General features: G+C 40.1%; 2 protein-coding genes, 2 long non-coding RNA genes and 1 pseudogene across 6 annotated transcripts in view; 2 read left to right on the top strand and 3 right to left on the bottom strand.

Annotated features, from left to right (window-relative positions):
* Positions 1 to 13,740: 13,740 nt before the first annotated feature.
* Positions 13,741 to 14,742, bottom strand: LOC143439922 (uncharacterized; annotated as a pseudogene).
* A 58,752-nt stretch (positions 14,743 to 73,494) lies between these two features.
* Positions 73,495 to 84,609, bottom strand: LOC143439992 (uncharacterized). The gene is made up of 3 exons (XR_013107931.1): positions 82,877 to 84,609; positions 81,612 to 81,725; positions 73,495 to 78,573 (listed from the first exon to the last, which is right to left on the bottom strand). It is a non-coding gene; the product is annotated as an uncharacterized LOC143439992 (long non-coding RNA).
* Positions 84,610 to 109,519: 24,910 nt separating this feature from the next.
* Positions 109,520 to 177,554, top strand: Chd1 (chromodomain helicase DNA binding protein 1). Of its 3 annotated transcripts, none has more exons than XM_076926541.1 (36): positions 109,520 to 109,654; positions 111,773 to 111,972; positions 129,178 to 129,379; positions 129,863 to 129,976; positions 131,818 to 131,882; positions 134,169 to 134,318; positions 134,453 to 134,721; positions 135,584 to 135,809; positions 136,285 to 136,385; positions 136,717 to 136,895; positions 137,984 to 138,111; positions 139,344 to 139,560; positions 140,567 to 140,656; positions 142,092 to 142,282; positions 143,171 to 143,359; positions 145,536 to 145,698; positions 146,464 to 146,616; positions 150,132 to 150,203; positions 150,757 to 150,906; positions 152,442 to 152,590; positions 152,903 to 152,999; positions 153,087 to 153,182; positions 154,340 to 154,516; positions 158,345 to 158,505; positions 160,240 to 160,281; positions 161,127 to 161,257; positions 161,817 to 161,955; positions 162,118 to 162,268; positions 163,706 to 163,828; positions 164,682 to 164,810; positions 165,584 to 165,724; positions 169,079 to 169,257; positions 172,028 to 172,124; positions 173,049 to 173,106; positions 174,398 to 174,608; positions 176,045 to 177,554. In XM_076926541.1, the coding sequence occupies exons 2-36, from the start codon at positions 111,920 to 111,922 to the stop codon at positions 176,388 to 176,390; spliced, it is 5,139 nt and encodes a 1,712-aa protein (XP_076782656.1). In that variant the 5' UTR covers positions 109,520 to 109,654; positions 111,773 to 111,919; the 3' UTR covers positions 176,391 to 177,554. The 3 variants fall into 3 exon arrangements, with proteins under 3 accessions (XP_076782656.1, XP_076782655.1, XP_076782657.1); XM_076926540.1 differs by lacking the exon at positions 109,520 to 109,654 and adding an exon at positions 109,783 to 110,132; XM_076926542.1 differs by lacking the exon at positions 109,520 to 109,654 and adding an exon at positions 110,770 to 110,787.
* A 2,964-nt stretch (positions 177,555 to 180,518) lies between these two features.
* Positions 180,519 to 191,530, top strand: LOC143439990 (uncharacterized). Its single transcript, XR_013107930.1, has 3 exons — positions 180,519 to 180,713; positions 181,411 to 181,466; positions 190,350 to 191,530. It is a non-coding gene; the product is annotated as an uncharacterized LOC143439990 (long non-coding RNA).
* Positions 191,531 to 201,240: 9,710 nt separating this feature from the next.
* Rgmb (repulsive guidance molecule BMP co-receptor b) overlaps positions 201,241 to 222,705 on the bottom strand; it is a 26,278-nt gene continuing 4,813 nt past the window's right edge. Inside the window, exons 3-5 of the mRNA XM_076926539.1 lie at positions 222,258 to 222,520; positions 216,920 to 217,428; positions 201,241 to 204,427 (exon numbers count right to left, since the gene is read on the bottom strand). Of these exons, the coding sequence (XP_076782654.1) occupies positions 203,771 to 204,427; positions 216,920 to 217,428; positions 222,258 to 222,520 (1,429 nt within the window). The 3' untranslated portion in view covers positions 201,241 to 203,770. The remainder of the gene's footprint in view (positions 204,428 to 216,919; positions 217,429 to 222,257; positions 222,521 to 222,705) is intronic.

The raw sequence follows: 222,705 nt of genomic DNA, 5'->3' as shown, positions 1-222,705 counted from the left end.
GTCTCATGTCAGGGTATATGGCTCAAGATGGCTGCAAAAAGCTGATAGCTGCTTTCTGCTAAAAGTCGGCCTCCAACACCAATGTCTCTCCTTCTTCTATGTAAGGTATACAAAGGCAAGTACAGCCCAAGATTGTAAATATTAATGGTGAATACACAGTGGTAATAAATTTCATATGCATGAAAAAGGATAGCAAGATTTTGAGCTATTAAAAAAAAAAAACCAATAGATTATTTTGAACTCGATTTTTCCAAGTCTTTAGAAAATTCCAGAAAAGCAGTCATCACATCCACTCTAGTCCGTTCCCTGGTAGACCTAATATCCCATAGCCCCATTTTATACCATTAGGTGAGATTTAGAGGAAGGTCATGAAATAGGAAAATCTTTGATAAATCTTCTCGGGCGACAAATTGTAATTAGTATCTCTGCAAGATGTATTACTAAGTACGAACTATCACTTCAAGTTCCACTGTTCTTGTTAAACAACCATGGGCTTTTAATTTAGGTTCCCTCTGACAAACCTTTCTCATGTGACTCAGGAGTGAGAAATGTTCTATCCATCCAGCATTGCCTCCTGCTAGACTTGACTGCCACTGTTGAAGTGACTGTCCAACGGGTGGTGGTGGCGCACGACTTTAATCCCAGCACTTGGGAGGCAGAGGCAGGCGGATTTCTGAGTTTGAGGCCAGCCTGGTCTACAGAGTGAGTTCCAGGACAGCCAGGGCTACACAGAGAAACCCTGTCCCGAAGGAAAAAAAAAAAAAAAAAGTGACTGTCTACATACCCCTTTCTCCTGTACTTTGTTTGCTCTCCCATTTATGTCCTATTGACTAACTCCAAACTACAACTAATAACCTCATCCAAACACCAGTTAACGTCCAGTCCTTTGAGAATAAGAGTATAGCCACCAAGACTGCATAAAAACATTCCAAATTTCTGCCGGTGGTTTTAAAACCATTCTCCTTTAAAACATTCTTTTGAAGTTGATAAAAGGCATTCATCTTAACTAGTAAAATTTGGCATTAGAACTAATTTTCCAACCTATGTATATTTAAAAGTGCAGTTAGTTGGGCTGCCAAGCTGGCTCAGTGCATAAGGGTGCTTGTGACTAAACCTGCCAACCTGAGTTCAACTCCCAGGACACACCACAGACTGAAAGACCAGAATGAACAGGTAGTCCACTGGTGGATATCCAAACATATACATGCACATACAAATTAACTAATTAATTGAAATATTTAAAAATTTAATAGTAGAAAATGTTTACCTATCTAGTACCCACTAGATGATGAAAATGAATGTCAATCAATGAATATTAATTTAAAAATTTAAACTTTAGCTTAAGTTTTGGTGGGCACTAGCTGTCACTAAGTTTAAGACCAGCATTCTCGTCTGTTCGGAAGATAATAAGTTAGTGCTTCAACACTGAATACTCAGGATGTAGGTTAAAGATAAGTTTGCAATACCTCTATTGGCTAAGGTATGTGCACAAATGGAGTTTCCTTTTTAAAAAGATTTTATTTATTTTAATTATGTGGAGGGTAGGTGCATGCACATGAGTGGATTTATTTTAAATTAACTTTAAACATATATTTTCTTTTCATTATGCAGAGGGTGGGTGCGTACACCTGAATGGAAATGTGTGGAGAGGCTTGGAAAGCAGCAAATACCCTGTTCCAGGAAGCCATGAGTCCAACTCTGTCCCTCTTCAAAACCAGCAAGCACTCTTAACTGCTGAGCCATTTCTTAAGCTCCTGAAAATGAAATTTCTTGAGTATCAATCCTGAGTTTTGACATTCTCACCAAAGCATCACCATTGCATGTGTCAGCACAGATACAATTAGCTTTCCAAACATACTGTCCTTGCTCCTTCTAGAAATGCAAGCACAGTGGTGCCTTTCATTATTAGATCTACCAGCCTCTATCCCCCCATCATTTCCACACAATGTCTGTCCTAGCTGCTGTCTTTTTATCGGGATCATCTTGCCTTTCTTCTTAAATGACTTTGTTTATAAACTTTAGAGTATGACTTGGAACCGGTCCCCAAAGGGGACTTTCAGTCAGAATGAGGAAGAAACTGTTAGCCCAGATAAGGAAACCCCAAGAAGGTTAGAAAATTCCCCAGCTGGTGCCAGCAGAGGTACATGATGACACCCAAAATTATTTAAGACCCCACTTGCTTTAATCGTAGCATTACATAAGGAAAATGGGACTTTTGTGTGTACGATCCTGAATTAACTCAGGCTATTTGCACTAACAGACACATTGAACATCACAATAGAAATTAATTCCAGGTAAATAAAATTAAAGTATTATTTTCTGTGTTTGTGAGCAATACTATCACCTCTATATTTTAGGAGAGGAACAAGACTGAGGGCAGAAGAGATGGCTCAGTGGGAAAAGACACCTGCCACCAAGCATCACAGCCTGAGCCTAAGGAACATTTGGGCAAAGAAGGAATGACCAAGACATCTTTTTCTCTCAATAAAAATATTCTGTGTAAAAAGTAAGAGTCTAAACATCAATCAAACGTGCTTGTCCTGTGATGATATCCCCTTCTGTGTCTTCCATCTCCCCCAGGAGATCTCCTGGAACTTGAATTATTAGAATAATTTATTTTTCTTAATATTCAGGCTCCCGTTTGTTGTGAGGGAATAATACAAATATATCAAAATAAAAAAGTGTCGTATTCAAAGATACATTGCTTGAGATTCAATATCCTATTACCAAAGCCAAGGAAAGCCTAGCTTTTCTCCTGTATATATATATAGTTAATTTCTCCTCCCCCACAGTAAAAATATATCTCAGTTCCTCAGTTCTGTGGCTGAGCAAGAAGTGAGTCACAGTGACACAGAAATTCAAATCATCCTGAATAAATACATGAGGAAAATGATTGTTTCAGATTTTCCTAAACCCTAAACAAGCAGCCATCAGCAAGCTCAAGCACCCACAGCATTTATCCATCAGAGGGCGCCAGAAGCTAAGGTTTTAAAACAACCATGTGTGGCGACTAAAAAGCAATAGGTGTAATCTTGACTGTCCTTAGTTATGGTTAATGTCTAGGTAGTCTTGAAGTCTCCATAATGGTTCAGGATGTTAACTCAGCTGCATCTGAGTAAGAGAGGCCATGGTCATTCTGTCTGAAATTGCCTTCATTGCTTTGGTGAATACTATGCTTGTGCTTGTGCTTGTGCTTGCGCTCTCTCTCTCTCATCACATCTCCCTTTCTCTCTCCCATCCTCCCCTCCTCTCCTCCTCTCCCCTCCTCTCCCCTTCTCTCCCTTCCCTTCCTCTCTCCCTCCTCCTCCTCCTCCTCCTTCTCTCTCTGTCTCTCTCTCTGCCTCTGTCTCTCTCTGTCTCTCTCTCTCTCTCTCTCTCTCTCTCTCTCTCTCTCTCTCTCTCTCGACAAGATTTCTCTTTGTATCCCTGACTAGAACTAGCTCTGTTCACCAGTCTGCCCTTGAACTCAGAGGTCTGCCTGCCTCTGCCTCCCAAGTGCTGGGATTAAAGTCCTGTGCCACCACTGTTCGGTGATGCTTTTTTTTTTCTTAATGAATTATTTTTAATAGATTCTTCTTCACTTAAAAAGAAAATCAGATTTCATTATTAGAATCATTGATATGTGTTGGTTTTGAAATTATCTATAAAACTACGGTGTGCTAATCAGCTAAGCAATAATTTTAAGGATTTGTGTTTGAAATGAACTGTACTGTGGAGTATAAAAGAGGTCTTAGAACACTGTTATGAAAATAACTTTTCCTCAATGTGCCGTGTGTGTGTGGGGTGGGGTGGGAAGGGAGAGAGAGAGAGGGAGAGAGAGAGAGGGAGAGAATGTGAGTTGAGAGTTTCAGGCACACTTATGTCACAGCACACATTGTGGAGGACAGATGACAACTCTCATGGTTAATTTTGTCTGCCATCTAGGGGGATGGGTTTTCAAACTCAGTTTGTTGTGATTGTGCACAAACACCTTGACCCACAGAGCCATCTCATTTTTTTTTGTTGTTGTTGTTTTGCTTTGTTTTGTTTTTCGAGTCAGGGTTTCTCTGCGTAGCCCCGACTGTCCTGGAACTCACTCTGTAGACCAGACTGGCCTCGAACTCAGAAATCCACCTGCCTCCACTGCCCGGTGAGCCATCTCATCTTTTAAAAATTGCTTTTAAGGGGAGGAGGAGGCAAAACATGATGACAAATTACAGTATAATTGGATTTAAATGAACTTCTTTAACAATAAAAGAAGATGCCAGTGGGATTGGGGAACTGTTTTCAGCAGGAAAATACAGAACTGATGGTTCTTACAGCAAATGGGTGGAGGATAATCTTATTCAGAGTTTTCAGTCTCTGGTAACTGTATCTAGTTATGTGTGTGTGAATGGTGTTGATGAGTTACAATAGACCATTGTATCTTGCATTCCTCCTTTCTACAAATAAAATTGTAACCAGAACACCACACCCCTTGTAACAGACAGGTGAGGTAATAAAGTCCAGAGTCCTAAAGCCTTACTGTGAAAAAGCCAAGCAGGTACATGAAACTGAAAATATTAAACAAATGTTCAGCTGCCGCAGAGTCCTCAGAGCTAGGAAATCTTGAAGAGTCTCTCTTTAATTTCTTTCTCCATGTATTAATTTTCCATTGCTATAATACATTACCTCAACACATGGTGACTTAAAACAACAAAGATGAATTATCTCATAGTTTGTTTGGGGGTCAGGTATTCAGGAAAGTCTCTGCAGTGTCTGGCTTAAGGTCTCTCATAAGACATTCAGTACCATTCAGGCATAGACATCTGAAAGCTTGGTTGAGGCTAGGTTGAACATGGATATTGGAAAGAGATCTAAGCTCCTTGCTTCTTGGCTTGTAGGGTAGTTTGAAGATCCCTACACCATAGCAACAGGCTGCCCCAGATATGAAGGACCAAAGGAGCCAAGGTAGAAGCTGATGTTGTATAACTCATCATTTTCACAATACCCATTTGGCTACCCATGGCAGCACTTTCTAGTGTCAGAGACTACATAAGAAGCATGAACCACTGAGGGACTCCTCCCCGCCCCCCCAAAAAAAACCCATGAGCCACATCAAACTTTTTCAATGTTCAAGATATTTATAGTATTTCCAAAGGGTCAACCTAAACACAGGCAGAAAACTGTCCATCAGAAGCTCCCATATCTCCTCCCTCCCACAGCCTCTACAGCCTTCTGTATGTTCTCATCTCCTTACCTTCCCACTCTCACTCTCTGGTTCCCCACATCCCAGTTCCACACTGCTCCAGAGATTTTCAGTTGCTATGAGCAGAAGAAAGAAGAGGATAAAGTCCTTCATTGACGTCAGTTTTAAATTCTCAGTAGGAAACTACTACTGTGTTGTAAAACCAAGATTAACATTTTTCACGTATCTCTGGCACATTATTCTTGTAAAGAATTCCGATCTTGGGGCAGGACCGTGACTCAGAGGGTTAAGGTGCTTGCTGCCAAGCCTGAAAATCTGAGTTCTATTCCTGGGACATACAATGGTGGAAGAACCAATTACCAAAAGTTGTCCTCTGATGCATACAAGTACACACACACACACACACACACACACACACACACACACCACCACCACCACCACCACCAACAACAACAACAACAACAACAAACCCTATGCTTGGGCTAGAAATGTAGTCCAATTGGTAGAGAACTTACCTAGTCTCCATGAATCTCTGAGTCCAGTTCCCAGGACAGAACAAACTGGGCATGGAGCACATACTCTGCCCATCCCAGTACTCTAGCATGAGTAGGGGTGGGGCTATTATTTAGTAGTTGAGCATTTGCCTAGCATGTGTAGAGCTAATTAAATTAACTCATTTAATACTAATAAGCATAAAGCTTTGTTAAGATAAAATTATAACTGAGTATTTATCAGTGAGGAAAATTCACTCTGCTAAAGAAAAGTCCTGAAACTTCTTGGTAGTGGAGAATTTAACCTTAGTACTATAGTTTGGTCTTGAGTCTTCCTCAAAGACCTGTGTATTCAAGGCATGGTCCTAGCCCATGGAATTAAACTATGAAGAAGTGAGGCTTTGTGGAAAGAAGTAAGATCTTTGGGACTATGTCCTTGAAGGGGATATTGGAACCCTACATCCTTTCTGTATCTTACTTTATTGATCATCACGAGATAAACCAGAACCACCACCACCACCACATTGTGGGATACTATGCTACCACAGGCTCAGAGACAACAAGACCAAGTAATCATGAATTGAACCTTGAGACTGAATATAAATAAAATTTTCTTCCTTTTAAGCCAGTTTCCTCAGGTACTCTTCAAAAACTGACACAGCAGCTACCTAAGTTATCTAATTCTAGAGCCCATGATACCACAGTGTCCTTTTCTGCTTCCCGTTTGAACACCGTACTTCTCAGATGTCCCCGCCCACCTAGTAAGTGAAGAACAAAACACCCCAGCAGCCAGGAAGTGGAGGAGGATTTGAAATAAGATTAAAGAAAGGTTAACAACCCCAACCAGCACACAGAATGATTCTCTACAATGGAACCAGAGCTTAAAGGAGCAGGGATATGTTGAAGGAGATAGGACTAGACTATTGGTTTACAATGAACCTTTTACCCTTTACTTGCTTCATAATTTAAAATGTTAACACACTGTTGTGACAGTAAAGTCTGAAGAGCGAGTGTAGGGCAAAGTAACAGAGAGGAGCAACTTTCTGATGTCCATTACTGATTCTGAGTTTTGTTATTCTATCTATGCTTAGTAATTTGAAATTGACAAAGTTGTGCTTATCTCTCAGCTGTACAGATCAATAAACTTACCAAAGTGTAGTCAAGGTTAATTTCAGTTGTAATTTTATCAAAATAAAAGTCTGAAGGGAACACGGAAGTTATTCTTCTGCTGGTAACTATGAAGCAATAATACAGAATGGGCACCCGCGCAATGTAACTAAAATATGAAGTAAAAGTGACTGCTTGGTACAGATGTTTTCAAAGACCAACTGAAGTTTAGTGATGTCTCCACACACAAGAATAAAGTAATCAAATCAGACATTTATTTGCTGACTATCGGTTATTGTTCGCTTGTTTATTTGCTTATTTTTCTTGAGACTGGCCTTGCTTTTAGGCACTTCATTTCACCAACTCCCAAATGCTACAATTACAGGTGTGTGTGTGCCATATTGTTTCTTTGTAATTTACGACTTTATAACTTTGAAACTTCACATTTTGTTTCTCATTATACCCAGACTCAAAAAGACAAACATCCTATGTTCTCACTGATGTGTGGATTTTGGTACTGAATTTCTGGATATACATGGTGAGTTTGGTATACCCATTGAAGCCAGGAAGCTGAAAAAGGACCACTGGTAGGGAGGGGAATAGTAGGAGAATCTGGGGAAGATGCAGAAGGAGACAGGAAGGGAGGAAGAGAGGGTAAGGGCAGGCAGGAGTGATTAACAATAACAGTGCTTTAAAAGACTATATGAAAACCTACTATTTTATAAATTTCTTAAGTATATATGTAATACATAACATGTATAATAAAGTATATATATATAGCATATTATAATTTTATGTATTATAACATATGCATAATAAAACATGTGCATATTTAAATATAACATATTCCTATTAAAGAGTTTAATTTGAACTACTCTATATAGGAGATAATGATACTCTCAGAAGCCATTAGTGGCTAAATAAAAAGCCCAATGGAGGGTCAAGGAGAATACTTACCCTGAAGTTGTTGGTTAAGGGTGAAACCAAAGTAATATAGGTTATTGCCAATGTTCTTGGTTATCCACCAGAACTTGCTGTGAAACTGTTGCTGAAGACACATGTTTCGACTACACAACATATAGAAAGCAAGTTGGAACTGACCTAGACGCTTTCTCACTGATGCCTAGCTTTCATATGCCAGAAGGTACTATGCAGGAGGCTGGAGGCCAGGGGTCATTAACAGTCTTATAGATATGAACACTGAGAGCTATAATATGAAACAACCTGGCAAAATATGCTAGTGAGTGCAAGAGTGATACATGTTACAGGATTAACCAACTGCTTTCTGCCTGGGTTTAAGGTCTCAGCTCCACAGGAGGAAACACATACCTGGTACTATAAATCTGGCCACGAACTCCATGGTTGGGGAGTTTATACACCCCACATGTGAATCTAACAGTATTATTCTGCTAAATGGATACAGTACCAAAATGCTCTGTAAATTTGGACCTCTAAATCCATACTCTTAAGCCTCATCAGAAAAGTTTCTTTGTGCAGTGGGCAGTGGTTACATACGACACTCACAACTGACCCATGTGCCGAGTATACATGTGGGACATGTGTATCATATCTCTTCCTTCGAAGGCTCAAGAAGGATTGGAGGTGGGGCGGGCAGTAAGGGCTAGAGATCAGGGAGGATGAGAGAAAAAGCAAATTCTCTGTACTCATGGGCTCACAGCATCTATGGCTGTCCATCCAGTCAACTCTCTTGCAAAGGGGATACTCACAAAACTCAACTCCTGGCTGAGGTGCTATTGACAGATAGTGCCTTCTGAGGGAAGGAAAATCAGTTTTCTTTAAAATTGTGAACCTCGGTTGGTCAACAATTCTCCTGTGGGTGGCTACACATTCAAATCTATATATATACAGGCAGTACAAGTTGGATTCCATGGCTAGAAGAAGAAAGAAAAAGGAGAAGCAGCAGCAGCAACAGGAGGAGGGGGAGGGGGAGGGGAGGGGGAGGAGGGAGGGGAAGGAGGGAGAGGAAGGGGAGGGTAGAGGGAGGAGGGAGGGGAAGGAGGGAGAGGAAGGGGAGGGGAGAGGGAGGAGAGAGAGGGAGGGGAAGGGGAGGGGGAGAGGGAGGAGAGAGGGGAAGGGGGAGGGGGAGGAGGAAGGAGGGGAAGGGGAGGGGGAGGAGGAGGAGGAGGAGAAGGAAGAGGTTAGAATCTTTTCCTCTGCACCTAATTTATTCTTAAAATGAAACAAAGTTTCCAAAGACAACTTCTGTGTAGCAGGTGGAACACTAAAATTCTCTCAACAGTCAGGGAGAGGGAAAGGAGTATCTCAAAAGCATTGATACTTTTTTGCAACACGTTTCTTTCATACTACTCATTATAGTGAACTGTGAGGAAAAACAAAAAAGAGAAAAACAGAAAGACTGTTCTTGGGACTTTTCTGATTGGGCAAATAACTTTTCTAAAAACATTTTGCATTTAAAAGTAGTCTTCAAGAGGGCTGGTGAAGTGACTTAGCAGGTAAGCAAACCTAGATACCTAAGTTCACCTAAAACCCATATAAAGATGGAAAGAGAGAACTGTCTTAGTCCTGTTCCATTGCTAAGAAGAGACCCCCATGACCAATGCAACTCCATAAAAGAAAAGATTAAACTGAGAGCTTTCTTACAGTTTTAGAGGGTCAATCCATTATCATCATGGAGGGACGCAGACAGGCATGGTGCTGGGTCAGTAGCTAAGAACTTTACAGCTTGACCCACAGGCATGGGGGGGGGAGACAGAGAGAGAGAGACAGAGAGAGAGAGACACAGAGAGAGGCAGAGAGAGAGAGAGAGAGAGAGAGAGAGAGAGAGAGAGAGAGAGAGAGAGAGAGAGAGAGAGAGACTGAGCCTGACATGGGTATTTGAAACCCACCCCTAGTAACACACCTCCTTCAACAAGGCCACAGCTCTTAATCCTTCCCAAATAATTCCATTAACTGGAAACATTCAAAGATGAGCCTATGGAGGCTATTCTCATTCAAACCACCATAGAAACAACTCTACAAAGTTGTCCTTTGACCTCCACATGTGCAACATAGTACTGTGCTTTCCACCTTTAATAATAATAATAATAATAATAATAATAATAATAATAATAATTTCAAGTGATTTCCCAGAAGAAATATTGTTACATCACTTAAATTAGCTATAAAATCTTTAACATTAAGATGAATACGAAAAGCATAGCATTGAACCCCTGGGAACTAGCCACATCTAAGCTGGTTATTGTGCTCACCTTATTGACACAAATACTACTGTTACCTCATTTCCCTTCCCTCCTGATGCCACTTCCAAAGTTTATGCACTTTTCCAAAATGATACTATTTCCAGCTCCTCTCTGCTTACATTTTGTTTGCTTTGTTTTCTGAGACAGTGTCTTGCTATGAAGACAAGGTTAAATTCAAGCTTGACTTTTTCCTGAATTGGCCATCTGACTTCACACTCAGCCCCCAGACCTCCCTTTTATTGACCTGTAATGATTTTATTTATGCTATCAATACCATCACTTACATATAATAGATCATAATCATAATCTGGTTTTGCTCCCTTTTTTTGTTTGTTTGTTTTTTTAAGACAGGGTTTCTCTGTGTAGCTCTGGCTGTCCTGGAACTCACTCTGTAGACCAGGCTAGCCTCAAACTCAGAAATCCGCCTGTCTCTGCCTCCCAAGTACTGGGATTAAAGGCGTGCACAACCAACGCCTGGCCCTTTTTGTTTTTCAATCTCAGCAAATATGAATATTATATTTAAATTTTTGAGACAGTGTTTTCATCTATACTGACAAAAGATAGAGTCATTTTTGAAGAGAAACTTCAATTGAGAAGATGACTCCAGGTTCTAATTTTTTAATGAAGACAAAACGTAAGGGGAGATAATGCTAGCTTTTTGATCTGATAGTAATAAATGCTAGGCTGTATCTCTTGAAATTCTGACTTGTTCATTTTGAATGGACCTAAATATTATTGTGTATATACAATATAAATAGAATTTGTGTGTGTGTATGTGTGTGTGTGTGTGTTTTAGGGGGGGTTTGAGAAAAATTCTTACTGTATAGCCAAGACTTGACCATAAACTTGTTCTGTAGCCTAGGCTGGCTTCAAACTTAAGACCCTCCAGTGTCAGACTCCCAAGTGCTACAATTGATGATACATGCTGCCATCCTTTGGCTACTGTTATCTAAACTGTCTCTCTACTTTATCATGGCCCGTCCCCCTTTAGATATATGCAAGTATGGCTCAATTCCTTTTCCAAAAGACTCTAATTACCAAACCAAAGTGACGAGGCAGATAGATGTATATCTCTCAAAAGGCTTCCTGTTAAAATTCGAGCTTGCATGATTCAACATTCTTGCAATTTTACAACTATACTGCTTCCTGGTGATTCACTATAATCTTCCCAGTACAGTAAATGACCGTGAATCAAAATGGTCCTAAAGGCTATTTTAAAATCATGAACAGTTTTTGTTAATACTAAGTACATAGTGAACATGTCCTAAAACTGAAAGTAAGGCATTATTTTTACTCTAAGTGATTACCATTAAAAATTTATCTACTGTTCATTGGTGTGGCACTTTTGTATTTAAAGGCATTTATATGTATAATGTATATTTAACTGTAGTTTGCCATTGCTTAAAAAGTCAGTTGTGGTTCTTCCACTGCCTTACTTGATACAGGCCTGGCTTTTTCAGAGAGCTCAGAACCCGACTTCATCAAGGGCTCTGGATCTGTACAGCAAAGCCCATTGTCACATTGTCACCTAAGCCATTCATAACTACTTCAACTGGATTCACACTCAGTAAGATCAGGAAACAATTTCTTCTCTAATTACTATGTGGCACATTCCACTGACTGATAAAAGCTGAGAAAGTCATGGACCTGGGCAGAAAAGATAAGTTCTCATTTTTTAAATATGCAGGGGCAGTTTGAATCAGCAAGTCCATTCAGCCTTTTATGCAACTGACTGTTAAAATGAACTATCCATACTAGTGCACTTTATTCCACAAAAATACTTATTAATCAGTGCTCATGTTATCATTCATGTTTTCTCCTTCTATGTATGTTTAAGAGGCAAAGAACCATGCTTCTTTTGTTTGTTTGTTTATTTGTTTTGCTTTTTTGAGACAGGGTTTCTCTGTGTAGACCTGGCTGTCCTGGAAGTCGCTCTGTAGACTAGGCTGGCCTCAAACTCAGAAATCAGCCTGCCTCTACCTGCCAAGTGCTGGGATCAAAGACATGCACCACCACTGCCTGCCCTTTGTTTGTTTGTTTGATTGGTTGGTTGGTTTTGTTTGCTCTGGTACTGAAATCATGCCCTGGACCTCAAAGACAAGTACTTTACCATTGAGTAACCCTTGTCCCCAGAACTTCTTTCTTTTATAGATTGGCAAGATGAGGATCATAAATATTTAAAGATTTTTTTTCCAGTGTCAAACAGTGAAATTATGGCAGAAGCAAGACTAGCTGCTTAACTTTTTTTTTTAAACTATTTATTTATTTATTTAATGTAAGTACACTGTCGCTGTCTTCAGACACCCCATAAGAGGGCATCAGATCTCATTACAGATGGTTGTGAGCCACCATGTGGTTGCTGGGATTTGAACTCATGACCTCCGGAAAAGCAGTCAGTGCTCTTAACCACTGAACCATCTCACCAGCCCCATCTAGCTGCTTAACTTACTACTTCTTACTTCACCTTTAATGTAGGCATCAGTATATCTATCAAGTGTGGGACTCTGACTCTTGGTAATTACCAAGTAATTCATAGTTATTGTTCTCCAGCCCTGTAACATCAGGTCCCACAGTGGTACAAACAGTGCCAAGCTTGACTTCTGGGAACGCAAAGCCCTGGTTGTGTGTTGCTAAATTCCCTAAATAAGTTCCAATTAAATGCTCATTTCTTGCCATTTTTTTAAGTTATGATTTTCAATAACACTATGGCAGATAGAATCTGCCACATTTTCAATCACAAATAGAAATTCGAACAATATCATGGAACTTGTGATCAATTTGCTTCAAAGGATGGAGTCAGAACAAAGAAAAAGAAAAGCAGGGATTGGGGGGGGGGGATAGAAACAGATTTTAGAAGTACAAGAAAGCCATGAGCTAAACTGAATATACTTGACGAACAGGAAGCACTGACTGAGAACTCGGTGCTGACAAGGGGACATTGGCCATCTCCTTGGGAAGTAAAAACGAAGTGTTAATGACGCTTTTGAAAGAGTCTTCACATCTTGAAGATAAAATCAGCATGAGCAGCCAGTTAGTATCTAATTTTTGTTGAACGTATCATATATTCCAAAGACTATGGTAACTATGTTACAAATATTTAAAACACATCACACTAAACATTGTGTTTTGGTTTTGGGGTTGAAAAAAACAGAAGGACAATAACCAAAGTCACGCAGCTAGCAAATGTCTCAATATTTGAATCCAGATCTGACTCATTACTTCATTACTAAGAACGTGCCTGAGGCACGCTGCCTGTGGATAATTGTGTTTCAGCTCTGGAAAAGCTGTAAACTAGATTTTAAAGGTCAAAGAGATAAGGCAGTCTGGGGCTGTCTTCTTGCCTCTTTTACCTCTGAGAGTATGAGGGATCTCTTAGCAGAAGCAAGTTTCTTTTCACTGGTGTAAGGAATTTTCGGAATTTCTTAGGGGAGGCAGAAATATTGTTCTCCTAAACTGATTGTATAAATTGTGCAAGCGAGAGAATGCTCCGGACAGCTGAAGAGTCATTTAAACCACCTCAAATACAAAATGCTTTGTGCTGTCTAAAGCCTTCCAGACACTAAAAACAACAACAACAACAACTATAGCTAGGTCCCCATCCATCCTGACTCTCTGTTTATTATTATTTCTGTTTATTATTATTTATGCTATAATATGAGCTCTTCAGTACAAAGACACCGTGTAAATGTGAAACAGTGTATTTGTAAATATATATAAGAAAAGTACTGACGGTACTTTATATGGATTCTTTTTTTTTTTTTTTTCTAGTTAGAAACATTTTATTTAAACGTGTCAAATAAAAACCCACATTTTCAGACCATAAGATGTTAATACATTCAACAAAAACGATATTTACTGCTGTGAATTTTACAGAGTAATAATCCAGATCCATTTTGATTAGATGGTTGATGATCCTTCCTAGGTTACACTTTACAGACATAACAAATCTCTTATAATAATGTAACAAAATAACTTTTCCCTAACGGGTGAACTTGAGAACTTCAGTCCATTCTTTCTGGACTTGCACTTCTGTGTGGACTTCCTGATGGGGAACGACTGCTTCTTGGTCGTGAAATAGACCTGGATCTTGATCTCGACCTTGAGCGGGATCTAGATCTTCTGAGTGAAGCTGATCTTGATCTACGAAGAGACACAGACCTTGATCATCGAGGAGATGCTGATCTTGACCTCCTTCCACGGCTCCTGCGGCGTGATCGAGAGTATCGCCTTCCTCTGGAGCGGGAATGGGATCTAGATCGTGACCTGCTTCTTCTTCGTCGGCTATAGCGATGACAGTCATAAGCCTAATGTCCCTTTTCACCACACTCATAGCATCTATCATTAGGATCAAAGGGACGACGGGCAGGTGGCCTATCAAAAAACGAGATCTCTGAGGCATGCCTGTTGATAGTTCAACCCTCACTCGAGAACCACAAATCACTTTCCCATCCAATCCTCGAACGGCATCCTCTGCATCTCTAGGGTCTTCAAATTCCACAAAGGCAAATCCTGGAGGATTTCTGGCAATCCATCCAGTTCTTAAGGGCCCATAGTAACTGAATGCCCTTTCTAACTCTCCTTTACCAGCACCAGTTCCCGGGTTACCAACATATACCTTGGTTTCTTCTCCATACCGCACGAAAACGTGACAGGATGGCCGGCCCGCGTACTCGGCTCTAGCTTGTAATGAATGCTTACAGCACGAGTAGCACGGAAGCGGCTGCAAAACCTCTTCTGCCAGCGATCCCGGCGGCATTCTTTATATGGATTCTGTGGACCCAGCTACTGGCAATTATCTGTATCTCCAACAAAAGATGAAATTTTCAGGTAAAAGGAGTTGCTTCGCCTCCTAGTGCCCTCTTCCAATAACAAAATCTTAGAATCAAGGCATGGTGGGGTACAACTGTAACCCCAGATATTCTAGAAGTTGAGGTGGAAGAAGCACAGTTTGCATTCGGTATGAAGATCATCGCAAGACTTCAATACTAGATCTATTGTCAAAGATTTACACAGTTTCAGAATTTGAAATGTTAGAAATGATCTAGTCAAATTATATAAATATACAAATATATACAAGAATCTTCTTTTGTATATAGAGAACCTCGTTGTGTGTACATGCATGATCAATTGACTGTGAATATATTTTACATTTCCATATTTTTGGCTGAAATTTTTGAGTAAATTGTTTGTCAAATAATTTGCCTGATGGCAATGGTAAGTAGATCTGGGACAGGAAAAGCTTGGACTAAAAATAAAACCTCTACACCACTCCTACCCATATTGTCAGGGCTGTTGTTACAAGTTACCACCTGGTTACACTGTTGCAAGTTACCACCTGTTACATTGGGAAATTCAGCTTAATTATCAGGGTAAACCACATGTCTTAGCTATGTCTTGCTTTATGGATTAAACAATACACTATCAGCTGAAAGACTCCAAAATTTAATTTATGAGATGTGAAAAACCCAGTTCGGGAAAATATATTTTTTTCTACATTTCAAAAAAAAAAATAATTGGTGACATTCAACAAATATTTTGAAAGGACTCTATAAAGAAGTGATGACTTCATTAAGATTGGTATAGAAGAGGAAGCATTTACATTATATGTACTTTATGTTATTCTTTCATCAGAAGAATGCTTAGAGGACGTTCTGTAACAGTGTTTCTGAACAAAACCAGATTGTTACATAAAAGTTCCCATGGCATTTTGATTTTTTTTTTAATCTCTAGCTGGATTCAGAATTTTGAAAGTATATTAAACTTCACCCAATTTAAAAGTCTGCAAAATATTGCCTCATAAGACAATGAGTGCTAAAAATGTGATATCATGCACATAAAAGTTACACCAAGAAATAAAACCAATCTAAAACCATTGCTGAAATCCTTGTATTAGTCTTTGAGCTTAGTAGAAAAAAATTTTTTAAAAAACCAATATGCCAGGATAGCACATGCTTTTAATCCCAGTTTGTTGGAAGAAAGGCAGGTGAATCTCTGAACTCAAAACCAGCTAGACTGCATAATTAGTTCCAGGCCAGTCAGGGATACAGAATGCACAATGCAATTGCATTAAAAAGAAAAGAAAAAGAAAGAAATTCAATAAAGAAATACCTAATTAAATATAAGAAAGTTATCCTAAAGATACTTTAGGATAGACCTATGATTTACTCTGTGTTAGTAAAATATTAAAATCTGTAAGAAATGAATACAGGAGAAAACAAAATGACAACAGATCTGAATGATAAGAATGAAGAGGATCCACTAAGCTGACCAGAGTGTTCTATTTGGGTGATAAGATTTCTATATTCTCAGTGATATAGCCATCTCTTTAGTTTTTAGTGAATATACATGATTAAATATGTCTAGGTGAATCTAAGTCAATCTTCTTATACTTGAATTAAAATGTAATGAATAACCACAATCAAAATAATCTTGTCAAAAGCAAAAGAGAAAGGGCTGATCTGAAGAGACTCCCTTTGATCAAAATCGGAATGTTTACATCAAAACCATAGCAATACTAATAATTTATATTGAATTGAACATTTTCATCATCCATGGTATTATTAATGAGAGAGAGAGAGAGAGAGAGAGAGAGAGAGAGAGAGAGGAAGAGGTATAATTACTCTGCCAACCTATTAATAATTTATAAATCTACTTTACTAAGGCTACCAGGAAAAAATGTTTTACTCCACAAGTCTTTCTATTTCTGGTTAAAGCAGTAAGAGTAATTGGTTATGAAATCTCTTAAATATTTAATTAATTTTTTATTTTTTTATGTATATGGGGTTTTGCCTGCATGAACATCTGTGTACCATATGAATGTAGTGCCCATAGAGGCCAAAAGAGGGCACTGGATCCCATGAGGTTGGGTTTGTGGACAGTTACGAGCTATCATGTGGGTGCTGGGAATCCAACTTTAATCCCTCTGGAAGAGCATCCAGGGGCACTTAACCTCTAAGATATATTTCTCTAGTCTTGTTTTTTGTGTTGTTGTTGTTGAAGGGGGGTGTTGGGTGGGCTGGAGGCTACTAGGAATTGAATCTAGGATATCACACATGTTAGGTAAATATTCAACCACTGAGTTATATCCCTAGAGCTTAACAAACTGAAATTCTAACTAAAAAAGTATTAGAAGCAATTATACTATATTCATAACTACTATCAGTTTGAAGCTTTTTTTTTTTTTTTTTTTTTTTTTTTGGTTTTTTGAGACAGGGTTTCTCTGTGTATCCCTGGCTGTCCTGGAACTCACTCTGTAGACCAGGATGGCCTCAAACTCAGAAATCCGCCTGCCTCTGCCTCCCAAGTGCTGGAATTAAAGGCGTGTGCCACCACCGCCCGGCAGTTTGAAGCTTTTTAAAATAAAAGCTATCCCTTATCAGTGTATAGTAGGAAAGTAAAAAGTAAGAGGTGTTATCTCTTAGTAAAGAAGTTAAACTCAACCAAAGTGGCCTAGGTAAGAGGAGTAAATGAAAAGGCATGGCTACAACCGGAGAGATAAGATCCAACCAAATACACTGATATGAACTATAAAAAAAACACCAAGAGACCTCATAAGGGTGGAGTTGTCTGATTGTTTTCTCTGAAACGGGAATATAGAAAGCCTTGTTTGAGTGACACAGTGTCTCTAGAAGTTTCTAGAGGGAAACTGATCTAGAGGGAAACTGATCTAAACAGAGAAAGGTTTATCAGTTGACAGCTGAATCCCCATTATGGAAATGAACAGACCAGGGACATACCTCAATGCACTTGACATATGAGTCTGTGGATGGCTATTGTCCTACAGACTCTTTGAAGGAAGGGAAGAATAGCTCTGTTGGCCAGTCAATATACTCTATGTGGGTCATACTTTTTCTCACCCTTGTGGTTTTTGTAGGTGTACATGGTTAAATAAGTATATGTAATCAGGCAAATGTGTTTCTGGGTTTTCAGAGTTGCAAACAGAACAAAAGCATGATGCACACCAGAACATTTCTCTCAGTTTGTGACTTTAATTACTGCCAAATGTTTCTCTAAACTTCTGGCTTAGAAGTTGACTAGTAACTGTAATATGAAACTGGTGTTAGAGTGTTAAAAGAAAAAAAAACTAGCATTTTATCTTAGTGTTATAATTAAGAGGCAAAAGGATCTCAACACACTTTCTTATAAAAGAAAAAGTAAACCCTGTTCAAGAGAGGATCTAAAAATAAGGACATTTTGCCAACACTCAGTTGTGTGTTGTTTGCAACAGCTTCTTAATTATCATAGAAATGAGTTCAAGTTAATTCATTCAACAAACATTTGACCACAGACTGTTACTTGACAAATCCAGGATCTGCTGAATGGAAGCCATTTTTACAACTTACTAACACTCTTTAGAGATAGTTTCCTTCCACATGTGCTAGACCTTCAGTGTGTATCATATAGAGAGTATCGATTACATTGATTATCTCCGAAACCATCTATCTACAAGTGTTGCATGACCTAGCTGGATACTCTAGGAGAGAGGTAGCAGTGTCAAAATGGGAAGGCTTCCTTAGAGGCCACTGCATTGGAATATGATGAATTTGTTACAATCATCTCAACAGTAAATGTGTGAATGAGATTTCCATGACAGAATAGAGAGTGTGGGACACTGTGAGAAGACCCTGACAGGACCAGATTTACAGTGAATGAACCAAGGACATCCATAGCAGAAAAATCAAGATTAATAGGGTAATGTGGGAGATATTTAAAAACAGCGGCACCCAATCTGGCTTGTTCTTAATCAGCCATCTTCCCGACTAGCCTAGGCCTGAGAATACACCTCCGCTGCTCAGGCCGCTGGCTCAGGCAGCCAGAGACACTGGCCTGCCACCCATGAGATGCCAGCGTGGGAGATGCCTCTGCCAGTTTCCCACGCTGTCTCCATAAAGCTGGGCTGAGCCCAGCCCATCCCGCCATCCACACGGTACCCGGTAGAAATGAGACTCTAGTGGTTAAAGATTATCCAATAGCTTTATATATTTGGTAATGCTCAAATATCAAGATGCCCACACGATTGGAAGTGTTAAACTGATTAACTAACCTAGATATAAGTTGTTACCCAGGACTGCTCTTGGTACATGCGTGGTCCTCCATGGCTCCTACCCTCTTCCTTCTCCTCTTCCTCTCCTTACTCCTCCCACCTTAGCTCCTCCCAACTAGTGATAGTGATCTGCCATACATGTGATTTTGATCTGGATGAATGAGAGGAGTAGACAAAAGCAGCAGATAAACAACAAAGCATGCTCAAACTGGTGTTCATAGCATCCAGCAGGAGTCGGGGGAGGAAGACACGTTACAGCTGTGACACTGGAGGAAATGTTTGGGAGAGTTTAAACCAAGTCTTCTCTGCCTTCTCCAAGTCACCGTTTCCACAGCGAGGAACTTTATGTCATGAGATAAATTCTAGCAACTGGAAAGACTTTAGTTTTCAGCTGTTCTCAGGGGGCACAGTGCATTCACACAAAAACTATAAAAAACTGACCCAAGAATGGGAGTTTGGGTTAGACATTTTTAGACTCTAATTGTAAATCACTTACACATTAAAAAAATGAGGCTTTTTTTTTCAGGTCCTATATGGGTCAAATGAATGGTAGCTAGTTACCATCTTTCTGATCAGGGCACCCCTTGGTTATCCCTTTGTCTTTCTTTCCACGAGGAAAGGAGCACTTTTTCTGACTCAGTAGATCTTCAAATCTATGTCCTTTCCCCTATTGTAACCACTAGGAAAGATGGGGCCTAGAATGCAGTCTTCCCAAGCACTCAGAATTGTGACATTGATGTCATTTTCACATTTTGCCTGGTTAAGCTTTCCTGCCTGTGCAGGAACAAAACAGGAAAAGCAATCTCTGAACTACAAATAGACCTTTATGTGTCAGGGAACTTAGCCAGTTTCTAACAGTTATATTAATCATGGCAGTCTAGATTTTTTGTAGATTGAAACTCTATTTTTCTTAGATATGTTTTTTGACTCCCATGACTTTTATCAAATTTATTATATATCAGTCTGTATTTCATTTCTCAATATGCCGCGACAATAGGGTATTTCCAGAAACTAAGGATTTTATGTAACAAGGAACAAATAAACAAATGTTCACAGATTGCTGAGTTGCCCAAGCACAAGGCAAGCCAGAAGGACAACACAATGAAAATACAGCATAAAACAGTCACATTACTGGGTCAGTCAGAGCCCTGAAGACATAAGCATACAAGAATATCTCCAAATTCTAGACCCAAAGGAAAGGATATTTATTATACTTTTTAAAAAACCATCAGTATCATTTAACAGGAAACAATGGGCCAATCCCAATGACCTGAGTTAAATCTCTGGGACACATATGGTGAAAAGAGAGACCTGACTCAAACACAAAATAAATGAGTAAAACATAGTATTTTGTTTATTTTTAAAGTTATTTTTGAGACTCATTTATTTTCCTTTATGTTTATGGGCATTTTACCTGCATGTGTGTCTGCATCTCATATGTGTGGTATGCAGGGAGGCCAAGAGAAACTCTCAGATTCCCTTGGAAGTAGAGTTAGCCACTTGTCAGCCACCATGAAGATGCTGGGAATTGAAGTTGGATCCTCTTGCTCTTCATCTCTGGAGCACACACTTTGTAAAGAAAACCATCTGCTTGTCAAGAACATGGCAGTTTATTGTGAAATAAGAGATCATCCCAACTATTTTGCCATCCTTGGTAAGATTACAGATTTAGCCAGTTGTTAGCAATTGATGTTTTAAAACCTTTCAGCAATTACAAGATTACAGAGATTGTTTACAATAAATGCACAAATGAAACCCTGCCACGAAAAGGAATCAAACCACATGAGACACTCAGCAGAGCACCTGGATGTCCACCTAGACAGTCACCAGGATGTCAGCCTAGACAATCACCAGGATGTCAGCCTACACAGTCACCTGGATGTCCACCTAGACAGTCAAATGGATATCAGCCTACACAGTCACCAGGATGTCAGCCTACACAGTCACCTGGATGTCCACCTAGACAGTCACCAGGATGTTAGCCTAGACAGTCACCAGGATGTCAGCCTACACAGTCACCAGGATGTCCACCTAGACAGTCACCAGGATGTCAGCCTAGACAGTCACCAGGATGTCAGCCTAGACAATCACCAGGATGTCAGCCTAGACAATCACCAGGGTGTCAGCCTAGACAGTCACCAGGATGTCCACCTAGACAGTCACCAGGGTGTCAGCCTACACAGTTATCTGGATGTCCACCTAGACAGTCACCAGGATGTTAGCCTACAGAGTCACCAGGATGTCAGCCTTGACAGTTACCTGGATGTCTACTAGACAGTCACCAGGATGTCAGCCTAGACAATTACCAGGATGTCAGCCTACACAGTCACCTGGATGTCCACCTAGACAGTTACCTGGATGTCCACCTAGACAGTCACCAGGATGTCAGCCTACACAGTCACCAGGATGTCAGCCTAGACAGTGCTCTTGAAGTACAGAAGAGACTCAAGGGATTTACCAGGAAGTTTTTAGACTGTATTTTAATATTTTAAATTCAATATGGACTTCTTTTATACAATATATTCTGATTACATTTTCCCCTTCTCCAGATTTTCTCCAAATCCCAGAAGTCTCAGAACATCCTCATAATCCACGTTCACACCCTTTGTTTCTCTTGTAAAAAATACAAACAGGCATCTTTAAAAAGTCGTAAAATAAAATAGAAACATAGAACAAAACAAAAAAGAGGAAGAGAGAGAGAGAGAGAGAGAGAGAGAGAGAGAGAGAGAGAGAGAGCCAGCCAAAGAATAAACACAAGAAACACACGTAGGTGCTTTTTATTTTAATCTTGTTAGGCCAAAAAAAAGATAATATGAGAAATTTAAATATGAGTTAGATCTTTTCTATTAATAAACAAATAATTTTGTTAGTTTTAACATTTAATTTTGGCCAGTGTCTTAGTTAGGATTTTACTGCTGTGAACAGACACCATGACTAAGGCAACTTATATAAGGACAACATTTAATTGGGGCTGGCTTACAGATTCAGAGGTTCAGTCCATTATCATCAAGGTGGGAGCATGGCAGCATCTAGGCAGGCATGGTGCAAGAAGAGCCGAGAGTTCTCCATCTTCATCTGAAGGCTACTAGCAGAATATTGACTTCCAGGCAGCTAGGATGAGGGTTTTGTAGCTCACACCCACAGTGCCACACCTACTCCAACAAGGCCACATCTGGGCTAAGCATATACAAATCTTAACAGGTGGGCATGGTAGCACATAACTTTAATCTTGGCCTTTAGAAGGCAGAGGCAGGCAAAATTTCAAATTTGAGATGATTCTGGTCAACATAGGAAGTTTCAGGCCATCCTGGAATAAATAGTAAGATACTGTCTTAAAAATAAATAAAAAGATAAAAAACATTTAATTACTTTGACTGAGTATGGTGCACTAAAGCAACTGTATTGATATGTTAGGGTGGTGTGCTGTTATACCACTTAGAGGCAACATGATGCAGATAAAAGAATTAGTGTTTACCTTCACTGTAGGCAGAGTTTAACCTTTGGAAGATTATTCAGGAGCCTTCTAACCACAGCTTCCTCCAGCTCCAATGACCTCCCTTTAAGTCACCAAAGCATTAACTCATCAATAGAATAGGTATTATGAAATATTTTGTGTGGACAAAATGACATGTTTAATGAAGGTTTAATTACTACAAACGCTTTTCAGTCTTGCTGCTGTTGAATTCTGTGGCTGTGGTACCAATCTAACTTGTGTGACCCTTCTACTCAAGTCAAATAACTTGGAAAGATAAACTTCCTAAAGAAAAGAGAGAAGACGTAATGACCACTGGTATCTTTGTGTTAATAAATGTCCCTTGCATTTCAGAATTCTGTCTGAGGCCTCCTTCATTTTCTTCTGTCATAACAGGTACTTAAATTATAAGGAAAGAGATGCAGTTCCCACCTGAGTCCAATTATGTGAAGTGGGAAGCCACCTTACTACCTCAGAAGACCCACTATGAAGAAGCTAATGTCAGTCTGCAAGAGGCTAATGGAGCCAGGCAGTGGTGGCGCACGCCTTTAATCCCAGAACTTGGGAGGCAGAGGCAGGCGGATTTCTGAGTTCAAGGCCAGCCTGGTCTACAGAGTGAGTTCCAGGACAGCCAGGTCTACACAGAGAAACCCTGTCTCAAAAAACAAAAAAACAAACAAAACAAAACAAAACAGGCTAATGGAATCCCAAAGGCAGCAATTTCAGGCCTCTATATGTATAAACACACTATTGAATACAAGATTTTGGCATTGGCCAGACAGAATTATTCTAAAGTTCGCATTACATAAAGACAAAAATCTAAGACCACATTTCTGTCTACCGCTAATTTAAAAGGTCTTTCAGAAAACAGTCACGCTGCCTTACTTTAAAAGTGTATCTGAATTTATATTTTAAACCTGACTCTATCTTTAATTATACTAGTCCCGTCTACTTTTCATTTTAAAAAATGACAAAACAAAACACTCTTCCTAAAAGAGATTCTTGGTATCTTTTTTAAAATTATTGTAGAAAGTGTATTTATACTTCTTTGACTCTAGTCACGAAGCATATTAAGCGTGTAATTCCCACCAAAGGGAAAAGAACAGGATATTTTTTTTAAGACTTTGGTTTCCTTACTAATGGGTTACAAATCACTGTTTGCTCTGTTTGCTAACTCTGAATAAGACCAAAAGTCTCAGGTCCATTGTTCAAACTATTCCCGGTACTGAAGCTTGAGTTACTGAAGCTTACAGAGTAAGTCCCAGCTGTGTGGGAGTGTGGAAGGACCAAGAAGCTGCATGCTATTAGATCCCAGGGCTGACATTCTCACAGAGCAAGTAACGTATTTTTAAAATCAAAGATCAAATGTCAAAGTTTTCTGACCAAGCAGTAATTTATTTTAAGATTCCTGGGCACTTCTTCTCACCACTCTGTGGCTTCCAGTGTTTTCTGCTCATACCTCATCTATGGAGTGATTCACATAGGTAAACATCTTACAGTATAGCTTATTTTAATTTAGAGACAATTGTGTACAATTTAAATACAAATATAAACCTATTTTATGTAATATGTCTACTACTAAAAAAAAAAAAAAAAAGCTCAACTATCAAATATTTTAACTCTACTGGGATGTTTTACTTAGTGTCATCCTGAGATGACAAGGAGTAAATTGTAGTATAAGAGGGAATGAGTCTTTTATACCAAATTATAGATGCCATAGGATATTAACTTTTAAACCCATGTCAAGTACATCTAGAATTTCTGAAGAAGGTACAAGCTGGGCATGGTGGCTCATACTTTTAGTCTCAGCATGCCAGGGAGTGAGGCAGGAGGATTGGTTTGAGCTCCTAGACAATCTTGGTTACAGAGTAACCCTTGTCTCTGAAAACAAAAACAAATAAACAAAGAAAAATCTTATTATTCTAGCATTTGTAGACTTTGCTAAAATTTATAAACTGCAGTTTTGTTTCCCCATGACCTTTACAAGATGTAGTTGATAAGACCAGCTAAAGGAAAGTTAACATACTTCCTTCAAGACACTATTGAACGCATGCCCCTTTCTTCTACAAATTAAGGGTGGTGTTTTAAGATATGATCATGTCAGATACTCAAGCCAGGCCCAGTGGCTTACTCTCTTTTCCTACCGCCTTCAGATCCAGATATAGAATTCTCTGCTACCTACCTCTCCAGCACCATATCTGCCTGTACGCCATCTTGTTTCCTGCCATGATGACAATGGACTAAACCTCTGAACTGTAAGCCAACCCCAATTAAATGTTAAACATTGATTTAATTACTTAAAAAAAGATATGACCATTTCATTAAGCTTTAAGGGAAAGCAAAGGTGGTTTTTAGACCACACACGTATTCCTATTGTATTAAAAGTTTCTTTGCCTACAAAGTAAATTCTAAATATTAACATTTCACCTCGGCATGATGGTACATGCTTATAACCCCAGCACTTGAGAGACTGAGGCAGGGTAGGAATTGAAGGCTAGCCTGGGATAAATTTCGAGTTCTAGGTAAGCCTGTGCTACAACATCTAAAAAAACAAACATTTTCAGGATTGAACCATGACATTATTTTGAAGTAATACAGAAGAGTGGATGTCTCATCTGTTTGTGCCACTATACAAAGTGTCATGAGCTAAAAGAGGCATAAACAACACACATTTGTTTATTGAGGTTCCAGAGTCTGATCAGGAGCAGGTTTTGGATCTTGTAAATGTCATCTTCATTCATGGAAACATCATCAACTAGCTGTGGTAGACTGGGCATGACATCTTCTCTGTGGTGTCTTTCATGAAGGCTCTTCCCTCGTGGACCAATAACTTCCTAAAACTCTCATTTCTCCATAGTGTCTCTGTGGGAGTTCAGGTTTCAATACAAATCTTGGGAGCGCACAGTCATTTGACTGTAACAGTAGATAAACTTTTCCAGTATAAGTGTGTTTAAGTTAGATAACAGTTTGAATTCTCAGGAATGCCAAGTCCTTGCCCAGTATTTCCATTAAGAAAACAACTCAAACCGGGTGTAGTGATGGCTTGAGCTACAAGAGTGAGTTCAAGGACAGCCAAGAATACAAAGAGAAATCCTATCTGGAAAAACCATAAAGAGAAAAACAAACAAACAAAAACCCCAAATCATTCTGGTGAGCATTTCTTTCTGGGATAGTCCTGAGCTCTACAAGTAACAAAGAATTGTGTACCTGGCTGAAAACTTTCCAGCCATGCTTGTTCCTTTCTTGTAACTAGTCGAGTATTATCTTTGGCAATGTTGGGGTCCAGGAGTCACTTCACAAACAATACAAACACCTCTCAGTCAGACAAGGATGGTTTATGAGCACACACTTCAGGACTGGTCGATCAGGGCCATGATTCAGGATCAGGACCTGAACATTGAGTTAAGAGCCTACAAGGTTTTTAAGCATAAAATCCACAAACATCTGTACCAAGTTACTCCACCAATCAGGATTTAGGGGATTTCCTTAAGAACATGTCTTTGTTGCACACTTTGTTGCACATCCCATTGGTTGGTATATTCAACTGTGGCAGGGGACTTGCCTTGTCTAGCATTCATGTCTTAATTTGCTAACCTGGATATCAATTATATACATATCTCTGCCAAGTAGGATGTCAGTTTCCAGGGAGGTCTTGGGAACTTAAACTTTACTCAACTCTTACTCAAAATGGAAGTCTTGTTCCAAATAGTTTCTTATATTGGTGTAGGTGTCTCTCTTATGTTGGGGTCCATCCCAGGGGCATCTTAGAAAAGCAAATGTCATAAAAACTTATACACAGGTTCAGGAAATGCTCCTAGGTGGTTGATTCAGGTCCAAGCTTATTGTGGGTAACTATACAAAGCAGTTCTACTGACTTCTATTGTGATTGGTTTCCCCTTGGAAACACAGAACCTAACAGACACGTAATCAATTCTTGGGTATGAGAAAGTTTCCTAGTAACAGCAGAAACAACATAGAAAGTTCCCTTATTAGTAACAGAACAAAATGGCAGGCTAGATAAATAACAGTTACCTGGGCCTTGACATTTTACCTAGACCTTATCAGGCAATAGTTACACACTGACTTTACTTCTGAGCCTTCCTGATCAGGTTATACTTGGTTTTCACACTTTGCTTCTGCCACTCTATAGAGAAGTTAGATTTTTTTTTTTTTTTTTTTTGGTTTTTCGAGACAGGGTTTCTCTGTGTAGCCCTGGCTGTCCTGGAACTCACTCTGTAGACCAGGCTGGCCTCGAACTCAGAAATCCGCCTGCCTCTGCCTCCCAAGTGCTGGGATTAAAGGAGTGCGCCACCACCTCCCGGCTGAGAAGTTAGATTTTAAAGGAGCAAAGTACATCTTTTACTTGTATGTACAAGCATGAATGCTAGTAATGTGTGCAAGCTACACTCTCATCCAAGACCAAGGAAGAGACAGTTAGTTATACACTTTATATCGTGTTTTTAATTTAATTTATATTTTTATTTCACATGCATTGGTGCTTTTGCCTGCATGCATATCTAAGTGACAGTGCTGCACCCGAGGCCTTTGGAAAAGTAACCGATGCTCTTAACGACTAAGCCATTTCCCCAGACCTTTGGATCATATTTTAAATTTACATGTATTTATTTATTTATTTATTTATTTACCTTGGATGTGTATATGAAAGAGAGAAGACATTCTCGCATGTGGTATGACCTCATGTGAATTCTGGAGGCCAATGTTAAGTAGTCAGGCTTGGTAGCAAGCACTTTACGTGCTGAGCCATCTTACCAGCCTCTATCACAGGATTTCTAATGATAAGATTCATATATCTGAAGAAAAGCAAAAAAAAAAAAAAAAAAAAAAAAAAAAAATCCCACTCATACTTCTCTGATCCAAAGAGTAATAAGATTGTTATATATCAACAAAATTTCTAATAGTAAAAAAAAAAAAGTCATAATCCAGGTGTCTTAGTTAGGGTTTTACTGCTGTGTACAGACACCATGCATGACCAAGGCAACTCTTGTAAGGAAAACAGTGAATTGGGCTGGTTTAACAGGTTCAGAGGTTCAGTCCATTATCATCAAGGTGGGAGCATGGCAACATCCAGGCAGGCATGGGGCAGGCGGAGCGGAGAGTTCTACATCTTCATCTGAAGGCTGCTAGCAGAATACTGGCTTCCAGGCAGCTAGGATGAAGGTCTTAAGCCCACACCCACAGTGACACACCTATTCCAACAAGGCCACACCTACTCCAACAGGGCCACTCCTCCTAATAGTTCCACTCTTGGGCAGAGCGAATACAAACCATAGCACCAGGTGTAATGATACATGGCTGCATTCCAGCACTCAGAAGGCAGAGGGAGAAGGATCAGGGCAGGAAAAGGAAAACCTGGCCATGTAGTAAAACCCTGTATCAACAACTCAAAACGCCCACAAACAAACAACTATATTAAAAAAAAGTCTAGCATTCTTTTCTCTCTGCTTCTTGAGTGTGAATGAACTATGACCAGCTGCCACCTCTTCCTGCCACGAAAGACAGTATCCTTAGAGCTAGAAGCCAAAATTAAACCTTGTTTCCTTTCAAAGAAAAAAAAAAAACAGCATATTATATATTTTTTTCTCAGTCCATTTGCCACCTACCAACATATTTTATTCCTTCTCTCCCACTCTCTTTCTGTTTTCCCCCCTCACCTTTCCCCTCCCTCCTCCCTCACCCCTGCATCTCTGTAATCCCAGCAGTCAGAAAATCAGGGGAAATGGAACATGCAAGATATGTAGAAATCAAGGTATTCTATGGAGTCATAGGCTACACAGAAAGTTCCAGCCACTCTAAAACAAACAAACAACAAATATTTTTCCATGACCTGACTTTAAAGGAATCTTAGTAATTAGGATTTTTTTTTTTTTTTTTAGTGGTTGTACAGTTTTCATCTTGTGTCTCTCTTTAGAGGAAAGGCAACAGAGAAAGGTTCTTGAACAATAAGGGAATTTCAAGTTTGTCATCTTTTTTTTTAATACAGTTTTTTTTTTTTTTTTTTTTTTTTTTTTTTTTTTTTTTTTTTTGTCAAATGCCTTTTTGCCTCTGATGTCACACCAAGGCAAAAATAGATAATGGAGTGTTTGGTGCCATTGTAAAAGGTAAATCAGTTAAAGGATGTTTTCTGTAAACTGGATTATGATCAACAGGCCTGGGTTCTTTACAAGCATGGGAGGGACTTCTAAGAATGACAGTCACCTATTGAGCAATACTGAAATTCTGGAGTGCAAGTGGGAAAGGCTAAGTATTCTGAATAAAGATTGCCTAGAGCTAGCCCAGATGTAACACAGATATCAGCCTGGTCATAAAACTCAGTAGAGATAAGACTTATCCCTGGAAATTACAGCTTCATAAATTAAGGGACAGGCCAAGTATCTGCCTGTTTGATAATCTCCTCCAAAATGTTCACATTTAGACAACCTTGCTTACTATGACTTCACCAATGAAGACATCTTTGCTTTACAGCACCAAAACTATCAGTAAGACTTTGTCAAAGATAGAAGGTCTACAGTAAGCCTTGAGGTTATCCTGAGATTGCAGACCTGCTTGCCTGTGAGAGGAGCCCTGTTGCTAAGAAATGTTATATCTCTGCTACAGAGACTAAAGCAGGAAAGTCACAGGGAAGACTAAGGCTCACAGGAAATTCTTTCTTGTGCAACCTGCTCTACATAGTGAAACTTCTCAAAACACCAAAGGAGGAAAGAAAAATCAGTCTTAACAACCAAGGCATGATATGGAAGGAAAGCTAGTTTTGAGGAGATTAGTTGAGTGTGTAGGTGAGCAATTAAGAAAGTTTAAAGGAGAGGAGAGTTTAAGGCAAGATCCTAAATTTGAGGCCAGACTGGGAAATTCAGTGAGGCCCTGTCTTAAGATTTAAAAGTCCTCAGGATTGGGCCAAGAAGATGGCTCAACCGATAAAAAAAAGCTTGCTGCCAAGCCTGACCACCCATGTTTGATTCCCAGAACTCATATGGTGAAAGGAGAAAATGTACCACTGTTGCCAAAACACCTGGGTACACTTACACACATACACACACACACACACACACACACACACACACACACACACACACATAAATAGTGCACAAGGCTCTGGTTCAAATCTAGTAAAGTGTGTGGCAGTTGGGGGTTACAAGCACCTCAGCTACATAGTGGGCTCTAGACTAGCCTGGCCACAAGAGAACAGCAGCAGCAACAACAACAAATCAGACAAAATAAAAGATAGGTGTGTGTGTGTGTGTGTGTGTGTGTGTGTGTGTGTGACTTAGAAAACTTATTACATAGACAGGAAATGAAAGTCTATCTTGCCGGGCAGTGGTGATGCACGCCTTTAATTCCAGCACTTGGGAGGCAGAGGCAGGCAGATTTCTGAGTTCGAGGCCAGCCTGGTCTACCGAGTGAGTTCCAGGACAGCCAGAACTACACAGAGAAACCCTGTCTCGAAAAACAAACAAACAAACAAAAAAAAAAAAAAAAAGAAAAAAAGAAAAGAAATTCCATCTTATCTATAGGCTGAGAAAGTAGCCTTGAGTTGGTGACCTCCTTCACCAGGAAACACAAGTGCCAGTGAATATTCTAACAAGAAAGAAATAGGGCTGCATGCTGTTTATCTCCCTGCCCTCGGCTTCTCAGTGAAATGGGCAGATCAATTACTGGTTGAGTGTAAGAAGAGTTCATAGTGGGCAGAAGCTTTGAAGAGAGGAAAAGGTTTGAAATATCTACTATCAGTTGATCAGTACTCACAGACAGTAACCAAGAACCTAGTCTGTACAGAAAGCAACTGTGTAGTTGGATCAGTTTCATAGGTATGCAATGTTTCTTCAGGAACTCGGGGCTGCTCAGCTTCGGGGGAACAGGACAGCTCCAGGAAGAGTTGAAAGTCCTGTTGAAAACGTAAGTAGAGGACACCAGCAGCTGGAGTTGCACAGGATAAAACGGTATACAGACAAGGACTGCTTAAGAGAGCATGGAGGATTCAGAACTGAGTCATAGGGTTGATGTACAAGCACAGTTCACGTAAGGACAAGAAGGTCACTGAAATTAAGGATAAAGAAGAACAGATGTGCCGCTCAGATTTCTGAATCTCTGGAGGAGGAGGTTGCTCATCCTCCTTTTCTGCCCGTCTGTCAACCTTTCTTGGGGCTTTAGAAGGACTTTCTGTGACTTTTCTTCCCAAGCTTCCACTTGGTGGAGCTCTTGCAGAAAAAAAAAAAAAAAAAAAAAAAAAAATGCAGCCCGTGGCTTAAGTAAAATAAGACCCCTGCAAAGCAGACACTGTAAATTCAAGTAGTTTATTTTAGCCTATTCTAACAGGTAGAGGACTTACTGAATGCTATGTCTTCCCGTTTTTATGAGCTACACATTCCTTGTTGCTTCCAATAGAACAACAGTTAAACGAATATTGGGGCTCTGAACAGCCAAGACTTTGGAAGTGTCTTCGCTCTTAATACAATGACTGTTACCTCTATCACCAAACCCTCCAAATTGTTTCTTGCTGATTCTCCGCTAGTCATAGAAATATTTTAAGAGAGGATTCCCTTCTGGTTAGTCAACAAAATGATGGACTGGGTATTAGGACTATCTTGTACCTCACTGGTACAATTAGGAATAATTATGCTCTAATTGCATTTTGAGAGAAAAAAATTTTATTTTAACAGGAAGGGTGAAGCTAGGTGATGAGAGAGAGAAAGAGAGAGAAGGGGGGCGCATGGAGGCAGATGTTCACGTGTCTCCACCAGTCAAAGATAGTTTATATATCTAGGTTGGGTATTGGATTACACTTCTGATTGAGCATTACCAAACTTATAAAGCTTTTGATTAACATTTTTTAAAATGTACAAAAGCAAAAAGGAAAAGGGGGCATGGGATAGGGGTTTTCTAGGGAGGGGAAATGGGGAAAGGGGGTGGCATCTAAAATGTAAATAAAATATAAAAATAAATAGAAAAAGGAAAAAAAAAAAGAGAGGATTCCCACAAGAGATCAAAATTAAATCGTTGCTCCTTGAAGTTTAGCCTGTGAATATTACCTTTATTCTATCTTTTCTCACAAGTTTAAAAAACAATAAGTCTACTGCCCAGGCCTATTCCTTTCCTATCCTGACTCTGAAGTGGTGCTTAAATCGCCAACTAGATTTTACTCTGTAGCAGGCCGTAATTAAAACTGTAAGGCCAGTAATTACCAGTGATAAAAGTGACATTATCTGCTGTAACTTCTGGCTCAGCTCAGGTGACTTCATTTATTAGGATAATGTTTAGTGTTCATGTGTTATGAGGCACTCATTCTCTTATCCCTGGCAGTGCCCTTCAAATAAGTCTTTATCTCTATAAGAAACAAGTGTGTCTAAATTGCTTTGTGTTCCTCTCTACAACTGACCATAGGAGTTGAGCCACAAGATCTCTTTGGAAATTTCACCATGGTTTCTGACCACATACTTTCAAATGTAGTGTGAGAAAACAAGAAAACCTAGTAAATTACTTTGTGGGAAAACATTATCGTGTTTCTTTTTAACTTTCCATGTCCTTTGTGTGTATATATAGCTTCCAATTTTGTGTTTTTAGGGGATTCTTGTGGGTACAAACATCCGTGTTTCTGCATCTACATGTCTATCTCATGTTCTTTCTTTGGCTCTTTTTCTTCTGATAGTTTGTTTATATCTTATCTTAAGGAAAATTATTCTGTAACTGTTTCTGTGCTGAGTCTTTATGTGGTTTGGACATCACGGTAACTGTGGCCTCATAAAATGAATTTGGTAATATTCCTTTTGTTCTATTTTGTGGGATAATTTGAGGAGTATTGGCATTAAGTCTTTGAAAATCTGGTAGCATTCTGAGCTAAAACTACCTGGCCCTGGCCTTTTTTTTTTTTTTTTTTTTGGAAGGCTTAATTACTGATGCTATTTGACTAGTCGTTATAGATCTGTTTAAATTTCTAATCTAATCTTGATTTAACTTTCTTAGGCAATATATATTCAGGAGATTACTCATTTCTTTTAGATTTTCGAATTTGGTGGAATAAATGCTTTAAAGTGTGTCCTCATGATTCTGTGGATTTCCTCAATGTTGTGTTATATTGCCCTTTTTATCTCTAATTTTGTTAGTTTGGATCTTTTCTCTCTGCCTTTCAGTTAAACTTGTCTATGGGTTTATAAATCTTATTGATTTTACCACAGAACCAACTCTTTGTTTTACTGGTTGTTTGTATTTTTGTTGTCTCTAGTTTATTGATATTGGCCCTGAGTTCGATTACTCCTTGCCGTCTAATCCTTTTTGTTCTAGAGCTTTCAAGTGTGATATTGTTACCACAATGAGATCGTTCTGATTTTTTAAATGTAGGCAATTAGTCCTATAAATTAGTATCTAAGAACTACCTTCACTCTGTTCCATAAGTTTGGATATGTTATATATTCATTCTCATTCAATTCTAGAAAGTTTTAAATTTCTTTTAAATTTTTGTCCTGACCCATTTTCATTCAGTAGAGAATTGTTCAGTTTCCCTGAGTTTGTAAACTTTCTGTTGTTTCTCCTGTTATTGATAACCAGATTTAACCCCTGGTGTTCTAATAGGTATAACAGGCTATTTTTTTTTTCTAGTTCCAAGTTTTCAAAATAATGACTCTGAAACTCAATTATATTTACAAATACTAAGGCCTTAATCTTTAGCTGCTTCCCAATAAGATCATAACTGAATATCTCATTTATTCTAATCTAAGTTCTGCCACATGGCTGGTTACTTCTGCTCAAATACCACACACTTGTCCTCCTCACATCTTCCGCAGAGACTCTTCCCACACTTGGCTCTATCCCAGAATCCTCTCTGCTTTCCAGATATCACTCCTAGTCTATTCTTTTTTATAGGCCATAGGGTTTATTGTTTGTTTGTTTGTTTGTTTGTTTGTGGACAGATAATGCATCCATACAATACACAAGATATTCTCTTTTCTGTCCAATAAAAAGCTCTTTTTCATATAACAATAAACTACATACAATAATAACAATTATGAAAACTATTAGGTAAGATTTACATTCACAATGTCTAATACATCTGTATTTGGCAACTTTGTATAAAGTTCTCTATCTATCTTATCTTGGTGAGTTTTGAGTTCTATACTTTCTTAGACTTAAAAACATCTTCTTAAATTCTAAGCAACTTAAGCTTAATTGTGAGACTATAACTATCTAGTCTTCAAGCCCATCAGAGACTTGAGAAGGAACAAATATTACCAGAGTATGCAGGACGTGCAGACAAGCAACTTCTAAAATGACCTGGACAGTCCCCCAAATTTGTCTCTATAATGGTGAAGCACCTATCTTTGGCCTTCTGGCTCATAATATCTGACAGACCTATTTGTATAACAGGGATTATAAGGAGCTAGTCTACTTTGTCCTTGCAAACTCGACTTAATTATGTTTAAGTTTGTCCAGTTTGAACACATTTTGTCTGCAGTTGAAGCAAGGGCAGTTTTTTGCTCAGTGCCAGGCTGCCACATTTGAAGCAAACTCCAGGTTCTCTGATGCTTATCATCTTTTTTGAAGAGGAATGGGGGTGGCTACTTCTAGGGGCAAACCTGTCTCATTGCCCCCAAAAGGCTTAAATTAATAAAATATCTTTAAATGCCGTATTTTGTAAGTCTCTGGGTTTTTTGAAGACCCCTATCTATCCACAGCATATCTGAATAGGCAAGTTTTCCTTTTTTTTTTTTTTTTGCTATTATTATCCGATTAACCTACTGGAGACTAAATAAAATTTATTTTGTAGATAAGCAAACTAGTTCCTATAAGACCATACCTCTAATTGACTATTAACTTATATTACTTAATTATCCTAAACATTTGTAATAGCAGCTTTTAAAATAACTATAACTTTACATTTACGTTATTAAAAATCATCTATGTTAATACTTCAATAGGAGTTGAAAACATGTATACATAGTATGTTATAACAAAAATAATCTTAATATTTGTATCAATACCCAAAGATCTATACCAATATAAGATTATTGGTTATAAAATGTTCTTTGGTTTTAGAGTAGATTCTACCCATTTCCCCTCTAGTATTCCAATAGCCCCCTTTCTTTTTTTTTCCACTCTTTCCCCCTACATAAGAGAGAAAAAAGGATAGAGAAAAGAGAGAAATCCCTGAGTCTAAATTCCTATATCTTGTTTTCTCCCTGATCAAGATCATTTAATAACTTGTAACCAACCCCTTTAATGACAACAAATACTCACAACCCATCAATGACAAACAAAAAACAAAAACAAACAAACAAAAATCCACCTTGCCTTTTTGGAATGGGACACTCTTCTCTTAAAACCATTTTCTGCTGATTTTGGACATAGGTTTTTTGTTGATTTTGGACATGGGTTTTTTGTTTGTTTGTTTTTTTTTTTTTTTTTTTTTTTTTTTTTTTTGTTTGGGTTGGGGACAAAAAAATTGGGAAAATGGTCAACTCTTAAAAAAAATCCAGCCTAAGCGTTTGTTGTCCAGTCTTCGTATGTTGAAAAAAATTTCAGAGTTTAATTATTCCTGACTGGAACAGTCTGTGACTCCAGAACAATTGAGCTGGCTGTTTTGAGGTTGTCCTAGAAGCAAGCCTTTTGAGAAAACCACATCCAGGCAGTCTGAGGTAGGCTCAGTCAGAAGGCTAGACCACAATCCCTCAATGGTTCAGCATCCCTGAGGGTGAATCTTGTCAGGGCTGTCTGGTTGTTATTCTCAGTGAATATATAAGCTCTCACAAGGAAGATACAGGTGTGCATTAACATATGTATGGAATATGTAAGGTGTGCAGATCAGTTAACAAAGATCCTTTGCTCTTTGAGCAGGTGAAAGATATCTTTTTTTCTTAAGCTAGTTTGCGTTGTAAGCAAATCACAATATACACGTTTATTTATGCCATTTAAAAAATGGCATGTTAGCTCCTGAGGACTTAGTAGCCAACAAGATTTATTGGTGACACATAGACATTTAAGTCTTAGCTGATCTCAGAGCTGTTACCAAGCAGAGAAATCAGCAAATCATGTTACCTGTCCTATTTGGTCTTCTTCATCTCTTTCCTTTTGTGTGTAACTGAGATCTTCAGGAGATCTCCCCATCACATACAATTTCATCACATACAAATATTCATTTGGATGGAATCCATAGTTTCTCTTTTCCCATGGAAACATATAGAAAACCTCTTCCCCATTGGATGCAGGGAATTCATTCAATTTTCTTATATCTGTTGAGAATTGCTTTGTGTCCAAGTATATGGTCACTTTTGGAAAAAGTTCCATGAAGATCTGTTATTTTGTGTTTGGGTGGAATGTTCTGAAATATCCTAAGTATCTGTTAGGTCCATTTTGTTTGTAACATCTATTAGCTCCAGTGTTTCTCTGTTTAGTTTTGTCTGGATGACCTGTTCCTTGGTGAGAGGGTGATATTGGAGTCTCCCACTATTAGTATGTGAGGGTCACTATGTGATTTAAGCTTTAGTAGTGTTTCTTGGACAGAAGTGGGTGCCCTTGTGTTTAGGGCAGAGATATACTGAGAATCAAAATGTCATCTTGGTGAATTTTTCCTTTGATGAGTGTGTAATGTTTTTCCTTGTCTCTTTTAATTAGTTTTGTTTTGAGCCATTTTGTCAGATACTAAAATGGCTACACTTTCTTTGGTCCATTTGCTTGGAATATCTTTTTCTATCCTTTTACCCTGAATGATGTCTGTTCCTGATGTTAAGGTATGGTTTTGGGGATGCAGCAGCAGAAGGTTGAACCCTGTTTTTAAATTCAGTCTGTTAGTCTGTGCCTTCCCTGCTAGGAATCAAGATCATTGATGTTACGACTTATCAGTGAGCAATATATCTTGATTCCTGTTATTTTGTTGTGGTGGTGTGGGTTTATTTCCTGACTTTTGGTTTTCTGGCCTGATACTATTTTCTATGCTTTCTTGGGCATAGTTAACTTTTCAGGTTGAAGTTTTCCTTCTAGCACCTTCTCTATAGCTCAGCTTATAGATAAATACTGCTTATATTTGGCTTTTATCACAGAGTGTCTTTCTTTCTCCATATACTACAGTAGTACCATAGTTTGCTGGCAATGGAGCTTGGACTGTATCTGTGGTCCCTTAGAATCTGTAGCACATCTGTCCAGGCCTTACCAGATCTGAAGTTTCCACTAAAAAACATCAAGTTTTACTCTAATAGGCCTTTTATATGTTACATGGTCTTATTTCCTTGTAGCCTTTAATAGTTTTTCTAACTTCTGTATATTTAGTGTTTTGATTATTATATGTCATAGGGAACTTCTTTTCTTACCCAATATATTTGGTGTCCTGTGTGCTTCTTGTCCCTGGATGGGCATTTCCTTCTGTAGGTTAAGAAAATTCTCGTCTATGATTTTGTTGAAAATATTTTCTGTGTCTTTGACCTAGGTTTCTTCTTCTTCCTCTATTCCAACTATTAATAGATTTAATCTTTTCACAGTGTTCAGACTTTCTGGATGTTTTGTGCCTGGGTTTTAAAATATATATATTTCATATTTTCATTGAGTGAGGTATCCAGTTCTTTTATCATATCTTCAATGCCTGAGAGTCTCTCTTTCATGTCTTGTACTGTATTGGTGAGGCTTGCCTCTGAAATTCCTGTTTAAGTTTCCACGTTTTTCAATTGCTATTTTTTTCCCTCAGTTTGGGTTTCTTTATTCCATTTCACTTTCATTTCTTGAACAGATTTCTTCATTTCGTTTCACTGTTTGTGTTTCATAGATTTCATTACTGAACTTATTCATATCATCTTTAAGTTTGTTGGACATATTTACAAAGGCTATTTTGAAGTCCTTGTCTGGTGCTTCAGCTATGTTGCTTTTCTCAGGGCCTGCTCTGGTAGGGTTTATGGAATTAAGTGGAGACAGAGCATCCTGGCTGTTTCCTCTCTAGAGTTTAAACATCTGAGTTTGAGATGAATGTAATTCTAGGTGCTGGTATCTGGTGTTGGCATTCCATTCCTTGGATTCATTTGCCCTCTCTGGTTCTTAGGAGAGTGTGATGGCTGTGGGTTGCCGTGTAAGGAACACTTCTGAGATTCTCCCAAGTGTTTCCGCTGGGGGTTCCTGGTAGAATATATTTCTAGGTATTTGGAGATGACTCCAAGGAATGGGGATGGGCTTGAAGGGGTGGGGTTCTGAGCAAGTCAACAGGAGGGAGGAAATCTGGAGGTGCCGCAGGCATCTGCATAGATGCTGGGAATGGATGCAGACAGGAAAGAGAAGGCCACAGAAGATGATCAGACAGGAAGGGGAGGCTGCAGAAGATGTTCTGCTACAAAGCCATGGATAAGACTGGAGTTGGAGGGGAGGAGGGAGAATGAAGGCTGCCTAACTGATTTCCTGGCCAGTGTAACCCTATTTGTTTTTTGAGACAAGGTCTCTCTATGCAGTCCTGACTGGTCCTGGAACTCACAGAAATCCTCTTGCATTGGCTTTCTAAGTACTGAGATTAAAGATGTGCAGTACCATGTTTGGCTTCAAAATGAGAAGATTTAGAAAGCAAGGTCTGGATCAAATGGAATTTCAAGAGGTCTTACATCACTGGTAATAGGTAAGCTTCTTTTTTCTGATCTAGGGTCTTACAGAAATGTTGAGAGAATGAGGTCTTATGTACAAAGTGGGGCTGAAGGTTTAAAATAACCTATGCTTCTGTATAGTGGCTAGAAATAACAGTCTGACATTGAAGATGGCTTAATAGATGGGTGTCAGATCATCCAAGCAGAGTCTGATGTATCCAGAGAGACAGGAATGTGTGGGATTAACTTCATAGCATTTTGGGTTGTTTTCAGCTCTCAACTTCTTATCCCAAGTAAGTTCAGCATTCTTGAGAACCTCAGTTCAGTATTGGGGTGGCTAATCAATAAGTAAAATCATTGTTGTACAAACATGAGGATTGGATCACTGGCACCCACGTAAAAATCTATACCAGCAAGCATCTGTAAGCCCAGTATTAGGATATGGAGATAGGAAAATCCACAAAACTCATTGTCCAGGCAGGTTAGCTGAATCTGTTAGCTCGGTGTTTAATGAGAAACATCTCAAAAAACTAAGGTAGATTGAGTGTGATGGTGATAACATTGATCCTAGTACTCTAGAGGTTCAGGGTGGCCAGGGTGATGTAGAGTCAGTCTCTCTCTCTCTCTCTCTCTCTCTCTCTCTCTCTCTCTCTCCCTTCCTCCCTTCCTCCCTTCCTCCCTTCCTCCCTTCCTTTCTTCCTCCCTCCCTTCCTCCTTTCCTCCCTTCCTCCCTTCCTTTCTCCCTCCTTCCCTCTCTCTCTCTAAAAAAAGTAAAGTGGAGGCTCAGCATGGTGGTGCCTACCTTCAATCCCCGTACTCCAGAAGCAGAGACAGGCAGACCTCTGAATTTGGGGCCAGCTTTATCTACATAGCAAATTCCAAGCCAGCCACACAGGTATGTAATGAGACCCTGTTTCAAGTAGCAAAACACAAACAAAAAAGGTAAAAAGAAAAAAACAGGCCAGATACAGTTCTTTTCACTAGTCCTTTATTGTTTCTTATTTCCTTTGATACTCTGTAGCTCCCTAACTGCTTCTGCTAGTTCATTTTAGTGCAGGGCTCCTGCTCCTGGCAGTGGGAATAGATACTGTCACCCTGAATCAATACTATACCCACCTGCCACCAATTAGTTCTACGTCTCCTGCCTTTGTTCCCCCATCTCCCTCCACCTTCCTCAGTTTTATTTTGTAGCCAAATCATCTGCTTACAGCCTTGTAACAGTTATTTTTCAAAAGTCTCTCTAGGAATGCAGGATGGCAGGATCCATCCCAGTAGATGAAGTTAAAACTCTCTTGCTAAATTACCAGAGGACCTTCTTTTCAATGAACCTGGAACTGCCCCTGTCCCAAAACAACCCTCCTCACCTTAAGTGTCTTTTGCCTGTAGTGAGGTAAGAGAGAGAGCAAGGGAAAGCTCTTGGAATATAGAGTACTCAGACATCATCCTCAGAGAGCTTCAGGAAGTCTCTGGAAGTAGCTTTGCTAACATGCCAGTTTTAGTTGCTATTGTTTTTCTCCCTTGGGAAGCAAAGCTTTAATGAATGGTATTTAACCTGAATAATCCCACAGTACCACAACCCTGGGGACTCAGCGAGCACTTCCTGTCCCAAGCTTTTGGCCAAAGCTTACTCAACTGGTTCAGCCTCTGCAATGGACAGATTCTCCTGTAGCCAACACTCATTTGAGCTTTTGTTCTTTGACCTCACCATTTTACGTTCTATTAAAATTAGACTGTATTTTAATTTTAATACTTTTAATTTTGGTATTATTGTTTATTGTATACTGTGATGTGTGCTAAACAATTTTGATAGTCATATGACAATGTAAGTAAGGCTTTGAGAATGGGCTGTCATTGATCTTTTTGAGAATAAATTAGATGAGTGCTCATTTGCTATGCTGCCAATTGTAGACCAGATAGTATTTTAAAGGCAGGTTTTTCAAAAACTATATTTAATTGCTTTTTTATCTTTTATATGTGCAAGTGCACAGTGTGTGTGCATATGCACGCGTGTGTGTGTGTGTGTAGATCAGAAGATAAGATGTGGGAGTCAGTTCTCTCCTGCTGTATGTGTCTGGAGGTGTGGGAAGCGGCTCCGCTCTCTCCATTACAAGGCGGCGCTTGGCATAGGCATTGCTTGAGAGAAAAGACAACTCTATATATGGAGTTGTATGCGCTGAGAGGTGTGGTTACCTGATCACCCCACCTTGCATCGTTGAGAATGGCCAATCACAAGTGACTTTGTGGCAGCTGCTGATAGGATCAAGGCAATGCTTATAAGGGGCTGCGGGAGCTGGGGAGGAAAGGAGAAAAGAGAGAAGAGAAAAGAAAGAGAAGAAGCGCGCTGCACAGGGATAGCTGAATAAACCGCTTGAAGAAGAATACGGTTGCCGTTGCCTTATTCCACTGGTCGGACGTGGGTAGGAGACAAGTGGTGCCGAAATCCGGGATCCACCGAAACATCTCTGGAGGTGTTCAGAACGTCTTGCGGCTTCAGGACAGTCGACTGGGTAAGTTCCCAGGTAAGTGGGACAAGTTAGGTTCTCAGGTAGGAGACAAGATAGGTTCCCGGTATTGGGATGAGTTGAAAGTGAGAGTTGAAAGTGAAAGTTGAAAGTGAGAGTTGAAAGCGAGAGTTGAAAGTGACAGTTGAAAGCAAGAGTTGAAAGTGACAGTTGAAAGTGACAGTTGAAAATGAAAGTAGGATCCTGGTTAGTGGAACAAGTCAGGCTCCTGGAAGAGACTATAAAGTTCCCAGGTAAGTGGGACAAGGATAAGTTCTCGGTTTAGAGACTATAAAGTTCCTGGTTTGGGGACAAGTTAAGCAGAAAAATCGAAAGGAAGAAGGCTACTTTGGAAAAGTTCTTATAGGCCATGGATGAGGTTTCAGTTTCAGGGAAGGATCTTAAGATGGCCAAGGAACGAAGGGTCCAAGAATGATAATGTTAATTGATTTAACTTTTAAAATGGGTGTGATTTTGAGTTGTATAGTTATATTTTTCCTCTGGACAAAAGGTCAATGTATAGGTTTTTCTGGTTACTGGCTTAAGGAAAGGCTAATTTGGGAAAAAAGTTTTTCTATGAGTTTTTTGATGAGGTCATTAAGGTAGTAGTTATATCTTCCAGAATTATATGGATCAGATATGACAGAGGTAGGCCTCCAGAAGACTAGATTCCAGAGAATCAAACAAAACAATTATCTTGATAAGAGACGGTGCCCCAATTCCCTGAACTTGGGGACTGAGGTGGTTAATATTAGACTGTCTTTCTAGGGAAAAGTAATGGTTTTATTGGAACAGGAAAGAAGAGGTAAAATTGATTACACAGCTATAATCTATTGGTAGAAATCTGTATAATTGTTACTAAGCTGATGCAAATTCAAAGATTTCATTGGTATAATTTCTTCTGTTGAAAATTTGTGGGTACAAGGCTTGCATAGGCCTGCTTAACACCTGGCCAATATTTAGATTGGAAAGCCTATTTCATAGAATATTCAGCTGAATATGTGGCTCAAAATCAGGCAGCCGGACAGCAACAATGGGATCAGGACATGCTTTTAGGACAAGGTAGATGGACCATCTTGAATATCAAAGAGAAAAAGGGTTTTGAAAAGCAGTTGTTTTCTCTCTGGGTTGTGTCAGCAAAAAAAAAAAAAAAAAAAAAAAAAAAAAAAAAAAAAGGCTGTTTTAGAGCTCTCCTAGGAACAAGAGAAAATTCAGGAGATGTCTTGAGTTTCTCTCTTCCACAGGAGAAATCCTTAGTTCTGCTTTCTTTGTTTATTGTCTTGTCCTTGGTGCACCAATGTCCACGTGTGTCAATTGTTGTTTGAATGACTGGTGGTCTATGTTTTATGGTGTTCTATGTTTTAGGTTCAAAAGAAAAGATCATTAAATCTGCTTGATCCAGGCTTTGATCTAGTTTACCTTGGTTTGAAAGGCAGTCTTAATATGCACAGCAGAGGTTGATAAGTTACCCTACACCTGTAGCTAAGAGTCGAGCTGAGCTGGAAAAACCTTTCCAGGAACTGATTGTTAGCATAAGCTGCTTTTAAAAGGCCCAGCAGCTTTTTGGCTTCTATGATAAAGAAGAGTTGTCTTTCTTAGAAAAATCTCAGTGACAAGGTGCTTTTCTCTTGAAATTACAGCTAGAAAGACAAGAAAATTATGTTTGGTCTAAATATGAAAATGTGTAGGGAAATAGGAGGACCTTTATCTAATGCAGGGCTAGCTGCTGCTGTGATGCAAATGACTCGAGGTACAGGTGCGGCAAATAATAATGCATGCTTTAAGTGTGGGCAACCAGAACACCTGAAGCGTCAATGCCCACAGCTGCAGGGTAATCAGGATCAAAGAAGCTGAACTCCAGGTTTATACCCGAAGTATAAAAAGGGAAATCATTTGGAGGCACCATCAGCTATGACCCTGTTTAGGACACGCAGGGATTTTGGTATCACTGCCGCCATTATGACACCTATTGCAGTGTCAGCTACTGCTGCTACTGCAGCAGGCCAATGCGGCTACAGCCCTGGATACACAGAGGCAGATTAATTCTCAATTGAGAGCCGGCATTATGCTGGTGAATCAAAGAGTGGATCTAGTCCAGGAGCAAGTAGACGTGCTCATGGAATTAGCTCAGTTGGGCTGTCAGTGGAAGTATACAGATCTTTGTGTGACATCTGTAAGATATGAAAATGCAAGTCAAGCAGCTCATTTGTCTAGAAATTTGTCTCAGTATTTTACAGGAAATTGGACGGAAGATTTCGATGGCTTGATGCAGAAGCTGCGGCTAGCCATAGTGCACGTGAATTCCACCCATGTTGACCTGACTATTGCTGAGAGCCTGGCCTCCTGGATCTGATCTGCAATGAACCACCTAAAAGAATGGGCGGGAATTGCAGCCCTTAGCTTTTGCTTTGTTCTTGTCAGTTGCCTAGCATTATGGTCCATTCTGAAGATGCGTATGCAACAGCACAATGCTAATGCCATGATTGTTCAAGCATTTGCTGCTCTTGAAGGAGGCCAGTCCCTGCAAATCTGGCTAAGCTATTTGAAGAGCTCTGAGTTGTAACATGCAGCAAGATGTAGGGCGTAGCACCGCAGAGGGCGCTGTACACCCTCGGACATATGTCTGACTGCATACAGGTTTTGCCATAGTTCCTGTCCCCTGGAAAACAGCATCGGGTTGGGTCGCCCATGGTAACCATACTGTAGATGGCAGGTGGTGAAAATGGGGTTAACAATCTCCCTTCAAATACAGGGGGGTCAGACCTCTATGTCCTTCTGCTTGCATAAAACCAAAAAGGGGGAGCTGTGGGAAGCAGCTCCGCTCTCGCCATTACAAGGTGGCGCTTGGCATAGGCATTGCTGGAGAGAAAAGACAACTCCATATATGGAGTTGTATGCGCTAAGAGGTGTGGTTACCTGCTCACCTTACCTTGCGTCATTGAGAGTGACCAATTAGTAGTGACATCGTGGCAATCGCTGATTGGAACAAGGAAAAGGTTTTAAGGGGATGCACGGGGAGGAGAAGAGGGAGAAAGGAAGTGTGCTGTACAGGGATAGCTGAATAAACAGCTTGAAGAAGAACACGGTTGCTGTTGCCTTATTCCGAGGGTCAGACATGGGTAGCGACATGGAGGGTGGAACTCAGTTGTCAGCATGATCTTACTGTCTTCACTTCCAACTACAGATATAGACCTCCACACACAGGTTTATTAGAGGTACTTCTGATGCCATGTTTGATAGAATACAAACTTAAATCTACGTAGGGAATTGGATTATTTATTTATTTATTTATTTGTAATTTTTGCTGCTATGCCCCTTTCAGGGGCCTGTGTCAATCTCTCTAGAATATACTGTCCACACTGGCTTGCTTCACTTTAGTAAGTGAAAATCTGTTTAGGCTGACTGTGTCTTTCAGATCAGTTTTTTCCTCCAAAAAGACAAGAAACAAGGAGAAACTTTCAACTAGTGATGTATATGAGGACCTTGATAAGTCTTGGTGAGCTCAACCCCTGAACTCTATCTCCAGCCCACTCCTGCTTTTTCATCTAAAAATTTTTTTGGGTTTTAAGTGTTTTCTTTTTCTCTTTTCCTATTTCTTTTCTTTCTTTTTTGTTTCTCTTTGTTTGAGGCATATCATGAGGATATCATGAAGCCTTAGCTGGCTTTAGATTGGCCAAGAATGATCTCACATGACGTCATCTAACTCCCAAGTTGCTGGAGTTACAGGCATGTACACTATACCCAGCATACCTTGCTATTTGTAATAAAACTTGTCATATTAATATACAATAGATCCCTTCATTCATTCTAATGGTACTTAGCATACCTCTGTATTAATATAAACTAAGACATTTAAGCAGGTCCCTTTTATTAGACTTTCCAACTGTTTACAGTGCTTTTATTTGAAAGGTGATATATTGTCCTTTTTTATGTATTATGGAAATGTGCAAGCATCTGTTAAGATAAATTTATAGAACTACTACAATTACAGAGTCAGAGAATGTGTACATACCTGATCCTGACAGGTATTCTCAACATGCTGTCCACACATAGTCTGGCCAGCAATATGACATCTACTTTACCACATAATTTGGCCTTAACCAGTATAGATGAAATACAGTGTTTCTATGGTTTGGGGTACTTTTGTTTACTTTGGTTTAGATATAGTGTGTGTGTGTGTGTGTGTGTGTTTTCCGAGACAGGGTTTCTCTGTGTAGTCCTGGCTGTCCTGGAACTCACTCTGTAGACCAGGCTGGCCTCAAACTCAGAAATCAGCCTGCCTCTGCCTCCCAAGTGCTGGGATTAAAGGCATGCGCTACCACCACCCGGCTATAGTGTGGTCTTTATTATTGTTGTTTGTTTGCTTATTTGTTTGGAGACAAGACTTCCCTTTGAGGTAGACCAGTTGGCCTCAAATTCAGGTTACTGTCATCTGATAGCCACACATGTGGAGGCTTTGACATGCACACCCTCGAACACACACACACTAAATAAATAAATAAATAAATAAATGTAATAATTTAAATCTTTAAAAAATAAGCTAAAACCATTCAAGGTCCATTACTTCAGAGAATAAATTTTAAAATTCTTCTAAAAATATTTATTTTTATGCGTATGAATATATGCCAAATGTGTGCATGTCTTTAAAGGCCAAAAGAAGATGTTGGATCTCCTGGAGCTAGAGTTACAAGCAGTTGGTTGTGAGTTACAGGAGGTCTGAGTTACAAGAGGTAAGTTGTAGACAGTTGTGACTCAGACTTATGTCCCCTGGAAGAGCAGTGAGCACTTTCAACTGTAGAGCCATCTTTTTGGTCCCAAGTTTTTGATGGAACTGAAATCAAACCCAGAACCTTGCATATTCTATGCTTTTGTTTTAAAACTAGGGAATCTTCTGGAAGATATTTTTCCCTTGAAAAATCTGAAATCTAGCAACTCTGGCCCTACTCTGACAAGTGATTAGCAGCTGGTTAGTGACCTTTCTGCACAGACCAGGTGTGTATCTCATAACAGGCAAATATAATTTCTTATAGATCCTTAGCATGAGTCTAATTTCTGTAGAGGGAATTTTTTGTACAATGTATGCTAGTTTCACCTGTCAATCAAAAAGCCTATGGCCAATGAGCTGAGGCAGGAAATAGGAGGTGGGACATCTGGCAGAGAGAGAGAGAGAGAGAGAGAGAGAGAGAGAGAGAGAGAGAGAGAGGGGGGAGAAAAAGAGAGAGAGATAGAGGGAGAGGGAAGGGTAGGGAGAGTGAGTGAGAGGGACAGGGAGAGGGACAGGGAGAGGAAGAGGAAGATGGAGAGGGAGAAGGGAGAGGGGGAGGGGGAGGGAGAGAGAGAGAGAGACACACACACACACACACACACACGCACACACACACGGGGGGCGGGGAGAGGGACACAGAGAGGGAGAGGGAGAGGGACACAAAGAGGGAGAGGGACAGGGAGAGGGACAGGGACAGGGACAGGGACAGGGACAGGGAGAGGGAGAGGGAGAGGAAGATGGAGAGGGAGAAGGGAGAGGGGGAGGGGGAGGGAGAGAGACTCACACACACACACACACACACGGGGGGGGGGCGGGGAGAGGGACACAGAGAGGGAGAGGGGAGAGGGAGAGGGACACAACAAGGGAGAGGGACAGGGACAGGGACAGGGACAGGGACAGGGACAGGGACAGGGAGAGAGGTGTGTCTGGGAGAGCTCTAGACAGTCTTGGGAAGAGTGATTTACCCCAGAACGCTGATGGAGACAGCAGCAATAACCATGCTCGTGGCAGAACTTAGAATAGAATAACGGGATGATTAAGTTGTGGGCTAGTCAGGGAACAATCCAAGGCTTTTGGCCTAGTCAATTATTTCTAATAATTCAGTCTCAAAGCTGTTATTTCTGGCAACTTGGGCATGGGTGGAAAGCCCAAGGTTATAAATCGCCAGTTGCCATCGATCATCTCCTGGCACCGTCCCATGCATTCATTAATCTATGTAACCTGGCAAGAGAGAAAGAGTCCAAATATCAAATGAGTAGACAAGTAAATTTGAAAATTTATTGATTACCCTCATATCCTAATTTTTGTGTCATTTTTCTATTTCCTTCCTCCATCCCTTCCTCCTTCTTTCCTTCCTTCATTTCTTTCTTCCTGCCTACCTCCTTCCTCCTTCCTTCTCTACCTCCTTCCTCCCATTTTCCTTCTCTCCTTCCCTACCTCCCCTCCCTTCCTCCCTTCATTTTTCCTTCTTTTTCCTTTTACTTTCTTAGTGCTAAGGGGTTATGTACAAGGCCTTATGCATACTAATCTCACGCTGATCCTGAACTGCAGACCCCATCCCCTTTGTGACATTTATAGTGAATACTACAAAACTTTTAAAACTAAAAGAGAAGTTCCTAATATCTAAAATATTTGCAATATCACATTTAAACCAGTCTGCGTTATAAAATTAGTTGATTTTTCAAAGTCCAATAATAAATAGTAGTTGCCTCCAAGGTAAGTATAAGGAACAGAAATCCTGACTGTCTACACTCCTTGGGAAAGAACAGTTAATCCTTTATAAAGCTCTACTCTGCTCCTTGACCAATCCAGCTTCAGTTGCATCTGCATCTCAAACTTCTGAAACACACCCAATTTCATCTGCACAGATTCTCTTTAAGAAGACACTCAGTGTAACCACAGGAGACATCTGCACTGATTTGACTCAAAATGACCACAAATCATTCTAGAGTGGAGTTTTCCAAAAACAAAACTGTTCTTACAGAGAATGATGTCATAATGAGGCCATAGGTCAATTACGATTGCGCAACATGTGACCTGTGAATATTAAGCTCCTTACAGGGTTTATATGACTCAATGTGGTTCCCGTTGCTGGACAGTGTCTTGAGTGCACATTTAAATTGACTTTGCAGTACATAGAACATTCTGGCACCTTTTGCTCGTGAACCGTGGCAGATTTCTCCACAGCTCACTCTGTCTGTTTTGCATCGAGGTATCCCAGAATTCCCCTGGGGATAGCAGAGCTTCCCTCCGTATGGCACAGGCCGTTTCCACTGTTCGTTTCTGCTGTCCTCTTGGTCCTCACATCTTACCTGTTAAAACTGCAGATGGCTGTGTTGTGAAAAAAAAATCACCCAACAAAAGCAAAACTGACGCTTTCTGGCTGCCTCACTGAAGTCTTAACAGGAGAGTGAGAGCCAGCCTATGTTCTGTTCTGTTTCTTGTTAGTCTTCAAGGTTCTTCTTCTCCTACTTAAAAATATTGATTTCCTTAGCCTCGAATTCAGAGTTCTTTATCCGCTGTCCTAGTCCCCTCAAGATTTGCTCTTGATTTTTCTAAATTACTGTTCCATAAAATTGATTTTTGTGAATTCAAAAGATTTGAAGACCCAATTCCCAGTACATAGGGATAGGTCCATATTTAGAAAAGTTTTTTTTTCTGAAATAATTAAGAATGAGGTCATTAGAGTGGGCCCTAATCCAATATAGACAGTGTCTTTTACTACACAAGAGAGAAACTTGGACACAAAGACAGCAAGAACAAAGAGAGGTTATATGAAGCTAGAGAAAGTAAATAAAGGTTTCCCCAGGGTCTTCATGTCTTCCATTGTTAGCAACAGTGCTTCTGTCAGTTGCTTTGGGTTACCCAGTTTAGAGCACATTTTAATGTTGTTACAATCACCCAAGGAACACAACCACCAAGTAAAATCAAGCTCCTGATAGTTTCTTCTACTTCTACTTATTCCCCTTCTTTTTCCCTCTTAAACCCTACACCATTTTTGCTGTTGTTGTTTGTTTGTGAGTAGTTTCTTGTAGCCTGTGTTGTCTTCAAACTCTTGATCCCTCTGCCTCCCCCACCAGGTGTTAGGATTACAGATATCAGCCACCAAACCAAGAAGGGATGATTGGTTTTGTAAGAAACAGTGGCAAGGAAAGTAAGATATGACAAAGTTTCTAAAATGTGGTGGTGGTGGGACACAGTCATGTTATAAACAGAAGCATCACAAATTCAAGATCCTTCTCAGCCACATAGATCAAGGTCAACCCACACCAGGCAGCGGTGGCGCACACCTTTAATCCCAGCACTTGGGAGGCAGAGGCAGGCAGATTTCTGAGTTTGAGGCCAGCCTGGTCTACAGAGTGAATTCCAGGACAGCCAGGGCTACACAGAGAAACCCTGTCTCGAAAAACAAACAAACAAACAAACAAACAAACACAAAACAAAAGGCTAGCCTGAGCTATGTGAGACCCTATCTAAACCCATTCTCCAGAACATTCCTCAAATGCTGAGATCCCATTGATATTTTGTGTTCTTGATACTTGAGAATAATTATGGTCTGTGGGCACTGAGATCGAGATTGTATGTACACTCTTGAAACTACACCCTAAACAGATGTCATGAGTGTTGATTCTCCGTAGGTGAACAATGAACTCTGCGTAGGAATTCAGTGAGAATTTTAAAAAGCATTAATAACTCACCCCATAGTATTTCTACATTTATTTATTTATTTAGCCTGTATGTTTGTCCGTGTAGCATGTGTTTGCCTGTGCCTGAGAGGCACATTTGTTACAAATTGTTATAATAGTCTATCAAAGTGTCTTCATTCTTTTAAAGATCTATTTATTTTGTTTCATGTGTATGTGTGCCTGTGTCTGTGAGCGCATTCCTGGGAACGTGCTATGAAATACCCAGCTTGTTATACCAGTACCAAACCCCCATAACTTGTGATAACACAACACACACTCCTAAATGCTGGGCCACCTATTCAGCTCTGATAGTCCACCAATTTTTTAAACATCTAAGGTGAAATGTATATATTAGTGATTTATATTTCATGAAAGGCTTGCTTAAGCTCTTTGGCCATTTTTCCATTATAATATCAGCTTTGTTTTTATGGAGAAGGATATTAGTATGTGGTCTTTTCTTCTGTTTGAGATTTAGGTCTAGGTTTTAATTGCAAGTTTCCTATGTGTTAGAGGCACAAAAATGTCACCAACAGCTGTGTCAATGATCTCTCATGGCCTCTCTTCAGGGATTCCAACCCTAACACATAGTTCCAAGTATCAGTTTCTCTCCATGACCTCTTCATGCTTTCAAACACAGGACCATATCAAAGACTCTTACATGTTTCCAAGTTTAGCTATCAGCTCAAGATGCCCATGTACCTCCTGGACCAAAACTTCTGTGTGCTGACCATGAGAAAACCCTTTCCCGAAGGTTTCACCTCAGTGATGCTGGTGTCTCCTAATCAGAGATGATCCTACCTCTAGGATTACACATGTGCACCACCATCTGCTTCCTCATCCCCTTTAAACCTGTTGATTGACATCTTTCTATGAGGAGAACCCACTTATCCATCATTTACTTACTCAAATGTGCCTGTCTGTGTTTATGTCCTCTGTCCAGCCAAATGAAAATTAAGGAAAGTTTTGAAATAAGAGCAAACACCATTAAAAGAGATAAATTATAAATAATTTAAAAAATGTACAACATTACATAAAAGCAAATAAATTAATCAAAAACAACAGCAGAAACATTAATGAGGGTCAGACACAGAGCTGGGTGTAGTAGTGTATGCCTGCTTGTAATGCCAGCACTTGGGAAGCTGAGGCAGGGAGAGCTTTAGCTTAAACAGCAATTCAAAACCAGCCTGGTTTACAAAGTACGATCTCTCAGAACAGACAGGGCAGGGTCTGAGCGGAGAGAATCCTTGGCCTGGGTGGGCTTGAAATTTTTTTTTAATCTTTAATTTTTTTTACAGTCCAATTGTTATCCCCTCTCGTTCTGTCCTCCGATAGTTCCCCATTCCATTCCTTTACCCCCTCCTCCAAGTGGATGTCCCCACTCCCCAGCCCACCCACACCCTGCCAGACCTCCTCATGCCCTGCGGCCTCAAGTGTCTCAAGGATTAGGTACAGCTTCTCTCACTGAGGTCAGACCAGGCAGTCCTTTGCTGGGGCTTGAACTTTTTACTTTAAAGTATTTCATTTTTCTTTCAGTTTTTTTTTTTTTTAGAATGTCATACATGGCTACTATATTTACATCATTTCCACCCCTTTCTCTGCTCTTCTAACCCCCTCCAAAGACCCCTCAAATATACTAACTTGTCTTCACACATATATATGTATGTATGTATATATATATATACATATATATGTGTGTATATGTATACATATATATATATGTGTGTGTATTTATATATATATATATGTATGTAATTTATATTTATGTAATGTAATATATGTATGTAATACACACACATATGTGTGTATAAATACAAACTGCCATGTTCATTTAGTGTTGCCTGCCTGTATGTGAGTTTAGGGCTGACTGCTTGGCAGTGGATAATCTGTCAAGGAGCTTAAGCCTGGAGAAAACCTAGTCTCCCTCCTCTCAGAAGCCACTAATTGCTCACAATGATTCATGCAGGATAGGAGAGGGCCTTGCAAGAGTCTCCCTAGCATCATAGGCATTTTAACGGGTGTTGTCATTGTGCAGGTATTGTTTAGGTGACCATAACTAATGGTTTATTTTGATTTGAGACATTTTCTCTACATCCAAAACATTTACTGTTTTTGGGGGTGGTGGTGGTTGTAGAATGATGCAGTAAATAAATTGCTGGGTTGAGAACTGATGCTGTCAAATGTTTCTCCCTTAACAAAGACCATCTCTGTCCTTCAACACAATATTTTGCAAAGTAAGATGCCTCAGCAATAAAGTTATATACAATGGGAATGAAAAAGAACTATTTATGTGTAGAAGATAAAAACTATTGACTCTGGAAATGAGCCAAGATTTCTGGGTGGCTTAAGAATAAATCACCAAACTTGCCTACACATGATCTTCTACCTCTGAAATGACAACAGTTTTTAACCCACCTCATTAAGAGATACCAGACATTAATTAATGTCCATCAATGGGCTTGAGATCTGTGATTAAATGGGTTTATCCTTGATTGAAAACAACTACTGAGGAATAGCAACCAAATGAAGGAGGATGTGTAACCCACGGAGAGAGATGCTGAATAGTTAACAGGCAGCAAACGCCGCACACACAGGTCTGGGCAGAATTCTGTGTCATGTGCCAGGTTGGGTCCAATTTTCTTCACAGAATTCAGTAATACATCTCAAGTATCAGCAAAGAGCTGTTCTTCCCTTCACTAAAGTCTTTTACTTTCTCTGGGCCACACACATTTGTAACATTGAAATGAGTCCTACATATTTCTTCTAGCACTGATTTCTTTTATTTGCTTACCTGTTAAAATTATTTACTAACTTAGTGATTTGGTAACTGTTCAATTGCTGTGATGAAACACTATAACCGAAGCAACTTATAAAAGGAAGCAGTTAATTGGGGGCTTGCTTATACGGTCAGAGGGTTAGTGTGTGATCATCCTGGTGGGGAGTGTGGCAGCTGGCATCGAGGCAGGGAAGTGTGGCTAAGAGCTTACATCCTGACCCATAAGGAGGAAGGAGAGAGAGAGAGAGGGAGGGAGAGGGAGAGGGAGAGGGGGAGGGGGAGGGGGAGGGGAGGGGGAGGGGGAAGAGGAGGAGAGGAGAGTTGAGCTTTTAAAACTTTAAAGCCCACCCCCAGTAACACACTTTCTACAACAAAACCACAACTCCTAATTCTTCCCAAACAGTTCCACTAACTGGGAACCAAATAGATTGTCCTATGGGGACATTCTCATTCAAACTATCACATTTACTTTTGGGGAGGCTTTTCAATTGTGTATCATATTGCCCCACACTCTCTATGTAGCTGAGGATGACTTTGAACTGCTGATCCTACACCTCCCTCCCTCCAGAGATCTGGAGTTACAAGCTCCCGTGTATCATTATACCTGGTTGGTAAAAATTGTCCTGAAAATATATAAAATAGTGAAAGAGAGAATTTTATCAAATATAGTTAACAAAACAGTTTTATATTGACTTATAGGGTAATATGTTATTAAATTAAATATAATCTAACATGTCTAATAACTGCTATAATTTCAATGGAGTGGTAGTTGTAAATATAATTCTATGATATTTTTCACAACTTCATGTAATTTGAACGTATGCTTTCTCTTGGAAATAAAAGAATTGTTCTTATTACAGTGGTTTGGTTTGTTATCAATTTTTATTTTCTACATTAAGTTTTAGTTAGAATTTACTTACAATAAAGGTATATTCCCTCTCAAGTTTCTGAACTTCTTTGTACTGAGATGAGGGGTTAAGGACCTTGTAATGGTTGGATATGGTGATGCATTTGGTCCCAGCACTCAGGAAGCAGAGACAGATGGACCTATGTGAATTCAAAGCCAGTCTTGTCTACAGAGCAATTTCCAGGACAGCCAGGGCTAAACAGAGAAACTCTGTCTCAAAAAGCCAAACCAAACCAACCAAGCAAACAAAATCAATAAAAAAAGAAACCCTCTATTGTTTGTGCTTGAGATCATTCAAGTAGAAGAAGGATAATCAGATAACATGGGTATTTATTAAAATGTGAATCTTGGGACAGGAAGACTGCTTGGAGGATAAATGTGCCTTCCACCAAGGTTGATGAGCTGAGTTCAGTCTCCTGAGCCCACATTGTAGAGCAGGAGAATTCTCTCCAACAAGTTAGCCACAGACATCCATGTTCACACAGTGGCACTGTAAACAAATAAGCAAACACATTTAACAACAATGTTTATTAAGTAAATCTTGGAGGTGAGGTTGTATCGTGGTGGCAGAACACAAGTATAGCCTATGCTAATGTTGACATTTGTCCTTAGACTTAAAGAAAAACCAAATCCCAGCTGGTAAGGGTGGGTTTTGCTTGTGATCCCAGTACTTCAACGACTGAGGCAGGAGGATTACCATGAGTTCAAGGCCAGCCAAGCTACACTGCAAGTTCTAGGCCAGCTTTGGTTACATAATGAAATAGAGTTTGTTTAAAATACTAGATTTTTTTTTTTGAATTTTAAAAAACTTGACCATAAAGAAAAGCAAGTCCAGTGTTTTCTGGATTTGGTAAATCAAAGTGTGGGTTGGAAAATGGCTGTGAGCCTGTATCTGGGTTATTGACAAATATACTTACTTGGCAAAGCCGGTTTCCTTGTGGTGATCTCCAGTGGAATCTGTTTGAAGACTAAGTTCTCATGTATTAGAGAAGCTATGGTAGTTGTAGAAATGACTGAAGATTGCTTTAAGAGTATTCTGGGATAGGGAAAAGGCTAGTGGCAAAGTACAACCCCAGAGACCAGAGTTCAGAGCCCCAGGGACTCATACAAATTTTGCGTGGGTCTGGGCTCCCCATGCAATTCTAGTCTTGGAAGGTAGAGACAAGGAATCCTCAGAACAAGCTGACTAGAAAGACTAGCTGTATGGGTGATCTTTGAGTTTGAGTGAAAGATCGTCCCTCAGTAAGTGAGGTGGAAGTTCCTTAAAGAATGAAGCTCGCTGCTTAATCTGGACTAGAGAAACTACATTTTAGGAAAAAGCTTTGTACCCACTATAAACTTGCTGGTTTGAAGAGTGGAGCTCCAGTGAGTGCATGGAGGTGTGTTAGGTTGTCTGTGTGACCTCTGTCCGAGCTGCCGTTCTTGGTGTTGAGTGAGTGAACACCACTGTGAAGGGAATTGCCTTAGGACTGTGTCAGCATGAAAGTAGTTTTCAGGTGGGATGAACACATAGAATTGCACGGAAAGTTTAATTTTTTTACATAGAAGATTTTGTATATAATGTTCATCAGTGAATATTTTCAGGATCATTTTCACCAAGGCACCTTTTTTTCTCTAAAATAGGTGTGGTGTACATACATACATATACATGCACATATATATTTTTAGCATAATGTTACTTGGGTTTGATTATAAAAGTATTGTTGGTCTGTTTTATTTATCTCCATATAACAGTGATTGGCATTCCTGAATTCAATATTTGCATCTTGATGCATTAAAATAAGGAGAGTTATTTGTCTCTGAGCACTAAACTTGTTTTTATTTGTATATTTTTGTAATTCTGCAACCCTCAGTCCAGATTATGGGGGAGGATAGGAAAAAGGTGTGCTTTGGCATTTTAAATTACCATCAGAGTTACATATGCCATTACAAAAATACTGCTTTGTTGGTTTTTTAAGTACATTGTATTATGCTGCAAATATCTGAATATTTATATTTCTCTGGGTTATTTTTTCTTTATATATATATTTTCATATGTTGAACCACTGAAGATTTGTAACATTCGTTTGTGGCAGGAGTCAGAGTGTTGTCTTTGTCTCTGTCTTCGCCTTGTCTATTATGGAAATAATAAAATTGTGTTAGTTGCTTTGAAAAAAAAGAAAGAATGAAGCTCAGTAAAGAAGTCCTTGTATCGGCCTTGGGTCTTCCCATGCATGGGCTTTCACATGCGTGTGAATCCACATATGCACACCTGCTAAGCCACACACATATACACAAATGGGATAACAAAAGTAGAAGGAGAAAGAAGAGTTCTCCTGTGATGTCTTTGTTCTTAAAGTTTTTGTTTGTTTATTTTTCAAGACAGGTTTTCTCTGTGTAGCCCTGGAACTCGCTCTATAGGACAGGCTGGCCCCAATCTCAGATATCCGCCTGCTTCTGCCTCTGGAGTGCTGGGATCAAATGGATGCCTGGATAAGTATTCTTAAAAGGTTTTTAATAGATTTATTTATGTATTTTATGTGTCTGTGGGGTATACGGATCCTACAGCACATTTGAAGAAATCATTTATCTTGCATTTATCTTGCATGTGTATGTGTGTGTGCATGTGTATGTGTGTGTGCATGTGTGTATGTGTGTGTGCATGTGTGTGTGTGTGCACTCATATGTATGCGTGAACGTGTGTGCCACCAGCACATGTATGGAGATCAGAAGACAAGTGTGGCAGTCAGTTCTCCCCTTTCACTATGTGGATTTTGGGATTGGATTCAGAATGTAAGGTTTGCCAGAAAGCACTTTCACATGCTGAGACATTTTGGTGACCTGTTTAGTTTCAACAGCCATTGCAAATATTATGAATACTTTCCTAACTCTATTATAGAAAGATTTATAAGAATAAAATCTGGTCAGTATAAGAAGAGCTTCTGAGGACCTTCATCCCAAATCTGCTAAGCACCTCTACTCACGTACTCTCTTTCTGTTCTTCATTAGTTAACAGTCCTTGAAGGAAATCTCTGTTCAGAACACAAACCAATGTCCTTTATCACAGGAGATACAAAAAGAAGAGTAACAATTCTTTATTACCCATTTTTAGCAGCATGCCTCACATTGGTGGCAAAAAAATTAAATTTGTCATTAACCCAAAAAAAAAGGAATAATTATAAAGTAAGGGTTGCTAAATATCTAAAAATATGAGTTTCCCTGAACAGCCACTGTGCTCCTGCCTGACAAGCCTTTATCCTCGAGCCAGAACACTCTGTAATTTGAGCTTCGGACCAATATAATCCAACCACCTATTAGACATCTATTCCTGGGTCTCACAGACAACTCAGGCAGCTATAACATTCCTCTACAGAATGGGTGTCTCTCTATTGTTTGTCTTGGATATTAGTACCGCAATCTAGCAAGATATTCAGAAATTACTCTAGACTTTTCATCACCAACATTTTTATTTGTTAGAGGATGACATTTCCTACCTGTTGGCCAGCCTTACAGCTCTGATGTCAGCTTAATGTTGGAGTGTGGAGCACCATCCTGTAATGTGGCCAGTACTGTAATGGACACTGTATTTGGGAACATCCTTCTGATGCGGCTTCCATGCCTGCAGACAAAGAACAGCAACATAACGGCAGCACAGAGGACACAGGAGATTGCTTTTTAGGAGCTCAGTTTCTGACCTCTGGAAGAAATTCCTATCCGTCCCGTGATTCACTGTTCTTGCATTCAGCTTCTTCGTGGATGAAGATCCTGAACATTGAGCAGAAATTGACCTCTTAGTGACATTGTAACCCCAAGCCACCTCCTGCTCACCCTCTTACCCCAGGAAAACAGCAGTGCTTTCTTTGGCTTGTGGCTGGGGACAGCAGCATATGAGCTGGTGTGTGTACTTTTCTGGTAGATATCAACCATGTGGTTACTGACCCCTTCAAATGTGGCTTGTCTGTAAGCATGACAATACCCTTTTAACCTCAAAGACTCACTACAAATAATGCAAAAGTAATTCATTAATTTAATGGTAATTACATATTAAAACTTTCTTATCTTGACTATGTTATTTAAGTAAACTAAATTACTATTAATTTAATCTGTTTTTTTAAAATGTGAGGCTACAAAATTCTAAACAATTTACACGATTTGCATTATTTCTGTCTGGTATCACTGGTCTAAATCATGAAGTAGAATGATTGTGGTCACTGTTCTTTTACGTTTCTGTGCTAAATATATTTCTTAAATTGAACTTGAACCTATGGTTGGTTCTAAAATGTGCTTTTAAATTATCTGGGAACAAAACAAACTGCCATTCTTCTGTCCTGATTCCCAAATATGCTTCAAAAAGCGTCTAACTGTTGTATTTAGCACAACCTTTTCATTTTCAGCTTCTTTTTCATACAGTTGGTCTTCTGAACACTGATAAATAAACAAAGGTCATATGAGGAAAGAGAGCCATGAGGATTATAGGCTGAGGCAGGGGATCTTTGCCAGTTCTAGGCCATTTTGGTCAACTCAGCCAGATCTTATTTCAAAACAAACAAACAAACAAACAAATTCAGATGTAACTGTAGGCAGAGCTTAGCATGTACAAAGCTTTGTGAAGGAGGCAAGCACATTGCTGGGAGATTCTAGTGTACATCTGTGTTGGCTTGAGGTACCCCTAGTGCCTTGGTAGACCTTTTCTCAGACTGCACAGCATCCCAAGATGCTTGTACTGACTGGTTTTGTGTGTCAACTCGACACAAGCTAGAGTCATCACAGAGAAAGGAGCTGCAATTGAGGAAATGCCTCCATGAGATCCCTCAATTAACAAATGATCAAAGAGGGAAGGCCTAGCCCACTGTGGGTGAGTGGTGCCATCCCTGGGCTGGTGGTCCTGGGTTCTATAACAAGGCAGCCTGAGCAAGCCAAAGAAAAAAAGCCGATAATTAGCACCCCTTCATGGCCTCTGTACCACCTCCTGCATTCAGGTTCCAGCCCTGCTTGAGTTTCTGTCCTGACTTCTTCCCATGGTGGACTATGATCTGGAAGTGTAAGCCAAATTAACCCTTTCCTCCCCAACTTGCTTTTTGGTCATGGTGTTTCCTTGCAGCCATAGAAACCCCAAGACGCTTTCAGCAGGACTTCCTCCTTCCTCCCACCTCACTTGCTTACCTTATTTCATTCTATTACCCCCTTCTCAGTCAGGCTTACATTATTGTCTGTCTTCCCAGCTTTTCACAGTTCCCCATTTTCCTACAGGTGCCTATCTGATATCTTCCCATATGTAATCCCCATCTTGACGTTTGTTCCTTAAAGGACACACACCAACATAGGGCTTGTCTATTTTCTAGTGGTTATATCATAATTTACGATTTTTATAGTTGTGGGCTTTAATTAATTTTAATTCTTAGACAATTTGTGCACATAAGTAAAGCGTTAAATGGGGTCAGGGAAGATGACACCTTGGTCAGTCTCTGACTGTACAAGCTTGAGGACCTGAGTTCAGTTCTTCAGCGCCTAGGTAAAAGACAGATGCTGTGGTATTTACTGCCTGTAACTCCAGCACTGAGGAGGCAGAGACAAGATAGATCCCCTAGGAACTCACTGGCCAGCTACTGAAGCCAAAACTGTGGGCTCCAGAATCAGAGAGAAATCCCATATCAAAACATAAGGTAGAGGGGTCTGAAAAAAATGGCTCAATGGTTAAGAGCCCTTGCTGCTCTTGCAGAGGACAGAGTTCAGTTCCTAGCACCAGTGTGGTGGCTCACAGCTCTGTAACTGAAGTTCCAGGGGATCCGTCACACTCCTCTGGACCAGGCAGACACAGTGTACACATATACCTGCAGGCCAAACACTCATACATATGCAGAAAGTACAAATAAATATTATTTAAAAAAATGCAAAATAGTAAAGCAGTGAAATGTAAAAACATGGGAGCAGACAGTCCTCCCTCCTACACCCAGGCTCTGCTGACCCCATTATGATAAAGTGATGGACTTCAGCAACCCAGAAGTTAAGTGGGTAAAGCAGCCCACCAGAGCAGAAGTCTGAGACACGCTGAGGTACTATTCTGTGACGGGAAAGAAAACCAACAACCAGGAAAGTCCACAGGCCATTGAGATGGTTGAGAATGACTGGGAAATCACAGGTTTTCTTAAGGAGTGGCAAGTACTTGGCTGTGAATTATGCCTCCAAGGGAAGCAAAATCATGCAGAGAATGAAACAGCCAATATCTATCAGAAGGGCAGGAAGCCTATGAGCTTCCAAGATTTGCTCTGGTCTATCTATAGGCCTGTTTAAGTATTGTCCTATGGAGAAACACTACACCGGATCCTAGAGTTAAGACAAGAGGGCAGTGACCTCCAGGTCTTCTCTGATATGTCATTGCTAACTTTCCACATCTCCCATACACGTACCTTCCCTGTACCAGTCAAAAGACTATAGTATTCCCATTCAGTTTGAGAAGGTTCGGTGACCCCATAACTGGTGATCATTGTGGAAGATAGTTTTGTACCGAGTATGAACCTTGTAGCATGAGCCCTCATGGCCAGTTCCATGTCACTTCCTGCCACTGTCACAGGGGAGGAGTCAGTGTGGTATGGACATCTCATTTAGGGCCGAGAAATTCACAATCTTTTATTCTATGGATATTGATGAGGTGTGTGTCTGTTGCGGCCCGAGCTGCCCCATGTTTTGGGGGCCAAAATGTCAGGGACCACTCTATCAATGTTGGAACCCGCACTGCCAAAAGCCTTGGGGGCTAAATTGTTAGAGCCTGCACTGCCCCAAACTTCTCTGGTCTGCAGGTTGGGGTTCAGCAAGAGAGAGAGTGAGGACAGACTCGAAGAATGGAGACCAGACAGAGTGTGATTCAATCCCATTTATTCTTCAGTCTCTCTTCCTAGTCCAAGTCCCAAGTCTTGAGTTCCTAGTTCCTAGTCCCTAGTGCCTCCAAGTTCCAAGTTTCCAAGTCTCAAGTATCTAATGTCTAATTCCAAGTTCTTCCTCCAAGTGCCTAATACCTAATAATAATCACAATAATTTCTTCTGTCTGCCTCTCAACTTTTAAATGTCTCACTTCTAAGCCACACCTTTAAGTCACGCCTTTAAGTCATGCCCTTAGGTCTTGTCTCTAAATCTGATCTCTAAGTCACGCCCTTAAGTCACACACCTTTAAGTCTCACACACCCAAGGGAAAATCCTGGGTATCTAAAACAAGATGTTATCAGAGTGTGCTCAGCTGTTGTAGGCTATTGTAATCAAGTCTCTTATCAGGGTATATGGCTCAAGACGGCTGCAAGGATGATAGCCGCCTTCTGTCGGCTCCCCACATGTGTCTCTTTGGTAATCTCCATGTATAGTAAGAACGAGCTTCTCTGATTAGGGTTGAGATGCACTTATCTATGGGTATAAAGATAAACCATAAGGAATTGGTACTTCTTCCAGAACTATGACAAACTGGCAACCTACAGATTGGGAAAAAAAGTCTTCACTAACTCCACATTTAATAGACGGCTAATATCCAAAATATATAAAGAACTCAAGAAGGTAACCATCAAAAAACCAAAAAACCCAGTCAAAAAAATGGGGTATAGAACTAAACAGAGGAGTCACAACAGAGGAATCTTGAACAAAGTGCTAAGAAGCACTTAAAGAAATGTTGAAAGTCCTTTGTGATCGGGGAAATGCAAATTAAAACAACCCTGAGATTCTACCTTACACTATTCAGAATGAATGCTAAGATCAAAAACTCAGGTGACAGCACATGTTGGTAAGAATGTGGAGAATGTGGAGAAAGAGGAACACTCCTCCATTGCTGGTGGGATTGCAAACTGGTACAACCACTTTGAAAATCAATCTGGAGGCTCCTCAGAAAATTGGAAATAGATCTACCTGAAGACCCAGGAATACCACTCTTGGCCATGTACCCAAAAGATGTCCCACTATGCCACAGGGGCACATGTTCCACTATATTCAGAGAGTGATAGCCAGAAGCCTTATTTGCAATAGCCAGAAGCTGGAAACAACCCAGATGTCCCACAATGGAAGAATGAACACAAAACAATGTAGTTCATTTACACAATGGAATACTACTCAGCTAGTAAGAATGAGGACATCATGAATTTTGCAGGCAAATGGAAAGAACTAGAAAATATCCTGAGTGAGGTAACTCAGACCCCAAAGGACATGCATGGTATGTATTCACTAATAAGTAGATATTAGCCAAAAACAAAACAAAACAAAACAAAACAAAACAAACAAACAAACAAACAAAAACAGAATACCCAGGACACAACCCATGAGACCAAAGAAGGTTGACAAGGTGAAGGATCCAAGTCAGGATACCTCAGTCCCACTTGGTAGAGAGAAGCAAGCAGTCGTGGGGGCAGAGGGAGGGAGGAACCCGGGTGGGAGAGGAGAGAGGGAGGGGAAGGGGGGAACATGATCAGGTATTGGTGGGGGAACAAGACTGAAGCTTTGAGGGCCAGCAGAAAGAATGGAAACAGGCAAGCTCGAGAGGTAGGAGGTGGAGGGACCATCTAGAATGTACTGGAGTCTTGGGAGGTGAGAGACTCTCAGGACTGAAAGGGAGGGACCTTGGATGAAATGCTCTACAGTGGGGAGGGGGAACTTGTAGAATCCACCTCCAATGGAGGGACAGGACATCAAGTGGAGGGATGGGGTTGCCATCCCACAGTCAAAGGCTCTGACCCAGAATTGTTCCTGTCTGAAAGAACTGCAGGGACAAAAATGGAGAAGAGCCTGAGGGAAAGGAGGTCCAGTGACAGGCCCAAATTGGGATCCAGCTCAAGAGGAAGCCCAGGGCCCTGACACTGTTACTGATGCTATGGGGACAGGAGCCTAGCAGGCTGCCCTCTGAGAGGCCCAATAAGCAGCTGAAAGAGTCAGATGCAGATACTAGCACCCAAACAATGGAAAGAAGACAGGGACCCCTGTGGTTGAATTGGAGAAAAGCTGGAAGGAGCTGAGGAGGAAGGCAGACCCATGGGAAAATCAGCAATCTCAACTGACCTGGATCCCTGAGATCTCTCAGACACTGAGCCACTAACCAGGCAGCATACACCAGCTGATTTGAGGTCCCCAAAACAGATACAGCAGAGGACTGCCTGGTCTGGCCTCAGTGAGAAAAGATGCACCTAACCTTCAAAGAGACTTGGGTGCCAGGGAGTGGGGAGGCCTGGGAGGTTGGGGGTTGGGGGGGGAGGACATCCTCTTGGAGATGGGTGGGGGGTGGGGGTGGGGCAGGGCAAGGGAGGTGTGGAATGGGGAGTGGGCGGGGGGGGGGCGCAGACCAGGAGGAGAATGAAATCTGGACTGTAAAAAAGGATTAAAGAATAAAAATAAATTTAAACAAACAAACAAACAAAAAAAGAGAGCAGCAGTTCTTGCTCTTAACCGCCAAGTCATCTCTCCAGCTGCCTGGTCTGAAAGTGTTTTGTTGACATTTTTTGTTTCTATGTTTATTAGACAGATTGGACTTCACTTTTCTTTCCTTGTTGGGACTTACCTGGTTTTAGAATTTTGCTAACACAGGCATTATAAAAGGAATTTGTAACAGTTCCTCCCTTTGGTTTTACTGAATAATTTGAAGAGTATTTGAGGTGTTGGTGCTTGGAAAGTCTGGCAGAATTCTGTGGTGAATCCGGCTGGCCTTAGCCTGTTTTTAGTTGAGAGATCTTTAAATTATTGCTTCTATCTCACTGGTTATTATAAGCCTTTTTAGATTATTTACTTCATCTTGACTTTGGTTTGTCATATACACCTAGAAATTCATCCATTTCTTTTAGACCTTCTAGCTTAGTGGAATATAGATTTTAAAGGTATATGTTCTTGTGATGCTGCGAATTTCTCACTGTAGTAATGGCTCCCTTCTCATCTCTCTTTCTTTGTAATATTTTGGATGATAAACATTTGTCAAATTTGTTAATTTTTTCAACTAAATATTTGTGTTGCCTTTTTCACTTCTTTTTTTGGGAGGACAAGGGCACTTTGTTATTTATTTATATTTTTACACTCCAAGTTTTATCCCCCCTCACTGCACCCCTCCAGTCCACCCTCTGACTGTTCCACATCACATACCTTCTCCCCACCCCCTGTCTCCATGAGGATGTCCCCACATCCACCCCCTACCCCATCAGACCTCCCCACTCCCTGGGGCCTCCAGTCTCTTTAGGGTTCGGTGCATCTTTTCTGACTGAACCCAGTCCTCTGCTGTGTATGTGTTGGGGGCCTCATATGATGTCCTTTTGGTGGTCCAGTGTTTGAGAGATCTCAAGGGTCCAGATTAATTGAGACTGCTGGTCCTCCTACAGGGTCACCCTCCTCCTCAGCTTCTTTCAGCCTTTCCCTAATTCAAGCACAGGGGTCAGCAGTTGCTTTTTTCACTTCTATTTCATTACTTTTGGGCCTTATTTTGACTCTCTTTTCCTGTCTACTGTTTTGGGTGTTGCTTGTTCTTGGTTTTGTTTGGGTTTTGTTATTATTTTTTTGAAGGCCTTCAAGTCATCATTAAGTTATTAATTTGAGATCTCTGAAAAAAGTTTAAAGAAAAAAATTTGAAAGATTTCTTTTATTATTGTTTTATGTATATCAGTATTTTGCCTGGATGTATGTATATGTGCCAAATGTGCCTGGTGGCCAGAGAGGCCAGAAAATGGTATCACATCCCTTGGAACTGAAGTTATACATGGTTTTGAAGAGCCATGTGGGTGCTGGCAACTAAACATATGGGTCCTCTACAAGGTCAACAAGTGCTCTTAACCACTGACGTCTCTCCAGCCCATCAAACTTAAAAATATTTTAAGTGCATTTGTTTTATGTATATGAATATTTGGCCCGCATATTTTAGGTGCACCATGTGTGTGCAGTGTCCGAGGAAGTCAGAAGAGATCATTGGATCTCCTGGAACTGGGGTTTTGAGTGGTTGTAAACCACCATGTGGGTGCTGGGAACTGAAACAGAGTTCACTGCAGGAGCAACAACTTCTCTTAAGCATTTAACCATCTCTCTGGCCCTGCATCAAATTTCTTTATGCAGTCACTTAGTACTGTAAACTTTCTTTTTAGGATGACTTGATTGTGTTCCACAGATTTGGATATGTTATGTTTTTATTTTCATTTGATTAAATGAAAATTTAAATTTCCTCCTTGATTTCCTCCTTGACCCAATTATTGTGTGTTGCTTAGTTTCAGTAAGTTTGTGTACTATCTGTAGTTTCTATTGCTGGTGATATCCAGTTTTATTCCATGGGGTCAGATAGGGTAATGGATGTTTTCTTAACTTTCCATTCTTTGAAACTTGCTCAGTGTTCACATATGTGACCCATTTTGAAAGCATCAGAGGAGAAGATCTGCAAGGGGTATATTGACCCTTGGAAACTGTCTGTTCAGATGGGCAAAGAGTAGCAGAGCCCAAAAACATTAGGGCTATAACCTGTTACTCTCAATATAAATTTTAGTTGCTCTATATTGAGTAAGCACTGGGCAGCCCAAGGTTGGAGACAGCAGATGTTGGGAAGCTGAGTTTGTGCTCAAGAAGCCTATGAGAGATATCCAGTGGTCCTCAGGTGTACAGACTCGTGTTTGATGGGATGACCATGACTGTGGGAGATTGAAGGCTCTGTAGTAGTTCTCAGGTGGCAGTAGCTGGAGTCAGCAGATGGATGGGCTACCTTGAAGTCCATGATTTCATTTGGTCCTCTAGTTGGGAGCTGGGGTTGAGGGTAGGCAGTTCAACCTGAATGAGGTCATATATTCATACATAGAAAGATCATGAATTTGAAAGGGAGCGGAGGCACATAGGAGGAATTGGAAGAGGAAAAGAAATAGAATAATATAAATACAGTACTCATGTATAAGACTAAAAAATATATTTAAAAACTAATTTAAAAAAGAACTGCCAAATTAAAAACTTTTAAAAAACATTTTAAAAAGAAGAAACTTCTTAATAGTTTAAAGATTTTCCCCTTGTTTGTAGCATTTTGAAATTTCATAGCAGTGTCCTTTCTTGTTCTGTGGAAATGTGGTATACACTTTAAACATGTAAACTCATGTTTCTTCATTCTGGGAAACAGCCTTTAAACTTTGTTTTCTTCAATTTCCTACTCTCCAGTTGGCTAGGGTTTTAAAAGATCCTATTAGTAAGAAGTCACACTTCATTTGTTTTGTTATGGTTTACTTTTTCTTTGTTGTTTACTTTTTGTTTGTTTTTGTTTCCTTTTTTGTAACTTTTATTCATCATTTTTAATGGGGTCATTTTCGTAGAAGGGTTTTGAAATTATTATTTTAGAAAATAAATTTATTATTCCCACTGTCAGGGGCAGCCTAAAATCAACAATAGGCCTAAGACAGCTTGCTAACACAAAGTCTTGGGTCTCTTTAGAAAAAGACTGAAACAGATAGCTATAAGATATTGTAAACAGGCAGCTTTGATGGAAATTTACCAGCCTGGATAAAAACAAGTAGTCATGGGTCTTGTGGATAGTCATAGACCTTAGGTAGCCTTGGCGGATAGTACCAACTTAGATAAGGACAAGTGAATCATAGGCGGAGTCATAGTGACCTGTCCCCTGAACCTTCACCCAGCCGATACTCTGTTCTGGAAGATATCTGTACTCCCCCTGAACACCTATGCTCCTGCATCATCCCCTTCCCCACATCCTGCCTTTTTGTGTATATAACCCCAGTGTGAAAAAGTAAAAATTATGGTTTGATCAGCCTATAGACAAGCCATCATTCTATGTGTCTGCGTGTTTCCCCACTCTCTCTTTCAGGTGACCTCTCTGGGCTCCTGTTTAATCCCCTGCTGGATGGGACATCCCACAAGGTAGCACTGTTTCATTTCAATAATAAAACAATGTCTTTGATTTCCTAAGGATGTTAATTATTGACTTTTAAGGGTTTTTCCTTCTTTGCATTCTTTCTATAGACCCTGGGTTCTTTTTTCTGTCTTAGGTTGATTAAACCCGTGCCACTCACATTAAAGGGTCATTTTCAGTTTCTGGGAAGGCATGGATAATCATTTATTTTCAGCTTAAAGCAGCGTAAAACTTACTGGCTAATTCCATTGTAGATTGTCCAAGTAAGAAGACTTTTTGGCTGGAAGATCCAATATTTTTCCATGGGAAAAATATTGTGGTCTTTTGTTTATCAGGGTAAATGACTACCACTGGCATTTTGGGAAAAGGACCAATGAGCTAAGGGACTTTAACCTTTGGAATCTGAACTTACCTTCTCTCATAACCTGTAGGTTTATATATTTTAAAACCTACTTTTAATAAGGATACTTAAATGTTTTGGCCTCTCTTTTAGTCCACCACCCACCAGAGGTCATTGAAATAAAAGGTTAATAGGGCAAAAAAAGGATGTAGTCCTGTATAGAAATAGTTTTTTTTTTGGAGCAAATCTAATCTGAATTGTCAGGATATCAGCAGTTTCATTTACATGGATCAGTGGAAACTCAATTTATCTGCAAACATCATTTATGAATCAGCAACAGCCACTTGATCCAGAAGAAACCCCAAGGCTTTGCCTGTCAGCCTAGGTCAATAGCAGAAGTGGCAAGAAGCTGTTGGAACACCACCAGAAATTCTTTGGTGCATTTTTCTCTATGAAGTCATGAAAAACAATGACCAGCAAAGAATAGCAAGGCGAATCAATAGCATACAGTGTCCTGAGAGAAAACTAGCATCAGTAAAGCCCAATGGTGACCAGCAAAGCATGGTAAGGTGTACCAATATCACACAGCATTGTCCATTGTCTGTAGGGTCACATGTGTATCTTTTTTAAACATCCCATGTTCTCTCAATCATCCCCTCTAGCAAAACATCACAGGCTTTTTTTCCAGGCAGCTTCCCAAAAACCAACATCATGTGTCTGTTCTCAGCAAAACATCTTCCCACGTGTCTTCCTCAGCAAAATATCCTCTCATAAGACAGTTTCCGGGAAAACATCATATGACACAACTGAGTCTCCAAAGAAACCAGAAATTTTCACTACAGACTTTTTAGCTAGAAGATCCAAAAGGAAAAAAATAACTTGGTCTTTTGTTTAACAGGGTACATGTTGACCACTGGCATTGTGGAAAAAGAACAAATGAGCTAAGGGACACCACCTTTGGAATCTGAACTTGACCTATTTCATAAACTTCTGCTGGCCTAGTGTCCCCAATTCCAGACCCATCTAATTAGTTAAAGTCCATAGAGTTAACCTATAGTCCTTGTAGGGGATAAAGAGAGGCTAAAGGGAAGTTCAACTACTTTTTCCCCCCTTTGTACAGATTTAGACCCTTGGTTCAGCACCTTCCTTAACTTCCTGCCAAATTCTAAAAATCTCTGTTTATTTCTCTGTAGTATTACCTTCTGCAGACATCTTGGTTGCAATGCACCTAGCCCTGTTGAGTTAATTACTGGGTTTCCTTGATCTTGTAAGCATGGGATTAAATTTCTTGGATATGTTAGTGCTATGCTTTCCAGTCTTTCTTCAAGTCGGCCATTTTTTTCACAGTTTCTTATAAAGATAAATTAATATAATCCTTAGTCTCAGACTCAGTTATAACTTCCAACAGCAGTATGATTATTTTAAATTTTATGCAGAATTTCTATTTACTGACATCACTTACAAAGAAAGAAAATCATAGAACAATTTTAAAATGACTTTTTAAAATAAATAATTGGTCACATGCTCTGGGATATAAATACTCTTGAGAACTCTTCTTCCTTTCTTTTTTCTCTGTCTCTTTCTCTTTCTTTCTTTCTTTCTTTCTTTCTTTCTTTCTTTCTTTCTTTCTTTTTTTTTTGGTGGGAGGTTGAAGCAAGGCAGTTGCTCTACTATTGAACTACAACCTTATCCCTAGTCTTTTAATGACTCTAAACAGTGACTGCTCATCTATCCAACCATCCATCGATCCATCCAACAATACATTCACCTATCCAACTGTCATCTATCTATCTATCTATCCATCCAACCTTCCATCTATCCATCCAACAATACATCCTCCTATCCAACTGTCATCTATCTATCTATCTATCTATCTATCTATCTATCCATCCATCCAACCATCCATCCATACAACCACCCATCCATCCATACAACCAACCATCCACTCATTCATCCATCCATCTACCCACCCATCCATATAACCAACCATCCACCCATCCATCCAGTTATAAATAAATATTTACTGTTGCCTTGTCACTGGGCATATGAGACCATCTGTCCTGTAACCCAGTGACTTTAAAGCAAGCCATCTTTAGAAATAATCTGTATATAAAGTGAGATCATGGGCTGGAGAGATGGCTCAACGGTTAAGAGCACTGACTGCTCTTCCAGAGATCCTGAGCTCAATTCCCAGCAACCACATACATGGTGGTTTACAATCATCAGTAATGGGATCTGATGCCTTCTTCTGGTGTGTCTGAAGATAGCTACAGTGTATTCATATACATAAAATAAATCTTTAAAAAAATAAGAATAAATAAAGTGAGATCACTTTTTAAATGGTCTGGACATGTGCTTAAAGAGAAAAGGAGGAAGGAATATGCCTTGTGTGAGACATGTAGAGATTTCCTGAGGTGACTTTTAAGAAACTGCAAACAATGGACAGAACAAACATCTTCAAACAAAGAGTATTAGTAAACCAAAAAAAGCAACAGCTATCAGAATTCTCAGTCTACATATGTAAATGAATACAACTAGCTTTTAAAAAATTAATTTAGGAACTAATATGAGAATTTTTTAAATGAAAAAAATATGTTATTATTGGGAAAACAATTCTATTAAAGCTGAGAGAAGCTGACATGATATTTTATGAGAGGGAACTCTATTCGCTGCTGGTAGGAGCTGACACTATGGAAATCAATCTGAAGATTTCTCAAAAAGCCAAAAATAGAACTATCAGATCACCCAGCTATTCTTCTGCTGGGAATATACCAAAGGATTCCATACTCTACTACAGAGAAGCTTGCATATCCATATATGTTCTAGTTATAATAGTTAAGGACTCAAATCAGCCTAAATGTCCATCAACTAATGGCTAGACAATAAAAAATATTCTATTTATTTACACAATAGAATTCTATTTGTCACTGAATAAGAACAAAGACTTCAGGTGACTGGGAAAATATTATACTATGTAGATAACCCAAGCACAGGTTTAAAAGAACTTGCATGTTCATTTCTCATACATGGATTATATAAGTAGGAGAGGTTTGTTGTATGTAGAGACAGCAGGAAAGGAAACATGAGAGGTATTTGGGAATTAAATGGAAGTCTTAAGAGAAAGGAATAGAAAATATCCCACTATGTGGTATATTGGGCAAAACACTAGAGCAAGTATCTTGGTAAATTCAAATTGCTAAGACAAAAATACTATGACCAAGGCAACCTATAAAAAGACACACTTAATTAGGCTTATGGTTTTAGAAGATTAGAGCCCAGGATAGTGAAGCAATGGCTTGGGAATTAGGAAAAGGTGACAGCTCACATCTTACTGAGGAAGCAACAGTCAGACAGAGAAAGGCAGAATAGGAATAATGTGTCTTTGAAAGCTTTGAAAACTTGCCCTCAGTGAATGATGCAGCAAAGAAGCCACACATCCTAATAGTGTCACTTCCTATGGGCCAAACATATTCAGACTATCACATTCTACTCCCTGGCGCCCATCATAGGCTTGTTCAAACATATGAGTCTATGGGGGTCATACCTAACCATAGCATAATGCAAAATATATTTAGTCCAACTTCTAAAGTTCTCATAGTGTATGACAGTTTCAGCAATGTTTTAAAGTCCAAAGTTCATATAAACTTTTAACTGTAATCCCCTATAAAATCAAAATCAAACAGCAGATCATGTACTTCCAATATCACAGGATATACATTAACATTCTAAAACATTATAGTGAAGAATACTGGATCAAAGTAAGACAGAAAACCAGCTGGGTAAACTCCAAACTCTGCATCTCCATGTCTGATGTCAAAGCGCTCTTTAGATCTCCAACTCCTTTCATCCTTGTTGACTGCAACATACTTCTTTCCCCTGGGCTGGTTCCACTCCTTGTTAGCAGTTTCCCTCATCAGATAGCCCATGCCTCTGACATCTTTAACATCTTGGGGTCTCCATGTCAATTTCAACTTCCCAGCTTCTTGTTCCAATGTCTGGATCCACACATCATCTTCTGGACACCTCCAAGGGGGCTTGGGTCACTTCTCCAGCTCTTCCCTCTCTAGAACTCTAGGCTCTGGTTGATTCCCCTGCACTGCTGCTGCTGTTCTTGGTGATAATCCCATAGTACTGGCATCTCCAATTCATGGAGTGTTCCACTGAAACTATAGCCTTCCACTTCACCAATACCATCCCATAGGCTCCCTCCATGCTGTCAAGCCTTAACTTCTTTGCATGATCCTTCAATCTTGGCTGCAATTGAGGCTGCGTCTTCACCAATGGCCTTCCTTCACCTCACACAGTGCCAAGCCTCAGTTGCTCTCCATGATCCCTTTATGCCTTCAAAACCTGTATTACCTGGGTGATTCTTACACATTACCAAGTCCAGCTGCAGCATGAGGTCCAACCTTGGCTGTCTCTGAAATATTACTTCTTTATGCTCTCAGAAAACACTTCCCAGAAGAATTCAACTCAATGATGCTGGTCTCATCTTAATCACTGCTAATTTCTTAGCTCTAGTAACCAGCATCAATTGTCCCAGTAGTCTCTGTCTCTTCTTGAATATAAAGCCAGAGACACATGGCCAAAGCTGCTGAGTTTTGCTGCTTGCAGGAGCTGGAACATGGCCCCCTTGTATTACATTATCACTAGCTTCCTCTTTTCCAACTCCTTCACTGCTTAAACTTGGCTGTCCTGGATCTTGCTCTGTAGATTGACCTTGAATTCAGAGATCTGCATGCTGGTCTCCTAGGATTGAAGGTGTGTACCACCATGCTTGGATTTAAGCTTTTCTTCACCCAGAATTTGGTCTGTCTTGGGCTGGCCTTGAACTCAGAAATCTGCTTGGCTTTTTCTCCTGGGATCAAAGGTGTGTACCACAATGCCTGGATCTAAACTTATCTGGGTAGGATCTTCCCCCAAAGTCCCATTCTTTTAATTTGTTATCTCCTTGAACACAGGACTCAGTTCCATTTCACTTCCTAGTACCCATTTATACTCCCTTCTATTCTTTACTCTCAGCCAGAGCCACATGGCTGGAACTGCTGAGTTCTGCTGCTTTCTGAAGCTGGAACATGGCCCACTTGTTCTATTACATTCTTCACGGCCTGTACACTGATTTTGAACTCTAGGCCACATAATTCTAAAATAACTCTCCTCTGAAACATTTTGAGCCAGGTCCCTACAGTTCAAATTACCCTCAGCACCACTGTCTTCCATATTCCTACTAAGATAGCCCATTAAGCTCCAATTAAAGTTTTCCACTGGTTTTCAAAGTCCTCAAATCCACATTGCTAAACATACAAACAAACAAACAAAAACATAAAACCCAAACAAACAAAAAACAAAAGACATGGTCAGGCTTATCATACCAATACTCCCTTTCTGGTCCCAACTTCTGTCTTAGTATGGGTTTTATTACTGTGAAGAAATAACATGACTGTCTGAGGGTTTTACTGCTGTGAACAGACACCACGACCAAGGTAAATCTTCAAATCTTATAAAGGACAACATTTAACTGGCTTACAGCTTCAGAGGTTCAGTCTATTATCAGCATGGCAGGAAGCATAGCAGTGTGCAGGCAGACACTGTGCTGGAGGAGATGAGAGTTCTACATCTTGTTCCACAGGCAGTAGAAGGGGACTGTCTTCTGTAGGCAGCCAGGGGTAGGGTCTCTTTCACACTGGGTGGAGCTTGAACATAGGAGCTTAAAGCCTACTCCCACAGTGATATACTTCCTCCAACAAGGCCACATTTACTCCCATAAGCCACACCTTCTAATAGTGCCACTTCCCATGGGCCAAACATATTCAAACCACCATAAATAGTAACCCTAATTAAGATAGTAAATAACCACTCTCTGAATTTGAGGCATCCTCCATGGGAAGAAACACAAACCTGATACTGCAAATCTGGGCAAAGCCCTGTGGCTAGGGATATCAAAGACCCTAGAGTAGAATTTTTTACTAATACTAAGCTAAGTAATATGTATTTATTATGTGTATTTATTATTTAATGTTTATATAATATTTTATCATCTAAAATATACTATTTAACATGTATTTATAACTTGTTTCTACACATTTATATTTATGTTCTTATACTAGAAGCTTGGTGGGCTATGGTTAATAAACATATGGTTAATAAACAAAATGCCCAGAATGAATGATTGCTGAGTGTACAGTCCTAAATAGGACATCTATACCACTCACTCCAAGGCCCAAGGAACATCGTGAAAATGGAGAAGAAAGGTTGTAAAAGCCATAGGTGTGTAGTCCCACAAAGCTTGTTTTCTGGATTATGGCATTTCTGATGTAATCATGAGCACACAGAAGCTATGGGGACCTGCACAATTAAAAAAAAAAAAAAGAACTGACAGCAGGGGAGAGATGATAGGTAGGTAGGTAGGTAGGTAGGTAGGTAGATAGATAGATAGATAGATAGATAGATAGATAGATAGATAGATAGATAGGTATTGTGGGAAAGAGAGGGACTTGTGAAGTTGTAAGAAGAAAGGGTAACCAGGAGGGAATATACTCTCAAAATACACTGAATGGGTGTATGGAACCATCAAAAGTACATTTACAGAATAATTTTTTAAAGAAAACTTATAAAGAGAGAGCTCTCTGTGACAAAAAGGAACTTGATTGTATGGAGAATATCTGACAGAGAAACAGGTGAAAGGATTAAAAAATTTCAAAAACTCCTAACAGACAGAGCAGAACCAAGAGTGCAGGTCAGCTTGGTCGTGAGCTCTGTGTTTCAAGAACTTGGCTGACCACAAGATAGATGGTTGATTACAAATAGGCTCTTGAGAATAGCCTATACAAAATGTTCCCCATGACTGTTCCTTGGACCCTGTCACAAACTAAATAATGGGCTGGGACTTTCCACAGGTACTCTCCAATAACCCTCCTTCACTCCCCCTGGGTTGTGGTTCCCCCCCCCCCTGAGTTGTGGTTTTTGGCTTTAAATTCTCTCTGTCTCCAAAGCCCCAGGGTCAGACCCCACTGCCCCTGCATGGGTCATGGGTCATGGGTCATGGGTCTTGACCTCAACATGTTGATCAAAATATACCTCTTGCTGATTGCATCAAGTTTGGTGTCTTGTGAGTTAATGGGTGGCCACAAATTCCTGAGGCTTGGGTGAGGTCCTCCCTTCGTGGGGGCCTTACACAGGAAAGGGGGAAAACCAACAGACATATGAGAAGATACTGGATGGTGTCTGAGGATGCTGGGAAATCTCTCTTGAGAATGTGGTCTAGACTGTAAGGGCTTTTTAAAGAAAGATCTTAATTCTGCATCATGGATGAGAGAAGACTTGAGGCACTGATAGTTTTGTTGTTGTTGTTGTTGCATGCTTCACAGTTTCACACTTTTATATAAAGAACTTTAGGCGCTGGCCAGTGGTGGTACATGCCTTTAATCCCAGCACTTGGGAGGCAGAGGCAGGTGGATTTCTGAGTTTGAGGCCAGCCTGGTCCACAAGAGTGAGTTCCAGGACAGCCAGAGCTATACAGAGAAAACCTGTATCAAAAAACAAAAACAACAAAAAAAGAATTTTAGACATTTTCTCACACAACACTAATTCCTTTCTCCTTCCTCCTCTCCCGCACCGGTGCCCTTCTTCCAAAAGGCCTCCTTGAGGGACAGTTTTAATAAAAGATTTGTATTTTCTTTACACTTAAATGACATTCTGAACTTAAGAATGAAGAAAATCTAAGCCAAGCTTGTTGGGTGTGTACCTGAGATGTTGGTATTCAGGGGGCTGAAGCAAGAATATGGTGAGTCAGAGGACAGTCTGGGCTACTTTGTTTTGAAAAATAATACTTTTAAATCACCTAATCGGATCCATGTTTTATTATTAAAGACCAAACTTATTAAAAACTCTCCATAACAACCCGTATGGTATGGTCCCTAGCTTCCTGATTACCATCCCACTTTTTTTTTTCTGCAGTTCCCAAACATGTTTGGGAACATCCTCCCCATGTGTCTTATTTCATTGATCAGAATTTGTATTTGTTCATAGGCCTTTCCAAATGGCAGTGGAAACTCATAAGACAATTCACATCAGACTATAAATAGCACATGTTCTAGGAGCTAATATTACTTCCAAATGAAGTTATACACTAACCATTTTTGTAAACATAAAAATAAATCCCAATAGTCTTCTTCCCAGTGAACAACATCCAAGATTTTAATACCTTAAACATCTGTTTCTGTTAAATAATTGCTATAATGTTCTATGATTTTATCTTAAGTTGCTTTCTTTTCCCTAATGGCATTTTCCCAACTGTCAGTACACTGTTAATTCATTCACAATCTAACTCCTACATCTGCCATTGAGGAAATGCTAGAGAACCAGTTCCAATTACTGCTAAGCCTTAACTCTTGCAGAAATATTTTTCTGAGCCCTGGCTTGCTGTCTGTACATCATTCCAATAAATTGCATCACACACACACATTTTTTATTTTTATTTTGTTTTTTATTTTTATTTTTATTTTTCTAAGACAGAGTCTTAATGTGTATGCAGCTCTGGTTAGCCTGGAACTCACTATGTAGACCAGGGTGGACTCTAACTAATAGAGATCCATGTGCGTCACAAGCCAGCACTTACCTGTATACTGATTCACTTCACTTTTCTTTTTGCTGAGTAATGTTAACTCCTTATAGCTTTAATCTTTCCTGGTTGACTAACAACAATGAGTTCCTTTTCATATATAGATTGATTAATTGATAGTTTATGATGTCACTTCTTAGTCTTGTCAATGTTTCTGTTATGGCCTATCATTACTAACTTATAAGGCTTCTTGAAAGTGCGTTTCGATTTTAAATGACCCTTCTTCTAAAAAAAAATAAAATAAAAGATTTTATTTATTTATTTATTTATTTATTTATTTATTTATTTATTTATTTGTGGTTGCTGGGAATTAAACTCAGGACCTTTGGAAGAGCAGTCAATGCTCTTAACCACTGAGTCATCTCTCCAGCCCCTTACATGACTTTTCTTATTACATTACTTTCTACTCATTTAACCATATCTTTTGATGAACAGAAGTAGTCATTTTAATATTATCTATATTGGCAATCTTCATTAAATTCATTCTTCATAATGATGATAAGAAAATCTTTGCTTGATGAAGCGAGATGGTAAGTCGGAGGAATCTCCAAAAATTTGGAATCATGTATAGGAAGAAGCCAAGCACAGAAAGGACACAAGTGAGGATATATTGTTCACCATTGGGCTCTCTGTGTGTATTAGATGACTTAAATATAGATTTGAGATAGATAAGTAGTGTATCTGAATTAGGTCTCTCCTGCCAGTCTGGGTTCTGTCTCTTTCTGTGAAAGATCTAAGGAATAGCTGACATACATTCTGTGACAGCTTTTGGATCTGAGGCTGAGCTGTGGGACTCCAGTGTACCAGGAACTGGTTTTACTGCACACTGAAGCTGCAGGTCCTAGATATAGAACAAGGTATCATCTTGATATAGAGAAGAAAAGAAAAGCACAAATGAACAGGGATAATATAGGAAGATGCTCAACGCTTGGTTCATTCCATGAATTCCTTACAGAACCTTATGGGATAGCTTCAGATTTCTCCCAGGCCAGATTATTACAAAGTGTGGAAAGCCATCTGTTCCCATGTAGTCCATAAGACATCCTGTTCCACAGCACCTTCTGTGTATTTTACATTGCTCTTAGCATACTAAAGGAGGTCTTACTCAGGAGTCACTCCAGTTATAAGGATTACCAAGAGTCTCCTCCCCTTGTTCCCTGACTCCCTGTCTTGAGAGATCTTACAGCAAGACAGGGAGTCAGGGAACAAGGGGAGAGATCTCTCCCTCCCTCAGGATTCTCACTACTGTTCGACTATTTGCTACAAGGGAGGTTTCACCAAAACCAACCAGAAGCAGGTTTGTAAATTTTGCCTTTATTCTCTTATTTTAATTGTTGTCTTGGATTCATACTGCCCCCGTGTGCTATCCTAGGCTTAGTTCTGGAAGCCTCTAACCTCTGTACAATCTTTTTTGTTTGTTTGTTTGGTTGGTTGGTTTTGTGTGTGTGTGTGTGGTTTTTTGAGATAGGGTTTCTCTGTATAGCCCTGGCTGTCCTGGAACTCACTCTGTTGACCAGGCTGGCCTTGAACTCAGAAATCCACCTGCTTCTGCCTCTCAAGTACTGGGATTAAAGGTGTGCGCCACCACTGCCTGGCTCCTCTGTACAATCTTATCTAGGCCTAGAACGTTTTCAACCTCTGAGACTTACTGTTGAATAAGCTCACCCTTTCTAGTTCTTTCTGAATTCTGGCTGGCTGATACAACTCAGCTGTTCTGGCTCAGACTCCTCACTAAGCTAACTGATTCAAACTGGCTCCTCTCGCCTTTGACTTTTTGCTCTGCTTGGCCTCTAACTTTGGCGATCTGTTCTAATCTTCTGGCTCCTTCTCATTCTCTGGCTCATTCTGTCTTCACCTGTGCCTACCTTGTTTTCTCTTCAACCTGTCTCTGTGGTTTCTTTTCTTTTTTTTTCTTCTGCACTGCTCCTTAACTAGCCTAGTCTGTCAAATCTCTCTCTGATTTATTACTTTGTCTACCACAAAATTAGAAATCACTTTTAAACACAGCTACTTCCTTCTACCAACTTCCTTCTACTAACTTTACCTTCATTGTTTTGGATTAAGGGTACTAAGGCTGTGTCTGTATTCCAGCTAGAGGGATTAAAGGTGTGTGCTAAGGGCTGAGCCATCCCACAGCTAGAAACAGGCTTTTCCATAAATAACACAATCACAGTGTGATCAAATATCCTGCAACATGTGTGCCAGGCTCACAGAACTCCTGAAGGGTGAGCTAAATCAACTTGTCTTTACAGACTAGTCATCATAAAAAACTTTTGGTATGGTAACTGAGAACACAATAATATAGCCTCTGCAAACTGTATTTTAGGGAATTATGTGTTAGACTTGTATTGCATAAGCATAGAAATAATCTCCCAGGACACATTTGGACCAGGAACTCTTATGTAATGCTGGATTACAGATGAGTTAACACTGACATGGAAACTATGAATGGAAGGGGTTTAGTTGTAGGACACTAGTTCTTACCTCACTAAAACTTAACATGTACTTATTAGTACTACTTTTCACTTCTCACTCCCACATCCCCTCAAAACTGTTTCTGCCTTTGACTCTGCTTTTTATTGTTTAAGTGAATCATGATTCGAACCATAAAGTATTTGCCATTGTATGATTTGCCTCCCTTGGCATAATGTCTTCAGAACTCATCTGCAGAATTTCCTGATTTTCTTAAAGCTGAAAAATATTTACTGTACACATAGCACATCTACTTAATATATTCATTCGCCAATGGCCATTTAGGCTCTTTCACTGTCCTGGTTATTTTGGATGCTACCAAAGTGAACAGAGGAGTACTTAAATTATTTCCACTCATCTTGATAAATAACCAGAAGTGATATTGCAGGGTCATACATTTTTCTGAGAAGCCCCCACATGGCTGAAACATGGTGGGCATAGGGATCCACCAATAGCAGTAGCTTTGGGGGCATCTGGATTTGGGATGAGGCATATCAGCAGCCTGTCACCTTGCATGGAATGCTAAGGAGCTTAAATAATCTTGTTTCCCTGGTGACTTCTTTACACAGGCACTGTGCAGAGTTTAGCCAAGATGATGGCTGTTCTAATGGCTACAGCTGCCTCCTTAGAGTACTAAGTAGTCTCCAGATTGGTGTGACCACAATCTCCAATGACAATAGATGCATTGACCCAGGTCCACTGGTTGGTGTGTCTGCTTCTACACCATCTTTTAAAACTTCATTCTGAGGTTTGCTTCCAAGGAGAGAAGTCTGTCATCTCAGACTCCTAAATGGGCAGGGAGGACAACAAATCTCCACCAAGGACAAGAATCCACTTTCTGTTCTTATCCCTGATCCCTGATCACTGCAGCCATCGTTCCTTGTAGATCCTTGCTAAAATCCAGGCCATCTGGCCACACCAGTTTCATTGGTAGACATTTTCCAGAGGAAGGAGTTATATATTCTTTTGCCATTGGTTGCAGAAATTCTTCGTGTATTTCAGAGCTAGCTCTGCCAAATACATGGCTCCAATAATTCTCTAAGTTGCCTTTTTGTGATTTTTGTGTTTTCCTTGGATGTGCAAGTGACTAACTAGCAAGAAACTAAAAATGTCACCATTTTCATTCTACATTTATGTGTTCAATATATTTACCACTCATATATTAGGTGTCAGGATACTTAAAAAAAATCTATTTATATATGTTTGAGTGTTTGCCTACATGTATGTAGGTAAGTCATCAGAGTGCCTGGATGCCAGAAGAAAATGTTGGATTCCCTGGAGCAGGAGTTACAGTTGCTTGTGAGGGGTTAGAGAATGGAACCCAGGTCCTCTGAAAGACCAGCAAATGCTCTTAAGTCATCTCTCCAGCTAAGTCCAAGCCATGACCTTTTAAAGATGCCATTGCTATGATTAGAGATGGTTTTTAAAAAAAATCTCTGCTGTTGTTGAACTCCAATTTTAGTAAGGAAAGGTAGACACTAAGTAAATAAACAAACAAACCAAATCCCCAGTATAAAAGGTGTTGCAACTGGCTCGGCTCTATCTGGCTTGAAACAAAAGACTTAACAAGCCTGAATAGTTACTATGTTGCGGTCTGCTCCACTCTGCCTGGCTTCAAACTGCCACTCTGGTCTTCGGGTCAGGGTCTAGAGAGAGAGAGTGAGGATAAGGTGAAAAGACACAAGGAATGGAGACAAGACAGAGGTTCTGATCAAGTCTCTGATCAAGTCTCTTTATTTGAAGGGAAATAGGGTATTTATACACTTTTGCCACACCCCTTGTAGGCATGTGGATATGATGTAAGCCTTGGAGGCGTGGCTAGCATGTGGATAGCTGCTTTCTAGGCACTTTCTGCTAAAGGTCGGCTCCCAACAAAAAGGCAGTGCTCTAACACCTAGGAGTTACTTTAAAATCACTCTAAAGTGGTGGCAAGATAGGTTAATGGAAGTGGACAATCTTACTGGTAATGGACACGCAAGGCTTCTTTATACCACTGTCTCATACATGCTGGTTTGTGATCCCCTAGATCGAAAGTGAATGAGTGTGTGACGTGTGTAGGTAAGGCCTGCTGAGAATGCTGGAGACACACCACATGGTTACTTACTGGTGTACTCAAACCTACAGTGACAGTGATGTGTCTCCATTTGCTCTCTCTTGTGTTTATGATTATCTCCCACTTGGAGAGGCAAAGAAGGAAAAATATAAATTTATTGCAGCCCAGGAAAGTCTCAGCCTGATGTATTTGCTGCCCTCAAGTTTCAGATGAGACTACGTGAAGATGAACTTCTAGCATCTTCGAACACAACCTTGGTAGTTAGTTTGGATGTAACTGGGGTACTGGAGTGCTTTCTGGAAATGTAATACATTTTTACAGTAGCCCTGCATTGACTGTTTTGTATGTATGCATCTTCCTTGAACAACCCCCAGCAGCCTTCACTTCCTTGTCCATCATTCATTGCTGTAGTTTTTTTTTTTTTTTTTTTTTCTCTGTATGATAACACCTGGCCTCCATATCACTCCAGCTTTGGTTACTAGTGACTTCACTTGTATTTTCTTTTCTTCTTACAGCATTATCAGGAGGAAGCATTTCATAGCTCAGACCATTGGCTTGCTGCTGAAAGTTACAGCCACTTTGGTCTCACACTGTTTGCGTGGCTACTTTGTGCTTCTGAGTCATCATAATACAAACATTCTGTGACCAACCCATTCCTATCTGTCACAAAGTGCCTTGGTGAGTTTACACTTTCCTCCTAATTCAGTCACTTCCATTTTCAGCTTTTTCTAATATCAATATACAATTCTATTCTTCAATGTAAGATATTTCACCCTCTGATCAGTTCTACCCCTTAACAAGAATTGGAGCATCTCCAATTCCTTTCCCATTTCCCTCAAGCAGCAGAATTAACTTCTATTCTTTTGCCTCATTGAACTCTGTCTTTTGAAAAGCTCAAGGCTTTGTTTTAAAGTCACAGCTCAGTATACCATGAATAGTATATTTAAAACAAATGATAAAAATATGTCAAAATACCTTTCTAATAATGAAAGTTTCCTTGTGTGTGGAACTTCAGTTTCAGCTATAACTAGCTTAGAGTGTAGAGTGACTATTAAGAGTTTGTGTGAACTGGGTGTTGGTGTGAAAGTTCAACCCTAGCTTTTGATATGTTAAACGCAAGCAGAAAGACGTGGGGGAAACCTTTTCACTCTTCAGGTTTGCAAGACAATTATCTTCCTACAGGGGTCAAGAAAGTCAGCTTGGAGTCTCAAAGATAATCCCTGTCCTTTTTGGTGTAGCTTCTTTTGTGTAGTAATCCTCTGCTGGCTTTTGTGCAATAAACCTCAAGCCTGGGGGTAGGAAGGCTGCAAAGAGGAATTGAAGCTGTCAGTATAAATTGTGAAATATCCTATTAGCCATACCAAGGTTTGAGTCTCAGCTTCCATACAGATTTTCCGTTGTTTAAGTAAAAAAAAAGACAGCTTTTCTCATTGGCCCCAGTCGTTGCTGAGGAGGGGGAAGCAATAGAGCAAAGTGGATAAACCACTCAGGGAAGAGATGTGGGGATGGACAGGAAGGCAGTTTCTCTGTTAAAAGTTCTTCTTTAGCAAACTAGGTCAGCCAGGTGGGTATGGGTAAACATTGTGGTTAGCACCCCATTCCTTACAGTAGAGAGTTAAACAGATGCACCTCAACCAGCAGGGCAGGGGTTTCTACCAACTCTTGTGTCCTTACTACCCAGAAGATCTTTAAAACCAAAACCAACTAAGCAACCAAAACAAAACAAAAAAACAACCTGTTGCATTTTAAAACATTTCTAAACAAAACTCTTTAAGAACTGTCTATTTTTAGGATCAACAGCAACAAAATATCCTTTGTCTCCTTGTAGGGATTAAGTATTAGAAACAGAAGAGAATGAAAGAAAAGAGTGTAAGAAATTTGAATAACATGGAGGGTAACAGCTTTTAGAAACATTCTGATGAAATCTTAGACGAGTCAGAGCTGGGCAGGTTGATACAGGCTTTTAGTCCCAGTACTTGAGAGGCAGAGGCAGGAGGATCTCTAAGTTTAAGGCTAGCCTGGTCCTTTATTGAGTTCCAGAACAGCCAGGACTACAGAGTGAGATCCTGAATCAGAGAATAGTAACAAATTATCAGACACAGGGTGAATAACAACAGTTACAGTAACCCCCTTTGTATGATTCTGACATACAGCTGCTTTTTAAAAAGAGATGAAGACTATGTGGAGAGGGGTTTTGAGAGAAGGTAATGAGTTCATTTTTAAACACAATAAATCTAACGTGCAGAAAATTCAAGAGGAAAGCTCAAAATGGTGTTTGGAAAATCTCATTCCAGACCTCAGAAAAAAAAAGTATCCTTTCAAGGATTTTGCGCCGGGCTGTGGTGGCGCATGCCTTTAATCCCAGCACTTGGGAGGCAGGGGCAGGTGGATTTCTTACTTCGAGGCCAGCCTGGTCTACAGAGTGAGTTCCAGGACAGCCTGGGCTATACAGAGAAACCCTGTTTCGAAAACCAAAAAAAAAAAAAAAAAAAAAAAAAAAAAAGGATTTTGCAATTTTTGTAAGGCAGTTAGTTAAGTGACTACAGTGACTTGCTTTAAAGTCACGAGTATGGCTGACTGAAGAATTCAGGAATGTGAAATGTAAGGAAAATGCAAAAATAGGAAACTCACTTGTTATCTCGGCCTTGTGTTTGTCCTTTCTTCCGGAATTGCACAAACAGCATAGATGACGCCTTCAAATTTCCTTTTTTCTCTCCCCTATTTCCGTTCATCGAGGTGTGTACACTGTTGCAGGTTAACACAGAGGGAACACTGGCATTCTGATATCTGCACCCAGGAAAGGATGAGGCTACAGAAACTCATTACTTTCCTGAGAGTCACAAATCAACAAACACATATCTTTTCCTGCTTCTGGTTTTCACACTCCTTACTTTACAACTTTAGAGTGGGAACCACATTATATTATTCAGAATATTTAAGTAATGCCAAACACATTTTTGGAGGAGGAGGGGCAGAAATTTCCAACTTCATCACTATCTGTATAAACACCTGCTTGTTTGTTTTTTCTTTTTTAAGTGGTTTTTGTTACTGTATTGTAGTCACTTTCTTTAGTCTATCAGAAACTAGAATTTAAAAATCAAAATATAAACTCACTTCCATCCCTAAATCCCACTGCTTGAGTAATTCATTCATTCATTCATTCATTCATTCATTCAACAACTTTTAAAAATTAAATTGCAATTCACATATAATCAGACCATTACTTTAGAGGCTGGTTTTTAACACATCCACAAGGGGTAACGACTAATGCTCACCACGTGCCAGATTTCTGCTTGATTCATAAACCACAATTCAGACCTTTCAAATCAGACTGCCAGTGTCAGAGTTTTCAAACGAAACCATGTGTGTTCGTTATTTACTCCAGATAGGCAAGACAAGGTTGAGGTCACCCGTGTTCCTGGCCAGAGATTAATGTAACAATGGGAACAAATGAAATAGGTTTCCCAAGCCAAAGACAGTGAGGAGCGCTGAGTCAGCAAATATCTCCTCCTTGGCACAGCATTGCTGACTTGTGAACTTAGACCTCTGTCTCAGGCGTGTTTGGACAGGTGAGAGGAAGCCCTGTCACCAGATAGAACCTGAGACCATCATATTCTAGGATTGTGAGGGACTCAATCACCTGTGTCTTCCACCTCTACTTTACAGAGCAAGGAACCCAAGAACAGACAGACTCAATGATCAGCTCAAAGGCAGATTCAAAACACCTTCACATCCTTTTTTTTTTTCTCCTTTAATTGGATATTTTATTTATTTATATTTCAAATGTTATCCCCTTTCCCTCCGCAAACCCCCATCCCATCCTCCCTCCCCCTGCCTTTATGAGGGTGCTCACCCACCCACCCACCCACCCACCTCACCACCCTTCACATTCTTACCTGATGCTTCCTTCATTGTGGTGATAAATTCTCCTTAGAATTCTTGAGACAGGGCTTCTCTGTGTAGCCCTGATCATCCTGTCTGTAGATCACAGTCTGGCCTTGAACTCAGAGCTCTGCCTGCCTCTACCTCCTGAATGCTGGGATTAAAGGTGTGTATTACCACCAGTGACTCAGGATTTTTGAAGGAACTTGCAAGATTTCTAAGACAATGGCTGACTGGCTGATGGAAAAACCATGTTCTCTCATGGTAGATGGCACACTGGGAACTACAGAGAACACTGTAAGGCTGTGGAAAACTATCCCAGTCCCTCATTCTCTCTTTGAAGCCTTATTCTCTTCCAAAGGATTCTTCCCTTATGACTTAATCACCTTTGTATATGATCTGTATCTGTGACTGTATCTCAGCATATGAATTTGGGGATGTATCCGTATGACAGCAACATGGAAGATCACAGGTTGCATTCTATGAGTTTGTTCCATTCTTATAAGGTATAAGTCAGTTCCAGACCAGTTCTGTCTTCTCCTTGTTAAAAAGTGTCCAGTATCAAACTACAGGAAACTTTAAAAAACAAAGACCATACTAGGCGATGACTAGCAGATTCATAGTGCCTGCTTCTTCTCAAGGGCAATCTAAATAAATATTTTTTTAAAAGTCCTAAACAAAAGGGAACTTCGGATGTCACCCCACTGACTGACTAAGAAATTCATAGAAACCTGTTATCAATATACCTTAAACTTATTATCTTGCTCTTTCATTGTAGCAATGAGGCCACATCAGGTGCAGAGACTGTTCTACCATTTTTATTTCCTAAGGAAGTTGATCTTCATGGTATACTTAAGTCTTGCTTTGCACTCAAGAGTACCTGATAGTAAGTGTTAACAATATGCAACTAGCTTGGGTGGTGGTGATGTAGGCACTCAAAAGATCAAATGCTTTTCTTTGATAACTTCTGGAGCAATTTTGAACACCGTGGGACACTAACAGTAATCATCTGTTATGGTTACTCTAACAGCGTATCACAGATTGGCCGGCTACAAAACTGAAATTTATCCCTCTGGTTTCTAGAGCCTAGAAGTCCAAAATCTAGGTGTTGTTAGGGTAGAGCTCACTTTAGGCTTTGTCCTTGGTATTAGATGGCTGTTGCCCTGGGTCATCCTGGGGTCTTTCCTCTATATCAGTGTCCAGGATTCAATTCTGCCTTAGGTCATCTTGAGGTCTTTCCTCTACATCAGTGTCCAGGGCTCAATTTTCAAAAGTATACCAGCTCATACTATATTAGATCTACCCTAAGGACATCATTTAAACTTAATAACCTTTTTCAAGGGCTCTTATTCCACAGAGAGTCACATTCTGAGGTAGAGGGATTAGGACTTCAATACATCCATTTGTGTAAAGGATCCAATCCATACACACTTTGCAGTGACACATTCTGCGGGATAAATGTTTAACAACCAGCTCTCCAGAAAGAAATAGGCCCAAGTGGCCATATACGATAATCTCTGCAGTAAATTTCTCCTACATGGCCAATTTTAAACTACAAGCATGATTCTGTCAAATGCAGAGCTGGAGCGTGACTAGGAACACAAGCCCACACATCCTATTCTGGAACTACAGTGGCTATAAACAATGCCAACTCAGACATGCAATACGTAAAACTAATAGCAATTGTTGGCAGGCATTTCTGTAAAGAACCAGGTAGTTTATGGATCTTCTCAATTATTATTATTATTTTTTGTGTTTTTGTTTTTCAAGACAAGGTTTCTCTGTGTAGCCCTGGCTATCCCGGAACTCACTCTGTAGACCAGGCTGGCCTCGAACTCAGAAATCCGCCTGCCTCTGCCTCCCAAGTGCTGGGATTAAAAGTGTGCGCCACCACCACCCAGCTGGATCTTCTCAATTATGTACTGTAGTTTTAAAAAGCAAAGTTGAGCGGGCAGTGGTGGCGCAAGCCTTTAATCCCAGCACTTGGGAGGCAGAGGCAGGCAGATTTCTGATTTGGAGGCTAGACTGGTCTATAGAGTGAGTTCCAGGACTGCCAGGGCTACACAGAGAAACTCTGTCTCGAAAAACCAAAAAGAAAAAGAAAGAAAAAAAGAAAAGTTGAAGGCAACCCATTTTGAGACTCCTCCCTATTGCAAGGAACATTACTGCAAAATCTTGCTTGTTTGCTAAAAAAAAAAAAAAAAAAAAAAAACCTAAAAAGACACAGATGAAACCAAATGGTTCATACATATTCCACCCCCATCCCCAAATCTACAGTTATCTTGTTCTGGAGATAAGCAGTTGGGGTGATCTAGCTTGCTAATTACTTCTTTATCCACTTTCAAGCAGCACACTATATTTCCAGTGTTTTTGCTCCTAGGTGCAGGAACCTTGTGTGCCTTCTCACACTAGAGGCTAGTCATGGATACACAAGACTTTTATCTCTTTTTAAACTGAACTTGCCATTTGGGGACCAGTCAGATAGCTCAATGGATAGAAGTTCTTACTGTGTATTCCTAGATACTGAGTTCCATCCCTGGAACCCACAGAGGGAGGAAAGAATCAAGTCCTTAAAGTTGTACATGCGCGCATGCACACACACACACTTATAAATAAGTAACTCGGCTGGGCGGTAGTGGCGCACGCCTTTAATCCCAGCACTTGGGAGGCAGAGGCGGGCGGATTTCTGAGTTCGAGGCCAGCCTGGTGTACAGAGTGAGTTCCAGGACAGCCAGGGCTACACAGAGAAACCCTGTCTCGAAAAACCAATAAATAAATAAATAAATAAATAAATAAATAATGCAATTTGAGTTTTAAAAGAACTTGGCACCCAGTTTCACTGAGTGCCATTAAGTTACACACCTCCACATGAAGCCAAAGCACATCATTCCAGCAGAACTAATTTCTTTCTTGGCAGCTGTCAGTCAATGACAGATCATGGTAGTAGCAGAAACATGGTCAGACCATTTCCCACCCCCCCTCCCCAGTGTAAGGTTTTCCTCAAAAGACAGCTTTTTTTCTTCTGTAGTTCCATATTTGGTTGTTTAAAAATTTGTCAGACTGTAGCACTGTATGTGTGTGTATGTTTCCTTTCCAACGTTTTGTTTCCAGAAGACTTCTTACGTTCTTAACTCAGTGTCACCTTTCACCACTGGAACAGGGAAAGTGGCTGTGTTGGTAAAAAAAAAGAGCAGGCTGGGAGAACAGATCGTAAAAGGGAACTGAGGTCTCAAAGCTTCTCCTAAAATTGAACGTCAGAATACTAACTTCCAAGGTCATTGTTTCAGAAGGAGCGAGGATTACGGGAGATGTGGACGTCAACCTTGTGAATGAAAAAAATGGGTTGTAGAGCATGTTATTACAGACTCTGCGTGACTCCTTGAAGAGTCCTGACCTGCCCTATGCGGACCTGTCACACCTGGTGAGACAGCAAAAGGAACTAAGGCCAGGGCGGTGGTAGCCGCGTCCCCCATTTTCACGGAAGTCCTCACAGGTGATGATACTGCCCCCACTCCTGAATTACCTCATTAGGCAGGGATTTCATTGGAGCATTATGTGGTGAGATATGATTGACCAAAGATTTAGGGGCTTGGGATTGACTCAAATACTGTATATAAGCTTATAGGCTGGGTAACAAACTCAGATCTGCACTCTGATGCTGGTCTCCAGATTTGTATTTCCCGAAATCCATCATGTAACTCTATCGCTTCTCACCTTCCACCCTCAGTCCTGTTCCTATAGGCAATTATCACCCATGATTAGGATAGTTTCCTTAAATAAAGATGCTAGAGCTAGTTTCTCCCTTATCTCCTAGCAGGACATAGCAGGAATACATGAGCTACCAGGAAACACACTGATGTGCCAGTGACTTCATTTCAGACTTCCTAGCCTCCAAAGACACAGGGCATGTACATAGGCTACCCAGTTTATAATATTTTGTTATAGTAGCCTGCAAAAAAGAAAGGCACCCTTCCATTCTCTTACACTTAACATACCACTTCTATGACCAGGTATGTGGAGGATTTCCCCATACCAAGCAATTCTCTAGTGTATACTGTAGAATTAAAGTCAGTTTTCATAGTACCTGCCTGACTATAGATTCCTCAGGGGGAGAGCTCAGTATCATAGGACTACTTAACTTCCATGTCAGTGGTAAGTTGTACAATGCCACTGTTCTCAACCATGGCAAACTAGGTGTGATTGTTAATTTTAAATGAAAGACTGAGTGGATTTAGAGATTCCTAAAGATGTGGGAAAGTATCACTTGTACATGTGTGAATGTGTTTCCAGGAGAGAAACACCTATACATATATTGACTTTCTGGCTCAGACATCAGAAACCTACAGTTTCTAGCCTCAGGACCCTTAGGCTTACACCAGTGACCTCTACTTTCTCAACTTTGTACTTCTAGCTTCCCTGTTTCTGAGGCGTTTAGACTTGGACTGGTCCATATTATCAGCATTTGCAGTTCCCCAGCAGACCAATAGGACTGCGTAGCCTTCATTATCCAATGAGTCTGAAGACCCAGTACATCTGTCTCCTACATCTGGCAAAATATCTTGTCTCTTTGGAGAACTGTGAATAAACCATTTGCTAGACTGATCCAGCACATACAGGGAAACTCTACGTTTACTGTTTATTATGAAGGATATTTCTTTTCAGTATTTTAAAAATATTTAAAAACTTAGGCTACATTGTGGTTTGAGTGAGATGTCTCCCATAATCTCAAGTTTGGGCACTTGGTCCCCAAGTTGGTGGCACTGTTTGGGAAGGTTTGGGGATGTGTCCTTGCTGGAAGAGGTGTGTTACTAGAGGCTGGTCTTGGTATAGGCCATTCCCAGTTTGCCCTCTGCTTCCTGTTTGTGGTTTAAACTGTGAGCTCTTAGCTTGCTCTTCAGACACCATGCCAGCTTGCTCTCACACTTTCCTGTTTAATGGTGAACTCTTATCCCTCTGGAATGAAACCCCAAATATACTCTTCCGTTTGTAAGCTGCTTTTGTTGAGGCTTGGCTTGATGCTATGTATTGTAAAGCTGAGTGCAAGGCCCCAAGGCCTGGCTGCCCAACAGATGAAAGAAAGAGTCCGCAGGTAGACCCACGTGATGCTATAAAACCTTGTCTCCAAGTTATTTCTGGTTGGTGAATAAATATACCTACAGCCTACAGCTGGGTAGAATTGTTAAGGGTGGAGCTTGGGTTCCTAGGCTTAGGGTCAGAGGAGAACCAAGAGGAGAAGGAGGAGAAGAAGACATAGAGGAGAAGCCATGATGTGGTAAGGATCTTAAGATAATGGCCATGGGGGCTGGTAACTGACATTAAGAGCAGTCCAGATGAAACACAGCAGATTATATAATGGGGCTACTGGCTGGTAGACAGACATAATAGCATAGAGGGTAGACATCTGCCCAGCTCTTGTGCTGATTAAAGCTTATTGTAAATATAAAGATTGTGTGTGTCTTTTATCTGGGAACTAAATGGTCAAAGGGGGGGGGGTAGGAACCCCAGATTAGGAACAAATGCTTTTTTTTTTTTTTTTTTTTTTTTTTTAACATGCCTTGATTGTGCTGTTCTATCACAGCAACAGAAAAGTAATGGATATAGCATATAGCCTGGGTCTAATTATGGCAGTTTTATACGTTATTATATTCCCCCCTCTTCTTCCTCCTCCTCCTCTTCCTCCTCCTCCTTGCCTTCCTCCTCTTCTTCCTCAGTCCCTTCCATTCTAAATTATTGATATTCTACATTCCCTTCCCTAGACAGTGCTAGTTTTGCCTTTCCTGTCACATGCATGCCTTTAGCACAGATGAATGGAGAGGACAGCTGAGAAGAAGGATAGGAGTGGGGAGCAAGCAAATCTCATCTCTGGGTGTCCCGCTATCCTGGTTTTTCTATGAGCTGAGCAACGCAAATGCTCATCCAACCTTGTTGGGTAAGAGTTTCTATGGAGCTCGATATCTGGTGCCCTCTTCCTGTCCTTGGTCTTTCTGAGGATATGTAAGAATCCACCCCTGGCCACTTCACCAGTATGAACTCAGAAATTAACATAAAGGGATGCTATACGAGCTGATGTTTGAGCCTGTTCTCCAGGGACATCTATGGCTATTTTACCTCCATTGTCAGGCCACAAGAGGGTGAAAACAATCCAACTATGATGCTTCTAGTGGGGCCCTTGGGAAGTGAACACAATTAGATAAGGCCATTTAGACGGAACCTCTATGATTGGATTCCGGTGGCTCTATAAGAAAAAGAGACAGGCCCAGCTCAGGGGACTCACGGGCACAGTCTCTGTCTCTTAATGTGATACTCTGTGTACTTCAGGAAGAAGGCATTATCAGATATGGGCATTGGGACCTCTATCACTGTGTGCTAAATTAACCTCCTTTCTTTATAAATTTATCCTGTTTCAATGTTTTATTTTAAATGAAGGTCAAACTAATGGAGGGGCTCTGCTCATCTTTAGATACACAATCCTCTGGTAGTCATAAAATCCCAAGGGTTCTGTGAAATAAAGCATAGAGGAAACTTGTACATTTTTCATGTTATAGCATAAATCCAGAAGATTAAGATAGATGGAGTTTGGGAGTTAGTTCAGAGTTGTCCCATTGTCAATGATAACCTCAATTATATATGATATTGGGGTCCCTGACAGAATGTGGTCACACAATTACTAAAAAACTTTTGATAGGAGAGGGCATTGGATATCCTGGAACTAGAATCACACACAGCTATTTAATAAGGGTGCTGGGAACCAAACCTGGATCTTCTGCAAGACTAGCAAGTGCTCGTCACCACTGAGCTGTCTCTACAGCCCCCGCTAACACTTTCATACTACAACATCGAGCTTCTTCAATTATCTGACTTCTTAGTCTTCAATGTTTCCCTCTTTCTAGAAGACTATAGAACTTTATTCATTCTTCAAACTGGGACAAGATGGATGAGTAGAGAAGCAGGTGTATACAGATATCCTTGTGCAAACTGGCTGTCAGTAGCTGCAGTTGTTATGAACACTGCCTCATCTCTGTGATCTCAGTTTCATTCTCAGTATATTCTTGATCTTCTGTGGTTTTCTACATGCTCTCCATTATAATTTAGAAACTTTGAACTGTGAAATGTATCCCGGCCTGTGTGGGCACCTACATGCATGCTTGCATAACCCTCCAACACACATGAACACACACACATACACAAACACGTATACACACACACAAATGCATGTACACATAAATACTAAAAAATATATTTAAAGAAACTAAAATATTTTATAACAGAAATATGTTCTATGATCAGGTGTGGACACTGAGACCTCTATCACTGTGAGTTAAATTAACTTCCTTTCTTTATAAATTATCCTGTTTCAATGTTTTCTTACAAAAAAGATCAGAATAATGCAAGGGCTGCTTATTTGTAGATACATACTCCTGTAGCACTCATAAAATCCCAAGGGTTCTAGGAAATAAAGCAGAGAGGATATGGTCCTGGTTACAATGTTATTTAGGGGAAAGCATGATATCAATACTAGTCTTAGGCAAGGAAACCTTAACACCCGAAGTGGGCTGAGATTATCATATCATGTATAAAATGTACTGTTTTTTTTTTTTTTTTTTTTTTTTAAGAAATGTATTTTTACAAACAATCCTTCAATGTCCTTTGAACATGTCAGTACTTTCAAAGTGCATTGCAGTGTAGGGACACATTGAGAAGCACATAGCAGTATAGACACACATTGAGAAGGGTTGGCTTTAAAACACATAACTCCAACACCCACCTCAAGCTTCTTGGCCTTTTAGCATTGTATTCCCTTCTTTGCCCACTCCCACGTTCTTTAATTCACCGTCCACATTCTCTACATCTTGAACTTCCAAACACAATATTTTAATTTTTAAATGGACAGTATTAAGCCAATAACTTAAGGTATGATCCTTAAAATGGATACAATTAAAAATCTGGGCACTATCAGACTTTAAAACTCTTTAACAGTTAAAAAGCCAAATTAAGGAATCAGATTATTTTGAAACATTTACGATGGAAAGCAACAGCCCACGTCTCTCTCTGTTCTTCCCATTTCCCAGATGCAAACACATTGAGTACACTGTAGTTATCTTCAGACACATCAGAGGAGAGCATTAGATCACATTACAGATGGTTGTGAGCCACCATGTGGTTGGTGGGAATTGAACTCAGGACCTCTGGAAGAGCAGTCAGTGCTCTTTTTTTGTTTTGTTTTTCTGAGACAGGGTTTCTCTGTGTATCTCTGGCTGTCCTGGAACTCACTCTATAGACCAGGCTGGCCTGGAACTCTGAAATCCACCTGCTTCTGCCTCCCAAGTGCTGGGATTAAAGGTGTGCGCCACCACTGCCCGGCTGAGCAGTCAGTACTCTTAACCCCTGAGCCATCTCTCCAGCCTCTCCATTTTCTAAATAATATATATTAAATTATTTCTTAGTTTACATTGTCTCTGGAGTGTTTGTAAAGAGAGAAGGGTTTTTATTAATCAGGGTGCATCAGCTTCCAGTAATTGCAGTTCTGGGCTTAATAGTTGAGAATCACCCTGATTTTCACAGCTAGAAACCACAGAAGTTACCATATGCTTAGGGCTCAGCCTCCTCTGCCAGCTCTGACTCCCTTTCTTTGTGGTTCCTGGGCTCTCCCCCACCTCTGCATTACATATTATTGTTACATTGTTTCTCTAGTGAGGGTGAAAAAGATGTGGCAGGTCTTGGATTTACAAAGTCACATTAGATATCAAAGGAGAGTGGCTCACACTCTGCTTTTTTTTTTTTTTTTTTTTTTTTTTTTTTTTCTTTTGTAGGAAAAAATATGGCTGGGGAACCCAGGGTTCCTCCCGACATGCTGTGGGCTGGGAACGCTCTGGGTTCCTCCAGCTGGAGGTTGGGCCCGGCTGCTCATTAACTAAAGGCCTCTCCACGGTTCCTCAGGGTTCCTCATGGTTCCTCATGGTTCCTCCCGGCCCCAACACACAAGGAAGTCTTTGGGTTTCCAAAACCTGTTTGTTGACATGGTGGATGGTGGATGGTGGATGGATCTGGATGCACACCCCACAAAACCCAGGGTGGACCTGAGTTAAATAGGGAGGAGAAGAGGGGAGAGAGGCTGGGGAGGAATGCTTATTTGGCTCCACCCTCTGGTCTTCAGGTACCTTATTAGTATGTAAATCTCTCTAGGGCCTGTTCATCATGCCCTCCTGTGTACCTGACTGAAGGGTGAAGGTGGAATGGAGATTAGACCTCGTGTTAGGCCAGATATTCTTTTGTTCGTTTCTCTTCTTCTTTTCCCTTCCTTTTCTTTTTTTTCTTTATTTTTATTATCTTATTTTAAAAGATGTTAACCTTTATTTCATTTTATTTTATGTGTATGATTGTTTTGTATGATTGCATGTGTAAATATACAGTGCCTACGGAGGCCAAAAGAAGGTATTGGGTGCCCTGGAACTGGAGCTGTTATGTGGGTGCTGGGACCTGAACCTGAGTTTTCTGCAAGTGTTCTTAACTGAGCTCTCCAGCTTCTTGTTTTATTATTTATTAGCTTTTTTTTTTTTTTTTTTTTTTTTTTTTTTAAATAGGGTCTTGTTGTGTAGGCCTGGCTGGCCTGGAACTCATTACTTGTTGAAGAGGAAGACTTTGCCCAGGTGGTGGGCTTTGGTCAGGGATATACAATCAGCTGCCTCAACTGTTAGAACTCCACAAACAAGCAAAACTGACTTTAAAGATAACTTTGACTTTTCTAAATGGTTCACTGTACCAGTTTCTCATAGAGCTCCCTCACACAAAAGGCAGTCGATAACAATCATGAGAAGGTAAAACATGGTAACTGTGACTCCTCGTCATTGATATAAAGAAAATAAATGGGGGTAACTAGAAGTGATAGAGGAAGGGCTCTCAGCCTGAGATCTGAAGGAAGACCAAAAGCCCCACAGGCAACTGTCTGAGGAAAAGATTCCAGGCACAGACAGAACCAGGCTCAAAGACAGCAGAGGAAAACAAGAAACAGGGTGGCAGAAAGAGAGCCTCTAAGACCCAGTTCAGAGGACAAGAGAGTATCCTGAGGTGCAGCTCAGGGAAGCAGGAGGAACTGCTCAGAGTCTTTAACCAACCCTGGCTTACAGATGGACAGTGGGATAGGAACAGGGGCAGAACAAGAAATGAAAATATAAGAAGCAGGCATAACACTGCCTTCATGCTTGTCTACTGGGCTACACTATCTTATATAATAATTGTTTTTATTTTCTTTCCCTTTTTATTTTATTTTTATTTATTTATTTATTTTAGGAGAGGTTTTGTGTGTGTGTGTGTGTGTGTGTGTGTGTGTGTAGCCTTGGCTGCCCTGGAACTCGCTGTGTAGACCAGGCTGCTTGAAACTTAGATTTCTGCCTGCCTCTGTCTCCTGAGTACTGGGATTAAGGGCGTACACCACACTGTCTGCCATATATATATATACACACACACACACACATACACACACACACACCCCTTTTAGAGATCATGTAAGCTCAGATCTCATCTTCTTGGAAATTTTGTTACTAACATGTAAAATAATTTTGTATCATTTTTAATTATGTTGCTCTTGTAGTAAATAATATTAACTAGTTTGACAAAAAGGTGACTTATCATAACAAGTATAAGGAAAGCATAAAATCCAATTTTAAAGTTTTAAAATACTTTTGCATCTTAACTATTATATGGAATCTCTGTAAACATTCCAGGTACTCAAAAAATTTAAGAGCTAGAGAATATTAACAATACAAAGAGAAAGAAGCCTCTAGGCAAGTCATGTGAAATCATCTGCAGCCTTAGCTTTCCAAGTGCTAGGACCTCAAGACCTGACTTCCAGATGAATGAATGAATGAATGAATGAATAAATAAATAAATAAATAAATAAATGAGTTGTGGTGTCAGACACCATTAATCCCAGCACTTGGGAGGCAGAGGGGGCTAGATCTGTGAGTTCAAGGCCAATAGGGTCTGCATAGCACAGCCAGAGCTACAGAATAGAGAGTCCCTCAAAAACCAAAACAGAAAACACAGACAGACAGACAGACAGACAGACAGACAGACAGACACACACACACATACACACACACACACACACACACACACACACACACACACACACACACACACGAAAGAAAAGGAAAAGGAAAAACAAACGAAGCACAAAACAAAACCAAAAGTTAATGATTATTCATAGGTGAGCTCTGACTCAGCCTAACCAGCCTGTCACTTGCTACTCTCTAGTTGTGTCTGGGTCTTCCAGTTCTTCACAAGAACAAGTTCTCTGCTGCCCTTGCGCCTTTACAATTGTATTCCTTCCTGATTTTTTTTTTTTTTATACTTCTTTCTGTAGGCTCTATTCTTTCTCAGTCCAGTTCCGAGCAGCCTTATCTGACCACCCAATGGCATGTCCCATTTAAATATGTTTATCTTTGTTCTGAAGTGACTCGTTTATTAAATCATCCCAATTTCCAATCCTATTTCCTTACTCACATTTTTTACTCTTCCCCCTTCTAAAGAGAATGCCATTTCCAAGTGAGAAAAGCCATTTTGCCTGAACACTACTTTTCAAGTACCTAGCCTGAACAAGGGTAAATACAGGGCATCCAGGAAATGAATAAATACTATACTCTGCTGCTTAACTATTTAATTCAACTGGGTCAGCTGGGTATAATGGTACACTCCTGAAATGCCAATCACTTTGGAGGTAGGAAGGAAGAAGAGAATTACTAATGCAAGGCTAGATTTGGCTACATAGAAAAGCTAAAAAGAGAACCTGTGTGTGTGTGTTGTTGTTGTTGTTGTTGATTGGTTGGTCTTGTTTTTTTTCTTTTTTCAAGACAGGATTTCTCTGTGTAGCCCTGACTGACCTAAAATTCACTCTCAAGAACAAGCTGCCCTCAAACTCAGAGACTTGCCTGTCTCTGTCTTTAGAGTGCTGGGGTTACAGGTGTGTACACTGTTTTGTTGGTATTTATGTATTTACTTATTTATTAATTCATTGACAATCAGTAGAGTTTCCATCTGCCTGTCAAATGGGTTATCATTGGTGGTTGTTTCTGTTATTTAAATCTAGCTCAGCAAGAACATTGTATCCAGCTTATTTAAATCTAGCTTAGCAAAAACATTGTATCCAGCATACGCCGGGCAGTGTACAGATAGACTGCTGGAATCTTCAAAGGCATGAGCTCACCGAGCCACTTATAACCAGTTATTAGAGAATCTGGTTATGTTTATGTGGTGGTTTGAATGACACTAGCCCAAATAGGCTCAAATATTTAGATGATTGGTCCCCAGTTGGTGGAATTATTTGGGAAGGACTAGGAGGTATGGCCTTATAGGAGGAAATGTATCACTGGGGTTGGGCTTTGAGGTTTCAGAAGCCCACAGCATTCCCTGTTAGCTCTCTTTCTGCATTATTCTTCTGGATAAGAATGTAAGCTCTCAGCTGCTGCTCCAGCACCATGCCCAATCTGCCGGTTGCCATGTTCCCTGCCATAATGGCTGTTCTAGCCTTCTGGAACTATCAGTCCCAGTAAACTCTTTCTTCTATAAGTTACCTTGATCATGGTGTCTTACCACAGCAAGAGAAAAGTAACCAAGACAGCTTGATTTGGACTCCCCTTTGTAGGTTTTTTCAGGGCTACTCCTGAGAACAGACATTGCCCATCCTCATTTGAGGGAAAGGTACCCAATTCTGTCTGGTGAAGAATCTTCCATACTGGAGAATGGGTGTATCTGCATGAGGAGTGGAGATAGATTGTGGTCTACAGACTTGGGGCACAAACACTCTCCTGTAAGCATTTTTTGCCAGCGTTCTCTTAGGAAGATAGATTCCTTTTGTGTGTAATTAATGCTGAAGAGCACAGTTTCATTGTGAGTTGTCAGTTTATCTGGACTTTTGTTTCTTAGCAACAGTCAAGCTTCTATTCTTCTGCATTGTTCTCTGTTTTAGCCTCAAGTCAAATAAGAAAGGCAGTGGCATGGCAGCTTGACCTTTAGTGACATCTTTATATGCAATGGTGCATTCCAGACCTGGTGGCCATTGGTAGACAGCACAGGAATCACCATATTACTGTCAGGCAGACTCAGGGATGGGCTATGGAGGATGTTTTGGAGGCATCTGAGGAAGCCATGTGCCTTCAGGTGGTGCACCTTGGGGGAGTCTTTCTACCTTGAGCGATCATTTGTAAAGGGCAACATTTAGAAAAAAGCATGGCAAAAAACTTGTGTTACAATTTCGCATGCCTGTTCACTCATTTCTTGTCTGTCCTTACATTATCAGACCACAGGTGCTGGACCCAAAAGAGAGCTAATCACTGTCAAATTGGTCAAATTTGTAGCGAATCTGGCAACTTGCTCTATGTGATGGTTATTCTTGGTTTTCAACTTGACTTACATATGGAATCAAGGAATCAACTAAAGGCCAAGCACCCGGGCACACCTGTGAGTTTTTTTAGTTGTGTTTTTGTTTATTTGTTTATTTGTTTGTTTGTTTTATGAATCACTTGAGGTGGGAAGACTCACCCTAAATCTGGGCTGTACCTTCTGGTGGCCGCTTATATACGGACAGGGAAGATGGAAGCTTTTACTTTTAGCCTGCTTGTTCTCACTTGTTAGTAGCTTCAACCCTACAGTGGTATTGGTGCCTACTTCAGAATTCTGACATATACTGAAGAACATCAGAGACATGCAGCCTCTCAGACCAAGTGAGTAATTATTGTATTCTTGGACTTTCCATCAGGAGACAGCCACTGTTGGAGTAGCTGGACCACAGCTTGTCAGCTTCTTTAATTATATAGATTTATTCTATCAGTTCTGTTTCCCTAGAGAACCCTGATTAATACACTCCACTTCCATCTTGAAGCCTTCTTTACAATGTATCTCTTTCCTAGGTACATTTGAAACTTAGCATGTAGTAACCCAAACATTTGAAAACTTAAAAAGTGCTTGGCCATTATACAGTTTGAGCTCTAAGTCACTTTGGGTAAGATAGCTACTGCACGCCGGGTGGTGGTGGCATGCCTTTAATCCCAGCACTTGGGAGGCAGAGGCAGGCAGATTTCTGAGTTCGAGGCCAGCCTGGTCTACAGAGTGAGTGCCAGGACAGCCAGGGCTACACAGAAAAACCCTGTCTCGGAAAAAAAAAAAGACAGCTACTGCACAATACACTAAATTCCCACCTTATAATTTTATAATTGGAGGTCTATATAACTCTTTCCTCCTCTCAATTTGACCAGTTACTTTCTCTGTGGTTTGTATCTGCATTTCTACTTACAGCCACCTAAGTATAGGGCTTTGCTGCTGCAATCAGTAGAAATCCACTTTGCTAAAGCTACGATATGAGATTGCGTTACAAGGTTGAGTTATGACAAACAAATTCAAAGATAAAAGCAGGCTAACTTCTCAAAGGATGGAGAGCAGGACCTGGGGCAACTATTATATTGCGTTTGAGACATGCTTCATGAAAGCGCAGACTCAAGTTAAACTGCCTGAGTCTATTCAGCTTCCACATGTCCCTTAAGCAAAAGTCTCACCTTTCTGTCTTGCAAGATAGAGGAGATAGTATCTTCATAGAGTCATAGAATTGCCACTCCAAATGGTACAGTAAATAGCCCGTACTGCTTGTCTCATCCATACAGATACTGATTCTCCACAGGCTGCATGCTGTCACACATAGCCTAAGTTTATGTGGTTTTAGTTCAAATGATCAGCCACCCAACAAACATTCCCCAAGCCTCATTTTAAGTTCCCAGTACAGCTTATTTGATCCTGATAGAGCCAATAGTTCATCTAGCAAAAATCAGAGGCATTTGGTCTTCTAGTACATATGCTCTTTCAGAGGATGAACTCCATATGTGGGAGGCTGTTAATCAAGGCCAAAATACTGAAAGAAAAGTTTTCTATTTGTCCCAAATCACTGATACCTCTTTTTATAATCATAAAAAGTCCTCAAGTAATTGACTTGTTGAATGCCATTTAACGAATGGTAGAAGGTGCAGGGCAGTGGCTCTAAATCCAGTATTCTTTTCTGTAAGTAGTGTTCTACACACACACACACACACACACACACACACACAAGCACACACACACAAGCACACACATGCACACACACAGACACACCATGCACCTATACAGACACAGAGACACACACACAGACACACACACAACATACACACACAACACACACGTAATACACACACAGACACATGCACAGACACACACAACAAATACACCACACACACACAAACACACACAGACACACACATGCACACACACAGACATACCATGCACCTATACAGACACACAGAGACACATGCACAGACACACACACAACATACACACACAACACACATAATACACACACACACACACACACACATATACACTTTACATGTATCTAAGCATGAGAAACATTAAGACTTGAAGTAGCTTAAATTGGGCTTTTATGTTAACTTTTAATTTTTAAAACAAAGGGTATAATCAGCTATACTTCAGAGAAGACTTTTGACTAAGGCAACTTGTAAAAGAAAAGCATCTAATTAGCGCTTGCTTACAATTTCAGAGGGTTAGTCTATGGTGGGAAGCATTGTGATAGGCAGGCATGGAGGCAGAGCGTTAACTGAGAATTTACATCTGATTGGCAAGATAGAGGCAGACAGAGAGTGTGTGAGGCTGGGTTTGGTGTGAACTCTTGAAGTTTCAAAGCCCACCCTCAAGTGTCATACCTCCTCCAACAAGGCCACACGCCTAATCTTTTCTAAATAGTCCATCAACTGGAAACTAAACACTCAAATGAGGGCCATTCTCTCTCAGGAGGCTTCATCTGGAATACATGAAGAACTCAAAAGTTTAACATCAAGAAAACCCAAATCGCCAATCAGTATATTGGTTAGTGACTGAAACAGACATTTCTCTTATATTTTTGGTTGTGAGCCTAACCTTTAACGGCTGAGCCATCTCTCCAGCCCAAAACAGACATTTCTGAAGAGAAGAAATACAAATGGTCAGTTGGTTTTTTTTTTTTTAAGTGCCAAGTATTCTTAGCCACCAGAAAAATCCAAATTAAAACTACTTGTGATTCATCTCATTTCAATCATAACGGTTGCCATCAAGGAAAACAGAAAACAAAAAAACAAAATGAAAATGTTGGCAAGGATGGGAGGAAAAGGGAAATTTTTTCACTGTTGGTAGGAGTACAAACTGGTACAGCCATTGTAAAAATCAATGTGGAGTTTTCTCAAAAAACTAAGGCAAGGCTAGCATACAATCCAGCTTTCACATGCTTGGGCATGTGTGTAAATAAAAGTATTCTGTAGCCTGACATAAGTATTGTACATCCATGTTTATCAATGCCCTTTACGATAGCAATGAAATGGAATCAGCTGTCCATCAATGCACACATGGGTGGCAAAAATATGACACATAGAATATATACCACAGTGGAATTGTGCAGCTGTAGGGATAACTACATTTTTCAGGAAAATGGATAGACATGAACAATATATTAAATAAGTGACCTGGTTTTAGAAAGACAATTAATACATGTCTCTCATATGCAGGTTCCAGCTTTGACCTTTTATGTGTGAGTATTTGTGTGTGTGTGTCTGTGTGTGTAAGAGGTTGTGAAACTAGGAGCTCAGAATTGTGGAAGTAGGAATCTTAAAGGAAACGGGGATGATGGAACTCATGCAACATGAAGTGGGAAGGAATACTGATGACAGAAGGCGGGGGGGGGGGAAGGCAGATGGGGCAGTGGAAGTGGGGAGCAGGAACAACCACAATTATGTAAGAAAAATGCCATTAGGAAACCTGTTTTTTTTTTGAACATTAATTAAAAAAAGAGATTTAAAACCTTTATGATGGTGATGATGATGACGACGACTATGTCGACAACAATGATGATGCAATGGAGACAATGACAATGTTGTTGACTACAATGATGATGATGACGACAACAGTTTGTATGTCTGTATAAGAGCCATGGTGTATGTGGTGGTCAGAAGGTAACTTTGGAGAGTCAATTCTCTCCCTCCATCTTCACATAGGTCCCGGGGATGAAACTCTGGTTGTCAGTGCCTTTATCATTTACCTGAGGAACGGTCTCATGAGCCCAATAAAATATATGTTTTTAGAAATAAATAAAACATAGGACAGAACATACATAGTAAAACTTACAGATGTGTAGTTGAAATGTATAGCCTGGTGAACCCATGCATTCATGGCTCAGAGCATGACACAGAACATTTTCTTCAGTGGTCATGTGCTCTTGAAAGTCTATATCACCCCTAGAGAGGTAATTGTTATGCTGGTTTTATCATCCTATTTTTAGTTCTTGGATTTTGCATGAGTCAAATGATAAAACATGGTTTCTTTTGTGTCTGTTTCACTCAGAACAATGCCTGTGAGATTCATCCATGTTAGCTACTGTGGGAGTGGTCTCTTCTTTGTTGCTGGGTGATATCCCATTTTGTCTTTATTTACTCGAGTTTGAGACTATTAAGAATCAAGCTGTTTATACAAGTCTCTTGTTAACTACATGCATTTATTTTGTTAAGCATACAGGCTAGGAATGAAACCTTTGGATTAAAGGGTAGCTCTTTATTATGGCACAATTAGCAAATGTCTTCTAAACATTTTATGTATTAGTAGGGGACTAGAGAGCTCATGGTAACTCTGACCAGTTAAGTGATCACCTGTATTGGTTACTTTTGTGTTACTTTAATCATGACCAAGGCAATGTATGGAAAATATATTTACTTCAGAGGGTTAGAGTCTGATGATACAGCAAAAGGTATGGCAGCAGTTGGTAAGAGCTGTCACTAAGAGTCAGGAGGCATACCTCTGTATGCAACTGGGAATGGCATATGCTTTGAAACTTTGAAGACCACCCCTGGGACACACCTTTCCCTATGGTACCATATCTTCTCCTAATCCTTTCTCAATAGTCACCAAGTGGGGACCAAGTATTAAAATGCCTGAGACTTATAGGGTAAATCAGATCAACATGCCACCCATATAATATAACTATAAACAATGTTAGTTTTTGTTCAGTTCCTTATTCCAAAACTACGGAAACATAGTTGCGTACATCAGACTTAAAATTCACATATTTACTTTCTCTAATAGTTAATGTGTTTGTAGCTAATTAATGTCTTTGTAGCTAATTCTTCTATCCAGCTCTTCTCTCATAGAGTCATCCTTAGCTTAAAAGATTATTACTTCCCAGAAGTAGGAATGTTTGTACACATCTGTAATCCCAGTACTCAGTAGGCTAAGGCATGAGATCATGAGTTCAAGGCCAGCCTGGGTTATAGGGTGAAAAACAAAGTTATTCAAAGGAACAATGCCTGGAGAGAGAGCTAATTGGTCAAAGGTACTTGCTTCTCTAAAGGACCTGAGTTTGTTTCTCAGCACCCATGTCTGGTTGCTCACAACTGTCTGTGACAAAAACTATAGGTCTGATGTTTTGGGCCTCCAGGTCTCCATGAGCAGCTATATTCACATGCATATTCCCACACATACACACACAATTGACATAATAAAAAATAAAAGTAAAATTTCCAAATGGAAGGAAGAGAGAGAGAGAGAGAGAGAGAGAGAGAGAGAGAGAGAGAGAGAGAGTCCTGCTTTCATTTCTGTGGCTGTGGTATCATCCTAACAAGCAACTCTAGAGAAAACATTTTGCCTTACAAGTCCAAATTACAATTCATTACTGCTGGGAAGTCACGGTGGCAAGAATGTGCACCACATTCCTGGACGAATGTATGCATGCTCGTTTGTTTTCAGGCTTCTGCTCTGCTGACTCTCTCCACCCTTTCATGGTTCAGGACCTCCTGGTTGGGAATGGTGCCACCCACGGTGGGGTGAGTCATCCCACATCAGTTACCGTAAGACAGTCCTGTCTCCTACTCTGTGAACATAGGCCAACCCAATGTAGACAATCCCTCAGTGAGATCCTTTTGTAGGCTGTGTCAAGCTGACAACTGAAACTATCACAGGGAGGGGAAAATGGAGGGTATGGAAGAGTTAAGTGCCAGGTATACCAGTTGTCTCAGCACTCATAATGTAGTAGCAAAAGGATTGCCTGTTTGATACTACCAAGCTCAGGGTATACTGTAAGACTATGTCTTATCCCCCCAACTCCCAATGTATATATATATATGTGTGTGTGTGTGTGTGTGTGTGTGTGTGTGTGTGTTTGGAACACTTTAAGTCTTTTATCAAAGCAAATAAATCAAAGTCCTCAGAGTCAAAAAAAGATACATTCCAGGCTGACGGAATGGCTCAGTGTCTAAAAGCTCTTAGTGCTTTTTCAGTTATAAGTTCAGTTCTCAGTACCCATATCATATAGCTTGTAGCTCCAAGGTTCACAACTGCAGCTCCTGCATACGGCTGCCATGTGTGTGTCCCACATGCAGACACATACACATATTTAAAATAACAAAAAAATTGATATATTCCCTCCCAGTTACAAGTCAAACCTCGGGAGGAGTTTAGATTTGCTCCATTTATTTAACATTTACCACATTCCACTTCAGCCTAGCTTATGGCCATATTACTCAACAAAACAGTTCTTGTTGTGGTAACTGGTGACCAAAGGCAGTGGACATTTTCCAGGCCTTGTCTCACATGACTTCACAATGGCACTTGGCATTATTTATTCACCACTCCTTCCTTGAAGTGCTTAGTCATTTGTCTTCAAGCACACAACACCCTCTGAGAACTCCACCTTGGCTAGCTCATCTTCCTCTACCTAGGCCCTAAGCTATTGTAAAGCCAGTCAGTCTCCTGTGTGTTCAGGAATTTAACCTTTCCTTATAGATGTACCAGGCTTTCTGCCTTACATGTGATGTAATCAGCTCTCTCAACCTCCTGCTGCTGTGAATTCCCTGCTGTGAAAGACTGTCACCTGGGAGTGTCAATACAAATCTTTTCCCCTGTGGAGTTTGTTCCTGGGTCCATACAGGTTCACATTTTTATTGAGAGGCTGCTTGGATGAGTCAAAGCCATCAGAAATTCAGTAGATACTAAACCAAATGATCTCCCAACCTCCCCATCTACCTCCAAATACATTAATACATTAAGTGAGTGCCGCTACTACTAAACTGGAAACCCACATGTAACCTCTTCCTATGCCTAGTCCAACCCTGGGTAGTACATTCTACTGTTTTCCAGCTAACTCATTTTTCTTTCTTTCTTTTTTTTTTTTTTTTTTTTTTTTGGTTTTTGGAGACAGGTTTCTCTGTGTAGCCCTGGCTGTCCTGGAACTCACTCTGTAGACCAGGCTGGCCTTGAACTCAGAAATCCACCTGACTGCCTCCCAAGTGCTGGGATTAAAGGCATGTGCCACCACTGCCCGGCCTGCTAACTCTTTTTATTTCTATTTTACTAATCTGGTCCAACATGCCCTTTCTAGGTTTTTTTTTTTTTTTTTTTTCATTTACAAATGCCTCTAACTAATTCTAGAATATTTTATCTACTTTGATACATCTTAATCTTTGTTTGGGATTTTTATCTAGAGTACAGTTTTCAATTTACCAATCTTTTTAAGTCATCATCAAGCTAAAATCCCTTCAGTGGTTTCCTATTTTCCTGCACAATCGACTTGGCTCCTGAAGAGCCTGTGTTGACCCTCTCATTCAGCTGCTGTTTGCTCTCTTAGGACTATGTATTCCATACCTCTTTTTTTTTTTTTTTTTTTTTTTTTTTTTTTTTGGTTTTTCGAGACAGGGTTTCTCTGTGTATCCCTGGCTGTCCTGGAACTCACTCTGTAGACCAGGCTGGCCTCGAACTCAGAAATCCGCCTGCCTCTGCCTCCTAAATGCTGGGATTAAAGGCATGGCGCCACCACTGCCCGGCATATTCCATACCTCTAATCTCCACTGTCAATTTGACTAAATTTAAGGTCACCAGGGAAACACTTTTGCTTGTATTTATAATACATTCAGAAAGGTCTAACCCAGGGAAGAGGAGTGAATGTGGACAATGCATTAAAGGACTACATAGAAACAAGAAAGCAAGCTAGGCAGCAGGATGCATCTCTCTCTTCTTTCTGACCACACAGTGTGACCAGTTGCCTCACATATCTGCCACTGTCTTCCCCACCAGAATGGATAATACATGCAAATTATAAGCCAGAACAAACTTTTCCTTCTTGAAACTATATTTGTTAGGTGATTTGTCCTAACTGTCTTGGTCTATTGCTGTGAAGAGACACTACGACCAAGGCAACTCTTAAAATGAGAAGGCATTTAATTGGGTGTTTGCTTACAGTTTCAGAGGGTTATTCCATTGGTATCATGGCAGGGATATGCTGGGAGTGTGGTGGTGGTATTCATGGTGCTGGAGCAATATTGGAGAGTTACATTCTGATCCAGAGAGGGGTGGGGTGTCTCTGACTGGGTCTGACATGGGCTTTTGAAACCTTAGTTTCACCTCCCAGTGACATGCCTCCTCCAAGGCCACACAGTCTAATCCTTGTAATCCTTTTAAACAGTTCTACTCCTTGGTGACCAAGCATTCAAATATATAAGTCTATGGAGGCCATTCTCATTTAAACCACCCCAGCAACAGAAAGGTAATGAATATACTTACAGATGCTGATCCATGCATCACTGAAACATTTCTCAAATATCCTTGAAGGAAACTTTTTAACCGAGGTGTGATAATTTCCCTGGCTCAAGAATTTTCTTCTTACATTTCTTTTATCTACAAACAATGTCTTTGGTGGCCTCATTTGTGTAATTCATGCTAATTTCTGAGTTCTCAGATCACCGTACTTTCTTTGGGGAAATTGTTTTTTCTAACTAGCATTTATTACTCTCATAGGATTATATGTCTCCCTATATTTGTACTTCTCAGTTTTGAATTCAGTGTGGTTATTTCCTGTCTTGTTTTGCTTTATGACAATTCCCTATCCCTTAGAAGAATGCCTGAGGTGAAGTAAGTTTACAGAATGACTATTAGTATAATGCAGTGTGGACAGTCTCTACATTCAAGGGTCTCACAATCTAGCATAGAAGCAGAGTGTGGTGGTTGGGATGAGAATGGCTCCCATTGGCTCAGGGAATGGCAATATTGGGAAGTGTGTCACTGTGGGGGAGGGTGGGGGTGGGGTAGCGTAGGCTTTGAGAAGCTTAAGCTAGGCCCAGTGTCACTCTCTCTTCCGGCTGACTGCCAATCAAGATGTAGAACTCTCAGTTACCTCTTTAGCACCGTGTCTGCGTGCATGCTGCCATGGCTCCTGCCATGATAATGGACTGAACCTCATAACTATCACCCAGCTCCAATTAGATGTAAATTCCTTTATAAAAGTTGCTGTGGTCACAGTGTCCTTTCACAGCAATAAAACCCTAAGACATGGAGCAAATACCATGCGACAATACAGTGACCTACTGAACTGACAGAACACTCATCTATGTCATAAAAAAGACAAGAAATCAGACAGGTCTATGGTCTGTCTGTACAGTTCTAATAGTTCTTGGATATTTACTTAATCCAGAGAGTGATCTTTAAAATAGATGAACTATAACTACAATAAAAAACACCATTTCAATGCCCTGAAGAAATGTGTGTATAGAGTCTACCAGGAATGGTAGGAAGCAATGATAAAGTAAATACGTGGAAAACATACATATTTTTTGCATATATAACTATATGAGTTATATATTTTGCATATATAACTATAGAAACGCATTCACATAATGCACTTATGTAGTCAAACATTCACACACACACACACACACACACACACACACACACACACACACACACACAGAATGTAACCTAAAAGGTATGCTGAAGTTTGGGAAGATAAAGAAAATAGGCTCCTAAGTCATTTAAGTGTCTTTTTTCTTTTATTGCATATATATGTATACATTAAGTTTTGGAGGCAGTTTTGTATTTATACAATGCCTATGAGATTTTATACCTACTGGTCTCTTAGAATCATCTTTGAGAACTTTCCATTTAAAATTTTATTGGCATTTAGGGACTTAAATAAGGTAGAATCCCGCAAGCCCATAGTTCCAGCTCTCAGGGGACAGAAGCAGGAGGGTGGTTGCCTGAACCCAGGAATCAAAGCCATGATAGTTACTCTAGGGAGACTGTGTCAAACTGGCAACCATGTCTTAAAAAGAAAAGGATTTATCAGCTAGCAAGATGGCTCAGCCTGTAAGGGCAGTTGTTGCTAACTTTGATGACCTGAATTTAATCTTAAGTACCCAAACAATAAAAAGGACTTCTTCAGGTTGTTCTCTGACCTCCACATGCATGTGAATTATAGCATGTACCTGTATATGCATACACACACACACACACACACACACACACACACACACACACACACTAAATGTAGAAAAACACTCAAAGGAAAATAATTTCATCAGTCAAAATCCCCAAATATAACAATCAAGATGTCTGAATATGAGAATTGTGAGATGGATATCAGAGTGAACTAGGAAATCCTTCCAAACACTATATAGGTAGGAAATTACGCACAGTGGGAGAGGTGGAACGCAGAGCCAGGCATCTGTCCTGGGGAGAATGTTCTGCCTAACACTGGAAACAGTAACTTACAAAATTATGATTAGCAAAGTGGAAAATGTGTCACGTTTACTATGACTTAAAATTTCATAAGCCTGTCTATCAAAGAACTTTGTAAATTTACGCATGATATTTGGAAACCTCTTCAAGTTTGGCAAGGCACTGGGGTAGATGTCACAGGCTAAAACTGAAAATAGCCTAACCTAAGCCAAACATGCATATAACACATGAGTTATATAGAATACAACACTTAGTAACACTGGATACTTGAGTTTGTGTTGTTTTACCCTATGTTCACATGTCTGGCTGGGAATTTACTGTGTCTTATAGGGCATTTCTTTAGCCCAGAAAGTTGTTCCTACAGAATGTATGTCAATTCCATATGACCATAAAATCAAAAAAGATGAACTAGAACAATCTTAAGTCAGACTGTCTCTATTTTAATATTAAGTAGGAGAAAGAATATATTTATCCCTATATTAGCATTTACCAAGTTAAAGGAGAAAGAGCTGCCATTTTTATGTAGAACATATTTTACCATTCTGGAAGTGTTTCTCAGTATACCTATTTAAAAATACTGTGCGTGTGTGCGTGTGATTTTCACATCACTACGATCAGGTCCCTGAGAAAATCAACTTATAGGAAGGTTTATTTTATTTTATTTTATTTTATTTTGGTTTTTCGAGACAGGGTTTCTCCATGTAGCCCTGGCTGTCCTGGAGCTCACTCAGTAGACTAGGCTGGCCTTGAACTCAGAAATCCGCCTGCCTCTGCCTCCCAAGTGCTGGGATTAAAGGTGTGCGCCACCACCGCCTGGTGGTGGAAGGTTTATTTTTTGCTAAGTGTTTTGGGGCCAGGGCTGAGATATATTCTTCCAAAGCATACCCCCATGTGATTCACGTCTCCCACTGAGGCTCTACCACCATACCTCCACAGCATCACTCAAAATCTGAATCCATGCAAGGAGGGCATCACTCAAAATCTGAATCCATGCAAGGAGGAGTTGGAGGCTGAATTCTTTCATTTTCTCTGGAAACAGACACATCCAGTTGTTTATTTTACATATCTCCTATATATTTCTCAGTCCTACCAAGCTGACAATGAAGATTAACCATCACAGATATCCACTGGCAATCACCACTAGTAGAATGTTTCAGAGTTAAGGATTCACAAAATAATGTGTTAAGATTCTGTAAATGTCATACTCTCCCAAAGGACTATGAAGTGTTCCAGATGGAAATTGAACAGTAACAAAATAAACAGAATTCCCTCTAGTTGATGCTAACTTTCTGGAATTTCTGTCTATTTACATGTTAATAATCATTCATAGGCTGTTGCTGATATACTAAGAAGAGATGCAAATGGGCCAGAGGAACGGTTCATTGTGGAAAGATACCTGCCACCAAGTCTTAAGATCTGAGTTCTGCTGCTTGGATTCACAAGGTGGAAGGGGGAATCAAGCCCTGAAAGCTGTTCTTAGTGTTACTTGTGTGCTGTGGCACACCCGCAAACACAAGAAATAAAACTTAAAGAGATTGTTTATTTTAAAAATTGAAACTGAAAGTTTAATCACTCAGCTGACAATTTTTTTTTTTTTTTTTTTTTTTTTTTTTTTTTTTTTTTTTTTTTTTTTTTTTTGCATTACCTTTAAGACTTGAAGCTGGACAACTTTAGTCCCAGCACTCCACAGGCCGAGGCAGGTGAATCTTTGGGTTCGAGACCAGCCTGGTCTACAGAGTGAGTTCCAGGACCCTGGAAACTCTGTCTAGAGAAACCAACCAACCAACCGACCAACCGACCAACCAACCAAACAAAAAACCTATACTGAGAAATGGTGTTTCAAAGAAAAAACAAAACAAAACAAAAAACCCCACAAATACGTGAACAGGCAAGACTGTTGCAATTTTTTTATACATTGTATTTCTCTACATTTTTAAGTTCTATGATTTTACAGAGTAGTGAAGTATACTATGGTTTTATTCAAAACATAAAGCTTCAAGCTTTAAATTTTTATTAGAAATTTCCCAAATAGCTTAAGAATCATTTGGAGAATATTATGACAGTCAAACTCAAAATTTGACTTTGAAGGAGGGGTCTCTACAGCAAACGCAACTTCAAATAATAAACTTAATTAACAGTTTTAAAAAGTTAGCCCTACAAGGTGGGTACACCGCCAATCCCATTACTCCGGAGGCAGAGGCAGGTAGATGGAGAAGAGGAAGACCAGCCTGGATTGCATACTGTCTTTAAAAAAATCTTTTTTAATTTGCAGACCGGATAATGAAATCAGAAAGAATTTTGATTTTTTTTTTTTTTTCGAGACAAGGTTTCTCTATGTAGCACTGGCTGTCCAGGAACTCACTCTGTAGAGCAGGCTGGCCTCGAACTCAGAAATCCGCCTGCCTCTGCCACCCAAGTGCTAGGATTAAAGGCGTGCGCCACCACCGCCCGGCCAAGAATTTTGATTTAAAAACAAGTAAGCAAACCAAGTTCCAAACCCTTGCAAAAACAGCCAGCTTTGTGGTTAGCACATGCCTGCCTGTAATGTGAAAACTTCGAAGGATCACCGTGAGGCCACCCTGGGCTACATAATAAAACTCTCGTTCAAAACCAAAAAGCATAATAAAAACAAATTTGAAAACCGTACACAGGTTGCTACATCACCATGCTCGAAGAGATCCTGCTTCCGACATACCAAGGCCGGCGGATACAGTATTGACAGAAACTGTCAACTATGCTGTAGCACCTTTGATCCAGTTACCAACGCCCCTCCGGTAGCCTTTCTCGCTCCAATTCGGCACGGCACCCTTCCACCCGCCCTCCAGGGAGGGACCTAGGCAGGCGTGTTGTAAAAGTTCTTTTATGAACCAGGCATGGGCCACCCACACACGAGTCAAGTAGCGTCACGGGATGTCAGCAGCTCGAACTCTATTTTCTCTCTTTCACTAGAGCCCCGCCCGGGAGGAGACTTAGCCGCCGGTCGCCCAGGCAAGGATCGCAGCGGGAGGCGATAAGGTTGCCCAATAGTTCCCTAGCTGCCCGGGTGACGCAGCAGCTCTGGTCGGACTCCGGACACCCAGCGTGCGCCGCCGGCCCCCACCGCAGGCAGTCCTCGGCCTCCGCTCTGGATCCCTGCGCATCCGTGCCGTGACCGGAGCGCCCATCTGCGGAGCCACAGGCGAACGCCGGGGGTAGCGCGGGTTAGGAGTGCGAAGGCCGAGCTTCTGCCGGACCCAGTGAGTGACTTCCCCGAGGGGCGTGCGCGACCGCCCCGCCCCGCCCCGCGCTCGCGCGTCGGCGGAAAGGCCGGGCGTGCGCGCCGCCGCCGCGCGCCGGGAAGGGGAGTGAGCCGAGGCGGTGACGTCGCTCGGGAGGCGGAGGCGACAGCGACCTCGGCGGCGCCGCGCGGCGGAGACGGTTGCGCTCGATCGCGGTCTTGGCGTCATGGCGGCTGCCGGCGGCCGATAAGCGGCGGGGCGGGAGCGCGGACGGAGGAGGCGCCCTCGGTACTTCCCGCTCGGCCTCGGCGCCCGGAGATGAACTGATCGTAGGACCGGCTCCCCAGCCCCGCGCGTCTCCGCCCGCCGCCTCCCCTCCCCCTCTGCCGTCCGCGGCGCGGGTCCCGCGGCCTGGGCGTCCAGGATCGCGGGCCCCGCGCGGGGCATCCTCCGCCCGAGGCGCCGGCCCGCGCCACCCTTCGCCCCGTGCCCGCCGGTAAGGACGGGTCAGCGAGGCCGGGGAGGCCGGGAGCCGGCGAGGCCCGCGAGGCCCGGCTGGGCGCCGGGGGCGTGGGAGAGCGGCCCGGCGCATCCTCAGCGGCCTGGCCGCGCTGCCCGGCGCGCGGAGGGGACCAGCACGTGGGAGCGCGGGGGGGAGGGGGCGGCGGCCGGGCGAGCCCGGGAGGGCGCGCGGCGGGGCTGCGGGAGCGGGAGGCGGGAAGGAGGCCGCGGCGCCCGGCTGCGGGGAGAAGGTGCAGCGGCCCCGCGCGGCGCCGCCCGGCAAACTTAGCCGGAGCCCGGCAACTGCCAGGCGGGAGGGAGGCTGCAGAGGGAGCCCTGGCCACTTCGGGGGCTCTTATTGTTGAGACGCGGGAGCGTCCGGAGTCCCGGCGCTCGGAGCAGAACTTAGGGCAGGACGGAGAAAGGAGGCGAGGCTGGAAAGGAAGTCCAGCGGACGGGGAAAGCCATCTTGAGGGGCGAGAGGAAGGTGAAAGGGAAAGCGCCCAGGCGAGTGAACTTTCTCAGCGCAGACTTTGCGGAGAGAAGGAGGTGGAGGACTTCGACACGGTTTCACCGGGGCTGGAATTAATAGTTAACGTTAAGAAATACTGTTGAGTGCTGTGGATCCTAGGTGACCTGTTCTCGAAGAGGTATGGAGACTGAGCTCTGCAGGTTTGAAATCCCGATCCAGGTGCAGAGTCGGCCCCCGGGCCGAGGTGGCAGCAGCCTGTTTGGCCCCTCTGTTCTTTGGAGTGGAAATAATCAGAGTTAAGTCTCCGCTGGAGTCGGGGGACAACTCTGCTGCGTTCCGAGTGTCTTGGTGGTACTTTCTGCCTGGGGAAGGATCTGACGTCTCCTTCCCCCGCTTCTTCCTCTCCCTCCCCTGCCAGAGATCTCCTTTGTTTATTCGTGGTTGGCTTGTAGGTGACTCTAGTGCTCTGGCGGAAATCTTGAGAGGTGGAAATATTGTCTTGCTCCCCCTCCACCCTCTCTCGCTTGCCTTGAAAATAAGATACAATGTATATTCTTTGTATTGCCTTTTAACGTTTTTTTTTTTTTCAAGGTGCCTTAAGTACCTTACTGGGTCCATGTTTTTTTTTTTTTTTTTTTCCTTCCACTCTACCATTGGGTTTACTTGATAAAAACCGTCAGTTTTGACGCTTGTATTTTTGCTAAGATCATGCTACCTTTTATTACACTCTTTTCCATATGAACATTTAAAAACTTTCCTTAGCTGGATATGAAGTTCTTGGTAATAGGAGTTAGAGCTTCATTAAACATAACCTTATCCTCACTTCATTTGTTTGGCGAAGTTACCAAGTAGCAGTTTCCACTCTTTTCATGACTGTATATGTTACTTTGTTTTAGTAATCTATATAAATAGTGCTACACAGTAGCAATTAGTCTGGAAAAGTTTGTTGTCCTTGTGTCAAAACAGCACTAGCAGTGGCAGGCTAAATTCTAGCAAGCAAGAATGTACTTAATAGATGCCTAGTTCTTGTAAGTGAAAACGCTTCCGGGTCTTCCCAGCCACCTCTCCTCTAATGGCCTAGGTCCGGCTGGCTCTGAGTTCTAAGTCGGGCTTCCATCTTTTCCTACAGCAAATATTCTTAACTGCTGATATATTTTCCCCAGGTGACACAGAGAGGGCCTGAGGAAACCCGTGAATGTTGAAGAAAATTCATCTTTGAAATTTTGATATTTGAGGAAATCAGCATTCATGCTCATCTTTTATTAATCTGAGGAGATTTGTGTTTTATTTAAAACTTCTTGATATTTACAATGAATGGACACAGTGATGAAGAAAGTGTTAGAAATGGCAGCGGAGAATCAAGGTAAGCAAGCACTTTACAGTACTTGGTTACCTGAGACCTGAAACGGAGTGTTTTTATCAAATTGTCTTAGTTTGGCAAAGGTTAAAAAGATCCTAATAGCAGTTTTGTTAACGTTGCATATTTTGTGTGTGTGTGTGTGTGTATGTATGTATGTGTTTTGTAAAGATGCAAAGATACAAAGCAAGATAGCAGGAACAGCTGTAGAAGACTTTGATCTATTTAAATTATAGTTTCAATTAATTGAAGCTGAAACAGTAAAGAGACATTAAAATTGATGTGACCATTAATGAACTGTCCAATGCAGTAAGAATTTCTACACTCATCTTTTTCTAGAGTTTTAAGTCCTACACCTATGTTATTCAGTTAGCTACTAGCTGCATGCAACAGTTTAGATTACAAAACATTCAAAATTCTGTAAGTTACACCAGACATTTCAAGTAGTATGTAAATGACACATGACACATTTGCACTATATTGGACAGCACTAATGGGAAATACTTCTACCATTGTAGAAAACTTTAGATAAAATTGATGTGAATTTGGTCTATGTTTATTTTTTTATATTAGAATTTTAGAGTTCTTAATTGGATCATATTGTTTCTTAGAAATAAAGTTTATGTAAATAAAATGTTGAGCTGTTTTATGTGTAAGACAATCTTTTTGCTCTTTTTTTTCCCCCCTTCAAGGCAGTGTCTTTGGTAAAGGTCCAACTTCCCTCCACAAGAATTCTTAATACCAAATGGAGCACTGAGACTATAGGCATATATCACTGCCTGGTCCAATGCCATTAAATTCTTTTATATTTTTAATAGTCTCCACATTACTGTTACAGTTCATTATTTATATATATTTACACAAAGAAATTGGCAAAGTCGGTGTTGGAGTCTGACTGTATAGTTAATCCTGACTTATCAGTTACTGACTATGAATTGAGGTAAATTATTCTGTTGCTTTGATGTTTGGTCTTGCAAAATGGGAATTACACTACTATTTACAAAAAAAATAAGATGTGTGAGATGCTGGTATGTCAGGGCTTGAAATGGTTTCTGGGACAATAGACATTGATGTGTTGTGTCATGTAGGACAACAATCTGAAGTTACAGTGGTGGACAAATGGGAGATACAGAAGCAGGAAAGATGCTGGGATAGTTTACAAACACAGAAAAATGATAGCATAGAGAATAGAACACTTCAGTTACATAAGTCTGGACCTAGAAGGTAAAAACCTGGGTTGAGACCAGGAGTGGTGGTGCACACTTTTAATCCCTGCATTCCAGAGGCAGAGGCAGAGGCAGGTGGGTCTCTCTGAGCCAGCGGCCATCCTGGTCTACATGAGAGTTTTAAGATAGTCAGTACTACATAGACTGACCCTGCCTCAAAACACTAAAGGGTGGGGACCGGGGGGAAGGTTGTACAGGTACATATGGTAAAGTTTATAAAATCAATGTAGTTGAAGTTAGAGGATTTGTGTGTGTGTGTGTGGGGGGGGTGTCATGGATGGGGGTGGGGTGATAGAGAGAGAGAGAGAGAGAGAGAGATTTTTTATTTTATTTTGGGGCAGAGTTTTATGATGTAGCCCCTAGCTCACTTAATTCTCATTATGTAGACCAGGGTATCCATGAATTCACTGAGATACACTTGGCTTTGGCCTCCTGAGTGCTGGTCCACTTAAGAGGATGTTTACATTTTAGTTTTGATTCATATCTTTGTAGATACATTGTTGTAAGTGAATAGAAGAGTTACATGTTTAAGGTCTCATTCATTAGGAGTAAAGAAATGGTTAATAAGTAGATATTCACAGAGAAATATAGGAACCAGGGTACCCACAGAATAGGAAGTCAGACTCTTTGACCAACTATCTACTTGCTTAAATCAGGGGATTACCTGCTTGTTACATTCTCAAAACTTAACCTACTTCAGCGTTTGCTGCCATATCTAAAGCTAGGAGGAGGATAATGAAGTGGGTGGGTGGGGGACCTTTGAATCTTAGTAAGGTTTCTTTTCCAACTTAGCATAGTTGATATTATTCCTATAATCCCTGGAAGGGAGGCAGAGGTGAGAGGACCAGACTACTGAATTATATTCTTTCTCCATTTATACTCATTTTAAGTGCTAACAAAGCATATTTCTGTAATATTTGGAGTTAGTAATTCTGCCATCAGACTCTGGTGCTTCTGAGTATCACTATTGAGGGATCTGACTACATGTGCTTTGAATTTATTGGTTTCTGCCTTTTCGTGACCTTCACCCTCTTGCTGTTTTGTTGTCTTTTATTTTCTCTTCACTCTTTGTCACTGATACTTCCTACCCTTTCTCCAAAACGCTTTCGTTGTAAGGTTGTGCAAAGAAAAGGAGTTGTGTTTAGTTAACTGAGGAGTTAAACCCCGCAGATAGGATTTCTTACCAAAATACTGAAAGGTATCACAACTGAAAATACTAATAATGGAGAAATGAGAAAAACAGTCCACCTTTGAAATTAGTATACATTGTAAATAGTTAAGCAAATTTGATTGTGTTGACCAAGAAATGTAAATGTGTTTGCTGCAGAATTTCATTTTTTGTGGAAGCTTCTGAAATGAGGTTACCATTTGTTATTTTGGGTTGGGTTTAGCTTTTTACAGAAAAAGAAATGTGGAGGCGAAGGGGTTGGTTTCTTCTGTATAGAGCCGTCTCTATTGATGAAAAGAAAGGATTCTTGAGAAATAGAGCTTTTGGTTATAACTGATAGGTTTGAAACCTTGCTTAGAAAAGTGGGTTAGGGCTGAGATGGGGAAGTGGACACAGGCTTCTGCTCTAACCAAGAAGTTATTTGCTATTTGGTGGCAAAGGAACAATTAGTTGTTTTCAGTGGAGTCTCACTTGGTATTAACTGTATTTCTGGGTGGGCCTCATGCCCAGGAATAGTTGGCCAGCACAAAACTAACTCTGGTAGTTTTGTAGATTTTTTTTTTCTTTTCCATTTTGCTTTGTTTGGGCATTTCTTTATTTCTTTGGCTTGTATATTATGGTTTCTGATTTGTGTTTTAGTGGGGCTTTTTGCCTCCCTCCCTCCCTCCCTTCCTCCCTCCCTCCCTCCCTCCTTCCTTCTTTCCTAAGAGAGGGCATGGAGTTGGGTAAGCGGGAAAGATCTGGGAGAAGTTAATAGAGGGAAAGTTGTATTAGATAGGCTATATGAAGATAATATTTTTCATGGTCCATGTCTTATGATCCTAGCACTCCAGAGGGAGAGGCAGAGCTCTGGATTCAAGGCCAGCCTGGCCTATTATAGGGAGTCCCAGGCCAGCCAGGTTGAAAAAAGAAACCCAGTAAATAAAATAAATTAAAATAAAAAATAAAGCAAAATGATGTGTTTGTGTTTCTAGAGTAAATCTTTAGTTTTTAAGTGCAGGCCAGGACATACCTGTATGCAGTTCAGTTGAACACAGAGTTATATGTAACCGAAGCTAAGCTTTCTGACCACAGTGCTGGGGGGCAGGGGGAGGGTTCCAGTCATCAGGCCTACCTGTGTGGACTAGGGTGTGGGCAGGTACTTCAGACCCTGCTTATTAAACATTTTAAAAGATGGCCTCCACTCCTCATTCTTCTGTATTCCTGCACATGAAGCCCAAGGCTCACCTGTTAGGCAGTTCTACCCTGAGCTACATCTGTACCCCACAGATTTTCATTCTGAGGGTATTTCCAAGAATGATTTAGTCCAGTAATGGATTTAAGGGCAAATATTTGAAACATGTGATTATATTTAGCTTATTTTTTGGATAATTGATAGGTGCATGTTAGGCTCAACTTTTAGAAACTTTGTCATGTAAGGTTTACAAATGTGCTATTTGAGTCTTTAAATCAGTTGTTCTCAACCTTCCTAGTGCTGTGTTCAACCACTCTATACAGGTCCTTATGGTTTTGCTGACCCCCCAACTGTAAAATTATTTTTGTTTCTACTTCATAGCTGTAATTTTGGTGGTTCTGAGTCACAATATAAATAACTGGCAGGTAGGATATCTGATATATGCCCTTGCGACAGGGTCATTAGACCCTGAGAGAACCACTGCCCTAACTATATGTTATGCCCTTGAATAATTCTTACTGAGTGGGAGATACTGATAATATACTTTAATAGTCTCACATAGTCTGTAGTTAATTGAGTTCAGTTGACCTGATTTTTAGAATAAAAGCTTTTGAATGTGTATATGCAAGGACATAGGCCATAGAACCTAGAACCTTGTGTATACTAGGCAACTTTTCTATACTGAATTAGACCCAACCTAGTCTTTATTTTATTTTTAAACAATGTTAATAGTGATAAATGTGTGGGTTAGGCTGAGTCTCCACCCTTGGCCACTTTAATTAAAGGATTATATAAGTGTGTATATACCTTATACACATAAAAATTGTTTTTTTGGGGGAGGTGGTGTGGTCAGGTGGTAGGAGGCAGAGACAGGTAGATCTCTGAGTTCAAAACCAGTCTGTCTACAGAGCAAGTTTCAGGATAGTCAGGGCTACACAGGGAAACCCTGTTTCAAAAACAACAGCAACAACACAAAACAAAAAACTTGGGTTATCTTTTAGATTTGAGTACTTTTGATAAGACATTGTAAAAAAAATGGTGTTTCTTGCTCTTCGTTTTATAGTCACTTTAAAAAGTCAGTTGAGAAAGTTTATGAAGTAATGCTAACTGTGGAGTAATGACAAGAAGCATTTCCAGGAAGACAGAACTAGGGAATGATGAGGATGGGATGGCCAGAGGTGACCATTTCTGGTGATGTCATTTGTCAGGTGCAGGAAAGAAAGGTTTATTTCATTTCTTTTAGTCCACACTTTGTTCAGTTGTACTTTCTTTGTCTTTATTTTTTTCTCACATCCTCTGCATGCTTCTGAAGCTAAAGATTTCTACTGGAAAACTCAATATGCTATATACATACTAGCAGCTTTAGCAATTGGTTATTCTCTGAGTAGAATTAACCAAGTTATAATTTTCATAGTTTCCTGAGATTGTGGTAAGTATAGGTTACTTTTAGCTGCTGAGTTTAAGAAAATGTGATTTTCTAGTACAGCGCTGTCCTATATATAAAGGTAAGATAATGTACGGGCAGTGATAATAGCAAGTTGCCTGTTTGTTTATGTGCTTAGCTGGATCACGCCTGTTGTAGTTGTATATTAAAAAAATGTGTTTCTTCTGTAAAGAGTTGTTTGAAAGATTATTTTTTCTTTAAATTTTTTTATTTTTTAATTTGTTTGGTGTATGTGACAAGGCCCTATTGAGGCCCATGCTGGCTTTGCACTTGCTTGTAATTAGGCTGGCTTGGAGCTGTTGGGAGCTCTGTTTCCCAAGTTTGAGATTTGGAAAATGTGCTGGGATTAAAGGTGTGTAACTGTGCTTGGAAGTAACTGTTTTATTAAAATGAGAATGTTTTAAAATGCACAGGCAGAAAAATGTTAGAACTCAGTTGTAGTTCATTCTTCTGAGCTTGTTGGGAGTGAATCTTCGTATTGTACCAGATTCCTAAGTGATTTGTATATGTGTTAAATTCATAGTATAAATGCATAAATAAAATGAACCTGTGTACTTAAGTCATTTAGCACTTATTCCTACAAGTGTTATTGCTGGTGTTTTACCTAAGGTTCTCTTTTCTTTGAACTCCTAAGGAATATTGTCATGAGCCATGCCAGAGAGAGGCTAGGTACATTTTATTTTGCTAAAAGCAAGTACAGTGGCAAAGTGTAATTGTTGATTTTCTGACTAAACCAAGCAAGGTGCATGCATGGCACTGTGTGTCACAAGGAATTTCAGAACACATTCCCACAAAATCCCACTTCTATCTACAATGTTACAACTTTGCTTTCTGGGTAGGAAAATAAGGTTTATAAACAGTTTTAAAATTTTACTTTTGTGCGTGTGTTTGTGCCACATTCGCATGCATGACTGAGGAGGACATGATTAGGTGTTGATGCTGGGGAGCTGGAGTTACAGACAGCTGTGTGCTAGGGTCTGAACTTGGGACCTCTCTGTAAGAGCACCAAGTCCTTAGAGCCACTTAACCATCTGTCCAGCTCCTGTAACAGTTTTAAATCTCATTGTTTTAAAGCCATTAAGATGAGGCCTGGGAGCTGACTGGACGGGTAAATGCTTGCTTGGTATACAGCATGTGGATTTGAGTTTGGATCCTAGACCTTACATGAGGGCATTCAGCTGTAATCCCAACACTCGGAGCTGGAGACATAGGACTCAGAGACCTGCCTAGTGTGTGAGTTCTAGGTACATACAGTATATACATACAGTATATATGTACAGTATATGCATACAGTATGTATGTACAGTTAGCCTTGTAGTGTCCACTCAACCCAGTATTTTCCAAAGTTACTTCATTTCTCCCCTTCAGGGCTTTCAAATTTGTAATAAAGTTAGTGCATTTGTTGGTCACATTACATTTGAAACTCATCATACTTGTTAATTTTAAGATATGTGCATTAGATTTCTGAGTTTTGACAAATGCAAAGAACCAAAAACTATACAGAAAAATTGATTTACCTTGAAAGTTTTCTTATGTATCTTAGATTTCCTGGATCATAACTTCCATTTTGATAGGGTTTCAGAATAGTTATATTCATATCAAAATTCATACATATATAAAGCTGTTCACAAGGAGTTGCAGCATGTTTTAAAATAATGATGAATTTTAGAAAAGAAAGATTATTGTAATTTAGAAGTAACAAAGGTTAGTGTATGTACAGGCAGGTACCCGTGGGCCGTACAGTCTTGCAGGTGAGATGAGATGAGATGAGGAAAGGCAGGTAGGTAAGTGCTAGAACCATGCAGTGAGCTATATGGAAGATTTCTACTGGACTTTTACAATCTGGGTAAAGATTGATGTAAGTTTCAAAGAAAGAAAAAATAATGATACTTCTTTTACTAGGATAATGAAAGTTTTTTTTTTTTTTTCACAAATATTGTATTTCCCAGTAAAGAAGAGCTGTTCTTTCTAATAAAGAGAAATATTGGACATTCTAGTTTTATAGTCTTTACCCTGAGATTGATTCCTCGTTATAATGACGTTTTTGTGGGGTTTAGTTGGAATGGGGAAATGAAGGAAACGTTAAAAATAGGAGGCAGAGCAGACAATGGGAAGGTAAACAGAAAAGGCATACACAAGGTCTCAGATCATAGAAAAGGAAACAGCACACCCGCAGGCTCCTCAGACCATTAGTTAGTTGTGAGGGAGACAATACTGCACTGGAACTTCCTGTGGCTTCATGACTTCGTGACTGAGAACTGGGCTTCATAACTGAAGCTATGTTAGCTGCCCCTGGTCGTGAGGGGTGATGAGGGGTGACTGCTTACTCAGAAGCTAACATTTAACTACAGACAAATGTTTCTTTGGTATGAGCAGATTAGGTAAGATTTAAGTTGCCATTGAAATGAAAAAACAGAGAAAGGTTAAGACATTCCTGGTAGTCAGTGTCTCCACTCTTTCTCAGACCGAAGCACAGGAGAAGACTTCCTGGACCCTCTTTTAGTGACCCCTGCTGCTGCCTCTCAGCCACATTTCCCTTTCCAGAAACGAATGGAATGAAGGTTTTTTTGTTTTTTAATTTTTCAGTTTTTTTTAAAAGAAGGATCATTTAGAACCTCAGTTAGCTTAAATTTTTATATATATTAAAAATACCTTGTCGTTGTACATTTTATGGGGTATATTTTGACAGGTTTTGTGAAAAGGCAGAATAGCTTGGGATTGGAGTAGTTCTTTTCCAGCATGTGCAAGACCCAGGCTCCCGTATGCCAGAGGGTGGGGACCATTACTAGGCAGCTGTGCTCTCAGAAGTTTAGTGGAGCCATGAGAGTGGTGAGCAAGTGCAGAGCAGTCTTAGATCTCCTCACCTCACTAGGGTAGTGATGCTGGCTCTCATCCTCTGATGAAACATTCAGAGGAGTTGTGCTTTTTAAAGATGGATTTGTTTTAATTTTATGAGTGTTTTGCCTATATATATCTAAGTGGACTGTGTGCCTGCCTGGTTACCATGGAGGCCAGAAGAGGGCGCTAAATCCCCTGGAATTGGACGTAGAGGTGGTTGTGAGCTGCCATGTGGGTGCTGAGACCTAAATCTCACTGCAAAAGCAGCAGGTGTTCTTAACCTCTGAGCCATCTCTAGCCCCTAGAGTACTTTTTTCCCTCCTCACAGTTATAAATAACTGAATCCTGAAATACATTTAATAAGAGGAAGTCACTTGAATATGTATTAAATACCAAATGTATAAATTAGTGCTTACACTGTAAATAACCTTTAATCCTAGCCTTAGCATGTACTATGCCAAAGGGTAAACTCCATGCCCAGTCGTTTAGTTGTACATTGTCCTGATAAAAATTAACCCACCGTGCACTGGCTATAGTATTGTTCAGTAAGTGACTCACAGTAGATGCAGACTGCTTACGTTTGGCGATAAACATACTGATGAAATACCAAACTATAGTTTTGTTTAAAGCTATACAGTAGAGGGGTCTGTTTTTGTTTGTTTGTTTTGTTTGTTTGTTTGTTTTGAGACAGGATCTCATCACATAGCCTTGGCTGGCCTGGAACTTGCTATGTAGATTGGGCTGGCCTCAAACTCACTAGAGCTCTTCTTACCTCTGCTTCCTGGGTGCTGGGATTAAAGGTGAGCATCACCACAGCTGGTGGCAGCATTAAAGAAATTTAAACATGTTAATGTTTTAGAAATATGATGTTATTTTTGCTGACTCAGCTACCTTGGATAATTTCAGGCATCCCTGAAGTAATGGCAGCTACAGGGTGAGCTGACATGCACATGCTGTGCCTTCAGCATTCTCATCCTGTGACAGTGCAGTGCCATCTCTTAATTCCGCCTACTGTTCTACCTTGTTTGATTACTTTTAAATTATTCACTACTATGTGGTCAGTAATACTGATGAGGGGGAAAAAAGCTACCTAGTTATAAGTGATAGAAATAGCCATTTATCCTTCTACTAATATTGTGATTTCAGAAGTATTTTATGAAGCGATTACCCGTAAAATCTAATTGTATGTGTGTATACTCCTTATTATTCATCTCTTGATACTTGAAAGGAGTGGCTCTCAGTCTGTGGGGCCCGGGATCAAAGAGCCCTTTCACAGGTGTTGCCTACGATCATTAGAAAACACATTACAATTTATAACAGTAGTAAAATTAGTTATGAAATAGCAATGAAAGTAATTTTGTGTTGGGAGTCATCACAACATGAGGAACTGCATTAAGGGGTCGCAGCATTAGGAGAGTTGAGAACCACTGCTCTAAAGCATTTTGAATTTAGCCTCAAATTCAGCATGACTAACCCAGTTATCTTTCAACGTAGTCGTGCTAACAATCACCCTTTCTAGCATCCATTTCTATCAGCCTTACTCTCATTTCTTCAGTTTGGGACTTGAGGTAGGTAGGATTATAGTGTGGTTTAGATTATCTATGATTGGTTGTTTTCTGTTTTTGTTTGATGGTTAGGGCCTAACAGTAGTGGCAGTACCTAGCTTTCAAAGTCAGATGGAAAGATGATTTCCGGATTTACTGAAATCCTTGGAAGCTGTTGCCGGTCTCTCTGTCTCTGTCTCTTTCTTGTTTCTCTTTGTGTATATGTGTGTGTGGTGCTGCATCATTGTGTAAAAGGCATATGGATTGTAATAGTAAAATTTGAAGCTGTTGCTCACACATTCATTTCTTATTAGTGCTTTAGGCTCACCTGTTAACCTCACTTTTTCATCTATGGTGAAGTGGATATAACATTACCCAAATAGCTGGACTAAGGGTCCTGATGTAATGAGTCCCAGCATCTGGTTAGGCTGGAGATACTTAGTCTAGACATTATTTTAATGTTGTAAAGGCAATATGCCTGACACATGGAAGATGCTGTGATTGTCTGAACTGGAGCAGTGACCGACGTCTAGGGCAGTGGGAATGGCTGCAGAAAAGACATGATGCTGGGCTGTAGTCTTGGTTTTTACCAATGCTTTGAAAAGCAAGCATTTTCAGACGAGGAAAAGTATAGGCTAGGTACCTATGCTGGGCTTTCCCCCTCGTTGTTTTGAGACGGTGTCTCTACATAGCCCCAACTGTCTTGGAACTTGCTGTGTAGACCAGGTCTGCCCACCTTCACCTCCCAAAGAACTCCTGTTTTTCTCCTTCCATTCTGTTTGCCCTGTCTTTCTTCCTGTTTTGTTCTTAGTAGAAACCCCAGCTCACTAATTTTTAAGGAGTGAAATCAAATTATTAATTGTAGAAAACCTATTTTTTTAAAAAACTGTTCATTGAATAAACAATGCAGGATATTAGAGGCCCCTCCCCCACCCCAGCACATGGTCTCAAATGTACATCTGTCAGGTAGGTGTGTGCTGCCTTTGTGTTACGGATTCTGTTAGCATGGATACCTGTTCTTACACTACACTTGTCCTGGTTAGTGGGACAGCTTTATTGTAGAGGTAAAACATAGTGGAAAGATGCTTGAGCTGTAGGGTGTCATGTCTTCAATTTTGTCTTACTAGAGAAGAGATGTGAGAAAGGGCCCTAGGGGCCAATGAGACAACTTAGGACGTTTTCCAGGTATTGGGTGTTTAGGGAATTGATTTCTAAAGTAGAGTCAGCTTCTTCCACAGGGTCAGTGTTACATGTAGACAGTGTGCCTGTATGGGAAGTAGACTATGTGTCAAGCCTTTTCAATTATTCCAGAAAAGCTACAGTTTTAATTAAGTGACTGAGGAAGAGTACAATGAAGCAGTGTAGAGGCAAGGAAAACTGGAGAAGAGAGTCAGAATGTATGCAGAGGTTGTTACATTACTGTAGAACAGGAAGGAAAGGATGTCGTGTTAGCACACTAATTCATGAACTATCCCGAGTATGGCAGGTAGAAAGCTAGAAAGCAGGAACGTATTTGCTGAGTGAACACTGCTGGTGTGTTGGTCATGTGTGTAGTGTCAGGTAGAGAAGCACACCTCGGAGTATAGGCTGAGCAGAGTGAGAAACCTGGGCCAGCAGGATAGTGACGTTTAACAACTTTGCAGGACCGTAAGTGCTTGAAGGTTGCCTAAGAGGTAGGAAAACCATGTGAACTCAAGGGATGAAGGAAGGTAGGTATTTACATTGCAAAGCAGAGAGAATGATTTTAGCTTAGGTGGATAGATAGCTACCAGAGTTGAAATTTTAGGTCTTTTTAGCCAGGCAATAACCATAAGCCTTTAACATCCTCAAAATAAGTTGTGGTCACAGCTTTGTCACCAGCTCTTAGAAGTTTGAGATGGATCCCCGGCCCACAGTTTATAACTAGGGTGGGAGGATGGCCATTTTCTTGATTCAGGTTAGAATTTGAAAACCATTTCTGTCAGGTAATTCATAGGTACAGAATCATAACATTTTAGTCATGGAATTCATGAAGATTTGACCAGAGAGTATAGCTGCACAGAATTCTTAGCAAAAGAAGTAAATTAGAATGACTGTACTGTGTTGTTAACAGAGTGTTAACATTTTTGTGAGCACTCAAGCTGACAACATTAACTGTTCAGCACCTTGGGGAGTATGGGAAGAGAATTCGTTTCTAAATCATTACAGATGTGAATGTTGAATATGTTTTTCTTTTTTTGCTTTGGCTACAAACTTTAAAATTTATTTAAGATTTATTTTGGCCTTTATTCTTGAGATATCTTAATACTTTTTACACAATGAGATTTATTTTTCATTAACATAAAGTAATATGCTTATTATCATATTTTCACAAAGGTTTTGCTGACCTTACCTTGCTTCCGCTACCACCTAGTCTCATGTTACATGCGATGTGACATGTATACTGTTACTCTTTTCTCTTTCCCCACTTTGTTAAGACACTTTCCCCTCCTCTCATGGCCCCTTTCTAGGTTCACAGTCTCTACCCACGCCTACCCACCCATATTTGCATATACACAAATTTAATATGTGTGGTATTTGTCTTTTCCAGTCTGTTCTTCACAGTATAATTTCCCATTTGATCCTTTTCCTGCAGATGTCACTCTATGTGCACCACATTTCCATATCCCTTGTGAGTTGATTAACATCTTGGCTACTGTCATCCTTGTTCTTATGAATATAGCCAGCATCCATGTGGACATACAGATACTCTGTAGAGTACAGCCTTATAAGTGCTGTAGCTGAGTTATGTAGTATTTTTATTTTTGGACAAACCTCTGTTCTAATTTTCAGAGTGCCTTCACCTATAAACTGAAGGAAAAATCATAAAGTCCCAAACAGGGACTTCTAGCTGAGTAAGCTATCATTGACAGTCTCCTGTGGTCAGTCTGCCTGTCTGTATGGAGAATTTGAAAATAGGTTGCAAGAATCGTGCCTCATACACATTTAACTTAGCCTACCCTTTCTAAGAACAAAGTATTCTCTTACTTAAACCCTGTGAGCTAGCATGTTTAGGGAATCGCGCTTTTCATTTCATTTGGCCGGTCACCTCAGTTTTTCATTAGTATCCAGACTAAGACCACAAACTCAATTGTCTGTTGTTTCTCTTCTGTCTCCTTTAACCTGGGATAGTTCTGTCTTTTATTAAATCATCTTTGGGGACTACACAGCAGTCATTTTGCATAGTATATATTTCAGCTTGTGTTTGTTTGATGTGTACTTATAATTAAGTTCAAATGATACATCTTAAGAATATCTGGAAGTGCCGGGCAGTGGTGGCGCACGCCTTTAATCCCAGCACTTGGGAGACAGAAGCAGGAGGATTTCTGAGTTCGAGGCCAGCCTGGTCTACAGAGTGAGTTCCAGGACAGCCAGGGCTACACAGAGAAACCCTGTCTCGAAAAACCAAAAAAAACCAACCAACCAACCAAACAAAAAAAACCCAAAAAAAAGAATATCTGGAAGCTCATGTCTTATCTGTTCCTGTTAGCACTACTGCCTTAAAGAGATACTGTAATAGTGTATTTATTGTAAAAGTAAGGTTTCATTTAGACCAGAGGTTCTCAGCCACAGTGCTGCAGTCCCTAGTGCGGTCCCTTGGGCTTGCAGTTACTTCATAACTTTAACTTTGTTACTGTTGTGAATTGTAGTGGAAACAATCTGTTTTCTAATGGTCTTAGGCAACTGACCCTTGCGAAAGGGTCACGGCCCACAGGTTGAAAGCCACTGATTTAGCTGTGTCTACAGATGCTGACAATGTAGTTTGATCTTTACCCCTCTGTTCCTTTGTCTTGACCTACTTAACTACCCACTCCTGTTCTCTTTCAATAGCTTGTTTTTCATTATTTATCTTCATGTACTATTAGTAGATTATACATATGAGAAAAAAGTGTTACTTGTCTTTGTAAGACTGGCTGCCTCATTGATACTGTTACTTTTTTATCACATGTGAGTTTCAGATGATCTCCCAGAGGCCAGAATAGGGCATTGGATTCCTTGGAGGTGGAGTTGGAGATGTGGGATCTGAACTGAAGTTGTCTGGAAAATCCTTATGTGCTCTTAACTTCTGAGCCACCACTTTAGCCCCTGTGCAAGATGTTTTAAAGCTATATAAATATTGCCAGATACGGTGGTACATACCTTATTCCCAGCATTTGGGAAACAGAGACAGAGACAGGTGAATCTCTTTTGTCATGGCTAGCCTGGTTTACATAAGCTGGTTCTAGGCCAGCCAGGGCTACAAAGTGATTCTTAAAAAGAGTCTAAAGCTGCTGGGTGTGGTGGTGGATGCCTTTAATCCCAGCACTCAGGAGGCAGAAGCAGGTGGATCTCTTGAGAGTTCCAACAAGCCTAGTCTACAAATTGAGTTTCAGGACAGCCAGAAACTCTTGTACAAACAGACAGACAGATAGACAACCACTAGCCCCCTTTCCCCCCCCCAAAGTCTAAAATTATGTACATATTTTACTCATCAAATTCTTTTATACTTAGTACCTACTGATGGTTCTAGTCTGTACTAGTATTTTCTGTGTGACTGTAATACGACTTTTCTAAAAGTACCACTCAGTGTCCGACCCCTCCCACTGTGCCTGAGTCTGTTATCAGGAACTTGAGCTCCTGTTTCATTTGCTGGCCAGTAATCTTTCAGTGCTGTTATTTTGATCTATTAAAAATTAGATCAGCAAAAGTTTCTTTACACTGGCTCTTATGTCCTTTTATTTTTCTGTGCTCTTCCCCTTCTTAAAATTTGTTTTTTAAGGTCCCCCCCACCCCCAATCAGGATTGTTAGGCTTAGTTTTTACTTTCTGTGGCACAGCACTGGAGTCTTCAATCTCTTAGGAGAGTTGTCATTTAAGTGTACAGTATTTAGGATCATGATCTAGGTGCAAGGCAATTATTAAATTTTAAAATTACATTTTAATTTTAACTGATCAAATGGTGCATCTTTTAAAACTCAAAACTATTGAACCTACGTTAATAATAATATGATGTTAAAACAAAAAGTAGTCTATTTTTTAAAGAAATGATTCTGTCAAGTTATTGGCCAGACAACTTCTTGTTACACAGAATTAGTAGGCTTTAGGGCAGTAGTGCAGCTACGGGAATGGGCAGTTTTGAAACCAGAGAGCAAAGGAATTATTTCAGTTACCATCAGTAATAATGTTATTAATCTGAAATTGATTAATTGGATGTATATATGTCCATGCATATATATTGGCCCCTAAGATAAAACAAGCAGATTATTAGTGTCATTTGGAACCAAGAAACTCAACCAAAATGATGTAAACATAAAACTGAAGGAGTTAAAAACCCCATAATTGTAAATTAGAAATACTAGCATAAATTAATGTATTTTCTCTAACAAGAGATGCATTGTAGTTCATTTTGCTGAACACACAAAATGACACATACATAGTCACAGGCTTACCTCAGACTTTTATTCTACTTAGGTTTTGATGAAGTAACAGTTATAGCTTGAGGCAAGAGGTATACAAAGTGGGATATGGTATGTCTTATCAGAAAGCAGGTCGGCTGAAATAATTTCATTTGTATAATGTTCACGTTAGGGTAACCATTTATACTATGAAATATTTATCGCTTATATTGAATCATTGAAAACATTTTTCCCCCATGGCTTTAAAAGGAAGAAAAGGTTATTTCCATGGTCTGTAGTCACCCTGCTGTGTTGTTGGACACCAGAATTCACTTCTGCTAAAACATTCCCTTCTTCTCCATCTTGACATATTCTTTATTCCATGAAGAACAACCCAATAAACTACATTGGATGTAAATACCAAAGTTCCACAGTTCCACATAATGGACATGCTCATTTCTGTAGCAGGAATAGGAATCTATGAGAGAGTCTGCCCTTAATTCCATCAACCATTAATGTTTTTCATTTTAGAGACTCAAATTGTAACCAAGGATGCCACTGAACTTCTGATCCTTCACCTCCTTAGTGTTTGTAGGCGTGCTTTACCAAGCTTCATAACTGGGATTAAACTCAGGGCTTGTGTATGTTTGGCAAGCACATTTTATACTAGGTGCTTTCCTGAAAACAAGAACTCCTGCAAAGTAACAATCTAAGACTTTCTGTCTCCTGAAGGGTTTTTTTGTTTGTTTGTTTGTTTTTTAATGCGTTAATGTGAAGGATAAATTTAACAATACTTTGTACTAAGTGGTCTTGATTGCTTCACCAAACCTGGTCATGTCTAGATCAGCTGTTATAAACATAGCACAGGAAGCTGCTTATCAGCTTATGGAGCTACCTCAAGGTAGTTCTTTTGATGGTAAAGACTTTGTTGTTTCAGTCTCCACAGGCCTGATCTATGAATGGTTCTCTGTAAAGTTTATTGAATTAATGATTTTTCTTACCTGATGAGTTAATAAAGAAATAGAATTGTCAGAAAAAAAATCTCCAATAGCATTGCTACAGTTTGTACAAGTAGTTCAAGTAAAATAGGACATTTCCTTCTTTTATTAAAAGACACTTAATGATATCTGAGAGGCCCAGAGCTGTATGTTTTTGGGGGAGGAGATAATGGTGGGAAGGGTTTGGGAATGAAGAGAAAGAAACAATGTTGCAACCATAAATCTCACTAGAGGAAACGGTTTACTTTGTATATCTATGAAACAGAATTACACCACATTTTCAAAATACGTATATATTTGTCAATTTAAACATTTAATTTGTAGAAAAAAAGTTCTTCTTGGAAACTTTATTACTCTGTTTTACAACTCTCTTAGGTGTCTTCCCTCCCCCACCCCCCCAAGAGTAGCGTTTTAAAGTAGTCTGTCAGCAAAATTTGCCATCTAGTGGTAGTTTGGAAAATTACAGAAGGCAGAAGATAATACCTTCTGCTTCTGTCTCTCAAGTGCTGGGATTGCAGACTTCCATAGCTGCACATTGCCAGAAATAATCTTGAAAATAAATATTAACTGCAAGAAATGGGCTTATTTTCTACCCACTGTTGTAAGAATTGCCAACATGTTTATTAATTTCTTCATATAGTTCCTAAATTTAAACTGTTGGAGCTAGCCTCTACTAGGGCTTTTGTGTTACAACTTCATCCATTTGTCTTCCCTGTTTCTAGCCCAGGATCCTATAGGTGGTAGGCTTTGCACATTGTCTTTGAGGGAGATTACAGTCCTACAAATAAATAAAGGCGTGTGATTGCACGCCTTTAATCCCAGTACCCCAGGAGGCAGAGGCAGGTGGATCTCTGTGAGTTCCAGGCCAGCCTGGTCTACAGAGTTAGTTTCAGAATAGCCAAGACTACACAGAAAAACCTTGTGTCTCAAAAACCAAAACAAAAAAAAAAAACAAATATGTATGTCTGTCTTAGGGTTTTACTGCTGTGAACAGACACCATGACCAAGGCAAGTCTTATAAGGACAGCATTTAATTGGGGCTGGCTTACAGGTTCAGAGGTTTAGTCTATTATCATCAAGGTGGGAACATGGCAGCATCCAGGCAGGCATGGTGCAAGCAGAGCTGAGAGTTGAACATCTTCATCTGAAGGTTGCTAGTGGAAGACTGACTTCCAGGCAACTAGGGTGAGGGTCTTATAGCCCACACCCACAGTGACACACCTACTCCAGCAAGGCCACACCTCATAATAGTGCCACTCTCCAGGCCAAGCATAAACAAACCATCACACATGTCCATTACTGTCAATGTACATTGCCCTTTGTATTTGGACACAGATAATTGAAATATTAATCTGTATGTTTAGCTTTCTGCTGAAGAGTTAAATTTCTGTTGAGTTTTGCTTTAAGTTTTTTATTTTCAATTGTAGTCAGTCAGAAGATGATTCTGGGTCAGCATCAGGCTCTGGATCTGGCTCAAGTTCTGGCAGCAGCAGTGACGGAAGCAGTAGCCAGTCTGGGAGCAGCGACTCTGATTCTGGTTCTGACTCAGGAAGTCAATCAGAGTCTGAATCAGACACATCCCGAGAGAACAAAGTTCAAGCAAAACCACCAAAAGTTGATGGAGCTGAGGTAATTTAGTGCAAAATAGGCTTATGCAATTGAACTGGCTTAAGACAGAAGCAGATGATTATAAAATACTTAAATACACAAATAAAGCCTTTTCTGCCTCTTTAAGACAGAAGTTGAATCTTGTACCTGACTGGACAGCGTCATGGTCTGGGAGTATAGCTCAGCAATACAGCACTTGTCTAACATGCATGAAATTCTGGATTTGTCCCTAGCACCACAAACACCAAATGATGGAAATTAAATTTCTTAGATAAAGTAAAGGCTGCTTGCGGTCTTCTGGTTAGGTTTGCATGATCTTCCCTTAAGGTCTACAAGGAGGTGCTTTCTTGCTAACAGCAGGAGGGATTGACAGAACTGTTTCCTGAAGGTTCTCATAGTCACTTGAAGCCTTGCCCTGTAGTTCACTGTACTGCAGGGGGACTGTATTCATAGGGGTGTAAATGTTAAAACATTTCATCTCTCCCTGCTTTGTTTTTGGTACAGTTTTGGAAATCCAACCCCAGTATTCTGGCTGTTCAGAGGTCTGCCATGCTTAGGAAGCAGCCACAGCAGACCCAGCAGCAGCGCCCAGCTTCATCTAATAGTGGATCCGAAGAGGTAAGTTCACTGTGAGCTGCTCCATAAATAGACACATGCTTGCTTACTTACTCACTAAATACCATTGCTTTGAATGAATAACAGTGCTTGTATTTAGAAATGTGTATTAATCTTGACATACATCTTTTTTAGTACCAGTGTTTCTACTTTTAGAGGTTAGTCAAAAACAGTTAGTGGGACCTTTATGTGATTTGTTTCCTTATCATGGCAAAACAGGAAATAAGGTATCAATGTATGTAATACCTGCCTGCTGTCCCAGCTCTCGAGAGGCTGAAGCAAGGTAAAATTAGTGGCCACATGTGCCTGGGACCAACATGTGGTACCTAGTAAAATACTGTTTCAGGACAAGAGCTGGAGAAGCCAAAGGTGAATGTGCAAGAAATATTAAATATGATGAATTGGCATGGGAATGACTATCTGTAATCTTAGGACTTGTAAGATAGAGGCAGAAGGATTGTACCTCGGAGGCCGTTATTCAATGCCCCACTCCTAATATTTCATACCCATATGTGTATGTATATGATGTACACACGATTTAGTGGTTAAAGAAGTATTATTAGTTCTATTCAAAATAGGAGCCCAGATTTGTCATTTTGGATATTTGTGTATTTTATTAGTTTGCTTTCTATTGCTGTGATAAACACTGACCAGGGGCAGCCTGGGAAGCAAAGGGCCTATTCATCATATGCAGTCTGTGAAAGGGAGTCAGTGCGGAAACCTGGAGGCAGGGACATAGAAGAGGCCATGGAGGGGTGCTGTTCTTCAGGCTCACAGTTTGCCTGCCTTTCTTACACCTTCCAGGACCTGCCCATGGTGATACCACATGAGTGGGCTGGGCCCTCCCACACCAACACCAGTCATCACTCAAGATGATGCCCACATATTAGCTATAGGCCATCCGATGGAGTAGTTTTCTTAATTGAGGTCTCTTCTTCCAGATGACTCTAGCTTGTGTTAAGGTGGCAAAGAAGTAACCAGGCACTTACTGTACTCATTCACATGCTGTCTTGGTCTGACTTATTCCCAGTTGGTGTGTGATATTGGAATTTATTGATTTTTAGTGCACATATAATATAGTACTATGTATCCTATAGTGAGGCAGTCTATTCTCTCAGTACACATATTTGTATATATTTGTGTATTCTAGTGTAAACACATTTATAAAAAATTTTACTATTTAAGAGATAACTGGCATGCATAGCACCTTTTTGGGTAATAGTCTTTTTTATGTGTCTTAGTTAGGTTTTGGTTACTGTGATTAAAAACACCAAAACCAAAGCAGTTTACAGAAGGAAGGGTTTATTTGGGGCTTAACACTCCTGAGGGATACAGAGTACATCACTGTCACAGTGGGGAAGTGGGCAGCAGGCTAGCATGGCTCCTGGAGCTGAGAACTCACAACTTAAACCATGAACTGGAAGCAGAGAGGCAAACTGGGAATAACCCAGTTTTCAAATGTCAAAGCTGGCTCAGGTGATACACTTCCTCCAGCAAGGACAGGCTTCCTACACCCACCCAAACAGTGCCACCCTTGGAACTCAGTATTCAAATGCCCAGAATTTATGGGGGAAGATCTCATTCAAACTCTATATTTTGTGTGTGTGTGTGTGTGTGTGTGTGTGTGTGTGTGTGCGCGCGTGTGTCTGTCTGTCTGTCTTTTCTCTGTCTCTCTCTCTCTCTCTCTCTCTCTCTCTCTCTCTCTCTCTCTCTCTCTCTCTCTCTCTCTCTATGTTATAGTTAGCAAAATGAATGCTAACCAGAATAGCAAATGAAACTTTGCTAACTCAGTTAGACTTGAATTGTGAGTTATTGACCCTGGCAGTAACTGTTGTTCTCTATAGGATTCCTCTAGCAGTGAAGACTCAGACGACTCATCCAGCGACGTCAAGAGGAGAAAGCATAATGAGTATGTGATCTCATTCAGCTGACTTATGTGTTGTTTTGTTTGTTCACTTGTTTTTGAGACAGGGTTTCTCTATGTAGCCCTGGCTATCCTATAACTCAGTCTGTAGACCAGGCTGGCTTCAAACTCAGATCTGCCTGCTTCTGCCTCCTGAGTGCTGGGATTAAAGGTGTGCACCACCATGCCCAGCTCATTCAACTAACTTTGAAGGATAAGGAAATACTATGGTTTTGTATTTCTTCTTTTGTACATTTCCTTTCCAAAAGTAGTTTTTAAAATTCTTAGTTCATGGTGCTTTTGAAGTTAATTTGAACCACTGCCATACCATTTGTCTTTCTGTAAGCAGCTGACTGCCTTTTTTACGCTTGTTCTTTTATATGTCGTGACATATCTCCTATGTGTTTGTAGATTGAAGATTGACTTTGATATCAAAGAACTGCTCTCCAAACACACATTGCTCTCTAAGTTTTTATGACTTGGGAGAAAAGCATATAAGATCACAGGATAATTGAATGACTTGGTTGTTGTGCTAATTCCCCAAACAGTTCATTCACACATGAGGTTTACTTCTGCAGACTTCACTTAGAAACTCAAACTCAATATAACTGCCATAGCATTTGACCGAGAAAGCAGGCAGAACACTTAGATCTACTGGTTTGCCTTTTCATTCTGATGTTTTGACCAATCTTTTTCTATTTGTCTTGGGTATTCTGTTTGTTTACTTTGTTCTGTGTGTGTTTGGATTTACTATTTTTCTGATAGGTTTTGTATGTTTATAACATTCATGTTTTTCAGAATTTCTGAAAATTCTGTTTTTGTATCTTTGTTTATCTTCTGTTTCTCTTTCCCCTGTCTTTTATAGGGCACACCTGTTACTTGGTGTATTTCAGATAATCTAGTTTTACTCTGTAAATCATACTATGTCATATTTTGTCTTTGTCTTGCTCTGCTGCATTGTGTCTAATTTCTTCAGATCTGTCTTATAGCTTTGTGTGCTTTTGTGTGTGTGATGCTGGCTACACACATTCCAGAAAAGCACTGATAATTGAGCTACCCTGTGTTCTAGTTTTCAGTAAAACTATATTGTATTTTCAACTGTGGTGTCTTCTCAGCTATTATATCTTTTATTGAGCTGCTAAATTCTCAGTTAGCATGGTCATAAGAAAATAATAAAAGACAAGTACTTTGTACTGATACATAGACTTGATTTGGTATAAAAATTAAAAATTACATTGAAAAATTTATTTGGAAGAATTTTTCATGTGTCCTACATCACGCCACTTTGTGTCTGCTCTAAGAAGACCACAGGATAAAATAATTGGCTGCTACTATGTTTTATCATCTGATAAAAATCATAATTGATTTTATGTGTGTTTGTTAACTTCATCATAGTCACAATTGATATGGTGTATATTAAGCTTTGTTTTCCCCTAGAGAATATATATTATGACTTAAAAATTACTATAGAGGGTAGAACAAGGCTCAGTGATTAAGAGCACTGGCTGCTCTTCCAGAGAACAGTGGTTTGGTTCCCAGTGCCCATCCACATGGTGGCTAACAACTATTTGTAAATCCAGACCCAGGGCATCTGACACTCCTTCTGGCTGCTGTTGGCACCAGGAATATAGGTGGCATATATATCCCATACACAAAAGGATATCTTCCCCCTTCTTCTGAGCCCATAGTAGTTTGTTGTGTTTTCAAGATACTCCAGTACAGATTTCTCTCCTAGGGAAGGGTCTTTCAGAGGCAGGAAACTCACCCAGGTGTGTAGGTGTTCCCTTGTTCTTTACATACTTGGCTGGATTCTTCCCTTTCAACTGCTCAACAATCCTGCTTTCCCCATGTGAAGCCAAAACAAGACCCAGCAAGTGGGAGCACCGCAAGTGGGAGCATCACCGAGCTGGGTGCCCTTGATGAAAGCAGCACAGCATGACCTGGTCACCTCCACCATGCTGAGCCCCACCACATCTGTACAAAAGGACGTGCTTCTTAGATACTGCAGACTCTGAAAAAGTAAAATGAGGAGTTAGAATTTCTTTTGTTTTTAAGGAATAGTACATATATAAGCCTATAACCATTTGTTCACATATTATTTTTCATTTGAGGGTGAAGTAACCAGTAAAACTCTGGGGTTATATGAGAAATCTTTGCAAAATACTTCTTGTGGTATGACTCAAAGCAATAGTTTTCTTGTATTCAGTGGAATATAATTTAGTTTTGACCATAATTAGGTTTTATCAGCAATATAAATTTCATGATATCTAAATAAAAAATGTTTATATACAGTGAAGACTGGCAGATGTCTGGGTCCGGATCTCCATCTCAGTCTGGTTCAGATTCAGAATCTGAAGAAGAGAGAGAGAAAAGTAGCTGCGATGGCACAGAATCTGATTATGAGCCAAAAAACAAAGTCAAAAGCAGGAAACCTCAGAATAGGTGAGTGTAGTATTTTGTGGTTTGATATGGTTTGATACTAAAAATGGCCATTTAGAGAATTTTTTTGTATAGTTCCTTAAATTTTTTTTAATCCTAGTATCTATAAAACACTTTTTTCTCCTTCCCTTTCCCAGATCTAAGTCAAAAAATGGAAAAAAAATTCTTGGACAAAAAAAGAGACAGATTGATTCGTCTGAAGATGAAGATGACGAAGACTATGATAATGATAAACGAAGCTCTCGTCGACAAGCCACTGTCAACGTGAGCTACAAGGAGGATGAGGAGATGAAGACGGACTCCGATGACCTGCTGGAGGTCTGTGGAGAGGACGTCCCTCAGACGGAGGACGAGGAGTTTGAGACAATAGAAAGGTTCATGGATTGCAGAGTCGGTCGGAAAGGAGGTACGGCTGCAACGGCTGCAGACAGTTGTGTCATTCAGTTATGTTCTCCTTCAGATAGTCACAGCATAAATGGCAGCGGTTCTTAGATACGGTCCAGTTATGAAAGAAAGAAGTGAATTCTTGTCTCCTTTGCTTATTTACTGTGTGCATTGTGTAGCCCACAGGTCTCTGAAATGTCCTGGTAACAGTCCTTGTGTTGTACATGGGGGGGGGGGGGGTGCTTCAATAAGGAAGATAGTGTTTTTCTTATATTTTAAATCGTTTCTTTTTTAAAACTTTCAACTTAAAGAGTTTTTGTTTTTTTTTCTATTTCCCCCTATGTCTTAAACATGAAGGCCCTTATTGCTTAATGTACCTGGAAAGTAAATTAATTAAAACTGCAGTTTTCAAGTTCCTAGTTACTGTACATTAATGGTGTGCTGTTGAGTATCCCACTGCTTTTTTCTTTTTTGAAAAAAATGGCTTATTAATTAGAAAGTTTTACATTTCTTCAGTGTGTGCATGTGCATGTGTATGCATGTGCTGTGGCACCCGGCTGCTGTCTAGAGGACAAGTTGGTGTGTGTTTGGTCTCTTTATCATGTAAGTTGTGGGGATAGAACTCAGGTTGTCAGGCTGCTGCCTGCGGAGCCATCTCATTGCCTGCTTCCCCGGTTTTTAAAACTTGAGACAGATTGAAATACGTAATTTTTAGTTCTAAAATTCTTAGTTATCTTTTATTCATGACATACTTTACCATCTTTTTTGTATTTTAATAGTTTGGTTATCTAGTGAGTGGTTTGTACACATGTGAAACTTTGAATTGGGAAGAAAATAACCCTGTAACAGAGTCAACATGGAGTTTGTCTTTTGCCTCTCTCTAGCTACTGGTGCTACTACAACCATTTATGCTATTGAAGCAGATGGTGACCCAAATGCAGGATTTGAAAAAAACAAAGAGCCAGGAGACATACAGTATTTAATTAAATGGAAAGGATGGTCTCACATCCATAACACATGGGAGACGGAAGAAACCCTCAAGCAGCAGAACGTTAGAGGGATGAAAAAATTGGATAATTATAAGAAAAAAGATCAGGAGACAAAACGATGGTAAAGATTCCTTTAAAATCTTTTTTATAGTTCAATATTAGAGTTACATAACTAAGAATAAAATGATAGCATAAAATATTTCTAGTCTCTATCATATTTCATCTCAGGGCGAAAGTCTTAGGAATGGTCTAGTCTGAGCTTGTCTTTGATAGGAATCACACAGACTGTCATACTCATGAAAATTTTTAAAATTAAAAACTAATGATGTTGTGAGAATGTTAGAACTCTTGGCGAGAACATGCAAGGTTCAGTGTCTAGCTTTACCACAAAAAATCCAAACCAAACCAAACCAAAAAAACCAACAAAAGAAACAAAAAAACCAGAAAGAAAACCTATTAATGCTATTTCTACATTGCTCAGACTTGGTTTACACCATTAAAGGGCACAATGGGAGCTTGTCTAACAGATAATTATCAGTAAGATAAAGTTATTTAGAGGAAAATCTGAAGTCTGTCATTGCTTTAAAAATTTTCAGGCTGAAAAATGCTTCTCCAGAAGATGTGGAATATTATAATTGCCAGCAAGAACTTACAGATGACCTGCACAAACAGTATCAGATAGTGGAGCGCATAATTGGTTAGTGTGATGAAGTGTTGTCTGTGGGTGTGATTTTGAGATGGGATCTCATTGTGTTGCCCATTATGCTCTCAAGCTCAGGACCCAAGCTCAGGTTCCTGAGTAGCGGGGTTATGAGTTTGTACTCGCAAGCCTGCAATCGGATATTTCATCTGTACTTGAAATCATTTAAGCAAACATAAATTTACCTTTATTCACAAAACACAGTAGCTTGCTTTTACTAAAATAAAATTGTAAAGTAGATGACTAATTTTCACGTGTGTAGCCTTTACTGAGTATGCCTGTGATGTAATTAAATATAAATAAAATGAGTACCCGATTCGTCTCACAGCTCATTCCAATCAAAAATCAGCAGCTGGTCTTCCTGATTATTATTGCAAATGGCAGGGGCTTCCATACTCAGAGTGCAGCTGGGAGGACGGAGCTCTCATTTCCAAAAAGTTTCAGACATGCATCGATGAATATTTTAGCAGGAATCAGTCAAAAACAACACCTTTTAAAGATTGCAAAGTGAGTACCGATGTTTTTAATTATTGCGAATAGTGTGTTTTGTTTCAGGTTGAATCTTGATGTCATATAGGCTAAAAGAGTTCTTAGTTGGGTATGCCTTTTAGAGGAACTGTGTTAAACATGATGAATTGGTGGTACTGACTGTTTGGAGACTGCATAGAGAAAGTTTCCTTGGAAGTTGAAAGTATTTGCTTGGTTTAGAAGTAGCAGAAATTGTTGCTGAAAGCGAGAGCAGAAACCAGGGCATGAGAAACTGTCTAGGGCTATCTTCCCTCAACTTTGAAAACTTACATAGTTTACTTAAAAATATTAGTGATAGTTTTAAACTCTAGATATTATTTTATTATAGGAGTGAATTAAATTCATAGTGATATTTTGAAAATCATATGGAATAAAAGTCTTATAAGTTATTTATAGTTCATGGTTGGAGCAATGGTTATAAATGAATTTGACATTCCTTCTTTGTGAAGTACTTGACCTATGTATATTGTTGGGAACTGAGTTTCCTCAGTAATTTTTTTCCACACAAAAAAAGATAAAACTTTAATTTTATTTATATTTAATTTTTTTCCACACAAAAAATAAAACATTTTACTCTATATTCTTGCTAGCGTCATAGAAAATAGCCATAAACAAATGAATCATCAGATACATACATACATTTTTGTTTTGTTTGAGTGCTGGCATCTGTGGAAGATGTGGACTATTGTAATTGCTAGCAAGAGCTAAGGGGTGATCTTTGTATCAGATAGGGGAGGGTAGAATTAATTAGTAGTTAATAATTTTGATGAAACTCTTACTGTTGTGGTTTTGAGCTGGGATTCTGTTACCTTGCCCATGCTAGCCTTGAGCTTAGGATCCTAATGCTTCGTGTTTTTAGGAATAAGTTTTTTTGTTTCATCCGTTGAGTGGGCAGATTATGGGTCCATATTATAGTACTTGGTTTCTTATACATTTTGAACTATAGAACTTCTGAAACTAATAATTAAAATAAATGTTAATGTTTATGGTGAAAGATAGTCTCAAGGACATTCATCTTTTTGCATGATTTCATATATTCTGCACATTAATATTTATTCTGACCAAAGGTATTGAAACAAAGACCAAGATTTGTAGCTCTGAAGAAACAACCATCCTATATTGGAGGACATGAGGGTTTAGAATTGAGAGACTATCAGCTGAATGGTTTAAACTGGCTTGCTCACTCTTGGTGCAAGTAAGTGTTTTCTGAATTACCTACTCACCCTGGAACAATGAGACTTCCCCCTTCTTTGCAGGCTACCAGTCTCCTGCCATAACCACCTAGAGGTGTCAGAGATTTACTTGAGGTTTGCTTGCAGGCAGCACCACAGGTCTGATTTAGGGTCTGCAGCAGGCATCAGAAATATTTCCCTTCATTTTAATGCATTCACCCAAACATGTCAGTCAAATTTGACTTAAGTCTTTTAAGTGGAGCCAGGGAGCAGAATGAAAATTGTAATTGTCAGTGGGAAGTATTTTTGAGAATGTTTTGGATGGTTTCACATCTTTAAGTTTTACAACCAGAATCTTAATGGTTTCTTGACAGTGAATCAGTTCAGTCTCAGTCTCAGTCTCTCTCTCTCTCTCTCTCTCTCTCTCTCTCTCTCTCTCTCTCTCTCTCTCTCTCCCCTTCTCTCCCCTCCCTCCCTCTTTCCCCACCATGCCTGTGTCACAGTGTGCAGACAACTACAGATGGTAAAGGCATGGATGGGCAGCCAGTTCCTTCTGCTGCCACACTGTTTCCCTGTGTGCAGTGAAGGAGGCCATGGGTGGGATTAGTAATAACAGCAGAGAAGCTGAAGGGATGAGAGCAGATTTTATAAAGACATAATTTAGGGATGATCTCTGTTAATAAAGTTTAACTTACTTGATGATTGCCATTTCTAAATGTTTTTATTCAAATGGAAAAATTGTATATGTTGTCATCCATACTTTGTGAAATATTTCCCTGTTCCCTAGTTTTTTCTAGTAGCTACTTAGTCCTCTGCCCCTTCCCTGCCTCCCCTCGTTCCTGTTCTGATGTCCTCAACTCCTTAGATGCTAGTTTAGCTCTTCATTTCCACCTTTGTTTTTCCTAGGTACATTTACTGACTACTATATCTACAGTCTACTTAACTGCTGGTAGATAAACTGCAGTACTGGTTTTTAATTGACTAAGAATTACTAAGAATAGTAATATTAAATGTTAAAGCAAAATCTGGCCTTAAATGTTACTTGCTATTGATCTTGCTTTTCCTATAATGTTAGTGATTATGTCTTTTGGTGAGATTTTGTATTTATTGTATGTTGCTGATAGAAACAGTGTATTGCATAAAATACCTCTTATATCATTTTATATAACTTCATATAAACAGGAGACATATGAAAACAATTCTTCATGAATTTACACCTTTACGGCATACATGGATTTTGTTTTTAACTTTGTAGAGGAAATAGTTGCATACTTGCTGATGAAATGGGCCTTGGGAAAACGATACAGACGATCTCATTTTTGAACTATTTGTTTCATGAACATCAGTTGTACGGGCCTTTCCTACTAGTCGTCCCGCTCTCCACTCTGACTTCCTGGCAAAGGGAGATTCAGACGTGGGCGTCTCAGATGAATGCTGTGGTTTATTTAGGTGACATTAACAGCAGAAACATGGTAAGTTGTTTTCTCATTAACTTAGTAGGCTAGACAGATTTATCTTTGAGGATAAGTGTGTGTTTTTTTTGTTTTTTGTTTTTTGTTTTTGTTTGTTTGTTTTTTTTTTGGTCTCCATATTCTTAATTCTATCATGTAACTTGCTACAAAGAAGTACCTAGCACATGCTTATTGGTCATAATAAAAATCAAGCTATGGGGCTGGTACAAGTGATGCCTCAGTGGGTAAGGGGCTTGTCACCTAGCCCAGCAACCTGTGTTTGATTCCTTAAATTATCCTCTGACCTCTATATGTATACAGGTATACGCAAACAATAAATAAATGTAATAAATTTAAAAGTCATGCTTGGTTCAGGTATAGTTGAATATGCATATATATGTGTTGTAAGTACATATCAACATGCACACATACACACTTTTCTACACCTTTTTTTGAGGTCCAGGGTAGCTTTGAACTCAAACCTCTTGTTTCAGCTTTTCATGTGTTAGCATTATAGACATGTGCCACCCACACCTATACAAGCACATGCATACATGCACATATTATGATATATATGAATTATATTTTTTCTTTTGTGGGAAAGTTCAAATATTCATGAGAATAGTTTTCAGCATGCAGTGAACATTAATATATTCCCTTCCTAAGTTTTATAATTTTAACTGGTTGTTAATCTTGTTTCGTGTGTGTGTATTTGTATATATTATCTCCTTGCAGTTAGGTGAGATGAAGCTTAGATGCCATATTTCATCCATAAATTTTACTAAGTGAATTAATTGTTTTACAACAAACCTTTCTTAGTGAATGTAATAAAATTAGGTTTGTTCTATTTTTTTAATAAAAAATTTCAGTTCCACATGCCATGTTCAATTCTATAAAGAGTTATTAACTTTTATACATCTTTTTTTGTGTGCATCTTAAATGGCTTTAATTCATTTTAGGTATTTAAGTAGAACTATATAATTTGCTTGATGCTTCTCTTAAATTTGTCTGTAAAATTTTATATCAGATAAGAACTCATGAATGGATGCATCCCCAGACCAAACGGTTAAAATTTAATATACTTTTGACAACGTATGAGATTTTGTTGAAGGATAAGGTATGTATTTGTGTTAGTGTTTTCTGTCCCCAGCTTTCCTGTGTTGTGTGTTGTGTCCGGAATGAGCCGGTGTTCCTGTCATAGAAGAGATCTACAGACTGTAGCCTTGGGTCTCTTTCAGTTGTTTTGTTTTCTACTTTTTATTTTTTAAATGGCCCTTGAGCTAAGAGTGACTTTTGTATTTTAGAAAGATTTTAAAGGAGTTCCTTCCAGGGTCACATTGAAACGATGTGACATGGGTCTGCAAAGTCTACTTTCATCTCCATTTTTAGAAAAAGTTTGCCAATTTTTACTTAAATGGAGGTTGGTTGTTAGTGTCTATTATGTCTAACATTTGAAAAATAGAGGAAGAGACCTATCTCAGTTTTATTTCTGTTAATATTTACTGTGATAAAACACTGACCAAAGCAACTTAGGGGTGGGAAGAATTCATTTGAATTCATCATGCTTATCATGAAGGAAGTCAGGGCAAAGACCCTGGGTAGAAAGCAGGCGGGGGGGGGGGAGCGGGGGGGGGAGCGGGGGGGGGGGACGGGACCTGCTTGCCTGCTCTCAAGTTCCTGCTCAGCAGTCATACACAGTGCAGGATCACCCGCCTAGGGTTGGCGCTGGCTAGGGTGGCCTAGGCCCTTCTGTAGTCAGTAGCAATCAAGACACGCCAGTAGGCCAGTCAACTGAGGTCTCTTCCCTTAGATAACTATCATGTTGACCAGTACAGTGCCTAACAGTGTTAGTGACACTTACATCAAATGCTCTATAATGGTTCTCACTTAATTCTTATCTGTGCTTTGCTATTCTTACTTTATTGAAAAGCCAGTTCTTTTAAGCAGTTCATGAACTTGTCTAATGTCACACAGCTATTAATAGCAGAATCAGGCCTGTCTTTATTTCAGGTCTCAAGAGACCTAAATTTATGTATTATAAACGTACATTTTGTAGAAGTCATATGTACTTGATGCATGATACTGTTTGAGGTTGACATTCATAGACCTTTGTTGGATTTAGACTGAAAATCTTGTGTAAAATTTTGAGTAGATGGTACCAGCTTCCTTATTTTTTTGCTCATTGTATAAGCTAACGTAGACTGATATTCTCTATTTTCTAATAGTGAAATCAATTAATAATTGAAGAAATTTTACTTTGCAAGTTTCTTGATTTGAGGGTTCCAGTTCAGTCATGAAATACTTGTTTGTTTTGGTTCTTCAAGACAGTGTTTTCTCTGGGTTACCCTGGTAGTTTTGGAACTCTCCAGACCAGGGTGGTCTTGAACTCAGAGATTCACCTACCTCTTTCTCTGCTGAGATTAAAATGATAGTTTCTGGTTTTAATTTTCCGGTTTTCATTTTTAGTAACTGTAAGTTCAAATCAAATGAAAAAGTTAAATTTAAATTCTTATTTCTCTGAATATATTAACTGTTTTTTTATTCATTTTAAGGCATTCCTTGGTGGTCTGAATTGGGCATTTATAGGTGTTGATGAAGCACATCGATTAAAAAATGATGATTCCCTTCTATATAAAACGTTAATTGATTTTAAATCTAATCACCGTCTCCTCATCACTGGAACGCCTCTACAGAACTCCCTGAAAGAGCTCTGGTCACTGCTGCATTTCATTATGCCAGAGAAGTAAGGCAGCACCTGCGGTAGACAGGGCCATCATAGTTTAAATGCTTAGATTCAGCTGGGAAAAAACATTTAGGGAATCGGGTTCATGATTTAAATGACATTGGGACACAGATCATTAAAAAATGAAAAAAAAAGTGGGATGGAATTAACTTTGGATTTCTAAGTTTAGATTTTTTAATTCTAATATAAAATCTTGAGAGTATACATTAAAACTTTGTATGTGTGAGTGGTTTGTCTCCATGTATGTATGTACACCATGTACATGCAGTAGCAGTTGCAACACCCAGAGAATGCTAGTAATATGATTGTGTAAATGAAAACTAAACCAGAAAGTTAAATAATTTGTCATAGGTCACATACACATTCTTTTTTCAGTATATCTTGAACTTTATTCAAGATATACTGGTATTTTTGAGAAATAGATATGGTGGTATTTTTGAGAAATATTTTAGTGACAATTGTGTCCTTGAAGAATTTAATTCAGGAACAATTATTCTAACTTATTCATATTTAATCTTTTTGGTGCAGTTCTGCAAGGTGAGCCTAGCATAGCACACGTTGCAGGGAGCAGTCTCCTATGAGCTACATCTCCTGCCCTCATTTTTACTTTTTTTTTTTTTGATGTAGGGTCTCCCTAAGTTGCCCAGGCTGGCCTTGAATATACTCTGTAGCTCAGGTTGGAGCATATACACCCACTCATATATGCATATAGATAACATATATACTCAACACATAAATGTTTGTGTTTATGTGTGTGTGTGTGTGTGTGTGTGTGTGTGTGTGTGTGTGTAGGAGGAACTTTTTGGGTGGGAGACTTAGAGGAGACTAATTTTAGCTCTTATATACAATTTTGCTTATTTTCAGTAACTGTTCCTTAATTTTTTAAAGGTTTTCTTCATGGGAAGATTTTGAAGAAGAACATGGTAAAGGCAGAGAATATGGTTATGCAAGCCTCCACAAAGAGCTTGAGCCATTTCTGTTACGCAGAGTTAAGAAAGATGTGGAAAAGTCTCTTCCTGCCAAGGTCGAGCAGATTTTAAGAATGGAAATGAGTGCTTTACAGAAACAATATTACAAGTAAGCCGAATAGAGAACATGGACTACAGAGTCAATGTCCTTGTCCTTATGGGGCTCTGCAGACTCCCAGACAGGCTCTCAGAGCAGTAGCAACTCACTCAGTTTAAAATAGTTTATTCTGTGGCTAGTTAGCAGGGGTCTTCAGTGCTGGGTCCAAGACTAAATCATTGTCTTAAAAGACTTTTATGTGTATGAGTCTTTGCTTGCATGTATGTATGTGTACCACATACATGCCTGGTATCTGGTACATAGGTCAGAGTAGAGCATGGGATCCACTGGAACCCAAGTTACAGATGCTTGTAAACTTGTGTATGGGTACTGGGAACTGAACTGGGGTGTCTTAGCTAGCGAGCCATCCCTCCTGCTCCCAAGTCATGCTTTAAGACACCGTTATGTGTGCCCCTGTTGGTACTTTTTACCTTTCAACAAGCCTGATAAATCCAGCAATTAATTGACAGAGCAAAAGAAACCTTAGACAAAATTTTAGCTGCCCCCTCCCTTTTTTGAAGAACAGGAACAAGTTATATTTTGTGTAAGTTCCTTGTCAAATTTATATAGTAACTTTTTAAAGGATAAAAACAAAAATGTGTCATAACATCTATTCTGATATTTACATGTACAAGGAAGTACATTGTGACTATATTTGGAATCTTAGAAAGTTACATTTTACAGTAAATATTTATAAATACCATGCACTTTCAAATGGGTCTTTTGTGGTGCTATGGTGCATGCTACAGCCTCAGCACTTGGAGGTGGTCAGAGGGCTCGAGGTTGCAAATCCATCCAGAGTCTTTAGTGAGTTCCAGGCAAACCTGAACTGTAGGGCATGGCCCTGCCTCAAAAAACTCCCAAGCACCCGTGCCTTAAGTTTGAGCTCATTATTACTCTAGTTTCTTCTATTCCTTCTTCTGAAACATGTCAGAGGTACTTTTTCGTATCCATAGTTATTCAAATTTTTAAAGATACTGTTACCCACCTTAAAATTTTTTGATGTCAATATTCAGTAAAGCTTTTGCTATGTTGCCTCAAACTTTAAATTTTGCTTATGTCAGAAGTGAATATGATCTCTCTGTGATAATTAAGTGCCTCATTTGTAGATGTCTGCCCCCCTTGAAATTTTTTTGATAAGGAAAAAAGTTCTAAATAAAATTTTTACTGTAGATTTTTCTGGAATTTTTTAAAAAATATATTTTTTTATTTCCTGTAGATCAAATGCTTGTTTAGATTTGGGTTTTAGTTTATGGAGAGAATGTTTATAATGGAAAAGAGTAATACTAAGTATTTTTTGTTGTGTGTGGAAAATTTAAAATGTAAAAGAATTTGGAAGTTAAAAGGAAAAAGAAGATATAACCCCTATAACTTCTGAGTGCTTTTTTCAGTTACTATGTTAATAAAATGTGGCTTTAAATGTTGTATATACCTCTTGCAGGGGCTGGGATAGGGTGGAGAACACAGTCCTGACTGATGCCCAAATTAGCCTTGAAAGATTGTCATAAATTGTGTAAAAAGTTTTAAAGTATCTCCTTCAGAAACACAGGAGACATTCTGAGTACAGTAAAATAAACTTTGAGACTGTAATACCTCCTTCAGAATTAAGTATTGTACATGGACTCCTGTTTCTTAGTTAAGTCAGACAAATGCCTGTAGAAAAGATAGTAAAAGAATACCTAGATATTTTGGGATTTTAAATTCTATTCATAAGGTAAATTTACAAGAAAGGAAGTTAATAATAGGTAATTAAAGTAGGTTTTGAAGAATTGTATGTGGTTTGAAGTATTTTTTAAGTTGCATGGGTATTATATAATTGTAATTTAGAGAGGACAGTATAACTAAAACTGGGTATTCTCATGAGACTCCGTGGAAAAGATGTGGTTCTATTTACTTGTGTGATGGAATGAAATTTCAATGGATTGACAACTGTGGACCACTGCTCCACAAAACTCAAGGAAAGGATTAATATATTTATTATACTACATAAAGCTTTTGTATGTAGTTGATGGGTCAGACTAGCTATGTGTACTTTTTGAGTCTTACATATGAGGTTCAGTCCATCCCGTATGTAACTGTGAGCTTCAGAATGGTGAGATTTTGATGTAGTCTTAGTGTTGTTTTTAAGCTTTCAGAATTTATCTTTGTGATCTGCTAAATACTAATTTTGTGACTTTTGTTTTTGAAGATGGATTTTAACTAGGAATTACAAAGCCCTCAGCAAAGGTTCCAAGGGCAGTACCTCAGGCTTTCTGAACATTATGATGGAGCTGAAGAAATGCTGTAACCATTGCTACCTCATTAAGCCACCAGATAATAATGAATTCTATAATAAACAGGAGGCCTTACAAGTAAGAATTTTTAACTATTTCTTTTGGTAAAGCAGAATTCTAAAAATATGTATTTCAGTTTTAGCTTAAAGATAGTACAGTGATTTAATATATTCATCGGAAGGTCTCTTTGGCTAATGTTTCATTTAAATAATGGTCTTGTTATTATTTGTATTTATGAAGGCTTTTAAAATTATAATTTGTAAACATAGTCTTTCAAGCCAGTGGGTTGTAGCGTTTTATCAGACAAAAATGTATTAGTGTGTTGTAGATTGTGATCTGGCTGAATCTGACTGTAGATGGCAGCCTAAAGGAGGGCTTGCCTTCATAGACGCTACCCCTTACTGTTGAGAGGCAACTCAGACCTGAAGACACACTTGGAATTCAGTCACAGTAGTTCATTGAGGGGTGAGGATCCCTGAATTAAAAAAGAATAATGTTTGTTTGCTCTTTAGAAAATTGTTTGTTTAGTTGCTGTTTTGTTTTTTAATGTATGTTTGTTTTGGCTAAGTCTTGGAGAAATAGTGTAAGAGCTAGCAAGTGGAATGATACAGCAAAAACCGTAGTCTAGTTACGCATGGTTGGGGCAGGTTCAGTTTGTGTAGTAGAGTAAAATGGGAAAAGTCATAGACATTTCTGAAAGACACAAAAAATTTCTCTTCAGCATTATGAAAAACTTAGACTCTCAATTGGAAATAGTTGAAGCAACTGCGGTATGAAGTGTATCTCTTGTCCTGCCTGCTGCAATTGTCACATTGTAAGAGTTGCACTCTGTTGTTTCCTCAGCACTTAATCCGCAGTAGCGGGAAACTCATTCTTCTAGACAAGCTGTTGATCCGTCTAAGAGAAAGAGGCAACCGAGTTCTCATCTTCTCTCAGATGGTGCGGATGTTAGATATACTTGCAGAGTATTTGAAGTATCGTCAGTTTCCCTTTCAAGTAAGCATTTCCTTGTTTTTACGTTTTGTTGTATTCTTGGGCTTATTTTATTGAATTACTTTTGGGATTATTTTGCATATAAATTATATTTCTCTTAAACATATTTTGAGAATCATTTGTTACTCTTTAAGAGTTTTATTTTTTCTCTAAATTGTATTTTTAATTCTGTTTTTATGTTGTATGTGGTTAAAAGCTGAACTGAAGTGGTGTTTCTATGCTAAGATGGGTCTGAAGGACAAACTTTGAGAATTAGGATGAAGTCCGTGGAAAGAGATGCTGTCTTTGGACACATGCCGGGTGTTGTGGGCTGTAATGCTCTTGTGTGGTGGTTAGCCTCATCTGTGGTTTGCCGGATAAAACTTGAACAGGGATCAGATAAGAGTAGGCTGACATCCTGTCTACTTGAGATTCATAGTGAAATTCATTCAGTGGGATTAAAGCCTACACCGATGAGTGTTTTAGTGTTAGAGTCAGGTCCTATTCTCAGTACTTCATACCTAATAATGATTTTTTTCTTTTTCATTCTTAATTTTGTGCTAATGTGTGTGTTTCTGCATGTAAGTGTGTGGGTGTGAATGTGCATGCACATTTGTGTGTGTGTGTGCATGCACATGCATGTGTGTTCATGTGTGCATGTGTGTGCATGTGTTGGTGCTCTTGTGGAAGTCAGAGAATAATTTAGTTGAGTCAGTTCTTCCACATTCCTGTGGGCTCCAGGGGTTGGACTCAGGTTCCCAGGCTTGCTTTTTTATCACGTCATCTTGCTGGCCCCTTGGAATAGTACCAGGAATACAGTAGATGCTTAGTGTACACCACCAGTGCATGATACATGCTTAACGTAGGCAGAAGAATTATACTGAGAATTAGCATACAGAGTCTGTTCTGTTGCAGCTCACTTACATTGTGCTATGTTATACATGTAGTTTCAAAGTAGAAATACTGTACCATTTATGCGTTGGTGATATTAGCACAATAAAAATACATAGTAATGTACGGGGAACAGAAGAGTAGCATTATTATAATTAAAACCATTTGTGTACACCATCAAATGGGAAACTATAGAAATGCCTCCGAAGGTTCCAGTCCCAGAGGGAAATATTATGTTTACTCAATATTAACAATACTGTGTTTACTTAATATTAAACAATATTATGTTTACTCAAGCCATGCCACAGTAAACGATGCACAGGTTTTACTAATTGCAATTTGCATTTTAATGGAAAAGAAACATGAAGTTGTTTTTCAGGCTTAGACCTTTTCATTTAGGAGAAAGCTTGGAGCACTTTTCTCAAACCACTGAAAATTATTTCCTTAACATGTTTTTCTTGGGACTGAAGAGATAGAAAATGGACGCAAATACTTACTTTGTGTGCCTCATGACAAGCTGTATCTCCAGCTTCACGGGATCCTACACCCTCTTCTGGCTTCTGAAGGAATTTGCTTGTATGTGTGTGTATACACATATGAACAAAAATAAAACAAGTTTTTAGAGTTAAAAGTACAATATAATGTAATATAGAAACGTTAGTAAAATTCTCATTTAAAATTCCCTTTCTTCTGTAACTCAGGCTGTCTTTGAACCCACCATCTTCATGGATTGCATGACTTCTATCTCCCTTAAACACTAGGGCATTTGCAGTTGTGCTTGGTTTGTATGGTGCTATGGAATGAGCTGAGTGATTGGTGCAGGCTAGTTAAGTATTCTACAGACTAGCTGCATCACCCCTTTCTTTCTACCTTTTAGATAACAGGGTCTTGTTCATGGTAGCTTTGAGCACGTCTGCTGCCTAAGATGTTCTAGAAGCTCAGGGTATATTTAAAAATCTGTGCTTGGGAGTTGAGTAACTCCCAAGTTGAGTTGAGATCAGCAGTAAAACCACTTGCTACTCTGCAGGAGGATCTGACATCGGTTGCTAGCACATGTCATTTGTAGTTCCAGCTGATCTAACATCCTCTGCTGGCCTTCAAGGACAGATAGACCCACACATGCACACATAATTAAAAATAAGCTTTAAAAATTATAACTTTAACATACATTATCTCTTCATTTCCCAAGAAAGTTTGTATAACAGCAGTAAAGTATTGAGTTCTGGGAACAGAATGGGAACCTTGCGCCACGGTACAGGGACAAGAGAGGGAGTCTGAATGGCTGGTGAATTTGGTGGTAACAAAGTTAGCAGATGTAAAGTCGCAGAGTAGTAAGCCATCAATGTGAAATGGTAGATGCTCACTAACCTGTATTTCAGAGACTATGAGTCCAGGAATTGTTAATAGCAATTCTGTGAGTGGAAGCAGGTAGGGCTTGCTGGGCATGTTACTGCAAGCATGTTACTCCCCAGCAGTGGGGAGACAGAGGTAGGCGATAGCTCTGAGTTCAAGGTTAGCCAGGGATGTACAGACCATGCTCAAGAGCAAGCAAGCAAACAGACAAACAAACAAGCAAACCTGTTTTACCTCTACTGTATTTGAAACTGGAAACTCAACTAAGCCTAGGTTTCAGTTTGATAGGTCTTGTTTTATGGGATAAACCCAAACTGAATAAAACAACCAAAACTACACTTTCTCCTGTTTTTTGTGACACTAGGGTAAAAGTTAGTGCCTTGTATGTACTGGGAAAGTGCACTACTGCACTACTGCTACTTTTGGTTGTCTGCTTATTGCTGGTTTACAGAAGTGCTATAGGTACTTTGTTATTCATTGTGATTTTAAGTGAAATCGCTTTAGACTTTGCATTTCTTAAGCAGTCATTATCTCCGAATAACGATCGACATTTGTGCTAATTGTTAGAGCTAGTACTGAAAATGATAATGGTCCAACAATCATAACTTTCATTATGAATACATTTCTGCATGTTAGTAGAGATAGAAGCAGAGTGTGGCATATTGCTTCCCAAAATAGTATCTTAATGTATCACTTAACAGCATGGCTCATGGGCTGCAGATGTAGCTCAAGTCATGAAGTGCTTGCCTCACACGTGTGAGGCTCTGGGTTTAATCTTCAGTATTCCAAAACCAGAAAAGAATGGATGGAGTGGAGTAGCAAGTTAGATTTAATGTACACACAAGGCAATTCATACTTATATAGCAGCCCCTTCCCCCATGCCTGGGAGTGGACCAGAAGCCTCTCATACATTAGGCCATAGTGAATGCTTGGGAAGAGCTTGATTGGCTGCCAGGCACTGTGTTGTTTCCTCCCTGGGTCTTCTTTACTGTGAAGGAACAGGTGAAGGGGGAAAGTTGAAGTCATTCAAGGAAGAAACGGCTTATGCTGCTTGGCCAGATGCCACCATGCCTTTCAAACCCGAGCACTCATCAGAATCATTAGCTACATGGTGTTTGCTGCACTCTAACTCTCGAATGTCTGATTCAAAAAGTCTGGGTTGGGACTTTGTAATCACAGTTTCTTTGTTTTCGGGGGTTCTAATGCTGTTACCCAGTAACTACACTGGACTTACTGATTTTAGTTATTAACATTTGAATGTGGTTTGTGAAGTATTTTAATTTGCTTTTTTCTAGAGATTAGATGGATCAATAAAAGGGGAGCTGAGAAAACAAGCTCTAGATCATTTTAATGCTGAGGGGTCAGAGGTAGGAATGCCTTTACAATTATGTCTTTTGTTTTTTAAGACTTGGTGCTGGTCTATCTTTATTAGCTTTTAGGTTTGTATTATATGTTAAATTTGATCTGTCAGTAGTATTTCAACATATTAACAGTTAATTTATTACTTCAATATAAATTAGCCCTTTATCATTAGAATTTATTGTGTGACTTGTATTTGTTAAGAAAAAAAATAACTGTCACATCCCAACCCTTCCTGTTTTCATCTCAAGTTAAGTAGTACTATGTTGCGTTTTGTCTCTGTTGTTACTATATGGCTTTATGTTTTGAAATCTTGTTGATTGATCCTCATAAAGATTTATACATTAGTTACTATTGTTTACAATTTTTGAGGATCAGGCTCAGAGCCTTGTGCTGCTAGGCACGTGCACTTCCGTTTGAGCCACAGACTGGCATTGTTTAATTTTTAATGTTGATTTTCAAGTTAATAGTATCACTAACAAAACACTTTAAATTCATGACTTTGAGTTATGTTGGTCATAGCTTAGATGTAATATTTTGTATTCTTAAAATTCTTTGCAGGATTTCTGCTTTTTGCTTTCTACCCGAGCTGGGGGTTTAGGCATTAACTTAGCCTCTGCAGATACTGTTGTTATATTCGATTCTGATTGGAATCCACAAAATGATCTTCAGGCTCAGGCAAGAGCTCATCGAATTGGGCAGAAGAAACAGGTATTTTAATTTGTTTTCTGTTTTATTGTATTTTTCTAGATACAGTATAAAACTGCCATATGAAACTTAACTAGGATAATGGAAATGTCTTGAGGCTCAGTCATGCCATTTTTGATGAGAAGCCAGAATGGGCAGAACTGAGAGACTCTTATGTCAGGGTCTGCACTCAGTTTAGATTCTAACTAGAGTGAATGTCACCTATTCAGTATCAAAACTTCATTTGTTGGCAGCCTTTGATAGTTCAAGTAGGGTATACATGGTTCTCTGTACACAAGAGCCAGCCCCATCTGCCAAGTTTTGTACAACTCTCTGCTGCTGTTTGAACAAAACAAGGGCTGCACTGTTCATTTGATCAGTGACAAAAATTAAAGCTTTGTTCACAGTGGGGCTTCTCTTAGGGAGTAGTTCATACAGGTCTGTTGTCTATGTAGTTTAGTAGAAAGCACTTACATAATATACAACAAACATTAGAATCAAAGAAACTATCTATATAAAGATAGTCAGAGGTTTGCAGGGATTCTTTCCTTTTTTTTTTCTACCAAATAAATTATTATTTAAAAGTAAATCATTTCTGCAGGTAGAGAGATGGTTCAGTGCTTAAGAGCACTGGCTGCTCTTCCAGAGTACCTGGGTTTTATTCTTAGCACCCACATTGAGGCTCACAACCAGTCCCAGGGGTTGTTCTTCTGGCCTCTGTGGGCACCAAGATGGATGTGGTACACAGATACATATGCAGGCAAGGCACTCATAAACATAAAAAAAAATTAAAAATCATTTCTTGTTTTTTATATAAAAAAATAAGCAAATAAAATTTCCTAAGAAATGTATAAAGAGTAACAGAAGTCAGAGAAAGTACTGCAACAGCAGACTGTAGCTTTCAAGAAGCCGGGGTGGCCAAGAACTGCCTGAATTGACAGTATTCTGTGGGAGGTGTGGGCTTAGAGACCAGGCAGGTAGCTCACATGACAAACCTTCCACAACCATCTAGAACAGAATATCACACAGTACCTTCAGCAATCAGCTTCCAGCTGGGGTGGGGTTTGATAAGAAAATAGCAGGTCAGGAAGGTCAAGTCACGTGACTATTCCTACATGGAGCTAAGCGGTGGATCCCTTTGGACTCAGCAATGGTGGTGTGCCAAACACTTAGACTTAAAGGAAGGTGATGAGGTCTGGTGCCACATTGCCTCATTTTTCCCTCTAATGTTTGCTGAAGTCAAGCAGCACCAGCTTCTCATTGTATATGTGGTTTATTTTTTACAAATGTACCCAAAGTGTCCTCTGAGGTCAGTAAGGTGGAGCCAAAGTGCGCAGGAGTATGAAGGAAAGTTTCAAATTGTTCTTTAAATGGCAGAACTTTTAGCTTTAGAAATGACATGTTGTTACTAATTTTTATATTTGTCTTTTACATTTGACAATTTTAAACCTTAGTAGAGGAGGAGGAGTTGATTTATGTACTACAATTTATGATTTGGGCACTCAGGTTAGCAAGAGACCTTGTTAACTGCAGCTTGCTTCTCATGCTTGCTTTTACAGGTGAATATATATCGCCTGGTTACAAAGGGATCAGTTGAAGAAGATATTCTTGAAAGGGCCAAAAAGAAAATGGTTTTGGATCATCTTGTGATTCAAAGAATGGATACCACTGGGAAGACAGTATTGCATACAGGCTCGGCTCCATCAAGGTGGGCACTGCTCTGTAAGAATTGCCATGGGGGAGGGGATCACCCTAAACTCAGATAAGTGGACTACACTGTGCTGTACTGTGTGCTTAGACTGATTTGTATTAGAGGCATACACACAGATACCTTGCTTGACCATTACAGATCACTCACACAGGAATTCTCTTAATTTCTGTGTCTCAGGTTTTGTAGTTTTAAAATAAGTAGATTAAAACTTTACCCACATGACTTCCTCATCACTTACAAAGCAGTTATACTGAATATGCTCTGAAAATAGTACTGTTAAAATTGAATTTTTGTTTCTCATGTTGCCAGTTCTACTCCCTTCAATAAAGAGGAACTATCAGCCATTTTAAAGTTTGGTGCTGAGGAGCTTTTTAAGGAGCCTGAAGGAGAAGAGCAAGAGCCTCAGGTGGGCAGCGTTCTGTCAGTCTGTGTGGTCTGTCAGAAAAGGCAAAGGTTCAAGTGTATGTAAAACAAAAATGTCCTTTTAATACAGGAAATGGATATAGATGAGATCTTGAAGAGAGCTGAGACTCACGAGAATGAGCCAGGCCCGCTGACTGTCGGCGATGAGCTGCTTTCCCAGTTTAAGGTCAGCCTCTTCTTTCTTCAGACTGCACATTGCTGAGGGATGGAGTTAATAGCTTGATATTTTTCTTTAAACAGAACTAACAAGATAACTTTTATGTTAAAATTTTCTGTATTGTCAAACCATCAGCACCTGATAAGACCAAATTGTTTATGGGTAATTAAATCATCATTAATTATAATAATTAATAATAATAATAATTAAATACTCATCCATGTATTACCCTAACTATGCGGAGCATGCTGTTTGTTAAGGATAATTCTGGCTATAAATTAGAAATCATCTCAGCTCACTAATAACTGGACTAAACGCAGACTGTTTGTACACTGGTGAATTAGCACTCTTAGGCTAGCTACCTATTTGTTTAATTTATTTTTATTTATTTGTCTTTTTTTGAGGCAAGGTCTTATGCTTGCCTGAAACTTGTTATCTTCCTGCTGCAGCCTTCTGTGTACTTTGATTACAGATGTGCACTTGCATGTCTGAGTACATTTTAATATTAGAGCATAAACACCTTTAGCCTCTTTGTCTTTATGAACAGTAGGCATAAGTTTTCTTATCTTCATTGTTTGTATTCAGATATTAGTATTGATAGTTTTAATTAGTGTTGACCGAATATCATCTTAGAACTTGAAATGTATTCAGTTGTCCTCGTGAAGGTTAGTGTTTGTCCATTCCTGTACAAATGGGAACGAGGGAGGCAGAGCTCTAGAGACCTCGTTACTCATCTCAGGCTGTCTTAGGGATCTGTAAGCTACTCTTGTTCTGGTTTTTGAAAGGGGAGGAATATTCTTTGGTACTCACTAGTTCATAGACTAGGAATTCCTTCAAAAGATGTACAGCATTTTAATAATATTCTTTACAGTTTGGTCATTTTAACTACCAGTTTGTTGTCTCCCTTGAGTTCTGTTATTACTTACTAATAATGCAAAGACAAAGGACCGAGAGTCATTGCTGGAGGGAGGAACTGTAGAGTCTGTCTCCTTTGCTCCGATGAAGAAGTAAGTAGGAAATTAGCAGTCATCAGAGTTTAGCTCACAGTGTCAGGCTGCTGCCCTGTCTTGTAGCTCACCCTCTACTCCTCCCTAAGAGGAGATCTGTGGTTTAGAGCTAAATATTGTAGGTTATACTTACTCTGTTAAAATTCTGGAATTTATTAGGTTGCCAATTTTTCAAACATGGATGAAGATGACATTGAATTGGAACCTGAAAGAAATTCAAAGAACTGGGAGGAGATCATTCCAGAAGAGCAAAGACGGCGGTTAGAAGAGGAGGAGAGACAAAAGGAGCTTGAGGAAATTTATATGCTCCCGAGAATGAGAAACTGCGCAAAGCAGGTGACGTCATTTTAGAATATTGTCACAGAGCAGTATCCCGGCGTAGTTGTGGTGAAATGCTCTTTTTGTTTGGTTTATAAATAGTAATGATTTATAATTTTGTTTTTCTTAATGTCTGTGATAAGTTTGCCTTGTAAAATGAGTTGAAAAGTGTTTCTTCCTATTTTGGTGAATTAATGTAGATCTGGGAATTTTCCTTTATTAAATGATGGGATTATTATTTTTGGACAATAAATAAATTATATTTATTCATTACTTTAGATTATATATCTATGTGAGGTTTCATACTTCCAATATACACCTCTGGCTCCATGAGAATGTCCTCACCCCCACCCCACCCCACCTGACCTCTAAACTCCCTGGGGCCTCCAGTCTCTTGAGAGTTAGGTACATCATCTCTGATTGAACACAGACCGGGCAGTCCTCTGCTATGTATGTGTTGGGGGCCTCATATCAGCTGGTGTATGCTGCCTGGTTGGTGGTCCAGTGTTTGAGAGAGCTTGTGGGTCCAGATTAATTGATACTGCTGGTCCTCCTACAGGGTCCCCCTCCTCCTCAGCTTCTTCCAGCCTTTCCCTAATTCAAGCACAGGGGTCAGCAGCTTCTTCTGTCCACTGGTTGGGTGCAAATATCTGCATCTGACTCTTTCAGCTGCTTCTTGGTCTTCTGGAGGGCAGTCATGCTAGGTCCCTTTTTGTGAGCGCTCCATAGCCTCAGTAATAGTGTCAGGTCTTGGGGCCTGCTCTTGAGCAGGATCCCACTTTGAACCTGTCTCTGGATCTCCTTTTCCTCAGGCTCCTCTCCATTTCCATCTCTGTAGTTTTTTCAGACAAGAACAATTATGGGTCAGAGTTTTGACTGTGGGATGGCAACCCCTTCTCTCACTTGATGCCCTGTCTTCCTGCTGGAAGTGGGCTCTATATAAGTTCCCTCTCCCTACTGTTGGGCATTTCATCTAAGGTCTCTCCCTGTGAGTCCTGAGAGTCTCTCACCTCCCATGTCTCTGGTGCATTCTGGAGGGTCCCCCCAACCTCTTACCTTCCAAGGTCGCCTGTTTCCATTTTTTTTCTGCTGGCCCTCAGGGCTTCAGTCCTTTTTCCTCACCCAGAACCAGACAAAGTTCCCCTCTTACCCTCTTACCCCATTACCCCCCATCCACTTTCTCTCCCAGATTTATCCCTCCCCACTTGTGATTGCTTTCTTCTTCCTCCCCAGTGGAACTGAAGCATCCTCACTTGGGTCCTTTAGCTTGTTGACCTTTTTGAGTTCTGTGGACTGTATCTTGGGTATTCTGTACTTTTTTTTTTTTTTTTTTTTTTTTTTTTTTTTTTTGGCTAATATCCACTTAATTAGTGAGTATATACCATGCATGTCCTTTGGGGTCTGAGTTACCTCACTCCTGATGATATTTTTTAGTTCTATCCATTTGCCTGCAAAACTTAGGATGTCCATGTTCTTAATAGCTGAGTAGTATTCCATTGTGTAAATGAAGCACATTTTCTGTATCAGTTCTTCTGTTGTAGGACATCTGCATTGTTTCCAGCTTCACAAATAAGGCTATCACAAATAAGGCTGCTATGAACATAGTGGAACACATGCCCCTATGCATGATGGGGCAAAATGATGGGATTATTGTCAGGGCAACTATCTTGGACTATGGTTTTTGTTGGAAGATTTTAGCCGATTTCCATTTCTTTTATGGATAAGAACTGTTCAGAATATGTTTCTACTTGAGTTTGAGTTCTTTTTCTCTGTTGAAATATAGGAATGAACTTAACTATTTTTATGTCTTAGTGATGCATGCCAATTTATTCCTAATATTGATAATCTTTTTCTTTGTAACCTCTTCCTCTTTGTTCCTGGAAGAACGACTCTGAGACTTAATTGTATATGAATAAATGTTTAGATCAAAAGCTTTGGCTTGTTTCCTGACTAGTTTGTAACTTATTTACCCATTTATTCTGGTTTTTGTCTTCCACATGGCTAGTTGCCTCTCCTCAGGTTTATGCAACTGTTTCCTTCAGTGTTCAGGGTGATTCTCACCTGACTCTCCTCTATCCCCCCTTCCCCCAATCTCTCTGCTGGAATTCTCACCTCCTGTTTTCTGCCTCAGCTCTTTGGCCATAGACTTTCTTGCAGTTCACAAGAGATTCTCTCTACAGTTCTTGATCATTCTTAAGTAGAGATTAGATTAATCAGCTTTATTTTTCAAAGAACGAGCTTTTTGTTTCATTTGTTTTTATGTTTCTGTTCTTTATCATTTCTTTTGATTTTGATTTAATTTGTTCTTTTTATTTATTTGAGATTATGTAAAGAAAAACACCCAAGATTTAATTTCTTCTTTCATTAGAATATTGCATTTTAAGATTGTCTCAATTATTGAATTTTTTCTTTTTGGAGAGGGCACGTTACTATATTTGAAGTGAGAAACTTCTTTCTGTCCTTTGCCATTCACCCAAGGGAAAAGGATTTAGTTTCTTCTGTGAAGTCTTCTTCTGTGCCCCCCATGCCAGTGAGAGAAAGGTCTTGTAGGCTTGTTGCCTATCTTGAAAGAGGTAATTTCTATCTTGTTAGGCTTGTGGTCCAGAGGTCAGGTTTCACTGACCTTGATGGTCTTTTTTACCCAGCATGCCTTGTTCCAGGTGTCCTGTGTTCTCATGATTTCTTAAGCCTTTAGGCCAAGTGCAGCTGGCTTAGTTCTTGTACTTGCTTGTGTAGTACAAATGAGCCAGGGCTCAGATATCTCCTTTTCTTGGAAATACTTTGATTTAGATGTTTAATTTGTTCTGTGATTTTAGTTCTGATGCATATTTAAAAGTTATGGCTTTGTAAATTTTGGGAAAACTCCAGAGTCTTAGTTTTTGTTTTGGTATGTCCATTGAGAATAAAATGTTATAAATGGGTATTCATGGGTAAGGTGTGGCTTTTTTTTTTTCTTGAAAATATCTGATCAGCTGGTTTAGAAAAACAATAGAGGATGATATTTAGAAGAAAAATAATAAAAAGGGAAAAGAATATGTCTCCACAGATAAGCCCAGCAGCGTTTCTGTAACACGTATCACCACAGTGTTTAAATCACCCTCATTTGACAAATTCACTTAAATTCATGTTACTTTGGAACTTGTTTTCTTCCTTCGGACAGTGTAGGATAAGTGTTGATCCTACAGCGAGGCTCCTTAGGGTCTCAGTATTCCAACCTGTGGGTTACTTTGTTACCTCCTCTTTAGTGCATGGCTGGATTTATATGAAGAATTTTACTGGACAGTGCAGCTTCACATTTCTGGTCTCAGGAAAATGCCTAGAAGTGATGTGTCTGGATCAGCAGAATGATGACTTTTGATGCATAGGGTAAAATATTGCCAAATAGCCTGTTGTTCAAATAAGCAGTAGGATTATAAGAGTTGTACCTGGTGTCCAGTTTTGTCACATTGCATAGTGGCTATTATTGCTCATTTAGTTAGTGTTTATCAAGTTGATAGGTTTTAAAAGAAATTACATTTCTTTCTTTTTTTTTTTAAAGTATAATTGAGCTCATGTTGGTTTGTATTTATGCCAGGTTGCCAATTAGTAGCCATTATATTTTTACAGAAGACTGGTTTTGTTTTTTTGTTTTTTTTTTTTTTTGGTGGATTTATAAGTGCCTTGGTATGGTAGCCTTTTGTCATTACATTTTATATTATTTTCTATTCGATTAATTTTGGCTCTGGAATGTTTTCCATCTGTGGACTCATGTTTTTATTGCAGTTTGCTGTGCTTGTCTCTGCCTGCCTGTAAGATACAGGCTTGCGTTACCCTGTATTTAAGGGTAGCTTTGCTTCTGTTTTCCAGATAAGTTTCAATGGAAGTGAGGGAAGGCGGAGTCGAAGCAGGAGATACTCGGGTTCTGATAGTGACTCTATCTCAGAAAGGAAACGGCCGAAGAAACGTGGGAGACCACGCACCATCCCTCGGGAGAATATTAAAGGATTTAGTGATGCGGAGATTAGGCGGTAAGAGGACATAGACCGTTTTCTTTAACTTGGTGTTTTTAGAGCATGAAACTAAAATGAAAACTAGATTGAGAGGTTTTAGAGGGTAGAACATACTTGTGGGGTGTTCTGCTTAGATATTGATTATAACTTTGGAAGGTGTAACATCTCATGTTTGTACATTATTTATTGTTACACCACTTGTATATTAAAATTATTTTTCTTATTGTGGTTCAGAATGACCCTTTGAACCATAAAAGTACATGTTAGCACAGTTCATATTACAGTTACATTCCTTGACATTACTAATTTTACAGGCGATTAATTTAGCTCTATATTTTTCATGTTTAACATTGAGGTGATTTGTGTTTTTGAAAGTAGTCATGCATCCCTGGGGCTGGGATAGAACTCAGCAGTCATGCTCAGACTTTGTGTGAGATCCTGGGTTGCATCCTCACACCACCAAGAAGGCCTCTGGTCTAGGCAAGGAGAAGTGGAAGGCAGACTGGCCGTGAGGCTGAGCCAGCCTCTTCCCAGAACACCCAGTGTGCACGTCTCCAAGGGAGTGAGAGGAGCTTAGTTGGGCAGTAGCTTCACCTGTAAAGTCTGATAAAAGCTTGTGCATTTTGATGTTTTAGAAGTTTGTTTCTTTCACGTTATTTTTAACTCTTTTCCTTTAAATCATAGACCTGACAAAGCCCTTCCTCATTGTTCCTACAAGAAAACTAAGTGCATTGTTAGTTTTCATTAAGGGAACCTTTATGACCATCTGATTTGCTGGACTTTCTGTCTTTAGTTGAAGAAGCATTTCATCTTCTACTTTCTGGATATTTCCCCTCATCCATCAGCCACTTAAGTTGCTTTGTTGTGACGTAAAATTTTTGTTTTCTATTGTTGGTATAATAGTCATCTGAATTAAACCCTTCAAGTAAATCTTGGTCAGCTTTAGGATGTGATGAGGTGTGATGGTTGATAATCATTTTGGAGACAATTCCTCTTCTTGTGGTAGCTTTGAACATTTTTTTTTTGTCTTATGAAAATAATAAAGTAATTTCTAAAATAAAAATTAGCTTCTATTGTTTTATTTATATTGATATCTTAGCTTCTTCTTGGGTGATAACAGTGTTATGTTTGGTGTAACTTAATGTTCTAACAATTTATAGATTAGTTTCTTTTCTTAAATCAGGGAACATTACCTTGAGTTAAGTTTTTTGTTTGTTTGATTTGGTTTTTGTTATTTTGACATAGGGTCTCATATAGCTCAGGCTGTCCTTGAACTCCTGATCCCTTTGCCTCCACCTCCCAAGTGCTAGAATTGTAGATTTGCACCACTGTGCCTAACTTCAAGTATTTTCTTATTTTTATATGCATTATGAATACAGAGTGCTGTGTGTGTGTGTATGTGTGTCTTGTCTGTCTGTGTCTGTGATTATTGTTTTTTATAATTTTTGCGAATCAAATTTGATTTTGCAAATCAAATCCAGGACCTTTTTGTGCATTCTTGGCCAGCTCTATAGCACTGAGCTACATCCCCAGTCCACTTAAATATTAAAAAACAAACAAACTATATATATATATATATATATATATATATATATATATATATATATTATATACATACATACACACACATACATATATACATATGGGTGTGTGTGTATATATATATATATATATGCATATGAAAAATACATAATACATATATAAACATATTTGTGTAAAACATGTTTGAACCAAAAATTTATTTTCTGTTAGGTTTATCAAGAGCTATAAGAAATTTGGTGGCCCTCTGGAGAGGTAAGTATATTTTTTGTTATTCTTATATAGTTATGAAATGTGTAATGTATTGTCATGATTATGTAGTTACCAGTCAGTTTATCTGCTTGATTGAATCTGCTTTAATAAGCATTAAAAAATCAGTAGGAACCTAATTGCTGATTGATTATTAAAACTGTATTTGTATGATTTGAATCTCCAGAATTCTTTTACCTTTAAATGAATATCAGCAAAATGCTTCTTAAATTGCATTTTGGCAGCTGTGCTATACTCCTTAGGAAAGAGTAGAGATTGATCTGTGTACAGAGGACTAAGTCACTAACCTAGCATCTGACTGTTCTGTCTTGTGTAGCAGCTCACAGCTCACTAGTGCAGAGCAGCAAAGACTCAGATGCGTTTGTTCATTTCCTTCTCATTGAAATTCACAATATAAAGATACAGTCTACTTTATTTTGAGATAGATTGCTTAAAATGCAACAATATTTTTGTGGTTATCTTAGGTGCTGGAAATGGCTATAAATATTAATCTTTGTATGTTCTATGGTAATACAAATTTCAGGACATTTTTATTTATAATTTTCATAAAACTGTATCACTCATTTTCAATCCGATCTGAACAGATTTTTAAGGGTTGGTGTATATAACCCCTAGGAGCCTTCCGTTGGCTGTGTAATAAAGTCTTTGCCATTGTTAATGCTCATGAGTGTGTGATGAGTTGATTCTCTGCTGAGTTGTCCTAGTTATATGAACTAGAATTTTTAAGGTGGACAAGACTGACACTTGGATTTTGAAATAAAATAAGTTGTTTTTATATTATATCATTTGATTTCACATATTTAACTGAACATCATATTGTTTTATTACAGGTTAGATGCCATTGCTCGAGATGCTGAATTGGTTGATAAATCAGAAACAGACCTCAGGAGACTAGGAGAGCTGGTGCATAATGGCTGTGTCAAAGCTTTAAAAGACAGTTCTTCAGGAACAGAGCGAGCAGGTAAATACCTCCAGTTAGCCTGTGTGCCACTCTGAAAGATGCTTGCCATTCTGATTGATGGGCATGCGGAGAGCAGGGCTGCAGTTAGGCAGTGAATCTGGTCGTCAATGCACCTGACATGTTCTGCATAGGTCGCAGTTCAGGAGTTACTGTTAGGCTGTCTTTTGAGAACATGACTGAATGGACAGAACTTACATATGCACAGTTATGTAGTGAGGAAACCTACATAAGATTTAGTAATCTGATGCACTGAAGAAACCATTGTGAAATTCCCGTCTAGGAGCTGCTGTTACCATGTCTCCCTCCTGTACCAGATAAAACAACCACAGAGGGACTCTCTGAATTCACATCTTTTGTCTGTTTTAGTTAGTAGTATGTATAGAGACATTTAAGATTTTATTTTTAGTTTAAAAAAAGAGTAATACATACATATTGACATACATATTGTCAATACATATTGACATAAGTAATAACATGCTATTTTGTATTTTGTAGAATTACATATGAATGTATAGATATATGTGTTATGTTTTTCTATATTCTTGTTTTAAAAATTCAGGTGGCAGACTTGGAAAAGTGAAGGGGCCAACATTCCGCATATCAGGAGTACAAGTGAATGCCAAGCTGGTCATTGCCCACGAGGACGAGCTGATGCCTTTGCACAGGTCCATCCCCTCAGACCCGGAGGAGAGGAAGCAGTGAGTGCTCGCGGTCCCACTCTGCACTCAGAATTCTGTTTTGAACATATGCTGCATTTTTATGACACTATTTTTGAATACAAAGGTTTAGGTACTAAATGTTATAAAAATTTATATTTTCAACCATTATTAACTTGAAGTAATTACTGTCTTTAATGCTAGGTATACAATCCCATGTCATACAAAGGCTGCTCACTTTGATATAGACTGGGGCAAAGAAGATGATTCTAATTTGTTAATTGGCATCTATGAGTATGGTTATGGAAGCTGGGAAATGATTAAGATGGACCCAGACCTCAGTCTAACACACAAGGTACTTAAGTGCTTCAAATAAAGACTCTTATTTCTGTGATTTATGATTTTTAGCTTGGGTCTTATGAAGTAATTGAATTTAAACAATCTCTTATGATTTCTGAATAATTATATTTTGTCATTAATACAGGTATAAATTATTTGGTTAAAACTTTTCTATTAGTAAAGTAAACAAAAAGAAAACGTAAAAGTCTTATAAAACCTTTCTTAGAAATGTATAAGGTTAAGGAATGTCTTGCCGGTTGGAACTCTTGATCTTCCTGACAGGGGCTCACCTGGCAAATCAAGTATTTTCAGAAAATATCAACTAATGTTACAAAATTGGTTGATTTTATTTTGTTGCTCTGACATCTTTTCTTTCTTTTTTGCATAAAATGGAAACTTTGGAAGCATTTCTTTGTGTTACCTTTTCCTTGCTTATGTGTTTGTGTTTGCGTGAGCATGTGTGCATGTTTGTGGAGGCCACAGGACACCGTCGGGTGTCATTCTTAGGATGTCTGTCTCTCCTTCAAGATAGCAGTTTTCATTGTCTGAAAAGTTTACCATTAGATTAGACTGGCTGGCCAGATAGCCCCCCTGTCCTCCTGCCTCCTCTAAAGTGCTCAGGGGATACCTCAGACTTATTTTTGTTTTTGTAGCACGAGAGGTTTTATTGCCATGTGTGTGTTTTGACATGTCTCACAAACCTGTTCACCCAGGTTGGTTTAGGCTGGTGATTCCCAGTGTTTGCTGTTAAATTGGCTACACTAAGAGATTGATTTTTAGGTTTCTTTTACAGGATTTATTCCCAAGAGCAGACATACTGGAAATCCTACTTAGTGCTCAGAGACAAGAGAATTGACACAAGTTTGAGGCCAGCAAGGGTAAACATAAGCGTTAAGACAAGATCTCAGTAAAGAAGAGAATGGCCAGGCAGTGGTGGCACAGGCCTTTAATCCCAGCACTCAGGAGGCAGAGGCAGGAGGATCTCTGAGTTGGAGGACAGCCTGGTCTACAGAAGGAGTTCCAGGACAGCCAGGGCTACACAGTGAATAAGCAAGCAAACAACAACAAAACCAGAAACAAACAGAAGAGAAGAATGAGTTTGCTTCCAAGGAAATTAAAGCTGTTTAATGGCATCTGATGCCCTCTTCTGGTGAGGACAGTGTGTACATACACACACACACACACACACACACACACACACACACACTCTCACACACATAAAATAAATACATCTTTTTAAAAAAAACTGTATTTTGTGACTGCACGTAGTACTGTTGTTGCTGCCTGGATTTCTGTGCTCCTGCACATTATGACACAGCCTGTTCTTCCAACAGTATTAGGAATTTTAAAAACTTTAATATGTGAACTAATGCATATTTATTACATTGCATTTTTCACTAGTACAGTTTTTATGTTATTTATGAAAGACAGCATGTGTGTATTGCCCTTTCAGATTCTTCCAGATGATCCTGATAAAAAACCACAAGCAAAACAGTTACAGACACGTGCAGACTACCTCATCAAACTACTTAGCAGAGATCTTGCAAAAAAAGAGGCTCAGAGACTTTCCGGTGCGGTAAGTCAAAATGTGCACGTTCAGAGCAGTCCACTCAGTATTCCAGAGTGTTTGATTGTGCTACTTACCTATAGTTAATGTAAGAACTGCATTGTTCTTTAGTTTAGTATTTTTAGTTGGTTATGACTGTAGAGAGGGGCCAGATTTGTATAGTTTATTATTCAAGTATATAAAGTTTAATGTATAATTTTAAGGGTCATAGACTTTACAAGCGACTTCAAAAAAGATTTTTAAGAAGACACGTGAAAAAAGACACTGTTAAAAACTTACTTTTATTGTACAATAAGAATAGTTTTCTTGCATGTATGTATGTTTGTACCATGTGTTTTGCCTGGTGCCCATGGAGTTTAGAAAGGGAGTCTAGTTCCAGATTCCTGGAACTAGAGTTAATATGTGGTTGTAAGCCACTATATGGGTTCTGTCCTTTAATGAACAGCAAATGCTCTCAGCTGCTGACCTATTGCTGCAGGCCCAAGAGGGATTCCTCACTCCCCAAAGCTTTCCAGACTTTTATAAATTTTCCTGTAAACATGATGCCAACAACTATCTACCTGTGTTGTATTAAAAATATTGCTACCACTTTGTTGCTATCACTGAATCTAGTTGTTGGTGATGTATCTGAGAATGAGAACTTCATTTCTATTCCTCTCTGAAGGAATGCTTACAGTGGCTAGTGCTTTTGACATTGTTGTGTTTGATATAATAAGTTGTGTCTCCTCTGTTGACTCTAAACTTGGTGCAGCTCATTACCAACAGACTCAGAATATATGTGTCTGACTTTCAGATTAGTATTTATGATGTTTTTAAAACAGGAAATCAGTGAAATTGATTAAATACAAATTATCACTTTTAGGGAGGTTCAAAGAGGAGAAAAACAAGAGCTAAAAAGAATAAAGCAATGAAGTCCATCAAAGTGAAAGAGGAAGTAAAGAGCGACTCATCACCCCTGCCTTCAGAGAAGTCTGACGAGGAGGACGAGAAAGTGCGTATGCTTCTAGAGTGCCAGCTCTTATGTGGAAAGGGAAGTTCAATTTTAGAAATAGAATTTTCTGTTCTTTGGTGGTCTGTAAATGTAGACTTATTTCTAGATCATAACTGTGCAATAGATGCATATATGAGACAGATCAATGGTCCATCTTTTCAAACTCTTGCTAACTAAATGAGCCATTTCTTTTAATTTTATTATGAATTTGAATGAGACTGGCTCACTTTAGAAAGAAGTAAATATTACATGTATCATTATTAAAGGGATTCTGAGTTACATCTTTCAGAACCTACATATATACAAAAAATTTTTTTACTTGAAGGTTAAAAAAAATAAAGGATAAGAAAGGTATGAAAATAATTTAAAGAAAAAGCAGGACAGAGAAAGAAAAAGGAAAGAAAAGGCTGGTATTCTAGTATAAAACCTAGAAAGCAGAAAAACCCAAACCAGTTTCAGTAACTGAGTTCTTTAGAAGTTTTTGTGGACATATAATTGTGGAGAGGAATTGGTTTGAGCACTGTTTTAATGCCTTACAGATAACATCACGAGCAGACATTTGTTCTTTGTCACTGTTTAGCAAAGTAGCAAGGAAGTTTATTAAAAAGCTCGCAATGGTAAGGGTGGGTCATGTTCAAGGGTCAAGAGAGACCTCTGAGTGAAGTTGGGAGAAAATGAAGTAATGACTGTTAACTGAGAATAGGTTCTTCCAGAAGAAGACAGTTGTATCATGTTGTCTTTTGGGGTGGGCTTTTGTTTTTTCTCTTCTCCAGGTGAATGACTCTAAGCCTGAAAGTAAAGACCGATCCAAAAAGTCTGTGGTGTCCGACGCTCCTGTCCATATCACCGCAAGTGGAGAGCCGGTCCCCATAGCTGAGGAGTCTGAGGAGCTGGATCAGAAGACATTCAGTATTGTAAGTCCCAGAGTTTCTAGTTAGGCTCAAGTAGAGGGGTTAAGACAACTCAGACGACTTTATATTTAGTATTTTAAACTTTTCAGTTCCCAATCCAGTACTTAGAGTATTTGAGTGCTGGTGTGCAAAGGTCGTTCTTCCTAAATTCAGCCATCGTTGTGATCAGTAAAGTCCACTTAAAGAGGAAAGCAAGGTGAAGTCCTTGAGAAGCAGGCCTAGTGGTAAACAAGGTGTGAGGTTTCTAAGTTTAAACTAAGAATAAGAAATGCGTTGTTACCCACTGCTAATGAAGGAAATAGTATAGATACACAAATAGTCACTGTGTACCAGTGCGTGCCTTGACTGTGTGGCTCCCCGTCAGAGACTTCTATAACCTGAATTCTGTACGCATTGAAACTGTGGGCTTGTTTTAGTTGTTTGTTGTTAGACTTGAATTTAGTCTAAATCAGTTTTGTTACTGTTAACCAAGTGCACCGCTTGCAAAAGATATTCTCATTTCAGAAGCTGCTGCATCCGTGTCCACCTCACCGTCGGCCGTGTCTCCAGCTCCTGCTTTGTCCCTCTTCTCTTTTGTACTTAGATTTAAGAGTAGGAGCATGTGTTCATTATCTGACTCTGAGATGTGCTCTCATACAGGTTCAGCCCTTTTTTTCAGTGCTCTTTTAAAATATAATGGTTCCTACTAGTTTCTGTAGACTCGCACTTTGTGTGCACAGCAGCGTATGTCCTGTGTCTCTGGGTTTATGACCCTTTTTTCTTCTTTCTCCGAATGACTTTGTGACCTAGATCTTAATCCAGCCTCCTTGTCCATTTTGATATTTATTTTTATTCTTTCATTTATTTATTGTGCTTGGATGGAGTGTTGGATCTGATGTGTTTTGAGATGAGAACATCAAATGCACTTCTTCCCGTCCCATGTGCCTCTCTGTGGAGTCAGTGGAGATCAGTTCTCGAGCTTGTGTGACTTCCTCGTGTCTCCTCTTTAGCCCTCTCGTTTCCATGTAACTGTTAGAATAGAACGTTACCTACTGTGCCCAGTGTATGCATTTCTTTATTTTTTTTTTTGTACATCCTATAGAAAAAGAATAACTTTAAGCATATATTCTTATGGTAGACATTTTGAGCTTCAGTAAGTCACAGCTACTACATCACTAAGTCATAGCTGCCTATGTCTTATATTCCTTTTAGATGCTCTTATTGCTTTGGCCTTCCCCATCCTAAACCATGTTCTTTCCATATGGAAGTTTGTACTCCAAACAACACCTACAGGAGTTGCAGTGCTTAGGATGGTGAAGTGACTTCCATACATAGAACACTCAAAGTTCTTTCTATCTCTTTCAGGATTAAAAATGCTCTCAGACTTGTAAACAGCTGCTGTTTGGTTAGTCCTCATCAGCTCCCACTTCTCTGCATGCTTCTAGCCATGGTCTGTAACTGTCAAAAGAAATGCTTCAAGTATCTTCACAACCACCACTTTTCCCTAAAATTCAATTAGATAGAAGACATCCTGTTTTCTGCTTTCAGTAATCTTAGTTACCACCACTGTCTTTCTTGGCACTTCTCGTAGCACGGTTTGATTCCATAAAGTAATCATCTGTTTGGTTTACTTCTCCATTTTCTCGGCTTATTATAGCCCTAAGAAAACAATATATATACTCTATCTACGTTTGCTTTGTCTTCTTTTTAATTTAAAAATCTAATTTATTACGTATATGTGTATGCTGTGTGTGTCAGTGCAGACACCTGCAGCAGGGTATATGCATATGGAAGCCTTTGAGACTTGGTAGGTCTCATACTGCTGTAGGTTTTGGGAATCAGATTAGAAAATGCCCAATGACTCACCTGGCAAGCCCACTTGGGTTTTGAGGCATGGTCCCCACCCGTTGCTCAGCTTGACCTTGAACTCATACCCCTGCCTTAGCCTCTGAAGTGTGGGGATTATAGTTTTGAATCACTATATCTGGCTTACAACATTTTCAGCAATGTAAACTGTCAGACCAATAGTTGGCTGAGGACAACTAGAATAAAACTACAGTTGGAGAGGGAATGGAAGAGTCCCTCACAGAGCCCCAGACCCCCCCTTGTGTGCAGGGTAGTAGGCTTTTAAAATATTTTATCTTGTTTCTTTTTTGAGCTCAAGCTGGCATCAAATATAACCAAGAAAGACCTAGAACTTCTGCTCCTCCTGTCTCTGCCTCCTGAGTTCTTAGATTATAGTCACAGACCACCAAACTGTTTTATACTTTACTGCACATCTAAGCCAATCTATCATGCATTCTACTAACTGAACTACACACCAGATTAGAGTATTATTCTTGTGGGTGGTCATCGTGTGTATCATGTACACCAGTCTAGCCTTGGACATTCATGTAGTTCAGGATAGCCTTCAACCCCTGATTCTCCTGCGTCCTCCTCTCGTGTTGCAGGACTGTAGTTGGTGATGCCACAACATTCAACTGGGGGAAAACCTGTAATTCATAGATTTGATTTTAAATTATTCCTGACAAAGAATGGAGAACTTCTATAAACTTAACAGGCAGTAAAACACTGAATTACTCATGAACAAACCTGCAACTAAATAGACAATTCCTGTTGGCTTTCAGTGCAGGAGCACAAAGATTTTCTTCTTAACCAAATAGCACTGGATTAATTAAATATATCACCTGGCAATGATATATATCTGTAGAACTAAACCAACTTCCTTATCAATTTGTTTGTTTTTAAGAGTCAGTTCCAGGTTTTTTAGTAAAACTTTAGTAAAACTGAGTCAGAAACGTTAGATGTCATTTATAATTGTGAAGGTATTTAGTAAGAAAAGTGGTCTCTGCTGAGCAGCCACACAGTTCTCCAACCTTCCAGAAAAGTAGCAGAAGTCATGTTTCACCACAGTGCTTTGCCCAAAAGGTTTTAAAGAGTAGGTGATTTATACCAGTTGCCTAATTCATTTTAATATTTTTGCTTGTTAGTTTTCCTATTTTTTGTTTTACTAGTTACTGATGAGCTAGCTCACTCTGTGGTGCTCCTCCCTGACACTCTATGCCCCTCCCAGTGCATCCAGCCTGGAATGTGCTGTGGCCACACTTCTAATCATTAATGTTGAAGGCTACTTAGAATGATACACTCTGGCATTAAAAGTAACTATTTTTGTTGAAGCTCTGTAAAATCAAAGGCTTTACTTCCTCAGAGCTGATGTCAAGTGATAATGAAAAAACGTTCTTTGCCTGAAGAAAAGCCAGAGGGGGAAATAAATGCTTAATGTGTGAGATGATGTGTAATTGCTTATTTTGAAACTAGGCAACCCAAAGTCAGAATTTACCTCAGGTTTTTAATACATGTATTTCTGTCCTTTTCAAGTGTAAAGAAAGAATGAGACCAGTGAAAGCAGCTTTAAAACAACTTGACAGGCCTGAGAAAGGCCTTTCTGAAAGAGAGCAGCTGGAACACACTAGACAGTGCTTAATCAAGATCGGAGATCACATCACTGAATGCTTGAAGGAGTATTCCAATCCTGAGCAGATTAAGCAGTGGAGAAAGTAAGTGGCAGCTTTGAGGAGATGTTGAATTCATAAGTTTTAAGCATTACTGTGTTTCATGGTTTATTTTTCTACTTCCAATTTTGAGGTGAAAACCATGTTTTTAAAATATGAGTAAAAGTCTATGAAAATAGCATTAAGTACATATTCTGTTGGTCAACTACGGCTAGGCCTCATCACTTCCCTTAAGTGTGGTTAATATCCCAGTGAGGATCTGTGGGAAAACACTCACCTTTGCTTTGCAGGTGAGTATTGGTTGAACATTGGTTAGGGGTGGATGTCCATGTCCACTCCTCTGTCACGGCACTTGGAACCCATCTGGGCTTTACCTGTGCAGGCCCAGTGTGTGCTGCCTTAGTGTCTGATGTCGTAGGTGAGGTCATGTGTCTAGAAGAAACTGCTCCCGGTCTCTCCTGGTTCTTACAATAAAGGGACGGATTTGATGAAGAAATCCCATTTAGAACTGAGTGCTCCATGGTCTCTCACTTTTTGAACTCTGTACTGTTGTGGCTCTAACATTGGTTCTCATTTACTGCAGAAGGAGGCTTCTCTGATGACGGCTGAGTGAGGCATTGATCTATGGGTATAACAATGTCACTAGGAGTCATTACTCTTTTCCTTTAGCAGATCAATACGTGTAATTAGTTTTCCCTTAAGCCTAAGACCTGTCTAGTCCTGGGTTCTTGGCTACCCAGGCAGTGTCAGGCATGGGTTTCATCTAATGTAGTGGGGCTTAAATCCAGTCAGAGGACTGGTTGGTTACTACAATGTTTGTACCAGTATTGCCTCATCATATCTTGTAGAAGGTGACAGTTGCATGGTTTGTAGCTGGGCTGTTGATTAATTTCCTTCTCTGTTAACATGCAGAGTACATTCTAATACCTGAACACTTGTCAGTAGGGCTGAAGGCTCTAGGCACCCGCTGGACTTCCCTATAGTCTATGACAGAGAGAGAGAGGTGCTGTCTTCAGCAACAGGGCCCAAATGCTTGTTTGTTGAGAGTGACCAGCAGCCTTGACAGTAGTCTGAGATGTTTGGGGTTCCCATGGGGTTTATGTAGGATAGATGTACAGCTACGGGAGTGGCTTTCCATGATAGGATAATTCCATGCAGATTCCTTTCATATGTGAATATATTTTAGAAATCTTCCACAATAGCAGGTTTTCATAAGGTCCCTCAAGTGGCCCTTAGTGTTACCTGTTGGTCTCTATATTTTTTCCTTTACTCTTCCCCTTATTTAGTCCTTAACTAACCTTGATTTTATGCTTTTGCTGTTTGTTCATCCTTGTGCTGTGTGCAAGGGAAAAGAGATCCCCAAGTGCTAGAACCCTAGAAAATGGAGCTGTGTGCAAGGGAAAAGAGATCCCCAAGTGCTAGAATCCTAGAAAATGGAGCTGTGTGCAAGGGAAAAGAGATCCCCAAGTGCTAGAACCCTAGAAAATGGAGCTGTGTGCAAGGGAAAAGAGATCCCCAAGTGCTAGAACCCTAGAAAATGGAGCTGTGTGCAAGGGAAAAGAGATCCCCAAGTGCTAGAACCCTAGAAAACGGAAAGACTTTTGTTCTAATTTTAGTTCTTTCTAGGAGAAGAGTTGCTTTGCTTTGTTTTGATATAGAATGTGTACATGTTAAAGCTAGTCTATAAAATTGATTTAAAAACTAGGTGAATTTTGTGTTTCTGTAGATTTTGGGAGACATTGTTTGTTATTTCAATCAAGTTTGCTTTCAAATTATATTTTAGGTTACTAACCTAACAGGTTTTATTGTTGGAAGGACATTTGATAATTTGAAACAGTATTTAATATATACAATTTGACTGCGTGCGCACGTGTGCACACGCACAAAATGAAATAACCACTATAACCACTATATTAATGTCTTGTTTTTGAGTGGGAGAAGGCTAGACATTAGATATACTTGGGGTACTCCTATTTCATACTCCCTGTTCATATTCTTGGGGCCATTACATTACCATTAAAAATGATAATTATTATAATACATTATTTAAGATCATTACCAACTTAATCAGTTACCTACTTTTTTTGTTTTGTTTTGTTTTGTTTTGTTTTTTCGAGACAGGGTTTCTCTGTGTAGTCCTGGAACTCACTCTGTAGACCATGCTGGCCTCGAACTCAGAAATCCACCTGCCTCGGCCTCCCAAGTGCTGGGACTAAAGGCGTGCGCCACTACCGCCCGGCACCTACTTTTTTTTTTTTTTTTTTTTTCAACTATTAGCATATCTGATGTTATACACATACTCTGTACTACAGAATGAATCTTTGACTGTTTGCTTAGTTTTACATATCTTTGGCACATTTCACCTTAGGGTCAAACACAAGATTTCATTCCAAGACTAAAATAAAGGGATTTGGACGAGAACTAAAACCATTTCTGTGTTTGGAGACTTAAATGTGCTTGAAAATTTAAAAAGTAAACATGAAGATAAATTTTTTTTTTTATTACAAAAAATTTTTGTTTTGTTTTCTTTCTCTGTGTGTCTGTGCATGTGTATGTGTGTGTGCATGTATGAAGGTCAGAGAACTTCTTTCGATTGTGTAGCTCCTGGCTTTGAACTCAGGTTGTCAGACTCTGCAGGATGTACCTTTAACTGCTCAGCCATCTTAATAGTCTCCAATAATTAATTTCTTTAATACATGCTTTGGTTTACAGAGAGACATGACTCTGTTTAGTGTATAATAAAGGGTTATGAGAAGCTCTATGATGAGGCTAAACGTTTATTACCAGACTAATTTGCCATTTTGTTTTCTTCCAGAAACCTGTGGATTTTTGTATCTAAGTTTACTGAGTTTGATGCAAGGAAATTACATAAATTATATAAGCATGCTATTAAAAAACGACAAGAATCTCAGGTAATTGGTATATAATATTTTATTCTTTAAATTATATCATTAACACCATATACATTCTTTATTATTTAATAATAAATGGAGAATTTAGTTAATAAGGTAGAAGTAATAGTAGATTAAACCAAATGCCATTAGAGTTAATACCATAAACTAATAATACAGAGTATAAATCCATAAGCTTAAGTTGATGGGCAAGAAAGCAGGATATTATATTGGTCTCATGGATACTAATTGTGAAAGGAACATGATATTCATATGAAGAGAAATTGTTTGACATTATCTTAAGTAATCACAGCAAACCAGAATATGAAGACCTCAGCTACAGAGCATAGAAGTGCAGAGAAGCATGCCCCAATCTGTGATAGTGTCACACTAACAGTATACGAATTGAATCTAGCCATGAGAAAATTTCAGACAAACTGTATTGAAGGGACTCTCAATAAAACTACTGAATAAGACTCATGAAAATGTTAAGGTTATCAAAGAAAAGACTGCCACAGAGACATAATGGCTAGCTGACATGGAGGCTTTAGACTGGCTTCTGGAGACATAGGAGAGACTTGGAACATAGTTCAGCTGACAGCGTTGTATTGCTGTGGATTTGACATCGGTGGGTGGGTGGGGAGCATATGAGACCAGACATCATTGTCATCATCTGTCAAGTCTAAAATTAATTCAAAGCCAATTTTTGAAAACACAGAGGAAATTGTTTTATTTAAAGAGACCTGTATATTTTATATATCTATGTATGCTTGGAATTTGAAGACCTTAATTCAACATCAGGATTTTCTTAAGGAACCCTCCCTCCCCAACACACACACACACACACACACACACACACACACACACACACACATAATTCTATAAGAGTAGTTTAGGCTACTCAAATTACTTTAATGTGTCTAATATTTGTACATTTTATTTTAGCAAAACAGTGACCAGAATAGCAATGTTACTACCACCACTCATGTAATTAGGAATCCAGGTAAACCTTTAAGAATTTTTCTTTTTTTTCCTTTTTTTCTTTCTTTCTTTCTTTCTTTCTTTCTTTCTTTCTTTCTTTCTTTTCTCTCTCTCTCTCTCTCTCTCTCTCTCTCTTTCTTTCTTTCTTTCTTGTTTCTGATGGTGTGTATGTATGTGTTGGCTTGGCTTCATTTTAGGTTGTGTAGATTTATTTTGTGTGTGTGAGTGTATGCCTGTGGGTGCTTGTGCCTGTGTGGGAGCACAGAGGCCAGTGAGGGTTTTCAGTGTCCTTCCTATCTCTTTCCACATGTTACTTAGAGGAAACGTCTTTGAACCGGGGACCTGAAGGTTTTTCAGTCTGCAGTATAGCAAGCGTTAGAAATCCTCTACTCTTTGCTTTGTTGGAGCTTGGTCAGGCTTATTCTGTGGGTGCTGGGATCTGAATTCAGGGACTCAGGATTGTGCAGTAAACACATTTATTCTATACGATGTCTAGCTCTCTAGCCCCTGTTTCTTTTGTTTTTTAAATTGAATTATGTTTTAAAAGGTTATTCTGTTCAAAGTACTTTAATGTTGAGAAAATGCTATTAACTGAAAGAGAATTAGATCACTTTTCTCTAATCTGTCTGCGTTTCCACTCTCAAGTTGATGGCCTCCTGTTATTTGGTTAGGGGTGCCTGTGTGTGTGTGTTTTGTGTGTCTGTTTTTGTTGTTTGTTTGTTTGTTTGTATATGGTTTCAGGGCTGGCCCCTCTGCACTGGACAGCCAGTAGGAGGCTTATCCCTGGGAGAGGTTACAAGTTCTCCTTCAGGCAGTCATTAGTTACCTGTAGTTGTCTGTTGAGGGCTGGGACCCTGTAAAATTTCCCCTTCCATATTAATATGTCTATTGATATCACCATTGCTCTGGTCTTTGTGGCAGTAACTCCTAGGAGAGCCTTGTATCCCCACATGCTTCCTAGTACTTTGGCTTTCACCTCCTTCTCTACAGGGTTCTCTCAGCCAGACGCAGGAGCTGTGATATTGATGGATCCTTGGGGCTGAGCTTCCCAGGTCCAGTGATAGCTTCATGGGGTCCAGGTGGAGTTTTCTATGATGATCTCCATTTGCTATTCAGAGGCTTTGATGAGGAGTGGTACCTACACTTGCCTGTAAAACTCTTTAAAAGCTTTAGTTCTATGGTTAGAAACCATTTTCAAATGCTTTCGCTCTCTGTGTTTGAGAATTGATTTTGTTTGGGCAGGAGTCACTGTTATCTAAGTATTTAACACATTTTAAAATCTATTAATGAAGTTTCACTTATTTATCTGATAGATGTGGAAAGGTTAAAAGAGAATACAAATCACGATGACAGCAGCAGGGACAGCTATTCTTCCGACAGACACTTGTCTCAGTACCATGATCATCACAAGGACCGCCATCAGGGAGATTCTTACAAGAAGAGTGACTCTCGGAAGAGACCCTACTCGTCATTCAGCAATGGCAAAGACCATCGTGAGTGGGATCACTACAGGCAAGACAGCAGGTGAGCCGGACAGCAGGTGTTAGAATTAGACAGCAGGTGAGCTGGACAGCAGCTGTTAGAATTAGACAGCAGGTGAGCCGGACAGCAGCTGTTAGAATTAGACAGCAGGTGAGCTGGACAGCAGCTGTTAGAATTAGACAGCAGGTGAGCCGGACAACAGCTGTTAGAATTAGACAGCAGCAGGTGAGCTAGACAGCAGCTGTTAGAATTTTCCTTCTACGCATTCTTTCCTTTTCAGTTACATTTCCTGCATTTGGGATAGACCTATACCATTTTCATGAGAACAGATCAAGCCTTTTTTGTTTATCAAGAATAAAATTAATGGTACTTTTCATGTTAATATTTATAAATTTTTCTCCAAAATGGTTTCTGAAGTATTAAATTGACATTAGAATATGCGATGAGAGTTGAAAGTTTTATAATTTTAAATAGTACAGTTGGTGGAAGTGCAGGCTTTTTATGGAGAGAATTTTGTATTGGATATTGACATACTTGGAGGGAGAACATATTTTAACTATAAAATACATGTTATTCCTTTATTGTTTAGAGTCTACTTGCTAATTTAGGACCATTGCTACAGTTAAACTCAGAAAATTGAGAAATAAAAGTAAAAGTCAGAAATAAATGGGAGGGGCTGCAGGTGCTGCTTTGAGAGCGCTCACCCAGCATGGAGAAGTCCCATAGGACTTTGTGGTTCAGTTGTGCTCACAGCCATTGCAGTGTGGGCACTAGTTATAGAAAGGCTTTCTGTTAGAGACAGTAGAAAAAGAAAACCTCTATCTGTAACTGTATGTATTAGTATTTCATAAGAAAGTGTTTGTGACAAGAATCTTTGGCTAATAGGAGCGAGCATTTTATTTGAAAAGGCAAATATATCCGAGTTCTTGTTCAGCTGCCAGATTGTATTATGGGGTGAATTTCTTGGTATGTGTGTTGACTTATTACATGACTAGTTGAATGAGAAAATGTTTGATGTCACAAACTAATGAGAAGTTTGTTTTTATGAATTTTCAGAGTACGTTCTGACATTCTAAGTTTTCTTTCTAGAGGTTTGTAAAGAGCTTCTGTGTCAAGTGTGTGTGTGTGGGGGGGTGGTGGTGGTCCTGCAGCACTGTGGAGATTTCTGTGTGTCTCAGACACTGAGCTGCACTGATACACATGATTTGTAAGGGAAGTGCAAATGCCCTCAGGGTGCTTTGTGTATTCTCTTCAGACTTGTGAACCAGAGTTTGTATAGAGATTTCTAGTGATGTCAGCTGCTCTATGAGGTGGCTCTGTGTTGGAGTAGAGAAGTGACTCTAATAAGCTACTTTCAAGAAATTTTGTGAGCTGCATGATTAAAATACATTTTAAAGTATTTATACTTTTCTATATGGTTTTATTTGGGAATTTTAACTTATTAATTTGACTAAAAGTCTAAGTTTTTCTTTCATTAGGTACTATAGTGACAGAGAGAAACACAGAAAACTGGATGACCACAGGAGTCGAGAGCACAGGTCAAGTTTGGAAGGAAGCTTAAAGGACAGGTGTCATTCTGACCACCGATCTCACTCGGACCATCGAGTGCATTCAGACCATCGCTCAAGTTCTGAGCACACACATCATAAATCTTCCAGGGATTATAGGTATCTCTCAGATTGGCAATTGGACCACCGAGTTGCCAGCAGTGGCCCTAGGTCACCTTTAGATCAGAGGTCTCCATATGGCTCCAGGTCCCCATTTGAACATTCAACTGAACACAGAAGTACACCTGAACACACCTGGAGTAGTCGGAAGACATAACAGAAGCTGATTTTGTCTTGCCGGACTTTATTTTAGCCATAGATCATAAACCAACACAGTAATTGCCTTACATGACTTGAAAGATACAAACAGCTCTTCTATCAGTAGCAGTATTGTTACTTCTTTCCAGGACGCAAGGTCTATTATCCCAACAGAAGAGAAAATATTTTTATATTTAAGGATTATGCTGCACTGTACTGCAATACTGCAGTACCTTTTTTCTTTTTTTAAAGAAATGGAAAATGTTTACTATAACAGGGACCTCAGCACTGCCCTCCGTGTAGGCTGTATAAAACTGTTTGTTTTTACGTCAGTGATTTTAGACTGACTCCATTTAAATTATGTTTGTATATGAACTTTACTCTGACCTGTGATCATGTTTCAGGAAGGAATAAAAGAGAGGTCTTTTCTTAATAAAGAAAAATCACTCAAGGACTTTGTTCACTTTCCAAAGCTACTTGTTTACATTGTACACTGCGACCACCTTGCCGCCTCCCATCACAAGCTTGAATATTTAAATCCTGTACTTAAGTCTGTAATATAGCCGGGAATTTCCTGTTTGATTATTATTATGCCTTTTTACAAAAGAAGATGGCTGTAAATTATTGTAAATGTATTAAATGAGCTTTCCTTTCTTGCCCTTCTCAGGCTTCTTTTGACTGTTCCTTTCCCTACCAACTCAGGCCTTCTTATTAAAAAAAAAAATCAGTGTAATGACACTTTTTAATGATTTGTCTCGATGGAATCATTGTTTAGAATGTAAACATGGGGAAGGGGCCACTTGTTTCCTTTAGTCCTCTTTTTATATTGAATATTTTTATTAGATACATGTTATACCCTCCTTTTTCAAGTCAATATTGTGTTTGTAGTTTTTCAGAAGTGGTGAGGGTTACATGTGCGATATAAACCTGATGCTCTGGGAGTGTTCAGATGCATTGGTTTAAAAGGGTAGGTGTATGAACACTTAAAAAAATCCAAAATGGCCAAAAGTTGTTGTAAATCCATTTGTTTTCCCTTTCCTGTGGGCAATAATGTCTAATGTGCTATGCAGCCAGGTTAACATTTTAGACGAACTTGATTGACTTTTTAATATAAACTGTTACAGTGCACACTGATTGTACATAAAAACCTTATATATGACAAATTAAATTTTAAGAAAAAGGATATGTGGGCTCCTGTAGTTTTCTGCTGCATTCTTGTTTCCTCAAGCATTTAATCTTTTTTGTTTGTTTTGTTTTAAGTAACAGCTGCCAGAGAGACAGGTATTTTGGTAAACAATTGAGAATTGATAATATGTAATCCTAAAACTTTATCTGTATGGGTGAATCAGCCTTCTATGAAGTAAAACAGATTATAGCAGTCTCAGCTTCCAGTAGATATTCTTCTAGGATGCCTTACTTTTTCACCCCTTTTCTCCTTATATTCAGTGGGAATTTTGGATATATGTTGTGTTACCGTTCATAACTTTTACTCCTGGTCATGTCTCCATGGATTAGCTGTGGGGGCAACCTAAAGTTAGTCTGTGGCTTTGTATTTTCCTATCTTCCTTTTACATGGTTAAATATAAAATTTATGATGTGTATACAAAACAAACTTTTTTTTTTCCAAAGCAGTTTCATCTTTGGGCTAAAATTATCCTGATGCAAACAATGTGTTTTTATTTTTCATATGTGAGGTAATGTGTTGGGAAATAACTCAACTTTTAAACATCTAGTTATAACTAAAGATAAAAATGATGATAGGACTCCGTGCTGGCACACAACTTTAAACAGTTTTCACTTTCCTCCACATTTAATGTAAATGATCATTTTATTCCCAAAGAACACTTCCCATAAATCCTGATATAAACAGCAAATAGCTCAGGGTTGGTGCTACATGCCTTTGCGCCTAGGTCATTTGCTTAAAGCCTGTTGTAAAGATTTTGTAGAAAAATAATGCAATTTTTGGAGAATGGGCTGTTTTTTTGTTTTTTGTTTTTTTGTTTTTTTTTAACAATTTGACATTTAACTAACTAGCTGAGTTGAATGAAGCAATCTTAAACCTGTATGTAACATTTGAGTGTTAATTATTTGTAAAAAGTAACAATTACATAGTGAAGGAGCAAGCCATAAGGTTACTAAGATGCAATGGACAACATCAATCCGCAGGGATAACAGGGACATTATAAACATGCTTATTTCTTGTCTTTTACATGCTCATTCTGCTTCTCTATCTTTATCCATTTGTTTAATTTTTTAAAGATGAGAGATTATGCATAGCATTGTACCAACTAACTTTCCATTTTAATAATAAACAATAAAAGATTCTTATTAAAAGCAATGGCTTGTCTGCTTATAAAGAAAACCCTCTGTGTTAGGGTGTGAGTGAGTCTTCAGAATGGAAACCAGTGAGACAAGACAGCTACAGCCGCTCCATCGTGGCGTAAACCATCGCAGTGTGTATGATGCAGCCTTTGGTTGACCATGTGGACATTTCAGTTATCTGTTATTGCAGCATAAAATGAAATGGTTGAGTGGATTTTATGGTAAGATTATTTGAGAATTCTCACCAACTGTTTATGGTTTTTGTTTTGTGTCAGTTATTTTCTGTGCACCCAGAAGTCATTGCAGGCTAGCCTGCCTTGAAAAAGCTATCCCACCGAAATGGAATATATCGTTTCTCCCTTCCTTCCAAATACCATATTAATTCCTGTATACCCCTCCTTGCTCTCTTTCATGGCCTCAGTTTTTTTTTTTATTGTTTATGAATTGTGTGTGTGTGTATCAGTATTTCTAAATATAACCCCCTTAGTCTGTATAATGTTACTTGTATGTATATTTTCAAGGCTGACCATTTGGTATTGGATAACCAATTGTGCTCTTCCCTGGGGAAGACTCTCCCACTCTCAGCCTTCCTTAGCTGCCTGCAGTTGTCTGTGTAGGGCTGAGGCCTCCTGGGCTTTACCTGGCTTTACCGTCTGGTTTGGCATATCCCTTTTCAGCTCGTGTTTAGATAGTTTTATCTGCACTCAAATTAACTTTTTGGCTAGAAAATTGCCTTTGGGTCATAAGTAACTATTGTAGTTATAATAGCTTAAAAGAAGTGAGGCTTAGGGCTTGGAACTAATTATTGTGTTGAAAAGTTTTATTACTCAGCAAACAAGTTTTAGATGTTTCTGAATCAGTATGTAAATTAATAGATATCTTCATCAAACATGTTGCAACTCAAGAAACATCTTTATTCTTTGCTATGGCATTGGATGTAAGATCTGTGGAGGGAGGTGGATGGACAGCAGTCTCAATATCTGTGGTAACTTTTGGGTTAAAATTTTTAGAATGTTCAGTTATTTGGAAGCAAACATTTAGTTCCATTGAAATTATATTTTCTCCAGTGAATGACTTTTGTAAAAACTCAAGCTTTTCTTTCTTTCTTTCTTTCTTTCTTTCTTTCTTTCTTTCTTTCTTTCTTTCTTTCTTTCTTTCTTTCTTTCTTTCTTTTTTTAGGTTAAACCTAAGTACAGTTACTCCAGGGGTATTTCCCATGCTGGGTCATTTATCCACAAGGCCCATCTTGTACTATAGCAAAGAGGAAGAAAAGCTACCAAACAAAATGCTTTAAATTCTGTGATCGACTCTAGTGACATATTTTTTCTTTTTGTATTTTGAAGCAGGATTTCTCCGTGTAGTCTTGGCTAGCTCTGTAGACCAGGGTGGCCTCAAACTCAAGAGATGCACCTGTCTCTCCCTACCGAGTGCTGGGATTAAAGGTGTGGGGCACCACTGCATCTTTGTGTGTGTGTGTGTGTGTGTGTGTGTGTGTGTGTGTGTGTGTGTGTGTGTGAGAGAGAGAGAGAGAGAGAGAGAGAGAGAGAGAGAGAGAGAGAGAGAGAGAGAGAGAGAGAGAGATTGAGATTTTAGGTCTTGTTGACATAAAATTGGCACCATGCAGAAACAATTCCCCTCATGTTAGCAGACACAGCATTCTGAGCACATTACGGTCTACATGAGGAAGTGAAAATACAGAACTACCAAACGGTTAGAATATTAGTTTACACATGTAAGACAAAACCAAGTAACGGCTGGGTTTTCTATGAATTTCTTACAGATATAGTACAGCTGTCTGACTAGAAATTATTTTCACAGTTTGCTGAGCACTGAATCTCTTTGTCAGTTTCTGAGGCCAGGCATCCACGTGCATACTGAGCCTTTGAGACCAGGCATCCACGTGCATACTGAGCCATTGCCGAGCTCCCTGCTTTGCTCTGTTCATTTGTATTTATGTTCTTATGCCAATGGCACCTTCTATTTTTACTGCCGCTGGTAGTAAGCTCCCAAGTTTACAAATGTAAGTACTTCCTCACAATTACTCTAATTCTTTGAAATTTTTTTGCTCTCACATTTTATAAGCAGTTGACTAATTTTTCCCAAAAGCATACTGAGATTTCAGTGGAGATCACAGTGGGGAATAACAGACTCGGGACCAAGACTTCCAACTTATGAACAGAGACCTCCATTACTGAAGATTTTCTTTTATTGTGGTCTTACTCATTTTTTGTATATGTTGTTAGATGTTTAGTATCTTAAGTAATTGTAACTTTTAAGATTTCAAAAAACAGTTGTTTTTATGGCCGTGTGACCTCTGGCCTTGCTATGCATCATTTCTTTCTCTTCCTCTTTTTGGGGATGGGGGTTGGGCAGTTAGAATGGGGCAGGGTCTTACTATGTAGCTCTGGCTTGCTTGGAAGTCATGTATGGATCTGTCTCATTTTGCGTCCCTAGTGTTGGGATTAAAGGCCTGTACCATCCCAACCCATCTAGCCCCATGTACGAATTTGTGAAGTATCTGCAGCCATTAGATGATTTTGGTGTCATGGGGTCGGTGCCTTGGCTCTACAGAGCTATTTTCCTTTGCTGTATTGATGACCCCACAGTACTTGCTTTTTCTAGAGCGTTATGAAGCACTGGAATCTATTGGTGATGTTGAACCATCAGAAGCTGGTAATTCATACTGTCTGGTTACCTAGATATCATTATCTTTCCAGTGAACAGTTTCCTGCAGCAGTGTGCATACAGGATAGCCGCCATTCACACTGAGTCTGTAAGTACTCACTCTGATGGAACTGTCCCTATCCGTTTTACTTCAAATATATGGTTTGTGTATTCCAGCTCCCCTTAAAGGGCTTTTTGTAACTCTAGGATTCATTGCTTGGTGATCTGTGCTGTCACAAGTTAAAAAGAAATTATTATGATTCTCTAGTTTTCTATATTTTTTTTGGACAAGAGGAGAGCATTCTTTTGTAAATTATCCATGTTCTAAGAAATGACACTTTAAAGTGAATTGTTCTTTTGTTTTTCTTTTTTGTCAACTTTATTCAGAAACTCTACATACAGTAAAATATACATAGTGCTCTGGCCACGCTACCCTGCTATAATGATGATGCAGAATATTTCCATCCCTCTGAACATTTTCCTTATGCCCCTTTCTGTCTAGCCCTCCTTCATAAGCTGTGGGCAGGAAACAACTCGCTGACCTGCCTTAAGTTACACTAGATTTGTCTTTGCCAGGATTTGAACTAGGTGAGGTGAGGTCATGGAGTGCACAGTGTTCCGTCTGACTTCTTTGCCCAACACCGTGTTTCTGAGACTCCCTTATGCTTTGTGTGTCAGTAGTTCATCTTGGTTTTGTTTGTTTGTTTTCTGTTTTTTTTTTTTTTTTTAAATTGTTGGGGGACGTTGGTGGATGTGAACTGGACTCTCACATGGCCCATGCTGGCCTCTGACTCTTCGCTTCTGAGGATAGCCTTGAACTTCTGATCCTCCTGCATCCATAGCCAAGTGCTGGGACTAGACACAAGTACTGCTATGCTCAGCTCTGCTCGATCCCTCTAACTGCGTGTGATAGCCTTGGGGTGACTGTGTTGCTCACCCAATGAAGAGGCTGCTTTGTTTCCAGTTAAAAGGAGGAACATTTCTATCAGTTTCTTTTCAAATTTTTCCTATGTTTTCAGCCTGGTTGTGTGGCAAGAACTTTGAATTTTTTAAAGTTTTAATATTATTTGATGCATGCGCACACACACACACACACACACACACACACACGAGAGAGAGAGAGAGAGAGAGAGAGAGAGAGAGAGAGAGAGTGAGTTCTGATTACTCCCATACACGTATTCTATTATCTTACTTTCTGTCAACCCCAGCTTACCCCTACTAACCCCATCTCCAGATTCATGATTTTGGGGTTGGTTTCATGATCCTCTTTTGTTTAACTCGGGCCATCTTTGTGACCATTGTATTGGAGCTTTAAATAAGGATAAACGTATACTGATGCATTTTTCATGTGTGTGTGTGTGTGTGTGTGTGTGTGTGTGTGTGTGTGTGTGTGTGGTGTGTGTGTGTGAGACACAATCCCCTTTCATAGCTTTTGGAACATTCACTGCTGTAGTCACTATGCTGTGTAACAGCACACCAGAACTTCCTGCTCTTATCTCAGTGTGACCTAGTTCACTGCTTCTTCTCTCCCCGCCCCCTCATTCTTGGAAATTAGCCCTTTAGATTCCACAAATCAGGGAGATACACTGCTTGGCTCGGCCTGTCTTACCTCAATATATGTCTCATTCCCGTCAGTGTCATTTCATCGTTTTCTGAGGGACTAGCATGTGCCTCCTTTCCCCACCCTCCCCTGTCTGCTGTCCATTTCTGAATTTCTGTTTTGTGGTTATTTTGAATCAATACCGCAGAGAACTTGAGCATGAGGATAGCTCTTTAACATATGATCTTCTTTCCTTGGACTATATACCATCTGGTGGAATGACTGGATCACGCTGTACTGTTTTTTTTTTTTTTTTTAAAGGAAGTCTCACACACTTCTCTTAAATGACCGAATTCATGTTTTTATCAACAATATATGGTGGTACCACTGTCTCCACACCGTCTCCAGCTCTTTAGTTTCTTTAATACTAGCTATTCTGATTGAGGTAAGATGATTTCTCATTGAGGTTTGGTTTTGTCTTTCTCTTTAATGAGTGGCATGGAACATTTTTTCTGTGCACTTACTGTTCATTTTATGTTCATGAACATGTGGTTAATTGGACCCATCATGTGTTTTTAAATTACGTCATATGTTTTTTTCCCTACTGATGTTTGAGGTTCTTCATGTATGTTGAATGCTAACCCGCTTGTCTTATGTGCATGGTTTACAGACATTTTCTCTTGTTATCTGTGAAGTCTCTTCACCCTGGGTTTTATTTGGTGCTAGGGATAGGGCCACAGCTTCAAGCATGCTAGGTAGCCACTGCAGGAGACACCAGTCTTCCCACAGGGCTCTTTACTGTGCTGTGCAGAAGATTTGATCAGATGCCATTCCATTTGTCTACTTGGCTTTTATTCTCTTTACTCCTAGAATCATACCAAACAAACAAACAAAAACAAAACATCTTTTCCTACACTGGTGTACTGAAATATTTGCCCAGCGTTATCAAGTAGTGTCGCTGTGCCTGGCTTTACTGTACTTTGAGTTGGTTTTATTGTACACTGTGTAAGACGGGGGCCTAGCTTCCTTTTCTGTGTGCAGATATCCAGTTCTTAGCTTCTGGTTTTTGATGCATTTTCTATGCATGTGTTTTAAAATCCAGTTGATGCAGGTGTGTATGGCTTTACTTGAAGGCTCTCTGTTTTGTCTCACCGGTCTGTATTTATACCAGTACTGTGTCATTTTGGTTACTACACCTTGGTGTAGTGTATTTTGAAGTCAAGTAGTGTAATAATGCCCCTGCTGGATTCTTTTCCTTGCGATTGCTTTATCTTAGTAGGGTTTTGTGATTTAATTTTTTTTTTTTTTTTTTTTAAAGAAGACTAGAGAGGTGGATCCGTGGTTGAGGGCACTTTCTGCTCTGGCTATGGACCCACGTTTGATGCCCAGCCTCCAATGGCAGTTAATTTCTATTTGTAACTCTAGCCCCAGGGGACTCAGTCTCTTCTCCTTGCCTCTGTGATTACTAGACACACACACACACACACACACACACATATACAAGCAAAACATGCACATACTAATAATAAAATCTTTTTTTTTTTTTGTGGTTTGGTGAAACGTCTCCTGTGCTTTCACTTCAGGTTTTAGTTTGAGTCATTGTTCCACTGTGAATCAATTTTGAGTAAAGCTTTTAGAGTTATTTATTCTGTGTGTATGAGTGTTCTGCCTTCCCTTGTATGTCTGAGTACCAGTTGCCTGCCTCATGCCTGTGTAGGCCAGAAAAGGGTGTTGGATACTCAGGAACTGGAGTTCTAGACAGTTGTGAACTGTCATGTGGGTACTGGGAATCTAACCCAGATCCACTGTAAGAGCAGCCAGTGTTCCTAACCACTCGACCATCTCTCCAGTCCTATCTCCCAGTCCCCAGGGGCAGTTTTTAATAGAAAAAAAAAGCATAACTTGAGATTCATCATTCCCCTGTATAGATTCAATTTTTTGAGTAGCATTGTTGAAAACAGTGTTCTTTTCTAATTGGGTTATTTTAACCTCTTTATAAAAAAAAAAAAAAGTCTACTGGGCACACTGCTGTGTCCTGGGACACAATGTCTTACCTGCTGTGGTGACTGTTCTTAGTTGTCAACTTAACTATGGAATTAACTAAAATCCAAGTGGCTGGGTACAGCCGTGAAGGGTTTTCCTAACTGACTCATTTGAATTGGGAAGTCTCACTTTTAATCTAGATCTTTGGGGGGGGGGGGCTCCACCTTTAATCTGGGTCACACCTGGTGGTAGCCTGTAAAAATGACATGGACGAAGAAAGCATTTGCTCTCTTCCTGCTTGCCCTCGCACTCGCTGGCAAGCTTCCTTCCTTCACTGGCGTTAGAGCCTGCTTCCCTCGGGATTCTGGCATCTACCACCATATACTGAAGAGCAGCTGAGGCAATGCAGTGGATTCTTGTATCTTCCATTGACAGCCATTGTTGGACTAGCTGAACCGCTGCCTGTAATCCATTTCAATTAACCCCAGTAGTGAGTTTCGAGTTCCTGACTCAAAGCAATCAGGTGAGAAGCACTACAGCAGGGACCCAGTGCCTGGTTCTGGCCTCCAGTGTATTTGAAATTATGGGAATAAATCCTTCTTTCAGTTTGCTGTTATTAGTGTAGTTGAGTGATAAGGAATTACATTATGTGAGTTATGGAACCAGAGTGTATGAAGGCTCTAAACATAAATCAGTTAGTGCCACAAAGTCTCAAGATATCTCAAACATAAAAGTCAAAAAATTAGGCCTTTTAGGATTAGATACCTCTTAAAATTGCTTATTTCAGTCACATGATGTTAGTGTAACTGGTGAGCAGAATGTCTCATCAACCCTTCTGAATAGACATTTTCTTGTAGATTTATTCATTTTATCTCATTTGTATTGGATGTTTAACTGTGTCCCAGTTACTTTTCTATTGCCACAAAGAGACACCATGACCAAGGCAACTTATTGAAGAAAGGTTTTATTTGGGGTGATCAGTGTCAGAGGGTTTAGAGTCCATGATCACCATGGCAGAGAACATGGCAGCAGGCAAGGAGACAGGCATACTGTTTGAGCAGCAGCAGAGGCAGGAGGCAAAGGGCACACTGGGAATATGGGGTCTTTGTGGAACTTCACAGTCTGCCCTCCAACAAGGCCACATCTTCTACTCCTTCCCAAACTAAGTGAAACATTATGCAAAGTATTCAGACGTGAGCCCGTGGGGCCATTCTTACTCAAATCACAATCTTCATGTATGTTTGTGTACCATGTGCATGCATGGTGTCCATGGAATTCAGAAGAGGGCATTGGATCCCCTGAAACTGGAGTTACAGACAGTTGTGAGCCACCATGTGGGTGCTGGGAACGGAACCGAGGCTGTTTGCAAGTGCAGCGGATGCTCTTTCTTACTAACCCATCGACCTAGCTCCTGAACAGAAACTCTTACTGAGAGTCAGATGCTTACTTTTTTCTTTGCCTCATGGGTAAAACATTTGAATTTTAATTAAGTTGCTTCTCTATATATAGTTCACAAACTATTTTCCTGTATCCGTATATTCATTTGAAAACTATTTTGTTCATATTTTTAAGTTAGATTATATGTTCATTTCTTTGGATTTTTTTATTTGGTCTATGCAAAAAAAATTATAAAAACAGTGAATGCTTTTATTATAACTGTAATATATATATATATATATATATATATATATATATATATATATATATCTTTCACTGTGAGAGCAGTTAGGCAAATGTAACACATGTAACACAGCTGTATTAAATGTAATATAATGATTATATTACTGCTTCCCTCCTGTTCACGCCCTCCTGAAATCCTTCCCCATCCCCATCACCCTGGATATCTTATCCACAATAATATATAGTATAGTATAGTATAGTATAGATTGATTGATATAGTATAGATTAGTATAGTATAGAATAGATTGGTCCTTGAACAGACTAGACAATACATAAAGTTTGTTATCACAGAGGACCAGCACAGCCAGCTGATGGATGCTGTAGGCTAGGGGATTGTTTTTTTTTTTTTTTCTTATGGGAGCTATTAATCTCCCAATTTTGGTCATTACATGCTGGTAGTCTTCCCAGGTTACATGGGAAAGCACGGCTAAAAGCAGGAGCAAGGGACAGGATGAACCCAGTGTCCACGGTGTATTTCTCCTGCATTCTGTAAGATGACATATGAGTCTTCTAAAAAATCCTTTTGTTCTAGAGGTATTTTGAATGATTCATAATTTTTTTTTGTAGCCATCAAGTATTTCCCAGGAGACCATTTTTACATAATATATCTTTTTTTTTTTTTTTTAAATTAAGTTATCAACTGTTCAAAGCTATCACGGCCTTCAGAGAAGGTTTTGCTGGATTTACTCTCAGAGAACTAACGGTAGAGCCTGACAGGAAAGTTTCAGCGAGATGGAAAGAAAATGCAACTCAGGTTTGCATCCAGAAAATACAAAGTGTGCTTACAGCAGGTTTTCAAGAAGTCAGTACCGCAGATAGAGAAGTAGGTCCTCAGCTGTATGCAGGCCAGGGGTGGTGGCTCTGTGCTTGTAGTTCCAACTGCTCGCGATGATGCTGAGGCACTGTTCAAAGAAGTTTTTGTTTTTGTTTTGTTTTAATGAGGAAATTATTTTTTAATTTTAATTTTTCTATTTATTCACTTTACATCCCGTTCATTGCCCCACTCCCGGCCAATCCCTCCCGAAATCCTTCCCCATTCCCCTGTATATCCACCCACCTTGGCACCTTAAGTATCTGCGAGGCTAGCCGCTTCCTTTCCCACTGAGGCTAGACAAGGCAGCCCAGCTAGAAGATATCCCACATACTTGCAATAGCTTTTGAGATAGCCACCCTCTGCCCCTGCTCCAGTTGTTTGGGACCTACATGAAGATAAAGATTAAGCTGTCCATCTGCTACATATGTGTGGGGAGGCCTTGGTCCAGCCCGTGTGTGCTCTTTGGTTGGTTTTTGAGAGCCCCCAGGGCTCCAGGTTAGTTGACTGTGTTGGTCTTCCTCTAGAGTTCCCATCCCTTTGGGGGCCCTCAATCCTTCCCCCAATCCTTTCATAAGAGTCCCCACGCTCCATCCACTGTTTGGCTGTGGGTCTTTGGATCTATCTGAGAATGCTGCTGGGTGGAGCCTCTCAGAGGAGAGCCATGCTGGACTCCTGTCTGCAATCATCACATCATCAATAGTGTCAGGGATTGGTGCTTTCTCATCGGATGGGTCTCAAGTTGGACCGGTTATTGGTTGGCCACCCTCATAGTCTCTGCTTCATTGCTTCATCCCCTGTGCCATGCCTGCATTTTTTGTACACAGGATACATTTTGGGTCAAAAGTTTTGTGGGTGGGTTGCTGTTCCTATCACTCCAGTGAGGTTCCTGTCTGGCTAAAGAAGGTGACTTCTTCAGGTTCCGTATTCCCAATGCTGTGAGTGACAGCTAAAGTCACCGGGGAGTTATTTTTAAAAGAAGGAGATACTTGAAGATACATTTCTCTGTTGAAATGATCCAGTACTGTTGATCAGAGCAGAGGGAAAACTCTTTGTTATTTTGGTCCACTGAGTTGGAAATACTAATTTTCAGAATATTTCTTCTGTGTATACAGAGTTTACAAAAAATTCAATTTATTTACTGCAACAAAAATAAATAAAAATTTCCCCCAAATGTTATGCAACAGGTGTGTTGCTGACCATTTTAACCACCAGGGGGCAGCATGAGCCTATTTACTAAATTAAATTGCCGCCACCAGTCAACCTTGAAGTGGTGTTTTGCAAAATATTTCACTTCAGACATCCTAAAATTAAGATTCTGAAAAAAATTGCATTCATTCATACAATTTTTAAGATATAGAATTGTCTTATATTATAAACATTATAAAACATTCTGATGTACTTAAATGATGACATTTAAAAATAAATGTCATCCTTTTCACATAGTGAAAGAAATCTACGTATCATAGTGATTTCATATCCATCACTATCTTTTTAAACATTGCAAAGTGCAAGGACCAGGGGATACCCAGGAAGATGTGCAGGTATGTGAGGTTCTTTGCCTAGTGAAGCCTCAGCCTTGTATTTAATGAAACAAAGTTTCAAAATGTATTTGTTTGTTTATTTATTTATTGAAATGCGGGCATCATGCATGAACATGGTACAAAGATAGACTTTCAAAGGAAACACTCATCCACACAAATAAAATACAAATAGGAATGATTTTAAAATGGATTAAATAGTTTACTACAACTTTTCATGTCCAACATTTTCAGCAAGATGACTTCAGTTTTCCTTTCTTTGACATTCCTTAGCTCTCTTCCTCCTGTTACTTCAGCTTAGGTTTTGTTACTTACTGAGTACATACTTGAGGCTGGACTTGCTGCATTCCATGAGAAAATAGGAACAAAACTTCTCTTCCAGTGTCTCTTTGATCTTGGAGATTTCTTGGGCCAGTTTTTCAATTTTCCAGTGAGTCACTGAATTCCAATATTAAATGTTTTTAATTTATAAGTGCTCCTTATGTGTTCTCAGGATTGGAATCCAACTTCTTGGCCAGGAAATATATTTCATGTCCGCTTTTTTCCTTTTGTCTTCTCTCAGTTGTAGGTCTGGAGCAGGTCAGGGGAGTGGAGGCTCATTTCATTTACAAGGTGGTATATTTTGCTTCCCTGGTGAATCTTGGTTTCCTGTTCCTGTTCAGGACACTCAGAGCCTTACTGAGAGCTCCAGGAACATGGGAGTGTTATTGACACAGTCCGTGAAAGTCATTGTTGGGCAATCAGGAATTCATTTAGCATCTTTGACTCCTGTCAACTGTAGTATCCACAGGGCTATGTTTCTACATTATTATTATTATTTTTAAGTAGAGATGCAGGTGCTTTATATGCAGTGTCTTAATTTCATTGCTAGACTTATCCAAGCCTTCCGTGGTAGTTCCTCCAGTTCCTGAGAAGCCATGCAAAGTCAACCACTTCTCACAGGTCACCTGCAGCAGAAACCTCTTCAGCAGACTAGGTGGGAGGCTTCTTGCTTTCCCTTATCTATTTCTTAAGCAGGGTTTGAGGTACATAAATTTCTTCTAGTTTCATAAAAATTAACTTTCTGCTTTTTTGTTGTCCTCACTTGAGTCCCTTTAACATGATGTTTTTTTTTTTTTATTTTTTCCCCAAACACTTTATCATTATTTGTATATACATACATACTTATACATGTATACATATATACATACATATATGAACAATAATTAAATAAGATATATTTGAAAAGTATTGGGGGTTGGGAAGAGTGGGAGGAAGGAGAGAAAGAAAAAAATTATATAAATACAATGTTCATATATGAAATTCTCAAAAAGGAATCCATTTTTTAAAAAAATGTTCAACAGATTAACTTGCATTTTACAATATGAAAATAAATATGACCTATAATTATGTTGAACATGATGATTTTTTTATTTCTTGGCATTTTGTACTTTGCAGTGAAATCAGTCTTGCTTGAGTTGCTGGTGTTTCTATGCATCCTCTGAATTTTCAAACTCAAGAGCAAAGTATCACTCCAAGAAGAGAAGAACACTGGGTTTCAATGGAAAAGAACCTGTTCGAGATTACTCCAGAAGTTAACCCAAGGGTTCTGTGGTTTTCAGTAATTCCAGAAATGATTTTCAGTGTGTTGTGTTAAATCCCCAAAAGAGAATCTTTTAAACAATTATGGAATGCTTTTCTGTCCTGGTCCCTGGTGCTTGAGAGCTTTGAGAACTCAGGGCTTGTTCTCTATCAGTCTCAGTGTTATGAGCTGCTATAACTTTACTACATTATACAGGGTAAAAAGCTGATGCTGGTTCATGGGTAGGACTACAGACAACCTCAAGAAGATGTGACAAGCAAGCCTCCAATGACAAGTCTGAGCATCTGTCAAGTCTGCTATCATGGCAGTGATTAATTGCAGAGAGCATGAGGTCCGTGTGTCCACAAAGAAGCATTAGGAAAACAGGGATGTTATACTTGCAGGCTTTTCTATCCAACAGGAGGGATGTACATACCTGTTTTCTATCCAGAAGTCTGGAGTGGATATTGTTTAAGAGCCTGGTGACATTCTGCTATTCTGTAGAGCGAAGCTTCACCTTTATCCTGAGTATTGTTTCTTAGTCAATGGAACCCATTTTCTGGGGAAGAGGTCACAGGTACTTTGCAAAAGAAACATGCTTTGCAAATGGGTTTAGATATGGTCATTTATTGTGATTAATTGTCATGAGGAAACCTTTCCCCAAGTACACACTGTCCTTATGTATGTCAAAAATAAACTGCTTAGGGGGTCGGACTCCTGAAGTTTGAACCAGCCTGGCAAACTAAGTTGTGCTGAACTGGGTTTTCTTTGCCTCTTGTGGTTCTTTTCTCTCCCAGCAGTAGAGTTTGCGGGGACCTCCAAAATTAACCACCCAGATGTTTTTCACTATTATACAGGGTACCTTAAAATCCTCAAGATTCAGAAAAGCACTTTAAAACCACTTGAATTAGTGGATGTGGCGCAACACATTTGTCGCACTAATACAGAGCCTGTCTGAAACATTCCTCCCCAAAGGGGACATCTCCATAAGACTCAGGAGGAAAATGACATCGAGTACAGAGGTTCTTGCAGTAAACGGAGCTCACGTCTCAGGAAACTGCCCAGCTAGATGGACAAGGCTTCTCCCCCAGGTTACACAAGCATTCACAATTTTTAGTGAGAGGAGACTGGCTGGGACTAGTCGAGCTAGTTGGGAGTTGAGCAGGGGGCTGTAGGGATACAGCCTTTGTGAGTCCACACCCGTGTTGCAGCGGGACTATGGTGTGCTCCTGTATAAGAAATTCCTCAACTATGCCACTATAAGTGATGCCAGTGAACTCACTGTCTTTCTAAGCTAGACTTGGGTAGAACTGTTTTCTTAGTCTGTTGTAGCACCTTGTTATCTGGGGCTGAATAGATGTTTGTTCATGGCACCCCAGAAAAGTTATAAAACACTGGCCACATGGTAAGGTCCAACTTCAAAAATGAATGACTTATATTATTTTTGTTTTTTGTTGTTGCTCACTGTGTACCTGAGATGACCTTGACTCTTGATTCTCTTACCTCTACTTCCCCAGAACAGGGATTATAGTTTTATACCACCATGTTCAGCTTTGTCATTTGAATTGAAGCTAACACACATATACACATGCATGCAAGTATACACACATACACACATGCATACATGTACAAACACATACACATGCATGCACGCACACACACACACACACACACACACACACACACACACACACACACTGATATGTTTGATCCTGCTGGGAAATGGAAATATTCATATAAATGAATATTCTATAAACTCTATTTGATAACTAATTGCAGATTGTGAGATTTTACTTAGATTGAGAAATCTATGTAATATGACCTTTCTGTTACCTAAATGTGCTTACTAGAGTTTCAGTCTCTAGTGGTAGAGGTACTGAGACTTTTAAGAGGTAACTAAGTCCTGTACTGCACCTTTATGAAGGGGTTAGTAATATTTCTGTGTCAGTGTGTCAGTTGTGTAATACCAGGCTGTTATAAAACAAGTCTCCTTCACTTTTTTGCACACACACTTCCTCCACATGCACCTACTTGCTCTCTTGTTCTCCCGTCATGTCTGATACAGCATGGCATTCTTTCCAGAAGCCAAGATTATGAAGACCCCTTATGTTGGAGGCTCCAGAACTGTGAGCCACATAAGCCACCTTTCTTTATAAATACTCGGGGTCAGGACTACTGATATAACAGCAGAAAATAGACTGAAATAATATGATAGCTTACAAATTCAGATTAGGTGGGAAGAACTGGACACAAAGCATGTGAATAAGGTGCAGCAGACAAAAGAATTGTCATGGATTCTTTCATGTTAGTGAAATGGGTCATCATCTTGGCTTTGAGCTTTATAACACCAGGCAATATAGGAAAACAATTCAATGTTTGATTCATAATGTCAACAATAGGTGATTAGCCTTATAGTAATATGAGAGCATGCATCCTTAGGTTCTAGTCTCTATTATGTCTAGTGATTGACACAATAAATACAAGCAATGCAACTTTGGGGTTGTGACTCATAACCTTCTACCATATCATAAACATAAGTGGGACTACAGTGCACCTGCAGAGGGTGAGAGCTGTGGTCAGTTATCCTGTATCTTTATTGCCTGCCTTAGATTAAGAGTAGTTTTGAGAATCCCATTAGAAATAAACAGCTTCTCTTTCAGGTCTCAGCTATCTAAAGGTAAAGGATGACCGTGTGTTGTGTGTAGCATACGGTAATTTATTTAAACAGATGAACAGCTTCTACATAGAAAGCGGGCACATGAACAAGCATGTGTAAGCCCAGCACTGGGGTGGGGGTGGAATGAGGAGATACAGGTAGACCCCTGGAGCTAACTAGTTAGCTAACCTAGATGAACTGGTGAGCTTCAGACTATCTTAAAAAACATACAGTAGACAGCAGTTGAGGAATGCATTGGTCTCTGGCCTGTGCATGAATGAATATACGTGTGAATACACACCATGTATGCACACGTGCACACACACACCTACATGAGAACATATCAACAGAAGAAAGCTACATGGCGCCAGAGGACAACATCTGAGGTTGTATATACTGGCCTCTACATTCAGATGTGTGCACTGACACACATACGAAAACATACGTGTACACACACACATCACACATACAAAAGATTTCTTTAGTGGGTCAAGTAACTGATCATTTTTCCCACTTATTATCAGGTGCATTCTATATAGCTAAGCTTGTCAGATAATTGATCTTGAGAAACATCCAATATTAATCTACACTTTACACAATATTATGCTGTGTTATATGCCAAAGGGCAAGCTTCCTTGCACAGTATCTCGTGAGAAAGAGATTTCAGAAGTACTTCTGGGAAATTCATCTTGTTTTACATAACAGACCAGCTCTGTGACAGATGTAGATGAGGAAGGCCAGTTAAACCAGATTGTAGAAATGAATCAGTCAAAGGTGGGGGATAGAAGCATCAAAGACCCAGGGCTACAATGTCCCAGATGCCTATCTGAAGCACACTCTTGCCTTCAGCAGGAGTTTGGATTATAGTCAATATTTCTTTTTATCATTTTCATATTCCATAAGTGGAGTGAAGAGAGCAATTTCTCCTGAAACTTGTCACATTGCCCCAGTTTTTGTTTAGTAATTTCATTGTTTACCCTAAACAGTTTTTAAACACTTGGGGATAGTTGGAAAACATGTAGCAGTATGTGTGGGTAAAGATAACAGAGGTGATTGTGGTTGTTTAGTTTAGTGAGCTTAAGAAGGAGAGTAAGACTCTCACGTGAACAAGTGCAGAGTCAGCTTTAAAAGATATTATCCTGCAAGTGCAAAATGCATTAATTATATTTTGAGGAGGCAAGGGTTTCAGTTCAATGGGAGAACATTTGCCACGTATGCATGGTGCCCTGGGTTTGATCTTTAAAATGTAGTTCATCCCACAGTCGACCTATGGGATAAGACGGATCAGAGTGGAACATTCTATTTCATTGGTAACTGTTTGCTAGTGGCTCAATTTATTGCTTCAGCTCAGTTTGTCGCCGCATTGCTAACCCCATGAATGAAACAGAGTGTTCAGAACACAGATCCATCTATGCTTTAAAACAGATTGTTTGTCTTTGCTTTTTAATTTTCTTTCCGGGGCTCATTGCTTTTGTTCCTCTTAATCTGCCCTCAGAGAGCTAAAGTCATCATGTCTTTGGCGCTGAGAGAACGTCAAAGTGGGCAGCTCTTCCACTGTCCATTGCCTTTCAAACCAACATAGTCCTGATGATGAATATGCTGTTTAAATTGAGCTCAGAGATATCAACCATCTTCACTGGGCCACAGGAGCCCTTGGCCCATTTACACGTTGACAATTGATTCCAGTGTCCTGCAAGGACCTGGTCTCCAGTTACAGGTTTTGTAATCATATTGTTCAGGAAAACTTGGGAGTAGCTCACCCATACTGAGAAAAGATAGCAAAACTCACACTGGGGTCAACAGCTAGGGAAAGAGGTTGGGGCTTTGCTTAAGTGATGAGAATTATGGGATATGCTTTTCTCCACTGAACCAAAAGGCAAAGCAGGAAGAAATTCTTGTCAGGAAATTTGCAACTGAGAGCTTCTTCTTTCTCTTCCTCTTCTTATTCCTCCTCCTTCTAATTATCTTTAATCTTTTTTTTTTTTTTTTTTTTTTTTTTTTTTTTTTTTTTTTTTTTACAGTCCAGTTGTTATCCCCCTTCCCAGTCTTCCCTCTTACAGTTCCTCATCCCATTCTTCCTCCCTGGTCTCCAAGAGGATGTCCCCACCCCACCAGACCTCCCTACTTCCTGGGCCCTCAAGTCTCTCTAGGGTTAGATGCATCTTCTCTCACTGAGGCCAGACCAGGCAGTCCTCTGCTATACAGGTGTCAGGGGCCTCAGATCAGCTGATGTATGCTGCCTGGTTGGTGGCTCAGTGTCTGAGAGATCACAGGGGTCCAGGTTAGTTGAGATGGCTGACCTTCCTATGGAGTTGCCCTCCTCTTCAGCTTCTTCCAGCCTTTCCCTAATTCAACCACAGGGGTCCCAGGCTTCTGTCTATTAGTTGGGTCTAAGTATCTGCTTCTGACTCTTCAGCTTGTTGGGCCCTTGGAGGGCAGTCATGCTAGGCTCCTGTCTGTAAGCACACCATAGCATCAGTAATAGTGTCAGGCCTTGGAGCTTCCCCTTGAGATGGGTCTCAATTTGGGCCTGTCAAATCTGTCGCGCCCCCTCTAGATCAGCAAGGAAGACGCGACAAACCGGATCCTTCTCAACAGCCTTTATTGTGGAAGCGCTCTTTTAGATTTCTTGGGAGAGACTGCCTCAAATGCCCAGAACGGGCTGCTTATATACCCCCAGCCCTGGGCGTGTCAAAGCGCATAGAGGTGTCCGATTGGCCAATTTGCAATGCCTCATTAGCATACTCATTAGCATGCCCCGCCCAGGAGGGGGTGATTGGTCAGGTTCGTGGTACCCTAGTGGTACCTCATTTGCATGCCCCGTTCGGGAGGGGCTGGAGCCAAATTGAACTGCGCATGCGCAGGCCTCTGGTAGTTCCTACCAGAGCCTAGGCAGGCACCATCTTGGATTGCCGCCTCAGAGCTGCTGGCGCGGGCAAATGTGTGCCCTTGGCCCGCAGAGTTGAAGCGCTGTTTTAGTCAACCACGTCAACTCTGCGGTGCCATTTTATTCAGCCGCATAAGGTTGGCGGCCTACAAATCTCTTTTCCCTCAGTCTCTCCCCCATTTTTGTCCCTGTAATTCTTTTAGACAGGAACAATTCTGGGTCAGAGTTTTTGACTGTGGGATGGCAACCCCATCCCTCTACTTGGTGCCCTGTCTTTCTACTGGAGGTGGACTTTACAAGTTCCCTCTCTCCACTGTAGGGCATTTCATCTAAGGTTCCTCCCTTTGAGTCCTAAGAGTCTCTCACCTCCTAGGTCTCTGGTATATTCTAGAAGCTTCCCTCAACCTCCTCTCTCTCAAGGTTGCATGTTTCCATTCTTTCTGCTGGCCCTCAGGGCTTCACTTTTGTTCAGGCCTCTCACCAACTCCCCTGACAATACCTAATCATGTTCCCCTTTTTCCCTCCCTGTCCCCTCTCTCACCTAGGTCCCTTCCCCCTCTGCCCCTGGTGATTGCGTTCTTTTCCCTCCCAAGTAGGATTGAGGCATCCTCATTTGGGCCCTTTGGCTTGTTAACCTTCTTGAGTTCTATGGATTGTATCTTGAGTATTCTGTACTTTTTTGGCTAATATCCACTTATTAGTGAGTACATACCATGCATGTCCTTTTGGGTCTGAATTACCTCACTCAGGATGATATTTTCTAGTTCCATCCATTTGCCTGCAAAACTCATGATGTCCTCATTCTTAATAGCTGAGTAGTATTTCATTGTGTAAATTGTCTGTATTCATTCTTCTGTTGTGGGACATCTGGATTGTTTCCAGCTTCTGGCTATCACTGATAAGGGCACTATGAACATAGTGGAGCACATGCCCCTGTGGCAGGCAAACACTTATATACATAAAATATAAATAAATATTTTAAACTTGTTTTCAGAAAAGGAGACTGAGTGCATTTGTAACTGACATGATTTAACTCCGGGAAACTGTTGGCCTGCTAGTAGGGCCGAGAGTGTCAAAACCATTGCCCAATGCTTCAGAACAGCTCTGTGAATTTTAGTCTTGTTGAAAAAACACAGTGAAGCCAGGACCTTGAGTGTTCTAGATGGTAGTAACAGGCTCTCATATAGCAAGATGAGAGGAAAGCATATTAGAAGCTCTCAGGTAGAGATCTAGTTTCAATTTTCTGAGATCTACCTGTGTGTATATGGGTGTTTGCCTGCATGAATGTATGTACACCATGCTCATGCCTTGTGCCTATGGAGGCCAGAAAAGGAAACTGAATTCCATGGAACTATAGTTTTATATGATTAGGAGTCATGATGTGGGTGCTGGGAGCCACCATGTGGGTGCTGGGAACTGAACCCAAAACCTCTCTAAGGGCAACAAAGGTGCTTTTAAAAATTTTTTTGTTTTTGTTTTTTTTTAATCGCTGAACTGTCTCTACAGCCACCTCATGCTTCCGTTTGAATGTAGAGCACTGGGAGATAAAATAGTAAAAATTTTAAAGTAGTCTTGTGTGGCGGTTTGAATATGCTTGGCCCATAGGGAGTAGTTCTGTTAGGAGGTGTGGCCTTGTTGGAGGAAGTGTGTCATTATGGGGTGGTCTTTGGAGGTTGCCTCTTATGCTCAGAAGAAGAGATCTTCCTCCTAGTTGACCGAGGAAGCCACTCTTCTTCTGGTTGCCTTTGGAACAAGATGTAGAATTCTCAGCTCCTTGTCCAGCACCATGCCTGCCTGCATGCTGCCATGCTTCTCATCATGATGATAATGGTCTGAACCTCTGAAACTGTAAGCCAGTCCCAATTAAATGTTTGTCAGGGTGGGTGGGTGGGGAAGCACCCTCATAAGAGGAAGGAGAAGGGGGAGGGTTGAGATAGGGGGTTTTGGGAGGGGAGCCCTGGAAAGGGGAAAACATTTGAAATGTTAATAAAGAAAATAGCCAATAAAACAAAAACAAACACAAACAAACAAACACCAAAACAAAACAACAACAACAAGAGCTGCCATGGTCATGGTGTCTTTTCACAGCAAATGAAACCCTAAGACAACTTGTCTCTTTAAACAAATGGTCTTCACAGATTAGTCTTTGTTAAGTTGAATGAAAAACACGTAATGTCCTGAGGTGAGAGTTAAATTTGTCAACAATGAGGTCTTGTGCAACTTTGGGAAAGACTTGATGGGGGCAACTGAAAGTCACATGGTCAGAAAAGCTGGCATCAGTAGACAGTACGTTCTGATGGAGACACAGCAGCCTCAAGACTAAATGCATTTGCGCTGTACACCTGAAGATGGTGGGTTTGCTAATTTTAGTAGTGGGCATCTGTAGGGAGTAGTCTCAGGTTGCAGTCATCTGGGAGTAGTGTAGAGAGAATCGCTTATAAATGTCACCTGTCAATTAGCTTATGGCCAATGAGCTGAGGCAGAAAATAGAAGTGGGCTATCTGGCAGGGATAGAGAGAATTCTGGGAAATAGTCAAGCATTTATTAATAAATAATTAGTTTCAGAGTCATTATTTCTGGGAATTAAGTGGCTGGGAAGAAAAGTGTAGTTTTTTGTTGTTTTGTTTGTTTGTTTGTTTTCCCAAAGGAGGAAGCTGTCTGTGGTTGATGCTTTTTGCATAAAGTCAACATTCATGTTTGGAGCAAGGCAAGGCCTTGCCATTTATCTGAGTCTGGCCCAGGGAAGGTCTTGCCATTCATACCTGCCATTTTGATCTGCACGTTTTTTTCTTATCTGTTGTGTTCTTCCACTTTCCTAGGTAATCTTTATTACCATCTTTCCATTTGAACTCCAAATGTCACCTAAATTTCCAATTTGATTGGAGCTAACGATCTAGCATTTCTTGTATTATACTACCTTATTTCAGGGCTAAGAAAGAAAATAATATTCACGAGACAAAGGCTTGGACTTTCTTGCACCCAGAGCAAGACTATCAGGACCCCTCTCCTCACTTTCCATGATACTGGTAACCAATGATGTTAGCAGCACCATTCCCCTTGGTACTGTCATTTTATTGACTGAAATGTTCCTAGAGTTCTATCTTAGTCACTTTTCTACTATATGAAAAGACACCATGAGGAAGACAACTTACAGAAGTTTATTGGGGGTCTTGCTTAGAATTTCAGAGTGTTGAGTCCATGACCATCATGGCAGAGTATGGCAACAGACAGGCTGACATGGTGCTGGAGCAGTAGCTGACACCTTACATCTGACCCGTAAGCAAAAGGCAGAGGGAACAAGAGAACGGAATGGCCTGGGCGTTTTAATCCTCAAAGCTCACCCCCAGTGACACACCTCCTAATACTTCCTAAGCAGTTCCACCGACTGTGGAGCAAGCATTCAAACATATAAGCCTATGGGGCCAATTCTTATTCATACCATCAATGTCTTTTTGGTGTGTGGTATATGAAGTATTCTGTTGATGTATGCACATGCATGTAATGGGCAGAGGTTAAACTGGATGTGAGTGGAGTTTCCTTACAGCTGTCACCAGCCCTGGCTTTTAATAATGCCTCCTTATTAAGTCATTGAATGCCTCCTTCACTCCTGTCTTTTTTTTTTTTTTTTTTTTTTTAATTTTTTTGGAGTGTTTTCATTTTTGAAGTAAAAAAAATGGATCATAAATATATAACCCATAAATAATTAATTAGGGGTTAGAAGGATGTGCTCAGCCATTAAAGGGCTGGGCTCATGACCACAGAGAAAAGAACCTTCAATTAGGAAACACTGCCCTGCTTTTGTTTCCTTCTCATGGTATTTTGATAGACCTCTCTTAATACATTCTGGTTAACAGAATCAGTTTGCTCAGTTGATCTGACATCATTCTCATAAAAACAGAGCGAGACCTGGCTGTCTGCTGTGTGTCCTGCTGGTCCTGGGTGCCAGTCTCTGTCAATCTGCAAAGCATTCACAAGAGAGAAGACAGAGATGACATAGTGACAGCACATTGGGGATGGGTCCGGGAGCATTGTATGACAGAATTGACAGAGTGGAATCTCCTACTAGGGGTTCTCTGGAGGAAGAGGAAGGAATTAAAAAAAAAAAAAAAACAACACACCACCATTGATTTAATTTCCCTTTAGAGGACAAACAGAAAATGGAGATAGAATTCTGAACTTCTTACTTTTCTTTACTTTCTTGGGAGTAGAGAGCCACTCCTTGATTCACACAGAAATTGACATTTAACCAAATGTTGAATACAGGTTAAGTCTATAGTGATCTAAGGCTGTATTACCTTGGCCCACTCTAGCCAATAATACATCTACCAATATCCATATCTCTCTCTGTGTGTGTGTGTGTTTTAAAAAATGAAATTAATCAGACAACAAACAGGATTCTTAGATTTTGAGTTCCAGAACACTCAAATTCACTTGCTGTCTAAGAAAATGGAAATATTATCTCTGGGTCTCTGGAAAACTGGAGGTCTGATGTGACCAACATGTGGAAATGTACACTCCTTTGTTACACATGCAGCTATTCAGCACCCAGGAACTGTATCTCTGATTTCTGTAGCTCACATGATCCAGCTGACATAAAGTCTCCCATTTATGTGCTCTGAACTGCAGAACACACCAGCAAGCTCTCTACTCGAGAACTTTGAGTCCCTCATCCCAAGTTCACCTCCACGTAGCATCCCGCCTGGCAACAATAGGTGCTTCCCTGACCCTGTTTCTTTTCCAAACTTTCCTACCCTCTATTTCTTCAACACAGTTTATAGTTACATGACATCTCCTTTTACAACACCCAAGACCTGAGAGTTTACAAGTCTTCAAAGACAAAAGACAAAAAAAAAAAAAAAAAAAAAAAAAAAAAAAAACCAAAAAAAAAAAAAAAAAAACAAACCACCCAATCCTGCCTCTCATGTATTTTCAGCATGGTTAAGTTGCTACTTTCCAGTTGGTCTTCAAAAGACCTGGAGGGCAGTATGTTAAGGGGCAAGCTACTCATTAAAGACAGATCTCAGGACAAGTGGGACACTGCTTTATTTGTAACTGCTTACTGGTTATAAGAGAAAAACTACAGTAGCAATCAAGTGAGCTAGGGGGACAGGTGGTACACCTCATCAAAAAATGGTTAGGATTTTATTAACTCCCTTTTTCTTCTGCAGAGGTTTCTCAGCTCTTCCAGTAGGTGTCACTATAATCACAGAACAGACATCGGACAGCAGGGTCTGTAACTTTATTTTTCTAGCATAATAATTTAATGTATTTACATACTACACACTCCACTGTTTTTACACAGATACTTACTCATATACCTATGAAAAACCACATCTACAGGTTTCTCTGCAAAGACTCGGCACAATGGGGTGAGGGTTTCAAGCAGAGCCAAGGGGGCAGTGTGTTTTTTGAGTCTTTCCTGAGAGAGACGTGGGAAGGAAGATCTGTGAAAATTCGTGTTTTGCCCCAAGTTTTAAGCTCTCCCAGGAGACCCATGAAAACCTATAGCCTATTTGACAGCATGGTCTGAAATTCTTCTGGCTATGGACTTGGTGAGACAAGCTTAAGCAGTATGTTCCTTAGAAACCCCAAAGAAGACCTGGCCCTTCTGTACAGAAGTCCTTTATCTCTACAAGTTATTTGTGGGAACTGTAAAGGATGCACAGGAACACCAATTCTGAAGGAGAACACCCATCACACTATTACTAATACTACTGCTGTAGTATATCTCACAGGCATCCTTCCCAGCTAAACAATACAACTAAACAAGCAAACTTTCTTTTCCAAACTATGGGTAGACACGGTGGCTCTGTTCTCCTCAAAAGGATAAAAGGTGTATCAATCACACACTCTATAAAGGCAGACACTGTAGAAACTTCTATTTTACTTTTATATTTGCACAAAAATAGTGGTTAAAAGTATCCAACAATTTCCCTCCCCTGTTCTACTCAATTACAAGTTACTAGCTATTGACAGCTTCTGAACTTGGCACATGGCTCCGTACGCGAACAAGTGGCCATGCTTCAAAGCTCAGAGTTGGTCAGTCTTAATGCAGCTTTCTTAGAAGAACCTTCTTTTACAGGGCTAGATCCTAACTCTCTTAAGTTCAACCTTTAAGAATACAAAGCAGGGTGCCTTCATAACTGCCCCCAAGGTGAGAATCTGCCACTTCTAAATGAACACACAATCCCACCCATTGATGATATCACTTCTCTAAGAAACACAACTTCACAAAAGATTCCTTGTTTGCTGCTAGCCTTTGTCAGTCCCACTGGCCAATAGGACACTTTGCCTTTGGACACTTTGACACTTTGCATTGCCTTGTCCCAACAACATTATTTAAGGTTTGTACCTTTTGCTTGCATTAATGCAAACCTTAAATATCAAAACACAAATCCTATCACTCTTGGAACCAAACACTCACATTTAGATATAGTAATACTATTCAGGAGTTAATTTTGCTAGTTTCACTGTCTTCTGTTACGTCCCTTTTATAGCTGGTACCAGCAATAAAATGGAAGAGGCAAGGAGAGATTTTACCTGATGAGGACTTCACTAACCGGCAGGTACCTATAATATTTAACTACAGGTGTTAGGATGGCAGAGAGCTGAAAAGACAGAGATTACTTGGGGAGTGAAATGCCTAGTTATGAACATCAGGATTCAACAGCAACCACGGGCAAGTGCATACTAATATACACCAAGACAGATTTTCTGTTCTCAAGGCTGTACTCCTGGACTTAATATCAGAGGAGCACTAATAGCCAAGTGTTTGGGATCCTGAGGGGAGGTTAAGGAGATGCTGGAGCAGAGCCAGAGAGCTCTGGTAGGACTCCAAGCAGCCAAGGAGAAAGTTAAGAACGTGAATTTTACAAATTACAAAGGAGGGCAAGGCATGAGCTCTTCTAAGTTGATGATTTTGTTTTGCTTAAAAAGTTAATGGGTGGGAAAGTAAAATTTAAACAGGTCCAGAGGATGAGAAAGAGTCACTAGCCGGGGCATAAGATGATGCCTGGTATTTACTTGAAATGGCCACCTCCAGACTTAACAAACAGCAGCTTCAGAAGGGTCAACTTAATAGGCCACTGGTGCTCAAATGCACATACGTGTAATGGCTGCAGTTATAGCACTAATGTCTCCATGTTCTGAAAAAGTGCACTGTTAGAAACAGGGCTCTTTAGTGAGATCCACATTTTAAGAATCAAAAGTACTTACAAGTGAGGAGACAACTTTCCTCTCAAACTGACACTTCAACGGAAGGGAGACAGCTCCATCAGGAACCGAGGACCTTGGCAAATCAGTAGCAATCAGTAGCATTCAACAGGAAGTGCAGGAGGAACAACCAGAGGAACTACAAACTAGTTACCTCCAAATGGATTGCTGTGGTTGGTGTCTGTGTATATGCACTGTACATATTAACCAGGTACACACATAAATATTTAATATATAAAAAATAAAGTGCTTTCTAAGAGGTCCCAAGGTAGGGACATTATAAAACATTTCACAAAACGGCAAAATAAAATTGATACAATCAAAAAAAAAAAAAAAAAAAAAACCACTATAACCAACATATGTGAAAACAGCCAAACACATAATGTACAATCTGGTGTTCCAGGACAAACATCTGTCATATACATGGTATATACATATATACTTTTTCCACTCAATATATTATGACAATATATATTTAAAATTTTGTTATAGACAAAAAAAAAAGAAGCCCAGAAAAACAAAACAAAAACAACAAACAAATCTTACAAAACCATAGTAAGGATCAAGCATGTGAGTCCAAGACCTACAGGCAAATCACTGCGTCCCCCATGGCTGCTGGGGAAGATGTGCCAGCGTTCCTTTCTTGGGTGCAGCGCTTCTACATCCTCCAAGGCACTGTGGGCCGCAGCGGTGAAGTTGGCATCACCAGTGGTGAGCAGGTCAAAGACACATGATTGGAAATAGATGTCCTTCACTGGCATCTTCTCGTGGCATTGGGAGCTGGCAGTTTCCAGTGTGTAGCCAGGCCAGGCCTGCACTGAGGTGGTGTGAGGCAGGCTGTGCCCCAGGATAGCAGACACCTGGCCTTGCCCATCATCGATGCACTCACTCATGGGGCAGCCATTCACACACAGCTGCAAGTCCTGGCTTTCCTCGTAGGACATGGCCAAGTCTTCGGGCATCCGGATAGCGAGGGTTAGGTATCGACCCAGCTGTCGTACAAACACTGTGGTGCCTATGTAGCGGGCATGCATCTCTACGTAGCGGCCACTCTCCTTCTCTACGATGTGAAGACTCTTCACATCACCGTCCCCCCCACTGGTGGTGCCATCCACAAAGGCAGCTGGCAGGTCATCTGTCACAGCTTGGTATACCTTCTGATCCGTGCACTCATGCTGTGCTTTGAAGATGATTGTGATCTGTGGGGTGGAAGAGGTACAAGTTAACACAGCTGGAGGGGAGTGGACCACTCCACAGCAGAGTTCCCTACGCCTTCTTCGGAGAGGAGGATGAGGGTTGGGGTTCCTTGCTAAGATATACAGAAGCTTCTAGGGACTTAATTACTGATATATCTAACAGAGCCCTGCCTTCTACAGAGATCACTCATTGGACTATCTCCATTTTGCATGACTCATCACTATTAACCCAATATAAATACTGAGAGACAAACAAGAGGCTCTTTGGGGACGGGGGAGGGGGTGTCTGCAACAACTACCAATCATGTGCCTCGGGAGAGATTTCTGTAAGTCTCTTAATCAAATGTTTTACATCACTGCTTAATCCCTGTGACAGGGAATTATTTGGCAAGCATAGCTCTCAAGCACTGGCAGAGATAACATGCCCCAAACCTAGTAACAGAAGATGTTTTCCCCAAACACCACCAGGGCCCCTGACTCCTTACAGCTTTTCCCAGTAAGCTCTTAATTTTCCAAATGAAGCAAATAGTTCTGGGAGAAAAACAAACAAACAAACAACCCCCAAAACTAGCCATTGATAGATACAGAACCTTCCTCAGTAAGCCTGCTTTCTTCCTTGTGGAATCCTTTTATTACAACATTTATAAAAACTGTAACAAATGAACCTGCTCCCAGTTTTGCAGCCAGCTTCTGATGAGAGAGGGTAACTAGGAAGGGACAGAGGCTGTGTGTGCCACTCCCGCAGCACCATCTGACACAGCCTCTGAGATTCAGCTTAGTTATGCAGTAACAGTTTGTATGTTCTGTTTTTTTTTTTTTTTAAATAAAAAAAATAGAATAAAGGACACTGGATGACTTGAGTCAAGGAGGCAGACAAGCCACACATTCTGTAAGAAACTCCGATGGCAGGAGACTCTCAGCTCCTGCAAGGAAACTAGTCAAAACAATGGACCCTTGTTTAAAAGGCCAGAAATGCCCCCCAAATCCTGACTACCACCCTCAAGCTCATGTCTGAAGTTTTTCCCCGAGTCAGCCAGCATTTGCTCACACTATTTAATTCCACATGTTCCCACTGGTGTTACTTGACTGGAATTTTCCAGCCATTTCATTTGACTTCAGCCAGTTACAAAGCCCAGATCTGAGCCAGCTGCACTGCAGCAACTGGCTAAGTTCATATCCGTTGTTTGCAGCTGCAACCCAAAGCCAGACAAGGCACTGTGAAAACCCTGGGCTTTCTCTCCTAATTACCCAGAGCCACAATTTGATTTCACTACGACCAGCCCTTCTCACATTTCAACACCTCCTTAACAAGCCAGAGAAGGTGACCAGAGATGACTTCAGGAGAACTGCTCACTCTAGACACCGGACCTTCCCCTGTGAGGCGTTCTGAGGTGGGTATCTAAGGAGACTATAAAACAGATTTATTTGGTGGCTCTAAAGTCAGTTTGACAAGCCCCCTTTTAAGACAAGCTGGGATAGGAGGTGAGAAGATTAATTCAGTAAACTCTGTACCTGAAAACACTGGAGGAAGGACAGAAAACGCGGATGGTTAACCTTACATGAAAGTCAGTAACACTGTTTTACATAGTCATGATCCTCAGTATGAAAATCCGCTCAACTGAGACACTTTCAAAAACCCAGAAAATCTAACAACTCAGTAATGTGTCTTTCTGGTCTAACAAACTTGTTTAAACCAACTTGGCATTCCATGCAAGAACTATGAACATTTTGTTCACATTAGGAAGAGAGAAAAGGAATTCACTTTTGTTGGGGCAACAAAGCAGAGAGATCCAATTGCAAACAAGTTACCAAAAAGGACACACAGGAGTCAATATTAAGATAAGTTGAATAGTTTCATGTTTAACCAAGCTTGCTGTTTTCATTAGGCACAGCAATTCCAACTCTGGACCTCCGGACTCATTTTAAACACCCCTCATATACTTACCCTCTGTGATACAGGGAACATGGGGAACAAGTATTCTCTAGGACTTGTACTTATCAAATATTCTACTCTGTTGTACAGATTTTGTCTACCCATTTTACTTGAAGAGACTTTCTGTCTGATAAAATTACTTTGCTATTTCTCACTTGATCATATATATAGAATTATCTGTTGAATCAACATGCTGAGGGGCTGAAACAACCTCAGAGCATGGGAAAGGGTCCCTAAGAAGTCCTTTGTAGTTTAAGTGTGTACTGAGCAGGGACCAAGATTCATAATCAATGCAATGTAGAAAAAACTCTGGGTAGCAGTTTCACATGACTTGAGTTTTGTAATGCGATGCCATTCCTCAGAACAATTACAACAGACACTCTCAACAAGAAAGCACTCAGCTGTGACCGGCACAAAATCCATTTTAGATTGTCTACCTCTCCAGAAAAGCAAAGTTGTTCATCTGTAATAATTCTCACTTCAAAAATATACAAAATTTCACTGGAATTTCTACAAATTCTAACTTTAAGAATTCTCACATAGCAGCCATCAAAATCCTAGAATGGGTATGCAAATTGTTTACAGCTTTCACTCAGCATTTAAAAATTGTAATAAAACACTGGCTATGCTGCTTGCTCCCTCCACTAACTGACTGATCCATATGCAGTAATAACTCAATTTGTCACATCTGTTCACGCCACACCATTTATTATTGATGGGTGGCATTTCTGTGCATTTAAAACATCAATGTCTTTTGTTAAGCCTCCTCTGTCTAGTTCCTCTTAACCCCACCTTAGGCAAATTGCTCCAGCTTTCCCCTCATACATTTTTAATCTCACTCCTGAGATCTCCACCACCCACAAGGCCATGAGGAAGAGCAGCTACAAATCAACCTCTCCACATACAAAAGGCAAAAAGAACTTAAGGGCTGCTGTAAAATCAAGAGCAGTGGTTCTCAACCTTCCTAACGCTGTGATCCTTTAATACAGTTTTTCCTGTTGTAGTGACCCCAAACATTAAATTATTTGTTGCTGCTTCATAACTGTGATTTTGCTACAGTTATGAATCATAAGTATCTGTGCTTTCCAATGGTCTAAGGCCACCCCCTGTGAAAAGGTGTTTGAGAACACCCACGGGTTAAGAGGCACCTGCTCGACTCTCTTTCCAGCCAGCAGGTAAAGGAAATATATGGAATGGAATCGAACAAGTCATGAGGAAAATCCAGGCCCTGCCTCATCAGGATACAGAGAAATCTTCCCAAGATACACCAGCCTGGAAAACACCACACACAGGTTTTAAAACACAATTCCCCAAAGGCTTTGCAGTCAGTTCTCTGTATATACTGTAGCTCTGTATACATTGTGGAAGAAACATTTATCAGGGTTCAGTCAGACCACTTAACACTGCAAGTGCAATGAATCCTCAGCAAGAGAACTGGGCTTTTATAGCTAAACGTGGGACTAGAATTGAACCTGCAGCAATGAAATGAACTTGAAAGGTAATCTGATTTGTATCTGGTCAAAATTTTGCCCATTGTACAAGGAAGTTAAAATAAGGTTTATTTCATCTAATTAATTAATATATTCATGTTGTCAAGTCACCTGGGTGTAATTATGTTGAAAAAACAGCAGACCCTCAAGGAGACCAAGACTGGGTCAGGGGCCCCACAGGCCTGCACTTGTAAGTGGAATCTGGCTTTTTCCCTCAGTCCTCTAGACAGAATAACAAGACCATTCCAATAACAGCACACCCTTCATCCACATGGCTTTGTCTCCATCCCTAACACACCCAAATTCTACTCAGGAGGCTCACTTTTCTCAATGCTGAGAAGCCCACTGAGGAATCTCTGGAAGAAGCTGAGGCCCTCAACTGCACCTTACTTGATTTTCAGGGTCACCAGAGTGGAGTATAGCTGGGGCAGGCCTCTACTGTGCAGGTACGGAGGTATCTGACCTTTAGTTACATAAAAATGAGGGTAACTCTCTCTCTCATGTTTGTGAAACAGGGAGAAAATTCACACACACTCATTTAGATTAACTTTCTGTCTGAAAGATTTGATGCAGAACCCAGACAAGAGTTTATATGTAGTATAGTAAATGCTAGGTGGGGGATACATGCTGTCACTGACAATTTTCCCAAAAGCATCTAGGGAGACGGTCTGTTAGGAAGCTGTAAACTCAATAAACTGGAAGGCAATTTTACAATTACTATTTAGCTTACATCAGATATTATACTCACAGAAAGTCTAAGAATTGCAGAAGTATAAGCTGCTAAATGCTTTTATTGGATAGGATGATATTAGTTAAGATAGCATACATTTATAAGGTGAACAGCATATTAAAAATCCTACCCTCGATTTCTTTTAGGGTTTGGGCGAGACTAAGGTTATTTGCCTTCAAAACAGGTATCAGGCATGTTTGCTTCTAGGGAGTTCTAAGTTCAGAGCACTTATGGGCAGGATGCAGCCTTCAGTGTTGCCCTAGGTAATGAACACAAGCAAGAACAGGGGCTGCTTTGGCCACTGAAGGGGTACTTGGCAGCAGATGGAGAATTCAGCAGCCAAACCAAAGGGGAAGGACACCCACTGCTGAAGGCTGCTAGGGTGGTCCAGAGAAGCACCGAGCCCAGTCGCTGGAAAAAGCTCCGAGAAGGAAAGCAATCTGGCCCAGGGATAACACAAAACGAACAGGCACAGAAATGCCAACTTTTAAAAAACCAGTTTCTATATAATTAAAACAAGGAAGGCGGGAAGCAAAAATAGGCACAGAGACGGGGAAGTTAGCCAACTTCCTTCTATACACCAGAGTAACACCACGCTGAGCATGAGGAGGCAAGCCCTCCAGGCCTGCACATCTCAGCAACTTCAAAAACTCCAAAAGTCTGGGTTCAGACTTTGCACTATGAGGGGGCCGAGAAATATTATAGACTAAGGTTGACACTATTTCAGATCAGAGGCTAAAAATACTTCAAAAGTTGAGAGCTGTGGTGGGGGCAGTAGCCCTCAGCTAGGCAGAATCTGTCACAGCAGGCCCCAGTTTCCAGGGGACATGCCCTCTGGATAAAGGGCGGGGCTTCAGGTCGGGCAAGTGATCAGGGTCTAGGTTCCACTGTAGTTCCTAAACTGTGAGTAGGAAACCATGGCCTCTGATTTCATCTCGGCATTAGAAAGGGAAGAATAATCCTTTACTTCTTCACAATATACACAGATCTTGCCAGGTCTAGGTTCAATTTCAAGTTCCCAAAGACAGACAGACAGACAGACACACACACACACAAACACGAGAAAAGAAAAGGATTGAGACAGTCAGAATTGGTGACCATATGTTTTAAAAAGTCAGTAACTGGCCAAAATTACCCTTGTTCCTGAGCAGGAAGAGTGGAAGATGTCAGTACCTGACAAACATCTGTAGGTCCAGATTGAACCCCGAATCTGTTTCAAGAGCACTCACTTGCAGGTGAGATGAGAAGTTCATGTTTAAATGCTGTGGTATTCATTCCATCCACTATGTGTGTGTCAACATTAAAAAAAAAAAAAACAAAAAAACCCTACCAGAATTAGCTGAATTCTTCTGTCAGATGCAGCCTCAAGTACTGAAATAATCAGCTAAGTGGAGCAGAAAGAGCTCCCAGTCTCTAGCAAGCTGGCTTCACTTGAGTTCTATGTAGGATCCAAGAGTACCATAGGTTCACTCCAAGGCTGTCTACTTTTATCTCTCTTAGGTGTGTTAGCTCTTGCTCCTTACCACTCAGACAGGCTGAGCACTTCGTTAAGTTACCCCACCCACAAGCACACAAAATCCAAACACTGGAAGAGCAAGTTTTAGGGCAGTCAAAACAAATAAAGACAAAACGGGGAAAACATTTTCATTGCTGTAGCTTCATGAAACCCAGATAGGGAACATTTTCATGTTGCAGTTCTATTGTTGTCTCATTTTCATTGTTGCTCACCAAAGGTAACTCTCAGGCCACATTCCACAGAGGCAGAAAGTGTTTGGCTAGCATTAACTGGAGAAACACCACCACCAGGGAACACCAACAAACCACCCAGGGTTTCCTTCTCAACCTTCACCTCGAAAGTTTGACTCAAAGAAAACTGAACCAGGCAGAAAGATACATTTGGAAACTTGACAGAGAACAAGTTCTGACTCTGAGCCGTGTATCAGACTTGGCTTCCTGCCCCTGCCGTAAACTATGAAGGAGTGTGGATTTGCTTTGCGGCAGCAGAGGCCGACACCACACAAGGAATCCTGCCTGGCTTGGACAAACCTCTTTAATTTCACTTACCAAGGGGGGTTTTAGAAGTTCTCCTCCTTCCAAGGAAGGACATCTGGGACTTAGGGAGTGGGCAGTGTCAGGAAGATTAAAAAATGGCAAAGAACGTCTTACCGAGTATTTTAACACATGTGGAAAAACCAAAGCAATACCTTATTTGAAAAGCACAGCATAAAAATAACCAAGAAGCCCATCTGTCTTACAAAATGCTCTTGTACTGTACACACCAGGCACCTAGTGACAGTCTTCCTTTCCCCTTACTTTCCCAACATGCACTTGGAAATATTTCTACCTCCAGGCAGTTTACTGAAACTACACCACAAGGTAGTTCCTGTGGCTAACACCTTATAATCCAGTACAAACAGCAGCCTTCTGGGGAAACTGAGAAGGACAGCAGACCCAGTCCCACCCAGAAGCAGAGCTCATTTGTTCTTCTAAAACCCATTCTTTAACATTTCAGTGCTGTTTCTAAAATAAAAATCCAGGAATGACAAAAATGTCTAACACATGACTTTAATGACTCATTAAAAATTAGATGGGACCCTGAAAGTTAAAGACTGGTGACAGTGGGGATACGGATGCAGGTGAGGGGTACTACCTGTGTGAGGTGGGAACCTAAAGTGCCAAATCCCAGGAGCAAGCAAGGCAGGAGGGGTCCCTTGGGTGATGGCCCCGGGACACACTTCCACAGCAGATGCTCTCTCTGGATGGCTTCCTGACACCTGTGCCAACCTGCTAACTAATGTCTCTGGGAATCAATGCATTCTACCAAGAAGCTCTGAGACAGCTGGGTCTACACACAAATCCACCCTTGTCTGATGCTGTACAATTCGGGTATGTGCTCACACAATGCAGAGGCTACATTCACCCCTACATCTCCTACATGATGATTAAAAAAAAAATGCAGCAGCACCAAATTAATGACATTTTTTATCAGAAATTATTACATCAAGGGAGCTACATCTATAAACTAGCATCTTTGTAGTTAAGAAGGTTCATAAGGAACAAATGACTATAATTATCATTCTCATGTGTGTGTGTGTGTGTATATATATATATATATATACACACACATATTTTGTGATTTGTTTTTGTGATATATATGTGTGTGTTTGTATACACACACACACACACACACACACACACACACACACACAATCAATGATTAGATACTTCTAAAATTAGACCTCTCTACACCATGACTACCAACACATGCAGGAACAGGGTCCATACATCCAAGCACAATTCAACCAAAGTGAAAGAGGAACATCTTCATTGATAAAAATAAAAGGTCACTACTGTGTAGCTCAGAGGTATCCACAGTTATTAAAACAAATCGTCGTAGAAACCTGGCTGCAAGAAAAAAAAAATATTCTAAGGTGTGAGGTCAAGAGAGGACAGATTTCCAAACCTTGATCTGGAGATGCATTTAAATTGACAGCTGAAAGCTTTTGCAGGCCACGTCTAAGCAACAGATAATGATCCAGAATGATTTGCACGGCCACTGTTGCTGTGCAGTGTCTAAGGGCTATCAGAAAGAAGTGGCCACATGTTCTAGTGCTACCAACAACTGGTGGGTTCTATCAGAATGGAAACATTAGGCTACACGGCTTAAGAAAGACATTAGCCAAAAGGAAATAAAACCAAGCTGTCCACGTGTCTGATGGAAACTCTCAGAAGTTCCAAGAAAGCAGCTAAAGAACTTGAGAGCATAGATATTACAAAACTGCTTGGGCTAGGCACTGGGTGCCGCCAACAGGATAGCAGGAGCTGGTGGCCACTGCAAGAACTAGAGTGTCCTACATGGCCAATAGTCACCTGGCTCAGGGAAGCACAATGAACATCCCTTTTCTTAAAGGCAACCTGCCTTACAGCAAACCCTTTCTCTGGCTCAAGGAGGGAGCCCAGGATGTGTGGTTCGAAATCTTCCCTACCTCTAATGTGTTTACATGAGATTTAAGTATTTTATAGAAAGCCAGAGAAGTGGGAAAGAACATGATTACATACAAATTAAAGGGAAAAGTAAAGCAAATGAATACTGTTGAAAATAATTACTAAAAATATGGCCAATGTTAGGTAGGTAACATGAAAGTATTTAAACTGAGGAGTACTTTGAAAGGCTGTTGAAGACGTACTTGAGAAACTGATTTACTCTTAGTTTTTTACATGACATTTTATCTGTGTACTGTGTGTGCATAGGAAGCTCATGTGGGGATCAGAGCCCATCTGTAGAGTCAGGTCTCCTTACCACTTTAGTTTTAGGAGCTAACCTCAGGTTGTAAGGCTTAGCTACAGGTGGCTTTACCCACTGAGTCATTCTGTTAGCCTGAGATTGAGGATTTAAAAAAAAAATGTCTACTTTCATTTTCATCCTTTGTAGGTCTGGGGAGGTAACTCACGAGAGTCAAGCCTTCTACCACAAAACTCTACTCTTGTCTCGTAATTTTAATACAGGGCACATATAAAAAGGATCAAAAACTTTACTTTCTAACTGCCTTCTGTGACCACGAATTTAAGTATCCTCTCTAAGGATCTCTGTTTGAGAACAGAAACCCAAGCCATTGAATGGATAGATATGTGCCATCTGAAAGTGGCAAAGAAAGCACAAAGCAAAGGCACTAAGCCAGGAGTCTCCAGGATAGGTCACCTGGCTCCTCTGGGGCATGTAAGGTACAGGACAGCCACTGCCATGTGCTTCTCTGGAACTGACAAGGTGTGACTGCCTCCTCCCCAACAGGAAACCCTTTTTATCTCTGTGTTCCCAATGTTTCCCGTTCTAGTTCCATTCCCCAACCCCCACTTCACGTTCAGTGCCTGCATGCCTGCAGCTGCCTCTCACAGCCAAAGGTGGGGAAGATGTCTATCTGAGATGAGGTGATGTGTGTAGGTGTGGCAGAAACTCTTGCAGCCCCGGGGTGGAGAGATGAAAAACTTGCCCTGGCTTCCCACCTTGAGTAACATATCTATCTGGCAAGCTGGTCCACTAGTACCGTCTCTTCCAGCGCGCAAAGGTATAAACAAAAACCTGGAGGCCCTGAGAAAGCATACTTGGGCACACTATGACCACCTGGAAACAAAAACAAACCCTTCTTTTCTCATGGGGAGGGGAGAGCCAGTGTGTGGTGAGAAGAGTGGATATGGAGAGGTAAAGCCACATTAGACTATAGGCCTATCTATGTTAACTCACTCACGGCTCATATGTGGAAAAGAAAGTGTAGTTAATACATGTCCCCGAGTGCAGTGACTTCATCTTGCTTTAATCTGTTTGGGTGTCCTTTGGTGACAGGTGGGAGATATATTTGGAAGAGAGACCTCACTAAGTTCAGCTTGAAGGTAGCTGGCTCAAGAAGCCAGGTTCCCAGAAGCCGGTTGTCACTGAGTAAAATACCTAGGGTCTAGCATTTCTCACACTGACATGGATGTTTAAATGTAACAGCTCTACCTGACAGCTGGCCTTCCACGGGGCACAGTCACTCTTTAAGTACACTGATGCAGCACACAGGTCTTGGAAGATGCACACAAGGAAGGTTTGATCTCAACTTCACACAGTGCTGACTCACTCAACACTAGTCTGGGTAGATCCAGAAATTCTCAGTGAGAAAACGAAGTATACCTCCTGAAGATTGGGCTGGTACCCTACTGTTTACCAGAAGCATTCTAAGCTGATGGAATAACCCCTGTGGATTCATATAGGATACAATTTGGGGAGAGGGTGGTAAGCAGGTGGCACCTAGGTGGAAAGCCACCTCCCCAGAAAGTTACACCTTGTCCCTAGTCTCCCTAGGGACAATCTTTCTTCTCCTCCCTCTGGACAACTGGATGCTTGTATCTTGTCTTGCCTGAAGCTCAAAGCGGTGGATTCAGTGGAGCTAGGACTGAAACCCAAACGAGCCTTCTCTCCTTTTTACCGCTTCCCCTCCATCCAGTACTTGTCAGAGATAAAAAAGGTAAAGGCTGCTGTGTGCTGAGACTCACATGAAGAAAACCTTCCCAATTTCTTTTTTAAAAGAGAAAACGTTTTAAAGCAGACTTAGAAAAGAAAATTCAGATTTTGCTTAGAACGTTATTTTGTAAGGATGCTGTGCCTCATGGCTTTTATGTTCACTACCACTTTCTCTCTAAAGTCCTTAAAGGGAAGCTTGTGCAGCACAGTCTTAGGCCTTTGTTGATTCCAGCAACACGTATCAGGTCTTGAGACAGGGCATCAAAACCAGCCTTTTGGATATCTGGGTGTCCTGGAGAACACAAAAATGAAGCAGGGCAGCAAGCGTTGGAGTGAAGGACCATGGAGTATGGCTGAGCAGCATGGGGACAGCTGAGAAACCACACACTCCAGCTGTCCTCTTGAATTCCTGTCAGTTTTCCTACATTTTGAAAGAACAAAGACTTTGGCTCTTACCAGATCAAGAAACAGACTTGTATTTTATTTATTTTTTATTAATTTGCTAATCTAAATTGTTCCATGTGTGTATGTGTGTATAACAAATTATTATTTAATTTGATCAAAATTCTTCCAAATCCTCAACTATTTAAACAATGGATAACTATTGCCAGGTTTGAGGTATCTTATGACTGTTGTAATCCTAGATTTTTGGCAATGGTCTACCTTAGCACTTCATAATCAAATACACACACACACACACACACACACACACACACACACACACACGTATATGTATCTATCTTAAGTTTTTTTTTGTGTGTGTATGTGCCTGGAGCTCATGTGCTTCATGTGCATGTACACATATGTAAATGTCTTCAGAATCTAGAAGAGGGCATTAGATCAAGGGAGTTGAGTCCCATGGTTGTGAGCTGTCAGGTTGGTGCTGGTAACTGACCCCAGTCTTCTACGAGCAGTAGCTGCTCTTAACTGCCGAGCCATCTCACTAGCTTCATAATCCTGTATCTTTATAATCTAACTTCTACAAACCCCATGTTCTGAGATCTATGAAAGAAGTTATTTATAAACATATAAGAGCCAGAGAAAGAAAGCTTTATTTTGGGATGTAGAATTTGCTAAGGCAAGAGGCAAGCCTGAGATTTTACAGGGTTGAAGTATAAACATTTTGGAGATCCCCTAAAAAGTCTGCTGAGCTGGAACAGTTCTCTGTGTTCAAGAGCAATGGCTTCTATTTTTAGATTTGTGACACTCCTGGGTGTCTCCAGATATCTCCTGAGGTGTTGTAAAATCTCCTTCACAAAATGCCAAGTAAAATAATTTAAACTCACTTAAAAATATGCCACACATTTGGAGGCAAGGGAGGGAGTCAAATGAACAGCCACAGGACTTCAAAAGCTAGATCCTGGTCAATTATATTGTCTATGACAACTAAAGAACAGATATAATGAATATAGGAAATTAAAGCAAGATGAGACAGTCTATCTGTGGGGTTCGTGGCTGGGGAAGACAGGAAAAGAGGGGGTTTAGTTGGAAACTAGGAGAAACTGCTTTGACTTTATTTACGAAAGGTAAGTTACTTAGCACTGACTGGTACTTCCAGACCTTCCTGACACTCTTCCACCTTGCAGAAAGACATTGGCACCTTGCAACTGGCACCGAAGATCTCTCCCTATACATGATCAATTTCTTCAAAAATAAATAAAACAAGGCGCACAGACATTGGCTCAGGAGAAGCTTAACTTAATTTTGCCAACTTTCTTCTTAGCTTCTGTCTTAAACTGTTAAAAGAGGGTGTGAGATTACACAAGGCTTATATAGCACTGTTCTGCAACAGCCAATCTTAACTTCCTTGGTAACCAAAAGGTTAGTAACTAAAGCACCATTGTGGGTTTGCCACGGGGAAGCCTGGCTTATGGCCATAACATTTACTATAGCTTCTAAATCTCCAATAAAGTATGTTTCCTGATGGGCCACTGCCCCAGGCTTACTTCACGGCTTTCTTTTTTCAGAACACCCACTTTCATCATCTGATGAATGTGAACATGGATTTCTTCGGGAAGAGTCACACACACATAAGCGCTCACAAGACAGCACTGGGGAGGGCACACATTGTTCTCATTAAACAGGCCTTGTCTTTTCTCCCCGGAGAACTTCACTGTTTATGTTTTATCCTTCATATCATTGTCTAGTTAAGTTGAGACCCACATCTTACATGCCAGAGGAAAAATCTCTCATTAAATAATTCCCAACCTTTACCAACCCTGTTAATAACTTTCCAAGAAGATATACAAATGGTTCCTCTAAATTAGGACTTTATAACAACAAATTTTATAAGTTGTGTGAAGGACCAAACAACTTGAGTGGAAAAAGGGGAAAGACCCATACTTGCCTTGTTTGTAGCAGTTGCGCTGGACCCAGGGACCACAGGCACATTCGTCACTTGAACCGAAAGATAATTGTTGTCTATGAGTGGCCAGGCCCCTTCCACTTTGCATGTTTGGAAGTGATCTTTGAAAGTTCTAAGGTGAGGATCTCCGAACAAGCCACAGAAAAGGTAATTGGGAGGTTTCTGGTCCCCCACCCTGTGTTCTCTGACTCCCCCATGGCTGTGGTAGTTACAGGGGTCATGGGTCACTTCCGGGTTGGTGGAGGATGTGGGTCCATCCTTGGAACAGTTCCTCTGGCTCATGAGATCACTGATACCTAACACAGCAGAATGGTACACCAGGTTGCCACGGCAGGCTTTTGAAGTTCGCTGGGTGCAGCTAGCATAGGCACGGAGTGCCTTGCAAAACTCAGAGTCAAAGCCATCAGCGCCAGAGTTCAGGTGTGAAGTCAGGGACACGAAGTCTGTGGTACATTTCTGGATTCGACATTGAGCAGGCTGTTGGCAATCACCTATGGGAAAAGAAGGCAAGATCAAGCATGTAACTGTGCCATCACTTCCTAGGCAGCATGAGAAGATGGTATTCTCCCGAGGAACTGTCTGTTCTATCTCATATACTCCCATTTTAAGACACCTCCACAAATAAGATTATATCGTGTTATTATGTCTCTCAAATTAAGCCATCAGGAGAAAAAGTGGATATAGTTAACTGAAGCATTGAAGCTTGGGCTTTGGTAACCGAACAAGAGTCTAGTTTAGAAATGCCTCCAAGTTATCAAAGATTCTTCTGCTCCAAAGCAAAACCAAAGGAATGGGCTGTTTTGATTTTTAAAGCCATGTGAGTAATTTGCTTTGGAAAGCAGTGGGAGAGACACACTAGACACATAGCTATGATTAAAGCCTACACACCCGAAGAAAGTCTAAAATTTTAAATTATAGTTTGTTTAAAGTATCTTTACCTGGTTTTGTATGGCTACAGGGTAAGAAAATCAAAGGAAAAAAAATTCAAGTAGTAAGTCCTTCTACTTTTCCCAAAGTACATTACTAATAAGCTGTATCACTACAACCAGTTACAACACCTTAGCTTCTCTAAGGTCTAAGTACTCGGCTAAAAAAGTGATTCACTTGACCCAAGATCTGATTTTACTTTTAACATGTCTGTCACACAGATCTCAAGCAAACCACAAGCACAAGACAACTAAAAAATTATGCAACATCAAAACTGTTTTTCAAAGTGGAATCAAGAGAACTATAGAGCTAAGAATTCCTAGTGTGTGTGTGTGTGTGTGAACAGACACAACTCACTTTCCCTCTTAACTCAATTAACTAACAGTTTAGATAAAAAGTTAAAATGAAATACCTAAGTATAAAAAGTCCTGTATTAAAAAATCCAAATTATCTGTCACTTGTCTCTTATATAACAATTCATGAGATGTCTCAAAGCACAAGAAAAAAAGACGAAACACTAGGTTAGTCATGTGTACTAATCAATTATATATCCTTTCAAAAGTGAAAAAAGGTTTACTGAAGAGAAACAATGGCCTTCTATTTCAAATTGTATAAAATGAACTGTAACACATATTTGTTACTTAAAAATTCCTTGTAGGTGTTTAACCTATGGAGGGCTTAATTTCTCAACATCTTAGTAACATCCTCTTCTAAAGAATGTGGATGTTGTGGAAGTTGGTGTAACAGCTCTATGGTCTTTTCTAAGCATAACATGTCTCACATTTTGTATTGGTGGTGGTGGTAGGGTTGACATCACTGGATCGTCCACTGGTTTTGGCTAGATTTGTGTGTGTGTGTATGTGTGTGTGTGTGTGTGTGTGTGTGTGTGTGTAGTATATGTATGAGTGTTTTGCTTGCATGTATGTCTGTGCATCACACACATGCCAGATGATGGTGTTAGATTTCCTGGAACTAGAATTACATACAGATGGCTGAGCCATCCTGTGGGTACTGGGAATCACACTGGGATCCTCTGGAAGAGCAGCCAGTCCTCTTAAGATAAGCCATCTCTCCAGGGCCTAGTTTTGCTTTTGTTCTGAGACAAGGCAGGTCTCATTGAATTGTAGCCCATGGTGACCTTGAACTTGAAATCCTTCTGTATCAGCTTCCAGAATGTTGGATCACAGGTGAATGTCACTATGCCTGATTAAAGTCAGTGGGTTATTTTTTAAATATGTAATTATTACAATATGTGGATACAATAAACTTCAAGGTATCAGCACTTAAAACTTCACCTGATGAAAGACATTATTTAGTAATCTCTATATTGATTTCAAAGGTGCCTTAACATTGTTAAATTTTAATTAAATGGTAAACTATTATTGGCTTTAGTTGGAGAGAAATGTGGGAGGATAACAATCAGTTACTGTTGAGAGATTTCAAAGACCCATTGTCATTTTTACCAGAATAGAAGATATTAAAATTATTTTACTATTTTGGAGCTGTGGACTTACAACAATCACCAGACCACTTTAAACAAAAAAATCACAAAGTCATCTTCCTGTATTCGGTCCATTCAAGACTAGTTCAGTGTAGCGCTGACAAAGGCAGCTCTATTTACAGAATTCTTTTCTTGAAGACAAACGCATTTACTTTCAGCTAATCTTACTGAACAACAAAATAAAGACAAAAACAATCAAACCAATTCACTATCCCAAAAGCCTTCAAGTCGTTTATCAAGGGAAAGGGGTATCCAAGGTCTGGCCTTGTCCTGGTGGGACTGTATTCAACTAACTAGTGTTAAGGTTAGTTACTGATAGTTGAAAAAGCAGTGGGTAACAATGATACCACTCTTCTTTTAAAATAAGATACACAGCAAACACAAAACCAGTAAAAGCTCGCCCCCTAATGAACAGCTCTTGGACCTCAAATAATGACAGCACTAGAACTTTCCGCTAAACTTGTGGGGCCTATTTGTTCTTTTTATGGTCTATAAAATCTATCTGAACATACAGTTACTTATAATTATTTCAAATAGTCATAAAATATCAAAAGTAAGGACAGCATGGAGATACAGAATCCCAGCGTTTAGGAGGGAGAAGACAAGCATTTATTCCAAGTGTCCTTTTGTTCCCACCCCCCCCACTGTCAAGCTTTCCCTTTCTTAAGTTAGGTAGGTGCTGACTTCTTTGAGAAATCACATAGAAAACAGCTCCTTTGCTTTGGATGAGGGGCCTAACAATCCTTGGCTGTGGAGAGCATCAGGGGGAGGAGGGCTAACTGAAGAAAAAATGCTTCGAGGTCAGCGTTTTCAGCTCCATCACAGGCTCTGGTATAATGACTAATTTGTAGCATACACCCAGAAATATCCAAGCTTCATGAATTTATAATGACAATGCACACTTTGCCTGTTAGAATCTGTAATGTAAGCCTCTTGTCAAAATGCCAAGACAATGCAGAGCAGAAACACTCTCCAGGATGTGGCCAAGGAGGCCATGGAGTGTATGAGTAAGCAAGAAGGCCTGTATTTGATATTCACTCACGAACTGCAAAGGTCTTCTTAAAATAAAATCATACAATAAAATACATGGGAAAATAAACAGGCCGTTTCCCAAGGGCTGAATTCAAAAGATTGCACTGACAAAGAAAAATTTCCTATTTTGGTGTCAGGTCATGACCTACAATTGGTGTGACTTGTACTTTCAAGCCAGTTACTGTAAGTGCTAAAGGATTCGTGGTCTAGAGCTTTCGTTTCATTATTTTTTAATGAACATAAGCAAGAGAGCTTCCTTCACACCAGGACTTTGACTGCAGCACAACTGCCAGGTTATCGGAAAGGAAATGAGATCCGTGGAGGCTGAATTGAGTGCACCATGGAGCCATATCGGGCACAGAGGCAAATGATATGGATGGACTCAGACGGAAAACATATGGCAGCCCATCTGCAAGCCGCACTTGCTAGGTTCCCTGGCCTGGAAAAGAACCCCTGCATTTCAAATAGAACCACTCTTCAAAGAGATCTCTGAAAAGCAGCTCGACTTCAACAAGTTGTTCAGAGTCATGAGAGCCTTGGGTTCACTCTCAACGTGAGCACAGACTGAGTTACTAGTGAAAGGAACCTTTCCAAACTCTTTAACCAAAGCACCTGAATTCGGTAAACCTTTAGTCCAGTTTCTCATGCCTTTCACAGGGCAGCAAGGAAATCTTCAGGAACTACCCTCTAACCCTGTAAGGAGCCCATAGCAACCAATATCCAAGCTGCCAAGAGCTTCCCTTTCATGAAAGGCACACTTTGACATAATGGATACATATGTCTCACCCCAACACTCCGGAATACTGGAACATTAACAAAAAGTTTCCATGAAACCGCATGCAGCCATTTTTCTAAGGTTCTATCTAAAGCTACTAATTTAAAACCTTCGTTATTCCATAACTGGCTATTACATTTTAGCAGGACCAGTCCATTTCCCCAAGTGACAGTGTTACAATGCAGCTGCTATAACACCTCGAAGAGTTGTCTCTTCAATGTTGTATTAGTCCATTACTTAACAGACCTCCGAGCTATTTTAGCACGGTATATCTTACCAAGTAAAAAAGTTTTCAGTACAGTTGAGAGATATTAAACTAGAATTCTCCAGATTATAGCGTTGTGTCATTGGAACAAAGGGCCTCCAAGGAAATCTATGTAAAACAATGATCCTTTTAATTTTTGTACTAAAGGGAAATTCACGGTCTAGGTAAAGTCTTAAAAAGACATGACACTTCCTTGTAAAGAAAACAAAAAAATAGGCACCACAGTCACAAGGGTCAGGCTCAGGTATATCCGAAGGGCACATTCCTCAGTGCGGCATCCTTGCCGACTTCCACACCTAGCGAGCATCTGTCAAGACCGCTAGGAACCGAAAACACAAGGCTACTCTCAAAGCACGTCTTCGATTCGCCAAACTCTCCGCTCGAAGCATTGGCAAAACCGAAAGAGATCCCGGTTAACTTAGGTTTCTTCGGAATTTACCCCGAAGCTCGGGTCAAAATCTTTGCACCGTGTGCGATTCCCGGCCTCGCCGCCACCCCCCAGCTGTAGAGGAGGAACAGCACAAGGCTCCCAGTCTCCATTTTCACAACCAGGGTGGCAGAAACCCGATCCGCAGCGGGCTCCAGTAAACACTCCTGCCGAGAGCAATAAAGCCCCGGGGTGTCTGTCCCGCTTGCGGTCCCCGCACGCTGAGACCCGGCCACCGGCTGTCGCGGGCGAAGGCCAGAGGCGGGGGGGGGGGGGGGGGCGGCAGGAGCGTGAACCCACGACTGTGAGTTCCCTGCTCGCCCGCCAGGGCCGTGGCGTTCCGGACCCAGAACAAAGCCCGCGCGGCCCGCTCCCCACCCGGCGCGCGCCTACCTGCGTGGAGCAGCCCAAGGCTGAGCAGCAGCAGCAGCAACAGCGGCGGCGGGGGCGACGGCGGCCAGAGCCCGGGGCGGCGGTACTGCTCAGCCCCGGCGGCGGCGGGGGCGGCGGCGCAGGAAGGTGCTGCTCTCACGCCCATGCCCGTCCATGCAGGTCTCGTGCGCTCCTGCGAGGGCGGCGGCGCGGGCGCAGTGGCTGGGCCGGGCCTCGGGCTGCGGCATGGGCCGGGGCGCACGCCTCGCTTCCTCCTCTTCCTCCTTTCAGGCCAGCGTTGGAGACCCGCCGCCACCACCGCGATGAGCAGGGCGTCGCGAGCGGAGGGAGGCGGCAACAGGGCGCAGAGACATCGAGACGGCCGGACGCGGGAGGCAGGCAGAAAGAGGCGGGAGAAAAAGATACAAAAACCGTGAGCGAGCGCCGACAGCAGCCAAGAAATCAAGGG

Source organism: Arvicanthis niloticus, chromosome 28 (genome assembly GCF_011762505.2).
Source record: "Arvicanthis niloticus isolate mArvNil1 chromosome 28, mArvNil1.pat.X, whole genome shotgun sequence".
NCBI lineage: Eukaryota > Metazoa > Chordata > Mammalia > Rodentia > Muridae > Arvicanthis > Arvicanthis niloticus.
Note: the sequence above shows the minus strand (reverse complement) of the source record. Positions and strands in the feature narration are given on the sequence as shown.

Coding starts and splice junctions, on each gene's coding strand:
- Chd1 (XM_076926541.1), top strand. CDS start 111,920: ATGAATGGACACAGTGATGAAGAAAGTGTTAGAAATGGCAGCGGAGAA. Junction 153,183..154,339: donor AGCTGCTTTCCCAGTTTAAG/GTCAGCCTCTTC, acceptor GGAATTTATTAG/GTTGCCAATTTTTCAAACAT. Junction 154,517..158,344: donor TGAGAAACTGCGCAAAGCAG/GTGACGTCATTT, acceptor TCTGTTTTCCAG/ATAAGTTTCAATGGAAGTGA.